The 288,358-nt window shown below is 39.7% G+C and overlaps 1 protein-coding gene and 1 pseudogene across 1 annotated transcript; both read left to right on the top strand.

Moving 5' to 3' along the window:
- The first annotated feature begins 94,159 nt into the window (after positions 1 to 94,159).
- On the top strand, positions 94,160 to 284,683 carry RORB (RAR related orphan receptor B). The gene is made up of 10 exons (XM_046023460.1): positions 94,160 to 94,789; positions 226,714 to 226,799; positions 231,398 to 231,539; positions 239,913 to 240,314; positions 256,309 to 256,430; positions 257,963 to 258,095; positions 261,553 to 261,660; positions 263,167 to 263,277; positions 266,541 to 266,653; positions 277,025 to 284,683. Exons 1-10 carry the CDS (start codon positions 94,783 to 94,785, stop codon positions 277,178 to 277,180), a joined length of 1,380 nt encoding a protein of 459 aa, XP_045879416.1. The 5' UTR covers positions 94,160 to 94,782; the 3' UTR covers positions 277,181 to 284,683.
- Positions 188,283 to 188,477, top strand: LOC123953605 (annotated as a pseudogene).
- Positions 284,684 to 288,358: the final 3,675 nt, after the last annotated feature.

The following is a 288,358-nucleotide window of genomic DNA, read 5'->3' as shown; positions in this document are numbered from 1 at the left end:
ACGTATATATTAAGCTCACTTCACCATTTCTCACATGTAAAAAGGTCGAAATTTTGCCGAAAGGTTAGTGAGTTTTAAAATTCCATAGGACTTTCCTGTTATTTTACTAAACTACATAGAATTCTCATGCTGATTTCTGCCTAACTGAAAGAGAATACATTTTCTAACTGGGAGTCTGAATTGAACATAAATCTTTATTTAAAGGATCTGTGCTAAAGCAAGCATAATGGAGATTTATAGGTAACTGGATAGAGAAAACTTCAAGTGATCAATTAAAATACACTTTGAAGTATGTAACTGTAAGGCAACATCAAGGAAAAATAAATTGAACTTTTTAAAGGGAAAGAAAAACTGATCTTCCTTCTATGCAGCACTACCTGAAGACAAAATAAGATCAATAACTACTACACTAAGTCCCTGCTTATGACTCAAAGGCTACAACAGAGGTTTTCCATCAGCAAATTGCAAGGCATGTTGGATAGAAGTCAGTGTAATGGCCTCTGAGTTACAGTTAGGGTACCAGTATAGCACTTGATAGGTACTGTACAATTCAGTGGATATTGACAGTGACTCAGAAAATTCCAAAAATTAGGAATATTCCTTTACCCTTGGAAATACATCATGCTAGGAAGGAATATTCCTTTGATTACTTGATTGTCTCATCACAGCTATCCATTCTGTGAATCTCAAAGTGAAGCTTGATTTAAAATGAGAAGCATCCCTGATTCAAGGTAATTTTACTATCATATCTACATTTATGATGATTCATTTTCAAAACTTGATTCTGACTGAATTAATACTATATCGAGATATTTTCTAAAAAGCAAACATAACTATTACACAATTAACAGAGTGAAAATGCAACCCACAAAATGGGAGAAAATACTTGCAAATCATGTATCTGGTAAGGCGGTTAATACTCAGAATATATAAAGAACACCTACAAGACAACAATAGTCGTATTTTTAAATTTTTATATTTATGTATAATTATAATTTTTAAATGGGCAAAGATTTGAATAGACATTTCTCCAAAGAACTTTTACTAATGGCCAATAAGCACATTTAAAGATACTCAGTATCAATAATCACTGGGGGAATGCACATCAAAACCACAGTGAGATACTGCCTCATACCCATTAAAATGACTACCCAGAAAAAGGAAAGAAAAGAAAAATTGGGTGTTAAACACAACTGATAAATTATTGAACACTACATCTGAAACTAGTGATGTAATATATGTTAGCTAATTAAATTTAAATAAAAAAAGAAAAAAGTGTTAGTGAAGACATGGAGAAATTGGAAACCTTATGCACTGTTAGTGGAAACGTAAAATGGTGCAGCCACTATGGAAAAAAGTATGTTGGTTCCTCAATAAGTTAAAAATAGAATTACCATATGTTACAGTGATTCCACATCATGGTATGTAACCAAAAGTTTTGAAAGCAAGATCTCAAAGAGATATTTGTAGGCCCATGTATATAACAATGTTATACCCAATAGCCCAAAGATGGAAGCAATTTAAGTGCCCATTAATGAATAAAAAAATAAACAAAGGGTAGTATTTATATATAAATATATAGTCAGCCTTAAAAAGGAAGGAAATTCTGACACATGCTACAACATGGATCAACCTTGAGGACATAATGCTAAGTGAAATAGTCACAAAAATGCAAATACTATATGCTTCCACTTACATGAGGTACCTTGAGTAGTCAAATTCATAGAGACAGAAAATAGAAGGCTAGTTTTTAGGGGATAAAGAGAGGGGAAAATGGGAATTATTTAATGTGTAAAGAGTTTCAGTTTTGCAAGATGAAAAGAGTTCTGGAGATTAATTAGACTATTGAACTTACACTCAAAAATGGTAAATTTTGTACCATGTGTTCTACCATAGTTCTTTAAAGCAACCATTAGTCACACTAAAAGCAAAAAAAAAAAAAAAAATTTATCATTATTGCATGTAATAGGAATAATAGCTAGCATTTACTGAGGTTTTATGTCTCAGGCATTATTACATGCATGCTTTTGTAAAATTACCAAAAAAAAAAAAAAAGGCCAACAACAAAAGGTATCATTACTGTTTTCTTTTTATAGAAGAAACTGAAAATTAGAAATAAATAGTCTAGTCACATCTGACACTCAGAATTATTGTAGAAAAAAGCACCCCATCTGACAAAATCTAACTAGTCATTCTTGACAAAAACCCTTAGTTAACTAGGAATAGAAAGGAATTTTCTCAACTTTATAAAGAGCATCTACAAAAAAATCTATAGCTAACATCATACTTAAACGTGGGAAACAGGGACTTCTGGGTGCTTAGTAGGTTAAGCAGCTGCCTTCAGTTTAGGTCATGATCCCAGGGTTCTGGGATCAAGCCCCACATTGGGCTTCTTGCTCAGCACGGAGCCTGCTTCTCCCTCTCCCTCTGCCTGCTGCTCCCCTTGCCTATGCTCTCTCTCTCTAAGATAAATGAATAAAATCTTGTAAAAAAAGAAAAGTGAGAAAAATAAAGCTTCCTTACTAAGTTCAGGTACAACACAAGGATGTTCCCTCTCACCACTTCTTTTCAATACCCTACAGGAACTCTTTATTAATATAAGAAAAGAAAAGGAAAGGAAAAATACAGATTTAGAAGGAAGTAATAAAATTGTTTTGTTAGCAGATGACATGACCATCTACGTAAAAATCTGAAAGACTCAACCAACCAAACAAAAACTCCTGGAACTAAAAAAGGATTATAGCAAGGTTGCAGGGTACCAAAGTTAATGTAGAAAAGTCGATTGCTTTTCTATATACCATAAATGAACAAGTGGAATTTAATATTAAAAACATAGTACCATTTACATTTGCACCAAAAGCAATAATTACTTAGGTATGAATCTAACAAAATATGTACAAGATCCATTTAAAAAACTATAAAACAAAAACTGTCAGCAAAATCAAAGAAGAACTAAATAAATGGAGAGATATTCCTTGTTCATGAATAGGAAGACGTGGTATAAATATATCAATTTTTCCCAACTGCATCTATAGATTTAATGTAATTGTGATCAAAATCCTAGCAACTTGTTTTATGCATGTCAACATAAACCATGTTTTTTTAAAGTTTTTATTTATTTATTTGAGAGAGAGCACTAGTGGAGGGAGGGGCAGAGGAAAAGGGGGAGGGACACGTGGACTCCCCACTGAGCACAGAGCCCAAGACAGGGATTGATCCCAGACCCCTGAGATCATGACCAGAGCCAAAGTCAAATGCTTAATTGACAGAGTCATCCAGGCACCCCAAAATATTTTAGGTAACAGTCCTTTCTCAGATGTGTTTTTTGCAAATATTCCTTCCCAATCTGTGGCTTATCTTCTCATTCTCCTGACACTGTCTTTACAAAGCAAAAGCTTTTAATTTTAATGAAGTTTAGCTTATCAATTATTACTTTCATGGGTCATGTCTTTGGTGTTGTATCTAAAAAGGACATCATCATACCCATTATTTTCCTGTGTTATGTTCTAGAAGTTTTATAGTTTTGTAACTTTAAATTTAGGTCTGTGATCCATTTTGAGCTAATTTTTGTGAAGAGTATAAGGTCTGTGTCTAGATTCCTTTTTAAAAAAAAATATAGATGTCCAGTTGTTCTAGCACCATTTGTGGGAAAGACTATCTTTACTCCATTCTATTGCCATTGTTCTTTTGCTAAAATTTGGTTGCTTTATTTCTGTGGGTATATTTCTTGGCTCTCTGTTCTGTTCCATTGATTTGTTTGCCTCTTCTTTCACCAATACCACACTGTTTTGATTACTATAGCTTGATAATAGGACTTGAAGATGCATAACATCAGTCCTCCAACTTTGTTCTCCATCAATATTGTGTTGGCTGTCTTGGTTTTTTTGCCTCTCCATATAAACTTTAGAATTAGTTTGTTGATACCCATAAAACAACTTGCTGAGACTTTTTATTCTCATTGGCCAAAAGAGTCACAACCCTACCTAAATTCATGACAGGACCTTAGACCCTATCTCTTGAAGGCAGAAGCGTCAAAGCCTTTATGGTCATGTTTTAAATGTATCACACATTCAAAAGCCCCATTCCAGGTCAATATGTGATATTTATTTCTAGGGACATGTAGATTGTTGTTAATGAGGAAAGCAGGAAAGAATGGGTAATTGATACAGACTTTTACTCTAATACAGCAACCTAAGAAAATGAAAGCATATATAACCCAAAAGGCATTCTCATTTGAAACACAATGTCAATCTAAGAATATTTTTAGAAGAGTCAATTCATATTAAACACAAAATGTTTACACATTTTTATGCTTAATGAGAAATGCACCTAAAATAGAGGAAAAGTCACAGCAAAGACCAATGCTGAGACTGTTGGCATCTGAGTAACAAAAGGACAAAAAGATGATGGATGGCAGTATGTATATTAGCAAGTCCCAAGCACTGTTAATAGCCACTTGCCTGTTTTGAAGGGCAACACTGGATTTACACCAAAGTCTTTGCAAGGAGGAGAGCAAGTGGATGAGCAAGCAGAACCCCTCAGGAGTTTAGACCAGGCTTGGAGGGTTATAAATAGAGATGCCCTAAACCCCTCAAAAAGACAGAAGTAAACCCATCAATAAAACTAACTATAAGGAGAAGAAACAGCCTGAAAACTCCCAGGGAAAAAAAAGAAGCTTAAATGAAAAAACTCTAGGTTATTCTTCCATGTGAAAAAGACTATCTTATCAGTCGTGGAAAAGAGAAATATACAGGGTATTGTTTTCATGGCCCACTGAGGATATTTTCTTTAGTACATTAAAAAATGATTGTGATGCCAAGTAAATAATGCAGTTGAGAGCTGTTGGGTTTTTAACTACACAAGAAATAAAAAAAATACAAGAAATAATAAAACAGAATTTAGAAGCGTTATAAGTAGTAATTGAACCCTCTTAAAAATAATTATAATTTATAAAGCAAGGTTAGTTTTGTCAGTGAGGATGATGAGAAAAATAATCATGGCTTACTAAAGTATTGTTACCTTCCAGTTTATTTTATGATTATTTCCTTATTTTATGGGCTGTAACAACCGTTCTAACATGAACTTGTTCTACAAAGAAACTAATTTGTTTTTAAGATCTACTTTATAATTGAACATAAGCATTTAGGAAAGAGAGAAAGGTAAATAAACACCAAAAAAGTTGCTTTATCCAGATGTTATCAACTAGAAATTTGTACTGAATCACTTCAGTATTCTAATTTTAACAATACAGTATAGTTGTTTATAATAATGACTGAAAAGCTCTAAAAGATACTGAAGTGACATGTGAGTCATCAAAAGGGAAATGAGATATTTTGGCTGGTGAAAGATTATGGAGGACATCAAATACAAGCCTATGACATTTAAGCCTCCATTTGATGGGCAAAAGGGAGACATTGAAAGTATTTAAACAAAACAATGACATTACCAGAACAGCCCTGTAGGAAAATTAATCTGGTGTTCAAAGGCAGTTGGGTTTTAATAAATTAGGACTGGAGACCAGTTAGAAGGCCATTGAAATAATCCAGAGTGAAGGGAATAATTAAGTACCTTACCTAGGTTTTCGGTTCATGAAAGAGAGAGATGAGGGTTACATAAGGTCATGGAGGAATGTAGAGTCACCAACTGTCCCAGTTTGCCTGAGACTGAGGAGTTTGCAGGAATGTGGGAGTTTCAGTGCTTAAATCAGCAAAGTCCTGGGCAAGCCAGGATGGTTTGTCAGTGTAGCTGAATGTCAGATATAAAGGAAGAAGAATCATCTTTTGGTTATAGAGAGACAGACTGGGGGAACCATTTAAGAATTCTCTGATAGTAAGAACCTTAACTTAACCAAAATGCCCTCACTTATAGCCACTCCAAATAATCACAATATACCATAAATGCAGAACAAGGGATATGAACACTTTTGAAGAGAATAGATAACGTTACAGAAAGCTTTGTATATTTCACCTGCAGAGTAGGGTACAGCAAGGTGGAAGCCAAAAACCCGAATGAGATAAGTTACGAAAGAAGAGAAAGCAAATGTTAAACATAGCCTAAAATGTAGTCATTGGGTTAATAAGTGAGGCAATGTTGGCTAAAGGTAAAGGATAGTGAATGTGAAAGCTGAATAGAGTTCAGATGTTGAGTCAAGAAAGAGTAGAGGTGATAAAGGGACAGGACATGAGGTTTAGGAAGAAATCCATGTAGGGGCAGTCAATGTCCAAATCTTCATCAATTTTACTCAAAGTTTTGCCCTCACCCAGTTTCTCGCTCTAACTGCAACCTAGCATCCATTCATTTCCTATGGAAACTACTTAAAAGAATAAATATATTTAAGATATATTTATATATTTATAACTATTATATTCGGTATCTATTTATCTTATAATTTGCTTTTCTACCCTTTATTTGCTTCTTATACCAGCTAGCATCAATAATCTCTCCCCCTCCTATCCCTCCCCCAAAGGCAACTATTACGGCAAAATTATATTTTAAAATATCCCTTATGTTACTTGTTCTAGTTTCTCCTTCCTGTTGGCCATTCCACCTTTTGGTTAGGACAGCATTCTCCATTCATTGCCTCAACAAGGGGTGGCAAAGCAGAATAAAAGAAAAGGGTGGATGAGATGGAATACAACACATCTTTTTTGAGTTTCAAATGTTTAGGTGTCTGGGGAAAAGCAAAGAGGAGAGATTTTGGAGAATATGGTAATGATGATGATGGAGATGGACAGAGAGATCTAGATCTAAAAATCTGTAAGCTTCCCAGATTTGAGGGTGTAACGTTGAGAGCGGGAAGACGGCAGGAACTGAGGAGGGGGAGAGATAAGTGGATGGAGTGACCTGGAGAGATTACAGTGACAAAGGCAGTGTTGCATTTGGACCCTTCCCAGCCTCCATCAAAGGGTCCACTCTTTCAGAGCGTGACTAGCACCACCACCTACCTACCTTCTACCGAGAAATCTGGGAGAAATCCTTGGCTACTCTCCCCTTCTTCACATCTTAGTTCTGTTGATTCTATTTTCTAAATATCTCCTGAATCACCTTCTCACCTTGCCTACTGCCACTGCCCTAGCCCATTCGGTACATGCCAGCCTGGGTGTTACCCATGTTATAGCAACTTCCTAACTGGCTTTTCTGAATCTCATCAGTCTCCAAATCAATGCATTAGTTTTTCTAATAGGCTTTACTGTTGATTGTCATATCAACCTTAGGTAAAAACGGTTTACTTCATGTTTCAATTTAGTTTACTCATCTATAAGTTGGGTTTAATAATAATACCTGATATCAGATCTTTGGAAGAGTCAATGAGTTAATACTTGTTAAGTATACTCACATGTACCTTGTTACCAGTAACACATAGTGACTGTGACATATCATCATTGTTGTAATTGTATAATTAATACAATTATAACACCTAAGTATATTCCTAATACTCACCTGTCAAATGCCAAAGTTTGGAATTGGCTTAGGAAGAGAGTTTGGCTGAATATAATTAAAAGTAAGTATCTTAAACCAAAGAGGACTCTCTAAGAGTTCAAGGCCAAGAGTACCACTAGCCTCACAGGCTTCCAGAATGAGGACCTGGAAAGATTTATGATCCAAAGGAGCTGCTTGCTTTTCTTTTCTTTTCTTTCCAGAGCCCACATCAGCTCTTGTCCATGCTTCTCACTCTATCATTCTCTCTCTTAAGACTTTCTCTGCTGATTTCCCATGCTTATGAAAGTAAATTACTGTCCCAGGATTCTTTGTGTTCATGTGTTCTCAATTCAAGCCCTAACAGAAACAGTTTTCAAAAATTCTGTGAGCCTAGAAATCATTGGTTATCTTGAGGCAACTAAGAGTGTAAGGTCTGTAAGAAGAACAGACTTCCTGACTAATTCGTCTATTAATTCTGATTCCCTACTATATTTCCAACCATGTCGTCTACCACTTCCCTATGAAAGGAATACTACAGCCACATCAGATGACTAATCTAACAACTGCTATCATCTGTCATGGTTTTTTTTTTTTTTCTCTTCTTTTCCTGGAGTGTGGGGGTGGGGGGGTAGAGAGGCAGAGCAGAAGGAAAGAGAGAGAGAGAGAGAGAGAATCTCAAGCAGGCTCCACACTCAGTGCAGAGCCCAACACAGGACTTCATCTCAGGACCCTGAGATCATAATCTGAGCCAAAATCAAGAGCCAGACACTTAACTGACTGAGCTACCCAGGCACCCCTCATCTGTCATATTTCTATACACTGCCACATTCCTCGTTCCTTCTGACTGAATGCCGCTTACCAAACCTCACCTAACCAACTTCTGCTTATCCTTCCAAGTCAACCCAAACACCACCACAGAGATGATTATTTAAGTCCCAGGTACTACAAATGATTTTGTATATTCTGCATATTTTCCAATTACAACTCCTAATATATTATATAAAATTATATATTATATGTTTTCTCCGAACTTCTTCATGGTGGGGATTCTTTTTTTTTTTTTTAAGTTTTTTTATTTATTTATTTGACAGAGATCACAAGTAGGCATAGAGGCAGGCAGAGAGAGAGGAGGAAGCAGGCTCTCCGCAGAGCAGAGAGCCTGATGCGGGGCTCGATCCCAGGAGCTGGGATCATGACCTGAGCCAAAGACAGAGGCTTTAACCCACTGAGCCACCCAGGCGCCCCAGGGATTCTTATTTTTAACTCATCTTTATATCTTCAGCATCTAGACAGTTTGTTGATTGAACACATAAATGAAAATTAATTGTAATCTTTTATTATAAAACTATATTCATTGAGTCTATTCAGGAGAATCAATCTGAGCTCATGAAAAGTCTAAGTAAACACTTTTAAAGTAATGTTTTTAAAAATAAATACTCCAGCATACACAGTAATGAAACTAAAGCTAATAATTTATTAAAGAATGAGTATTTTGATAGATCTGTTTTAATTGTCATTAAATATAAACATATTTCATGTAAATAGACATTGCCAAATGGTTTTAGCATTATGTGGAAACAGTTTATTTCATGTAAAATAATCATTTTCCTGACTTAAATTCACCATATGTTTTATTGCATGAATAATATATCTTTTTCAGAGTTGATGTAGGAGTAACTAGCTTGTGTCTGAATAAGTCTGAATTTTGAATACACATAAGTCCATGTTAATAACTATACTCTGCCTATCTCAATCTGTGTTGAAGTTAAATACACATGCTATTTTTTTAAATTAACTGATGCTTTTAAAATCATTTCTATTGAAAATAAGTCTCTTCTTAATATTATTGCATTTCAGTCTTCAGAACTGCCTGCCCATTTTTCTTTCTTATTTTCCTTCTCTTCCTCATCTTATTCCATGTCCTTTGAACAATAACTATAGTCTAGCAACACCCTCTGTTTGATTCTTCTGTTCTAAAGACCTAAATCATTTTTTATTCTTTCCTTTGCACCTTATACTCTGAAATATGGTGATACTTTCCATGTTCCAAAAATATCTGTTTGCTTCCGACCTATTATGACTGTACTTTCCCACTTTACTAGTTGAGACTTAACCTTGTCACTTGCTTTATAATGAATATTAGCAGATGACCCTGAATGGTTTGTCTGGCTTCTTGTGCCTGGTGATCCAACACAAGAAGAGCTCACCCCAGGTAGATGCTACTCCTTCTAATTGGACCCTAGATGAAAGACACATTGAGCCAACTTGGATTTAATGCACAGCCTGGAGCTGAACTCGACTGACCTTGCCACCTAAATCAGATCTGCACAGATGAACCTATCCAAAATCAGATCTCCCAGTTGACCTGCAGCCCTTAGAGCATGATAATAAATTCCCATTGTCAGTCACTGCATTTTGAGGTGATTTGTTACATAGCATTATTATGGCAAGAGCTGGCTGATATAAAATTATCCCTAACATTAGCATAATATCTGATTCTAAAACATGAGAAAGAAAAATCTAATTTATGGAATTCAAGCATGTCTCACATGACAAGACTTACATATGTAATTCAGAGCAATAAAAGCTAATTGCAGTCATGATTGAGTACCTAATATGTGGTAGACACTATTTATATGCATTATTTCTAATCCATCATTTTATAGGTCAGAAAATTGGATCATAAAATTTAGCTAAAGTTCTCAAGATTGTGATATTATTTAGTAGCAGAACCAAAATTCAAACCTAGGATTGTACCTCTCCTGTCTCATTGCACATTATCATTTATGATATCAGTTAGTGATAATTACCATACTATCACTCCCAGAATTAATGTTATATTCTAGTTGCAGTTTCTGTTTATGATCAATATTTGGTGGGTACTAAAATTGTTTAGACTTCCCTCATATAAGAAAATGAAAATATTTAAAACATTCCAATTCCATACATAGCATAATTTGATATTTTTAACTTAGAATTTCCATTTATTTTGGAAGTTATCAGAGCAGATTTGGGAGATGGTTTTTTATTTGCAGTCTTACAAAGGTACCGAGTGTTTGAAATAAAGTAAACTTATCATTCTGGGCCTTTCTCATAACATGTCTACTGATGGACAATTGTGTTGGTGCACAAAACGACTCAGATTTGAAAAAGACCAAATAACCGTTATTTTACCATTATAAAGAAAAAAATATGTTTGAAAATATGACATAAAATGCTCCGAACAACAACTTAGTGAAATTATAGTTGAAAGATACCAATTTGAAGTAATTTACTCTTTGATTTTTAGTCCTTTTCACCATCCAAACAAAAACTTCTGTTTTGGATGTTCTGTTTTGATTTGTTTTGTTTTGTTCTGTTTTCATTCAGGGATGTTTTATAAATATCCTGGCTTTCCTAATACAGGGACTATCTGGAAAACAAAAGACAGTAACTTTCCTAACTCAAACAACAGGCTGCTAACTGTCCTGATAGACCACAGAGTAGTTATGTACCAAAATATCAAATGTATAATCAGTCCAAGCAACAGTTTGAAGAAAGACTTCACAAGAATAGTGTACACAGTTGTGGTCTTGCTTTATCCTTGGTGTTCCAAAAGGTAGAACATCTTAAAAATGCCAGTAAATCTAATATTCTGCTAGATTTGTTGACACATGGCATGTCAAAACCTTTGGTACTCAAGGTGTCAAAGTTTAGATATTTAAGATGGCAAAAGTTGAAATTTAAAACAAGGGTAAGAATCAAAGTTAGCAATGGAGTCATGAATTGTGCTTGAGTTGAAAGTAATGCAAATTTGCCAAGGCCTAGGCAGATTCCGGGGTATCTGAATGAAAAATGAGTGTTGTAATTCATCTGGTGATTGTTAGCCACTGTAAACAAACTGTAATAACACTGTAATAAACCCCAAATGTTCAATAGCTTAACTCTGTGAGAGTTTATTTCTTCATGACAGTTCCATGAGTGATCCTGGGGGCGACTCAGGCTCTGGCAACTTTTGTCTTGTTTCCACATACCTCAAGGCCTCAGAGTCTGAATCTACAGTCCTCAGAAAGAGAGAGAACAGGGAGCAAACACATACCCTTCTTACCACTTGGACCTAAAGTGACATAATCCATTTCCACTCACCTTCTATTGTGGGAAATAGTCAGATGGCAAAGGAGGGTGGGAAATGCAGTCCACAGCTAAGGAACCATACCCAGGGACAAATTTATAAAAATCAACAAAAATTTGGTGGACTATTTGCTGTATTTCTTCAGTAAATACTTAAAGAATTTCGCTGTGTGTGTTTTTTGCTAGAAAAACCACAGTGGAGATATGAGTATGTTTTTCTTCCTTCAGACAGCTTCCTTCATACCTACAGACTAAGTAGGAAAATAAAATAGGTTAATGGTATATGCTTTGAGTTTTTATAGAACCACTTTCCATTTGCTGAAAGGACTGTTTTGGTTCAGGAATGCTCAAAACTTTGTATTTCTTTTAACCATATTTTTAAAAGCATTTTTTCTGCTTGAAAAGTATACCACTTTTACATGCATGCACACAAACACACACACACAAAAAGTAGTGCAGTCAGAAAAACCCTATGAAATTCAAACCAATCATTTTTGCTACTTGTCCTCTGTCCTTATAAAACACTTGGTTGGAAAAAACAAAGTGGGGGTTTGTTGAAGAATTTCAAAGTCATGTTCATTCTCCCCTTACTGCTACAAATATTTAAGTTTAATATAGTAGTAAGTGACATTTTCACAGGCACAGGAGTGAAGGGAAAACATGTTTGAGATACAGGCTGGAGTTAACACTGATAATACCTATTATCTGTTGAGTATCCATTATAGTGTCCTTGTGCTAACCTGTGTATATCTCTGTATCCTCCTAATACAATTATGAAGTCGATTCTATTATTTGAATTTTGGACAAGCATTAGATTTTAAAAAATAATACAACCGTCTTCATATTTTGACTAAGGATGTAGGTATAATTAATTGGCAGAAAGAATAGCATTTTTTAAATTGCCATTAGGCATTTATATCAAGATTTTTGTTGTTTTCTTGATGTTCTTGATGTTCTTGATTTTCTTGATGTATGTTTGTTTGCTGTTTTATAAATGCTCTCTTAGGTCCTGTTTGGATAGTATAAATATTATAATAATCATGAAAGATTGTATAGTGTAAGATAGAAAATTGTAAAGGATATATATGAAGGAGGAGTGAGCACAAGCTTCTGGAAAGAAATGTCAAATGCTCAAAAATTATTTTACTACTTGATCAACATGACTTGAAATGGAAGATAAGACTTTTTACTCTAGAATTAGAAAAGGCATTTTTAAATGCTCCTATAAAGGTTAATATGCTATCTTAAAAGTATTATATTGTATAATAGCAGACCCTTTCCCGAAAGCAGGTTTTGATAATATGGGAAGGGCCTTGCAGTAGAAAATAGATCTTAGAGTTAGGCTTTGAACACCAGGGAGAGTGCTTAGCCTACTTCATCATTCTTGCCCATGATCAATCATAGCCATAGACATGACAAAATTAAAGTGGCTAGATCATAGATACCACTACCCCAGATAGATAGGGATATATGAACAATGTTTAAAGACAAATACATAATTTAAGTGGGAAGTAAATGGTAGAGATTAACAACTTTAGAAGTTCAATTTGGGTGAGGCCAAAAAAATGCATTGATGTTAACGGGCCAATCCAAGGAAGAGTTTCTGCACTGATTGGGTTTAATGTGTCAGAAAGGATGAAAAGAACTTTCTTTCTACATAGGATTGTCCAAATAAAACTAAAGTTTATTCATCTAACTAGCAAACATTTATCATATGCCTGTCTATCATAGGTACCTACTTAACCACAAAGACAGAGGTAGCACTTACATAGCCTCAAAGTTATCTTTTCCATGCATGACCATAGTAGGCATTGCTAATCTGATGTAAAAATCTTTCCCAGTGATGTCAAACGTAGCCTCAGATTGCCTCTCTAGGCAGTCGCTAGCAATCTATTTGTAGTTGACACAAAAGATGGAACTTATTTGCTACCTCAGGACCAAGAAGACATAATGATGTAGACATGGCATTATCCTTCAAGGAGCACCCATTTTAGTATTAACAGAGAAAAGATGAGAGTCTTGGAGGATAGTTGACTCAATGGCTGTGACTCAAACATGTACAATCAAGTGTACCTAAAGAACAATGAAAAAGGAAACTAAACTATAAGAAGGTTAAGTTTCATAGGAATATTTCCAGCTGTCCACCCATCATTAGGTTATCATCTGCAAGCTAGAGAACCAGATAAACCAATAGTAGAAATCAGTCCAACTCCAGTGGCCTGAGAATCAGGGTGCTGATGGTGTAAATCCTGATCTGAGTCAAAAAGCCCAGGAACCAGGAGCACTAATATCTGAAGATGGAGAAGATGTATGTCTTAGCTCAAGCAGAGAGACTGTTTACCTGCCTCGCCTTTTTTGTTCTGTTCAGAGTGTCAAGGGATTGGATGATGCCCACCAGCCTTGGTGAGGTTGATATTTATTCAGTCTGCTAATTCAAATGCTGATCTCTTCTGGAGATACCCTCACAGATATACCCAAAATAATATTTTACCTGCTATCTGGGCATTTCTCAGCTCAGTAAAGTTGACACTAAAAAATAACCATCACAGCCAATGACTGGAAGACATTTGTTATTGGCACAAATGATAAACATCATAACTTGCTTCTTGAGAGATTAATCTTGTCAGTGGAAAAATTGTACAATTTGATTGCAGCCCAAAGAGGACTGCATAAGCAAACCTAGCCCAGAGCTAAAATCCCAAACTTTGGTATATGTAATTCTAAGTAAGCATAGACAAGGAAGGAGATGATATTTCTTGTCTACTTCCAGTCTGCCCTTCCCCCGTGGAAATTTCAGGACAGTGAGGGAGGGACATAATGCAAACAGGATGTTATGAAAAAAAAAAAAAAAAGTAACTTGATTTACTAGGACTGGCAGGTCCAGATATAAAGAATGAAAACCCAGACCATAAAGTCATGATATTTTGCAATTCACCTTCTCATTCTAATACCAAAAATGTAGGTGAACTTGGAGATTTCAGCTTTTTACCATCAGCTAGTAGCCAGCTGATATTTTCTCTAGTGGCAGACCAGTGAGCCGAATATTTCTTTCAAGTCAGTTTCACTGTGTGCATGGCAATCAATTTTTTTTTAAAGAATTTAAGACAGACTGCACAGTGCAAAGAAGAAAAATTGTCCTTGGGTGAATTTGGCAGGAAATCGCCTACTTGAAAAGTAAAGCAGATGATTTATTTAGTCAGTTATCAACTAACATATATTATGCATTTATACCGTTCTAGATGATAAGAATACTATAGCAAACAAGAATAGTTTCCTTTGATGAAGTTACAATATAGGAGAAGGAAAGAAATAATAAATAAGCTAATAATTAAGCAAGAAAACTAATAATGAGTGCTATGAAGACCATTTCTTTCTTTTTTTTTATTTGTTTATTTTCACCCTAACAGTATTCATTGTTTTTGAACCACACCCAGTGCTCCATGCAATATGTGCCCTCTCTATTACCCACCACCTGCTTCCCCAACTTCCCACGCCCCGCCCCTTCAAAACCCTCAGGTTGTTTTTCAGAGTCCATAGTCTCTCATGGTTCATCTCCCCTTCCAATTTCTCTCAACTCCCTTCTCCTCTCCATCTCCCCATGTCCTCCGTGTTCTTTGTTATGCTCCACAAATAAGTGAAACCATATGATACTTGACTCTCTCTGCTTGACTTATTTCACTCGGCATAATCTCTTCCAGTCCCGTCCATGTTGCTACAAAAGTTGGGTATTCATCCTTTCTGATACAGGCATAATACTCCATCGTGTATACGGACCACATCTTCCTTATCCATTTATCCCTTGAAGGGCATCTTGGTTCTTTCCACAGTTTGGCCACCGTGGCCATTGCTGCTATAAACATTGGGGTACAGATGGCTCTTCTTTTCACTATATCCGTATCTTTGAGGTAAATACCAAGCAGTGCAATTGCAGGGTCATAGGGAAGCTCTATTTTTAATTTCTTGAGGAATCTCCACACTGTTCTCCAAAGTGGCTGCACCAACTTGCATTCTCACCAACAGTGTAAGAGGGTTCCTCTTTCTCCACAACCTCTCCAACACATGTTGTTTCCAGTCTTGCTAATTTGGGCCATTCTAACTGGTGTAAGGTGGTATCTCAATGTGGTTTTAATTTGAATCTTCCTGATGGCTAGTGATGATGAGCTTTTTTTCATGTGTCTGATAGCCATTTGTATGTCTTCATTGGAGAAGGGTCTGTTCATATCTTCTGCTCATTTTTTGATATGATTATCTGTTTTGTGTGTGTTGAGTTTGAGGAGTTCTTTATAAACCCTGGATATCAACCTTTTAAGACCATTTCTTTCTAATGTATGAGAGAGTAGTGACAGAAAAGGAAGACAGTTTGGGAAATGACTCTGAGAGGCTACCTTTGAACTGAGACCTGAAGGATGAAAAGCCACTAGCCAGGCAAAAATCTGGAGAAAGAACATTCCAGGGAGAAAGAACACATGTATCCTAACTGGAAATAAACTCAGTCTGTTTAGAGAACACACGCAGAAATAACAGCAGCTGGAGTACAAAGGTCAACATGGGGAGCTCTGGGACAAGGGCAGTGTGATAGGCAGGAGCCTTCAGGGTCTTTGTGAGAAGTTTATAATCTATTCTAGTACAAATAGAAGCCATTAGATGATTTCTCAAAATAAGATAAAGGGCCTAATCTATACGTTTACAAGATCTCTCCACCATGGAGCTGAACTATAAAGGACTCAGACGGAAACCAAGAAACTCTAAGCATGAGACTGGTCCCCTGCTAACACCTGATCCAAGCTGCCACCCTCTTTCATCAGAATTTCTGGTACAGCCTCTTCAACAGTCTTTCTGGTTCATCCTATAATATATCTTCCACATTTCAGTCAGACTGATCTTATAAAACAAAAGTTAGATCATGTCACCTCTCTCTGCTAAACATTTTCTAAAACTTTGCATAAAATTCTAGCCTTCTTACCCATAACTTACAAGACTCTACATCAGAGAGTCTCTACCTAGGTCCCATTAGAATCATCTAAGGAATTTTTTTTCTTTTTGTTTTCTTTTCATTTAAATATCATGCCTGTTAACCACTCCAGAATCTCTGGAGCTACGACCAGGTATTGGTATTTTGTTGAAGTATTCCAAGTGAATCTAATGTGCCACCAGGGTTGAGAGTCCATTGTCCATCTTTGTAACCTTATCCACTATAATTCACAAAGAATCTTTGGGCTCCATTCAGATTAATCTTTTCCTATTTCTTGAACATACTAACTTTGTTCCATCTAAGGACCTTCATACTTGCTGTTTGTAGTTCTGGAATGTTCTTCCCAAAGATCTTCAAATGGCTGTTCCTTGTTGTCAATTTGCTTCATTTCAAATAGCTATCATGAGGCCTTCAGTAATCACCCATCCTAAACCAGATTCTCCCTCCCATCAACCTAGCCATTCTCTATCTGAAATCACTTTGTTTATTTGTTTCAAATTATTTATCTACCACCACCCACTAGATTATAAGAACCATGAGAACAGGGGCCTTGTCAGTCTTGTTCCCCATTCTGTCAGTCAGTATAGGTTAGGTTTGTCTTCAATAATACACAAGCCCAATATCTCACTGGCTTAAAACAAAGTTTACTTCTCACTCATTCTGTATGCCCATAGTAACTCAACCAAGGGTTCACTCTAGAACTCAGGCTGGTAGAACAGTTGGTATCTGGACCAACAGCAATCTTCATGCAGAGGAAAAAGAGCATTTGAGGATCTCTAACTGCCAGTTGCTAGGGCCCAGAAATGACATATGTCAGTTTCACTGATACCTCTTTAGCTAGAAGTACTCATGTGGCCCTATCCAACTACACATGGACAAGAAGCACAGTGCATCTCAGCACCCATGAGGTCAGAAAGGCAGAAAGATTTGTTTTCTAGCACACATGACCACAGCCACCATATTCTCATTAACTATAATAGCACTTCAATATTGTAGGTACTTAGTAAATATCAAACTAATAAGCTAATATAATCTGATAATGGACAACTCTGCCAGTAATTCAGCTACTACATATTTCTGCCATTCAGAAGTGGATCAAGTTTGCCACAAAGTAGGTGACTTTGACTTGCACAATTTTATAACTGGAACAGACTAAAAGATTTTTATCTAATCCCCTCAGTTTTAGAGACAGTAAGACCCAGGAGGGGTACATGATTTTTCCAAATTTCTCCTGTGAGCTTTTTAACAGTGAAAATCTGACTAAAATATGGAGTGTTCCTATCACATTGATAACCCCAAAACTCACCTTATAATGTTTTTAAATTTTGATAGATCTGTAGAAATTTTTGAAAGTATCACTTTAACCATTTTAGAATCATAAACTTATCATACATACCACTCACTATTAGACAAATTTCTTGCCTGTCAAACTAAACCAAAGCATCATGGAAAACTCTCACATTATTGAAATGGAATGTGATAAGGTCCTTGCCACAGTATAATGTTATAGGGGAAACCAGACTGTTGAGTGTGATCTTAATACACTTCAGTCTGAACTTTTTGTCACAGTGAGTCATATCATACCTAAATACCAATATATTACTAGGTACAATTTACTAAACATCCTTTTTCCAGTCCATTGAAAATTTATCAGATTTTCTTTAGTAAGAGTTAATACTACAGTAGAAAGCCTAAATTTATTATTAGTAAGTTTGTATGATGCTGAGCTTCAGCATAAATATTGGCGTATATATATAATAAGATGTAATGCGAGCTCTTGACTTTTCAGTGTCCTAGAATAAGCTGCAGGTTCCTTCATGACCTGGTCTTTGCTGCTTCTCCCAGCTCGTCTTCCATCTCTGCCATGCCCACTGCTAAAATGTGTTGCAGTGTATCTGCAACACGCTTCTTTTCTTGACATCACATGTTTGCTGATAATGGTTTTCTTTGCATGTACAATGTTTGTCTTGTTTTCTTCAAGTCCTGGTTCACATGTCATTTCTCAGAAAGCATATCCTCATCTCCTCTGTCTACAGAGATTGGGCACCTACTTTTTGAGCCCTTTTGGCATGTCCCTTCAGAATTGTGATAGGCCAGACATATAGTACATTTAGGATAATGCCTGATCCATTAAATGGTTTCTAGAAATAAAAATTCATCAATTGATTTATTAACTAGTTAATGAGTCTCACTTGTCATGTTATACTGAATTAATTGTATGATTTTGTTTTCCTCTCCCATTAGAGAACATGTTCCTTAAAGGCAAGGATCATGTAGTGTACTTATCATTGAATTAGTACCTGTCATGGTAGTCAACACAAAGAAGGTGCTCTGTAAATATCTGCCCAACTGAATCTAAATTGTGCAGATATTCTAAGAAGGAAGGGCTTTGAATTCATGAAATCCTCACAGTAATGTTTAAGAAGGAATAGAGTTGAATCAAGACAAACCTAAAAACCATTTGTGAAGCAAAACAGTTGGTTCACCAAGGGAATTTAGCAGCCCAAATGTGTATTTTGGCTGAAATGTTTACTAACAGGCATTTTTAAAATGTGCTTCTGCTTTTGAGGCTGAAAAATTTTGTTTTAAAGGCATTAGGACATTGAGTGTTAAAAACATATCTAACCCTTAAACTAGAAAAGTGATTGTCAGAATTGTTTGCAGGCAAGATTTCAGCTTCACATGGTTTCAAAATGTTTTCTTGGGTGAAATGTACTTAGACATATTTTAAATGGAAAGAATTCTGTTTGCCAGCTTAGCTACTAACATCATTTTGGTCAAATGGAAGCCAGTGCATTGTTGGAAAGTAAAAACAATATTGATTCCACATAATAAAGGAACAAAAATAAATATCTTAGCATAAATATGAAAATAACAAAGAAGGAAAGAAACACCTTTCTTCATTATTTAAGTTTAATTATCAGTCATAAAGCACTGGAAAAGGCAGTATTAAAATAACATTTTCAAATGCCACTTAATAAAGGGTTTTGCAGGGTGCCTGGGTGGCTCAATGGGTTAAGCCTCTGCCTTCGGCTTAGGTCATGATCTCGGGGTCCTAGGATGGAGTTCCACATCAGGCTCTCTGCTTAGCAGGGAGCCTGCTTCCCCCTCTCTCTCTGCCTGCCTCTCTGCCTACCTGTGATCTCTTTCTATCTCTGTCAAATAAATAAATGGGGGCACGTGGGTGGCTCTGGGTTAAAGCCTCTGCCTTCGGCTCAGGTCCTGATCCCAAGGTCCTGGAATCGAGCCCCGCATCGGGCTTTCCACTCAGCAGGGAACCTGCTTCCTCATTTCTCTCTCTCTGCCTGCCTCTCTGCCTATTTGTGATCTGTCTGTCAAATAAATAAACAAATAAAATCTTAAAAAAAAAAGCATTTTGCAGAAAGATATACAATATGATATAATTTATAGTTTCAACAAATAACAATACACATTATCTATATGAATTAAAGGTCTTCAAAAGTATACAAAAGAATACCCAATACCACATATCAGTATATGAGTCCCTGGTTCCCTCAGAGTGGCAGGAGAGAAACTTCAGTATTATCCATAACATATTTTTTTACACAAAAATACATATTTATATTATTTATACGATTAGAAATTACTGTTTAAAATGTGTTTCAATGGGAGTTAAGATATGAAAGGTGATTACACTAGGTAATTTTTACGTTCATTCCATCCTAAGATTAAATAATTTTATTAAAGTTATATGTAAGTGATGAATCACTAAATTTTACTCCTGAAACCAATACTACACTATATGTTAACTAACTCAAATTTAAATTTAAATTAATAATAATAATAATAATTTTATTAAGTTTATACTCCTGAAGGGAATTTGAAGAGACTTAGGGTGTATCTTTCTGTGTTAAAATGCTTTCTCCAAACAAACAAAAAACAAAGTATAATTCTGACAATGGCATTTTTATTGCAAAATTATTTTATCAAAATCTGATTTCGATTTCTTTATACAGTATAAGAAAGTGACTCCCTTAGTATTTTTTCTTGCATGTGTGTTTTCCCAATTTCTAAATGAATATCTGAAATATCAAAAATAAGATAATAAACCTATAATAACATTTTCAAAACATTCATCAAATTTAAAACTTTTATACTGTCAGAAATATAGTAGCAAATTAATGTCTATTCATAAAGAAATATTTGAATAAATTTGACAGATCCCCACCAGGTAATACTTTGCTGCCATTACAAAGAATTAATCAAACTTACATCAATTAATCTGAACAGATTTCATAGCGTTTGGTTAAATGAGAAAAGTAATGTTTAAAGAAATATGTTAAATAATCTATTTTTAGGGGCACCTGGCTGGCTCAGTCAGTTAAGCATCTGCTTTAGATGAATCATGAGCCGAGAGTCCTAGGATTGAGCCCTGGGTTGGGCTCTCTGCTCAGCAGGGAGTCTGCTTTTCTCTCTCCCTCTGCCCCCCACTTTGTGTGTGCACTCTCTCTCTCTCTCTGAAATAAATAAATAAAATCTTTAAAAATAGGGGCACCTGGGTGGCTCAGTGGGTTAAGCCTCTGCCTTTGGCTCAGGTCATGATTTCAGGGTCCTGGAATCCAGCCCCACATTGGGCTCTCTGCTCAGCGGGGAGCCTGCTTTTCCCCCTCTCTCTCTGCCTGCCTCTCTGCCTAGTTGTGAGCTCAGTCTGTCAAATAAATAAATAAATAAAAATCTTTTTTTAAAAAATCTTTAAAAATAAATAATCCATTCCTACGTAACAAATCACCTCAAAACTTAGTGATTTAAAGCACAACAAGTATTATCTTAGAATTTTCTCTTCACCCAGAGACCCAGGCATGTCTTTCACCAGGCTGTAATCAACGTGTAAGTTAGAGTTGCAGTTATCTATAAGTTCAACCAGGGCAGAATCTGCTTCTAAGCCCACTCAGTAGTTACTGGCAAAATTCAGTTCCTTGCAGGCTATTGGACTGAGAACCTCAATTCCCCCCTGTTACCCAAGTTCACCCTCAATCCCTTGCCACTTGAGCCTCTTCAAAAGGCAGCTTAAAACATGGCACCTGGCTTCTTCTAAATGAGCAAGCGAGGGGAATTCCCATTCCAAGTCAGCCTTCGATGACCTAATCTTGGAATTTATCTGCCATCCCACTTGCTATATTCATGAGAAGCGAAGTGTCTGCTCCAGCCCACATTCAAGGGGAAGAGATTAGCCAAGGGTGTGATTACCAGGAAGAGGGTTCATTATAGCCATTTGTGAAGGCTTCCTACCCCAAATTTAATATGATACCATTTTTTTATTAAGCAAATGAGACCAAAAGTCACTATTTATCATACACAATTTTATATGTATATTATAAGCATGGTGAAAATCAGAGAATATTATGTCACAGGTTAACGTAGGAAATTTAGTCACAACCTATTGGGGAGAGGCAAGAAATAAGGAAAAAAGAGACTTTACTAAAACAATAATAACAAAATTAAGTATGACATCTGTGTATAAAATAGTATACATGCTTGTACGTGTGTGTATTTATATATAGCCGTTATATACTGTTAAATATTAAGTTTTAAAACAAAGACTACCAAAACTTAAAAAAAAAAAAAAAAAAAGAAAGAAAAAAGGCAAACTCACCTGGTTAGTCAATGGAGCACTCCATAGGGAAGTTTTACTGAGTAAAATTTACTGAGTGGTTCTCTGAAAGAGAAAGTCAGGACTTTCTAAGTGTTATAAAGGTGGAGTTAATGTGGTTATACCAATTAGGATTGAAAACTAAACTCTAGATAATATTAAGTGAGTCCCTGGAACCATATTTGCTTAAATACTTCCCATTGTTCCTTGGTCAGAAAGAGTGGTTAGGTCCACAAGATCCTAGTGTCCTGGAATCACTTCAAGTTCATGATTATTCATCAGCTTCAGCTGGTTGGATCCAGTTATGTTGAAATACAGCATTCAGTTTTGTTTTTTTCAATACTCTTTAAAGGGAAATTTATTTCCTTTTTTTTATAATCAGTAAAAAAGGAGCCACTTGCAGAGTAATGTATGCAATTTCAGTAAAAGCAAAAGACAACAATCCTGTATTTGTTACATGTATGCTTACGTATATTGGCATAAGCATAGTGCTGTGGAAAAAGGGGAGGGCAGTCAGGTAAAATTACTCATTTTTCATTTTTGCTGTGTCTCCCTATATGGTGTTTTGTCCTCTGGTAAGATGACAAACTATTCCAGTTTTCCTAATAAGAACAAGAGGTCTCTGGGGACGTAGAATTTTCAGTGCTAAAGCCAGTAAAGTCTCAGGCATTCAATTTCTTGGTAATGACAAGTGCGTACTACTTTTGAACCTTGAAAACATCAAACAAAGATGTAAATACTTTCTTTGACTGGATTTAATGATTTTGGAATGTTCTGAGAATAGAGTTTTAGCTCCTTTGAAAACTATGAACTGGCAGTGATGTCCTGTGGAAGTTCTTTTGTGACTGGAACAAGAAGCAAGGCCATCGACTGAGTGTGATGACAGCGGAAACTGGCAGCTAGTTTGAGACAAGGAAAGAAATGAAGTAGTCATCTAAAAGGGAGGAAGTGAGTTACTGAGGGAAGGACGGTTGGCTTTCTGAGCTATATAAAGCCCATTTGTGGTTTGAAGTCATGAATTTAATGTGAAACTAGTATGCATAAGGTGTGTTGTTTTTCCCAGCTGTGTCCAGCTGCACAGGCAGAGTATCTGGACAATCAGAGTTGGATTTTTTTTTTTAAGATTTTATTTATGTATTTATTTTAGAAACAGAGAGAGAGAGCTCATGTGTGTGAGCAGGGGAAGCACAGAGGGAGAGGGAGAATCTCAAGCAGACTCCGCACCCAGCACGGAGCCCAACTCTGGGCTAGATCTCATGACCCTGAGATCATGACCTGACCTGAAATCAAGAGTCGGAAGCGTAACCTATGAGCCACACAGATGCCCCCAGAGTTGGATGAACCTGTGTTATGTTTTTGCTAAGAAGGTGATGACTGATGAAGAAAGAGAGGGGAAATGTGGTTGAGAATGTGTATATGCAAGGGAAAGAGCATGATGGTCCATGGCGTATCATCTGATGCACAAGGAAAGGGGGGCATGCAAGGGGATGAGACACAGTGAGAAGGTGGTAGAATCAAAGAGGGCGGAGTGGCAGAATTTGGGGTGATGGAAAACTGGGGGAGTGAGCTGGAAAGATAAGAGCATGATGAGAATGAGAGGCAAAATTATGGCGTCTTGAAAGAGAACACTTGGTTGGGCTTCTTTTCCAAAGAATCCAGTTAGGGCTCACTAACGTGTCACTGATGACACGTGCAAATAGTAACCACACACCTGTCCACCTGCCATACTGCCAGCACCAACTGGCTGAGGGTGAGATAATGTAATGATGATGTAGAGATGACGTAGTGATAAGGTTTTGGAGATGGCAAGGACCCAGAGCATGTGGAGGAGAAGAGGTGCAGATGTTGAGAGGCCCATTCCTCATGTCAGTCGAAAAACTATCAAGAGTTATGACAAGTGGCAAGGCAATTAACACAACGAAACAAAAAATCCCTGACGAAACTGTTCAAAAAACACATGTAGTAATGACCACAAATCACAGGAGTGATGTAAAGTGACTGAGTGATTTAGGAATGATACAAGATGACATTTTATTTTTAAAATATTTTATTTTTATTATTTATTTGAGAGACAGAGATCACAAGTAGGCAGAAAGGCAGGTAGAGAGAGAAAGAGAGGGAAGCAGGCTCCCTGCAGAGCAGAGAGCCTAATGCGGGGCTCAATCCCAGGACCCTGGGATCATGACCTGAGCCGAAGGCAGAGGTTTAACCCTCTGAGACACCCAGGGGCCCCAAGATGACATTTTAAACTTTTTTTTTTTTTTTTAAGATTTTATTTATCTGAGAGAGAGAGAGAGAGAGAGAAGGAGAGCAAGCAAGAGTAGAGTGAGAAGCAGACTTCCTGCTGAGCAGGGAGCCTGATGTGGGACTTGATCCCAGGATCCTGGGACCATGACCTGAGCCAAAGGCAGACGCTTACCGACTGAGCCACGCAGGCACCCAAGATGACATTTTAAAAAGACAGTTTCGGGGCGCCTGGGTGGCTCAGCGGGTTAAAGCCTCTGCCTTCAGCTCAGGTCATGATCCCAGGGTCCCGGGATCGAGCCCCGTGTTGGGGCAGCCAGAAGCCTGCTTCCCCCTCTCTCTCTGCCTGCCTTTCTGCCTGCTTGTGATCTCTGTCAAATTTTTTAAAATTTTTGTAGAAAAGACAGTTTCAAATAACCAGAAAAATAAAACAAAATTAAGAGCAATTAGGGTTCACTAAAGATAAAGAGATATTTTAAAGTTTATTTGTGCCCTTAAACTGAATAACTATCAAAACACACACACACACACACACACACACACACACACACACACACACACACACACACACACACACACACACACACACACACACACACACACCAATATGTAGCCAGGACTTATGAAGAAAACGGACTGCCTACAGAGATAGAAGCCAAAAATTGTAGAGAAGTGGCCTGAATACCATTAGGTTCAGCAGGATAAGCAAATGTGTCCTTAGTTGTTAGCTTTTTAACTTTTTAAAATACATGATCTAGTTGCAGAGCAATGAGAAATACACCAGATACTTAACAAATGCTGCTCTGATGATGGCTCAGTGAAGTAGAATTTTGTAGGGAAAACACATTTGGGTTCCTCTTGCTTACTGAAAGAACATACTCCTATTAATCCTTCTCTAAAGAAAACCTACTCGGTAAGTCAAAAAGGGGAATCTTCTAACTGATACTACCCACCCAAAGTGCTGCTTTAAATAAATTAAGCCTCTAGCAGGCCTGTTGTCTATTTTCACTTTTTGTATGTGTGAGAGGTGGCATAGCACAGAACCAATAACCATATTCATTAATTTTTTTTTTTAAATTCTAAAAAGTTATGGCGTCTTGAAACAGAATGTCTGGTTGAGCTTCTTTTCTGGAGAATCCAGTGGAGACTCTAAGTTGTAGCCATTCTGATAATGTTCAAACGATAACAGAGCAGCTTCTTACCCTGTCCAATTACCAGCGCTAATTTTAGAGACCCAGATTTCCTACAGCGAACATTTAAAGACCCCATAACATTTGGAGGCCTTCTGTAACCTCTTATTTTTCTTGAAAGAAAACATACAAAGAGGAAAGATACATTAACCAAAATAATAGCAATAACAATAACAATAATAATAATATGCCCTGAAGAATACAAATTGTTATTTAACCAGAGGGTGTACATCTCCAAGGAAGTTCCTTAAAGAAAATGTTTACATTCATTTTATATATAAAAGACTCATCTAACAATGTATTACAAACAAAACCACAACACTGTTGATGATCTCAGCTGGAGTGAGAGCATAGAATGCAGCTCAATTTATTGCCAACTGGTTAAAAGAAGTTATAGGCCCACATCCAGGGAAAAAGAAAGGAAGAGGCTTAAGGCAGAGAAGGGAGGAAACACGTTGTCTGATCATCAAATCTGAACAAGCCTTGTGCTTGGCCCTTTACAGAAATTTTCTTATTTAATCCTAAAACCAACTTTATGGTAAATAAACCGGATGTGCTGTTAAGGAAAGGAAAGCTCAGTGAATTTAGCAGGTTGTTCAAGGTGACACAGTTCATAAAAGATAGGCCTTCATTTATCTGGTTTCAAAGCCAGTAAAAGACACACAAAGAAATTCACCAGAGTATTTTTACATCTTTATTTCAAAAACCTAAAAGGCACAAGTGGAAGTAATTTTAAAGCTCTCTCCCCTGCCCCTGCATATTTACTTAGATAAGAATTCACCAAGTCTAGATATACCAGCCATGTAATTTAAGTTTGTTAGGCTAGGTAGGCTCCTTCTGACCCTAAACCATATGATGGCGTTCGAACACCCTGAAAAAGTGACACAGGAAGGATTTAATGCCATAATCGGTAAAATTAAAGGATTAACTTCAGTGTTTACCATCGGTAACTGGTGGATCTAATCTGTTTTCTGTGGTCAGAATTGCGTTTGAATTTGACAAGGTATGCAGTCTCTAGTTTGCTACAGGCCTTGCTTTCCTCCTCCTAGTGATCTTAAGCCCGGTCGGATTCAAATATTTATGTTACTTGCCTGACCCTTGGAGGCATTTGAGTTTGTAATCCCCGGACACAATGCTACAGACAGTTTCTTCCAGATCTCATACTCCATGATTATTTGATTTAGAATTACTGAAATATGTACCCAGAGCCATCAAAACATTAAAGAAAAAATTCTAACACTCAATTTGATATGAAGAAAAAGAATTTTTTTAAAGGCAAAGACCTTCTCATCTTCAGAAGACATCAGTATTTGTAGAAAAGGAAATAGGAATATGGCATCTCCTTAGCATTAACTGGAGTAAAATCTTTATATTGTAATCACATGTCAAAGCAGTCAATGAATGTCTGTTAGACATCAGTGATGTGCACGGCACTAGACTAGACACAGAAAAATATAAAGAGGCACTCCACATGCCTGTCATTATCCAAGAGGAAGCATCTCATCTAGTTCATAAAGTAACAATACATCAGCCTCTAAATGTACTGTGTACCTCGATTCCAGAAAAGTGGCAGCAGATTTTAAAATGCTAAATCAAAACTATGTTTCTCTATGAAATAAATAAAATCAAAGAGATTTGGGGAAGTCAGAAATTGCCAGTCATATCCCTTTTGGTCATACTGAATTAAATGAACAGCAACATAAATGAGGAAAGAGATGTTTTTAAGTTTATGAAATAAAGACATTCATTGTGCCCTAGAGGCTTAGGTGGACGAGCATGGAATCGTCAGCTGTCTCACCCTCGTCTTCTCCCCTTCATTGTAAGAATATTTGCCCGGAGAGTCCAATTATCCTTTAGTTTCCAAAGGGTCTACTCTTCTAATTTTGGTGACAATTAGGCAAAATTTACCTATCCTGTCATAGAGGTGAAGTTTGTGACCAACGACTGTAATCTTTTGTTAATGTGCTTGCTGCTATCCAATGAGTTGATATGAGCTGCTAGAACAGTGACCAGCACATAGTAAGTGCTCAATAAACACTAGATGTTTTCAGTTTTTATTATCATTATCGTCTTTATTTTGGTTCTTATTGTAAGAGTCTACTCCTTCAGTGGGAGCTTCCAATGTTGTTCATGACATTTTCTAATAGGATTTCACTTTACAATTAAAGTAAGTACTTGGGAAATCTCCCAAGTTCACAGGGGGAAAAATCTCAGAATACTGAGCAGTTATACATGTCTTGATGAGATGCTGGCCACAAGGATGTTTTGCATTTTTTATGCCTTAGCATTCTACCTGTTCAGCTTATCTGTAGACAGCTGGACTCCACTGCCGCCAGGTATAGCCTTACTTGATCTGGTGCTCGGTGTAAAATCTACCATTGTTAAATTAGCAAATGGCTCACAAAAACATTAGAAAGTGTTCATTTCTTCATATATTCCCTCTAGGTGAATATTGAGATCTTAAATAAATTGTGACCCAGGTATAAAAATAGAAAGTGATTGCAAGTATGGAATGGGGTAGGAGCAGAAGGTTTGAAATGGAACTTTCCTGTGGGCTACGGTTGATGTTTGTTGATGGTTCACATAGCCCCTTGTGCTGCCATATGTTATCACTGCTGTGATTTTTCAGGTTTATCATCTGCCTTCCCCACTGTTCTGTTAACAGCTTGGTGGTAATTTTGCTCACTATTTGGGCCCTAGGCCTTGCCGAGATCCTAGCCCAGATTGGGCTAGTGGTACATCATTGTTGAGTAAATAAGTGAAAAAAATTGCATGTGGTGTACTCACTCTTTAACTGAGAAACTGATGTGTCTTGTGAAAATCTGTTAAGACCAAAATCAAGTTTCATGATCTCAAGCACACATTTCAATAAGAAATCTTTTTTTATTCACATCATCAGTCATGTACTGAGAAATTCTCTATACTCTGAATTTTGGGGAGGACATTTATTTTAAGATTTTTAGCTAAACAAATTAATTTGGATTATCATAGGCAGCAAAACCTATTGTAAATCAGAGTCAGAAGAGAAGGTCTGACACAGGCAAGGCCCTGCACCAGATGCTTCATGTGTTAATCTTCATCCCTACAATAATCCCATAAGGAAAACAGTGTGATCCCATTGTGCAAATGAGTAAACTGAGGCTCAGAATGGGAGGATTGGCTTGAGGTTAAACCACTGGTAGGTGGAATGTGTGGACTTCAAAACAGATCTCTCTAGTTCTAGGTCTTCCCTTTTTTCAGATAACTTGCTAAATAAGCAAATAAAATTCAAGGGAAAATAAATTAGCATAGGTTTATAAATACAAAAAAAAATCTAACAAACATATAATCTAATGATTTAAAAATTAAGACCCAGCCTTGGAGTACAAAATCGACTGGCTTTTATTTGAATTAACACTGCTAAACAACTGAACTGCAGATGCGGAAATATTTTCCACCATCTAAAGAGTCCAATTGTATAGTAGAGATCAGTGTGATATATTGTTTGTCTGTCTCCTGTAAGAACTTGAAAAATATTTTCTTCCCATTTGTATTTTGCAAATAATCTCTTCCTAAGAGATAAGATAGGATATGACTTTGTACTATGTTTTCAGGTGTAGAAAATTAAATACAATATTTACTGTCTGTATTACTTCCAAAATAAGAGAAAAGACTATTTCCTAGGACATGGCTTCCCTAGAGCCATTTCCACTTCCAAATCAGGCAGTAAGAAGTTTTTAAAAGGCTGAGAAGAGGGACTTGAGAAATTACAAGGCATCATTGTAAACCATATACCCAGCACGTGACTGGATAAAGATATTACGTCTGTAGAAAGGTAAGGGTTGCAACTATAATAATTATCAGGAGATGTCTATCATCTTCGACATGCCAGAATTCTCTACTGCAATTTTGTTCAGAGAATCGTCTGTGTACATCCCCCCCACCCCCGGGAATTCGTGCAGCTCTATTTCTACAGAAGGCAATATTGTGCTTACCCATGGAGAAGAGGAAGTTGATCTGAGCTGTTGTCCTGTTCTTTAGAAACACCAGATCACTGACAATATTGATTTTTGGCTCTTTTTAAAACTTGGTAACTCTTCAGAATTTAATATGGAGAAACTAATGTTGAAAAAAAAAAAAAGATCTTTCTTTTTGAACAACCTCAGTGCTCTAAGGGTAAACAAGTATTTTGTAAATTGGTCCACTGAATGACAAGCCAACAGATTTGAAGCCAGCTGTCACCTTTTATTAGTCACACCCATAAATCCAGCCTGGTCCTGGGATCGTTCCCAGTGTCCCTGCATCACAGACACACAGTATTGAAGGGAGCTCATTGAGGAAGGGTACCATGTCCCCCTCTACAGAGCATTTTAATTTGGAAGTCTGAGAGATTGTCAGTGTTCTGTGGATTAACCTCCTCGTAAATTTTCACAATAAATGGATGACATGTATTATTTTTCTTTCGTTCTCTTGAACCGTCTACCTTTCAATCATACATTTAAGCACAAATCCTGACTAACTTACTTCCCATCTAACATTCATCAGTCTCCATCAGGATGATATTCCCGTTTTGTCCCTCCCTCCCAACAAGAAATCTACCTTTGTGTTGATAGATCTCGCAGGCTGGCAACACTCTAAATAAAGTATAATAACCATAGCGGAGCCTTTATGTTTTACCATCAATATGAATTTTAAAAGAGTGTCATCAAGAAAATCATCTTCAGAGTTATTTTCTTGCACGCCTAAGTACTGCTGCTGAGATAAAACTGGAAGGACTGCAGCAGGTCTGCTATCCTGGGCTTTTTGGTGTTCTGATTCTTTCCTCACTAGCAGAGGCAGTGAATTTAACACTCAGATTCGCTCTGACAGGCTGACAACTGATATCACAAGACCACAGCTAAGAGTGGTTTATTACTTTTAGTGGGATTTATTTAATTCAGTCTCACAGCCTGAGGGTGGGGTAAAGATTTAACTTGAAATTAAATTCCAGCAGGAGACCTTTTAATATAAGAAAAATGGGCAGAAGGATAAATGACATGCTCAATTGCAATGATTTAAAAAAAAAAAAAAAGCCTATATTTAACATGGAGAAAAAAATCCCACAAAATCATTTCAGTTGTTTGACAGATACGGAGAGAAAAAGCACAGATGAACCAGTAATGATGATATAACTCAAAAGAGAATAATCTAAAGGAAAGTTTTTGACACACGAGAATTTCTTCAACCTATCAAAAAAAAAAATAAATCCCAGTTTATGAATGCTTTCCGTCAATGTCTGAGTAAGTTGGTGAGAAATCCCAAGAGTTCTTCTATTGTTTAATGTTAAACTGTACAATAATTCTGGGTGAAATAGTAGAGTTTAAGCAAAGCCATGGGTTGAAATTACTCTAGTGTTAACCCTGAACACAGGGACTCCTTACACTCAAAAATTTGGTACATAAAAGTGGTATTCATTTGTATTGTGAGTCTGAGTAAAGTGGAGTTATGTCATAACAGGTAACGCAGAAGGGTTCTTGTGACTTGCGAAGCTTAAGACGCATTGGATAGTTATTGATCATGGTTTTCTGATATCACTTACATGGAAAAAAGGAGATTCCTCGTGATCAATAGATATTAGAATATCACTTATATATTTTCTTTCTGTGGTATTATTTTAGTGCTTTGGACTTTGTCTTATAAAGAAAAATGACTGCCTCATAAAAGTCTATTAAACTTGAATGCCTTCTGTTAAAGCCATATCTAATTTTGAAGAAATCAATGCCAAAGAAAGAGTACGTATAATAAGCAAATGGCCATTTGCTTTACTCTGTTTAAAAACATTCCAGTTTAGTCCAAGCTTTGGAAATGTAGGTCCAGATCACACCAGACCTGAAGTCTACCAGGGTAGTAAGTAGCAGCAAGCCTGGTCTTAGACAAAAATCACAGAGGTCATGACCATTTTGTTCACTAGCTACATTCTACTTTTTTGCTTCTCTCCTCTCTTCTACAACCCAAAGTTTTCATGGCTTTCCAAGTGAGCCTTCTTTGAAACCACATACCCACATGCAAAGGAGCTTTTCTGCTTTCCTCTTTTTCACAAAAACCTGTGCAGTGTTTATTCAATGTAAGTGGTTAAAATATTGTCAAATGATTAATAAGTGATAATAGCTGAATGCAGAGTCCTATATTATCTTGGTTCATGGCATTCTTAATTGTCTCAGTAAGGTTTCACAGCATCCTTAGGCCAAAAGAAATACCCTTCAGTATCATTTATTAAGCATTTAGGTCCAAGCACCTTAACATGCACTCATGTCCTAAAAACTTGGCACCTAGTGAACACTACACAAACTTCTCAGATTGTGGAATCAAATTGGTCTGCACCACTCTCATTGAAAGATAGATAGCAACCAATGTTAAAAATGTTAATTACCTTCAGCTAGTAGTTCACACGATGTCCAACAGATGTTACTGTATTTCTCCTCAATTTTAAAATACCTTACTATGCCTCTTTGAATTTGTAGTGGGGCCCCAGGTGACTTCAGTGCTCAGTTTGAGAACAATGGGCTTCGTGTTTTATCTCTAGTAACGACTCTTTCAACAGAGAGGCATGTTGTTTATGAACTGACTGCTGGTGTCTACGTCACACAATATGGTAGCCTCAGTTAGGAGAGATATTTGGAGATAGCAGTTCTTTTGGTGCTTCTGATCTCACCATTCACCAACATCCTGATCCATGGAATGATGATAAAACCCAAGTCAGAATCTACCACATTATTATTGGCTTATCTAAAAGCCCAAGACCCCAGGAACAATTTTACTCACTCTTTCAAATTACTGACATTTTTTCATAATCCCACTGTAATTTATCAATGATTCTTTTCTTTGGGAAGAATCTAGGCAATGACAGTCAAACCTCTGACCCAGTGTAGGGATGCGCCCTCCCCCCCAAATAGGTAAACCACAAACAACAATCATGGCTATTTGGAAGATAATTAGTCTCTCTCTGGCTCCTAGCAGTACCCTTTCTCCTTTTGTCTACCCATGCAGTCTGGACATACAGGACACAGTGCAATGAGTATCATTTTTTGCTAGGCTCTGTGTTCCTCTGGGACTGTTTGTTCTTCAAATTTGCCCCCAATATGATTCCTCTACCAGTGCCCTTGCCTAGAATCTTACTTATATGAATTTGAATACCTTCAACCCTAAATAATCTGATACAAAATTGTCTTAATCCAGTGGCTCTTAATCCCTCCATGAACTTCTGTCTTGTCTTCCTCCCAGGTGAGCTTCATCCTCACACTGGTATCTGAAATGCTTATCATGGTTCTAGGTCTCATGGCCATGATCAGTAATGCCCATAAGAAGAGAAAGAAAAGGTCGCTTCCAAAAGCCCACCCAGAATGATGTGGGAAACAAAAGCAGAAGAAAAATTATTAAATTTCCTTACTACCTAGAGCCACTGACAAGTCCTTGAAACAGGCAGAGTGACATTCTTCTAGGGATTCAACTGTGTCCACCTTCATACTTTGCTAAGGACAAAAGGCAATCCTAGCCTGACCACCCCACCCCACCCCAACCCCACCACCCCTCAACCTCCCAGAATTCTGTAAGTCTACTTTAACATAAAAAAATTCCTTTGGAAACTTCCTTTATCTCTAAACCCTCCAGGATACATGCTGGCCATCATCCCTAAGCATACAGCCCACCGATATACATCTGAAGGGTCTCATGACTAAGGTTTTCTTAGGCGATAATAAATGACCTTTTCCCCCAAACAGCTAGCTCCTCAAGATCCTGGAAACCTTGCTTCCAAAATTCATTAGAGACTTACACCGTCCCTGACCCCCTCCAAACTTGCAAGTATATAATTGGCCACTCCTCACAATCCCGAGGCAGCAGCTCTTTCTGCCCATGGGTCCTGTCCCCATACTTTAATAAACCACCATTTTGCACTGAAGATGTCTCAAGAATTCTTTCTTGGTCGTGGGCTCTGGACTCCACCCCACTGAACCTCACTTATATTCTAAAACTTCATCAAGAAGAATGAGGAAGAACTTTCTCAAAAGCCCCTAGCAAACTTTTTACATCACACTTTCTTTTTTCTTTCTCTCTCTTTTTTTTAGTACAATGACTTTTCTACCCAAATAAGGCTAACTACATGTATAAGAAATACTATTTCTTATACAGGAGGTGTATAAAACACCGTACACAAGGTGTTTTCTTGTTTGCTAAGTGATTATTTCCTTCTGATAGAAAATTCTTTTTATTCTTCGATGATGTTTTTATTTGTTTTTGTGGTTTGGGATGAAATTCTCCATAAATTTTCTTACTAGAATTAATAGATTTTTTTTTTCATTTAATAGCTTTTTACTTAGTGACAGGTCTTTTCAGAAAAAAAAAGTCATTAAATAAGGGATAGGTGTATACTCAAAGCAATTTACTTCTTAGGTGATTTGATAATTGAGATATCACAATATTTTTTTCCTCTCGTGAAGTTAAATTGAAGGCCCATCTGCTGATGAAAAGCATAACCAGATTTTAGGTTAATTAGCTCCCAGGTGCCCTGTATGTATTTATACCATCAGAAGATCAAAAGGTGCACATTTGAGTATGTCTGGAACCAGAGTTCCCGTCTACTGAAATCAAGTGTATATATTTTCCTGAGCCCCTTCCCTGCCAAGGAGGGTCCATAGTCAAATGGCAAAGGTGTGCTTTTACAAATGCATCTTATGGAAATTTGTGTACTGAAAATAATTGCTAAAGAAGGTACTAAATGTGTTTTCTTATCTTCAGATCTAGATGATCTTCTAGTGATGATAAAAATATTTTTATTTCTTTTTAAAATTATTATATTGAAACACCCTAGAACATAAGCTCCTTGAATGAAGGCAATGCACCTTATATAAGGGAAGCAAATTTTAGGCCAAAGGAGTATAATATGCAATTAAAAAAATTCTTTTTGATTTATAATTCAAGTCAATTTCTATTGTGTTTCAAGGTCCTTTCCAAAAAGCTGGCAGGAAATTCTAATTTCATTCTTGTTTCCGGGCTTGTGTTAGGGTTCCTTCTGGAGGATTTATTCAGTGCCAGGAGATAAGAAGGAAGGGACAGAATGGGTCCCTGAGTCATCGGACCACACATTTTCAGTAACATAATCACCATCCTAGTCCAGGAGCTCTTAACTATGCCACCCTGAGGGGCACAGGAATCTTTCTGCAAGGATGTGACATCTCCAACTCTCCTTGCTACTTCCCCAAAAGATCTCTTCCATCTGCTGCTGACTGATGCTTGAAAATGCCTCTGTGGAAGGTTTATCCACATGGCTTCAAAGAGTGAACTCTGTTATGATGCAAATAGACCTTACAGAGGAAAAGCTGTAAATAGACAACTATTTTCTCCTGGTATGAATTAGTGCCATGGGCTTTTTTTTTTTTTTTTTTTTTTGAGCATGTTCAGAAAGAGGAAAGAATACAATGCCAAGTTCCTAACCAAAAATGGAAGCTGCCTCAAAGTGTTGAGTCCCCCACTTACCATACTTCTCGTCCTCCTGTTTTTTCATGCACAATTTGTGATTTTCCTTTGAAGCCTAGTAAACTGGTGGATAGGGATTATTTCCATTTCCTATTGTCTTTATGAATGTTTTCTAATGGAAAGGTCTTAACTTCGAAGTTCCTAAATTTAATTAATATAGTTAGTTTGATATATCAATCCTTAAGAAAACCCAGGCATTCAAATAATAAATAATGATCTCCATTAGTGCTAATTTCAGTATGTTGTTGTTTCTAGATTTTTCCAATGTTTAGGAAAAAATTTGTTTCCCTTATAAAAGGCCTAATTGTCAACACACACACACACACACACACACACACACACACACATTCTCTCCCTCTTTCTTTCTCTGTTTCTCTCTCTCAAGTGAAAAATTAGGAGACGAAGAAGTAACTATGTGGAGATACATGTGAACATGTTCACTTTTATAAAGGAACTGAAGAAAAGAGATAAATAAGTTATGTATTTCAATTTACTTTTACTAATGGAAGACTTCTGACTAAAAATGGAGAGCAAGGGTCTAGGGTACTAGCTGCAATTGGAATACAGTGGAAATCCATTCTTAATAAGTCATGAGAAAAAAGCAAAACAATGTACAAAAATAATTTATAAGTTTTAATGTAATATTTGCATTTTCTTGCCTCTTACAATTCAGACCAGTTCTACGTAATTTGAATATACCCTGAAGAGACCAACTTGGTCACATGATTCCCTCTGCCATAGGTCAGCCACCCTCAAAGCAGCGCTTGGCAGGAGTACATCAGCCAGAAGGGTGGGCAGTGTCAGAGTGAGCAGCGAGCGAGATCTGTGCTTCCTCCAAAGACTTGAAGTACTGCTTTCAGTTTCCATTTGTTTCCTCTTCTTGCCTCAGTTCTGCAGCCAAAAGACTCTTTATACCTTCTAAGCTGCTTGCCCACGAGCTGTAAATTAAAGTGAGGTCAATAATTATTTATAAATTCCCACTTGAATCTTGTCTCAAATTTCTCTATTTTTCTTAAGATTAAGGGGAAAAAAAGAGAAAAAAAAATGGGTGACAATTATAGAGTTATATAAGAAAGTAACCTTGAAAGTAGCCGCTCTCTAGTTTAGGCTGTATTGTATGGTGTTGGGCAAAGCCAGCTCTTAGTTGACCTAAAACCATAGGCAACACTCCCCAGTTGGGGAGAGGTTGGTTGAGAACCAGGTTCAGGTTCTTCGGGGGGGCGCCCCGAATCGTAGCTTTCCTGTTGGTGTGCTTACTTCATTAGACTAGAGCTATAGCTTGAAAGGGTCATTACCTCACTGGCCAATTAAAATTCAAATATCTTAGGAACATAAAGGTAATAGTAAAGGTCATCATATTTTCAACATGATGTATAGGTCAAAACAGGGCTTTCTCTTCACCACTGTTGATGGAAGGAGGGGGCACGATAGCTTGAGAACCCGTTGAAGAAAGACGTGTTTGGATGGAATGATGGGATGGAGAGCCATGAAATAGCAGTAGGCAGGTACCAGTGTCAGGAATTGGGAGGCAGAGGAGAAAATGTTAGATAATAAGCATGACTGAGGGGACTGTGGTATCACCTATGAAAGTCTGTGTCCATCCCATTTCTTCTTCAGAGCACTCATTCTTTACGAGCATGCCCTGTGCCATTGATAGTCTTCGCTGGGACTTCTCCTGTTAGCTGGATGTTGGATCTAGTGCTAATCCGCCCCACGGCACCATCTAGCCACACCAAACATAGTGAATTAACTCGTCTCCCAGTTTCGTTCCCAGAGTATGACAGCTAAGTACTTGCCACTTCAAACTGAGCATACCCCTGCAGGAAATCAGTCTGTATAAATCCATACTCACACAGAGAAGCAGGATTTGAAGACTGGAGGAGACTTTAGGGAAGATCTTTCCCCTCAATCGAAGTGCTACTCAAAGCTTTGCTAGTAATGACATTCTTCCCGCCACCTAGGAAAGAAGCTTCGTAGTTTTCACTCTTTCTTTCTAGGTCACCTCCACATCACTTGTTAAGTCTCAAGTCTCTTTGAACCTGACTTCCCAATATCTCTCACGTTTGTCGTGGCTGTGCTGTCCCCCCTGAATCTACTGTGGCTTAATTAACTAACTCATTTCTAGATACATGCTGGATGCATGAAAGAGCAAGGTCTTTGGAATTAGGTAACTGGGGTCAAAACCCAACTGTTCCACTTGTTAAGGTGTGTGATGTTGGGAGAGTTTGTTCATCAATCAAAGTTAAATTTCTTCATTCATAAAATGGGAGTAATATTTCCGTATAGTGATAATAAATTAGATGATATAAAGAAACTGTTCCTGAGTTGATCTTAAAATACTGCATTATTTCATTTCTTCCTTGCTTAAATATACACCCTTATCCCCAAATACCTCACAATAGCCTTCAAACTTCCTGCCTCACCATCCTAGGTCCTCCACAGAATGTTCCCCACTTCCCTTTCCAGTTAGGGTAAACTCCCTTCATTGTTCTACACCAGCATTTAGCTAGAGCCAAGGTAGGGTTCTTATTATGTCCTGTGTTCAACAGCTTCAACTGTGAAAGCCCTTTTTTTTATCCCCAGAAAAAAACTTTATTTCCCCTACCACTGCTTCTAGACTAAAACTCCTCCAATCATTTTAGACTGAAGAATAGGCTTTCTTTAGTAATAAATTTTTCATCGTGTCATAATCATATAATGATATTTACTTTACTTATCGATTTGAAAATTTCTCCCCACTTACCTCCAGTTGAAGCCTGACTAAAAATAAAATAAAATATAAAAATTAAACAGCTCAGGGGTGCCTGGGTGGCTCAGTCAGTTAAGCAACTGCCTTTGGCTCAGGTCATGATCCCGTAGTCCTGGGATTGAGTCCCACATTGGACTCCCAACTCCAGGGGAAGTCTGCTTCTCCCTCTGACCTTCTCTCCTCTCATGCTCTCTGTCTCTCTCTCTCTCTCTCTCTCTCTCTCTCAAATAAATAAATAAAATCTTTAAAAATAAATTAAACGGCACAGAAAGGGGAAGCCCAGTCACTCTGAACTTTAAGAAGGACTGAGCGGCTAATCCCCATTCACTCTTCAGCATCAGGGAGCACTAGTGCATTCAAGTGTAGTTCTAGAAAAAGATGTAAGATATACTTCATATACTGTCACATATGATACAGTTGTACTAGTTCCAGGAGAGAAGACACACACCGAAACCTAATGGAGCCCTTCAAGGATTTCTAGTTCAAGGGGGTGCCTACTACTTCCCAGAGGATGCAGCCCTTGTTCTCCACTGAAAGTCGAGTGTGAGATCTCCAGGTCTCTTAAATGATGTACAGATGTGGCCTGAGCCCTCACAGTACTCCCAACAGCCCAAGTAAGAATTAAAGGACATGTAGACTCATAAATTAGAAAGTGGAAGATACTTTGGGGCACCTGGATGGCTCAGCAGGGGCACCTGAAGGCTCAGTCTGCCTTCCAGCCCCACTTTAGGCTCCCTGCTCAGCAGAAAGTCTGCTTTTCCCTCTCCCTCTGCTTTTCCCCCAACTCATGCATGCACTCTCTCGCTCTCTCTCAGATAAATAAATAAATAAATAATCAAACAAATAAATAACATCTTTAAAAAAAGATGGAAAACACCTCATGGATCATAGTTTAAAATTCTAGGTCACTCAACTATAGAAGCAGCAACTCAACCAACTCCACGTTTAATTTGTAACATGTCTAATTTTCAACAACACTAGTCTAGAGTTCTTGTCTAAATAATAATGATAGCTCTACATTCACAAACACTAAATGTCTTCCCTAAAGGAGATCTATGACTTTCTACTTTAAGAGACCTTTAAGGGAAAAATAAAAAGCAATCTTGTGAAAGGCCTAAGCAGCACCCCAGACATTGCCCCCAAATACTATTCCTCAAATGCTGTTCCCTCAAATAAATAATATTTATTTATTATAATATTTATTTACAAATATTTATAAAATTTTTTTAATTTTTAATTTATAAATTAATAAATATTTTTAAAATTTTATTTTAAAATTTTATAAATAAATAATATTTATTTATTTATACCATTCCCTCAAATAAATAATAAAATCTTAAAAAATATATATATACCATTCCCCTACCTAGAGCTCCCGTGATACCAACCACTGAGTGATAAAAAATGATTTGCCTGGTTCCCAGCAGCTGGGTCAATTCTAGATAATCAACTACTACATTTCATGCCTTGTGTCCTTGTGTTATACAGCTAGTCTCTAATATCCCTCAGAGAATCTCTGAGGGATAAAAAAAAAAAAAGGGCAATTATTTTTTGCTCCATTCACTGACATAAACCATCTAAATCAAAAGGAGAAACTATCATATAGCATATCATATTCTCATTTATTTCTCTCTCACAAAGGATGCATCAGCTTAGACTTCATTTCTTTCAAGGAGTAAACACTCAGGCTTCTATGTTTAGTTTATTGTCTCTGATTTAGAAAACAAAACTTTGGATTATAAATATCTGTTTATTCATCCGAATCTCTGAGACTTTCTATCTTTACTCACTCCCACCCTAAACTGTAATGTTGGGGGACTATTCCAGTTATCTATTTTTATATCATAAACCACTCTAAAATTTAGCAACTTGAAATAACAACTATGTTATTTTCTCAAATGTCATATGTCAAGAATTTGAACAGGGCTCATCTGGACAGTTTTCTTGCTCTATGTGCCATCAGCTGAAGTCTTGCTGGTATCAGCTGGTGGATAAGCTAGTCTGGGTAATTCAAACTGGCCTCTGATTTGTCTGGTGTCTTAAAGGAGAGAGCTTGAAGCCTTAGCTTAGCTGATACCATCCTCTGAATGCCTACAAATGGCCTCTCTGCATGGTGGTCTCAGAGTAGCAGGAATTCTTCGAGGGTATCTCAAGGCTCCCAAAGTAACTGTTCATATAGGCAAAAGGAAAAATTGTATGACTTCTTGTGACCTGGCCTCAGAAGTCCCAGAGCACAAGTGCCGTCTCCTGTATGTTCAAACAAGTCGCTATCGGTGGCCCAGGTTCAAGGGGAAGGAAATCAGACTCCATCTCTCAAAGGGTAGAAAAGCAAAGAGTTTATGGTCATTTTTAATCTACTTTAGGCACTTTTATTAATCGAACTCCCCTATGTTTATTTTTGCACACATATTTATCGAACCCCCCTAAATGTGTTCCAGACACTGCCAAGCAATAGGGATAGAGCAGTGAACAACTAAAAAGAAAAGACCTGCTCTCCTGTTAGTCCTATTTATATACTTTCTACTCCAGCACCAAGCACGGTACATGGAATGTTAATGGAAACCCAGTATATTTTGAAGGAGCTTAATTAGGTGAGTTTGGAGAGTTTGGAGGGATGGACAGCTCTTCCCTTCAGAAGTGTTGGTTGGGAGTGAGGTGACTGAGAGGAAAGAAGGAGCACTACTTCACCATTTTGACCCTTTCCAGGTAGCTGGCGTAACTTCTAGTATCTTTAATGAGCATGCCTGTCATTGCCAACTCGACCAGGTCCAAGCTGAGAGTTTGCCAGTCCCAGTCTATCATCCATTTTGGTATAATGTATACCCTAGAAAACACCTTTATGCTTTAGATTGGAGCAACAATATTTAGCTTCCAATTCTACTTTCTTATTTGTCCAAGACTTCAGTGCCTTTGTTTCATTGATTAAATCTGGAATGTTTATGGAACTTCCTTTCTTCAGTACAAAAACTCACCAGGGTATTAAATCACAGTGATAGCGTTGTGGTATACCTCTGAGAATAAATTGTGCTCATATAGCCTGTTTTGAGTATTCTTGGTCTTTTATTTGTTTTGTTTCTGTGAGGCTTGTCTTCGAATGACTTGGGGAAATTACTACATTATGGGGAATGACCTATCATTTTAGGTTCCTTCCATATTTTCTGATGGCATTATATATTTCAGTGTTGATGCATTCCCCAAAAGATAATCAGTTACTGTGACAACATCAACTCAAGACACATTTCCCAAAACATGATGAATGTTTACTAAGGATAGTAAATTTAAGAAGTTTTTTCATAGAAGTCACATGATCTTTATAAAAAATTATTTTAAGCAAAACTCTTTCAAAGGAATTTACAAAAAATAATCTTATTATTACTGGTACAGTAGGGTTTCTTCATATAGGCATTTTTTGGTATACAGTGAGCTATCACCACAAAAGGGAGTACTCAGTGTTGGGGGAATCCAGCTCTCCCATCTATATAATTTAAGATAACCTTACAAACAAGAGTGCATGTTGGCAAGGTCCAATGTATATACTATTTATTCTTAAGTTACTAATAAGTATTGTCTGGGATGACAGACATTAATGTGTCTTTTTTATTTTGTTTTTCTTCACAAAACATGGGAATCCAACAAAATGAATCCTTCTAAGGACAAATTTTGGATATTTAAATAATATGCCAGGTAGTGATGTACCTTTCCAAGAGGAAATAATATTTCATTTTCTAAAAATTCTTGGAGAATACAAAGAGAAAAATTGGTGCTGAAAGCAAGCTCTGCAAAAATGCATGTTCAAAGAGTTTTGATTTATAAAAGTGTAAGAACAAGATTACTTCAGAGCCATTCATACTTGTAGTAAATGAAACTGCATATACATATAATATTTAACAATTGTGTTTCACTTCTTTTTATCATCTTTATGGAAATATTTTTACAGACATTTAATAGAGAACTTGAAGGAAGAAAAAGTGATCATTTTCAGAACTAAGTGTATTGAAGCAAAATAATATTAATATTATCATTTATAACCTCTATTTCTTTGTGGCTAAAATAAAATGGAAGTAATATGAAGTTTTGTTCACTTCATATCCATTTTGTTTTATAAGTTTGCCCACCTAGAAGCCTCATGTAAATATTATAAAAGTTATTAGGTTAATTTTCCCTAGACATTTGGCATGAATATCATAGACTAATAGATAAAGTAGACAAATAGATAAAGTAGATAAAATAGATAAAGTGGAAATGAATTTGGACATTTGTTTATGAAGAATTAAAATAAATGTTCATCTTTACATAGATAAAAAGATTAAGATCTTGTCATCCATAGACACTTTTTGAAAGAATGTTCATCAGCAGAATGAAAAATGAACACAAGGGAGTTAAATAAAACACAAGTGTATAACCACAGAACCTATAAAAAATGTGCTAGTAAATTTAATCAAACATTTGCTGTGAGTAACAAATATGCTTATACCTAAAATATTTTATTAAGAACGATATGGAAAAAGGTCTAAAGAATAAGAAGTTCAGTGGTAGTTGAAACATGAAATATTTCTTATAATAGAAGGATACAGGTGAATAATTTTGGATCTTGTTAGAAAATTTAAAAGCTAATTGTGTAAGTTAAAAAATTAGAGTAAACATTAAAAATCTTAATTAGATATCTTATTTCCAAAGCAGGAGAAGAATTAAAAGAAAAAACTATCAAGCTAATTTAACTGTGATAAAAGAATTATTATAAACATAATATGTATGAGTATATGTTATTTTATTATAATAGTAATATTTCATTCATTATTGTTTTAATTAATATACTTTAAAATAACATTATTATAAAAATTAATTAAATGCTTGAACTCCTACAAATAAGCAAGAGAAAATCAAATAATTCAATGAAAAAGTGGGCATATCAAAAAACCATTTATAGGAAAGGAACTTGAATTCTCAGTAACCATAAAAATCTGTGTTCAGTCTCACTAATAATTAAGAATATGCAAGATAACACCTTATCAGATAGGAAAAAAACTAGTAAAAATTTTCAAATAACATGTCTTGTCTGGTTTCAAATCCTAACTCTACCACTTATTGGTTGTCTGACTATAGCAAATCATTTAACCTCTCTATGTTAATTTTCTCATCAGTAAAATGGAAATATTACTTGTGTCAGAGAATTGTCATAATTTCTTTTAAGTTTTTTTTTTTAATTTTTAAGTAACTTTAAGTACCCAATGTGAGGCTTGAACCATGAGATCAAGAACCACATGCTCCACTGACCAAGTCAGCCAGGAGCCCTGAGAACTGTTATGATAAATGAGTTAATATTCTCAAGAATCACCTATTTAACCCATACCCCCCATAACCTTCAGATTGTTCTCTATAATTGAGTCTATTTCTTGCTTTCTCTCACTCTTATTTTTTCCCCTTGGCTTATTCGTTTTGTCTCTTAAATTCCACGTAAGAGTGAAATCATATGGCATTTGTGTTTCTCTGACTGATTTATTTCACTTAACGTGGTACTCTGTGGCTCCATCTATGTCATGGCCAATAGCAAGATTTCATTCTTTTTTATGGCTAAATAGTATTCCTGTGTGTGTGTGTGTGTGTGTGTGTGTGTGTGTGTGTGTGTGTATTATAGCACATCTTCTTTATCCATTCATCAGTCAGTGGACAAGTTGTGTTGCTTCCATATCTTGGCTATTGTAAATAATGCTGTAGTAAACATTGGAGTGCCTGTATCCCTTTGAATTAGTATTCTTGTATTCTTTATGCAAATACCCAGTAGTGTGATTACTGGATCTTAAGGTTCTCATTTTAACTTTTTTTTTTTAAAGATTTTATTAATTTATTTGAGAGGGGGAAAGAAAGAGACCACTCAAGTGGGGGGAGGGGCAGAGGGAGAGGGAGAACCAGACTCCCTGCTGAGCTGGGAGCCTGAGGCAGCGGTCAGTCCCACCACCTGGAGATCATGACATGGGGCTCCATCCCAGGACCCCGGATCATGATCTGAGCCAAAGTCAGACCCTTAACTAACTGAGCCACCCAGGTGCCCCTCTATTTTTAACTTTTTGAGGAAAGTCCATACTGTGTTCCAAAGTGGCTGCATCAGTTTCATTCCCACCAACAGTACACAAGTGTTCCTTTTTCTCCACATCCTTGCCAACACCTATTGTTTCTTGTGCTGGTGATTTTAGCCATTCTGACAGGGCATTGTATCAGCGATATCTTGCTGTACTTTTGATTTGTGATTCCCTGATGATAAGTGATGATGAGCATTGTCTCATGTGCCTCTTGGCCATCATGATGTTTTCTTTGGAAAAATGTTTATTCATGTCTTCTGCCCATTTTTAACTGATGATTTGTTTTTTGGGTGTTGAGTTATACAAGTTCTTTATGTATTCTGGACACTAGCTCTTTATCAGATATGTCATTTGAAAATATCTTCTCCTATTCTGTAGGTTGCTTTTAGTTTTGTTGATTGGGAAAGCAGGAATTCCTGATTCCTGCAAGCAGAAGTATGGATTGGAACCCCTACATTGGAGAGGAACTTGGCAATGTCGAGTAAAGGTTGAAATGTGTATAATTCGGGCTTTTTTTAAAAAAAGATTTTATTTATTCATTTGACAGAGAGAGACACAGCAAGACAGGGAACACAAGCAAGGGGAGTGGGAGAGGGAGAAGTAGGTTTCCTGCTGAACAGATCCTGATGCAGGGCTTGATCCCAGAACCCCAGGATCACAACCCAAGCCAAAGGCAGTTGTTCAACTACTGAGCAACCCAGGCGCCCCTATAATTCAAACTTGTAGCAAGCAGAATGCAATCATAAAATAACTATGTTTTCTTCTGTGACAAGTTCCATAATTCAGCCACATGTTACTGGAGAATCTGAAGTCCCCTGGTTACTTTAAGACAGTTGCATTTAGGGGCACCTGGGTGGTTCAGTGGGTTAAAGCCTCTGCCTTTAGCTCAGGTCATGATCTCAGGGTCCTGGGATCAAGTCCCTCATCAGGCTCTCTGCTCCGCAGGAAGCCTACTTCCCCCTCTCTCTCTGCCTGCCTCTCTGCCTACTTGTGATCTCTGTCAAATAAATAAATAAAATCTTTTAAAAAAGTGTTTAAAAAAAAAGACAGTTGCATTTAGTATTTAATACTTAAATACCATATACTTTTTACAAAGTTAAAAGTTGTTTCTGTCTGTCCCCCAGCTCCAGCCTGTTGAAGGGGAGGAGCCTGTAATAGGAAAGGAAGAACATGATCCTTAGCTTTTTTTAAATTATTATTATGTTGCTTCTGTGCTTCCTCCCCCCAACATTCAAATGACGGTTTTTTTAATTTCTGAGAAATAGTTTTGTCATGTTGGAGTTAGGAGGAAGAGAGTGTGTCATTTTGGGTCCTAGGGGAAACAGACCCCAAGTGTAAAAGATTTACTGGGGATAACACCTGTGAAAGAGAGTGGAAAAAGGGGTAGGCAGGGAAAGAATTCAGACTTTGATCAGAATTACAAGAAAAGGGCAGAAAAGAAGATTGCGAAGGAAAAGCCTCACACTGTTGTGTAAATCTGAAAACATCTTGGCACGCCCAGTGGAATGTTCTGGCAAAAACACTGGCCATTGATGAGTTCCTCATTGGGCAGAAATGGTCAGGCCAAAGCAACCCTGTGGCTTGGATGCTGTGGGGAAACCCTGACGCTGGAGCAGCTCGAGGCTGTCATCTGACTGCACTTCTCACAACAAATTCTCTCTGGAGAAGAGATGAGCAGAGCTCCACTGACACTTCACAGAAGGGGTCAGGATCAGCCTTAGTTGGCTCGGACTACCGTGGGTTGCCATCAGGGCTGCCTAGTCTGGACAGGCAAGGAAAGTTAATTCTTCCTTTCCTGGGTGCTTTTGTGAGTTCATCAGAGCCTCTCCTGATGGTATCGCTCATCAGCAAATCTGCTGTCTTGGGACTCCAGCCTACACGGAGACAGCAAAAGTTCCATTTTCGCATCGTCCTACATCTGCTTCTTACACCTGGCAATTCAACTTCTGCAGAAAACGTATGCCCAAGAGTGTCCATTCAAGCATTGCTTGTAATATTGGAAAAAAATGGAAATAATCTAAATATCTATGAATATAAGAGTGAATAAATAAATTTATGTGCTAGAACAGTATGTAGCAGTGGTTCTCAAACTTCAACACCGGAGCCGCCTACGGGGCTTATGGGAACACAGATGGCTGGGCGCTGCCCTCTGGAGTTTCCGATTCAGTGAGACTGCAGTGGGACCTGAGAATCTGCATTGCTGACACGTTCCCAATGATGCTGCTGGTTTTGAGCCCACGCTCTGAGAACCACTGCTACATCACAACTGAAATGACAAAACTAGATCTGTCTATAGCATTATGAATAAATGTTAAAACAACTTAGCAAGTTGCAGAATGATGCATATGGTCTAGTACCAATTAGATAAAGTTTCAAAACAAAATAGTACAATACAGTAACATGCAGCAAACTATAAAACATAGTCAAGAAGGACACGTGCTAATTTCATGGTAGTAGTTATCTGAAGGAGAAAGGGCTATTGAATTGGAGACGAGTTGAAAAATCTCTAAAGCTGAAATGGGAAAGGTTAACATTTTGCCAATAGTGGGTAAAAAGGCATTTGTTGTATTCCTTCTCTGTGGTTTTTTCTATATTTGAAATGTATGACTAAAAATAATTAAAAATACATAAGTTACTTTTTGAAAGAAAACAAATTTTATCACAATTTATTATTTACTCATTCATGTTCAAAAGGAATTTAATTTATACATAACAAAAATTTATATTTGATCTATGAACAGCAAAGATTATTGTATTTTGTAAAATAAAAAATTATATAAAAAAAAAAAATTATAGATGATATGGAATCTTGTCCATATTGAAGGTAAGATGAATAAAACAGCCCTGATTGACAGTTTCTTTAATATTGAAATATTTATAACCATATTTAGGTAATTGAAAGTAATGATGATATGACCATTATCATTAATATTAATAATTATGACTAGTTATTCTTTTGAAGCAGTTCCACAGAGATAGTGGAAGAAGATAGCAAGTGCCTAATTTCAAATTACATTATTGATGTAGAGATAACCTTAAAGAGTCTTAAAATATGGGATTGTTTGTGATGCCTTAAATTATTCATCTTAATGGCCAAATGACTGACAGAAAATTCTGACAGCAAATAAGTCAAACTTGAAGTCATGTTTTGCTCAGTGGTTAGAGGAAGACCTTAATGCTGTACATACCAGGTGTGCAGATAACAAATAGGATTTCTTTTTTTTTAACTTTGTTAGAGGAACGCCTGGGTGGCTCAGTCAGTTAAGCATCTGCCTTCAGCTCAGGTCATGATCCCAGGGGCTCTCTGCTCAGTGGGGAGCCTGCTGTCTCCCTCTCCCTCTGCTGCTGCCCCTGCTGTGCTCTCTCCCTCTCTCTCTCCCTCTCCATCAAATAAATAAATAAAATCTTTAAAATAAGTAAGTAAATAAATTAAACTTTGTTAGATTCTTAACTTAGTGTTGGGGATGGTGAGAGGGAAGGAAATCAAACCTCAGAAGAGATGGATAAATTTGCTGCTTTTACTAATGATACTGAAGATTTTAACATTTCTTTAAAAGAAATTAGACACGCAGACTCTTTCTGACCATGTAGGCTGTTTCTTAGGAAACTAATCTAGATCAATACAATAATGGCTGACACTCACTGTAAAACTAAAAGCATGTTCCATTATTCCTAGTCCTTTTAAAATATGAATAAGATCTTACTAATTTTTTTCAGTTTTAGCTATATATCTGTTGCATTATGCAAATATAGTTTGAGAATACAGTTTAGTGAACTGTTCTAAGCTGGTAGAATCAATGGCTTACCACAATGGGCTTAGTTATTTCCATTAAATAATTTTTGTTTACTGGCATCCTCGAGTCCTGGTCAATTAGAGATTTTTCATGTTAGGGATCTCCTTTTCCTATGGAAAAGGAAAAAAAAATCTCATTACAGACACCATTTTAATTAAAAGCTATTAAGTACCAATTCGTTCTAACTGAAGCAATAATTTTCAGGAAAAAAAATCTTTAATAAGGGATGAGTTCTTATCTTGAAATGGAGCCAAGTTCAGCTACTCATAATAAAAATCACTGTTAACCTCATTAAAGACCATTTACCTCCGTATTATATTCTAAATCAATGCTACAAGTTTATTTTATTTTGTTTTAAACATCTGTCATACTGCTGGCCACATTCAGCAACCAAATTTTTTCAGTGTTTTTCCCTATTAATCATCATCCCCTCTTTTTATTATTATTTTTTCCATCCAGAGACTAGTGGGATTTTTCTGTTGCTTTTCCTGCCATCCCAACATTTTAACTCAACAGAAAGCAAGGCAGGTCCACAATGGAGTATTTAACTCAAACTGGGAATGGAGTGGGGAGGGGAGTTTGGGTTGAAAGTAAAAATGTGACAATTCTTCCTTCAATTGCTTGCATGTTTAACATCTCCACTAATTAAAATCATCCTTTTTCTGTGAATTCATTTCCTCAGTGCAAGTGGCATAGATATTACCAGACAGAGACGGGTGTAAATCCCATGCAAATTATTTTTATTGAACATGTACTGTGCACATTTTCGGGACTGTATTCTACCTAAATAATGCAGGAGCATGTGATGCCTGCCAAATCCCACACAATGTTGAAACCCCAGTTAGTGTTTTATCTTTAAAGAGAGAGTTCTGCGTCCTTTTGGCAGCTGATGAGTTCAGATAGAAAACATGCCAGCAGTGTGGACGGATGCATTATCACACGCACACCCCTGCCTCATCATATGCCATAACATTGGCAGGCAGAGCCCAGAGCTCTTTAAGAAGAAGAAGCTCATAAATAATGGTTGAATCACACAAGGGATAATTAAATGAGACAACTGAATGCCGATAGACTCCCCAGCGGAAAATACTCTTCAGTGAGGATCATTTCTGCCTCTCCTTTTTTTTTTTTCTTTCTTTCTTTTTTTTTTTAATATTTCTCAGGTTTAGTTCTGCTAACAGTTCATTACCGTAGATACTTTTCAAATGGGAGGGTTTTAAAAATTTGTCAAACTCTGCAAAACATTTTGAGACATTTTCATATCTGAGAACATTTCTATAAGGTATATAAACATAGAGACATATTCTCATTTTTAAATATCTTTGCTTTAATCTCACCATTCTAATGACATATACCTGTTTGACAAACCAGCCACAGGTAACACTCCTGAAAAACAAAAGAAGAAACTTTCATAACGTGCAAAATCTCACCAAGTGGCGCATCTCACAAGCGAGTGGAATTCATTCATTCTTTGCGTTTAGGATAAATACACATCAATGTTATAGCTGCCTCCTCATTCTTAAAAAATGAGATTCACAATGAATTTCAATGTTTCTCCACCAACCTCCTCCGAATTCTTTTTCAGAAAAGCTGAATGTTTCTGGCTTGACAGCTTTGTGCTCAAGGTTGACAGGATATTTTTAGTATCCCAAGTATTTTAAAGGCTCAAAATAAAATCTAGCTCTGGTTTGCTTGTTTATGAAATACATTTAGCAGACAATTACAGTTGGTTTAATATGCATTCATGGCTGTCTGAGGGGAAAAAAATGCCTTTAGCTTTTTTGGCAAAACGAAGAGAAATGTGTATTCTTTCACACTAAGGCCACTCAGAATGGGGCATGCTTGCTGATCACCGAGGGTTGTGCATCTTGCAACAAATAAAAGGAAGAAGCTATTGCAGGAGCTAAAACTAGCTTAGATTTACTTCTTGATCCATACAAGGATCCTGGGGTTTCCATCCTGACCCATTTTAATTTAGTAGCAACAAGGCAATCCTGCACGACTGTGCAAAGTTGTACCTCACTTTCAGGCAGGGCTCTGAAAAGTTATGTGAAAATCTACTTTATGACTCCAGTCAATACTTACTTTGTACCTGTAATGTGCCTGTAATAGTTAGTTCTGGAGCTAAAAAAGTAAATAAAATGATGTTGGTCACTGCCCTCTTGGTGATTACTCTCCAGCAAGAGCAGACATAAGGAAAAAATTAAAAGATCAGTGATATCTCTGACATGACACAGTGTCACTCAGGCAGTATTCTAGCCTGAAATAAAGAACATGTAGCTAACAACAATGAAACATCAGACAGAACTGAAGGGACATCAGCTCTGTTTAAAAGAAAATCTAGGACTCTATTCCTAATATATCTATCTATAGACAGATAGATAGATATAGAAAGAGAGAGAGATTTATTGATAGACAAAAGAAAAATTATGGAAGTTTTCGGAATTAAAGATGACTAAAGAGGAAAGTAGATGAGCCCAAACTACATCCTGCCCTAGTGGGTAAATTAATAAAAATGGTATATAGATGTAAGTAGTAAAAGTGATATATCGTTGTTCAGTTTTACTGAGTTTACTGAGGCTCATAACTCTGTGAGGATGAGAGAGAATATCTCCATTCTTAGAAAATATATTCTGGGCGCCTGGGTGGCTCAGTGGATTAAGCCACTGCCTTCTGCTCAGGTCATGATCTCGGGATCCTGGGATCGAGCCCCGCATCGGGCTCTCTGCTTGGCGGGGAGCCTGCTTCCTCCTTTCTCTCTGCCTGCCTTTCTGCCTACTTGTGATCTCTCTCTGTCAAATAAATAAATAAAATCTTAAATATATATATATATATATATATATATATATATTCTGAAGTGTCTAAGGATAAAAAGCTATGACATATGCAGCTTACACTGAAATGGTTCAGAAAAATATTATGTGTGAGTGGGGGGGATGCAAATGATAAAGCTAGTGGACAGTAGGTGAAGTAGGGTAAGGAATGTGCCACTTACTATTCTTCCAACTTCTTTAAGTTTCAAATCATATACGTACACTACAAAAGTTTGTTTTTAAAGATGTCTGCTGCAAAGGAGTTGTATAGGATGCTACAGGACCCGGCAGGGGAATATAGCCTTGCCACTGAGCGGGTTTGCCTCAGAAAGTAGCATTTAAGGTTCCTGAAAAGCACTTAGGATGATTCCTGAGAGAAAAGAAGAGCTCAGAGTGAAACACAGTGTGGGTGTTATGAAATCATTCTAGACACAAATATTTATGAATGCCTTGAGGTAGTTATGTATTTGAAGCCAGCAAAATCCAAGCCAATACAACTAGAGCACAGAGGCGGCAGAGGAGTGGCTGAGAGGAAAACAGAAAGGGTGAAGTTTAAGGGATCTGGTTATATAGGGTTCCATAAACCAAGTCATAATAGCTGCTAAGTTTAGAAATGGCATGGTTAATAGTGTCATGTAATTTTAGGGCTAAAGAGAAAAACAAAACGATTCTTCTGGCGCAGTAAATAAATAGGAAAAGTAGGGATCTTCCAAGGGTAGAGGTTTGTTTTAGTGATCCAGCATGAGAACCCAGATGGTGAGGACCCATGCACACTCCCCTTCTTTCTCGGGATCCAAAGGACTCAACTCTATTCCCACCCCATCTTTCAAGGAAACCCAAATTAAGAGAAGTCTGGTGCCCAGAGATGGTTGGAAGGGTCATGGGAGGAGGGGATGCTAACCCATAGTTGGTTGAAACCAACTGACAAAGCAGAAAGAAAGAGGGGCTGGGAGAAACTATAGGAAGGATGTTCTCAGCAAACCTCCACGGGATGTCCTCAGAGAATAAAGGTTTAAGGTCACAAGCCTGGGCACCTGTCTTAGGGAAAAGTCAGAGAGAATAATGAAGCCATCTCTTAAAGTTCTGTGACTCTATTTAAGTTTGATCGCATCACTTGAAGTTCAGTTGAAGGGCTGGTTGAAACCTCCCCTAGTGTTCCTGTTTGTTTCACCACCAGGCAGTGAGATGCCCTTATATATCACGTTTTTCTTCCTTGAGAGAAGACTACATGTATTTCACAAAAATATCTTGACCATAATGAGGAATATGATGGTAGTGGGGACTAGGGAGATAAAGGGGAAGAATGGAGGACCGCTGAATTAATCCAAATGACAATTATCTGTCAATACCAAAGTTACACCTGTGGAGGTGGTAGTGTTCCACTGTATTTTTGCTAAATCTTACACATTCAAAAACTTTGGAGAAAAATTTGTCTTCACCTTTTGAACTCGCTTAAAATAAGATACGCTTATTGATTAACAATCTAAGCTTTTCTTCTGCACGGCGAAGGAAACAGTCAACAGAACAGAGGCAGCCCACGGAATGGGAGAAGATATTTGCAAATGACAGTACAGACAAAAGGTTGATATCCAGGATCTATAAAGAACTCCTCAAACTCAACACACACAAAACAGATAATCATGTCAAAAAATGGGCAGAAGATATGAACAGACACTTCTCCAATGAAGACATACAAATGGCTATCAGACACATGAAAAAATGTTCATCATCACTAGCCATCAGGGAGATTCAAATTAAAACCACATTGAGATATCACCTTACACCAGTTAGAATGGCCAAAATTAGCAAGACAGGAAACAACGTGTGTTGGAGAGGATGTAGAGAAAAGGGAACCCTCTTACACTGTTGGTGGGAATGCAAGTCGGTGCAGCCACTTTGGAGAACAGTGTGGAGATTCCTCAAGAAATTAAAAATAGAGCTTCCCTATGACCCTGCAATTGCACTGCTGGGCAAATACCCCAAAGATACAGATGTAGTGAAAAGAAGGGCCATCTTTAACCCAATGTTTATAGCAGCCATGGCCACGGTCGCCAAACTGTGGAAAGAACCAAGATGCCCTTCAACAGACGAATGGATAAAGAAGATGTGGTCCATATACACGATGGAATATTATGCCTCCATCAGAAAGGATGAATACCCAACTTTTATAGCAACATGGACGGGACTGGAAGAGATTATGCTGAGTGAAATAAGTCAAGCAGAGAGAGTCAAGTATCATATGGTTTCACTTATTTGTGGAGCATAACAAAGAACATGGAGGACATGGGGAGATGGAGAGGAGAAGGGAGTTGAGGGAAATTGGAAGGGGAGATGAACCATGAGAGACGATGGACTCTGAAAAACAACCTGAGGGTTTTGAAGGGGTGGGGGTGTGAGGTTGGGGGAACAAGGTGGTGGGCACGTACTGCATGGAGCACTGGCTGTGGTGCAAAACAATGAATACTGTTATGCTGAAAAGAAATTTTAAAAAAAAGAAGAAAAGAAAAGAAAGGAGAATATCTTAAAAAAACAAAACAAACAAACAATCTAAGCTTTTGGAATTTATCCTGCTACAAGTTTATCTAGATACAATGTTATGTAGGTAATCTAGATCCCAAGAGCAATCTGCTAACTAGGATTTCACAGGACCCTGAGACCATGACAGAGGCCCGACCCACTGAGCCACTCAGAGCCCCTAGGATTTCACTTTTAACTAAAGCAAAAACGAATAACCTGAACCATCCAAGCAACTCTGCTATCAATCACAGGGCCTCCTAGAACCTATGTAGTACACATGTTACTTTTCCTTAAAAATACAAAAGGGACCTCAAGATGAAGAAGCTGATACAAAACATCTAGGAACTGAGATGACCCTGACATCTTTTATATTTGCTACCTATTCCACCAAGGACTGGCCTTAGGTAAAGCTCATTCAATCAAAACGTGTTATGACTGGGGCGCCTGGGTGGCTCAGTGGCTTGAGGCCTCTGCCTTCAGCTCAGGTCATGGTCCTGAGGTCCTAAGATTGAGTCCCACATCAGGCTCCCTTGGGAGCCTGCTTCCTCCTCTCTGCCTGCCTTTCTGCCTACCTGTGATCTTTCTGTCTGTCAAATAAATAAAATCTTAAAAAAAAAGTTATGATTAACAGTCCTTTGATTTTTAGTAGACTTGATAAGGTGTCATATTTATGTGTTGTCAATAAAAATAAATTCTTTTCAAAATGGTAAATTTTGCTTTATAAAAACCTAAGAAACTGTACCTTTTTTTGAAGTCATATTTATGCTTAAGTCTTAAGTAAATGGAAGTTCTCTATGTTCTTAGAAGTTGAACCTAGGAATTTTATTAGATTTTATATAGTTATTCTCATTGAAAGTATGCAATATTAGCATAATTGGGAGAAAATTAATTTCAGTATGATTCCCTAAGACTCATACATTTATTTATTTTATTTTTTTTACAGATTTTTATTTATTTGAGAGAGAGAGAGTGAGCAAGCATGAGCATGAGCAGGGGAGGGGCAGAGAGAGAATTTTTGAGCAGACTCTCTGCTGAGTGGGTTGCCCGAGGTGGGGCTCTATTCTAGGATCCTGAGACCATGACCTGAGCCAAAACCAGGAGTCCAGTGCCTAACTGACTGAGACACTCAGGCACCCCACATAAATTTATTTTTAATTAGCATGGGAAGATAAAACAGACACAGAAATCATCAGTGAATCTTTACATTATGTTTTAAATTCGTCAAGATACTTTTCTTTTTTTTTAAGATTTTATTTATTTATTTGAAGATTATTTATTTATTTATTTATTTGACAGAGAGAGATCACAAATAGGCAGAGAGGCAGGCAGAGAGGGTGGGAGGGAAACAGGCTCCCCGCTGAGCAGAGAGCCTGACGCGGGGCTCTATTCCAGGACCCTGGAATCATTACCTGAGCCGAAGGCAGAGGCTTTAACCCACTGAGCCCCCCCAGGCGCCCCAAGTTGCTTTTCTTTAGAGTACCACCACAGATGCATTACATAAGGAAAATTCAGGTCAGAACCTGTATATCTAGAGGTCAAGGATTTCTCTCCAAAATAATTGAAATGGGCTACAGATTGTTCACTTCATACTCACACCTTGCCATCGAGATAGAGATAAGTATGATAATGATAATTTCGATTGTAAGGACAGGAGCCACGATGTGATGGAGAAATCGGGAACAGGAGAGCAAAGCCATCACTGAACAAATGGCAAAGCCCAATTCTACATATTTTCTTCAGTTTCTACTCACTGCACTTTGATAACACTCATCACTTCTAAGCTAGAACTTCTCCCCTGTCTCAAGGAAGGCCACACCCATTACAAGAAGGCTCACCAGCTCCCCATAGCCTACCCCCAGTGGTCACCAGATCAGTTCGTCCCTTACCTGGGAAACTCAAGCTCTGAGAGCTTGCCTCCACCTTGGGTGACCTAGATAACCTGAAGGTGGTCAGCAATTCTTGTGCAGGAAGAGGCTAGTCTGCTGGGGTTATACTCCCTGCACCTGTGGCAATCTGCATTTTGAAGAAAAAAAACCACACATTTTAAATTGGTTTGAACAGTTAAGAAAATGTACTGGTTCGCTTAACTCTATTTTTTGCAGGAAGTTTGGCTTCTGTTAATGTTGATTTGAGAGCTGCTTCTCTGTATCTTGCGTGTATCTCTCTGCTCTGCATTCTGTGACTCTGGTTCCACCCTCAGATTCCATAGAATATTTCCATAGCTCAGGAGTCTCACCATCATGTCACGTCAAGATGGCTGTATTAGTCTGTGGGGCTGCCATCGCAAAGCACCACAGACTGGGTGGCTGAAACAGCAGAAATTCATTTCCTCACAGTTCTGGAAGCTGGGAGTCTGAGATCAAAGCGTCCACTGGGGGTTGCTTTGTTCTGAGGGCTTTCTCCTTTGCTTGTGGATGGCCCTCTTTTTCCTTTATCTTCACATGACCTTTTATCTGAATGTCTGTGTCTTAATCTTCTCCTTTTTAAAAAAATTATTTTCATTAAAATAAAACGATTGTTAGCCCCAAGGGTACAGATCTGTGGATCATCAGGCTTACATATTTCACAGCCAGCACTCACCATAGCACATACCCTCCCCAATGTCCTTAACCCAACCACCCTCTCCCTACCCTCAGTTTGTTTTATGAGAATAAGAGTCTCTTATGGATTGTCTCCCTCCTGATAATCTTCTCCTTTTTAAGGATACCAGCCCCATTAGATTAGGACCTACCTGTATGACCTCATTTTACCTTAATCACCTCTTCAAAGGCCCCACCTCCAAATACAGTCACAGTCTGAGTTCCACTACTGGGGTTAATACTTAAGTGTATGAATTGGAGGGGGGAAGGGAGGGACATAATTCAGCCCATAACAACAGTACTTGCTGGGTAGTCAGCTGGGTAACTTATTTAGGCACACAGTATGAAGCTCCTGGGAGAGAGTCGCGGCTACCTCAGAAACTTCCTGCAAAAGAGATGGCTTCGTGTTTGCAGAAGTCTCAGCACAAATGTAGCCACTGACCTTCTTGTGGGATGACAGGCATTCTTGAAGCGGTCATCATGGTCAGAGAGGTGAGACTGATCCAGGCACACCCCCAGAGTTGAGGAAGAGCTCCAGATCTCATGGAGGAGAAGAGGGGAGTGGAAATTTGAATTTTGAATTTGAATTCAAGAAGGGAGACCCAATTGGGAAATGTTTAGGAAGGAGCAAGGATATTAGATAACTCTAAACAAAACAAATGCACCGCATTACCACAGTAGAAAAATGGCAAAATCCCTCAGCAATAGCAACAGAACCACTGTATTGTATCCACCAAGGTAACCATTGACTCAGTCAAGAAAACTAATGGATGGGCACCAGGGTGGCTCAGTCGCTTAGGTATCTGGGTTCCTAGGATCAAGCCCTACATCAGGCTCCCCACTCAGTGAGGAGTCTTCTTCTCCTTCTCTCCCCACTCATGCTCGCTTTCTCTCTCTCTCTCAAATAAATAAATAAAATCTAAAAAGAGAGAGAAGAAAACTAATGGGTGTAGAAATGTTAGGAACAAGCTATACTTCAGGTCAAGCATCTTTGTAAAGTACATATCAATTATAGTGCAAAGTCTGACAGACACCACCGTAACCAAAACAATCAAGTGTAGCAGTCTGAGCCGCAGGAACCACAGAAACCACAGTACCTCATCTACGTAGCTTTTCAGTGAAAAAAGCTTAACTGGGATTTAATCATGAGGAAAGGATCCAAACAAGGGCATTTTTCAACACAAATAGCTGGATGTTTTCAAAGATGGCACTATCATGAAAGACACAAAAAGTCTGGGAAACCGCGCTAGATTAAGGAGACTAAAGAGACATGACAAATGAAATTTTAACACATGATTCTTGGTTGGATCTTGAATCACATAAAACAACAAGAAGTTATAAAAGATACCATTGAGACAATTGGGGAAATTTGCATATGAACTTTGTGGAAAATAACAGAATTGTCAATGCTAAATTTACACAGTGTAATAACTGTATTTTGTTTATAGAGGAGAATGTCCTTGTTCCTAGACAATACATGCTGAAATATATCGGTAAAAATCCTATGTGTCCTCATAGCGACTTACTCCTAGGAAGTGAGATAGATAGATGCTATTCCATCAGAAATAATAAACGCTTTGATGTTTATTTTCTTGAAAGTTTCAGTCTTTTATGATGTCAAATAACTATTGATATTCCTTTGGTTCCTTGAATTTTTCTCCTTCTTTAAAATGAAAACTGTCTAAAGTATGAAAGGTCTGTCACTGTTAAAGTGCACTCCTTTCACACCATAGAGAAAATGAAAATTGGAAGAATCTGTTTGTAGCCTCCTCAACAAAAATCTTATTTCTTTATGCAAAAGGCAATTTTGGCAGTGAAGATACATGGGGCATATCATAAAAATATGTTTTTTAAATGCTGAATACCTAGCTTTTTCCCCTCCCTGTGTATCTCCTTTTTAAATATTTTTATTCTTCCCCTTCCCCCCCAAAATTAAAAATTCTGGTTTTTTTTTAATCACTTGCTTCTTTAAGCAATAATTACTGAGCACCATCCTTGTGATTTGTAAGAAACATTTTCTTTTTCCATGAGAAAATAAACAAGAGAAGAAGGGAAGGACTTAAATAAATGGAAAAGTTTAGACTATGTTTAAAGAACTAGCTGTCAGGATTCACTGCAAAGTTTAAGTCTCTTCTTGAAGATAAATATAATGACCACCTTGTATAGATAGTCTGGGCATGTATTTGTGCAATATGGAGCATAGAATTATAACTAATAGCTTTGTGCTTTGCATTGAAAATCTATAAATATATGACAATAAGTATTAAGATACTGACATGTTTCTTAAAGATATAGAGTTGTTTTGTTTTTGAGAAATTTAATAAAAACAGGAACTCAAAACTAGAGCTGAACTTCAAAAAAAACACAATATCCCCATGCTCATTCTGATTCTATATTATGTGCCAAATATATAGCCTAATTTACTAATAATACTTACCTTCTAATAGGAAATAACAAAGACATTTGTTCAAGTCCATATTTATGTGATGATCCCATATCCAGAAAAGTACATAATTTCATTAAAGGCTCAAAAATTTTCCAAGCATTTCCAGTTCTTCTGCCACAATCCAGCTAATTTTCATCCAGTGTTTCTTTTACTAATCTACGTTTGACTTTTTTCTTCTTCATTTAATGAAGAATTGACAGAAATTTATCCAGATAATCCCCATTGCATCTAATCACTATTAAAAAATTTAAAAAGGGAAGGTCGTGTATTAATTCACTCAATTCTTTTTTTTTTAACAGAAGCATGGTTGACATAAAATGTTACATAGTTGCAGTATACAGTATAGTGATTCAACAAATCTATTATGCTGTGCTTACCATGAGTGTGGCTACAACTGTCTCCATAAAAAACTATTACAATACCATTGACAATATTCCCTGTGCTTTACCTTTCATCCTGTGACTTATTCATTTCATTTGGAAGCTTATACCCCCCGAACCCCTTCAACTTACTTTGCCCATCCTCCCACCCCCTTTTCCTCCAACAGCCGTCAGTTCGTTCTCTGTATTTATGGGTCTGTTTCTACTTTATGTTTGTTTGTTCATTTGTTTTCTTTTTTAGGTTCCACGTATAGGTGAAATCATATGGTATTTGTTTTCCTCTGCCTGACTTATTTCACTTGACTTAATACCTTCCAGGTCCATCCATGTTGTAACAAATGCCAAGATCTTATTATTTTATGGCTGAGTAATACAAACACACACACACACACACACACACACACACCCTCTTCATTCAGTATATATATATATCTACCACATCCTCTTTATTCATTCAACTATCAATGGATGCTTCAGTCGTTCCCATATCTTGGCTATGTAAAAAATGCTGCAGTAAACATAATGGTGCACGTATCTTTTCAATTTAGTGTTTTTGTTTTCTTTGAGTAAATACTCAGTAGTGGAATTACGGGATCAGGTAGTATTTCCATTTTTAATTTTTTGAGGACCCTCCATACTGTTTTCCACAGTAACCATACCTATTTACATTCCCACTAACAGTGCCCAAATTCACTTAATTCTCCTTTTGTTTGTTTTGGGGTTTTCTGTTTGTTTTTTTAAGTTTTTATTTAAATTCCAGTTATCATACAGCGTAACAGGAGCAATGTCAACCTCCTCACTGACCTATGTTACTCTTTAGGACAATAACGTTTAATATTCACACTTTCAAGGTTAGTATTTGGCATCCAGTCCACAGGAAATAATGTCATTTCCTCCTGTTGGTATGACAGGGCTCAGATGACAATCATTCAATCCTTGATGCCAGCTGCTGGTTGATAAACCTTTGTGGCTTAAATCAAAAGCAACCTTTTATTATCTCTCACAGTTCTGCAATGTGAGCTGAGCTAAGTTGGATGGTTCTTCTGTCCTGTGTGGTATCAGCTAGGGATATAGTCATTATGCTTAATTGGGCCATGCTGCAAATGGCCCATACACATGACTCGCAAGAAGTCTGGTGATAGACCGGAAGATCAGATGCAGCTTTTGACTGAAGTGCCCCTGTTCTCTTCCACTTAGCCTCTCCATGCACCTCAGGCTCACAGCAGAAATTAACAAATCTCTTAAATCGAGCCTTGCATGTTACACAACGTCATGATGTTGCATTCTATTAGTCAAAGCAAGTTACAACAATAGCCCAGATTAAAGGGAATTACAGGAACAAAAAGCATAGTATTTACTATATGTATTATAAATATATATAAAATATATGAAGGCTTATACTAAATACTGTGTATTGTACTATATATATATATATGTACAGATGCATACACAAACACAATACACAATAGTAGCATATAAGATAGGAGGGAGATAAATTTAGAGATACAGATATGTAATTGAAAATACTATACTTTTTGTTTCTGTAATTTCTCTATGAATATACATCTATCTCACATATATGAAATATATATATACACAACCATATATATTTATATATAATATAGAACAATGTCATATATAAAATCACGAGGGAGGTAAATGTAATTAAAATCAATGACTTAAGCATCCATCTCAAGAAATTTTTAAAGACTGGTAACTATATCCAAAGTAAATAGAAGGAAAGGAAAAATAAAGAACAGACAGTAAAGAAAAAGAAACAAAACATAAGATAGAGATGATCAACAAGATAAAAGTTGGGTCATTGCAAAGAATATACAATAAATTTCCAAAGAGACATATTGAGAAAAAAAGAGAGGACGCACAAATAACCAAGATATAAAATGAATAAGGTGCAAAGCTACAGCTCTTAAAAGTGATACAGAGATGATAAGATGACTGTAATAGTTCTGTGCCAATATATTTAAAAATTTAAATAAAGTCAGGGGCACCTTGGCGGCTCAGTCAGTTAAGAGTCGGGACTCTTATCCAATGGAATAAAGATAGTCTCTTCAATAAATGGTGCTGGGAAAATTGGACAGCCACATGCAGAAAAATGAAATTCAACCATTCTCTTACACCATATACAAAGGTAAACTCTAAATGGATGAAAGACCTCAATGTGAGACAGGAATCCATCAAAATCCTAGAGGAGAACAAAGGCAGTAACCTTTTTGACATCAGCCACAACAACTTCCTTCAAGACACATCTCCAAAGGCATGGGAAACAAAAGCAAAAATGAACTTCTGGGACTTCATCAAGATAAAAAGCTTCTGCACAGCAAAGGAAACAGTCAACAAAACAGAGACAATCCATGGAATGGGAGAAGATATTTGCAAATGACACTACAGATAAAGGGCTGATGCCTAAGATGTGTAAAGAACTTCTCAAACTCAATACCCAAAAAACAAATAATCAAGTCAAAAAATGGGCAGAAGACATGAACAGACACTTCTCCAAAGAAGACATACAAATGGCTAACAGACACATGAAAAATGTTCATCATCATTAACCATCAGGGAAATTCAAATCAAAACCACATTGAGATGCCACCTTACACTAGTTAGAATGGCCAAAATTGACTAAGCAAGAAACAACAAATATTAGCGAGGTTGTGGAGAAAGGGGAAGAACCCTCTTACACTGTTGGTGGGAATGCAAGTTGGTATAGCCACTTTGGAAAGTAGTGTGGATGTTCCTCAAAAAGTTAAAAATAGAGATATCCTATGACCCAGCAATTGCACTACTGGGTATTTACCCCAAAGATACAGATGTAGTGAAAAGAAGGGCTGTATGCACCCCAATGTTCATAGCAGCAGTGTCCACAATAGCCAGACTGTGGAAGGAGCTGAGATGCCCTTCAACAGACGAATGGGTAAAGAAGATGTGGTCCATATATACACTGGAATATCACTCAGCCTTCAGAAAGGATGAATACCCAGCATTTGCATCAACATGGATGGAACTGGAGGAGATTATGCTAAGTGAAATAAGTCAAACAGGGAAAGACAATTATCATATGGTTTCACTTATTTGTGGAACATAAGGAATAGCATGGAGAACATTAGGAGAAGGAAGGGGAAAATGAAGGGAGGGAAATCAGAGGGGGAGATGAACCATGAGAGGCTATGGACTCCGGGAATCAAACTGAGGGTTTTGGAGGAAGGATGGATGAGCCCAGGGATGGGTACTAAGGAAAGCATGTATTATGTGGAGCCCTGGGTGTTATATGCAAAAAATGAATCATAGAACTAATGATGGTGACTAATGTAACATAATAAAATAAATGAATAAATAGGATATTTAACAACAACAAAAAAATAAACCCAGAGTCAGGGCTCTTGTTTTTGGCTCAGGTCATGATCTCAGGGTTGGGGATTGAGCCCCACTTTGGACTCTGCACTCAATGGGGAGTCTGCTTCCCCTCTTTCCCTCTCTCTTTCGTTCTGCACCCCCAACCCACTTCAAGGCAGGTGCTAGCTCTCTAAGAAAAGAAAATTTAAATAATAAAGTCAAATTTCTAGAAAAACAAAACATACCAAAACCGGTCCCCCCAAAAGAGAAAATCTGAATAGTCCTATGTCTATTAAAGTTCTATTTATTTTATTTAATCCCCATCCCACGTTGATGAAGTGGTTACTATCCTTACCATTTTATAGGTGAAGAAACTGAAGTTTAAAGAGTTTAAGCCAGTTACCAAAGTCACACAGCAAGTTACAAAGCTGGGCCTTGTCCCCAGGCTTCTCTGACTGCAGATCTCCTGTATTCTTACCACATTTCAGTACTGTTCTACTGAAACACATTTCAGTACTGTTCTAGAAAATCAGACATCACAGCATTTTTTTAAAGATTTATTTATTTATTTGACACAGGGAGAGAGATCACAAGTAGGCAGAGAGGCAGGCAGAGAGAGGGAGGGAAGCAGGCTCCCCGCTGAGCAGAGAGCCCTATGCAGGGCTCGATCCCAGGACCCTGGGATCATGACCCAAGCTGAAGGCAGAGGACCAATCCACTGAGCCACCCAGGTGCCCCAGACATCACAGCATTTTGAAGTGTGTTGAACAGGGCATACACTGGTATTGAAACAGGAAACCTGAAGTTAAATAGGTTATCTTCATGGCTTAGAAAATTAGATTGATGATTTGAGTTTTAATTTTCTTATGTACAGAAAGTTCGATGACATATACATTATAAGCCTGTAGGATTAAATGAGAAAATGGATAAATGTCTAGCATATAGCTTTCCATAAAATGTGATTTCTTTTTATAACCTAATTAAAAGAAATACTAACAAAAACATTAGCATACTGAATTAACATCTACATCTCACATGATTCAATGTGTTAATACTAAATATGGTTGAGGAGTTTGTATGTGTGTGCATATATGTCATAATTCAGAGAAAACAAGTATAGTTTATTCCAGGAATGCAAAAATATAAGACTGGTTTAATATTAGAAAACTAATCAATGTACTTCACTACATTAACAGCAAAAAGGGGAAAACATATTTTCACCATATTAACAGAATAAACAGAAAAGTATGCTCAAAGAGTCTATAAATATTAATATCACATCATATTAAAAGGAAAAACCCTTAGAAAACTAGTAAAGGAAGGAGACTTGCTTAATCTGATGGAGTATTTAAAAAAAAGGCACAGCAAACATTTGATGGTGAAATGGTGAAAACTTCCTGAGACTAGGCATAACAGAGATTACCCCTATCACCACCACTTCTATTTAACATTGTACTGAAGGTCCTCTCCAGTGAAATAAGGTAAATACATGCATACATATATATATACATACATATATACATACATAAATGATAAAGAGATTGGAAATGAAGGTTTGTGGTATTTGCAAATGGTTTATGGGTTTATATAGAATATTGTAAGGAATCTACAGAAAATATTATTAGAATTACTGCAAGAGGGGTACCTGGGTGGCTCACTCACTTAAGTGTCTGTGTTTGGCTCAGGTCAGGATGCCAGCTTCCTGGGAACAAGCCCCAGTCACGTTGGCCTTCCTGCTCAGCAGGGAGTGCACTACTCCCTTTCTCTGGTCCTCCTCCTGCTCATCGCTCTCTCTCATGTTCGGTCTCTCTCAGATAAACAAAATCCTTAAATTAAAAAAAAAAAAAGAATCACTGCAAAAGTTTTGCAAGCCTCCAGGATGGAAGGCCAATATTAAAAATCAGTTGTATTCCTACATATCAGCCAAAACCATTTGAAAATTACATTTTATGATTATATCATTTACAAAAGGATCAGAAATATTATCTGAGAATAAATCCAACAAACATGTTAATACCTCAACAAAACCATAAAACATTATTTTAAAAGGTTAAAGAAGAACAGAACAAATGGAAAAATATGTCATGTTCGTGGATTGCAAAACAGTGTTGCAAAGATATCAGTTCTCACCAAACTGATTTTTAAGTTCAATTCAGTCACAGTCAAAAATCCCAGCAGGGATTGTGTGCATGTATATGTAGAAATTGAAAAGTGAATCCTAAAATTTGTATGTGAATGCAAAAAGCCAGGAATAGATAAGTCAGATTGAAAAAGAAAAAGGAGGTAAGCATTGCTTCACCAGACATGAAAACTTGTTATTTTAAAGCAACATTAATTAAGACTGTGAGATTTGTGCAAGGATAGCTAAATGAACAACAGAGTAGAAAACAGAATTCAGAAACAGACCCATACCTACAGGGACTTGAGTTATGATAAAGGTGGCGCTCGAGAACAGTAGAGAACAACATTTTCTTTTTTTTCTTCTAAATATTTTTTTTATTTATTTATTTATTTATTTATTTATTTATTGGAGAGAGAGAGACAGAGATAGTGAGAGAGAGAGGGAGCACAAGGAGGAGAAGGAGAAGCAGGCTCCCCACTGAGCAGGGAGCCTGATGTGGGGCTTGATCCCAGAACCCCTGGGACTATGACCCCGGCTTCCTGAGAAGGACAACATTTTCAACAAATGGCCCTGAGTCAATAAGATCTACGTACAGGGGAGGAAAAAAGAAACTTGATCCCTACTTCACACCACACATAAAAATAAATACCAGATAAATTAAAGAATTAAAAGGAAAAAGTAAGCAATAAAATACATAAAATATACTAAAATAGCTTCATGATCTTGGGGTAAACAATGATTCTTCTAAAATGACACAAAAATTACTGTATCTAAAATAATGTTGAAGAACTGGACCTTATTAAGATTATGAACTGCTTACTTACCATAAGTCACAAGATAGTGAATAGACGGGCCACATAGTGGGAGAAGATATTTATAACACATATAATCAAGAAAATTCACAAAACATAAAGAACTACAAATCCTTCAGTGAAAGACAAACAACCAAAAAGAAAAAATAAGCAAAAGACTTGATGAGACACTTCATGGAGGAAGATATAAACATGTCCTATAAACATGTGCAAGAGTGCTAAACTTCTGTTGTTATTACAGAAATACGGATTAAAGTCACAAAAAGTAGATAGTACATACCCACCAGAATAGCTAAAGATAGGAATAATGACAATGCCAAGTGTTGTTGAGAAAGAGAAGCACTGGGAACTATTATAAAAGGCTGGTAGAGGATAAATTCACAAAACCACTTGGAAAATTGTTTGGCATTATATGCTAAAGTTAGATGTAAGCATATCTCATGACCCAGGAATTCCACTCCTAAATATATGCCCATAAAAAATGCATGTATAATCTAGGAACATACATGTACAAGAGTTTCATAGCTGCATAATTTGGAATAGTCCCAAATGGGACACAAGCCTAATGCCCATCAATAAGAAAAATGCCATATAAGTTGCAAAATATTCATTTAATGGAATACTGCACAGCAAAGGAAATGAACAAATAAACACACCAAAACATGGCAATTATTGTGCAAAACAGTTAAATGAAACAGTTAACAAAACCAAAAGACAACTGACAGAATGGGAGAAGATATTTGCAAACGACATATCAGATAAAGGGCTAGTATCCAAAATCTATAAGGAACTTAGCAAACTCAACACCCAAAGAACAAACAATCCAATCAAGAAATGGGCAGAGGACATGAACAGACATTTCTGCAAAGAAGACATCCAGATGGCCAACAGACACATGAAAAAGTGCTCCACGTCACTCGGCATCAGGGAAATACAAATCAAAACCACAATGAGATATCACCTCACACCAGTCAGAATGGCTAAAATTAACAAGTCAGGAAATGACAGATGCTGGCAAGGATGTGGAGAAAGGGGAACCCTCCTCCACTGTTGGTGGGAATGCAAGCTGGTGCAACCACTCTGGAAAACAGCATGGAGGTTCCTCAAAATGTTGAAAATAGAACTACCCTATGACCCAGCAATTGCACTACTGGGTATTTACCCTAAAGATACAAACATAGTGATCCGAAGGGGCACGTGTACCCGAATGTTTATAGCAGCAATGTCTACAATAGCCAGACTATGGAAAGAACCTAGATGTCCATCAACAGATGAATGGATAAAGAAGATGTGGTATATATACACAATGGAATACTATGCAGCCATCAAAAGAAATGAAATCATGCCATTTGCGACGACGTGGATGGAACTAGAGCGTATCATGCTTAGTGAAATAAGTCAATCGGAGAAAGACAACTATCATATGATCTCCCTGATATGAGGACATGGAGAAGCAACATGGGGGGGTAGGGGGATAGGAGAAGAGTAAATGAAACAAGATGGGATTGGGAGGGAGACAAACCATAAATGACTCTTAATCTCACAAAACAAACTGGGGGTTGCTGGGGGGAGGTGGGATTGGGAGAGGGGGAGCGGGCTATGGACATTGGGGAGGGGAGGTGAACCATAAGAGACTATGTACTCTGAAAAACAACCTGAGGGTTTTGAAGGGTCAGGGGTGGGAGGTTGGGGCAACCTGAGGGTTTTGAAGGGTCAGGGGTGGGAGGTTGGGGGAACAGGTGGTGGGTAATGGGGAGGGCACGTTTTGCATGGAGCACTGGGTGTTGTGCAAAAAGAATGAATACTGTTACACTGAAAAAATAAATAAAATAAAAAAAAACAGTTAAATGATGGAGATAGTGTGAAGATTTGATGAGATGATTCTGATTAAGTACCTGTTATTTACACTCAAGTATCTCACCTTTCCACCTGCACTTCACTGTACCGTGTATCCTGGTTACATTTCTTTACATCTTTAGTGAAAGTTCCCTCTCTGATGATGTCTCTTGTTATTACTTTGCATCTATCTGATGCCCCTTCTGATCTTCAGGCCTTAAACAAAGGTGGTCTCAGAAAGGGACAAGGAACCCTGTGAACTCTGACTATGGGACAGCTCTGAAGTAGGATCTGTGATCCAGGATCAATCAAAGGGCAGTTTCTTGGGAAGTACAGACTTATCAGTGAAAGAATGATTCATCTCATTGAGTAGCCAAAAGCTATAGAGTATAGAACAGGGTCACAAGAGAGAAACTTGAGTGTGGCACATGCCATACCCACATGACATGCTTCTTATCCCAGAGTCCTAGAAAAGGAAGCACAGGAAAACGCTTGGAAACATACAAACAGCTGGAAAAGGAGAGACACACACACAAAAGGTTCATATATGAGGTTTCAGCAGCTTGCTTTAAATGCAATTCAGACAGCATACAACAACTCTAAATGTTCTTTAATCCACATCTGGGGAAGTAAGATTTGTGCACAAGTAACTCAAACACTGCTCAGCTTAAAAAAAATTAAATAATAATTGAGAAGTTAGTAGTTAAGGCTAATATGCCTTAGAGTCAGTTGTGTATGTTCCAAACTCAGCATTTTGTTAGTTGAGCATTTTACAAGCTGGTGATGTGGCTAAGTTAACTGATCTTTCTAAGGTCAAGTTTTGTCATCTCTAAAATTAGTATAATACTATCTACTGGACAGGTATCGCAAAAATTAAAGGAGATAATACATTTACATATTACATTGTTTGATAAAAATATAATTACTAAATAATGGCAGTTATTATCCAAAAGATAAGTGTACTCATACACATGTACACACACACTTAGCCCAAAGTCTCAGGAGAGAAGTTAGCACTTGGTCATAAGAGAAATATAAGCAGGGATTTGGATTTATCATCCAACCAGGGCCAGGCTGGCCATCAAAATGAGGTTGTCATATTGAAAAGAATGCATGTCTTAAAAGTGCGTGTTGTCTGATATCACAGTGCTTGCCAGAAGGGTTGTGTCAATCCACAATGCCACCATCAATGCTTATGTGGACAAGTTTCACAAAAACAACACATACATAAGGTACTACCATTTTTTTTTTTTTTTGCCTGGGCTAATTTTTGGTCTTTTAGGAGAGGTTTGATTAATTTTCATGATTTTAAGGAGATGTTTAACAATAAGCATTATAGAGCTGTTTGTCTGAACAAGTCCGTTTCATCACTGGCATAAATTGACGAGACTCATTAAACAGAGGGTGTGAGACAACATAAAAAAGACATTTTTGTTCTCCAAAATTGTATATAGTTAATCTAGAAGCTCATGCCGTTCTGAAGCTCTTTCACAAAGCGCTTGCAATTATCCACAAAATGTGCTTCCCAAGAGATTTTGAAAACTCAAAATTGGGGGTTATTGTCACACTTCCCAGGGTTTTCAGGCTTTCTCTGGTTTTTAAATTAATGGAAAAAGTGTGACAAAACAAACAGAATTCTTCCTTATGAGAACCTGTTTGAAAGCCTATTGTGCTCTTGACGGTAAACACCAAGAGGGAAATTCAAGGGTTTTTTTTGAAGTCAGCATGCACAATTTCTTATTTACTCTTAAGGAGTAATTTGTTAAGAAGTTTCTTTATTTGTAGTAATGAAATATGTCTAATCATCTCAAAAGCAGAATAATCATTGCGGATGACAATTATCTGACAGAAAGTTTTAGGCCTTAAGATTAGGCCTGAGCGTAAACAGCTGGTCATAGACTATTTTGTGAAGTAACAATATATATTGAAATACAAGTGTGTGCATACATGTGCGCATGTGTGAACACACACATGTATGTGTACTATTGCTACTCTCTGCCATCATCGCTAACCATGATACCTGCGATTATGGTTTTGATATCATAGACATGTATAATCATACTGTAATAGTATTGTCATTCCTTCCATTGTGTGGAAGGGGCTATAACAAGGACCCCCTATGTAGCTAATAACTTCCAAGTATCTTTTTTTTTTTTTTTTTAAAGATTTTATTTATTTATTTGACAGATAGAGATCACAAGTAGGGAGAGAGGCAGGCAGAGAGAGAGAGAGAGAGAGAGGAGGAAGCAGGCTCCCCGCCAAGCAGAGAGCCCGACGCGGGACTCGATCCCAGGACCCCGAGATCATGACCTGAGCTGAAGGCAGCAGCTTAAACCACTGAGCCACCCAGGCGCCCCAACTTCCAAGTATCTTAAGAAACCCGTCACAACACTGAATTGTTCTTTTCTTTTCTGTTTGAAACAAGAGGAGAAAGAAGAAAGACTACATGAAGCATATCATCATGCCCGCTACAACTGACTGAAACAGATCAACACGGTTGTCACCTGAATAATGTAGCACCCTGTCTACCACTCTGGAAATAAGTCCGTATTGTGTATGGCTATTTCTATTCTGTGGTAACTTACCTATCATTCTTGAGGAAGTAACACTGAAGAGAAAGTTTGGTTTTTAAGGTAGCTCACATCCCTTGTGCTTTAACTGTGGTGTTGAAGATGCAGTTTACTACATCAAACAGAATCCTCCTGAAGAATTGAGCTTCTTATCAGTAACTTACTTATTTTCATCTCATGAAATTGGTTATACTGTAAATAAGTGATCTTTTTGCCTTGGCTAACCACCAGATGTGTGCTGTACCTCTGACAAACTCAACCACACTTCACAGTGACTGTGAACCAACCTTACATATGATTTCACTTTATTTTTCCTTTATTTCCTTTTTTAAAAAATCATATTAAAAAATGGAAGCTCTCTTAAATCCTTAACAGTGCAGAGTAGGAATAAGTGTAGTAGAACCACTGAAAACCTTATTAATATATTTCATTTGTGCATCCATATTGACTGAACATCTACCGTTCCCAAAGAACTTTAAGAAATGCCAAGATGAATTAAATACAGCTTATGCCACAGTTTTAACAGACAACATTTATAGCAATGTAAAATAAAAATATTAATGTGTAATAAGAATAGAAGGATAGTAATGTTCCAAAATTAAATGAGTTAATGTACTTAGCATAGAATCTGGCATAAATGTTTGGTATGTTTTCGCTAAATTCAGTAGAGATTATATTAAAACTAGAATTTTGTGGATAAGAATAATGTGGATATTTTGACATGGAAAGAAAAAATACCCAGTACTACCAGAAATACAGAAAAAAAAGGAACAAGGGCAGGAAATCATTATAGATGTACAGGGAAGTTATGCGTAGAAGAGTTTGACTAGATCTTTTGGCATCCGAAGAAATTCAATTGGGATAAGTTTGGAATGGTCTGTCTTGATGAAGAGGCTTAAATGACTGATAATATGTTTGGGTTTTATTCAAGAACAGTAGGAAACATTTTGAAGTTTTAAATAAGGACATACATATTGTAATCAAAGTAATTGGAGGACAAATGAACTAAAAAAGAGGGGGGGTTGTAAATAAAAGCAGTAACAAGTGAGATGGCTAGTACTGTGTTCCAGGTAAGATGTAGTGATATATAAACTAGGGCATGGGCGCCTGGGTGGCTCAGTGGCTTAAGCCTCTGCCTTCAACTCAGGTCATGATCTCAGGGTCCTGGAATGGAGTCCCACATCGCATCAGGCTCTCTTCTCAGCAGGGAGCCTGCTTCCCTCTCTCTCTGCCTACTTGTGATCTCTCTCTCTGTCAAATAAATAAATAAAATCTTTTTTAAAAATGTTGCACACCTTAAACATAAAAAAAAGAAAGAAAAAGAAAAAACCTAGGGCAGATGCAGAAGGAGTAGACCGGAAAGAACAGCTGCAAGTAGTGACAGACTCTAGATGTCTCAGAACTTGGCAACCTTTTGGTTGGGGTATACAAAAAAAGGAAGAGGTCAAAGTATGTCAAGGTAGTTTTTGATACCTTTGAAGGTAGTTGATAATCAGCATTCAATGTCATTAAAATATAGCAAGTTGGGGGGCACCTGGATGGCTCAGTGGGTTAAACCTCTGCCTTTGGCTCAGGTCATGATCTCAGGGTCCTGGGATCGAGCCCCACATCGGGCTCTCTGCTCAGTGGGGAGCCTGCTTCCTCCTCTCTCTCTCTGCCTGCCTCTCCACCTACTTGAGATCTCTGTCTGTCAAATAAATAAATAATATCTTTAAGAAAAAAAAATATAGCAAGTTGGGATGCCTGGGTGGGTCAGTCAGTTGAGTGTTGGACTATTGATTTCAGCTCAGATCATAATCTCAGGGTCCATGCTGAGTGTGAAGCCTGCTTGACATTCCTCTCTTCCTCTCCATCTGCCCCTCCCCCTGTGTGCTCCCTCTCACTCTCTCACTCAAAAAAAAAAAAAAAAAGGAGAGAGATTGGAAGTTAAGAAAAAAAGGAAAGAGATGGTGAGTTAATTCAGATTGGATGAATGTTGTGTGAGATACTATAGGATATGAGAACTGAGTTCTCAACATCGGAAATAGAAGCACTCAGAGAAGGAATGGAAGTGGAGGTAGAGACTCAGATTTCACTTCTGTGTGGAATCTGAAAAACAAAACAAATGAACAAACAAAAAAACAGACTATTAAATACAGAGAACAAACTGGTGGTTTCCTAGAGCAAAGGTGGGTGGGAGGAGGAGAGAAACAGATAAAGAGGATTAAGAGATACAGATTTCCAGTTATAAAGTAAGTCATAGAGATGTCAATAATATTATGATAATGTATGGTGACACATGGAACTATAGTTATCATAGTAAACACTGGGTAATGTATAGAATTGTCGAATCGGTATGTTGTATATCTGGAACTAACATAAAAAGGGAGTGGGGCACCTGGGTGGCTCAGTGGGTTAAAGCCTCTGCCTTCGGCTCAGGTCATGATCTCAGGGTTCTGGGATTGAGCCCCACATCGGGCTCTCTGCTCTGCAGGGAGACTGCTTCCTCCTCTCTCTCACCCTGCCTCTCTACCTACTTGTGATCTCTGTCAAATAAATAAATAAAATCTTAAAAAAAAAAAAAAAGGGAGGGTGGGAGGAAGGAAGGAAGGAAAGAAGGAGGGAAAGAAGGAGAGAGGAAAAAAGGAAGGACGGAAGGGAGGGAAAAACTGGGAGTTATATGCATTGTCATGTCATTAGATTAGATGAAATTTATCATGGAGAAAATAATGAGAGAAAAGAGAGGTAAGGATTGACCCTTGAAGAGCATTTATATTTGTGGCTGAAGGACAGTAAAATACCAAAAAGGAGTAGTGAATGAAGTAGAAGGAAAACTAAAAGAACTCAATGCCATCTAAAAGATGAGAGAGCTCCATTCAAATGTTGAGGTTTTCCTTTATCTTTGACTATTTTTTATTTCAATTAGAACTTGTTGTAATTGGGGCAAACTTTTTTGGTGAAATAATGCCTTTGGATTTTTCCTTGAATATATTATAATTATTATGTTCTGAGACAGTTTTGTTTTTTCAGCATAGGAAGTTGAACAGAAAATTTCTGACTCTATAACGTATGTTGAGTTTCAATAGTCATAAAAAGTACTACAGTGATGAATTAAAAATTTTCAAGAGAAATGAAATTAAATCCTAATCTATGTAGTGTAACTATAAAAAAGCACAACACTTCCATATAATACATTACTCTCCCTTACTAATCCATTCTTTATATCATTTATGACAAATAAGTACCTTTTACTTTCTATCTATTTTTACTTCTGTCTGTACATTTTGGCTTCAGACTTTCTTCACTTTTAAAAATCTATTGTTATCAGTTGGCATTAGGGAAATCATTTTTTATTAACATCTTCCTTTTAACAGCTCGTTTTTTTATATATATAACTTCCAGCATGCAGTTAAAAGAAGATTGAAGGGAGCATTGATAGTAAATGATTGATTATTACAGTGAGCTAAAATTTAGCTTTGGAATACACCAGCCAATGGAAAACAATAAATTCATACAAATTTTAAAGCTCTGATTTCACTATCTGTCTACCGCTCCCAACCAAGTCCCCCACAGTTATTTTTGTCACTGTTTGTGGTATGCTTGGCTCACAGAGTTCTCTCAAGTCCCCCTTTCCCACATACTCTCCTCCACCACCTGTAACTCTACTTTAAGACCTTACCTTTCTCTTGCCACTCAGTTGATGCCCTTCATTAAGTCAGAGCCTCCTGGCATATGAACCTCAAGTTGTCAAGACAAGGATATATTCTTCTCAATCATCAATGCACCAGAACAAAATTATGTTCCAGAGAAATGAGGAGAATGCCCGTAGGGCTCATATATGGTCCATGATGCTGGGCTTGAGAAGAGACACCTCTCTCTCTTGAGGTGCTCATTCCAAAATGTCCTCATTAAAAACCTCTCTTCCTTCTAATGCAAATTAACTCATCCAGATATATGTTTGTGATAACACCCAGGTCAGCTATTTATTGGACTTACTAGTCTCTGAATTCTAGTTTCGACTGAGCATGCCTTCCTAATATAGATAGAGATATAAATATATTTAGATATAGATGACACACACATATATTATAAATATAGATAGAGATGATGTAGATACAGATTCAATGAAAATAGATGTAAGTGAAACAAAGTGCCCATAGTTACTTTGAAACCAATTTCCTATATCTTAATAGAGGTCCTATTAGGAGTGAATAGAACGAAATTATCAATTTCACTTCATAATCTTTTCCTGCTTCCAAAACATCCCAGAACATAAGAGCTTAAAACAATCATTTATTTAGCTCACAATTCTGCAAGTTGGCAAGTTGGACTGAGCTTAGCTGGGTGGTTCAGTTAATCTCAGCCAAAATGGCTCATCTCTACTCCAGCAGGCCAGCCAGTCCAGACTGGCTCCCACAGTGATCACAGAGATCTAAGGAAGAAAGCTGAAGCCTGCCAGACCTCAAATGGCCTATGCTCAAAACCGGTACATTGTCACTCTGCCACATGTTTTAGCCAAAGCGAGTGACAAGGCCAGTCCAGATTCAAAGGGTGGGGAAATAGACTCCACATTCTGATGTGAGCAACTGCAAAGTGGAATTAGTGCGGATTCTGGCCATGTGTTCAGTCTACCACAAAGGGTACAAAACATTCTGAAAGTTGACAAATGAAAACTGTATTAAGTCAAGCAACAGAAAAGAAAAGCTCACATGACAGTCCTCTCCCCAGGATGTCTGTGCTACCTAATGAGAGGTGAGGGTTCCTAGAAGACATTTAAGGATTGAATGCAGTGACTGGCAAAAAGAAGGCATTAAAAACTGTTTGTCAAATGAATAAATGATTTGGAAGAATGAACTTTCATTGCACCTAAACAATAGTTAATGACTAGCATATTCTTAAAAAAAAAAAAAATCCTTCAGATCCCTAGCATTAATTTGAACATAGAGAAATTATTCTCTGAGCAAGAGCTCAGGAATATATATGATTTTTTAAAAGGCAAATAATATACTGAAATAGATCATGCATCTTTCATTTGCTAGGGAAGAATGGACTTAGAGGAGCCTCAGATCCTCTTGAGTATATTCCTATCGAAAGAAAAGTGGGAGGTAATTCTCAGAAAATGGTGGTCTGAATGGAATCACTTTGCTTCCTTTCTCAGCAAACTTATAGCTCAAGCAATAATAGGTGTGTAGGGGAGTGGGAAGGAGGTGGGAGAAAGACTCTACAAACTTCTGAGAATACAGTTTCTGTAACACCCAGAAAAGACGTAGAGGAAGGTCTTGTGTTCCACCAGACAGTAAGAACCAGACTGAGAGGAAGTCAGCCTCTCTAGCAAAGCATGGGGCAGATAGCTTCAGTACTGAAAATGAAAGTGATTTTTAAAGGTCACAACAGATTGGTAAGAGGATCCACTCAGTTCATGAAAAAAGCATCCCTGCCATCTTGTTCCTCAGTCCTAGAAAAAGACTAGTGAAAAAAATACCCACCAGCTAACTGGGAAGTGAACGACTTCCTTTGTCTCGGCTTCCTGCCAATATAGCACATCCCAAGATGCTCCCACCCCCCAACTTGCATACGCTGACAATGAAAAACAAAACAAATTATTTAATGAGTCTTGATTATTTCAAGAAGGGAAACCAAGCTAGTGACCAGAACAGAAGCTCCTATTAAGGGAGACTGTGTGGAATTTAAAAAAACTAATTATCTTAATGGAAGGAAAGAAGAAAGGAAGGAAGAAGAGAAGGGTGGAAAGAGGTGCAGAAGGAAGGAGGGGAGGGAGGAAGAGAAGGAAGGAGTGAGCGAAAGGTAGAAAGAAAGAGGAAGGGAGAGGAAAGTCAACAAAACAAACAAAATTTTGGAAATAAAATAAACATGATTTCCATTTTTAAACCCTCTGTAGAGAAATCAAATAATAGAACAAACCACCAATTAAATGACACCAAACACCAGATGAAGGAGCTGTTGTACATGTAAACACACATATGCCCACACACGCATCCCATTATGTATTTGATTATGTATATTTAATTATGTATGTGATTATATATATACAGTGAAAATCATGAATAAAAATAAAAGTTAATGGAAGATAAATCTAGATATAATACACATAATGAAAGTTCCAGAAAGAGAAGGGAGAAAAGCAAGAATCACAGAGCTATTGGAAGAAACTAAGCTAAATACTTAAGACTCATATATCAAAAATCATATTAAACTTAGCCCTCTTGATGAAAGCTTTAACTCCAAGGATAAAAGAAAATATTACATGCTTCTTTTAGAAAGAGAGTTGGTTATTTAGAAAGCAAAGAAAATCAGGCAGGCTTCAAATTTCTCATTTACTACAGAAAAATAAGATAAGACAGTGGAACAACATTTTAAACATTTTATAAATCATATAAGCAAGAAAAAAGAAACAGTTTCAGATACCCAGGAACTCTGAAAGCATACAATCTAGAAGTACCTCCTGAGGAAAATAGTGACAAATCTAGTTTAAAAAAAATGAAATCAGATCAAATATCAATATGCATCCAAACTAGAATAATTGATGTTGCATACATTCTACTCTATTGGATAATTTTCCTGTCACCCAGGCGTTCCCAGTAGGTACACAAACTAAACTTAAGCCAGCTGTATATCACATTTCTTGTTATAGTGATTGGTTCAAAGATGGGAACTTGTCCAAGTCAAAATTATTGAGATATAATGAGGCTCACATTGTCCCTCTGGACTTGACTCTTAACAGTAACAACATCTAGAGTAATGCCTCCAGTTTATAATCAGAAAGGCAAGCTATGAATAAAATGATAACATTTTCCTGAAGCACGGAAAAGAAGACTTAAATTTTTGGAGCAACATACAATGTTCCCGTGTTCACAGGAAAACTCAATATCATGAAGATATCAATTCTCCCTAAAGTAATTTATAAATGTAACACAATCATAAACCAAATTTGTATAGAATTTGAGATTTCTTACTGAACTCAACAATATGCCTCTTATGAAACTTAACAAGATAATTCTAAAACTCATCTGTACAAAAAAATTCCAATTAAAAAAAAAAAAAAACAAGGGGCGCCTGGGTGGCTCAGTGGGTTAAGCCGCTGCCTTCGGCTCAGGTCATGATCTCAGGGTCCTGGGATCGAGTCCCGCATGGGGCTCTCTGCTCGGCAGGGAGCCTGCTTCCCTCTCTCTCTCTCTCTGCCTGCCTCTCTATCTACTTGTGATCTCTGTCAAATAAATAAATAAAAATATAAAAAAAAAAAACAATGAAAAGCTTATGCCCTTCCAAAGAGCAAATATATTTTAAAGTTGTTGTTATTAAAACAGGGAACTGACAGAAAAATTTTCAACGAAACAGACTAGAACCAAAAAAAAGACCCATTTTTGTAGTCTAAATTACAGCAGATACTGTCTATCAATTCATGAGAGAAAGGATTGGATTTGTCTTGTTGATTTTTGTTTCAGGGTTTGGGTTGGGGACGGGAAGGGTTAGTATATATAAAGAAGAGTTTATACTATTCCAGGAACAATTTTAAGTATTTGTCATGTAATAACTCATGTCATCCATCCCACAATCTTATGAAGTAGGTAAAAGTGTTATCCACATTTTGTGAGGCCCAGAGAGTGGAGTAATACAGAACTACAAGCAAATAGCAGAGCTGGAAAATGGACCCAAGCATTCTGACCGCATTATACCGAATAGTTAAAGATAAGTTAGATTCCTACCTACAGCATACCAAAAAAGAGTTCAGATCCTACAATAAACCTAAAGCCAAACTATAAAATATTTAAGTAAAATGGGGAAGAATATTCTTCCTGCAATAAACCTAAAGCCAAACTATAAAATATTTAAGTAAAATGGGGAAGAATATTCTTGCAATCATGGTTGGGGGGGGGGGGTGAGGGAAAACTTCATTAAAAAACACAAAACCTGGGGCGACTGGGTGGCTCAGTGGGTTAAAGCCTCTGCCTTCAGCTCAGGTCATGATCCCAGGGTCCTGGGATCAAGTCCCTCATCGGGCTCTCTGCTCAGCAGGGAGCCTGCTTCCTCCTCTCTCTCTCTCTCTGCCTGCCTCTCTGGTGGTCTCTGTCTGTCAAATAAATAAATAAAATCTTAAAAGAAAAAAAAAAAAAACACAAAAAACCCACAGCGCACCTGGACGGCTTAGTGAGTTAAGCCGAAATCTTGATTTCAGCTCAGGTCATGCTCTTGGGCCCTGAGATCAAGCCCTGCCTGCAGGAATTTGCTTAGGATTCTCTCTCTCCTCTCCCTTTGCCCCTCCCTACTCTCTCTCTCTCTCTCTCAATTTCTCTAAAATAAATAAAATCTTTAAAACAAAACACAAAACCCAGAAGCTGAAAGGAAAATATTTGTTAAGTCATTGCATAAAAATAAAATCTCTTAGAAGAAAAAAGTCACCATAAATAGATTAGGAGATAAGCTGCAGACAGAAATGTTTGCAATGTATATGTTTACAACAAAGCATTAATATCCATACCATATAAAATATTCCCTACAAATCAGCAAGAGAATGATAAAGATAATACATAGAACAACTCCTAAGAACCCATCCACATATGAAAGATCCTCAACATCAGTGGTGGTCAGGGAAATGTAAGTTGAAACAACATTGGATACAAAATGCTAAATGGGAGAATGACTGGGTTGGTGAGAGTAAGAGAAAATGAATGCTTTGTACACCACTGTGACAACTGGAATTGGAAAAAGACATTTTGGGGGTTGGTCATAACCCCCAAAATGTTAAATGTTAAACCTTAGACCCAGCAGTTCTTTTTGCTATGGGGAAAAAGCAATTTGTAGAATTTGTAGAATATTTTATATACACATATGTATATGTGTGTATATATATTTATATATATGTAAAATATTTTAATATATATTTTATATATAATACATATATTATATGTATAATATGTTTATCTTTATATAATATATATATAAGTGTATCTGCCTGTGTATACATACACACAGAGAGACATATTTATACATAAATGCAAAAGGAAAACTAAACTTATGAGTATGAACATAAGTGAAATGTTTTCTAATAAGTGCACTAACATTTTAGCAGTGGTCCTTGCTAGTGAAGAAAGAGGATTGTAGAAGAAGGGAAACAGGGTTGTCATTTTTACACCACACACTGTATTATTTGAATTTTTCATAATGCATATGTGTTTACGTATCACTTGTGTTATTTAATGTTTTAAAGAATAAATCTTGGTTATTTAAGAAAATGTCAAAATGAGGTTCTCCTATTTGCAAATATAACTGTATTTCACAGTTTTGCCATTTGCTCTGTCAGTTTTGGTTTTTTTTTCTGAAATTATTTAAATAAGCCAGACAGAGAGTGAGTTTAACTTTTTGGCCATATTTACAGTGGTCCACTTGGGTAGTACACTGTGGAGTAAGGTCAGATCTAGCCCAAGTTGTGAATAGTCAAAGGTTTTTTCACATCTTTTCTCTTCATGCCTCTCTATAATTCTGGTATTTCTAGTGCTGTCCCTGCGGTTGCCAAGGCCTAGCTGTGGGTGCCAAGCCAGCTCCTAGCAACACCACGGCCCGTGGATAGTTGCAGGCCAATTCCATGCTGCCAAGGGACACTTTTCTCTGTCTCAGCGATGACCATTAAGCTGGCATGCACCTTTTGCTCTCTGTCTTCCCCCTTGTTCTTGACGTAATGCAGGAGGTGGAGAAAATATCTTGAGATCTTCAGGGAAAAGTATGAAGACAAAAGCCATATCCCATAAGTGTCTGAGGAACAGATAGATGCCACCAGGGTCCCTGATATTACTAAAACATCACACCGACCTACTTACCCATAGCTTCTTACAAGGTGAAACAAAAACAGAAACAGAATTCCCTATTTAATCCACCCAGGTTAAACTGGTCTTTCTGTGATTCACAAACTAGATCCTTAGCTATCTAGGGCTCCAAGTGGGAATTCGGGAAAATGTCCTTCACTAAGTGTAAGGGATAAATAAACTGTGGTACATTCAGACAGTGAAATATTATTCACTGTTAGGGAGGGAGGGGAGTGATCAAGCCATGAGAAGATATGAAAGAAACTGAAATCCATATCGCTCAGTGAAAAAAGCCAATCCAAAAAGGCTACATACTGTATGATTTCAACTCTATGACATCCTGGAAAAGACTAAAATCTGGAGATGGTGAAAAGATCACTGGTTGCCAGGGATTTGGGGTGGGGAGAGGTAGGTGACCACAGGGAGTTTTTAGGGCAGTGAGACAATTCTATCAGAACCCACAGAGTGTACACCACAAAAAGTGAACCCTAATGCAAAGGATGGACTTCAGTTAATAATAATGTATTAATATTGGTTCATTGATTGTAAAAACAAACAAACAAACAAACTACTACTCTAATGAAGATGTTATTAAAAGGAGAAGCTGTTCTGGGAGTGGAGTATGGGGGCATATAGGAACTCTTCTTTCTGCTCAATTTTTCTATAAACCTAAAACTGCTATAAAAATTCAAGTATTTAATAATTTAAATGCAGTTTACAAAATCATGAGTAAGTTCTAGTTTTGTTTTTTACTGAGTTTGCTTAACTTCTTGTTATGGAGTATTTCATTTGTAAAATTCTTTTTTTTTAAGATTTTCCTATTTATGTATTTGACAGAAACACAGTGAGAGAGGGAACATAAGCAGGAGAAGTGGGAGAGGGAGAAGCAGGGGGAGTGGGAGAGGGAGAAGCAGGCTTCCCACGGAGCAGGGAGCCCGATGTGGGACTTGATTCCAGGACCCTGGGATGGTGACCTGAGCTGAAGGCAGACACTTAAGAACTGAGCCACCCAGGTGCTCCCATTTATAAAATTCTTACAAATTTTCCACATAAATTTTAAAGCAAAATGTTCAGGCTTATGTGAATATTACTAGTTAAGTAAATATTGGACTTTTAACAACCATTTCTGTTGTCTTTATAATAGAACTTACTCAAGGTTTGATCTCTGTTGAAATATATTGGTGACTGGAATGTCAGATTTTACTTAAATATCTATTCATTGAATTTTTTAAAAAGATTTTATTTATTTATTTGACAGAGAGAGATCACAAGTAGAGAGGCAGGTGGGGTGGGGGAGGTGGGGGTGGGGCGGGAAGCAGGCTCCCCCCTGAGCAGAGAGCCTCATGTGGGGCTCGATCCAACGACCCTGGGATCATGACTTGAGCCAAAGGCAGAGGCTTTAACCCACTGAGCCACCCAGGCGCCCTATTCATTGAATTTTTATGTGAATGAAAAAACTACCTGTAAACATAGTAGTGGCTTCACAATGACTGCCTTTAAAAACTAGTTCTTTTTTTCCTTCCTTGAGTCTCATCTCAGTCATTTTTATCTCTATCATCCACATTTTCCTACTAAGTCCAGTGTGTTTATAGACTCTGCCCACCCATCATAGTCCACAGAATCAAAATCTGCCTGCCTTTTCCTTAGGCTTTCTAACGTCCTGTAGAGCTAATGTAAGGAGCTCTTACAGCCCTGAAGAGGTAGCCTCACAAGGTGAAAAGACTGATGTGTAGCCAAGTTGTTAAAGACCTAATATTTCAATATTTAAAGGGAATAAACATAGAATAAGCCAGAAAACAAACAAAATAATTGACTCTACAGACAGGTAACCTATGAGAACTATAAAACCTACTGTAATGAACTACTCTCGACTGAAGGCAACTCTGAGAAATTAATAGCTTATCGGTATTTTCCTGATAGCTCCTCATTGATAAAGGCTCAACTTTAATTAAAAAATTAAATAACAACTACTAAGGCAGACGAATATGCTTGGTTTTGTATACTTAATTTTGAGCTCAGTGGGTTTGAAGGTAAAATATTGATTTGGCTCCGTAAGCATGGGAGGGTGCTGGCCCCTTTTATTACCATCACTTCTGTGTGGCCAGTCGATTTAAGGTGGTTGTTAAACCCTGCAGGACTCCAGCACTGTGCCCTCTGCTGGACACTAGTCTTCCTTCTCCCAAATCTGTTAGGACAGGAAATGAACGCAATGCACCCCTTGTAGCGGGGCACCCCTTAAATCCCTCCGCTCACCTCTTTCATTTATATTCAGCCAGTATCTCCAGAAGCAAAGATAGCAAATACATGATCTAAGCAAGACTCTACAATTGTTCATTACCTCAACTTGAGTTTAAATACATGACATATACCAGCCTTCTCTGGGGACACATTTGTACATGTATTAAAACATGGCATGACCAAATTATTTTAAAGTCATACTTTTCTGCTTTGATTACATAACTCGAGACCTGTAACCAGCAAAGTTAATTTTTTTAGAAGCATTGTTTGTTCCCATTTCTCCTATACTTTGACTATACCAAACCTATCCAGTCGGGGAAAAATGATCAGCTTGAATGTATTGTACCTCTTGTCCATTCACTGGCATTTGGAAGGAATTTTTTGCTCTCCTTTTTTAAGATAACAGCTGTCTCATAACACTAATTTTATTAAGCTTAAGTAATTTCCAAATGAACAATGTTAACTTTACCAAATTATTTTTTAAAAACTCATAAAACAACTTAGTCCATGGCTATGTGTTTACTTTGCAGTAAAGAAAAACAGAGTCCATTCTGAAACTTCTATCTGGAGACTGTGAATTTTGCCGGTATTATTGGTTACGTATTTGAGTGTTAAAGATAAGCAGAAAAATCTATCCCTTTTTTCCCCCACATAGTTGTAGGGCTTAAAGATATGGACTAATAGCTTAGGGGTACCAGGGTAAGAACAGCCTTGGGACTGAATTAACAAAAATACAAACAAATAAACCAACCCTCGGGCACTACTCAGGAAACCAGTCAACTCTTCGAAGTAATCAACTGTCCTTAGCACAAACCAGTAAATGGATGGAAACACTGCTCTCACCCTCTTCTCTTTTTTTCTTTATTCCTTCTTCCTTTTCTGCTCTGGGTTTTAAGCCCCAGCCCAGCGTTTCCTCATTCACCACAGAATGACTAATCTGAAACACGTCCCACTAATATACAATAAGCGTTAGTTATCACTCTATTAAAGATATCATAGGCCTTTCCCATTCCTCTCAAGGCTTTTGAAATCCCTGAATTCTCATGTTTCTCTCATATGTTAGTCCCACCTTCAAGTTCATGGTCATGTTTTTCTCTCTCCCTCTTCCAAGTCCTGGCTGTTGAGTGGAACAGAATTCACGTTCAAATAAAACATAGAATTCTTTCTCCAGATTTTCATACCAGCTGACTGAGATTTTAAGGGTCCCACCAGAGAGGTCTGATGTACTTGCCTGGAGTTTTCAAAAAGCATGCTGATTTCATCCCTTTCCTCCCAGCGTCCTCCAGAGAGGAGGATGGACTGTGCGAAATTGGTTTGGATTGATAAAGTACTTTGCCCTTATTTAAAGAGCTCATCTTGTATCAACCTCTCTTTTCATTCACTAAACAGATTCCGCAGCCCTCCTCATCTGAGAGAATTGGGCCTCCCTTGTCTGCTTTGATCCAGAAAAATCATGCTTTCATTAACACAAACATCTCCTGATCTCTGCCAATGCATTTTAGATTTTCAAATTATGTATGTGCATCATTTATCAAAATGCCGTCAAGCCCCAGGTCTGCCAAGCATTCAAACTGGGCAGTCCCTCGGCATGTGTGTAAATGCATTCTAAGGGAGGTTGCACGGTGATTATAATCTTGGTCCCTAAAGTAGCTGCACTTGGCTGTATACTCTTTACTTTTAAGGAAAGAAATGCCGTGGTAAGTACCAAGGACGAACTCTCAGAACATCTTAAGCAAAATGCAGATTCCCATCTATTTTCCATTTTCCCAGTAGAAAAGATGAAAACATTCTGTATTGAGAAATGATCTGACTTTGGTGAATGACTTGGGAAGAGAATAGTGTTTTTAGTGATTTGTGAACATGCAGCAATATGCTGGGAACAGTTTTGATATTTGAGAACTAGAAATACACAGGAAGTTCTTTAATCTTAATGGAAAAATCCCTGGGTCATTTGATCCATGTGCACGCCTTTCAACATTTTTTTTTCAAACTCAAATCTTCAAAAATTGTCTTTATCTCTGGTTTTTTTTTTTTTTTTGTCCATTTTAGTCTTCACTGAAACAGAGAAAGAGAAATACAACCATAAAAAGTAGCATTTTGACCACCATTTAGACCACTGGGTTCTATAATGACAGACTGTGCCCAGAATTGCAATAAAAAAATTCTAGGGCGCCTGGGTGGCTCAGTGGTTTAAGCCGCTGCCTTCGGCTCAGGTCATGATCTCAGGGTCCTGGGATCGAGTCCCACGTCGGGCTCTCTGCACTGAAGGGAGCCTGCTTCCCTCTCACTCTCTCTGCCTGCCTCTCTGCCTACTTGTGGTCTCTCTCTGTCAAAATTAATAAATAAAATCTTTAAAAAAAAAAAAAAAAAAAAAAAAAAAAAAAAAAATTCTAGAAAATAAATAAAAACTGTTGCCCATGATATTGAAATTGTCAGCATGGATTTTAAAATAATAATGTATTCATATGTTCAACAAAATAAATGAACAAGGTGAAAGGGATTAAGAGTATACTTAATCACAATGAGCACTGAGTAATGTATAGAACTCCTGAATTGCTACGTCGTACACCTGAAACTAATACAACTCTGTATGCTAACTATATGGAAATGAAAATTTAAAAAAAAATAGATGACAAGACAGAACATTTACCAGATAACAGGAAACTATAAAAGAAGAACCAAACAGAAGTTCTAGGACTGCAAAATACAGTAATTGAAATAAAGAGCAAATAGGTTTAGTAACAAACTGGAAAATACAGCTGAGGAAAGCATTAGGGAGCTGGAAGTTAGGTAAATATAAAATACCCTGATGGAAGCCTGGAGAGCTAAAAGGACAGAAACCACATAGTAAGAGGGACATATGGGGCAAAATGAAAACTTACGTGTACATACAGACATATACACCATGAATAAAACATACCTGTAATGCCATCTCCTTCCAGAAGGAGAAGACAGAGGGAATGGGGCAAGGGCAATATTTAAGGGTAAATGTCAAGAACTTTCCAGCTGATGAGAGATACCAAGCCATAGATTCAAGAGGTGTTTCAAACTGCAGACAGGGCAATTGAAAAGAAAACCACATCTATGCACATCACAGTAAAACGACTGAAGACCAAAGACAAAGAGAAAATCCCAAAAGGACCAAAAAGGAAGATACGTTATTTTCAAAGGAACAGCCACAACATTTGAGAACTGACTCTTGAACAGAAAAGATGTAAGACAGAAGACAATGGAATGACATGAGGAGAGTGTGAAAAAAAGAAAAAAAAATCCGGCAACCAGTAAAAACATCTTTCAGACATGAAGCAACATAGACATTTCTCGATAACCGAAGACTAAGTGTATTCAGCAGCCGCAGCCAACATGAAAGGGAATGCTAAAAGTAGTTCTTCAAGCAGAAGGAAAATGATCCCAAAGAGAAACGCAAAACCCAGGAAAAAGTTATGTGATTAAATTTGGGGCACATCTGAAGGAATGCCAATGAAACAAAATCATATTAACAATATTAGTAATATTTTACAGGGTTTAAAATATAGGTAGAACCTAAATACATGACAGTAATACTATGAGTGGCATTCAGAGGGTTGCGGAAAGTTTACAGAGTTCACTGTTTTAAGGTCTTAGCATTGACTGGAATGTGATAAGAGTACTAATTTGTATTTGTTCTAATAATCCAAGGACACATGTTGAATCCCTAGGAGAATTACCAAAAGACTAATAAAGGATGTGTAACCACCATGCCAATAGAAGAAAAATAAATGGAATAATCCAAAATCTATTAATTCAAAGTAAGAAAGGAGGAAAAAAGCAGAGTCATAGAGCAATTGGGAAAAATCAAATTAAAACAACTAATAATTAGGAGGAATTTAAAATTAGGAGGAAATTAAAAATTAGTTGATATTCTGTGCATTTGTTGATTATATAGAAATAGCTAGGAAGTGTGGTGGGCAGCAACATCTGTTTGCCCTGAATTGAAAAATTTGATGTTGCTAACACATTAAACAGATTTTCCACAAGCAAGTAATAAAATTATAAATAGTTGATGATTCTCACACGATTATGATGTGCTAAGCATTATGTAAGTCTATCTCATTTTATCCTTTTGAGTTCGTTAGTCCTATTTCACATATTTTTAAAGTGCATTTTAAGCAGGTTAACTACCAGTACACATTAGAAATAGCAGATCTGGAACAGAAAACAGTTTTTGTTTGTTTTTTGTTCTTGTTTTGTTTCATTTTACTCCAGAACTGATATACTTAATTATCCCAACATATATATGTCAGTCGTTTTTAAAAGAAAAACTTAATATCCCATGCATTTTTTTTAATGTGCCCATAAGGAGACATGGAGACATCTTAGCAAATGTGTGGATCAAGTTTTGAAAAAGAAAACACAAATTATTACTTACATCGCTTAAATTTTAATAATTAGCCAAATCGTTGATTACTGAACAAACTTTTATTGAGTATGATGTGCTAAGTATCAGGCATCATTCCAGGCCTTACTGATATAATATAAAACAACAGAAATGGGGTCCTTGCCTCATGGGGCAAATAATTTATTAATTATAAATTAGTTTATTTCCTCTATTAGATAAAAACAAGAGAAGACCAAAAAATAAGTAATCATAAATTATGACCTGTACTATAAAGACCACAAAGAGATGCTCTGAAAAATAATTATAAATGAGTACTCTTAGGTGCTATGATGAGGGATGATTTTCTCTGAAAACATAACCTTTAAGCCAGCAGAGCTTTATAATTAGGGCAACTATATAATGTATTGTTCAGACTGGAACACTTTTGCGAATGAAAGGGGGCACTTCTAATAATTATTCTGGGGACCCGTGCAAACCAGAATATGTTTTTGCCCTCCTTCTAAGCCACGGTAAGCAGAATGGCTTATTCCTAAATGTAATGGAAAGACACTAAAATGTTTTAGCAAGGGGTTATTTTTCATATGACTTACATTTTTTAAAGTTCTCTATAGCTGCCAACTAGAAAATATATAGGTTAATGGGCAAAGTAGAGACAGAGAGACAAACTCTGAGAACATGGTACCCATATATGTAGGCGAGGGACCATAACATGAATTAAGAGGCAGGAATATAGAGAAAAGTAGTCAAGTCAAGATAAGTCTTGCAGTGTATCAGGAGCTAAGATGAAGTTATATAAAATCTTCCACTTATATTCTAATTCATATTGTAATAGACACAAGAAATTACCTTAAAGTTTTGTCAGGTGAGCTGGAAAGGGGCTTTTCAGGAGCATTAAGAGATACAAAGGACAAATTGCTCACCTGGAGGAAAAAACCTTAGGGAAAAATAAAAATCTTGGGGCGCCTGGGTGGCTCAGTGGGTTAAAGCCTCTGCCTTCGGTTCAGGTCATGATCCCAGGGTCCTGGGATCAAGTCCTGCATCGGGCTCTCTGCTCAGCAGGGAGCCTGCTTCCTCCTCTCTCTCTGCCTGCCTCTCTGCCTGCTTGTGATCTCTGTCTGTCAAATAAATAAATAAATAAATCTGAAAAAGAAAAAAGAAAAATCTTTAAAAAAAATAAAATAAAAAATAAAAATAAAAATCTTCCCATTAGGCAGTCCTCTTTCTTCTCTACCAACCCATTTTGAGGTTTTTGTCTAATTCTTGCAATTTGTAGGTTTGTATGCATTTTCATAAAGGCTATTAATTTTTTGTGCAGCAATATTTTCTCCAGTCTGTTGTATGCATTTTCACTTTATTTGGGGGCCTTTTGCCATTCAAATATTCATTTTTTAGTTCTTATATAGGAAAATACGTCTACTTCTTTTTTTTATTTATTTTTATTTTTTTTGTTTTTTTTAAGATTTCATATATTTATTTGACAGACAGAGATTACAAGTAGGCAGAGAGGTAGGCAGAGAGAGAGGAGGAAGCAGGCTCTCCACGGAGCAGAGAGCCCGATGCGGGGCTCGATCCCAGGATCCTGGGATCATGACCTGAGCTGAAGACAGAGGCTTTAACCCACTGAGCCACCCGGGCGCCCCACGTCTAACTTCTTTATAGGCTCTGGGTTTACTAATTTGGAAAAGTTTGCCCCTATCCAAAACTATCCAAACCTATCCAAAACTTTACATAAATGTACATAAAAATGTAACTTTATTATTTTAGGTTTTAACATCTATATTTTATTTAAATCCCTAATCCTTCTGAACTGTATTTTTATATGTGATATGAAACAGAAATCTAGCATTACCCATAATATTAAAATGCATCATATTTTCTAATCAGAACTCAAATTCCCTCTTGATTTTTATATAAAGTTCTTTATATAAAGTTCTTATTAAATCAATTTCTGTATGCTCTGATACTTACCTACTTTTATGACAATATATCTTATTTTTATTGAAATGACTTTAGAGTAAGTTTTGGTAAGGGAAGTCCCCTGCACTAATCTCCTTTTTTTCTATTTTGGTCTTCTTGAAAAAGACTTTTTTTTTTTTTCATATACACACATGCACACACAGGAGTAAACATTATAATCCTCATTCTCCCTCTAGTTCCTCCAATTACTCCCTATTAAAATGTTAGTGTATTTTCTAGTTTTCTATACATTTAAATTCATTCTGGACTAATCTTATTTGTAAAAATAATTTCATTAGCTATTCACAGGCATTTCTCCTTCTAAAGAACCCTTAAAATATTTCAGTCTAGTTCCATAAAATACAGTGTAGCTCAATCGCTTAGTATTTAGTGTCTGAAACACACTGGCAGCCCAATACTTAGTTTCTTTTATGTTTTTCAATCAGCCTGTTTTGGTAGAGCTTGTAAGGTTGCAACAAAAGAGATCTACCCAATCTCGCTTGTATAAATGAGGATTTGTTAAATTTTAAGTCTTCAAGGACTGTAATAAAAAAAATTGTGGGGGGGTTACCAAAATATAATAACAAGACAAGCACTAAACTGAGACATATTTCACTAATGATCTAACTCTCAAACTGAACTAAATCATTAAACAAGTAGTTTAGAACACCAGGTACTGGATACCAAACTGAAAATGACAGAGTCACTGTCCTTAAGATGCTCACTGCACTCACGATGAGCACCGGGTGATGTATGGAAGTGCTGAATCATTATATTGTATGCCTGAAACTAATATTACACTGTATGTTAACAACTGGAATTTAAATAACAACTTTTTTAAAAAGATACTCACTGTATAATGGGGAAAATGGGATGCAGAAAAAATGTGACTTGCATGGGTCGCACAGATAAATTAATTGCCAATTGAGACCTAGACCTCAATATTTTCCCTCTCCATGTGCTTTCAAACCCCGATAGCTGGACAAAGTTGCTGTCTTTATCTCTTCTGTTTCTTGATTTTCGTCTCAGAAGAAGAGGTGCCCTTACCAAAGCTTACCCATGACCACTGATCTCATTTCTTCAGACCCTCTTTTTGGATCTATTATTACCCATTTTGTTCAGTCCCAAATTTATATAGAATGAAAGAAATGTGCTGTGTGTGTGTGTGTGTGTGTGTGTGTGTGTGTGTGTGTAGAGAGAGAGAGAGACAGAGAAGGAGAGAGAGGGAGAGCAAAAACTTGATCTACCATCTTTTCAAACTAACGATCCCTCTCCCATCCACAAAACGATTTGAAAGGGTAATCCAAACCCTGCCCTGCTTCCATCCATGTCTTAATAGCTCTTCATTCCTCACTCCTGAAAGTTTCCTGAGAATCACTAATAACTTCCTAATCAATAAATCCGATGGCCCTTGAGTTCTTTGCCTATCTGACATTGTCGATCATTCCTTCTTTCTTGAAACTCTTTCCTACTTTGACTTCTCTGATATCAACGCAGTCCACCATTCCCCATCCATCCTCTTAGTCACTGGCTTATCCCTCCATCCTACCCATTAAAAAGAGACATTTGGTTTCTTCTCATATTATTTTGCTTCTCCTTAATGTTTTTGAGTGTCTTAAGAATCTTTATTTTCACCTCTCAACAATTTCTAAATCTCCAGTTCTACATACCCAGCCATCTGTTGGACTTTGTCACCATACACACCAAAACTGAAAATTAATCTCAGCATGTTCCCCGATTTATTCAAGAACCTACTCTGCCTTCCTTCCTTATTTCTGTTAATGGTATATTCATTCTACCAGCTTCCTACTCATGAAGATCTAGTTTGACTTCTCCCTCACTTTAACCAACACACTACCCACCAGCACCACCCTATAATCGTGAACTAGACTTTGTAGCTTTTAGCTGTCAAAATTTATCCAGCCTTTCTTCTTTGTTTTTTTCATTTCTACTCATGCCATTTTAATTCAGACCCACATTATCCATGACCTGAAATATTTATTACAGAAGTATTTCCTAGACTCCATGATGGACCTGAATCAAGCATTAGATAATTATTAAATAAATTTTCCACAGTATCCTTTTATCTTCAAAGTCAAAATTCACTGTTCTTTGTTTAATGGCACTTAGCAAATAACTGGCTTTAGTCATAGAGTGTGTAGACATGCTATACTGTGCAGTGGACAAGAGTTCAAATATCCATTTATTCACCTGCAAGTATATTTTGAGCATCTACTAGTTGCTAGTATTCTAGATTCTGGGGATTCAGCACTGAAAAAATAAAATCAGGAAAGTTCCCATACTCATGGAACTTACATTTCAGAGGCTATGTCTGGGTTTGAGTCATGGATCCAACATTTTTAGGTTTGTGGTCTTAGGCAAGTTCCTTAACCAACTAAGCCTGTGTTTCTTTATCTTAAAAGAAAAAAAAAAAACCTGGGTGGCTCAGTGGTTTAAGCCGCTGCCTTCGGCTCAGGTCATGATCTCAGGATCCTGGGACCGCGTCCCACATCGGGCTCTCTGCTCAGCAGGGAGCCTGCTTCCCTCTCAGTCTCTCTGCCTGCCTCTCTGCCTACTTGTGATCTCTCTCTGTCAAATAACTAAATAAAATCTTTAAAAAAAAATAAATAAATCCTTCAATTAAAAAAAAAAAAAGGAACATGTTAGGGGGTGAGCTACAATATACACCATGTAGGCTTTTATAGGAAATAGAAATCAGGCTGATAGATCATGTGGTTTATCCAATAAATGTTAGCTCTTCTTTTTTCCTTATCTATTTATTTTGTCATTTTCCGAAAGCTCACCTTACCTCTTACCCCATTGGGGTTCATTTTGTTTTGTCCCACACATACTCTTTCCAATGTATTACATAAAGCACCAACTATTCATTTTTAGTATATTTTCTCTTTTTTCATTCTGAAAAGTTGTTGAAATTGCATCCATACTTAAAAATGAAGTAGAACTTAAAAGTACTAAAAGACTATGAAGATCCACCTGATATTATAACTAAGAATAGTAATAAGTATGAAAAAAACTAGGTTTTGCTTTCTTTTGTGATTATGTAACCAAACCCAAACATCATTTTTTTCTTCCCCAAATTAGGAGAGTTTAAAATGGAAATGAATGAATGAAAGAAAGAAAAAAGAGAAAATCTCTTCTCTCTCCCTCTTTCCTATCCACCTCCCCCATCCTCAACCCCACCTCCCATTCATTAGAAACTAAGAAAGAAGAGATCTTATTCAGGACTTTGCTGTATTTCTGGTTCACACCTAGTGGACGAAAGAGTGGAAAGCATCCATTCAACCAATAATGATCAAGCACGTATAAAGTACCAAGAGCTCTTCCAACTCTAGGGAATACTCTGATGGAGCTTCCATTCTCAAGAAGCCTAGCTCTGTTACAACTGCTGGGGTTGTAGTAATTACCTCCATGAGAATACACTTACACTTAACAGAAGATATTGGAGCTAATCTAGACAATTCTCAGCCTACTAGAGAAATCTGTATAGTAGAGCATCTTTACCAAATCTTTCATTCAGTCTTTCTTGGGTCCCTCTGGCAACAGTAAGCTCAGTACTTCACCATTTCCATTTTTAATAGGTTTAAATATTTAGCATATGGTGAACCACTACTCCCTATTTGGGTTCAAGCATTTTAGGGTTGAAATAATCCTAAACTCTATGTTCACCCTACCTAGTTGGTTCAAAATAAACCCTGCCTCTGTCAAGATACTTCTTCTCATTATTACTCTGTGGCCTTACAGCTAAATCTGAGGGGTGGTGATATGTCCAGAAAGCAGGTTAGCAGGAACATAAGTGAAATTATATCAGTTCTTGAGGTTAACTACAGTGCTGTGACCTACTGATCTTCATTTAAAATCATCAACTTAGAACATTCTTCAGACCCAGGGACAAAAGCAGAGTTTCAAGATTATAGGAAACCAAATTGTTGCATAATCATTCAAGTAAAGTGACCAACCCTGCACTTCATGTGAACAAGGTCATTATATCCATATATTATTATTATGCCAATCAAAATACGGATAGTTGCTGGCAGATAGGTTACAAAAACATCAGATTATACATAAGTATTTTAAGACTTCTGGAAAATGCTGATTTCTTTAACTTAAATCCTGAATATTTATTTTACACAAATGGGTTCCATTCAGTTGACATAATTTGCAACTTATTAGGAAAGCTCAAGAACTCAGTGTTTTCATTTTTAGTAAGATCCAAACTATCCCAGATCACCACAATATATCCAATGATCAACGTTTATTCCACTCTAAAAAAGAAATACTTTTGTACCACTATATATAATTTAATTCAGCTTTTAAAATGATATAATTTAAGTCTTTAGTGCTAATTAATAATTTTCTCAAAAGTTTTCAAAAGGGACAAAGAACTATGTGATACAGTTCTAAGCAGAATTATGCTTTGTTGAATCGACAAAGCAAAGGACATTTAAAAATGTATAGGAGGGGGGAAAGGCACTTATCATATATGTTTTGGCTATCTTTCTTAAGAATTATAGATATTACAGCAGTAAAAGAAATTTAAGAATTCAATAAATGTTCAGAAATTTAAGACTAGAAGAGTTAAAATTCCTGAATTTTGAAATTTCTCTTTAATCAGAAATAGAAACTAAAATAATCACAATAATAATAATTACAGTGTTTACAAAGGCTTTAAAGAACTTTCAGCATTCCTGTGTCTCTGCTTGAAGCACATAAAATTAAAATGATGTAGTCACAATTTGTTTCTTGACTATTTTATATTCAGTAATTTTTAATGAAGCAACTAAATTAGGCATAACTTAGTGTAGCTTTAATGTAGTTATGATGAATATATTTTACTTGATTAAAAATGATAAAACCAGGGAGCCTTAAATATTATCTTAAAAGATTAACTACTGTGTCAATTACAAATCTAGGGGAAAGGTATTTATAAGGGAATAACTATTCTGAACAGTAACTTCCTTTTGTTCATTTCATTTAATTAAAGACTCAATCAACTTTTACTCTTAATACTAAAATTTTCCTAAATTACACATTGGCTTGCAAATGGAAGGGCATATAGCAGGGCTAAGTCAATTTAGCACTAGAGAAGATTCAGCAAGTAATCTAATCCATTTTTTATTTAAACAGGGGGGAACAAACTACTTGGCAGGGTAGGGTGCAGTAATTAACTAAATGATCGCCAATTCTTCATTGCACTTTGTGTTACATGACATAATATGAATAAATTCCAGTAAAAATAAAATTATGTGCACAGGTGAACGATGATGAGGCCTGCTCTACCAACAGGTACACTAATGAGTAGGAGCCTCAATGCCTTAAGACTGAGTAGAAGCAGCAAAATTTCCCCCTATCTTTCAGGGAGCTGATTAACCTACTGTGATGGGGGACCAGAGAGTAGATGTGGTCACTAATATTTACTGTGTCCACTGAGAGGGAGAAACTTGCAAAGGAACAGTTTTGATATATACATTGAATTTTTATCAAAATATAAATAAATGGTCGTAGAAGACAGTTTTTACCTAAGGATTACAAAATACTTACGTTTAATTGCCTGTCTCCAATAAATAGGTAAATGTCTTCTCATAGTAAGTGGGCTTAAAATTTCTCCTTCCTGGGGCACCTGGGTGGCTCAGTGGGTTAAAGCCTCTGCCTTTCACTCAGGTCATGATCCCAGAGTCCTGGGATCGAGCCCCGCATCGGGCTCTCTGCTTGGCGGGGAGCCTGCTTCCTCCTCTCTCTCTCTGCCTGCCTCTCTCGCTACTTGTGATCTCTATCTGTCAAATAAATAAATAAAATCTTTTAAAAAAAAATTTCTCCCTCCTAGAGCCCTGCACCTTTATCAAATAAATAGCACGGGGCACAAGCATATACCTCTGTCCTTGGCCATTTCCCTGGCATCAGTGAGGTAGCCACAGTCAGCTGGGGCTGTTTTCCTTGAATAGGGTAGCCCAATGCCAGGAGATTTCCGAATGCTAACAAAAATTTCTTTGACAAAAAAAGGAAGTAGTAAAAATTTTTAAAATAATGTTTAAAAACTGAAGAAATCTTAGTGTGTCGTGTTTTCTGTTTTTAGGATTCAGGGCGGGAAGCATCTGAAAGATGGTTTAAAAGGAAGCGGACGGCACTTGCATGGGACTGCATTTTGGTTATGCTCAAAGTGATGGAAGTTGCTTTGCATTATTCTGCCACCAAAACTGAAGCGTCCTGTTCATGGAAACCCCCGCCAGAGATCTGGAGTTTACCGAAAGAGGACTCTGCAGAGCGCTGCCAGAAATTCAAAACTATCGGGGCAGGCGGTCGCTGCGAGAGAGGGACAGAACGTGGGACCCGGGGAGCCCCACGTCCCTCGTCTCTAAAAGGACTGGTCAGTGCCTTCTCCCTCCTCCTGGAGTCGCAAGTGAATGTTACCTGCCGATCTGCCCCCCTCTCTGGGTCGCTCCCTCTGCCTTGCCCAGTTCGGACAGGGTCTAGTGACCAGCTTCAGCTCTGGGCCGTCTTCGGGCTGCAGTGTCCCTGACCCCCGCCTCTCTCCGGGAACCGCGGCCCCTCCCCCGTGGTCACGGCCCCTCCGAGCGCTGCCGGGCGCTGATAGGCGGCGACGCTGACAGGAGGCGGGGCCTGGAAGTCCCGGCCAAACCCGCCCTCGCGTATAAGCCCCTTCTCGGCTCTCTCTCTCCATCTCTCTCCTCTCTTTCTCTCTCGCTCCCTTCCTCCCTGTAACTGAACAGTGAAAATTCACTGGATCCGCTAACAGGCACAGATGTCATGTGAAAACGCACATGCTCTGCCATCCACACCGCCTTTCTTCCTTTTCTGTTTCCTTTTTTTTTTTTCCCCTTGCTCCTTCTCCTTCTTCTTTGTAACTAACAAAACCAGCACCAACTCCTCCTCCTACTGCTGCTGCCCTTCCTCCTCCTCCTCAGTCCAAGTGATCACAAAAGAAATCTTCTGAGCCGGAGGCGGTGGCATTTTTAAAAAGCAAGCACATTAGAGAGAAAGGAAAAAAAAAAAGCAAAACAAAACCCAGGCACCAGCCAGACAGCACATTTTTTTTCGCCCTTCCTGAAAACAAACAACCAAACAACCATCAAAACAGTCATCACCACCATCATCAAAACTGTTAACACAGCGGCGGCGGCGGCGGCGGCAAACGTCACCCTCCGGCCAAGGCGTCCGCCGAAAGGGATGGTTTTCTCCGCGGAGCAGCTCTTTGCCGACCACCTTCTTCACTCGTGCTGAGCAGGATTTTTGGCTCTCCGGGGCTCGGGCTGGGAGCAGCTTCATGACTACGCGGAGCGGGAGAGCGGCCACACCATGCGAGGTAAGCGAGCCCGCGGACTCCGAGGCTCCCCGGGTCCGGCCAACTCCAGCCAGATGGGGAGATGGGGGAGGGGAGCGCACCCCGCAGAACGGCAAGAAGGTTCTCGGGGCGCAGGTCTGGAGTTCACGTTCGCAGGTGGGCTACAAATGCCCTGGGCGTAGAAAGTTGTGGGAAGGTGTTGATGCCTCTCGGGAGTTCTGGAGGGACGCAGGAGGGCGCTTTTTGGAGAGAGGAGCGACGCTAGCTGCTTCCTCCCAGTCCATGAGTTGCACTGAACCATTTTGGCTTGTCACTCTCGGGTGCGGAAGCGGACGCCGGATGGAGGGAGAGCCGAAGGGGGCTGCCTCGCGACAGAAGCGGCTGGAAGCACCGGCGCGTCGTGGTGGCCGGCCGGGGTTGGGTGCGCTGGGCGCACCGGCAGGCGGCCGGGCGCGAGCGCGCGGGCACACATACTAGGCCCACCAGCGTACCGGCCGGCTATTATGCCCCTTCGTGGGAGTGGTAGGCAGAGGGGCGGTGTCGCGGGACTGGACGCGGATTCTGGGATCGTCCCCTGCGTGGGTCCCTTGCGCCGGCTCTACGCCCTGGCCAGGTCCGCGTGCTGGAGCCCGCGCGGTCCGGGGACGAGCGCCGCCCCGAAAAAGTTGCGCGGAGAAAGTTCCAGAGGATAAGATAGCCCGCGCTACCCACGGTGGAGAAGGCTCTTTTGTCAAAGCGCCGCTGCGGGAGGCGTGCAGGGTGAGCCCTTGAGCCAAGACACCCAGCGGCGACAGCAGTGGCAAGTCCCTGGGGCAAGCTGGCAGCTGTGGGGCGGCTTACCGGGGACAAGGGAGAGATACCTCCCCTGGGTACCCCATGGGCTGCTCCAGTGGATGGCCTGTCTGACTTTAGGGAGTCACTTTGTCCGTCTCTTCCCCTGCAGTGCTGGGACCTTCAGGTTTCCTGCGCGCTGTGCTCGGACCCGCACTCCCCCACTTTCCGCTTGGCCACAACTTCACTCTTTTCTTGGAGAGCCGGCCGGGCGCCAGCGTGCCATGGGGATATGTGCAAGTCTCAGGGCACCTGCCTCACCCCGTTTTTCTTCCTGGCCACTCTATGGCTCTTTGTGGGGCTTTCCTATACCCTTCGCACGCCCTTCTGGTCCTGGCAACAGAAAGTTGAAGACGGCTAACCCCGGGCCTCCCTACATCCGTGACCCGGCGACAGGTGGGCTAGACAGGTAGAACTTGGGAAGGTGGGGCTGCAAATATTCATCGCCTTCCACCGGGCAGTGTACACCTCCCACTCACTCCCCCAACACTTACCTCTCTAGAAGGGCCCCGAGGGGGTGGCGGGCATGCTCTCCCTGCTCCGTATACAGTGAACCCTGGAGCCTGGACGCTAGTGCAAGGATTGGGTTAGCTGGGGCTCTGGGACGTGGCAGAAAGGGAAGGAGGAGGAGGAACAGAGAGGTTGTTCAGGGAAGTGGATGGGAGGGAGATGGCGGAAGATCAGGGACAGGGGCGTCCTAATGGGATGATTGACCCGTGCCCTGGGAGTGGGAGCTCCCGTTTGTGCGCACTGGTTCCAGTTGAATATACCGGTTGAGGCTTTGGTCACATGCTCCACTGTCCAAATACTCTCAAAACTGTACTTGGGCAATTGACAAGTACAGAACCTTTAAGTGAAAGATGCCCCCGTCTTTGTTTTTCTTTTTCTGCCCCATCTCACCATCATCCGCTCTCCTTTCAGTTTCTTCTGCTCTGATCTGGGGCTACCAGTTCGCCCTTCCCTTACTTCTCCCCTTCCAACATTCCTCCGTTGGCTGGCTGGTGTTCTGAAGGTCCGAAAGCACGCGTCACCTTCGCTCCGAACCGGCACTAGGACCTGCGGGGTAAAAGCCGCTCACTCTCCCCTTAAACTGAAGAAAACGGAGCAGTGTGGGGCAGGAGTGGGCTGTAGCTTGATCGCGCTGCTCCTGAAGGAGCAGTATGCAAAGGCAGTCCGGGTTCGCCACAGTGCTCGCTTCGGGGACTCTGGCAGCCTGAAGGGTTGAAAGCCAGGCGCTCGCTAGTGCTCACCATTAGAAATCGGTCGAAAACCCGCTTTCCAGAAGGCATCACCCTAGCCAGGCTTCCCAGCGGAGTTTACAGGTCTTAACTTAAGGCGCCTCTCCGGTGGCCCCAGGGGGCTCCCACTGGAGAAAAAGCAAGCTTACAAAGTGGCAGAGCCCCTTTCTCTTCCTCCCAGGCTCTCCCTTCCTGATCCCTTACTGTTTCTCCTCTGCCTCCGTCCCTAGGCATTTCCTACAGGCTATGTCCACCCTCAACATGAGGGGTTGTTCTTAAGGACAGGTTGAGAAAGGGTCCGGGCTACTCAGACCTCTTGTGGGAGTCAGGGTTTGAACTTGAGTGTGAACTTGAGAAATGAGAGCGGAAACAAATCAGCTTTCTCTTGTGCCTGGGCTACTAATCAGCCTACATCAGGGGGAGGGGATGGTTTTTGAACTCAGCTTTACAGTGTATCCACTTCATTTCTCCAATACACCCCCCCAACACACACACACACACACACACACACACACACACACACCATCCCCAGGTGGTCCCTGTCAGTGCCTTGGCCTCGGCTTCACGGTTTGCAGTTGGCAACTATCCTGAACCAGGACGCTTTGTGCGACATAAACTTGGTCCCGGTTAAGTGGTCGCCCTCAGGACCAACCCAGATGACCTACCCTCCGCGTCCGCCAGCGCAACCTCCCTCTCCCCCCCGCCCCCCACCCCGCCGCCCCGGGCGGGTCTACAATAGTTAAGAGATTTTTATCCTCAGGGAAGCTCTGGGGTAAGAAAGGGGTTAAGAGGCTCTGATTTTTGAGGTCATTGTGTGCCCAGTGCTGAAGTGATTCGTCCGGAGCTAGAGCTTCGCGGCTTACTCTGGGCTGGCCTGGGGCGAAGGAGGTTGTCTTTGGTGGCGCACAAAGCATTTCACCCTTTGTCTGCTAGAGGGTACCACATGAGTTCTAGTGATGCTACTTCACAGATTGCGTTTTTGAAAAGAATAACTTCTGAAGACGGAAGGGAGGACTTCTAATTGGGTCCATCCATAGGTGAGAAATGAGTGAGCCCAGGTGCAGGTTTCAAGACTCCTTCCTGAGAGGCCTGTCAGCTGTTTATTGCACAAGCGCAGGGAAATGGTAGGATTTTTCAGCCCTGCCTCCACAGAAAACCCTGCTTCCCAAAACAGGGGCACAGATGTCGTCTCAATCAATAGGTGATTGTGGCTCCTAGGGATTAGAAATCTGGTTTTTATGCTTGCTGTAAACAAGGATGGGGCTTGGCTTTTCTAAAGCCCAGTTTTCATCTCTTATTTTCAGGTAGTTAATTTTTATTAACTGCTAACTTTAGAAAAGCAGCAGCTTGCTCTCAGGGGTATGGTGGCCCTTTGGAAGTCTGGAGCTCTCAACGTCTTCCTGGCCAGGACTTTAGGTTTCCTAAACGGATTCTCTATCTTAATTTCCCCCACGAATCCCAATTAAATATTTCTAAACAGAATTCCCATTTTAATTTCTTCTACAAATCCCAGTTAAATATTTCTAACCAAGATTCCACCTTCCACAATTTAAAAAAACATTGCTGGAAGGACATCTCTGTCAATAGTCTATTAATAATTGTTCATTAAGTAATCCAGTAAGCTGTCTTACTGGATTCCGAGAAAAGTGAAGGTTTAAACATTTGAAAGAAAAATTCTAAAGCTCTGTTTCAAGTATTGTTGGAAAAAAAAAATAGTAGTCCAGAAAAATAAAATATTTTCTTAGGTGGTTACAACCTGGGTCTCTTTTCTCCCCCCATCCCCATCATCTTGAGTGAATCTACAACAAGTATTATAACACAGGAGTGTTTGACATCCTCAGCTTTTGGGATTAGTGGCACCAAGGCTTTTTACTTTTCTAGATGTTCAGATAATCAGGAGGTGGGAAACCAGGATGGAAATATAAAGGGAGAAATACTAAACAGCAGGCCTCATAAACATGAGGGATACAAGATTAAAACTCCTTTGTTAGGATTCATGTAAAACTTAGAAGTCCTGGATTTTGCTTTAGCTATACTGCTTAGAAAACTCTTGAAAGATCTTTTCTGGCATCATTATTAAAGTGGCTTATGTGAGGCTTTGCTTTAATGTAAATAACATGTTTATTTTATACTCTTCATCAAATATGAATGCTAACGTTTACTCATTTTGGTAACTATTTGTTAAATACTAAACTATTAGCAGCCTTAAAAGTGATTATTCTGGTGTCTATGTAATGCAAATACACTGTATTTCAAATTTAAATGTTACAGAATCATGAAACCTAGTTTTACCACAACTGGGACTTTACAGCACCAAGAAAATATTAAGTTTTAGGGTTGGTCATCATGAAAATGACATTGGAATTGTGTCATAATACCTACTTTTCAAAAAAAAAAAAAAAAAAGAAAACCTAATTTTCCCCTAAAAGTAGCATATATAGAGTTGACACCAGGATTTTAATGTGATTCGGGTTTTTCTAGGTAAAAAGACAAGTAAAACTTTCTTTTCAGCTATTATATCACATTTTACAAACTTGTGTCCACCTTTTAGAAATGTCATGTGGCCATTGTAGGTTTTATACTTTTTACTACAATAGTCTGAAAAAATAGAACTGTGAATCACAACACATTAACTAGATTTTTTCACAGCAATGAATAATATACCTCTAATTTGAAGGAAACATTAGAGCATTCAATTAATACAGAGTTTGAAATTATTCTAATAAAATATTAAGTTAAAAAAATTCAACATATGTAGGTGTGCTGGTGTTCTGCAAATTTGTAAATAAAGTAAGGTTCTAAATTGTGAAGAATAACATCATTGTTGTACTTTGGTGAAATCTAAGCCTGACAGATAATTATATGAGGAAATAGGAGAATTAATTCCCAACTTAAAACTATCAGATTTTGGCCAGATAGTTAACACAGCAAAGATGATGGGCATGTATGTTATTAATGCAAAAGTTATTAGTGATTGAGGTGACTTAGTAATACATATTTTTTTCCTGTCATTCTATTTTTGAGAAAAGAATTTCTTAAGACTTAATCATTTTTGTATTTATTCTACAAAGGCATCGAAAGTTTTAAGTCAGATCGCTATTAATTTAATGTAACTGACATTAATGAAACGTTTTATTGTGATGTTAAATATACAGAAAAGTAAATGTAGGGAGTGAACACTGTGCTTAATAATGAATATTTATTCTCAATGTAGTTTTACTATTCCATCCATTCTTATCTAGGGGATAGAAATTAGGTAGACAAATGAAATAAGTCTTTTGTAATGTAATGAATAATGACCTTTGATAAAATGAGCGCTCTACACATAAAGTATTATTCCTGTAATTTTGTAATCATCTTTCAATTACAGCTTCTTGCAAATATTTATCTTACTTTGAATAGAATCTCTGACTTAACAGAATCCCTAGCAGATAATAGCAGACTTTGGAGGCGTCTGTTGATACACACTGATACACAATATGTATATGTATGTGCCTATAACCACCCACTCAGACAAGAAGAATGAATATTTGAGAGAGAAAATCATTCTTATCTTTGCTTTCACAATCCAGACTTCCAAATTCAAACATATTTAGAGAAACAGACGCAACTTTCCAGAGCATTCAAAAGGAAGAAATGAATACATGTGGTACTTGAGTTGCATAAAAAGAAACTGTTAATAGCATCTATTTATAAATAATCTACACAAAACTCCATTATACTACCTAATGATAATTGGAGAGAAAAGGAATCAAAGAATTCAGGACTGCCAAATAAATAAAATATTCCCTCTCAAATTAAGCTACAGATTCATAGCTAACAAGGCTTATGCCATGAATTGAAGGATGCCTCTTTTGTAGCACAAGACAAAGGGAGCATAGAGGAATAAATATTGATTGAACTAATCATCTGATGAATAGAAATGAGATTTCCCAGTGCACCAATATAATAGGCTGTGTTAACTCGTTCTTTCTTAGCGCATATGCTGCCCTTTCAACCCCTGACCCCATCCATTCATTTCTTAATGAGGGAAACCACAGGTGTTATAACGGCATTTATAGTGAATCAAGCTAAATATAATAACCATGTGGTTAACTAATGGCATTGAGGGGGTGGATTCTTATGAAAAGAAATATTGTGATCATAGTGTCCCAAAATTATTATGCATTGCAAGCCACATAGATCTTTTGGCTTGCTCTGGTCACCTTTAAAATATATTTCTGTGCCCATCAATATTTCAAGTCCTAGATTTATTTTCCCCTTAACAAGTGCAGTTTTAGTCATGCTTATCTGAGGAGTCAAAAACGGTATTCAGTATATATATATTACCTACACTGCTTAATACTTTGCAGAGTAAGCATTGAAAGCATTTAAAAATAACACTTGGAAGGTATACTGTTTTATACTTAATATAACATGCATTTTTCTTGATTAATGCTTATTTCTTAAATATTGGAAACAAACTCTAACTTTATAATAATTATTATAATTATATGATAAGTTTTGTTTTAAAATTAAATTGAGATGTTCTTGGCTTAGGCAGGCTCTTACAAAGGCCAAAACGAACATGTCACCTTTCTTCAAAGCATGAGGCTAAAAACTTGTTCAGAAACATACCCTTATAAAAGAGCAAAGATAATTTGTTTCGACTTAAGCATGTTCACCTCTACATCATGAATATCTTATTAACTGGCTGGGTATGCTTTGTAAATTACTTTGCTAAAAAGAGTATTTGTTGATGTCATTTTTTGTGTGATTAGTTATATCATGTGGTCCTGGGTTATATTTCTCTAATTCAGAGGAATTACAGACATCAGCAAAGAAAGGGAAAATTAATCTGATTGTTTACTGAATTGTGTTTTTTGTTACTAGTTATCACTTTGTGCTCACGTGAGCCTGATATCCTGGTACCGTAGGGTATCTGAAAGATTTGGGTTGCTTATAAAGAAAACCGCTACATAGAATTTATCTCATAGTAAAGCTTTTTTCCAATGACTATTACAAGTCAATTTAAATTCTATTTTTAACAATTTTCTTATGACTATTCAGTAAAGCACCCTTCATTAAAGACTGTTACATTCATTACCTGAATTTCATTAGAATTATGTTGGGATCATGTGACAACAGCAGATATACAATATTTAATATTTAATCATAAATACGATAGGTATTCTCTGAATATGGACACAAAATCATCCTTAAAAAGGAAACAGCAAAGGCTTTTTTTAAAGGTCTTGGCATTTATAGTCCTTACTTGGCATGGAGTAAATAAGTATTACTGGCCACAAAACAAAACAAAATAACAAAAAAAACCTGATAAAATATTTTATTTTAATCTTCTATTTTTTAAATACCACTTTCAAGTACAAATGTCTTTCTTATTTGGAACAGACTAAGTTTGATTCTCCCCTATTCTAAAAACTGTCAAATTCATGGATCAACTCATTTCTTGGAGTGCAAAGTAAGAAATACTCTCAAGTATGAGAATAAGATATTCAGTTTCAGTTTTCATTTTTAATTATAAAAAGGATAGGCTCTAAGATTTCATCTTTTACAGACATATATATACACGAATAGAATTGTATGTGATTGACATTTACTTATTCAGGATTTATTGAGGATCTACTCAAAGGAGTGCATAGAATTGAGCCTTAAGAATGCCCAAGTTGAAAAAAAAAAGAATGCCCAAGTTGGAAAACAAGCGATGAGTCAAAGCTATGGTCAAAGCAAGAGCAGAACAGAATGCAGTGGAGACATATTCAGAACAGCTCTCCCGGGGGAAGAGATATTTGTGTAAGATAAGCAGAAGTCCAAATTTGGTTAATTTGTTCATCATAAGTGAAGTTTATTGAATCATTGTTTGTTGCATTCCCCAGTGTCTTAAGTTGGTACTCTGTGAAGTTTAGTTGATCAAAGTAGAATTCCTGAAAAGAACATATCCTGATGTAGAACAAGTAGTAGTATTGTTTTCATATAAAACTTTACCAGTAAAATGATTTTCAAGTGACAATTTGAAAAAAACCTCTAAGGTAATTCTAAATTACAGAAAGAAAATTTTAAGTTACAAAAAGAAACCTCTAGGGGCACCTGGGTGGCTCAGTTGGTTAAGCATTTGCCTTTGGCTCAGGTCCTGAAATTGGGTTCAGGGATCTAGCCCTGCATTGAGCTCCTGCTCAGCGGGGAGTCTGCTTCTCCTTCTCCCTCTGCCCCTGCCCCCCACCCCTGCTTGTGCTCTCTGCCCACTCTCGTACTGTCTTTCAAATAAAAAAATGAAATCTTTAAAAAAGAAAGGAAGGAAGGAAGGAAAGGAGGGAGGTAGGTTGGTCTAAGGTAATTTTAAATTACAAAAAGAGTCTCCTTACACTAAAGGAGACAAATATTTTTGTAAGAATATAGCTTGTTAAAACACCAAGAACAACAGAGCACCAGGGAAAGGAAAAGAAAAAAAAAAAGGAAAACACCTTACAGTGTCCTGATACATTTGTTTTTATAAGAGAAATTCTTATTTTTGTCAAATAAGAAAATGGCTGATACAAACTGTCATTTTTTTTTTTTTAACATTTAAGGTTATTCCGAAAAGTAGTGATATCTGCTTTAGAAAGTACCTTAGATTACTGGATATTGGAGAGAATAAAATCTACTGAACTAATAGGGTATGTCAGCAGTACCCAAGGGCCATAGTGATATTCCTCAAATTCTTCCATTCCAAGAACTTGGATATAAGATTGAACTCTGAAAATTAAACAATAAAATCAACACATAATGGTCTTGCTGACTTTTGAGCTTTTCTTTCTCCTAAGCATATTTAAAGAGGGAAAATTCCTAGCCTCCTAGGTAGTAAGAAAAATGTGTGTGTGAATCAACGATTGGCCGTGCCCTGCCCAGCACTATCTGCCCAGGTAAATCACTGATCATTTTGAAGTGACATTTTGGCATTCTGTTCTTATACATTAGCTCTAGTGGGCTTACTTCACTTGAATTCTCATACAAAGATCTAATCCACTCTGAAACTCTGGTTAGATCAAGTTTCTGAGCCTACAAAGTTGAAAACTAGACCCTGGGTTGGGGGGAATTCACAAAGTGAATTTTACCATTTGAGACTTCCACGCAGCCAAATTGCCACTCTTGGTCCTAACCCTCCACATTAGCATAAGTTTTCAGTCTTGAGTAATAGATGTATTTCTTAAAATGCTGATTATTAACTGGAATTTATTAGACAGAGACTAGTGCTCTTCCAATGATAATATAATGGCTATGGTACTTGATCTGTGTATTTCTTGGGCCTCGAAGAATTCAAGAAGGGGCTTAATGACCCCATTTTTGGGAGCTTTTCTAAAAAGGTGAGAGGTTGGAAGAGAGGGCACACAAAGACCCCTCTAAGTTTAGAAGCTTTGATTGAAGAGGTATTTAATAAGGCACCTGTTTTTCTGGACACCCCCTCCCTCACCTCTCTACTGCACTGTAGGTGCTGCTATGTGGTAGGACAATGGACACGTAGGTCCACTTCGTGATATGCGAGGGCCAGTGTGCTTTTCTGGGTGGTGAATGTAGACTGAATCTTTGTGGGGTGCAGTGGTTTTACTTGAAGTGACATATGTAATATGAGTCTAGATTTTCAATCTGGCTGTTACGGAAATATGCCTAGTACTTAGTAAACATTAAACCACTCTTTTGATCTTTCCATTAAAAAGACTATTTAAAGACCGTCTTGTTAAATAGGATCAGAATGTGTTGTTGCCTGTAATTAATTCTGAGACTAGGAAATTCAGACAGTAGTACTATTTTTATTTGCCTAAACAGTGTAATGAAAATAATTGTAACTAGTTATTTATTGAGCTGCATTTGAAACACGTTTAATTTCAGCTGCCCAAGGCATGGATCATAAAAGTACTTCATATACATTTCAGAATACTGCATTAGCAATGAATTAGACCCCTATTCTAAATTTCCCAAGTAAAAATTTCAGTGTATCGCTTGAGCTACAATGAACATGCAAGTCATATGTTACCATCCAGTAGCTGCAGGCTTCCAGATCCCAGAATCAAACAATAACACACAACTTGAAACAACTTAGACATGTTGAGTTGCTAATGAATAACTGGCTATCATTTTTATTGTCAGGTCAAATAATAAAATTATTACACTGAGTATTTCCTTTTAAGTTGTACATAAGTTGTGCCTGGCACATAGCGAAGGAATTAAACACTTTCTTTAAAAAAAAAAAAAAAAGAAGAAGAAGAAGAAACCTTGTTCCAAATTTCTGCAGTTATTGAATATGAGCAAATGCCACACAGTCTGCTTAAATAGAGGAACATTTGTTCAGGAAAAACACATCGTATCATTAAGGTGCAGCGCTTCTTGGCAGTAATCTGTTTTCTTACAGAATAGTTTAGATAAATTCATTTTGAAATTTTTAGGATCCTAACCTATTTGTCAGTTTGCTCTAAAATGAAGTTTAGAACAGTCTAGTATTCCTTTTCTTTTTCTCTTTTAACTGCTGACTACCTTTCAAAAGGGTTAATTCTAAGCTAAGTACTTCCACCCTTGCACATATAATTTCATTCTTGAGATTGGAGGGGGCGGGGAGCTGAGTACCAAAGGAACAAAGGAAAGGCGTCTTTCCAAAGACAGCTCAAAAATAAGCATGCTAATAAGGTAGCATTAACACCTTTCCAGTTGTGCTTTTGTTTTATTTTGTTTTGTTTACTAATATTACTGAGGGTCTGCTCTGGCTGCCACCCATGTCAGAGTTAGTTAGAATCTATTTTATTTGTTGTAGAAAGTGTTCTTTTGTAATGAAATAAATTGATTCTGAATTCCTTTCAACTGCAATTTCATTAATGACTTTCGAAAGGTTATCTAATATGGTTTTCATGAGTGTTGTTTCAGGTCAAACAAAGATTTTCTTTTATCATAGTACAATGACCAAAAAAAAGTAAAAGAAAACACATGACAAAGTCGTAGCTGACCCCTAACAGTGGATTGTTGCTTAAATGTGATTCAACAAATCTTGATTACTGAGTACTTCCAATATATAATAGGCGATGTCCTCTAAGATGACAGTCACAAGAGGAGTGGTCTTTCCAATAAAATTCCTTAAGAGTTCCCTAGATAATTTTTGTTTCATTTGAATTTCCCAGATCTCCAGTGTTGATTACATCCTTTTTTCCTAAATGAGAAAAATAGATGACCTGGCCATAATTATTTGTTAAAGAGTTTGAGACAAGAACTTGACTTCAACTGAGGGCTTCTGACTTTGAGTCCAGTTCTATTTTTATTACTCTGTGTTTTCTTTCTTAGGCTTTACTTTTTTTTTTTTTCTTCTTTTTGCCACGGCTGCACCCATTGCAGACATAGTTACACAGCAGACTAATCAATTACCGAATTATACTCACTAGGTGCAAATACACCCCCACTACCATTTGACCAGCATTGGCCCTCAAGATAAAACTTTTTACAAAAGCTCTCATGAGTGTTTTGGCCATATAAATAATAGCTAAGAGTAAAGCAAAATTGTTTTTCACTCAATCCAAAGATCCCCTTGGGCAAACAATGCTTCTCCACTGTTTTTACTTGGAAAATAATGATAATGACATTTACCGATTCTCAGGAAAAATTAATATAAGTATTATGGACATATCTACAGTTTCTGAACAGACACTATCCAGTAAAAAATCATAACAAATACAAAATATATAGAGTAAAATTTTCTCAAAGTTTCTAAAATTTAATTTCATAAACCCAAATACCTTATTTTATGAAGATTTCAAATTTTGAGTAAAATTGTATATTTACAGCCTTTCCCCCACTAAAATCCTAACCTTATCTGCATCTTCTTCGCAGGAGGAAACAATTTTACCAGAAGTAGTGATAAAAACTACTAGACCAAAAATGATCCTGGAAAATATCCCAAACGCAGACCATGAGGTGAATAGAATTTTAAAGTTTGCCAAACCCAACTTTGTGGTCATGAAGTTATTGGCAGGAGGACACAAAAAGGAATCTAAGTTTCCTCCTGAATTTGATTTCTCTGCTCACAAATACTTTGCTGTTGTCAAAACTGTTTGAGAGACACTGAAAGGGAGACATCAAGGGGCAGAGTCTACTTTCCGATTCGTAGGGGATCCATCTGTCAGTCTCAGCACATAATGTGAAGTGAAATGGATTTCTTGGATAACAGCCTATTATAAGAAATACTTTTAATTTGACAGCCTTATACGAAGTGAATGAAAACTGCTGTTTTAAAGTGGTTTATTATGTTCCATGGATGAAACTGGACTTCCTGAATGCAATGATGAACGTTCTATGGTTTTATTACAGATTTAATCATAAATCACTTTTTTATGAATGAGTGAAAATAGTATTTGTAAAGGTTAATACATTTCTTGACAAAACAATTAAATATTAAATCCCTCTTCATTCGGTAACCAACACGCACTTATGTTGCGGTTTATAACGTTAAGCTACCCATTTGTCCCCCGGCTTGTCGATTTTCTCTTACGATGTTATGTTTGTCAAGAGGAGAGTTATCTATATTCGACCATGAGCATTTCAAGCAAAGGAATGGGTTGAATAGCCAAACGTACCACCAGGGGCGCCTGGGTGGCTCAGCGGGTTAAAGCCTCTGCCTTAGGCTCAGGTCATGATCCCAGGGTCTGGGGATCGAGCCCCGCATCGGGCTCTCTGCTTGGCTGGGAGCCTGCTTCCTCCTCTCTCTCTCTCTGCCTGCCTCTCTGCCTACTTGTAATCTCTATCTGTCAAATAAATAAATCTTTAAAAAAAAAAAAAAAAGTACCACCACCATTTACCCTCCTGAGTTTAATTAATTTTGTGATTGACCTGGATTGAAAGTCTACTAGGCACATTATTTGTATCAAAGGCCTATTATCATCCTGTCCAATAATATGTCTTGTACAAGCATAACATATCTTCTTAAGGAAAGAAACTTGACAACCTAAGAAGGAGTCTGTTTAATTGTGCCCAGACATATAAAGAAAAAAAAATAATGTTAGGCATTAATTCTAAATAATTATAGAGTTCTGCTCTGTCTTAACAATACTGCAACATAATGTGTTTTGCATTTTGGCTGAAACATAATATTCCTTACATCAAGCTACCATTTATATGGTTAATTTTTATGCTTTCAAGTGAAGTCCGTTTTTATTTCTTTAAAAACACAATTATTAGTTCACCACCATTGATTTTTCAGTCCTCGAAACACTGTCCTATCCTGTTGTTTATTCTCCAGGACGCGAATTGATCTTATTATATAATGGTCCTGACTCCCACTCTAGACTAAATCTGACTGCAGATACTATTAGCAGGAAAATGGACTGCACCACAATTCTCATTGCGCTGTCTTGATCTTATATTTTGTACCTAATGTGCTTAATAATATATTGGGAAAAAGTGTAGGCTTATCTCAGGTGATTCTCCGTTTTACCGCATGTAGAATACCTGCTTTGCTTACTCTGTCTTTTAGAAATAGGGACCCATTTCATCATGCTCATTAATTCTGTCAGTCTTTGTATGGTAGCTGCTCGTAAGGAAAATTCTGAAAACATTACAAAAAAGAACTAGGTAAACCTGAGAGGAGCTGACAGATGCAGGGTCATCTCTTTACACATGTAATAGCAGGTAAAATGTATAATAATTTCCAGCCCGGGTTGAGCGCTCTGTAGTTCTCAGTCATCCACCCAGCATTCGCACGAGACATGCAGGACAAGTGGGAACATGTCTTGGAGAGCTGGCCCAGAGGAAACCCCCAAACATCAACAGAGCCCTTCTTAACACTTTAAGAACAGGATTTCAATGCTTTCAAAGGTTGTCCCCAGTCAAAAACATAAACTGTCTCCCATAACAGAGGAAATGGGCATGCCTAATAAACATTTGGTGAGAAGGAGCGCAGCCCTCCCTCGTTAAAGAATTGCAACAACATGGGGGTGCCTGGGTGGCTCAGTGGGTTAAGCCAACTCTTGATTTTGGCTCAGGTCATGATCCTAAGGTTGTGAGATTAAGCCCCACGTTGGGCTCCATACTGGAGTGTGGAACATACTTAAGATTCTCTCTCTCTCTCTCTCTCTCTCTCTCCCTCTCCCCGGCCCCTCTCCCCGCTCCTTCCCTCTAAAGAGTGAGTGAATATTGCCTTTTTTGTCTCTGAAGACTCATATTAATTTTAGACATACATTATTTCAAATTTTATAGGAAAGATTAGGATGCTCATATAGAAACATTAATCGACTTGCCTTCATTTTTACCTCCACTAAATTAGTCCATATGTATTTCCTGATAATAATGTGTGGTTTTACAATTCCTGCAGATGTTAAAAAAGAACACTAACACAGACATACTCAAGTCTCAGAATATAAGCAGCTAGAGGATTAATTGATTTCTCTTGGTGAGGTTGTAGGAAATTTGTAAATATTCATATGCTCTGAGGTAGATAAGGAGTCCCGATTTGCCCTTGAACCTATTGGAGACTCATTGGTACCCAGTAGGACGGGATTCCAATATGATGTTCACTGCCGAGGTAGTCTTTGTTCATGGGTACTTAAACTTCTGGGGCTGTGGTTCGAAACAGACGGTGGTTTCGCCTCCCAGGAGATATGTCTGGAGATTGCCACAACTGGGGACATGCTGCTGGCATCCAGTCAATAGAGGTCAGGAATGTCAATAAACATTCTACAATGTACAAGATAGCTCCCCAAACAAAGAATTATTCTATCACAAATGTCCATAATGCTGAGATCGAGAAACCCTGACCTAGGAGTACATGAAGGCTCTCTAAAAAGCCTGACTTTCCATGTCCTCAGTTTTCATATGCATTCTCTGAGAAAGCTGGCTCCTCTCTCCCACTTCCCCTTACACAATAACCCCACTTCCACTCCACAAGAGACCAGACTCTCATTCATTTCAGATCATGTTGTGTGTGATCTGTGGTTCCCAAGATGGAAAAATTGCCATTGCCCTAAAACAAAGAGAGAATTTGAAGTGTTGATGTGGATGCTGAGAAAGTGAAATGATTCTAATGAAGGGGCAAAACATCCTTTTACAAGTCAGGTAGTTTCTGTTTCTTTACTTTCAACAAAATTGGAGGAAGATCTAACTAAATTATCAGTTATTTTAAATCATTAAAAATAGTTTTTGATGATAGAACGCTGTGTGATTTAAGGTACATGTTTCAGAAGGAGTTTAAAGAAGTGAGCTAAATTGCTACGGCAAAATTAGTTTCACTTCTATCTACATATTTATGTGGATACATTTTTCAACACTTACCACATTTCTAAAAACTAAAATGGGAAGAGAAGTGACGCGAAGCCCTATTATATCCTAGTAGTAAGTAATAGACAACCATAGATACCAGAATTAAGTGGAAGGGAATAGTAGAAGGGAAAGCCTATCTGGCTTATTAAGAGATGAATTTCCTTTAAATACTTATTTTTATGTTTAATAATTATAAAATTTACTATATCTTTGTGTAATGTGTATCCGTTGTGTCATAGTGATAACAGTAGCAATAAATCAATCCAGAGGAGATGTTACCACTCAGAACCCATGTCCAAGACAGGGGCATTTTGTTGGGGGAGGGAAGTTAAATTTAAGTTTATAAACATATTTTTCTTTCTGGGAAGTATAACCCAGTGATTTAAAAAGCCTTTCAAACATGAAAATGTCGGCATTAGAATAAAATTCTGGAAGGGGGAGGTGAAATGGAAGTACAAATTTAAGGAGGAAAATAAACGTTATAAAATTCCTGTTAGAGAAGTGTTATTTACCCATTTTCTTTTCTAATGTATGATATGGATACCAAAACATTTTGAGATTACAATGTCATTAGTATATTTAAGGAGAAATTCATAATTTTTACTTAAATATGCCTCAGAAACTACATCCTTTGCAGTTGTGTAGTGTGAACTGTACAGTGTGTTTTTACAAAAGTTCTAGTGAAGGGAATGCACCAGGACCCATGATGATCCACCATGTTTTTTCAGGCCCGTGTTAACCTGATACCCTAATTGCTTAGGAACTACATTAGATTGAGTACCTAGGCAATAACTGTCTCAAACTTGAAGATGAACCAAGAATGAAACACTGGTCTCTATTAACTTTTCATAGATAACGGGACACAGTCATTTCTGAGAGGTTTTGGACAATAACCAACTGTTCATTTCACTTAGGTTTTTAAAGTACCAGTTCTGTGTAGAAGTTCTAGATGACCTGGACACCTGGGTGGCTCAGACGGTTAAACGTCTGCCTCCTTGCTCAGTGAGGAGCCTGCTTCTCCCTCTGTCCGCCTCTCCCACTGCTTGTGTGCGCTGTCTCTCTCTCTCTCTCTCTCTCTCTTTCTCTCTCGTTCTCTCTGACGAAGGAAGGAGAGGAGGGAGGAAGGGAGGAGTTCTAGATGACCACCAACCTCAGAATCAGCAACCCCGAGACAGAAACAATATATCCTTCTCAAAATAAGGCACTTCAGTACATTCCACCAGACCAGGAGCTACTAAACTTTTTCTAAAAAACCCCCACTACTTAATATTTCAGATTTTATGGCCCATGTGTTCTCTGCTGCAACTGCTCAACTCTGACATTGTAACATGAAAGGAGCCAGAGTCCATATGTAAATGGATGATAATGGTATGTTCCAATAAAACTTTATTTACAAAAATAGGTGTCAGGCTAGATTTGGGTGGGCAATAGCTTGCTAACCTCAACTTGTACTGTCAAGTCCCTGAGGAAAGGGATCACGTTTTCTTGAACTGTGTATTCCCATCACCCAGCACAAATCCTGACATCCAATAAATGTTGAATAAATGAAAGTATTCAAGCATTGGGAGACTCATACTATATTAAAAATATGCTGAAATACAATGCACTATAGAAGAGAATAAGAAAGGGTGCCTGGGTGGCTCGGTCAGTTAAGTGTGTGCCTTCAGCTCAGGTCATGATCCCAGGGTCCTGATTTTGAGCCCCACATCAGCTTCCTGCTCACTGGGTACCTGCTTCACCCTCTCCTGCTCCCCCTGCTTATGCTTTCTCTTTCTGTCAAATAAATAAATAAATATATATATATTTTTTTTTTGAAGAGGAGGATAAGAAAAGAATTGTAAACCTCCTAGTGTTTAAATATTAGCCAAGGAGACCTATTTCTAAGAAGTGCGAGGCAGCTTGGCTACCATTAATAGAAAGAGTCTGCAGTATATTATTTATACACATTCCCATATTGAGTGACTAATTAATATTCAAGTATAACTTCTTACATGTTTATCCTCTCTATATTTTGAGCCACTTGAGGTCACAAAACTTGGAATATCCAACTCCAAATACTTTCCCTTCTTCATGCATAATAGGTAACTGAAAGTTCAAATTAATTATTGATAAGCAAAGGTAACTCAAATATTGACCAGTTAGCTAACCAATAAACAAATATTTGACATATCTAGTAGGTTCTAAACGTTATGTAGTTGTTGGAAAATATCCTATGAATAAAATTTTTTATAAAAAAATAAGTATTTTACAGCACTTACGATATATCGTGTTTAGTTCTAATTCCTAGCAAATTTAACTCAGTGAATCCTCACAACAAAATGATAAAATAGTGTCTGTTATTAGGTCCGTTTGATAGATAAAAGAACAGAGATATAGAAAGGTAGAGTAGCTTATCTGAAGTCACACATCTAGAAAAGGGGAGTCCTGGGATTCAGGCCCAGGCAGGCTACTGCCTGAGTCTGTGCTCTTAATCAATGCAAAATGCTGTCGCCTTTCATGAGAAGTGAACCCCTGGGGTCCCAAAAGGACAGATGTGAGTTGTAACTAGGAGCACAACACATTGCCAAAGGGTTCTTTAACAGGTGAGGCTAGATGAGTTCAAATGAGTTCAGGGAGAGGCTAGATGAGTTCCTTAGCAGGTAAAGGCTACTGAGAACGTCCATGTTACAGTGATTAGGATCAATTTTATAGGTAGTCACTTGAACTAAACCTTCAGATTATGTAGAATTATATTAGCAAGGAATCACAGAGGAACTTCTCCGGCGGAAGGACAGAATAGACAAAAGTTTGGGGGCAGAATTATAAGGCAGAAATTGTATCACATGAATCAAAGTGTAAGAGAAGAAACGAACATTTCCTCGATCCTGACTATGTGTCAGCTACTACAGTAGGTCCTTGACCCCTTAGGGGTCTAGTTACAATTTCAGGCATTACAGTGAGACAGTCAGGGTCCAGTTCAGCCTCTGTATGTACTGTGTGGCCTTGGGCAAATTACTTAACTTTTCTGGTCCACAGTTTCTTTTGTAAAATGAAGATAAGCAACAGTTGCATGGCGGGGTAAATTACATGAGATAATGCTATGAAGTGCTCAGCATAGCGCCTTCCTGGTCAGTCCCCATAAATTTTCATCACTAAAAGATGTAAAGTACTGTTATGTCCATACTGCAGAAGAGAAAGCTGAGGCTCGGAGAGACGCAGACCCACATCTATAATAGATGCATCATTTTCCCAGGGAGTTCTCACTGGGAAGTAGAAATTTGGTCAGACCGAGGTGAGAACTGAGAGGCAATGGAGTTCCAAACTAAGACGTTTGTTGTCCCAAGATGAACTGAGGTTGGGGGCCTAGCGTTTGAACTTTTAAAAAACTGAATTATATGACTGCTGACTGCTTTGGCATTTAAAATTTGCCTCTTGACAATTTAGGGGTCACGAGATAAAAGAGGAGAGGTCTGGAGGCGTGGTGTGGCTTATGCCCGTGTCACCAGGTTTAACTGACATGTCAGTTGCTCCCCTTAAAATTTCTCCTAGTAAGTGTCCTCACTCTCACCTAACGGGTCCTAATGTACCTTGTGAACTTGATGTCAAACCATTGAGCATAACACTGTGTCCAATTACAGAGAAGAAATTTAAGATTGTTCTGATGGTCTGGTGCTTTTTTCCCCTAATACTTATGTACATTTGTTTAGCACAATCAGTTGAAAAATCTTATAGACATTTATCAGATACAAATTGCAATGTTTCCCATACACCATCTCACTAAATTTTATATCCATCATGGTTTGTTTTTTTTTCCCCGATAGCGAAGAAGGGTTGATCCGTTCTTTTGGAGGGCTGAAGGAACTTGCCACTTTCAAAGCAGGAGCTACTCAGTATTTTATTTTATCACAACCTATAAAGATCCCACACGGAATCTAAAATAGTTTAATTTTTCCTCTTTTTCCACTAAAAATTAGGCTTTCCATTAGGAAAAACTCCTCAAAAATTTCATGTGAATCTACTTTTAAATAAACACCTACAAAATGCATGTGAAATTTTTAAAAAAAAATCAAATTCTCCATCATTTCATCTTAAACAAATGCTTGTGTTCATCATTTCATTTTTAAGATTCTCCATCAGGAGGGTGATAATTTCAGTGGTGTTTTCTGCCATAACGGAAGGTACTGTCATCGGGAGATCTAAATTGTGAGACTTATGTAACTTGCACTATACTCAGCCCAGCATCTTATGGTCTAATTAAATACAAACCGAGTCAGTTGGCAGAAAAGTACAGTGCTGTGGTGCAGATATTAGCACCTTGTTAGCAGTCCAAAACCTGCTTTCTCAGGCAGAACCTATTTCTGAATGCAAAGTTTTATTTAGATAAAAGCCGTAATGTTTGAAAGGCATTTGATGAACATTTTTGAATCCAGAAAAAAAAAAAAAAAAAAAAAAAATATATATATATATATATATATATATATATATATATATATATTTTCTTACTGGACATTTCTAACCAAAAAAAAAAAAAAAAAGCTAACCCAGTATTCTTAAAAAGAGTGGACATTTTAAAAAACCATCATTTTACTACTTAGGGTTCAATTCCCCCCAAAAAAGTAAAGAAATTTATTTTTTAAATGCCACTACATTTTACTACTGATCGTGCGAAATAATGTTACATAAATAAAAATGTAGTATAAGGTTCAAGTTCCCCTGTCATGAGTCTGTATTTCTTCATCATCACAGTTAATTCTTATTGATCACTTATGATGTTCTTGACATTTTTGTGGGCCTTTTATATTAATTACTTCAGTTAATCATCAGAATAGATCCTTGAAATTAGTAATTTTGTTTTGTTTTTTTTAATCCTAGTTATAAAGTTGAGATAAATGCAGCACAGAGAAGTTAAGTAACTTGTCCCCGGTTGCCCAGATGGCACCTGGAGGAGCTGGGATTCCAATCTAGGGTTCTAACAGCTGTGCTCTCCCCTCTCCCATCACTCACTTACCCAGAGGATGCTGCAAGCTGATATCCTACTGTTAGTCTGTCTTGTCTGTCTCAGAGGCACTTGCCAGTGTGCTTGACCTTCAGATGCCTACCTGACACTAGCCAGACCAGAGCTAGGTGTGCGGTCTGGGGAAAAGCTCTCTGGTTCGTCTTTCTCTTTGTGTCACAACCAGTGTTAAAATGCCCTTTCTCATCACCACTAGTTGAACAACTGGGATGAGAAGATGATCATTCGAAGTCACTTGAAAGCATATCTTTCCATGATAGATTTTCATTTAAAAAAATCGCCACCAATGACTGTACACCGCGCTTGGCTCTGAGGCAACTTGTCTTGATTAGAAAATGTGTGGCTCATACCCAAGAGCAAGCAGTATCCAACCCAAGGATAATTTTCTGTCTTACCAAGGATAATTCTGAGGACCTCATGGAAGGAGTTCTCGAATTTAAATCGAGAGGCATTTTGCTACCCTTAATTGGCTCTGTATACTAGGAAAGTCACTCCTTCAGCTGAGCTCCTCATCTCTAAATAAGATTGTCTCCAGGGTACCTCCAACTTTCAAGCCAATGGATTCATGCCTTTAAAGCTTATGCTTTATTACCAGTATTGCTTTTCTTGTTTTGGTTATAGAGGGATCAGAAGTTTTTGTAGATTAGGTAACCTGCCCAAAACCAAACAGGTGTAAGGTACACACATTGGGATTCTACCTCAGGACCATGTGATTCCAGAATCCTGCCCTGGAATGTCCTTGGTGATTCTAAAATTGAATAGATCTGTCCCTGACATTGTGCCTGGTCTCCAACTTTATTAGAATTATAGTGTATTTCTACACAGTCCCATGTCTTAACAACAAACACACCAGTAACATTATATTCATTAGAACTATATAGTGAGGGTCACAGATACCACAAGAAGGGTCTGATTGCTCCTGAATTCTATTATAAGGTATATCCCACTGAGAAATTCAGCCTCCATATCACTTACACCCTGGTAAATGAGTTTACCAAATCCTCTCCCATTAATGCGTTTTCATAGGGTTTACAAAGAGACCTCGAGGGCCTGCCTGTAAACTTGAAAGCTCCTTCCATCCTCTCCAGACAGCATTGAGATGGGGCAAGCACAGAAAGGTTGTGTTGATTTAAGATAAATATCCTACCTATTGCACAATTTTGCTGAGGGCTAGTTGGAGAGCGTGTGCGCCTGCGCACTCGAGACGAGTATTTAGAGAAGTCAGGGTGGGTAGCTTGTGTGGGAGATAAGGGAATTCAATGAAGGGAGATACTTTAGCCTTTCCTTCAAGTACATCTCGCTCCCGAGTACATTTACTTCCATCACAATGGACTAGAAGAGATCCTTGCTTAGTGGTGCAGAACCCTTGAGACCTAATTTAGCTTTTATAGGAAATTCAAAAAGAGAGAGACGGCGCAAGAGCAAGAGAACAGAACAAAGATATGAGTTTGTACAGGGAATATTGATACTTCTGGACTGCCTCCGTAACTCTTTTAAAAGAAATTTTCTAAGTAAATGCTGACTTAGAATTTTTTGTTAGTGGAAGGCCTGGGCTCCTCCCGCCGGAACAATGCACTGCCCGAGTCATCTTTACAATTCCCGACAGTCTGTCGTCTCGGAAGTTCGGGTTCATTGGTTTTTGTGCTGTGAGGTCAGCAAACATTTTGGAAAAATAAATTTCCCCTTTTAATTTCTTAAACGTGTCCTCACGCGGATGCCCAGAAATAGGAAAGTTACATAAATGCAAATTAAAAACATGCCTGACAAGCTGTGCCTGTTGGTCCCGTTGATCATTTTTTATTCACATTTCACAGCAATTTCCAGGAACATCACCACATTCTTTGTTAACTACATATCAATTAAAATACCTCTGAGAGGCAGGTACAATAGCGGACTATTTATTATCCTTCTTCAACAGTGAAAGGCCCGCTTTTACTCACTGCCACAGGTAGGTAACACATAAAGACTTAGAAAGAGAGAGGAAAAAAAATAGCCATCCCTTAAGGATTTCACAGAAGATGAAGAAAGACATTTTTTCCAATGCTGTAGGAAAAAAAAAAAAAAAAAGACAGCGGCTTCACCAGGCAATCAGTGAGAGGATAAGACCAGAACCCACGCATTCTCATTCCTTCTCATCTATAGCAGCACGGAGTCTAATAAATTGTCACTCACAAGCAATTTTGCCACACAAATATAAAGTTGTTAGTGCAAAGCGCCCAAATTACTTTTGTGGATGGCTGTAGGTGTGTAGTATTGGAAAGCAGACTGATTTAGAAAAGGGGGAAAAAAAAAACCCTACACACAAAAATGTTGAGCTTTGAAATAAAGAGGCATTCTGCCCTGCTTCCTGTCTGAGCCCTATCCCCTGTTTCTTCACCTAATAGGAGACCGAGACCTACTTCACTGGAGAGGTCCAAGAATTAAATGAGGCAGTAAATATCAAACGTAGTGGGAACTTAACTAGCAATATTATTATTATTTATAAATATCAAATGTAGCGGGAACTTAACAGGCAATAATATTATTATCTGATAGAAAGCAATCAAATATAATGTCTGCACTTTAAAACATTGGCCTTAGGTAGCTGCGTTGCACTGAATATGCAGGTCATATTTATAGAGCTGCCTTTCTTTTCTGCTTACTGGTAACTTGCCTGTGGTTATGTTGATCTTGCGTCTTGTCTAGGAACAGCTATCGCATTAGCTCTAACTAAACTTGGAGTCTTTCACATCCTTCTGTTTATTTACTACCTACAGCTCCACACCATTTAGGCCCGATGGGTATGAATACAAAATAAATGGTCAAATTCTGTGATTTAGCAGATTAATTAATCAGGTCAAGATGTACTGGGGCAACGATCTTCATGTGACTGGCTTATATTCACTTTATTGGTTAGCTGATGCTAACTGGCATTCTCTACCAGCTAGAAAAATACATCAGCATAACAACTGCCCAGCTTCTAAATCCTGCCGTTAACTAAAACTTGATTGTACCACTGTATTAATCACCGAGCTCGAGCCGAAACTCTTGTTTTTCTTCTGGGAAGATGATTTATTCAAAATAATGTTTCACTTAGGGGTCTAATCATAAGCCCAAGATGATTCAGATGGTGGAGTCCAGCTGTAACAGCAACAGTACCATCCAGAAAAATAACCACATGTATATTGAATCCCTTGAAAGTTTTCCATAACAGATCGAGGGATGATAAATCATGCAAACTCATTCTATAATTAACTAAAGTGTTCCTTTTCTTTCACCATAATCCTCAAGGATTAGCCCATGGTCTTTCATTGGATAAATCAGGGGGCCATAATTTACTCTGCTGTGCAAAATTAAATTCAGATTTCAAAATCTGATCAAGCTAAATTCCAAACACATGCAAAAGTGAGCCTTTTCAGAAACTTTAAAAGGGATCTTCACAGCAAATAAAAGTTTCAACAATGGATGATGTCTCTGTGCTAAATAGCGCAGCGCGCAGTAATCTGTCTTAGAACTTTTCCATAGGAATCTCCTGAATCTTCATGATGATCTCATCCGGTTACTGAGATAGTAACATGGGTAAGCCAAAAGAACCAGGTTTCTACGGTTTATCCCTAATCTTGGATTGTCACAAGACTGATTTTTCACCCTGTTGTCCCTTTTGAAAAATACAGTAGCTAAGACAGATGTTGAATGAATGCACCCAGGAAATAGAAGCACACCTCATTTTCTATCTGTAATTGTATGAGAGTCCAGGGACCCACCTTAAATGGTTTACTATGATATTACAAGGACTGGTAAAGCAACATTGCTGTAATATTCCAATCTTTCCTAAATATGCTGTTGTCTGTTACCTCCTCTGTCTCCTGCTACAGCTGCCAACAGGCCTTAGTTCTGTTCCTGTCTGGCTTTTGTTTTCTGTTGTCACACTACTGATAAATTCATAAAAATTCATTGAGCAATCACTTAAGACCTTTTTTGCAACCAATTAGAGATGGATAGATGGATGGATGGGTGGATGGTTGGACAGACAGACAAATAGCTTTCTTTTCAAAGCCCATGTATAGTTGCTGGATTTTAGCAGCACACCTACGATTTCAATTTTATATTTCCAGCTCTCTGATAAATTGATCATCTTTGGAGAATTGCACTGTGCTGAACTTATTGATTTCCACAGAGCATGTTGAAAATGGCCATTATTTGATATATCATTAATATAATAATTGAGATGAAACATTTTTAGATCCAGAGTATCTGACATCAAAATTTCACAAGCATTAAAAAAATAGATGATAGAGATTTCCTTCTGTCCAGGAAATACTGACCAAAATTATTCTGTATGGTGTTTTCTTTTGCATTATTTTCTATGTTATCTGTATGTAGGTCAAATAAAGGCCAAGAAATTGAGTTCACATTATTAACCAAAGTACCGATCACAAATTAGTAATACAGCAGTGAATGTTGTTTACCTCAATAAGGAGAAAGCCTAATTCTTTGATTTTGCTGAGATAAATCATTTAATGCAGTGCATTGTCTGTGACTTGTCTCCCCAGAGGATGGTGGTGGTATTCAGCTCTTTAAACTGGTTACCAAAAGGAGAAACAGCATAAATCAGAATCTGTGTAGGTTATTCTTCACAAGGAACAACATATGAGCTGAAGTCATTGTTTGGCTTTCTACTGTACCCAGATAATAAACTAAAGAATGGAAGGAAATGTTTTGATGAATAGAGGCGTCACTGCGAATCACTATTAACCTAAAAAAAAAAAAAAAAAAAAAAAAGGAAGGGAAATGTAAAATGCATGTGAGTACCTTTTCCTGGCTTCCAGCTCTGTCTCTAATCCTTATTAACCTAGCAGAGCACACTGATTTACAGGATAGGGATAGTGCCATTGGAGTTTAGGTACTTAACAAGCAGTAAGCATTTGGTAGATATTTCTTGATGTTTGATTTAGGTTGTTTGCTTTGATTTTCTCAAAATTTCTTCTCTGTAATAGGCTTAATTTATACATATAGTGCATAAAGTCTATGTAAGCTATGGTCTTATGTTTTCAACTTATATTCTCTTCCATGAAGGATATATCCTTTTTTCCCCTGTCATTTCTGGTTTTTGTTTTTTTGTTTTTGTTTTTGAATCATGTCTCCCCCTTGGATTTGGTTCCATTTCCCACTTCTTTTGTTATAGTTCTTTCCATCTTTTCTTCTTTTTTGTTTTCCATTTGCCTTATCTTTGTTCTTTTAATCCCCCCCCCCATTTCTTGGGAAAGAGTTTGACCCAGATTCTGCCCCCTTCCATTGCCTTAATTTGCCCATTTTCATTCTTTTTTTTTTTTTTTTAAATACTTTATTTATTTGACAGAGAGAAATCACAACTAGGCAGAGAGGCAGGCAGAGAGAGAGGAGGAAGCAGGCTCCCCGCGGAGCAGAGAGCCCGATGTGGGGCTCGATCCCAGGACCCTGAGATCATGACCTGAGCCGAAGGCAGAGGCTTTAACCCACTGAGCCACCCAGGCGCCCCTGCCCATTTTCATTCTTTCTTTTAAACACCTCTACCTTTGGTGGGTGGGGGATAGGCTAGATGGATGTTGGGTATTAAGGAGGGCACCTGTTATGATGGGAACTGGGTGTTGTATGTAGGTGATGAATCCCTGAATTCTACTCCAGAAACCAATATTGCACTGTATGTTGACTAACAAAATTTAAATCAATAAAAAAAAATAACAAATGAACATTTCTGCCTTTGACAAAAGTTTATTAGAAGTGCCATGGAGGGGTGCCTGGGTGGTTCATTCAGTTAAGCGGCTGCCTTCGGCTCAGGTCATGATCCCAGGGTCCTAGGGTCAAGCCCCCCATCAGAATCCCTGCTCAGCAGAGAGTCTGCTTCTCCCTATTCCTCTGTCTGCTGCTCTGCTTACTTGTGCTCTCTATCTCTCTAATAAATAAATAAAATCTTAAAAAAAAAAAAAAAAGTGCCAGGGGACTAAAGAAGAAAAGATTTCCAGATCTCCGTCTTGTACCTTTGAAAACTGGGTTAGATGCAAAGCACAAATCCATATTTACAGGTCATGGATCTGATTTAAAAGTGTGTTTATACCGCATCTGTGTTGTTTTACATATATGAACATTTCACAAGTCAAAAACTCTAGCCCGCACTTCCAAAGTAAAACCTTTGACCTTATTGTTAGTGCCCCATAATCAAGTGTTAAAAGAAAAAAAAATCAAAAAACTCACTTGTTATGTTTATGAGCTTTCCAGCTGGACTCTCTTTCTAGGGGACTATTAAATCAAACACTTCTTAAATTTAATTCTTTTAATAACAATAAACAATCTTTTGTTTCCTGTGGAAACCTTTTTCTCCAATTAGTAATAAGTGTGGCCAGACAATGTTGATGAATTGATTATGCAGCTGAAACCTTTCAGGTTTATACTTAGTCTTTAATTCCCAAACTATGAAAAACTCTTGAGAAGAACTCGATGGCACTACACAGCAGAGTTTTAAATATGCAGTGAGGAAATTTTTGCTGTGGCTCCATTCACTGAGTTAACCACAAAATTTATTCCACCAAATATCATGTACTAAGGCCTGTGCTAGATTCTGAGGGAGGAAAGAGGAGTGAAGTAAAGGTCATATCATAGAGAGAGAGCCAGAGATGTGACCTACAGTAATTACAGGGCAGTGTGATTTGCCAGGGTGGGGTTCTACCCAAGGGGCTATAAAGTAATAGGAGAAGGGACTTAATTTGCTTTGGATCTGGAAAAACCTGAAGAAAGATGGGATTCCTTCAAAGAAAGGAACAATTAAGATCAACCCAAACAAGAGGAATGTCCAGAAAGGGATTCCATTTTACTAGATGTAATAGATAATGAAATTGGGGGGAAACTTGCTCTAAATAATTGATACCACAACTATATCATTATCATCTCTTAGACACTAAGTCTTAAGAGATCTTGAAAGAAATCCAAAGGTCTTGACTTCTGCTGAGAAGCTAATTAACTTTATTTTCTGCTGACCTTTTCATTTCCTTCCCATAAGATGAGCTGGTGATTTAAATACATGCATGAAAAGGTTTAACTAATTTATAGAAGATGATGTTTAAATATTTATTCTATTGTTCACTCAAACCACTCCTATGGTCTCTTCTCTATTTGCATAATGTAAATACTTTTTTTTTTTAAAACCACTATTGATTCTTCCCTTGTCTGGTAATCAAAACTTAGATCAACCATCATAGCTCAAATATGAAAAGCCAAATTCAAAAAATTATGTAATTTGTCTTCATTTTATATTCAAACAATTAAAAGGGAAAAAATAATACTATATACCTGCAAAGATAACATCTGGAAACCTACTGATTTATTTTTACTTTTATTTTTTGGAAGATATGTCTTAGATTCTAATTAAACATAATAAGGAAGACTTTAAGAAAGGGAAATTACTACTTTTCACCTTGGATTGGCTTTAGCACAAAGCTCAGGGCATACACAGTATTCAAAAATTCCTCGCTAAGTTAGATTTAATTTTACTTAATGCTGCGTCCACTCAGTGATCTACATCCCTAATGCTGGTAAATAAACATGAAAGATTAACCCAAACTATATCATCTTGAGATAAAGGATGATGAGTTAAAGTCCGATTTTCAGAAAACATGCAATATCTCATTTTGTCAACTGAATGATGAAAGAAGAGAGTACCTAGGTGCCATAATTCCTACTGTGACTGATTAAATCCTTTGTAAGTAAAATGTAGAAGTTATAAAGAGTTGGAGGTTATATTGATTTTTCATTACTGGCTAAAGGCTGGCATGCCATGTAAAATGGATTTTTGACATCAAGGCAGGGAGAAGTCGTTTTTGAGATCCTTTTTTAGAAATCAGCAGGAAACCAAACCATTGTATAGACTAGTTAATAAAGTCAGGCAGTAGTGTGATGGAACTTTGTTTTTATTCTTTCTTAGAGAAAGCTAGAGGTTTATCTTCATAATTGGTCAAATAATCTTTAGTTTCCCATCTTGCATTTCACATGTTATTAAACCAGCTGGGAGTTTATTCCTGGGTCCCTCTTAAAAAGAGAAGAAGATCACAGCACACATTAGAATTTTCACAAGATCTCATATTAGAGTCATCAACACAGCAAGGGAGCAGGTATGTGGGAAACCTGCTTTTAGTTCAGACGTTCTTGCTGGAAGATGAGTGAATTAAAGAATACCGGTGTTCAATTTTTGTAATAAATACAGAATTCTACTGTTTTCGCTTTCCGTCCCCATCCTAGCAGCACCCTGATGAATGTTTACCTTCGCTTACTGAAATCTGCAATTAAATTGGAATCTCTTTCAAGAAGTATCTCAGGTGATTCCAACACAGAGCCAAGACTGAGAGACTTGGAGGCGACAAATGCAAACATACTGTAGCTGACCACGCAATTTGCAAAAGGAAAGGAAAACAAAATTGTGAAAGGACGGGTTAGAAAATTACAAGATGTGATACCGTAACTTTAAGAAAAAGTAGTTTGCTTCTATCTATTTACATGTACATGTTTTTACATGTACTGATTTTCACAGTAAGAAAATCGAAATGGACTAACAGACTCTCCTAATTTGGAACCACTCAAGATGTGGTCAGCTCCTGGCTTGCATCAGATCTATCAGGGAATTTATTTAAAAGGCACATTACTGGATCAGAATCTCTAACAGAGGGACCCAGTAGTTTAACAAACATCCACTTCAGCAAAGACGCCCAAATGATTCTCCTGGCAGCTTGAGATTCATTACTCTAGTTTACAAACACAGTTTTCAGTGAGAAAGGGCCTAAAGATTTACTGAGATTCAGCAAGATAATCACTCACGGTGATCCAGGTTCTTCTGTTTAATGCTTCCTTGTCCTTTTTTACTTTTGCAGACCAAGGCTGTCACAGTCCTGTGGGTCTGTTTTCTCCAAACACTTGTTTCTCGAAATTTCTCATGACCTTTTCATACGACTGGGGATGATGCAAGACATCCAATATAAGCTTTCTGTCAGCTACCAAAAATTAAAGTTTATGCCAGAAACTTGGGAAAGGTATATTTTCTTAGATGTGCAAGTCAGGGTCAGCCATGACTTGTGATCTTGCTGCTATGATTTCTGTTTTTTTCAAATTATGTAATTATAGTCAATTTCAAAATATACATCTGTTGGGCTTCTGGGTGGCTCAGTTGGTTGAATGTCTGACTCTTGGTTTCAGCTCAGGTCATGATCTCAGGCATTGAGCCCTGAGTTGAGGTCCCCGCTCAGCGGGGAGTCTGCTTGCAATTCTCTCTCCCCCTGCTCCTTCCCCTACTCATGCTCTCTCTCTCTCAAGTAAATAAATAAATCCTTAAAAATATATACATCTGTAACCATATAAAAGAGATATCTAAGGCAGAGATGGGAAGCTCATGACTGATTAGAAGAAAAAGCAGGTGATTATACTTTTCAGAAATATATGCTTTAAAACCCTATAAACAAACAAGACAATAAACAGTAACAGCAAATATCAACTAACCCCTGTCCCCAAATTAAAAAAACAAAAAGAGTGAAGATGTAATGTGAGAGAGAGAGACATTCTTTGACACTGGTAGAACCAGGCCTCCTGAGTTGAAATGACTAGAAAGCAAATATCCATTCATAAAAAAGAATAATTGTTTAAGAGAGCTGTCTGCGTTGGGTTCAATCAGTGTCTTGCTGAAACAGAGCTTGGGATGATTGACTTTTAGGGCTCTTTACAACATAAACCTCACTGAGTGGAAGACTGGGTTTAAAGATCTAAATTCTTTTCCAATGCTAATACTCTATATTGATATATTTACAGCTATTGACAAAAAACAGTTTGGGAAAAGACATCCTAATTAATTACAGCCAGCCAGAAAATCCAGGAGAATTTGGACCCAAAAACCATTAGCCTGAGCAGTTGACCATTATCTGTTATTAGTAATACATCTTTCAGGGTGAAAGGACTTTGATTATTATTCTAATTCTAAATTAGAAATTTATTCTCAAGCATTTTTAGATAGGATGCAAGGAGAAGCTTTAATTACAGTACTCTACAACAGAAAACAGGAAGAGAAATTATGAACAGTTACAAGACTCATGCATTCTAGAAGTATTTCCTAAGCACCTATTATGTGCCAGTCACTGTTTCAGGCTCAGGGAAGAATACTGCGGTAAAAAGACCCAAAATCCCTGCGCTAGCAAAACCTACATTCCGGAGGGAGAGACAGACAACAACAACAATAATAATATTGGTAAAGTAAAATCTATAGTGTTGGGATGGTAACAAGAGCCACAAAGAAAAATCAAGTGAGGGAGAGGGACAGAGGTGATAGCATGATGAAGAGTTTCGTGGAACTGTTGGCTTTTTCTGTCTGTAGTATAAAAGGATATCCATGCTTATAACTGCAGAGAATGATTTTAGAATTTGGTGTCATTTAGTTCAACCCCTGGTTTTAGAGAAGAGAGAGCAGAGCCCGCAGCAGTTCACGTTTTGTCTGAAATTCCCCAGGCCTGAGTTCAAGCTCTCCTATTGCTCTCCATATGCAGTTCTTGGGAGTTTAGAAATTTTCCTTCAAATCCATTTTGTCACTGCAAATGAGGCCAGACTTTGACTAAGAATATTTTCATTCTTCCAAAATATTTCTGTGTGTGTACATCTCTCCAGCAGCATGTTGATAGGTTAGCCCGGCGACTTCACGTACTTGAAGATAGATGGCTGTTAACACCATGTTGTGAGTGATGACGTAATTGCACATGATTTCCAAATGGAGTTTCAAAGCAACTCTTCCAAGACTGAGATCTATGTAGACTATCAACAGATGACCATAAATGTAGTTTGCCATCATTTATTTTTAAACGATCTGCTTTTAAAAGACACTCCAAATCTGTCACTTCCTTTTCCCTAAAACTTAAGTGACACAACACGAGAGATCATTTCTCTTGTGGGGCAAGGACCAGGGAGACCTTAAAGGGAAAGGTGGGCAGGAAATGACCCTACTCCGGTTAAACTGTAATCTACATAAAGGGAGTGGGGGAGTCTTCTAGTCCAAGTGTTGAAAACACGTTTAAAGTGCAGTTATTACTAGAAGTAACTGTGAAAATACTATTCTAGTACAGCTGCTCCCTTCGTATTTGCTCTACTGAAAAAAGAAAGCTGTTTATTATGGTTAGTAATGCAAGCCTCAGGCATCAATGTCTCAAGTGTCTCCTAATCTCTGCTCGTACAGACGTGTGTGTGTCTGGCGGTGGGAAAGGCAACAGCCCTAGATGTTTCAATCCAGGATTTAGTGTGCTGGGCCAATGTCTGCTTACCCTTTCCACCTGAAAAGTACAAACAAATGAGAGAAAAATAGAGACAGACTATGGATACACCTAAAGCAGCCTTTATGCTCTGTGAGTATAGTTGGATTTTCAATAGCTTTTGGGGCCAAACTGAAAATTATTCCTTCTGAATGCAGTGTATCACTGGAAGTATCTTCCTCCTTGTCGGCAACGTTACACTAGCATTTCTTGAAGAAGTAGTAGGTGTAGTTCTATGTGCTTAGTTTTAGGTTTTCTTGCACTGGTAAGAGAAAGAATTAACTTTTCTTGTGTGCCTACGGTGTGCCAGGAACTACGCTACAAGGTTTCCATTCATGACTTCATTCCATCTTCACAACAAACCCGTGAAGGGGATACTGTTATTACCGTCATGTTTTAGATGAGGATATGAAATGAAGAGAGATTAAATAACATCCTCAGAGTTACCTACTTAGTGAGTGTTGGAGTTAGGACTGCAGACCAGAAGGATTCAAACTCATGAAGCTTCTTCCACCAAAATGTTGACTGGATTCTCTTTATCTGACCCTTTTTTTCAAAGAGGGGTTCCATATTTTCTCTCCATGAAGATGGTTAAGGAATAAAGAAAGTATTTTTGCAAGTATCACATGTTTCATAATTTTAAAAATAATTCTCATGCTGTCAGAGAATTTGGAAGCCCAGACTTTTAGACAAGAATATTTATTTTCTTCATAAATGAAAGGGATATCGAAACCCAAGAACTTCTGAATGACGGTTGACTTGTCATTGGAAAAAGGAGGAAGAAAGGAAAGAAAGGTAGTTTGTAGTGGCAAGAAGATTGAAAAGGAGAACAAAGAGGATAAAAAAGGATCCAATAAGTTGTGACTACTAGGAAAAATACAACACTAAGATCAGATTTACTGATTTAGTTATTAACCATAAAATAAAACCTCTCTATGGGCTCTGCTCCTTGTAGAAACACCGCATATTTCTTCGAAATTTAGGTCTTTGAAAGTTGAGGCTGTCTTCAAAATGGGCATAGTAATAGTACCTGGCTGAATGCCCTATTGTGAGAATTAAAAGAGTAAGGGCATCAAAAAGGTCTAATAGAAAATATTTTTTAGAAGTGTTTTTCAACAGAGCCTAATTATCACTAAACAATAAATGTTGGGGACTGCAAGGTTCATTATTATACATCTATATGTAAAAGAGCATGATATCTAGGGGAACAAAAATTGTTGTCTGTCCTAAATATGAGGATTTGTCATTAAACAGGTATATTAACCTGTATAGGTATAATAAGCAACTCTCCAGAGCAGTATCACATGGAAGTGTATCAGACCCATGTCATGCCTAGGCAGACGCAGAGTAAATACTCTGTCGCTCACTCCAAACACTGATCTTCCCTTTCTGTTTCTACAGATCTCTGAGATAAATCCAAAGTCCATCCCAAGTATGATGAAAGATCATATGCATAACCAAAACATGTTCCAAAGAGATACTCGCTATTAGATTTCAGTGGTTACGGAAGGAAACATAGTTCTTTACTCTCCTTTTGAGAGTTGGCTGTAAACTGTCTTTTCCTCAGGCTTAGCAAAATCAAAACTATCATACTTCTGATATACCCTGAACTTGAAACCAAACGAAGTCCCAGCAATTAAAGTGAAGCCCATGTCTTTAAAGATGACACCAACCAAGTTGTGGATGCTGCTGTGAAATCTTTGCAAAGCTTTCTGCAAGTGAAGTTGGTCATATGGCCATCTGAAGAGGAAATTTGGTCTTACTCATCAGGTATATCTATGGACACTGGACGAAGCAGGGGAGAAATGATCAGACCTTGCCGTTTGTGCTGGTAATCCGAAGGCATTTGTCCACCATTAGACTGAAAAACTGGTGACGTTTGGCCTGAAATTACTCATTTTCCTTTATTCCATTATTTCCTGTAGGTGCAAATTAAAGACAGCAGCTCTTCTACCCTGGCCTAAAGGTGATCTCATCTCTAATGTGGGCAAATTGTTATTTCCCGATGAGTACTTGGGACTTTCTTTTTTTTAATGACGTCTTCCTTCTTATCATTCTCATTTATTAAATGTAAATTTTCATTTATTAAATTTTCATCCCAGAAATCAATTTATTTATAACCCTTCCTCTTTCTTTGTTGTTTCATGAGGCACTAGACTATTACACCCTTAAACTCAACATTTCTTCTGCAACATAAGGATAATGCTCCCCCAAAGACACTATCTCATGAAGTTGCTCTGGGTATATGGGAACCCTTTGCTGGGGAGGCAGTTTATTGTGAAACAGAGTTGTCAGTCAGCATGAATAGGCTCATACCCGGTGGAAGATGTAAACTGACAACCCAAACACTGGGATTTCACTGATTGTTGTATCAAAGTGACAATGACTGATCAAGGTAAAATCCTAGTCTCAAGCTTTCTGATCTTTAAGATGCAGCCATAACTTCAAAGCCATCCAGTTCCAGTGGTGTAGGACTCTGCCAAATCCAGGGTCTCTAAAGCTCCCCGTTGTCTACATATGATGCCCAAGCATAGGGTGAAGATCTGGAACTACTGAGGAAGCTGAATTTCCCTCCCTGAGTGGATGACATTTCCATTTCATAAATATCAAGCCCGTGGTTTTATGCCATTTTATCCCCCTATAAAATGCAATTCTATTATGAGGGCAGTTTATAATGTTCAGAGATATTAGGTTCAGACATCTGAGCTTCAGATATGTATAGCCACTGTGTAATTGCCTTCTTTAAATAGGATGACAATAGAATTTTATTATTATTTGGCTTCTTTAATATACAAATAAAAAAATAAACTCCACATTTTTATGATGCCTTCTTTTGAAAGAAAAATAATTATAAGTCAATTCGGAATAGCTTTTCTCTCTCCATCCTTCCCCAGTAAAATTTGAGTTTGAACATGCTAAATCTTGGATGATAATCCTTTATAAAGACTGCTAAGTCGTCTTGCAGATCGTGCACCATTTATAAGGAGGGGGTGATGAAATCCTAGTCTTGAAATTCAGTGTCAAAATTATTGCCATTTAATGTCATGTCTTGAAATTTTTTCATCAGAATTAATGCTATGTGATGTTTGAAGCCCATGAAAAACCTTCAGTGTTTCTTTTCATCTAAGCTGACACACTGTCACTGTGAATAAAAATAAAAGAACATATAATGCTGTGGAATTGTTTGCGATCAGAAATTTTCTTTCAAGCTTACCTATCCTTGATCAGCTATCCATAACCTCTGCAGTGAATATGAGTTTCTAAGATTCAAAACCTGGGTATTACCATAATTCTTTCCTGAGCTATTCTACACATCATGGAAATGACCAAGTGTAAATGCAATCCTGTTTCAACAACAGCCACATTGCCTAGATGTCTGTGAATGTCTGTGAAGATGTCTGTATGTCTGTGAAGACCAGTCAGAATTTAACAGATCCTCTGTCCTTCCAATTTCTTCTCAGTGACCAGGTCTGATATTTACCCCAAAGTATCCGTCCAAGATTAGTTTTTATTTTCTCTCTCCAGGTTCATTCACTCCCTCTGGCCTTTACTCCTCAAAAAATCTGATCTATTCACATTATTACTAATTAGAAGGAAGAGTGCCATGTTATATCGTCCTTTTGAGGTACTTTTGGAGAGTTGCTTTCTTCTTGTGGTTCGGTTCTCCACATATACCTCATACTCTTTGAGATTAAATACCTTGTCTTCAACACATACATCTCTTTCAGAGCATCAGTAATGAACTTCATATTCAGGAGACTCTCAACAAATATGCATAATGTGATAACATGCTCTGTGGATTGCAAATGGCAGCTGGTGTGATGAATCCCGATAGCATTTTTTTTTTTTTTTTGTCTGTTTGTTTTTTGGTTGGTTAGTTTATGGTTTGGGCTCCTTTTGAATAAGTTGCCCTTATTTTATTTATTTTTTAAAGATTTATTTATTTATTTGACAGAGATCACAAGTAGGCAGAGAGGCAAGCAGAGAGAGAGGAAGGGAAGCAGGCTTACCGCTGAGCAGAGAGCCCAATGCGGGGCTCCATCCCACGACCCTGGGATCATGACCTGAGCTGAAGGCAGAGGCTTTAACCCACTGAGCCATCCAGGCACCCCTGCCCTTATTTTAAAAGCAAGGAACTTCATAGAAATCCTGTTTCCAGTTTCCCTTTGAAAAGAGTCAGGAGCGTGGGCCTGGGTGGCTCAGTGGGTTAAAGCCTCTGCCTTCGGCTCAGGTCATGATCTCAGGGTCCTGGGATGGAGCCCTGCATTGGGCTCTCTGTTCAGTGGGGAGTCTGCTTCCTCCTCTCTCTCTGCCTACCTCTCTGCCTACTTGTGATCTCTCTCTGTCAAATAAATAAATAAAATCTTTAAATTAAAAAAAAAAAGTCAGGAGCTTTGGGCCTCCATTCTTACAGAGCAACACCTGTAACCAAGAAGTGGTATCCCTCTTTTGCTGGGCATGCGCTCTCTGGTCCCTGTGGCCCACTGGGCTAGTTTCACTCATGACACTACCTGCCTAGCCCTTCGAGTTTGCTACCGCTGCTCTGCACAAACCTTGTCTAAAGGCTTTCTAATCCATTTTACGGGATTATCTCACAAATGCAATATCTCCTTGAAGGAAAATGATAAATAGATGCTTTCCTCTGATAGGATCCAGTCAGTGTCAAAATGTTGTTCCTGTGGCTTTCCTCATATTTATGCAAAAGCAGGACTTTTCTTTATAGTTCTACAGGAGTCCTCATTTGGCCGCTCCCACCCTGGGAATATGATGAGCTCTGCATTTCTGAAACGTCCTGTAAAATGTCCTGAAACATTACTAGCAGCGGTAGTGACAGCAAGATTCTCACCTAGAGGAATGCTAGTGGCATCAGCCAGAAGCAGAGTGTCTGCTACAACTTTGTTTTAATCACAGAGCAGTTCTCTAAGGGTTAACAACCTCTGATGCTTATTATTTTGTTGTTGTTTTGTTTTTTTCCAACCTACCCCCTAACTTTTAGAAAAATTCATTTAATGTTGATGGGCCCGTCAAGCTTATTTAAATTGATTGCAGGACTGAATGTCAGTCCGACGAGATAATGGCACCACTTCTTCCAAGCTGGGCTTTGTTATTATATCCATGAGCTACAGGAGTTATGATTCCTTAATTAGAAGGAACCTAGAGAAATGTTTGTAAGTCTCTTCTAATATATGCATTGCTGCTGGAATTTCGGACATTTAAGAGTATTGATTTTGTTCTCTTACTGAAAAATTATAAGTTGGTGACATTCTTGAAAAAAAAAAAAAACAACTTGCAGAATGGATTTGTTAGAGGGCCCTTTAAAGGTGGACATTTTGCCATTGATTCATTATTTTTGTCCTGTAGTGATGGGGAAAATATTCCATCCGAATAGTGGATGGCCACTGTGGCATCTGGGTAACTGATCTGTTGACAAAAGTATTCATTTCTCCACTGAGTATTCGCCAACACACTGAGTCCAAATGTGACTTCTCCTAATGACGTCCTAATGACGTTCCTCCCGCTAGTTCCTAAGTATCTCTTCCCTGTGTTCCCTGTTCCTTGCTATTATTAAAATGGCCAGGTTCATTAGGAATAAAGAATAAACAAAATGCCTTTTCGCACCCCCCTTTGGGAGCAAAGAGCATTGTGAGAAAGAAGTTCCTGTCAGATATGGAATGCTGAATGGAGGTTGATTGTCAAAGGGCACCAGTTAAATATGATTGATAATGGCTTGATATTATTTCTTTGATCTTAGTTCTTTTTCCCCCACTTTAATCCGCATGAATAGTAATGAACACAGCTGAGTGAGTGAACACAAAAGCAGATAAGCTACTGTGCACATTTTATACCCTCCAATCTAATGAGCACATTGTTTTTAGCGTCATTAATGAGTTTTGCAAAATCTGTAATATTTTCGTAGAACACTATCGCAGCTTGTCTGAGGGTCATTTGACCCTCTTTTGCCCCTGGCACCAGAGCGATGGCTTCATTTTTAATTATAAATGTTGATTCTAATTAGCAGGTCTGGAAAAGTCAGACTGAGTTCTGTTTGACCCTGTCCACCCTCTTACACCCCAGATGCTAACTAGAACCCCAAAGCCAAATCTACGAACTCTTTCTGCTGTGCCTGAAACAAGATGCTGAATGAAACAGCTGCTGCACCCCGTATGGCAGATACGGAGTCGGGGAATATTTTGATGTAATTATGACAATAATATTTTTGCTCTGCAGCTACTGTACCCCAAAGTGGGTATGTCAGGACATCATTTCTTTTTTTCCTGTTTTCTCAACCACAAAACCAGACTCACAATTGGATTTGGCAGCTGCTGAGCTACCCTAATATAGCAGCAGACGAATCCAGGCAAAGAACAGATCTATCACTGAATCTGACTGATCTTTCTGCTTATGCACAGTGACAAATTCTCACCTCTCCATATAGATCAGCGGGCACTGTAACCAGTCAGTCACGCAGAAGTTGTGACAGCGCATCACAAGATTGACATTTCGGAACCCTGGAGAACAAGGTGAAACGTGCAGTTCTTTTACGTGAAAACTGCAGTCTTTTCCAAAGCAACACAGCTCTGTGTGTGTGTGTGTGTGTGTGTGTGTGTGTGTGTGTACCTTTCACAAAAAGAGACATACTGTTCTGTTCACTTTAGTAAAGTACATAGAGGAGATAAAAAAAAAAATGGTTGTGTCGCAGGAGAGGGATTTACATTGTTCATTGGATACAGACTACCCTGTTTTCTTTTCCCCACTGCTTCTGAGTTACTCAGAGTGCATCAGTCAAGAGAGCCTCTGCCTAATGAGAATATGCGTCCATGGTTCTGGGATTCCAGTGCTATGCTTAGGATGACAGATGAAAAAAATCTTGGGATAAATTTTCCAGTGTTTCTCCTCCCATTTCCATTGATATACACCCGCAGGAGACTCCTCCTTACCCTCATGAAATCAGAACCTCCCACTTCTACCTCTTGATTTAAGAATAGTGAGAAATGGTTTTGATATTTGCACGGATTTTAGAGAAACTTCTTTTGTCATTCCATAGTAAGCGTATTCACACACACACACACAGCCTGACTGCTTCAGAAGTGTTTCAAGGGGGCACCTGGGTGGCTCAGTGGGTTAAACCTCTGCCTTTGGCTGAGGTCATGATCTCAGGGTCCTGGGATCGAGACCCGCATCAGGCTCTCTGCTCAGCAGGGAGCCTGCTTCCTCCTCTCTCTCTGCCTGTCTCTCTGCCTACTTGTGATCTCTCTCTCTCTCTGTCAAATAAATAAATAAAATATTTTTTTTAAAAAGTGTTTCAAGGTGTAAGGTGAAAATCATTCCCTAGGGCTATCCAAATTTGGAAGAAGGCAGTAACTTGCTAATAAAAGAAACCTATTAATAACGTGTTTTGTAATTTATAGATTAGAGGTGTACAAATGAAATCGATTTAGTATTTTTCGTGTGTAAGGAACTAAATCCAAAAACCAATGACTCAATAGTAAATTAATGTGGAGTTTTAGGATTGTTGTTGATTATCTGTAATGTACAGATACAAAGAATAATGAATCATGGTCTTAGGACAATCTCAGGTCAGTGACTCAACAGATAACCCCAAATGGAAGCAACGCAATCATATATAAAAAATAAAGCCTCATCACATATAACAAATTGCTGTGTTTACATAAGGTATTAAATTGCTCCATTAAATCTACTTCCAACTAAGAAAAGACAAGACCTTGTTTAGTCTATGGTTTAGATAGTTAAACAGTTAAACCCAGTTTTAGTTACTTAAAATCCAGGTTTAAATAGTTAAAATAGCATCTATTTTTAGGTTTTAAAAAAAGGGAGGAATCAGCTGTTACACTTGCTGTGCTTAAAAGGAACTAAGGCACTGTGTTAAAATTGAGTAGGAATTCAATATTTGATGAGAATGATGATATCGAGGAGGAGTAGAGAGGTAAGAGGATGTAAAAAAGGAAGAGGAGATTAGGGAAATTATATTAACTCTGACCTAATCTTGTAGGATGGTAGAGAGAGAACACTGTGTCAATCAACTAGTTTTTTGAGTTCATATAAGTCCTTGGAAATATACATTTGCTAAAATTCCTCACCGCTTTTGGGATCATTAAAGCACCATTAATTAATTAAAAATTAATAATGAATCAAAACCTCCTTTTCTCTCACTTTTTGGAGCAAACTGAATGGCTACATTATTTTAAGACCAGTTGCTGCTCTGAGTGTCTTGCAGTAAGAAGACCAAGTAGGTAATTTCAAGGTTCCAAAAATGGATTGTGTAGCTGAAGTCATTTATTAAATTGTTCCCATTGTATGAAAAAAGGTGGGGAGGGACCTGAAAACCTGAAGATGTAAAAACTGCAAAGAGGAAGTATCAGCTGACTCGTCCAAGGTGACCTGGTGAGACAGGGATAAAGACAATTTAATAACTGCCATTCAAAAAGCTTTAAACTTGCATAAGGAAGAATTTTTTTTTAAGATTTTGTGTATTTATTTGACAGAGAAAGATCACAAATAGGCAGAGAGGTAGGCAGAGAGAGAGGGGGAAGCAGGCTCCCCACTGAGCAGAGAGCCCAGTGCAGGGCTCAATCCCGGGACCCTGAGATCATGACCTGAGCCGAAGGCAGAGGCCTTAACCCACTGAGCCACCCAGGCATCCCAGAAAAGAAAGGAGTTTTAAGCTCTCCTCCATGTATGAACATGCTCATGACCCACATAAGGAAGAATCCTCCCTTGTATTGATATGGAACTTTGAATCTTTGCACGTGCTTGCAGTTCACTATATTTGAATTGATTTTCCCAGTATTTGGTAATATATATATATATATTAGGCAGATGTAAAGCCCATTTTACAAATAAGGAAACTGAGCTCCAAGAGCTTAAATACTTCACTTCAGGTTATAGAACCAGTTAGGAACAGAGCTGAGAGGAGAATGGAAACCTTTATTCTCCTAATCTAATAGTTTTTAGGGCATCACAGAGCTTCCTTCATTATTTCCTCTTCCACATGCTTCCTGGTGCAAAAATCTGTTTTTGCTTGGGGGATTTGAAGAATAAAGACTGTACATTCCCTTACTTCTGTAGTAAACGGAGGTGAGTGAGACATTAGTATTTTAAGCATCTGAAAGCAAAGACATTTTTCTGCACATGGCTTTCTAGTTCTTAAGAGGTTTATTTTTTTATTTTTTCTCTTACTTTAGTCTACTCAAAAGAAAGTCCCCATAGTCCCTCCTGAAACTTGTTTCCACCACATGAAAACCTCAACTCTGGTTAAATATAAGAAATCTTCAAGCAGGTGTTTGTTTTCTTAAAAACAAGAATGACATTTTAACTTTATTCATTCTGCTTCAAAAGTAAGCATTCTATTCATTAGTTTAAAATGAAACATTTTCAAAGAGCTTCATTGCTGACTAGTTTCATGCCATTTGAAGTTTTAAATGTCATTTGATGACTTTTAGTGGTACAGACATAAAAATAATAAAAAAGATTTTTGTTAAATGATAAAACATAATATTCTTGTTCTCAAGAGCATTTGGGTAATTTTAAAGTCGTGAAAAGAAATGTTATCACTGGAAAAATGTATCTGCATTTGCCCACTAGTCACCCCCTCAATCAAAACAAAAACAAAAACAAAAAACCTGAAGATGAGTAAAGGAAAACAAAACTTTAAAAAACAGAAAAACATTTCTAAGAGGCCATCTGTTTAGCATATTTTACTGTAAAAGAACTTTTTCTGTTAGTGTTTTGCTTCAGCAATAGCAATATAAATATTATGTACCTCAATTATTCATGTGTTAGTAATTACTAATTTCACTTAGTGTACAAATAAAATCAGAACTTTGAGAGGCATTTGTATACATATTTTTTAATTTATTTATTATTCATGATCTACTTCATAAAATAATTTTAAGTAGCTTACAGTAAAATACAAAGATGCAAATAATAAATAGATGAGCAGGGTTAAGAGGAAGAGCTAAATGGTAAAAAGGAAGTAGTCCATTTATGATTAAGGGCACAGACTTTGGAGTCAGATAAAACTGGATTTGAATCCAAGCTGGGCTGATAAGTAGCTGTGTGACCTTGGATATTTTACCCAACCTCTCAGATCCCCAGCTCCTTAATCTACGAAACAGAGATAATAATGGCCCCCTCAATGAAAAACACGGTGGCTGTTTTTGTTTTTATTCCTGAAATGTCTTTACCAATGGACTCTTGCAATTAAATACAAGAAGAAAATTCTGAGTGACATCCTTTGCCCCTACTCATGATGATTATAGAAATATAAAAACAAATGTTGAAAAGTTCATTTTTCTATGAGGTTAGAAAGATCAAGTTAAATTATAAAACAAATTCTGTAGAAAGGAGCTCATGAATATGTTTCATATGTTGATCAATACCTGTGAAAATAAGCAATCAATTAAGAACCACAACAGAAAATTTGAAGCAAATCAGAGAAACCCACATACCTTTATTCTTAAAGTTCTAGGTATGTTTTGTGTTAGATTTCATTGAGAAGTTGCTGGTTTCTCTTTGTAACACCCCTTGACATGCAGTGTCTTTAAAGAAACCAATTTCATAAGACCATGAAAATGAGTGCACAGCATTCCAAGATTGGTTGCTGTTTGGATGAGAAGAAATAAAAGAAGCAGAAATTTATGTAAAAAAAAAAAAAAAAAACCCTGTTCATTTTGAATGTATATGTTTATATAGAGAGATTAAGCTGGGATTTCCTATTGTAATGTTAGTAAGAAATTTTGAAGTTGTTCTGGGCTACAACATCAATAAGCCAGACAAGTTTCTTGCCCTCATAAAGCATTTTATTCATTATTTTAGTAAAAGAGACAAATCATGAACAAATAAACATGGCAATGAAAATAATACACCTGGTATTTATTGGTAAATACCATCAACTAAAATGAAGCAGGTAATAAAGAGTGGTAGGAAACTGGAGGCAGTGAGATGAGGCCACTTATTACTATGATTTTCAAGTGCGAATAAAAATAAAACATAATCGGGGGTGCCTGGGTGGCTCAGTGGTTAAAGCCTCTGCCTTCGGCTCAGGTCATGATCCCAGGGTCCTGGGATCGAGCCCCACATCGGGCTCTCTGCTCCGCAGGGAGCCTGCTTCCTCTTCTCTCTCTGCCTGCCTTTCTGCCTACCTGTGATTTCTCTCTGTCAAATAAATAAAATAAAATAAATAAATAAATAAATAAAAAACATAATCTTTAAGCACAGTTCCAGTAAAACCTTAAGTTTTATCATTAAATTACCAGATAACCTACCCACCCAACCCCTCAAAAGAAAGTTTCTAGAGAAAAAGTAACTTCACTTCTTCCTTCAGTCCTTAAATCATCTCCTAGACACAAAAGCAATCAGCATTTTCTAATTGAAAATGATAAAAGAGTATTTTACTTAAATGAAAAGATGTTTCTCATCAGTGCAACAGAAAAAGAGGGCTAGGATAAACAGGGTTAACAGACCACCCTTTGCAACCTCCTCTTCTGGCAATATGGCGAAGTAAATAACTTGCCCCAAAACAGCTAAAAATGCTGGATTTTATATATCTAGATAGGTAGGTAGGTAGGTAGATAGACAGATAGATAAAAAGTATACATGGAGATCTCTTGTTCCTGCCCCTGCCTGCCTGTCTCCTGCACTGTACTCTAACCTTCTTCCTTTTGTGTATCATTTTTATTAGTTTCTTGTGTATCCTTCTACTTCTAGTTGTCTGACCTTGAACATGTTACTTAACCTGTGTTTCAGTTTCTTCATCTGCAAAAATGAGGACAATACTATCTACCTAAAGTACCTTAAATAGGATGAATTGGGTTGATGGTCATTAAAAAATACATAGAAGAGCTCCTGACAAAAGGAAGGTGTTAGGCACCTACTCATTAAAAATATGCATTGCCTTCAGTAAACTCATAAACTTACCTAATCCAGAACAGGAGAGAGGAGGGAAGCATTAAACTGTCTTTCATCCAAGGCTTCCTCCAGCCCCACGAGTTTCCATTCTGGTGACCATGCAGGTGGAGGAGGGAGTTGAAGAGACAGAATAATGATCTTAGAACCTTCCCCAAATGGGGATTCTAATGAGAGACCACCACATAAAACTGGGAAAGACCATGAATCCCTTGACATTAGAGGAAAAAAAGCATCTCTCTTGGAATTAATAACCATAAACTAGTTCTTTGTGGATTTGCAACCCACATTTATACTACCTGTGTGTGTGTGTGTGTGTGTGTGTTGGAGGGGGGAAGCCTAATCCAATTCAAAAATGTATTTTAAATAACTACTGGTACCCTCTAATACCTCACAGAAGCAAATACAATCCTCTTGGAAAAATGAAACTTCAATCCAGAGCTCAAAGAATTCACAAAAAGTTGTGAGGAACATAAGTTAACCATCAAAAATGATCAAAATGCCCAAGGAGCAAGGCATTCTGACAGAAACACTAGACAGAAAAACTAGATTCACAATGACTTCAGATATTGGGGTTATAAAATTCAAAACCTGGATAGATTAACTATGTTTTAGAAAATAAAAAATGAGATATAATATGTGAGTAGTAAATAAGGAGATAATAAGACTGAGTATATCAGAAAAAAGAAGCGAAACACTTACAGAAAGAGAAACATTTTAATTCAGAAGTCCAGGCAACCTGGAATGGAACAGAAAAACCTTGGCTTGGGGCGCCTGGGTGGCTTAGTTGGTTGAGCGACTGCCTTCGGCTCAGGTCATGATCCTGGAGTCCTGGGATCGAGTTCCGCATCAGGTTCCCTGCTCGGTGGGGAGTCTTCTTCTCCCTCTGACCCTTCCCCTTCTCATGCTCTCTCTCTGTCTCTCATTCTCTCTCTCTCTCTCAAATAAATAAATAAAATCTTAAAAAAAAAAAGAAAGAAAGAGAGAAAAACCTTGGCTTGGTAGAAGAGGAAGCAAGAGAGTTTGAACTGTCGAAATGGTGCAGATATGTTCAAATACAACTAAATCCAGTCAGTAAATAATACCTCCCTAATCGCATATCCAAAGCTAAGATAATCCTTTATCAATGATCTTTAAGAGAGAGCTGGGAGAGGTTTTCCTTTGTAGTAATGCAAAGGAAATTAATATCACGTCATCAGAGCGACGGAGAAACACAGTCTCAGCTAAATGCACGTAATACGCCACTGGGTTTGGTCTCTGTACGCCAGGGTGGGATGCGGGCTTGCAATTAAGTAAAACACTTTGAACCTAGACTCAGACTGCAGGAGGATTTTGTTTCCAATCCCTTGACCTAGGGCTTAAATTGGATGGAATCTTTCCGAATCTTGTGCAGGGACTCTCTTTGGTGGAGAAGAGCCCGTGAAATGTACTGTCAGCCGACACAATACCTTTTCACTTGCTTATTTTGTCTTCATTACTGGCCCTCCGCCCCCGCCTCCTCCAAACACTCTGAGGCTTGCCGTTTGCCTTGGTGCCCCTGTTTGCTCCATTCTCTGTCATTATCCTTCTGATTTGAGGACAGAGCTATTGATGTTGATTGCTATCTGGTCACGTGAGGGAGCTGAAAAGGCCCACACCGGTACAGTCAGCCCTCTTTTCTTCCACTCGCACACATGTAAAGACTGTTCTTTCGTTTCCAGCAACCACAGGATGTCTGTGCACAGTTGCACAGTTCTGTCCTGGAAATTGTTAAAACCGAAGACGGGGGGAAGCAGTGTGCCCCACTGATCGCTTTATGCTTTTCTAATTTGCACACAGTGGGTCGAAGTAAAGAAATACACACAGACACAAAGGGATAGGCTCCTGACATAGAGGGTGAGTTCTGTGTGATGATTCACCTTCAGAGCCCAAATTTCTTCTCCCTCCTCCTTCCATGTGGACTTTGCCCCCCTCCCACCCCTGTCTCACCTGGCTGCCATGCAGTCCCCATGCTCATGGGGAACCTCAGTTCTGGGGCCCCATCACCACCAGCTGTCCTCTGGGTTGCTTTTTGTTTGTTTGTTTGTTTGTTTGTCTTTTTACCATGAGTATCCTGGCAGAAATGGCACAGACAGTCCTCTCTCTTCAGGGTGTGCAGGGGTCCTGAGGGAGGAAGGCTTCCCCCGTCTAGCCAGCTCAACGGGCTGAATTAAGCCCAGGCTGCAGAAGGATGACAAAAGTCACAGCCAGATCCCCGTCATCTAGAGGAATCAACAGAAACTTTGGAAGCAGATCTTTAGAATTTGCATTCTACGTGGCTGCTAACTAATTGTGTACAATGGGGAAGATGGGACCGTTAGCCCCTCAGAAGTTTGTTTACTTCTTCCTTAAACTGGGATATTGTGGCACTTAAATGTAGAAATGTATCAAAAGTTCTCTAGAAATTCTAATGTCCTGACTACAGAAATGTGAATTCTTCTCTTTACTTCCATTGCCACAAGAATTTCTTGCCGCACTCATTTTGGGGGTCCAACCCTTTTGCTTTTTCAAAGCAGTAACTAGCTAGTGTTAGGTTGGGTGGAGCTCATGGTTTAATTTGCTTAAAGCTAAGCCTTATTCATGTTGTGCTTCAAAGGGGGCCTTTGGGATGCCCTGTTACAACCCAAAAAGTTTGTTCAAATCATGGGAACTTCTGGGAACTTTTCTGTTCCAGGAGGTGGATGAATCCAATTCTCCAATTTAAGTGATTAGGAGAAGTTGTGTGAAATAGGGAATGTCTGAGAACCGCCTTTGAAAATCACAGAAAGTGGTGAACTTCCCTCAAGAAGAGGAACAGGCGGGGTGCCTGGGTGGCTCAGTGGGTTAAGCCACTGCCTTCGGCTCAGGGCTTGATCTCAGGGTCCTGGGATCGAGTCCCGCCCGAGTCCCGCATCGGGCTCTCTGCTCAGCGGAGAGCCTGCTTCCCTTCCTCTCTCTCTGCCTGCCTCTCTTGTGATTTCTCTCTGTCAAATAAATAAAATCTTAAAAAAAGAAGAAGAAGAAGAAGAGGAACAGGCCAAGATAAAGGCAGAGAGCTGAGGAGGTTGGAGGGAAGTTGGAGAAAAGTAGTGTGGGGAGCTGGGACAGTTCCTGTGAAGGGAAAAAAATCCAGGGTCAATTAGGGTTGCCAACAGCTCATACATCCTTCCTGTAGATTTAAAATGAGAATGATAACCTGTAATATGGAAATGAGTTTAGTGACACTTATTTTACCTGAAAATCATTTTTTTTCCCAGAGGACACGTTATTATCATCAGCATGAACCAATGACAAATAGATCACTGGAGGAGCTTTTAAATCAGGGAGGTGTCAAAGTCAACATTTTGTTTCAGGTGTATTCATCTAAAGAAATGCAAATATATAAAAACAAAAAGAGGAGAACTATCCATAAAAAAGATATTTAAATGTTGTTGGGGGTAGTAGTGAGAGTTTTCCTTGTTACGTGAAAAAAGGACAGACATAGACATGGCAGAAGTGGAAAATGGGGGCTTTGGCTTCTGTGTGATTATCAGGGATGATCTAGATAAAATAATTTAAGAGGACTTGGAGGTTTCAAACTGGGGTTACCAGGAATGATAATGGGTTTGATTTTAGTGATGCGGTAGATTTGAGGTTATGGTGGGAAAACGGGGGAAATTTGGGTCTACACCGAGAAAACAGAGATATGCCAGAATTTGAGGCATCATCTTCAGAAAGGTCACGTTGAAATTGCTAAAGCCACTGCTCGGTGGTTCTCAGCCCAGCCATGCGTTTGAATCACCCGTGGCTTCGGCCCGGGTGTGCTCTTTTTGCATCAGGCACGTAATCAGAACCCACACCTGGAGCTTCAGACTCAGTTTGCCTTAAATCACTTGTGAATGAATTAGCGGTGATAAAAATAGAAGAAAGAGCTATGTCCTGAGAATTTTGATGATGAGAATGAGGAGCGGAGAGTGTCAGGATCAAATCCATTGGGTTCTATTTGGTTCATTTTGCTCTAAGAGGAGAGATCCGGGTGTGTGTGTAGGTTGGTAGAATGGAAACCAGAAGAAAAATGTAGGGGGGGAATCCCTGATGAAGCAGACCCAGAGGAGGGGAGGAAGGAATGGGATCTGAGCGTGAGCACAGGGCATGGCTTTAAATAAGTTTTGATCTTCTTTGGAGGGAAGGAGGCTACAGGGAGGAAAGGTAGATGAGGCATGTTAGGTTTCAGAGGTAGTGAGGTGGGAGGCTCTGGGAAGGCAGCTGTAATGATGATAAATGTTGAAATAGATTTCTAGGCCCAAGATGGAGCCAGTTCTGTCTGGTGGTCTGGGTACCGCACCAGCAGACTGAAACTTGGGTAAGTTTCTGTCCCTATAAATGCTCCCTTTGACCAGAAACACGGATTGTATTCAGTCTGCTGGTCTGCAAATACCAAGCCAAGTCTGGTCTCTATACTTACATCCTTATTCCTCCTCACCCTAAACTAGGTTAACTCTGTGGCACCAGTTGGTTATATATTTTTTTAATTTTATTTTCCTTGTTCTTTATTTTCTATTCTTTATCTCATAAAAGCATCCTGCCTTCTTCCCCATTTTACAGTTCTCCAAAAGGAGACTGTCTGCTTCTTAAAGTGTTAAATGAAGTTTGTTTTTATCGCCTAAATTGTTTTCTTTAATCACTTTTTTAAAGATTTTATTTTTTTATTTGAAAGACAGAGATCACAAGTAGGCAAAGAGGCAGGCAGAGGGGGTGGGGGAGGTGGTGGGGAGCAGGTTCCCAGCTGAGCAGAGAGCCCGATGCTGGGATCATGACCTGAGCCGAAGGCAGAGGCTTTAACCCACTAAGCCACCCAGGTGCCCCCTCATTTTTTTTTTTTTTAAACCACAAACCTCTGTTAACAAAAGACAAAAGGTCAGTTGAGAATGTAAGGGACTGCATGAAGATAAGGGAATCAAAATTGGGGAAGGTTTGTTATAGCTGATCTGGGAAATTCTAATAGTAGGCACAAGGGGCATGATTCTAAATAGGATGGTCAGGGACACTTCACTGAAACAGTGACATCTGTGCCTAGATCTCAAGTTGGTGAGGGAGTAAAGGATGTGGGTATCTGCTGAGGAGCAGCATCCCAAGCAGAGAGAACAGCAAGTGCAAAGGACCTGAGGTAGGAGAGCACCTGATGTGTTAAATGAATAGTGGCATGCAAGGAGATAAGGTCAGAGAACTAAAAGGGGAAGGAATGGTAGTGATTACCATGATTGTATACAAGGTCCTATACAATCATGGTAATCACTACCACTCCTTCCCCTCCGAATGGATTTAGTTTTATCTTGTGTAAAATGGGAATCCACTCAAAGGTTGGAGCAGAGGTGACATGGTCTAATTTACATTCTAAAGAGATCCCTTTGGTTGCTGAGAATAGTCTGAAAGGACTAAAGAATGGAATCAGAGGGCTCTCCTGGCAGGCTACTGCAATAATCCAGGCTACAAAGTAGAGTGACTTGGACCAAAAAACGTGGCTCTAAATTTTTTTTTTATATTAAGTTTTCAATATACTTTGTAAAGAAAGACCCAAGAGAATTGCTGATGGTTTGAACATAGGGAATGAGAGATTCAGACGTGGATGAGTCCCTATTTTTTAGCATGAGCACCGAGGGCAGTAACATTACCAATAATGTGCTGACCGTGGCGGACAAGGAGGGAGAAGGGGGCAGATTAGCTAATGTGCGTGGGTTAGCCATTGTTATTGTGCCTTTGCTTATTCTTTACTCATAGACATTACATTTTGCATTGAAACAATATTACCTTTGTTGAGATAACAGGTTCATTTTGTTTTGTTTTGTTTTGTTTTTAGAACATATTTTCACAATTTCAGCCTCTCTGAAACAGCTATGGGCTGAGAAGCACACAAAATATATAATTCCAAGATAGCACAGGGACAAACCATTTAGTAGAAAGGAACTTTGCGGTTAGAAAAGATTTCCTTTATCCTATGGAAACACAGGGACAAACCATATACTGGAAATGAGCTTTCTGGTTAAAAAAGATGTTCATTATCCCATGGAATTCAGGGTTTTTTGGTCCAGATTAACTCTTTATAGTGCTTCTTATTTTGCAATTTATTTTTTTTTAGAATAAGGAGATTCATGACATAATCTCAGCTGCTGCCCACAGCTACACAAACAGTGACAACTTCAAGAACCACCATTGACGTGGTGGCCTCTTGCTCCCTGCACAGGGCCGCTACCTGTGAAAGCAGTACCAGTTTCAAAAGTAGTAACTAGTCATTGCAGAGAATGTGGACGAGGCAGAAACATATAAAGAAAATGTAACAAAAGTCGTTGGCACTTTGAAACATATTGGTAAATTTTTCTCCCCGCCCTCTTTTCTAGGCATATGTACAAATGTATACTTTTTGCGTTTCAAATTTAAGGTTATGCTCTAAACATTTAGTTTAGATTAGATTTAGTATCCTACTTACTATCCAACTTTTCCATTTAAAATATTCTAAGAATTTTTCCATGTCCCTATTTTTCATTTTTCATACCCATGATATGGATAATGAAAACATCATTTGTTTAATAATTGTACCATTATTGGTATTTATGATATTTCAAATATAACCTATCACAAATAATGTTATTCCCATCCTTCATTTAAATTTCAAATCCTTTGAGTCTTTGACCACATCAAAATGGGAATATTGGGGGCACCTGGGTGGCTCAGTGGATTAAGCCGCTGCCTTCGGCTCAGGTCATGATCTCAGGGTCCTGGGATCGAGCCCCGCATCGGGCTCTTTGCTCCGCGGGGAGCCTGCTTCCTCCTCTCTCTCTGCCTGCCTCTCTGCCTACTTGTGATCTCTCTCTCCGTCAAATAAATAAATAAAAAAAATCTTTAAAAAAAAATGGGAATATTGGGCCAAAGGATATCAGTATTTAGCAACTTTTAATCCACTGTTATTTTCTGTGAAAGTTGTGCATGTTCACATTCTCATTCATGACATTCTCTGTGACAGCTTGTCTCCCTGGGTAGCGTGCTATTTCTAATTCCCTTTCCTCTAGCGGCGCTAAGTAATTTCATCAACTCATTATATAAATACTGATTCAAAAAATATACTTATCGATATTTTTTCATATATTTTGAAATGTTTTATATCTTTCCACTGTTCATTCATTTGATGTTTTAAAAATGGAATTTGTTTTAATCTCAGGTACTTTTCCCATTAAGGTAGAAAAGAACCAGTCTATGCTTTTCAAATATGATGAAAATACAAGTCACTTCCAAATGCCATCTAGATGACAGTAATGAACAGAACTCCCTCTTTTGAGAAATATATCCTTTCCAGCCCTAACTGACCTAAGAACCACTGATTAACTGAACCACTGATAAGTGGTTCCTCTTTTTTTTTTTTTTTTTTTTCCACTGAGAAGTGGTTCTTAACTTTGACCCTGGATTAGACCTGAACTCCATCTCCAGAAATTTTCATTGAGCAGAGCAAGGGTGGGGCTTGGGGAACTCTAAGTTTTGAAAGCTCCACAAGTGGTCTTTTAGCCTACCTGGGTTGAGAACTACTTTTCTATTAGTTTCCAGTGAAAGAAAAGTAGCTTTTATTTCTGACTCTTCACAACTTCGTCTTCACTGGGCAGTGCCGACTGTGGTCCCTTCCACCTTTCAATTAACAACTTGACAGTCCATTTGGCAGGGAAGGATGTCACTTCGAACAGTTTCCTCTGTCCTTTTTATACAACTACTTTGGAAGAAAGCGATTGTTGGATCAGTCCTAAATGCTGGTAATAAACACAAAATCTAAAGGGCAGTCCAGAGGACAAATATGTGGTCATTTAGAGCTACATTTTTCTCGATGGTAGCCACTAGCCACATGTGTCTGTTGAGCACTGAAATGTGGCTAGTTGAAACTGACAAGTTCGACAGCATAAAATGCTTTTTATATTTATTTTTTGGTCTTTGAAGACTACCAAAAAAAAAAAAAGTAAAATATCCCATTGTTGACTTTCATATTGCTTCCATGTGAAAATGGTGAGATTTTGGATATACTGGGTTAACTAAAAAGTATTCTTAAAACTTGACCTGTTTCTTTTTACTTTTTTTTTAAATGTGTCCTCTAGAAATTTTTAAATTACACATGAGACTTGCACTATACTCTGTTGGACAGCACTGATCTAGAGATAAAGCATGCCCACCGAAGCAAATTAAATTTATTCTCAAATTATTGGATATTTAGGCTTCTAAAATTATACAGTATAATTACAGACTTAAAAAATAGGTGATTTAGTTTTGTTTAATCTTAGGCATCTTCATAATATATAAAACAATTCCTCGGGGTAATTGCAACTCAAGAAGTCGGTCCTTGCAAAATGATAGATGTTATCATTCTTTGATTTTCAAAACTTAATGGTGGAGTGCTTTTCACAACATGACTATTTTTAATTGATTTGATAGAACTGCTGAAAAATAGCAATTATTCAAATACATTTAAATACATCTAAAATAAGACTTTATCTCTCTCTCTCTCTCTTTTTTTTTTTTTTTTTTTTTTTTTTTTTTTTGTTACCCAGAGTAGGCCAAGGGCTGGCCCAGGTGTAGCCCAGGAGGATAGAATACTGTTAAGGGCATAATGAAGTACTCTTTACAAAATGAAATTTCTGGGAATCCAGAACAAGCCAATCAGCCAGCCTGGATGTGGCAAACTGAGCAGGGCTGCTAACAAAACAAACTCGGGACAAAGCAGGACAGTCAGGGTTAACGGCAGATTCTCCAGACAACGTCAGCATGGCAATGTGGGCAGGCCGTCAGCTGGACGCTGCAGGGCACAGGACGGTTCAGCAATCACGGGTGGAGGGATGTCTCTAGACTCCGATTACTGTCTCAAGCCACAGGATAATCCATGGTGCAACTCTGGAAGGAAGCAATTGTCTCTTTGAGGTATAAACCTCACCACCAATTTCAGGGCTGTGCTGTTGATTTTATTCACAGGTATCTTTGTCCAATATAAACAATGCCTTTCCAATACAAGAACATTAACTCTTCAGTATCTTCTAATATTAGACGACAGAATTACACAATACAGAACATTAGAACTGGAAGGGGCTTTACTGAGATCGTCCAGGGATGTTGATTAATGTTATGAAAGAAAAGTCTTGGGGGAAAAGGGGGGTTTAAATATTGAAAGGAATTCTGTTCTGAGTCTTCTTTTTTTTTTTTTTCCTTTTTTAAAAATTTATTTGACAGAGAGAGAGACATCACAAGTAGGCAGAGAGGCAGGGGGAGGCAGGCTACCCGCTGAGCAGAGAGCCCGATGCGGGGCTCGATCCCAGGACCCTGAGATCATGACCTGAGCTGAAGGCAGAGGCTTAATCCACTGAGCCACCCAGGTGCCCTGTTCTGAGTCTTCTTAAAGGCTATTGATACATATCATGAATCTTCAAGTTGGTGATATGGCATATGGCATTTTCCAAACCTTTATTGTCCACCCAGGGAATCTACTGCTCTGAGCATCACAATTTGGAAAACGTGAGTTAGTTCCTCCCACTTACTTTCCAAATGAAGGCCTAGGGATGAAAAACAATTTGTCCATAATAACAAAGTGAGTGAACGGATGAGTCTAGAGCTCATTTTCTCAACTCCTCCGGAAGAAAGGAAAATGTGTGTCAGAACTATATATTGGTACATAATGTTGCTATACATCTAGAGCAGGTTTTTTAAACTTTTTGACTAGGACCCGCTGTTGAAAAATATTTCTCGTGACCCAGTGCGCTTACACACGTGCACACACACACACATGAGCACACACTGTGCTCATGAATTTAAGTAAAGTATCATTAAATCATTCCTACCCTTACTATGTGTGCTGTACTCTATTTTATTTTCAGTTTTTAAATGTTGGTTGTACAATTTATTTGTAAGAACATGAGAAATTTGAATAACTGAATATATAATGACATTAAGGAATTCATTTTTGGATGTGATAATTTGGTAGATCAAAATAAAAATTGATTATATTTAGATGAAATTATATGATGCATAGAATTCGTTTCACAATAATTCAGGAGGAGAGAGAGTAGATGAGGTATTAGTTGAGACAAGATTGACTATAAGATGATAATTGTTGAAGTTGGGTCACATACACCTGTTGTCTCATTATGTCATTTTGTCCACTTTTCTACATGCTTGACATTCTTCACAATATTTTTTTTCTTTGCTTTAAGGAGAAGAAACATGTGATCTACTAAAAAGATTTTACAAGCCACTGATAGACAGTGGCCCACAGTTTGAGGAAACACTATTTTATAGGTGCTATTTTTCAACTGACTGACTTGTTTGAGCTATTAATTTTATTTAAAAACTAAAGTGTAATTTTAACACAAAGCTATGCAATTAAAGAGAAGAGACTTTTGTTGCACTGCCAAATATAAATTGCAAGTGAATTAAAATTTTCAAACAAAAGTTAGAATCACTAGGTGCTTAGGCAATCAGTGAAGCCATTATTTTTTCCTGTTAATACCCATTTACAAATTCTATTAATAATATTCATTAACAGGGCGCCTGGTTGGCTCAGTCATTAAGCGTCTGCCTTCAGCTCAGGTCATGATCCCAGGGTCCTGGGATCGAGCCCCACATCGGGCTCCCTACTCGGTGGAAAACCTGCTTTCCCTTCTCCCGCTCCCCCTGCTTGTGTTCCCTCTCTCACTGTGTCTCTCTCTGTCAAATAAATAAATAAAATCTTCAAAAAAATAATATTCATTAACAGGATTGTATCATCAGTAATGATAGAGAAAATTTGTCCATTCTTTTGTGTTGATCAGACCGTAAGAGAAATAATGTGTTCAATGCTGGGACAAAATTCTTAGAGGACATAAACTAAAAGAGCAACCAGTATGGTAAGAGATCTAAAGTATTACTAAGCAAGAGACCATCAAAAGGATAAGGGATGTTCAGATTGGAGAAGAGAAGCTTTGGGTAGGCAAGACTAAGTTGCTTCTAAAGTTTGAAGAGTCTGCATGTAGAAGAGAAATGAAATTTGTTCTGTCTTTCGGACTCAAGGAGTAGAAGTAGGGCAATGGGGTAGAGGAAGCTTTGGGGTCACAGTATAAGGGAGAACTTCTTATCTGAACATTGTATATGTAATTGGCTGAGTCTGAAGTGGTGAGGATCTCATCAGTAGAACTGATTCAGCATAAATGGGGTCTTTTGGTATGGATTTTTTTTTCTTTTTTTTGAAGGGGTTACTTACCGTAAGAACCTCATAGCTCTTAACTCTTAGCATTCATCACATAATGGTTAGGAACACATATTCCAAAACAGACAACCTGGGTTTGAATCTTGGCCATGTACTTACAAGCTTTCTGACTTTAGTGAGTCCCTTAACTTCTTTGGTCTTCAATTTCCTCATTTGTAAAATGTGACACATGATGATGGTATTACATCTTAAGTTTGATACACAAAGAAAATGTTAATATACTAATAAATAAAGCACTTGGAAAAGTACCCAGCATACAATGTACAATATAAGTGTTTAGCTAGCTTAATGTGGGCTCATGTTTCTATACAGAACATAAGGATTTCTCCCATATCATGTTATAGTATCATTCATTCATTTGCTCATTAATTCAACAAACGATGTATTGACTATATAAATGCACTGTCTGCTCTGTTAGGCTCTAAGGACAGGGTGACCAATATAGAGAGGATTCCTGCCACCACAGAACTTACATTCTCAACAAGAAATGCGTGCAGACACAGATGATGAAGATACAATTATCCAACAAGGAAAACAGCCAGTAACAAGTGTATGCAGCCTGACATAGGATTAAGTGACAGAAAGTGATTGGACAGTCATAGAAGAGCTCTTTGAAGATCGGAGCCAAAGGAAAGACTCAGTCCAGAGAGTGTTTCAGACACAAGGTGGTATTGGTGCAAAGGCCCTGAGAAGAAAACCAACTGGCCTGTTCAAGGATCAGAAAGAAGGTCTGTAGGATTTAGGAAGCTATGAGAAGATGATCTAGAGCAGTTGGGTTGGGAAAGGGTAAGAACCTTAGTACAGAATTTGGATTTTATTCTGAGAACCATGAGAAGCTATTGGAGGATTTTACACAAGAGGGCAGGGAGCGGAAGTGGAAGCAAGAAGACCAGTTTTGGATAGTCCTGGTAAGAGAAAATTGTTTAAACCATGCTCTAACCCTGAATCTAGAGCTACCAGATGGGACTTGCAGAGACTGTCTCTTTATATATATATGTGTTTTGATCTAAAACAGATCTACACTTCATGTACTCACATTTTGGAAATCCAGAACCATAAACAAATATTGTTAATTCAAGGTAAAAATGCTCTCATTTTACAGATAACGTGTTTGAGAGACCCAGAGTGGTGAAATGACTTCTCAATGATCACGTTTTTTTTAACAACAGAACTAGAATCCGAATTACGGTCCCATGATTCACCAGCGACTGCACAGACCAAGAACCAGAGTCACATCCAACAATCAGGTGTATTTATCTAACAAAAATGATTTTATTTTCTTATTATTTTTATTTTTTAAAACTTTTCCAGCGTTATTGAGATATAATTGGACATAGAACAGTGTGCAGGTTTAAGGAGTACAGTGTGTTGATTTGATACACTTACTATGGCAAAATTAGCTAACACCTGCATGAATCACCTAATCACTACGTCTTTTTTTATAGTGAGAACATTTAAGACCTACTCTTTTAGTGACTTTCAAGTATATAATACAGTATTATTAACTATAATCAGTATGCTGAAATGTATGTAATAAACATGATTTTAAATGCAAGAAATAAAGATACAAAGAGAGCACAGTCGATTAACATGAATTTGTCAACAAACGAATTTCCAACTATATCTCTGCAGGTCAATTTTTATAGAAATTGATAGATTGCCAGTTTAAAAGAACTCGCCTTGCACTTTCAACTAGACACTGGTCTTCACTTTCTGTTTTAATTATCAAGTGAGTGACTTGGAAGAAAACAGGAATCCTGTGATTTTCTACTCAGACCACAGGAGGCTGAATTATAGCCACTCCTTAGTTCTCCTGACCCAGGCATAAACACCATACAAAAGTCTAGTTCACATGAAATGACATGCAGCACTTCAGAACTCATAGATCCTTTGGAAGTCATCTAATTCAGTAGTTCCCAGGGAAAGGTTCCCTGACCCACCTCCATCAGCATCACCTGGGAAATTGTTAGAAATGCAGATTCCAGGGCCCCACCCCAGAACTGCTGAATCAAAAACCTTAGCACTGAGGCCTGGCAATTTGTGCTTCAACAAGATCTGTAGGTGTTTGATCTTGACCTCTGCTGAAGCTGGAGAACTGCTGATTCAGATCAAACTTTATTACGCAAGGGAGACAACAGAACCCGAAGAATCAAGGGATTGGCTGGAGATGACCCTGGCTGGCATCACAGCCAGGCCTAGAATGTGGGCCTCCTGACGCCTGGTGTGGTGTGTTTGCATCTTGAGCTGGACTTCCTTCCTTTCTCTGCAATTGCCACCTGAGAAGACCCGGTTGGGCCCAATCGTCATTGCTTTTTGTCTGCGCGCTCCTATCCTACATCAGGGAAAGGTATGCTTCACCCAAGCGCTGGGCTCTTTCATTTCTTTTTGGACGGTTGCAGGAGTTTGTTGTTTGGAAGCTGCATAAATAATGAGCAGGCCCAGCCAGCCCTGTTTAGCTCCAGCTAAACCTTAGAAGGGAGTGTAGAACTACCCCAAGTCCAGCCTCTTCCAGATGCAATTTGAATAACTTAAAAAAAAAAAAAAAAGAATAGAGGTCCACTATCTATTTTCACAAGGATTTATCTGATCATAGCTTCAATACAAGCTTTCTGTTTGTTTGTTTGTTGAGGAATGAATTAATACAAAGGTCCCAGTAGAAGTGGAAAGATAGTTGAAATACTAGCCTGAAAATTCAGATGACCACGACTATTTGGTTAGCACCAGGCCATAGCAGTGTACCCCCTCCTTTCTTTGCCGGTAAGATGCTATTACGAATTCAGTCCCCGCTAAAAAGAGATCTTGTCATCCTAGAACTTCACCTGGCATCTCGTTTCTATAGCTGTCGGTATAGCCAAATACGATACAGTTACCCAGTGGTTGGGTGTTGTTTCTGGCAGGGGTGATTGCAAGTGTGTCTGTGTGCCCAAGAGGTGAGCAAAGCAGGAGTTAAGGGGGAAAAAATGAGCAAAGAAGCAAATCAACATGGAGAACCAGCGATCTGAGGAAATCGGTCACTAAAACGAGGCACATGCTAATTGCACAGCCGGGCCCCCACTCATCTTCCCTCTTGCCTCCTTCCCTCTCTAGTTGGTTCTCCCCAGCCCTGATCCTGCAAGCCCACTGGCTGTTATGTAAGACTGAAATCAGGTCTGGCGTGTGGTTTGTTTTAGCCGGTCACAGACGCAGGGCACTGTGTTGGCCTGACAAGGCTGTTGAGCATAGCATATGACTGTAAATCTTCTTTTTCATGCACCACACTGGGGACCTTTGTCCTAGCAGTGATTTAGCAGCTTTCATTAGCCTGAGAAGCAGCCAGTAATCAGGAGACATTTAAAGCGGGAGCTTGCTCATTGCGATGGAGAAGAATCTAGAAACCAACAGCCTTATTAAAAATTACTTTTAATCAAAGAAAAAGAGAACCTCCGTAAATATAAGTTCATGGCATGTTTTCAGTTTAAATCCATTATTGTTTAAAAGGACCCCCACATAGCAAAGATTTGAACTCACAACTGTTAAAGTATCTTTTAAACTCTGCATCTGTCAAGTCACGAGGCATGCGGGTTTATTTAATTTTGAGCTTTCAGAAGTGTGCATTTTGAAAGAGCGTAGGTCTTGGATGGCAGTGTCATGTATATTATTCAGATCTTGGAGTGTCCATTGCTTTTAAATTCACGGTAATTCCAATTAGAGCTTGGGCTCGGGGATTGGCAGCAGCTGCAAATACGAACTAATAATGTTCCATTCCACTACTTATGTATTCTGCAAATGCGTTCTTGACATGGTAGTTTGCATATGATGTCAGCATGGGAAAATCAGAAGGTATTAGCATCTGTAAGCCCAGCAGAAATTTCTCAGAGAAGTCACCTCTCGAGCTCAAACAGTTGATTCCACAATTTAGGCAGTGTGTGCATTTTAAAAAATGTATTTGGTGATTTCTTTTTATTCCTAGAGTCATAAAATATCAATGGCTCTTTATTTGCATGTATTTGCAAGTTTTAAATTCACGTCCATTGAGATCAAGTTGTCCATTACACATTGGTGGCCTTATTATCTGCTTTCTAATTTTTATACAGATAAAAATAATTATTTTCAGAAATTTCACCATATATTTAAAGCCATCAGTGTGAAGGCTTTTGTTGAAATGATTTCTGTAAGTTCCCGAAACTATTTATGGGAAGACAGAAGCTTTCTATGAATTCAATTCGTTTGTATCTTATACTTATTATTGATAGACGCTATTGTAGAAACACAAGCGCCTCTGCTGTAGGTCTTAGGACCCTCTGGGATAGTGAGCGTTATATGATACTAAAAGAGGAAAATGAGCTTTTCAAAAGGAGCCCTTGCTTTTAAAATGTGGCATAAATGATCTTATCTCTACAGCAAGGAGTTTGATCCTGATTCACAAAGAGCGGGAGTTATGCCGCTAAAGAAAAGTAAAGGCCTGTCCATTTATCTGAGGATTTGGGGACCGTCCACAGTGACGAGGCAGGCTGTTCGGGAAACAAAGCCCACCGTTCCCTGCATTATCTGACGGCATAGATGGTCTTATATTTCCCAGATAATTGCACCACACACTGTTTTGCTTTGCTGGGTCATAGCAACTGGCTGATCAGCCATGAGATAAATGGGGGGAAAAAAGCAAGCAAGAAAAAAAGAAAGAAAAAGGAAGAAAAAGAAATTCACCAGGAAAGTCATTCCTTTAAAAGTATTTACCTATATGCAGTAGTGGGTGCTTTGTGTTCTGGGGAGCAGACAGCCAGGGTGGGGGCGGGGGGAGGGAGAAACAACCTGATACTGGAGCTGAATGGGGCCATAGAATTATTTTTGCACTAGCTTGCTATTGTTGCAATAGCTGAAACCCAGCAGTTTTGTGACTTTCCTCACAGTCAAATGATTTGTTAATGCCAAGCCCCGGAATAGATTCTGGGTGTCCTGATTCATATCTTGATGATTTTTTTCCCCACTATAACTATGCTACCATGTAGTAGATACTATTCCTTATCTACTCAGTATTTATTGACCTCTTTTCTTCTATTTACTAAAACCCCAGGCCACCCGATTCCCTGCCCTTTTTATGTAACTCCAGGGACAAACTCTTTTCCCAGGGGGTGCATAAGACTCAGGCTCTGTGGATCCTCTTCCTATCTATAGTCTAAGTCGATCAAGATGACAACCCTCCCTTGCCTGGGATTGGTCCTGAAAAAGAAGCTTAAGGCAGTCATCACAGGGCATCCTCTAACGTCATTATTAGTCCAAATAAACTGATAGAAAAGACTTTCATCCCATACTTGGGGTGGGGGAGGAGGTTCTGTTGCCCTTCCAGAGACATAAGTAAGGAAGCTGGTGGCCGAAGCTGCGGCTGGCAGCCATCTTGAAACCTTGGGAAAAGCCAGCTTGAACAAGCCTTGAAGAGGGCAGGGCCAGAATGCTAATGGAACTGGGCTTTGAACTTGTCCTGCCTCTGGATCCTTTAAGAGACTTACTAAATTTCTGAATCATTTTAGCCAATTTAAGTCACAGTTTCTGTGACTTAGAGTTGAAAACATCCCATCCAACACATAGTAATGTACTCAGATGTGAATATGCCGAAATACGTGATCTGGACTCAGGGGAAGAATTGTGCTTTGACAGACAATCCCACTATCATTGTTGAGACCGCCTTCCAGAACTTGGTCTTTAACTATAGTAATGGCAAAGAACTCTTTGTGACATCCCTCACAACTCAACTGACCTCGTATGCAAATTCCAACAATCAGAAGCGTAAAGGTGAGAATTCCGTCTTGTCCCTTTATTTTAGTTTTGGTTTTAATTCTTTAACAAGGAGAAAACACCGTGTTTGATTTCCTTCCCATTGCTCATAATAGAAACATTTGTTGGTTCATGTTGTATTTTCCTATTAACTTTAAGTTTCTAGAACTTAAGATGTGATAACCAATTACGTAAAATTTTTAAAATATTGGGGGCGCCTGGGTGGCTCGGTGGGTTAGAGCCTCTTCCTTCCGCTCAGGTCATGATCCCAGAGTCCTGGGATCGAACCCTTCATCAGGCTTTCTGCTTGGCGGGGAGCCTTCTTCCCCCCGCTCTCTCTGCCTGCCTCTCTGCCTACTTGTGGTCTCTGTCTATCAAATAAATAAATAAATACATAAATACATAAATAAAATTTTAAATGCTGAAACAAGAAGAAATGGGAATGACCTCTTCTAGTCCTGTCCTCTATAGCAACTCATTGCCAGCAGATGATCACATATGGTTTTACTCTCTTATCAAGGAGTATGTATTTTCCTTAATATTTATACAAATTCTATTTTTTTATGTATTTCCTTTTTCATACGATTTGGACATTCTGCTCATTCTATTCCATTTGAATTATAACACCCCACAAAGCTCCCTTTCTTTTGTGACTGCTCCTCAGGTAGCTGTGTCTGTGGGTTGAAAGGCTGTTCCGTGGAGCCGAAGCAGGAGGGGGCGGCTGTCAGAGCTGTGGCGCACGCCAAGGCAGCCCCGAAAATCTACTGTCCTGCAACTGGCACCTCTTGGAGATAGGCCCGTCACCTCTGTCAGTTTTCCCTCTTTCTCTACCTTCTTATCTTGGCTCTCATTCCCCTTTAAGATTATATTTAAACAGATCCATATGTTGATGTTAGAACCCTAATGAACGGAAGATTTGCTTTTTCTGATAAACTGGATTCATTCACTCAGTCACTCAGCACACCCTAGAATGGAGCAAATGGATCGGAGGACCCCGACCTCCGGGGTTCCTACTCGTCTGAGGGAGACAGACTGTAAAAATATCCTGGCAGCGCAGCGTGAGAACAGCGGAGCATGGCCCTGGGAAGAAATAGAAGGGAAAACAACTAGAATCTGCAAGCCCCACTTCTCTTCAGGAGCTGTTCAAATCTGTGTCATAACGTAGTTTTATGGAAGCTTTAAAACTGGTGAGTTACCGGTTATCCTGGGACTTCAGCTCTAGAAAGGATCTGAGTGCTCGTCTGCTAAAAGTCCTCCTTGGAGAGGGTTTATTACAAAGCAGACACATGTAAGTGGTCATTGTTAGCGACAATTATGAAAAGAAAATTCTAGGGAGAGTGTGACTGACCCATTTAATGAAGACTTCAGTCTCTTGAATGGAAGCGTGGTTATCAATTTTAAAATGCTGTATTTGGTGCCCGTATTTTCCAAACTGAGGGTACAGGATTTCAAAACCATGATGGGCTAGTAGGGTAGAATATATGGAATTTACTATTAGGTTGAAAAATCCAAGGCATAGGATCTCTCTAAACCATATTTCCTTGCATATTTGCATCTTTTGAACAGGTTATTTTATTTACCTTCTTTACCAGAGTGCCAAGTGGCTAAAACCCTGAAAGAGATCCAGTGAGTCTTCAAACATTGCCTCCCTAGATCCAAGGTGCATTAATTAATGGGAGGCAGACATTTCAGAACTGCTTCTGCCAGAATGTGAAAATGAGGCTGTTACCGTGTGGAGTTCCTGGGGACCATCCCCCTGTCTATGGCCCCGAAACCCATTTCCCAGTATCCTCGGCTACCATCTTTCCTTGACTGTTTTTCTCTCTGTGAGATATGTTTTTTCTTTTTAATATAGCCAGAGTTTCACCTTTGACTTTGCACATTATTGATAGAGCTAGAAAGTTGATGAAATTTAAAAACAAATTTAGATCTTTCAGACTGGAGTTTTATACACAAAGACAGGACCTTTGGGCTTTAATGTTCATTTGAGCTAGATATGATAATAATAGTAATATTCTGGTTTTCTGTGACATCTTCCCAGCAAGGAGATGAATATACCTTGATAGCAATATTGAAATATTTATCACATTTCCATAAAGTAGATGTAATACTGTTATCCTTCCCTGTTTATAAGGAAAACAAGGCCTGCTTCTTTTAAAGACATTGTTCAAGGTCATACAGAAAGTGGTTGAGTTGGTACTCTCAAGGTCTTTAGAGCAGGGACACTAGGGAAAAATTTAAGGATTCCATGTAAATATCATATAGCCACACTGCAAACCATTTATAAAATCTTATTTGAATGTATTAATATTGAATAATCATATGGAGTGAATTATGCTTGAAATTCACATATCTCAAAAAACTATAATAATGGTGTTCAGAAATTCTTTTTTTTTTTTAAAGATTTTATTTATTTATTTGACAGAGAGAGATCACAAGCAGGCAGAGAGGCAGGCAGAGAGAGAGGAAGGGAAGCAGGCTCCCTGTCGAGCAGAGAGCCCGACGCGGGGCTCGATCCCAGGACCCTGGGATCATGACCCGAGCCGAAGGCAGAGGTTTTAACCCACTGAGCCACCCAGGTGCCGCGTCTTCAGAAATTCTTAAGAAAATTGGAACATTTGTTTCCTCTGTGGTTCACCCATTTCCATTCACTCTTCTCCAGTGACATGTAAAAACCTTGTTATCATACAACGTGTCATTTAAGGGTAAGAATCTATCTCTGCAAGCATCCTTTGGCTATTTCCCTCACAGGCTAGTCTACAAAGTTCAGATTGCAGGTCACAACTTCAAGTGCAAGATATCTATTGTATGCTTGTGAGTGTGGTGTAATGAAAGCACTCAGAATCCAAGGTAGGGCGCGAGGCACATTGTAGCACGATCTCTTAAATTCTCCAGCAACACAAGAATGTTATCTTACACAGAGCGAGTCAAAGAGCACTGTGTCTTCATGTATTAACGATTCCTGTGCTCTGATTACCTCAAACTCTAAAGCAGCTTATTGAATTGAAAATATCAGGGGGAAAAGTATGATTAGGGTTGGTTATTCATAGATTTAAGAAAATACATAATCTTGCCATTTGCAACAACACGGATGGACCTAGGGGGTATTATGCTAAGTGAAATAAGTCAGAGAGACAAATACCAAACAAATGAATTAAACAAAACAGAAATAGACTTGCAGATACAGATTGGTTACCAGAAGGGGGCAGAGTTGAGGGGCAGGCCAAATAGGTAGGGTTACTTATTATACTTCTACCTAACAGAAGGGGATTGATTAAGAGGTACAAACTAACATTCAGAAGACAAATAAGTCAGGGGGTGTAATGTACATCAGAGGGAATATACCCAATACTGTTGTAATAACTTCGTATGGGGACAGATGGTAACTAGACTAACCATGGGGATCATTTTGTAATGTATAGAAATTTCGAATCACTATGATCTACACTTGAAACTAACAGAATATTGTACGTTAATTATACTTTAATCCAGAAATATGTATATTCTCCTAAGCTTTTAGTTTTGGTAAAAACATTTGAGATTTTACCAAAAAGAGACGGAAGGTTGTAGGTAAGCCTTGAAGCAGATTCAAAAGGCCGTGATCATACTTTTGAAATCTAATAAAATGTGCATTTAACTTAAACATCTGTGATTACCAGCTATGTATAATTTCAAAATCAATTGCCCCACTAAAAATAAAAAGTAAGGCAAATAAATAGTTCTTAATGACATCCAGGAGAGCTTAAGTTTCTCTTGCATGATCCCCTAAGAACTACTGAAATGCGTGCCATTTGCCACCATGCTATCTGAAAGTACATCTGTCATGAAGATGCCTGAATCTAGCATAAGACCGTGGTCTTGGCTTTCAGTCTGTGGAGTAGATATGAAGCTGTTACCCCTCCCTGCCCTTGAATCAAATTAAAGATCATGTTGCCTCCAGTAGATGCAACTTCTCTTTTATTTTTGTGTAAGAGAATAACCCTACTTTTCCACATAATCCCAATGGATGGAACCAAAATAAGAAATATTAGCACCAAATTGCAGCAGTGGAAATCTCCTTCTCCCTGGGATGCCTTGTTGAGTCTTTTCCAGAGATCTGAGAAATTTGAACTGATCAAATAATCCCTCCCAGCATTGTATACAAAATTACATATGGGGTGCCTGGGTGGCTCAGTGGGTTAAAGCCTCTGCCTTCGGCTCAGGTCATGATCCCAGGGTCATGGGATCGAGCCCCGCATCTGGCTCTCTGCTCAGCAGGGAGCCTGCTTCCCTTCCTCTCTCTCTCTGCCTGCCTCTTTGGCTACTTGTGATCTTTGTCTGTCAAATAAATAAATAAAATATTTTTAAAAATTACATATTTGTATATGTAATTTCTCTAGTTCTTGTCCTAAGTGTAAATCAAAAACAGAATTGAATGTCAGGAGAAGTAGTGAATAAAGTACAACATTCTCTTGAAAGATACTCAAAGTAAATAATTTTTTTAAAGATTTTATTTATTTATTTGACAGAGAGAGAGATCACAAGTAGGCAGAGAGGCAGGCAGAGAGAGAGAGAGAGGAGGAAGCAGGCTCCCTGCCGAGCAAAGAGCCCGATGCGGAACTCGATCCCAGGACTCTGAGATCATGACCTGAGCTGAAGGCAGAGGCTTAACCCACTGAGCTACCCAGGTGCCATAAATTTTTGCATAAATACTCTGAGCATATAGAATCATGCTTTGACATCTCCCTGTAAGTACCAACGAAATAAGAGTTTAAAATTTTGAACCTTTTATGTCTCATATAAAATAATATTTGGGACTTAATGTGCCATGTTTATGCACAAAACAGAAAACATTCAAGATAGAATTGTAATAGTTTTATTAAGAAGAATGAATCCCTGTCAACATTTTATTTTCTATTTTGAAATAAATTTAGAGGCCTGCAGAAAGGTGCAAAAAAGTCCAGAGAGTTTACATATGCCCAGTAGTCAGCTTCCCCTAATGTTAGCAGTTTCTCCAGTTTTTCCTTTAGTGTTCTTCTCTTTGAGGCTCCCATCCAGAATTCTACATTTTGTTTAATTGATGTGCCTCTCTAACCTGTGTGACTGGCTTAAGTCTTTTTTATTTTTTTTGTGGCCTTAACATTTTTTTTTAAAATATTTTGTTTATTTATTTGACAGAGAGAGAGATCACACGTAGAGCAGCAGACAGAGAGAGAGGGGGAAGCAGGCTCCCTGTGGAGCAGAGAGCCCGATGCGGGACTCGATCCCAGGACCCTGAGACCATGACCCGAGCTGAAGGCAGCGGCTTAACCCACTGAGCCACCCAGGCGCCCGGCCTTAACATTTTTGATGACCACTCGGTCAGATATGATGTAGAATCTCACTCAGCTCAGTTTGGACTTATCTGATGTTTTCTCGTGCGTAGACTGAATATCCTTTTTTGGCTAAAATATCATAGAAGTGATGTTATGTCCACTCCAGTCCATTATGTCAAGGGCTGGCGCATGATGCCACCATGTTATATTGTTGATGGTGTTTACCTGGAGCATTTGGCTAAGAGGGTATCTTCCAAATCGCTAGTAATCTTGACTCGACTACCCTTGAGCCAATGAATCTTCCGCACCCAAATGTGCTGCGTATTTCAATCTGGTATCCTACTAACCCAGTTTTATGTTAGGTGTGACTCCATATCTTTCCTCTAAGGGTATGCTAAAATATTACTCTTGGTAACCCAGAGTTAGTTTAGATCCAAAGAAACAAGAATTCAAGTGGAAGACTTTATCATGTTCTTTGACCTCTGCAGTCTTCAGTGTGTGTGTGTGAGTGTCTGTGTCTGTGTATGCGTGTGTGATGTGAATAAATGTTTGTATATGTAATACACGACATTAAGTGATACATTTTATGTCAAGACTATCACGAAATTTATAAAATACACTTTTATTTGTGATTCCTAAATGAGATTAAAGCTAGGGCCCTGAATGCTTTGGGAGGGACCTTAATTAGTCTCCTGCTAGTTTACCCCTGCTTAGACCTGATGAGGTAGGTGGCCATCCTTTATTCTCCCTAGGCCTTCACCATGGTGGCTCCTGGTGAGCTCATGGTTTGTTGTGAAGCAAAGAAAGTGTTGAATGGTGGGAATATCATTTTTTAGTAGACAGCAGTTAACAATGGAGATTAGAATCCTTATCGGTGAGGGTCCTGGTAAGAGGCAGCGCACTCAGCTAGAATTCTTAAGAACCCTTTTTTAAAATTTTTAAAATATTTTATTTTGAGAAATTTCTGATTTACAGGAAAATTAAAATAGTACAAAATACTCCTATGTACATATCACCCAGATTTTCAGATTGTTAATACTTGGTCAACATTGCTTTCTCGTTCTCTCTTCCTCTCTCCCTCTTTCTCTTTATTATTTATATATATTTTATTACATGTCATATCATTTTTATATATGATATAGAAAGAGACATATATGGAGAGAAGGACTATATAGAGAGAATATATATCTCTCCATATATATTATATATATAAGCATTATTATTTTTTTCTATTCCATTTGAAAGTGACGTAGAGACATGATGTTTCTTTACTTCCTAAAGTATTTTAATGTGCATTTATTAAAAATAAGGACAGTATCTCATATAACCACACTACAATCATCAAAATCAAAAGAAATTAACAATGATACATTGCCATTACTTAATGCACAGACTTTATTTACATTTCACCTGTTTTCCCAATAATCTTTATAGCAAACATTTTAAATCTTATCTGGAGTCCAATCCAGGATCACACATTGCATTTAGGTGTTAGTGTTCTTTAATCTGTTCTATGTTTTGTGTCCTTTTCTTTTTCATGGAAATGACATTTAGAAGTGTAAAGACCAGTTATTCCCTAAACGGTCCCTCAATTGGGTTTTGTCTGATGTTTCCTCATGATTAGATTGAAGTTGTGCGTTTTTGACAGTGGTGTGTCTTGAAGACACTCATAACAGAGGGACAATGTTCACAGGTATGGGCAGGATTAAGGAAAGCAGCAAGGGATGCAGAGGCACTTAAAACTAGCAAAAGAGGAGGGGGGCCTGGGTGGCTCAGTGGGTTAAAGCCTCAGCTCAGGTCATGATCTCGGGGTCCTGGGATCGAGCCCCGCATCAGGCTCTCTGCTCCGCAGGGAGCCTGCTTCCTCCTATCTCTCTGCCTGCCTCTCTGCCTACTTGTGATCTCTCTCTCTGTGTCGAATAAATAAATTTTAAAAATCTTAAAAAAAAAAAAAAAAAACCTAGCAAAAGAGAAAGTCATGCCCCTGGGGTAGTCTGCTCTGAGCTAGAGCTAAAAGCTTGTGGGGATGAGGGAGGTTATCACTGCCAGAGTTGTGCCAAAGCAAGTGGGAGTAAGAGTGGGTGCTTCCCAATGGCGGAATACAATGAGAATCAAAAAGGCAAAGAAGACCAGTGTTGTCATTCATGAATGTCAGCCTCCTGTGGCCCAAAGCAAAACAAAAGAACAGAAAATGGACTCAGTAGGAAAAAGAGAATAACTACTGCAGAATTTAAGATTCCCACTTCACATTACCCCTCTTTTTTTTTTTTTTTTAAGATTTTATTTATCTGACAGGGACACAGCCAGAGAGGGAACACAAGCAGGGGGAGTGGGAGAGGGAGAAGCAGGTGTGGGGCTCAATCCTAGGACCCCAGGATAATGACCTGAGCCAAAGGCAGACACTTAATGACTGAGCCACCTGGGAAGCCCAACATTCCCCCTCTTCTAAACAACACTTACCATCAAGCTCCAATATGTAATTTTCTATACCATAAAATATCAAGGATCCTAAACCATGCATCAGAAAACCAAGGCTCAGTTGATGGCCTCACCTCCTTCTGGTCATGTCACCTTGGGCCAAATGTTAAGGCTTCTGGGACTCTGTAAAGTCAGTGTCCTAATGTCTGTCCTTCTCCTTCATGGCGCAGTTACAGAGATTATTATTGTGCTATATAATAGGTATAGGACTATGAATTTAGCCACAATTCATTAACTTAGAGCAAGAATAAATGGAGCATAATAATTTTTGCTTATGCCTCACGTTCAAGGTGAGGACAACTATGCCTCCTGATTAGAGTTGTTTTCCGAAAAAATTATTTTCTCATGTAGTGTGCCTTTCTTGCATCTACTATGTTACTACTTCCCTGTGAATCGAATAAATCATAAACAGCTCTAACTTGAAAACCCACCGTTTTCTTCCATTTGGGGATATCACTGAAAAGAGCTGAGCTTATTTTGACTGCTCTATGTCTTGTTTTCTCTGTTTTTCTTGCCCTTTGGAATTTCTATAGTCGTTACTTTGTCTAGGTGACCACGATTCTTCCAATAGTCAGTAATATCTAGTTGGTGTAAGGTAAATAGAATGACTGCAAACATGGTTTTTATGTATTATTTTTTTAAAAAAATAGTATCCACCGGGATTCAGAAGGACTGAGAAATGAAAAGAAGATTCAAAAAAAAATAGGATGGGACAAAGTACTGACAGGTGGAGACTTAAAGTTCCTGAATCTCAGTTCTAGGGCCTTTTTTTTTTTTTTTTTTAAGGATGTAAAGATGCTAGGAGCTTAGGCTTAGATTGGTGACATAGAGAAACTGTGGCTTTTTGATTGGCAGCAAACATCCGAACATCTTTCTACTTACATCTTCTCAGCGTGGGTTGAGTAAATATTGATTCACTGGCATCTTCAAGCATTGGTGACTCTTACAGAGAATATATTTTTAATGCCATGGGCACTTGTCAGATACATGAAAAGAAAATAAGGCATCTCTTTAAAATTTCCTATTTTATTTTTAAATCTCTTTCAGTGATGGTTCCAATTTGTGTTACTTGAATCTGGTATTCAGTACCTAATGACATAAATACTAGATACCAGGATAATTCTTAGCACTCACCCTTTGCAAACACACACCACAATGTATGCACTCCGAAGAGAACTTCCCCAGCAAAATCCATTTATTCACACATTTGCACAAATAAATTTACTGTTTAAGAATTGCTAGAGAGAACCTTTGGATTACTCTTAACAATTCCTTCTTTGGCTTAACACTTAGCGACCTTGGGTAGAAGAGTGAATTGTTGAGACGTATCCACATCAAAATCAGAATGTTGATTAAAATCACAGAAATGATGAATTTGGTTACTGTTTATTGCCCAGGTGTTGCTTTAGCTGGCTAATACCAGTGTCAGACTTTATCATAAGAACTCTGTATCTTACCGATCAATGTGATTTTGTTTATTTTTAGAGACACTCCACTCTGTGGGAACACACATGACTTTTAAACAGTTTAATTTAGAGACTGTGAAGTCAAGATAAAGATTATTTATCTTTATATTTCCTCAAAAAATTACAATATAAAAACGTGTCTTAATATCTTAAAATACTCCCTTCTTTAAAAAGCATCTTCTTTTTCATACATTTTTTGTTGAAGCTTTTCTGTTTGTGTGTTGACCAACTAGGTCTCTTCCGGGTTATATGTGGTTGACCCATGGCTACCCTGTCAGTGAGATCTCCTAGTTTTATTCTTTATACTTAGGCATAAGTCATATCCCCTCAGGACATTCTCTTATGTGCCTATGAGAATTGTGTAATTCAAATGAAACGGCCCTGATTAGTGGCAAGATCATCTGATGATCTCCAATCCTAAAACTCCCTATTAAAAAGGTTCTGTAGAAATACTTCCTGCATCATAATCTTGCTTTAAAGCACTGAGAAAGTCTTACTGAAAAAGACCATAATCATCATGTATTTGTTGCCTCTTGAGGGTGGAGATATGGGTCAGGGGTCAGTCTGATGCTTTTTTCTTCTGTCCTTTACCAACACCCATCAGCTCAAATGTTGAAAGGAAGAGTGAAGAATGATAAAAAATTCACGACCAGAAATGCATAAGCCAAAATACTCTCTCCATTAATGCCTTCACACCTCTCCAACTTTTCCCAGCTTTATGAAATCCAAACTTTTTAACTTAGAATCTCAAAAATAAAGCCCACTCTATACAACCATTGGAAAGTCATGATATACTGCCTATGCATTTCTTGTCATCTTTTAAGAACATGTTATTTCTGTTGTTTTCCACTATTTTATTAGTGGTGTTCATTTTGTTATCTTTGCCAATGCTATTAACAACAGTTTTATATTTCTACAGCCGTTCCTTATACTCCCTAAATCTTCATCTTTTATAAATCACTAAGGCTTCTGATGACCCCTTCCTAAGTTAGCTTGGGAAGTGGGGTAAGATGTAAGGCTAATAGCCCCGAAGAAATCAGAGAAATCATTAGTATTTCAGCAATGGAACCATATTCCTTGTCACTTGATGTGAATTATCTGCCTATGCAGGAACCTAAAATAACTTAGAAATTTCTGCTAAAAAGGAGTTTGATCTGTGGATTTTGGTTTTCCAAAAGAGCTATTGCTTACCTGCCTCATTTGGGGCAGGAATGCCCTCTATTTGACAGGACCTTCTAGTCTTAGGAAAACTGGGTGCATTCCAAAGGAGATGAAGGAAGATTTGTGTGAGACACATTGAATTGGACATTTATGTATTCTTTTGGTAATCAAGCTCACATAACCAAAATAGGAAAAAGGGGAGGAAGAAGAGGCAATGGCAAGGAAAAGTAGACTTACCCAGTGCAGTGGCTCTCAGGAACAGGAACATGATAACCGTGGTGGGAAATGACAATCAGGATCTACACAGAAACCATAGTTTTGATGGGTACCATCTTTTCCAAAGCAGTGACTCATATCAAATTTAATTCAACACCATAACCTCCCCTCTTTCTGAAACTTCCCTGCCAATCTTAAGGAAAACGATCGCTCTCATGAATATAAAGACTCAGAGTCTTATTTTCAATACTCTGAAACAGCCTATCTCTTTCCTTGAGTGAGCCAGTGCTTTTATTCAAATATACTGCAAATATCTGTGCTTCCTTTGCAATGGAGTGCCATGAAAGAAAACACATTTTTACCAATTACAGAGCAAACATCAAGAACTGTCAGATGACTCGTCACAGAGCTTTTAAGCCTAGTGTCATTTTATTTTTATAATCCAGGGTTTTAACAACTCAGAGGCTTTCGATATGTTCACTAATCATAAATCTGTAATTTAAACCCACTCATTTTCCTGTTTAATAATCGAACATATCATTTCCATTCATATTTTCCATTTCTTCCTGCTCTAAATACACCAACTAGATCCAAATATTTCAAACTTTTGTGACATCTTTCACATGTTAAAAGTGCAGTTTTGCTGAACAAAACAAAAATAAATAAAGTTCAGCACTGGACAGCACTCCCCAAAGCTGCTTGGTTGAGGTGAAAAGTATTCTGTTTCCATATTGGCCTGCGGCAAATATTTATGTAAATTTTCTGAAACTAGAAATCCAGCAAAATTATTGTTTTTTTAGGTCATTACATTGGGAATAAAGAAAGATCATCTAATAATAATTAAAATTAACAAAAAAAATTACTATGAGAGTAGTATTCATTTCTTCCCCCATCCCCCCAAATCTAGATATTTGTCTTAAAAATGTTAGATTGATATGAATAAGCACTTTCATCTAGATTAGATAAACAGTTAAAATCTAAATCTAAGATTATATTCTAAATATAAATATATATTAAAACATTTATAGTTTCTGTAGGATATTTACAGTTCACAATTTTGCAGTTATGAAAATCCCTCATCATAATTTTATCAAATATTGAAAATCATAAATGTCAAAAAATTTCCATTACAAAAAATACTCTCCTAAGAACATGTAAAAGATATCCCCCTGCAATTACAGTGAATGTACCAGTAGTAATTGAAGAGTTTGTTCCTAGAATGAGTGTAAACTATTGAGATGTTATCTTGTCAGTCTACTTCAATCACAACATACAAGTGGGAAAAAATTTTAATGGACACAATGAAAGGAAATTATCATTAATGAATATAATGACCTATTTGCCATTACTTCAAGCTTTAGCTTATGAAGTTCATATTTATTTTTCTTAGTTTTTATAACTATGTAAGATTCATCTTTTTTCTTTTGTCACTGAAAGGACGGTATTCACAGGAATTAGGAATGTACACAGATACCTACAGAAATATATAATATTAAATGTATACATACTAAAACAAATTATATCGTATGGCCATAGTCAAGGTTTATTAGAAATGTCAGTGCTGGAGTTGCTTGGTGGCTCAGTGGTTAAGCATCTAACTTTTGATCTCAGCTCAGGTCTTGATTCCAAGATTGTGAGTTCAAGCCCCATGTTGGACTCCAAGCTGGGTATAGAGCTTACATAAATATATATCATAATGAACTTCAGCAAAAAATAACATTGAGATAGATATATAGATATTTAGATATATACATATATCTGTATATGTATGACAATTTATGATGATAATTTAAAAAGTGAGGCCAATTCGAGAGTGTTTGTTATATACCAAAAAAAGGTAATAACCATTTACATTGTACTTTATGATGTCTCTGAAGGTAAAATTATTTCATAAATTTGATGTATTGCATTGAAATATCCCATAAAGACCAGTCACAGATACCTTGCCTCAAAGGTAAAATGTGTTCTGATTTTGAGGCCCAATTCATTCTTGAAACAACCTGGAGATCTCTGAAATGATCTACAAAATTTTAAAATTTTGACATTTTTGTTTATTAAGTAAGTTAAAAATACCTCAGGGAACTTACAGAGAAAACTATGTACTACATTCTTCACAAATATGACTTTCTGACAACTATAATACAAATGCAAATTTCTTTCTTTGGCTCTATATAAATAAAGCCAAACATCCGACACAGTCAATAAAAAATTCAGTTATACGTTTTGTCTGCCAAATATTTGGAAACATTTTAAATTTTTATTCCATCTTTTCAGATCTTATAGAACTTTTTGATTAGGTCATCTTTTTTATTCCCCCTCCCTCTCCTGTGTACCTTAAAAAGGAACAGTATATGCATTCCAATAATTGAAAACTTCAGTTGATATTTTTTAGGGCTAATGAAACTATATCAATCTTATAACACTAAAGTTCTTTCTTCCTCTGAAATCTTTTTGGGAATGACATAGAGAGTAATTAACAACAACAAAAAATACGATTCCCTAGAACTTAAAATTATTTTTAGTAAAAGAGATTTCTACTAAGTTTGTAAAATAGCTTTGTTCCACACTTCCTTACTTTTTAATACGTGCCCTTATTTGTTAAATTAATAGAAACGTGCATACAGGCGTCTATGTGCTGAATGTGTAAATGAATATGTATTTGTCATCTTTAATGTATTTGAATTTGGCTGATGTACCCATAAAAAAAATCCTCCAGCATATTTGCATAATTAAGCATAATATTATGATAAACCATTTCAAAGAAAAAAAGGAGGTTTTACCATCACAATATGTTTACTTCTTTTAACCTTGTATATTCAGAATCCGTCTCTGAAAACAATTGGAGGTAGAAAAGATTGGCTTTGCTTCATGAAGAGAAGTAAAATATTATTTTAATTACTCTTGTGTTATGCCAAAAAACACAATTATGTAATAAATATTAGATATGTTTGGTACAATTTTAAGGGGTAAGATTATCCTATCCTTTCCAACTTTCACATAAAAATAGAATTCCAGAAGGCAGTATTGATTGAGATTACAGTATAATACAGCCGTGTGTGTGTGTGTGTGTGTGTGTGTGTGTGTGTGTGATAAATGTGTCTATTTCTGAGTCACCAAAGGGCCTGATAGTCAGTGTTCAGTATGTACTCATTGATCAATTCTTACTCATCCCTGAATTATATCATCATAACATATGTGAGGTTAATAAGAAAATAGATCTTTTGAAAAGAAATTTTTAAAATCTCATTATTAATATTTTAAAAATAAATTTAGAAATGTATAAATTCTGAGAACTACACTGTAGTTGTAATTAATAATAATAAGATAGTTAATAGATGGATATTGAGTGTTTGTAGTTTGATGAAGAGAAAGAAAATTCATGAACAAAATAGAAAATAATTTAACCTATGAGGAAATGCATGCATTAAAGTTCTTCCCCAGAGCTCTAAGTTGGTACTGTAGTTATTGGTGACATCGTGTGGTTGATGTTGGTATCTACAGCAGTCAGAGAGTTTCCTAACAACAGGTAAATTACTCTTATTAGCAAATTTTGAACTCTACAACAGAGTGTTACCAACTGTAGTCACCATGTTATACGGCAAATAAGCAGATCTTATTTATCTGATAAGTGAAGATTTGTACCTTTTTACCAGCTTCTCCATATTTTCCCCACCCGTCAGCCCCTGGCAACCACTCTTCTACTCTGTTTCTGTGATTTAACTTAAATGTGCTCAACACACACACACACACACACACACCACAAAAGGTAAATATGTGAGGCGACGAATGTGTTAATTAACTCAGTGAGTGGGATCCCTTCACAATGTATATGTCTATCAAATCCTCACCTTGGACACGGTAAATATCTTATAATTTTATTCATCATATATACCTAAGTAAAGCTGGACAGAATTGCTCCTGAGGAAAAAAAAAAGTTTAAATATATAGTATTCAAATTACATTGGAAACAAAGTACTTCACCTATACCATGACTAATAATTTGTCCTTCAAATGATACACTTCTTTTGGAGTAATGCAGTATGCAGCCACTTCAGAGAACTGATGAATTATATTATGACATACAGGGTACATAAGGGCAGTATTTTGTACTATAACGTTTGCTCCTGTCCATTTAAAAGAGTTAACATTTTTAATTACTAGAGTTGGACAGTAGTTGTTTTTCTCAAAAGAAGGTAGAATTCTCTATTCACTATCTCACCTCTTTATTTGAAAAATGTTGCCAGTATTAAAAACACTTTATACAATAAATTTTATCCTGTTTTTTTCACTTAAAAAATCTACAATGTTTTCATCAAACATTACCATTTTGGGGGAACACCTAATATCCCCAAATTTTAGATGTGTTTTTGTCATAATTCCCTTTTCAGTTCATAATAGAAAGAAAAGTGATTTTCTTGTTAACTTTGAACCTAAAAGGTCCTTAAATTAGAATGCTGACATCTAATAAAACTTTTGTCTCTGCTGTGCCCAGTTTAATGAAACAGGAGGTCGCAGATGTTACTGCAGCCCTCTGTTGCCTTGGAGTACAGGTGAGGTTGAAGTACAGGGGGACCAGCACAGGGGCAGCACGTAAATGTCACTTGCTGTCTTCCCCTAGCAGAGCGAAGGGGGGCCCATTCCTTCAGTCAGCATTCCAGCTTGTCCCCTCCCTGCACCCCTCCCTCCCACCTGCGGTTCTTGCCTCTTCGCACCTTACATTGTGTTGCCCGATACAAAGCCCTCTGGGAACCTTCTGTCCCTACCCAGTGAAGGACTTCTAAATTCTATCGTATCTCCCCCTGAGCTATCAATTTGCGACTTTTGCCAGGGTTTAGTGAAAGCAGGTTCCCCAGAGGAACTCTTATGGTGCCATGTGATACGAAACGAAAACCTCCCTTTTGCTCTCTCTCTTTTAAAATTCAAGCCACAAAACTGCACAGGGAGGGGGAGCACAGATAACATTTATTCGTATAGGCGATTGTCACTGGTTTTAAAGAAGGATGGGAGTCGTGGGTACAGGCGTTAGAGAAAATGTTATTGTCAGTTATGTCTCAAGGCCAAAGTCACAGGAAACACAGTCTTTAGTTGACTACGAAAGCGTCTCAAAGACATTGCAGGGATGAGCCGTCTCTCTCCCGAGCTTGGACGACTGAGAAATCTGGGATGCGCCTGGCATGGCGGTGCGGGCTATTTTTGGAGAAAGCCAAGACCTGTAGTTGCTTCTCATCAAGAGAGATGTCCCACAGTGATATCCGGTTATTGAACTGGTGGCATTGGCAATTGATGAGGCGATGGTATCGTCTGTTAAGTGCAGGTCACAGGAGGAAAACAGGGTGATCTTGAGGGCAACGAGATACAAACCCAGCAGAACCACACTGCCATTGCCTGGAGCTAAATTAACACCGGTAAGGAAAAACCCCTTGGAATATTTTTCCTTCTTCGCTTGGGGCCAGTCTTGGGACTAATTAGATAAAATCAGCTGAAATCTCCTTTTCCCTCGACAGAATTCACTTCATTACCTCATATGTTCCCTCATCCGGGTATAACGGGACAGGGTTAGGTTCAAACAGGTCCTGGTCCCACTTCCTAAGATACAGTCCCAATTTTCTTCTCCTGTATGTGGCACAAAGGACGAGAATTTCTAGAATGTGAGGAAATAGCTTATCAAATGATTGTCTAAAGATCAGCAAATTATAGCTGAAGTTCAGTGGGTAATTTTCACCCTTCAGAATCTTTTGACTGTAGGTAACTAACATCTCACCTTTTTTTGTATTAAATTATTTTGGTAATTCATCAGGAAGCCCACCTTCCCACCCCATAAGACATATAACTTGAGGTAAAAGTAACAAAGGCTTCACTTGTATTTCAATTACTGAAAAGGCTGGCAAGTTTTCAAATGTGCCTTTTCCACATCTTAACTCTATCAGTCTTGCTTTTTGAACAGAGTACGGGTGCCATTTTGGACATTTAATTAACTGGTACATCTTATAAAAAATTCAAGTGCGATCTGTAACTGTTTTGAAGGGGCTCCCCACCAGATACTGACGAGGGGCCCATCAGCCACTTGTGTCATTTGTACAAGTGGATTTTCCCATTCAATTTTGGTTCCACTCTAAGTGATGACTTCAGCGCTTGAATTTATTCCGGGGAAGGCCAGGAAAGCGCTGTGTTCTCCAAGCCCGATGGGACAACCTTCCACCAAAGGCTGAACTTTTGTTGTCAGAAAAACTGGGCCTAATGATTGCTGCAAACAGGGCTGGGATTTTATTGGTGTCCTCTCTGTGACTGTGACAGTGTTGACATTAAATCAAATTCAATTAGCATGGGCTTGCTAATGACTTACCCTGCTTCAGAAAGTGGCGAGGACAAAGCAACTTGGCAAAAATTCTCCCGGTTACAGTGTGGTTTCCAACTCCTTTTGGTCGCTTTTCAGCGCGATAGCGAACTGCCAGCTTGTCGCCACAGATGAATGTTAAAGACCTTCACTAATGAAACTCTTGACAGTATCTGTGTGCCCTGAGAGGGAAGGGGGAGGGAGGGCAGGGGCACCTCTGTCCTCAGGTGCTCCTGAAGCAATGTGGAGGACCAGCGGAGCGCATGGAGAGAAACAGCTACTGTATCCCTCGAGGGTAGCTTGGCTGGACTGGGTATCAAAGCTGCGAGGGGAAATGAGGTCTGGGGTGGGGATTGGGTTTCCGTAAAGCTAGAGGCACCCTCTCCGAATGCGTGGGAGGCCGGCCCATTATCTGAGCAGCATTTTAAAGGAACAGAGGAGCCGTTCTGATCCCCGCACCACCCCAGCAAGACGAAGACGATGTCCATTTCAGATAGCTGCAGCTTTGATCGACTGCCTCCCCATTGAGGCTTCCCCCATTGGCCAGGCACTGTCCTTATCACACCCGCGCCCCCCCCCCCCCCCAGAAGGGGGCAAGGACAGCTTGCATCCATCCACATTCAAGCCTCCCACTATGCTGTCAGCAAACAGCCCCAGCGCTGAGTCACTCTCAGGAGTCCTCCGCAAACACAGTGTTGAGTAAATAAAGTACGATCTTAATTTAGAGAGTTTATGAGAGAAAAAGCCAATATCCTGCCATGTTGTTATGTCATTTTAATATTTCAAGCTGGCTTCCTTGAATGTTTATCTTCAAATTATCTTCTCCTTTCGCCTCATAGACATTTTCCCTTCGTAGCTTTTTCTCTGTTCATTTAAATGGACTCTTCATGGCAACTGCACGAAGCAGGAGCATTCCAGGGCTCTGAAACACAGCCTGTGTCCGGTGAGCGCACGCAGATTTGTTTAGTCTTCAGGTGGAGAACGTCACCGCCCCCCTTGGAGCACAACCTGATGATTGTAAAGGAACAACGTCGGAACCGCGAAAACTTCAGCCTTCCTGGATCTGCTGTAACTGACAGATAAATTTATCATGTAAAACTGCAGCTTGGAAAGACCACGAGAAAGCCCCAAACTAGCGATACCCTTGAGAATCCATGGCTACCGTGAGGGAGAAATCTCTTCATTCTCGTGACTTCTAAGATCGTAAACGAGGAGAAGACGACGGAGCGCTGCGCTCCAGAAAGGAGCATTCTGTTAGGGAGAGCCCGTGCCAGCAGCTGCCTGCTCCTAAGCTTGTCTGGGACGGAAGCCTGGCACTGGTCGGGGGCAAAGGAGTATTTGTTCAGGAAGAATATAGAAGTAAAGAATTATAAGACATTCAGACTACTCTAATTACGTCCCGATTCCTTTAAAAGTTGACTGAGCTATGTGTATAAGAGTCTGGACACCTAATATCCAGAACGGTACAGCAAGTGTGGAAAGTACCCCTCGCTGTTTAATAGCAGCAAGTGCAGAATGTCCTTTTTACGCCTCTGTTCTAAAAGAATCACCTTGTCTACTCTATACTTACCCTGGAAAAAATAGACATTCTTCCTTTTACTTTACGAACAAGGAAACTGAGGCTCAGCCTCAGGGCAGCTCTAGAATTTCTCAATGACAATGTCCACTTACGGGAGGCAGTTCACAGAGAAAGGGAGGGGTTTCATTTGCTTGTCTGTCACTCTCTTCTCACTTAAGATGGTTGTTCATGCTCCTCGCTTAGCATTTGTCCTCTCTTAACCAGAAAAGGTGAGAAACTTCTTCAAGGTCTACCCGATAGTGGCAGAGCCAGGGTGATTGTAGTAGACCGCTTGCAAAATGTTCCATCAATGGTAACTTTCTTGACTATTACAGGCTTCCACAATCGTGGTGCATGCCTGGACATTCACCCAGGAATAGGCTAACTTTCCCAAAAGGTCTGATTTTTAAAGGTCTGACTGGGACCAGAAAATGTCTCCCACTCTCCTGTCCACAAGTGAGGGGTTTGCCTCCCACGAACGCATTAACCCAGTCTCCTGACTGAGTGATCCAGGGAATATTACATTCCACAGAGCAGGAAGGACAAATTGGACACAGAATTTTGTGAAGATCAAATGAGATAAGGCACGCGGAAGGACTTTGCAAATGAAAAGTCACCGGGAAATGTAAGCTGGTGTTATTAATGATATTATCACACAGGATTTCTCTGCCTCCATTCTTAATGGAATAATGGTCTTCTTCGAGGTCTCTAGAAGACCAAAGGAGTGTGTTTCCAGAGAAACAAAACGTAGAGGTAATTGTGGATGTTCAATAAATATTAAACAGCCTTGCTATTTGTGGGAAGCTTCAAGTACATGATTAAGTTGCAGGTGATGGTAAAGGAAACCAGCATGATCTTTAATTATAAAATACTTGTTAGGTTTGATTCCAGCAAAATGCAATTACCCTTGAGACTTCCGGTTATATCTCACAAGAGGTTATGCTGTCGAGATGAAAGCTTTTGTGGGCGAATGTTAGACTCCATTGTTTGGGACCATCTACCCCGATCCTGGCTCCTGTCTGTAGCAGCTAATCACCGTTCACTTGGCGAGCCTTGCAGGAATTCCCAGTTGTATGCCAGCCATTCTGTGGCCCGCCTTGAAGTGTGGAAACATCACAGAAGTGAGGATAAGGGCAACAGTGGCATTAGCTAGGCTCAGGGAGAAAGGAACTTAAAGGGAATTCAAGATTTCATAGTGGACAAAGAAGGCTCAGTAGGAGGGAGAAAATGGAATTGTGCTTGTACATGGCACCATGATTATAATGCAAACAAATATCTTTTTTTTTTTTTTTTTTTTTTTTTTCAAAGACTAGCAGGGAAACCTCTGGATTTCATTTTGGAAAACTATCCCATCAGTCTGTAATACCTTCTGTTAAACTGAACATTTTAATTAGTGTCTGCAGTTGATAGACTAAGAAAATGCTATTTTGAAAACCCTTTTTAAGTTTCATACCAGTAGGGTTCCAAAAGCCTTTTTATTAAGAACACTGTATATAATAATAATAGCTAGCATTTAACTAGTGCTTGCAACACGCCATGTCCCAGCAAGTGCTTTATATATTGTTAACTCAGTACTCATAATGAACCCACGGGGAAACTGAGGCACACGAATTGAACTCCTCTCCAGGTGCAGAGCCTAAAATGGGACGAGTCTGTTCCTGTGTCCAAGAGGACTGGATGCAGCATCTGTGCTATCATTCACCAAACCACACTGCCTCCAGGCTAGTGCCACGGGGCTTCCAGGCAGACACAGGTTATGGGAAAGGCCGTGTGTGTGTGTGTGTGTGTGTGCGCGCGCGCGCGCACGCGCTCATGCACGTGTGTGTGTGTCTACATGATCTTTGTGTCTTATGCATGGAGGCGATTGAATTTTGCTGTTTTCCTTCTCTTTATATTCCTCAGTTTCTTTCTGAAATTGATTCTGTCAGTTGAGTTTCATTTCTTCACTAGGTCAAAATGGTTCTGTAGAAGAGTCCCATCTACCTTTTGAGAGTGGACTTGGAGTTTTTCCCTTTGCTTTGAGTCATCTCTGCCCTAAATTAGAGTCAGGAGCTTTAATGCAGGGTGGCCATAGTTCTACTTTTAGGAATCTACCTGGTTTCATTTGCCTCATCCTGCATCTGCTCTAGAGAGCAATCACAGGCGTCACTGGCCATGAATCTTCACGTGGGACACGCTAGTTCATGGGCAAAGTAGTTAGTATATTTCCGTTTGAGGGAAACTAGGTTCTACAGACTATGAGGTGAGTGGTAGGTCACCTTCAAAATCCAGAGCAAACACTTCCTCAGAGGAAGTTCGAGAGGATGACACCCGTTCTGAGTGCAAAGTGAAATTGAATGGACTCAGAAACAAGACAAACCTGGGTTTAACTGACAGCTTTCTGACTTTACAGGTATTTAGTCCTTCTGATCCTGTTTCCAACCCTGTAAGATGAGGGCAATAATACTGAACTAAAATTACAACTAAACAACTAAACACTACCTTCCTGGGCGTTTTTCATTTCTCTTGCCCTTTTTTTCCCCCCTGTATTGAAAGTCTTAGGCCAGTAGGGATCAGCCAAGAGCAATCCTATTTCTAAATTTTTAGCCTTGTTTCCAATGACCACCAAGATCAGAAGATAAAAATACAGGTTCTAGGAAGGTCAGGGAAAGTATGGGTTATTGTAGGCCTTCGAATGCTCATGTGAGAGCGAACAGTGACAGTTCACAAGGGGTGACTCAGATGCAAGCTGAACACATTCTTTGGCAATGGTTCTTTTACCTTTTATTTGGTTCAGTGGAGTGTGTTCAGGTTCAGGACATGAATGACTCTAAGAAGTCAATTACAACAACCAGGTCATACGGGTGTCTTGCAAAAGGATTCTTAAAACTGTGCCATAAAAATGTAGTGAAAAATATTTTATTTTGAATATTAGAAATGTACTTAAAGATTCTTTTAAAAATACCAAATCAGTGCTGGGTACCAGTGACTTAGCTGAAATGGTACACGCTCTTAGTCTTTTCTGCACTATTTCCAAGTGAAGGTTGTTAGGGTTAAAATCACCACGGGGGCTCCGTCTTTCCTCTGAAAGCCACCTAACTCATTTGCACAAGCTCTAATCGCCAATCAAGCCCTCTTACAATTGATGTGTTTCTGCATGTCCTTATGCCTTTCCTTCTGCCCTGCTTCAGCTCAGTAGTCAGCAATTGTCCGCATGTGAAAAAAAGGACATATATATACATATATATATGTAAATGAGTACATCTTCCTGGCAAGCCAGTTTGTATACTGTATTCATTTTATATATAAATATATGCATGTTACATATAAATGAATATTTTATTTGATCATTAAGTTGTTATCTTTTTGTGATTTTTCTGATGCTTATTCCACTATTTCCTCATCTAAAATAGTAATTCACATTTAGTACATAATATTTCAGTTCTTTAAGACATTTTCAGTTTTGGGGCGCCTGGGTGGCTCAGGGGTTAAAGCCTCTGCCCTCACTTGGGTCATGATCCCAGGGACCTGGGATCCAGCCCCACATGGCTCTCTGCTCAGCAGGAAGCCTGCTTTCCCCTCTTTCTGCCTGCCTCTCTGCCTACTTGTGATCTCTATCTGTCAAATAAATAAATAAAATCTTTAAAAAAAAAAAAGACATTTTCAGTTTTGACCTTCAGCAAGTCCAGTAAATGGACATGGAACTTAAAATTAGTAGATATTAAGTATTGGGTAGTAGCAAAACTACTATTTATTGTTTAAACTTCAACAATAATTTGCATGTTGCAGTTGTGTACTTTCACTTTTTTTCTGTTTAAGTTTCTTTCATTTATTTTTAGTTCTGGCCTCTTTTTTTTTTTTAAGAGAGGGAGAGAGGGTACAAGTGGTGGGGGAGGGGCTGAGGGAAACAGAGAATCTCAAGCGGGCCTCACGTGGAGCCCAACACAGGGCTTGATCTCCTGACCCTGATATCATGACCTAAGCCGAAATCAAGAGCCGGCTTCTTAAGCAACTGAGCCCTGGCAGCATCTTTTAGCATTATTTTTTTTTTAATTTTTTATTTATTTATTTGACAGAGAGAGATAACAAGTAGAGAGGCAGGCAGAGAGAGAGAGAGAGGGAAGCAGGCTCCCTGCTGAGCAGAGAGCCCGATGCGGGACTCGATCCCAGGACCCCGAGATCATGACCTGAGCCGAAGGCAGCGGCTTAACCCACTGAGCCACCCAGGCGCCCCTATCTTTTAGCATTATTAAAGGGCTGAATTCCCAAAGGCTTTCCTCCCTGAGTCATATCAGGGCTAACTGAACTCTGAGGGGTGGGCCATGCTTCTTATTAAAAGCTACAGTATTGTCATGCGCAGAAGCTGGATAGACATACAAGATTAAAGTATTGATGGCCAATAAGGTGGTAAATGAGAGATGGAAAAGAAGTTTCATTTGCTGAAGAATGTAAATTGCAACCCTGAGCTTGAGAACCTCTTTTCTGATTGTTCACGTCACCAGAATGGGTGTATCTTATAAAACATCAACTGTAAGAATTTGAAAATACTAGATTTTGATTTCAGTTTGTGCCAGTCAGCCTTGGCTCTCTTCTGTCAGCGGCCAGTTTGCGTTCCCTTTGGGTAGACATATTTGTCCAGAGAACATTGGAAGGCGTTTCAGAAAAGCTTTAAACAAGGGTTTTGTTTGGGAGGAGGTGGAAAGGACACATGTTTACTAAGCCTCAGTAAGAATGTGACTGGAGGGATGAGGAAGTCATCAGGCAGTTTAACATTAACTTCCCTGTCATACAGTCTCCAAAATATGCATGAAACACACTTGAGTGTTCTGTTCTCTGTTAATTTGCTAAGCCAATGTTATGTCATGCCAAGATTTGCGTGAATGTTCAAAAAGGTGAAATGCTTCTTCTGGTTTTGCCCCCTACCCATCCCCAGTTTTATTGAGATGTGAGTGACATAGCATTGGGCAGGTTTAAGCTGTAAAATGCGATGACTTCATACACATGTACATTGCAAAGTGATTATCACAATAAGGTTAGTTAACTCATCCTTCACCCCAGACAATTACCATTTTGTTGTTTTTGTTATAAAGAGAACAGTTAAGGTCTTTCTTAGCAATGTTCACATATATGATACGGTATTGTTAACTATAGTCATCATGGTGTATGTTAGGTCCCCACAACTTACTCATTTTGTAGCTGTAAGTTTGTATCATTTCACCAAAATTCTCATTTCCCACTCACATCAGCCTCTGGCAACCATCATTCTACTCTGTGCTTCTATGAGTTCAGCTTTTTTAGATTCCACGTATAAGTAAGACCACACAGTATTTATCTTTCTCTGACTTATTTCTCTGATCTTGCCCCTTGATTGGGATCCAGAATTATCTTTCCAAGAATTACTGCCATCAAGACAGTTTAGACACTGAAGCGTTTTTGGTATAATAATTAATGGTAGCTATGGAAAAATTAGAAAATGGCCCTTCTCTTACCTGTTACTGGAGCTCCTCAAAAAGAATTCTGTAATGATTTTTAAGGAATGTACTGTTTTCCCAAGGAAGGAATTAAGGCCACTAAAACTTATGCATAAGGGGTGGTAGATCAAATAACTAGTTGTAGCTCCCTCTGGGGGTCCAAGGAAGCTGCTGTTCCCAAGTAACTCACAGAAACCAGTCCAATTTAGTGGCAAGAACACTCTAGGTACCCATGACTTATAATGGTATCGCCTTACCTTGGGATGGTCACGGAAATAAACCATGCCTCAGGCTCAAGTCCCTGACATTTGTAGCAGAGAACCCAGGAGACCCTACATAACTCCTTTGGGTTCCAAAGTAGAAGTAAGAGTGTATTTCCTAGTTTCTCTCTTCCGTTATAAAAATTCACCAGCATCTCGAGAACCCCAGCTCATACCTTCTTAAAGATCCAGAGCCCCAGAGAACAGGCATCTCAGGGACCGAAAATGTTACCATTCCTTAGAAAACTGATCATGGTCGAAGGTGGGGCATGAAATTGGATCCAGAAGGTTTCCTTTCTCTTGAGCTATAAACAGACATTTTTCTATGTACTTTCACTCCTACAGTAGTGGATGAATAAAACTCACGCTAGTTTCAGGATAGAGATAAGGATCTCTATTTGTTTGGTGTTTCCCTCTCTTATCCCGGGAACTTAAGAACAAAGGCAGACTTAGCAAGGCAAGATTTGCCAGCAATGAATTGATGGGAAATACCTCCATCTGCTTGACAGGCCAAAGTGTGTAGACCTCAAATCAGAGCGCAAAGGAGCTAGAGGGACTAATGATAAAATGTGAGCCTACATCCCCTTCTTCAAATACCCCACTCTCCCTACAGATGTATCTGTATCAGTCTATTCAGAGGCCCCACTCTCTCTAACCTGCAGTGAAATTCTCTCTTAATGAAGTGATCCTCCCAAGAGCCAACATCGTTTGGTATTGAATTCATGACTACCGGTAGGCATTAGAGCTTGGGACCTTCCTCTGGTGGATTATTTGATAATATATTTTATGCTATTTCTCTAGAGCTTTAGAAACTCAGACACCTGGTACACACTTTATACATGGGTAGGTTGTTATTTTGCATATTTTTAGTTTTTTTAAAGATTTTATTTATTTGACATAGAGAGAGAGAGAGATCACAAGGAGTCAGAGAGGCAAGCAGAGAGAGAGAAGCAGGCAGATAGCCTGGTGTGGGGCTTGATCCCAGGACCCTGAGATTATGACCTGAGCCGAAGGCAGAGGGTTAACCCACTGAGCCACCCAGGTGCCCCATATTTTGCATATTTTTAAAAATAGCATTATTATTTTTGTTCTGAAAGTCCACACTCATGAAGCGAGATAAAGAATTCTCACCCAGGGTGTCTGGGTGGCTCAGTGGGTTAACCCACTGCCTTCGGCTCAGGTCATGATCTCAGGGTCCTGGGATCGAGTCCCGCATCGGGCTCTCTGCTCAGCAGGGAGCCTGCTTCCTCCTCTCTCTCTGCCTGCCTCTCTGCCTACTTGTGATTTCTCTCTGTCAAATAAATAAATAAAATCTTTAAAAAAAAAAAAAAGAATTCTCACCCATATCAATCAGTTCAAAGAAAAATCAGATTCCTTGGATTTATGGTGACAATATAAATATTCTATCATCTATCCAGTGTCTGTGTATATGTCTTCTTGAAATGCCCAGCATGGGTGAGATATTGCACTCTGTCAGAAGAAATAGCACCCCAAAACAGCATTACATTGTATATGAAACGGAAAATTTTTATGACCGGTTTACTTAGTTTATTAGGCCATAACATTAATAAGACCAAGGTTTGGAGTTGAAATTATGAGCTTGTCAGCCATTCTGTGGTAATTTACTCCCTACTTTCTGACATCAGATTCCAGTTGGCTTTTACTACGCGTACAAAAAAGAAATTAGCCAAGAGGTTAAGTGGATCAGTGGAAGTTGTCATCAATATTAGAAAAATGGCTCAGAGCCTACGGCCTGGGAATGGCAGGTGAGGAATGCCGGTGTCACTGAAAAATGTGAGAAAAATGGGGCGCCTGGGGGGCTCAGTCGTTAAGCATCTGCCTTCGACTCAGGCCCTGATCCTAGGGTCCTGGGATCAAGTCCCGCATCAGGCTCCCTGCTCAGCAGGGAGTCTGCTCCCCCCCTCCCACTCCCCCTGCTTGTGTTCCCTCTCTCTCGCTGTGTCTCTCTCTGTCAAATAAATAAAATCTTTTTTTAAAAAGTGAACAAATTATTAAACTGAAAACAACACAACAAAAGTTACAAACTGAAAGCCTGTTTGCAAAATACGTACAATTTTATTTTGTTTGACCCACAACAGTATTTAAAAATACCCAAATCAGTTACTAATGTGAAGCGAACTGGAAGATGTCACACAAAATTTGGGGTGCTCCTTGTATCTAGATTTTTGCTTCACAGCAGTCAGCTAGATGTGAGCAGCAGCTGTTCCTTTGGACAGAATGTGTGCCTAACAGTTCACCACAGTCCCCCCCCCATGCCCTGTTGTCTTGTGCTCCCCTCCCTTCAGCCACATGTGTTACCCCCTAGAGCCCAAAAGAATACTGGAGCTTGCAACCTCCTGACAATCGCATATGCACACGATAGAGTTGTGGGATCGAAATAGTTGATTTTGCGGGGTGGGGGGGAGACCCACTCTTTGGAAGATGTCAAAATTTGCTTCCAACAGATAGTAAAGTGAAAGTTGCTATATCTTCAAGAAAGAATAAAGATCTCACACCACTTGTGCAGATCTCTGCGTGGGATTGTGTGTCCTAATGACTCCATCGACGCGTGAGGCCGTCATGTGGCATGTGGACTGGGCCAGTGTGTAAAAATGGAAAGATAGGGAATGCACACCTAGCTTCCCCTACCCATCCTCCTTCCTCAAAAGTCTGCAAGGCTGGCCACTTCAAGAACTGACACTGACCGAGTTTCCTAATTCTAGGACTCATGTAAATGCTTCTCTTTAGAAATTTACTGTTGCCGGGGCGCCTGGGTGGCTCAGTGGGTTAAAGCCTCTGCCTTCAGGTCATGATCATGACCTCAGCTCAGGTCATGATCTCAGGGTCCTGGGATCAAGCCCCACATCGGGCTCTCTGCTCTCTGCTCAGCGGGGAGTCTGCTCCGCCCCCCCCCCCGCCTCCCTCTCTGCCTATTTGTGATCTCTGTCAAATAAATAAATAAAATGCTTTAAAAATTTAAAAAAAAAAGAAATTTACTGTTGCCTAAATAGATGGTTTATAAAGCAGTTAATGGACTAAAGAAGACCTGGTATAGACACATACAGGCCATTCCCAAAATTTCACCTGCCCCAAGCATCATCTTCCCTGATCATCCAGACAGTCCGCATTGAGCCATTTCCTATACAGGGTCCTGGCAACTCTGCAAAACAAAGGACCCCTTTTCTCCCTCTTCAGGATTGTTTATATTTCCAAATATTTATTATCTGTGTTTTATTTGGTACAGGAAATTATTTGCCAAATCATTGTTTTGTCTAGTCACATAGACTTCCAGAAGTTGTCCCCAGACTGCCGATCTGGCAGTTACAGAGGGCAGACAGTTCAGACTCTACCCCAACTTCCTCCTTCCTAAATGTGAGTGTGTGGGCTCGTGGTTGAGACACAGCTTCTAAGGAGTAAATGCTACTTAGCTCTAACTAGCGCTGAACCCAAAGACGTTCCGTGTGCGTTCTGATGGGCAGTCCAAAGCACACATGTCTCTTCCCTCTACAAGGCAGAATTCAGCATTTGTCCTGCCAGAAAATAAATTCACTAGGAAACAAGCTCTGAATTTTGTTGGCTTTGCTCAAGTTTATGCAAATGTTATCTTTGGGTAGAGCTGGGACAAATTGAACCTTTCCCGTGAGGGCTTCTATGATGGTGCGAAACCATTTCGGAGGATTTAGCCTGTGCCGTCTCTCTGCACACTAGTCTGGATGATGAACATTCTCTCCAATTTTGAGACACTGGCTGGACAGACTGAAAGTTAAAGACGACTGATATCATTAAATGGGCTATTTCTGGTAGGCTCTGTGTCGCAAATCATACAGAATATTATTCCCATCCCTATGCAACCTTATAAATTATATGCGTTTTGTCTTTTGCTTTGGTTATTTTTTTTAATACAACTCTGTCATTTCTGTAGCACTGTAGACAGTTTAATGAAGCAGTGGAGAGGTCCTTTGGAGCCATTCTGTCTGCGTTGTCCTGGCCGCATGACCTTGGGCAAAATATTTATCTTCTCTCTGCCTCAGTTTCCTTGTGCAAAATGAGTATTATGATAATAGAACCATCTGTGGGGTTGTTGTGAGGCTTAAGTGAGATGGTCTAGGAAATAAGACTTACTATAATGACTGGCATGTAACAAACACTTACTTAAATGTTAATTTCTTCTTATTCCTCCGGGCAGTGTAGCATGATGGGCTTTCAGAGTAGTCTGGGACGTTCACAGTGCCAGTCATTGCGTTGGAAAGGTTATTTGTTTATGCAAGAGTCTCCTGTTCTTCACGCCAGCTCTGTATTGCAGAGGACAGAAGCCACGAAGAACACATTTAGCTAGACCTGAGTTTATTCTATTTAAACTCATTGTTCATTGGTAATGGAGACACGTGCTCTGCCAACAGTTGCGATTCTCTCTTCGGTGACTATGTGGCAGACCCTTAGACTAAGGGAGTTGTAAGCAAAAGCGAAGCAGACGTAGAATGAACCTGGAGGCTGCCTTCAAAGTGAGATCACCAGCTAAATGCTCTAAGGCTTCTGGCACTGGGACTGGCTGTCGATGGATGTAAAGTTGTGGTATCACATACAGAACAACTGTCCATAATGTAATGCTAGGGGATGCTATCCCCAGGGCTCTGGTGGACGAGGTCTCCAATCTCCCTTTCAATCTCAGCACCAGGGCAGTGGTCTAACCAGAGACCCTCAGGGTAACGGCAGAGCCATCCAACCTATATGTGCACCAAAGTGTTGCCTGAGGCTAAAAAGTGTTATCTAGTACAGATACCTGTGACCATTTTTCGAAGGTAGACGCTGTACTGAGGGCATCGGTAGCATTTTATAACTGTGACTCTTCCCCATCAACAGACTCTTACCAGTTGGGATGGATCCGAAAATCTTCCCACTGTAAGTAAGCCTTGTTATTCCAAATTGTAGAAGCCACTCCTCCTAGCCTAATTTCAAAAAATATCAAGGACAAAAAGAGTAATGTACGAAAATACAAAAGTTAATGGAGTTTTCCAAGGGTTAAATTACCATATTCTATATGGAGTTTTTGTAAAGACCCTATAAGCAAGGGTCTGCTCTCAGATTTTTCAACAATTTCATAAATTATTCGAGGTTTGTCAAACTAAAGAGCTGTTGCTTTTCAGCAATCTTGCTAAGTCCTCTGTTAGAATTCTGTTAGAATTTTTAATATTAGAATGCAGATGGGTAGACCGTAGTCTACCCTATGTTTGTCCTGACCATCAGGTTATGAAGAAGAGTAACTTCATTGGTACTACAGTAGCCCACCTTCTCCACGGTTTTGATTTCCATAGTTTCCGTTACCTGTGGTCAGCCACCCTCTGGAAGCAGACCATCCTTCTGAAGTATTGTCAGAAGGTCAACATTGGTCTAACGTTACATCACAATACCTGCGTCATTCCCTTCACTCATCATGTAGGCATATTATTATCTCACGTCATCACAAGAAGTGTGAAGAAGGTCCGAGAAGGTATTTTGAGAGAGGCCATATTCACATAACTTTATTACAGCATGTTGTTAAAATTTTACTTTATTATTAGTCATTGTTGTTCATCTCTTCATGCGCCTAATTTATAAACTAAACTTTATTATATTTATGTACTTATATATATAAAAAATAGTATACATAAGGTTTGGACTCTATGCAGTTTCCAGTATCCACTGGGGGTCTCGGAACATGTTCCCCACAGACAAGGGGGGGACTAGTGTGTGCTGCCAATTGGTCCCTTTTCTCTCCCCTATAAAGAGCTATTCAGATGCAGCTTTCAGCTCATACTTTCAGACTTGTGCATCTTATCACTTAGTTCTCACCCACTCTAAGTTTATGAACACTTAGATACACTTTTAAAGATCTACACAGCAGTTCTTTGAGACATTATTTTTAGACTTTATTTAGAGCAGTTTTAAGTTCACAGTGAAACTGAGAGGAACGTACAGAGACTTCCCATGTACTCCCTGCCCCCACACACATAGCCTCCCCCACCATCAGCGTGGCTTACAGGATGCTATATTATTTAACAAGAATGAGCCTACACTGACTCATCACGAGCACCCAAAGTCCACAGTTCACCGTAGGGTTCAGTCCTGGTGCCATACATTCTCTAGGTTTGGATAAATGTATAATGACATGTACCCATTATTATCATAGGATACGAAGCATTTCCCTGCCCTAAAAATCCTCCATGATCTGCCTATTCACCCCACCTTTGCCCAGAGCAAAAAATATCTTTTTCACAGAAGATATTAACACGGAATATGTCCGTAATTTACCAAAGTGCTAATGATCCATAGATGCCAATGGCATATGAAAGTCTAGAGCTGACAGGTAGCTTATATTGTAAAGAAATATATTTCGTTTATTTTTATTTGTATTTATTGATTCAGGAAAAATAAAATTGTGTGTATGAGTGTGTGTATGTGTGTGTGTGTGTGTGTGTGTGTGTTTTCAGAGTATTTTATTTTCGGAATTCTTATTTTTGCTTCTGTTATACGACTCCACATGGACAGAGTTGGATCTTTTCTTGGAGGCTGGCAAATGTTTTTATTTGCGTTTTGCCATGTTCTTGAATTTCGAGTAGAGAAGAGATTGTGGGAGAAGTGCTAGCAATGGGTCCTAGCATCACTCAGGAGATTGGTCAGACTGAACACAATTTTTAACTTTGGTTTAATCGTAAAATTAACAGCATAGCCCTCTCCTACCTATGGCAAACTAAATGCATTTTTCGATTTCAGTATCTAATGCTCCCTATTTAAAAGTCATGTCTGATAGGCTCCTAACCAATGTATGCGTTTTCTTCGTACCAATATTAGCTGGAAATTCCTTGCAGAACAGACAGTTTAACTTTGGCTTCACTTTCTCCATAAATAAAATTAACAACTTCGTCTAAATGGACAGTGCTGTGATAAATTATGGGAATATTTAGGAATTAATAAAGATAAAATAAAGGAGTTCAGTCTACGTTGGCCCACAGTGCTCTGTAGGGATGGTTTGGTGGTTTGGGGATTTGGATTTGAATCCATTAGAGCTTCCTTTCAGTGAGAATCAATCTCTTCACCTAAAAACTGAGGGATTTGGGCTAAGCCTGCTTCTGACTCTGATAGTCTATAACACAGGGTGTCCAGAATATGTATAACCGTATAAAACTTGATTCTGTGCTTCAGTAAACATATGGATATATTGCTCTATGAGGAAAATATTGACCTTGGCAAACTTGAGTCAATAAATTTTGATGTTTGCCTTAAAAAAAAATCAATATCCACTTTTTTATCTCCACATAAAATAGTGCTTTCAAGAACCAAAGCTAGTGATGGTAATGAGTTTACCTCTCATCCTAATAAATGCATTATATATAATGTAATATTATTATAGTTCATCATTTATTATGGCTGGGTATTCTTTGAATTAGAACAAGGATATTATACTCTTAATTCATCATTCAATTAACTTTCCTTCTGAGGGAAAGATAAAAAACATCTCTCCTTCTTTTGGGGCCATTAGTACATGAAATAGTATATTCATTACATAAGAACACTCGGAGCTTTTAGGCTATCAATGGAATCTTGTTTAGTCAGCTAAAGTACATGTATTACCTTGTTGTATGGGTACAGAGCGATTCAAAGCAAGATATCTTTTAATCCTCTGAGGAAAACAGTTGTATATTTCTCTGGCCTGCTTTCCCTGTTAACGTTTCTTATTTCTTCTGATTTTCCTTTGGATTTGGCTCTGACCATTAGATGAGATTTTTTTTTTTTTAAACAAGAAACCCAGAAAAAAAAAAAAAGCGAAGGCTTTACATGCATGCTTGACAAAAAAAAATGGTTGTATCTATCATTTTTTTCTTTAAAATGAAACACTGGGGGCACCTGGGTGGCTCAGTTGGTTAAGGGTCTGCCTTTGCCTCAGGTCATGATCCCAGGGTCCTGGGATCCAGTCCCACAAGGGGCTCCCTGCTCATAAGGGACCCTGCTTCTCCCTCTCCCTCTGCCTGCTACCCCCCAGCCCCACTTGTGATTTCTCTTTCTCTCTCTGTCAAATAAATAAATAAAATCTTTAAAAAAAAAAAGAAACACTGTGTTGACATTTAGAGAGCAGTGTAGGTTGGACATCCCATTATAGAACATTGTAAAAACATCCCTTTTAAAAACGTATCCATCATTTTCCCACAGTTAGATTCATTCTGACAGGTCAGTAATTTTGCAAATAGGATGGGCAGAAAGTGGAAGGAAGGATGGAGAGACTTCAGTGATCAAATGAAAGAAAAGATACCACGGGTCCTCCCCCCCCGGCCCCGACTCCGTGACGTAGAGTTTTCTCTTCCAACAGGGTCTGCATGGTTCAGGGATAAGAGCCAGGACTGGCCTGGATTCAAAACCTGACTTTGTCACCTACATGCTCTCCTATGGGCAAGTTGCTTTGGAAGCCTCCGTTTCCCATTCTTTCAGTGGTTTCGAGACCGGTCTCGCAGGACCCGTCTAAGAATTTAACACCTTTTATTGTATGGGAGGCATCTAGCAACGTACCCTAACTCAATAAATACAGGTTTTCTTTTTCACATCTCTTCTCCACATCTCTGAAACTGAATTTAGAAGGAAAAGGAAAACCATAGGAAGAACGTCACAGAGGTTCTCACATGCCCCCCTGCACAGACCATTCTCTCCTCTTGTCTGCTCTCTCCAGCACTGGGGGAGCCGGCCCTCTCTGCACTCCGCCCCAAACTGCAAGCTTCCGGTCTTCCTCAGAGAAGTATTTTGAAACCCAGAGATAGCTTTGCGCAGTGGCAGTATCGTAGCCAATGAGGTTTATCCGAGGCGCGATTATTGCTAATTGAAACCCAGAGATGAGCTTGGGTGTCCAGTTACACAACCTTATTCTTCTTCGCTGCAATATGCACACTTGCGGTTAATTCCTTATATAGCATTATATGTAAATGCTATTACTAAAGTAAATCATGACCGTGACTGGCTTTCTGTGGTGACTAATGAACATGGACTTTGGGGCCAGGCTGTCCGGATTCTAACTCTGGCTCCTCCACTTGATACTTGTGTGACCTTGGGCACATTACTTAATACTTCTGTGCCTCAGTTTCCTCATCTGTAACGTGAGGATAACACTATCACCCATCTCAAGGAGATAATAGAGAAAGAGCATTTAAGATTATGCCTGACCCAGAGCAAGCTCCGAGTCGCGTTAGCAGCCACAGAAGTAGGAGTAGTAGCACTAGTTACTGATCCTAGCGCGAGCCGTACTCGGAGCACTGGGAGTAGCCGCACTCCCTGCTGGACTGAAAGGCATATGGCTGTGGTTCAGCACTGTCCGCAGGGGCCAAGTTTGGGTCTGGCCCACAGGAGGCACTCAGATATGTTTGTTGACAGACTGATGACTTTTGGAGCAATTATGAGGCCTTCTGAAATATCATATACATTGTTAGTCATATAATAATAGTATTTTCTAATAGTCTGGGTTTTAGTCTAAGAGTTGTAGTGCTTGGGGCGCCTGGGTGACTCAGTGGGTTAAAGCCTCTGCCTTCGGCTCAGGTCATGATCTCTGAGTCCTAGGATTGAGCCCCGCATCGGGTTCTCTGCTCAATGGGGAGCCTGCTTCCCTCTCACTCTCTCTCTCTCTGCCTGCTTGTGATTTCTGTCTGTCAAATAGATAAACAAAATCCTTAAAAAAAAGAGAGAGAGAGAGTTGTAGTGCTGGAGTGTAGTTCTATACTCTGACCTCAAACAGACCTTAGTTCAAGTCCTGATTCTGCATTTGACTTTGGGAAATTTACGTGCCCCTCATCATCTTAGTTTCCTCACCTGTAAATGGGAATTGTCATGAGGATTAAATACGATAATACATATGAAGTGTTATGCATACTGACTTACACACTCCAAGGCTTTTTCCACGATTTGCTGTCATGCCGAGTGAGCTCTCTGACCCATCCAGCTTGTCTCTCACAAGGCACTCAGGGGTACTTTGTGAGTATGTTACTGCTTGTTAGGAGCTATTTGTATTTTCTCTTTGGAAAATTTCCTAATCTGAGCAATTTGGTTAATTTAAAGGAAATTTTCAGAGCCCACTGAATGGCAGGTGGAAAGGGGGAATGATGAAGACATCTTTAACCAAATACTAAAAAGCCTTGAAATTTCTAGCCAAATTGAGTTCTTGTAAAATGGACTTTAATACACACTGAACTTCTATAATTTAACTAACCTTATGTTGCCTTTAAAAAGTGACCCCGATCTTGAATTGAGACCATGATAGTCTGTGCACATGAATGAATGTCTTTCCATGGTGGGAGTCAGTGTCTAGGCAACAGGAAACCCATCGTGGTCTTCTCATTAATTCTCATTGTAAGAAGAAGTCACTTAGCTCTAAAAATGTTTTAGGAGAACACAAAAGTTACACACACTCTAGTTACCAAGAAAAGAAAATTTCAGATTTATAGCAAATAAATGTAGAGAAGACATAGTCATAAACATTCAAATGTAAGGCAGGTAGCTGATACTAAATGGACATAGATCATAAAGTGCTGGTGACTGGTCTGATTATTCCGTTAACTGCTCTGGAGAGACAGGCTTCAGATAAAAAATAGGTGCTTTCATGGAATTTGAAATCGTTTTTCACATAAAGCATGTTTTTCTCAAGGTTGGATTTACCTAAATTCATTGCCAGCTGGAAGCCAAATGTATTCACATTAAACTGTTTACATCACAGGGATTTCCAGTGGATAAACTACACTTCATTTATTAATGTACATCAAATAGAAGAGGCCCTAACTCCTACGTTTAACCAAAGAGGTTTCTCATCATTTCTAAGACCTAGAACGTTACTGAGATATTCTGTGTGTGTGTGTGTGTGTGTGTGTGTGTGTGTGTGTGTGTGTGTGTGTGTGTGTTTGTGATGTGAGATGATGGTCGATTTTTTTGTTTTGACGTACCATTATTTATGTTTGTTTTCTGTTTAGTTTAGCAAAATGGGAAGTGGATGACTATCTAGAGTGGCTCAGACTTTGATAGTTCAGAAACCGACCATATCCACTTTCCCAGGAACCCTCAATCTCCTGCTTCCTCCTGTATTTCCTGGAAAATAAATGGTGGGAATGTAGAACTTCAGGAATGACAAGATGAGAGCTTGCTTTCTTGTTAGAGAAAATATAATTCCCAGAGAAGGATTTATTAGAAAGGCAGACTCTCAAGCCTGTCCCAGACCCCCTGAACCAGGGTCTGCACTCTCAAAATATTTGTATGTACATTAAGGCTTAGGAAGCCCTGCCCTGGGAAGTCCCCCGTACTGCTTGCTACCTCCAACCCCCAGGTTTTTTGGAATATCCTCATGACATCGCTGTACAATTTGTAGAACTGGAGAAAAAGAAACAGCCAAGGGCCTGGAGAAAATGTGATTCTGTCACCACTCACTGCTGGGCCAATTTTCTAGGAATAGGTGATTTAAGGGCTGGTGAACGTGTAGAAAATGAAGGACCTCAAAGAGGAAAGCAGATACTGCCTGTATGTCATATGAGAAGCCAGACCCCAAGCTGCTGGTCATTGTCAATATCATGTCTCCAAACCTGCAGGAGGTACTGTGGGCCTGTCAAGGATGTTCCAAAAGCCACGATTCAGGGGCGAAGGGAGAATAAGGCACTAGGGAACACCAGCAGTGACAGGCCTGTAAAGAGCTTGCTCAACCTTAGGAAGGTCTTCCTTGTGTCTCTAGACTGTTTCTTGAGCTGATGAGGTCACAGCAGTTCGAGGGCCCCGAATCCGCCCAGATTCCTACAGTTGCCCATGTATAGCCCTTCATCCATCTGTAACTCAACTACCTGGCAATGTCATTTCCCCACATGACACATCAGAAATTTAGTTTCGTTCGATTTTACAAATATTGATTGATCGCATGTGTCAGGCACCATACTCACGACTCAATTTTTTTAATTAAAAAAAATTTTTTTTGCAAGTAACGAAAATAGGCAACAAATTCATTGCTTAAGCTCATGTAGCTCGTTCTTCCATGTAGAATCAGGATGGGCCAATTCTGAGTCTATTTTTTTTAACCAATTTAGGCTACTTTACACACAATTCCTGCAAACTCGGTTATCTGGTTTTCAAGTCCTCCATTGAAGGAGTAAATGGTGCAGATGGAGAGGAAGATGCTGTTCCTCCAGGAAAATGCACCAATTCAGCCAGAAGGGCAATAGATTGTCCTTAAATAAAGAGGCAGAGATCTGCAAATAGAAGACCAGAGTTCAGAAGGCATAGCCATCTGAAGCCATCTTTGTGTAGAGACCAACATTTCCACGTACCTCACAAGATCTGGGCCATGGTGTGCTACGTCAGTACACTGGATCCTTAAAAGGGAGCTGAACATTTACCAAAAAAAAATTGAATCATGTTCAGAATACTAGTTTAAAGAAAAATAAAACTTATGTAACATATTTTAGAAGGTTCTTCATGAAAAGAGGCTCCAGTAGAAAAATCATAATGCTTGAAAGAGCAGCTGCTCATTTTAGGGGAATTTGCAAAGGCTCAAGCTAGAAAATTCTGGATATGTGAGGCTTTAGTGTGTTTTTAAAGGGAGAAAACTTACTTGGCATGACATCAACAAATTGAAATTAGGAACAGTCTCTTAGATGGACCCCAATTTATTCTACATGCCTTTTGCATGAATGAAGCTTTTTTTACCAGCTATACATTTGTGAACATGGCATAGCATTTGCCCATGGCACATGTGAGGACTCAGAGCTGTCAGCACAACCCTTCTCATATTTCAAACCCCATTTCCAGGTTCTTGACGATCATTTCAGTTCAACTTCAAACAAAAGAACCACGACTCTTATTTGCCTGCTCCTTAGGAAATATGCAGAAATAGGGATATCTGAGTATCGAGGATCATGGAAATTATATGTACAATTTGTACATAACTTGTTGATATAGTTTATTTGACACAAACATATATTTTATATTATATTATCACACACATACATGAAAGAGAGAGATATGGGAATATGCCAGGAAAAAGTTCATAAAAAATGCACTCAAAACTCTTTAGCAGTGGTTTTTCTCTGGGAAATAAGATTAATTGTGCTTACTTTCTTCTTTATATCTCTGCGGTTTGTAAAGTTTTGTAAGGAACACACACGCACATACACATGCACTCATATATTTCTATATATAAATTACCAGTATTTCCATTTGGAAGGAAAGGGAGAAAGAAAGGGAGGGAAAGAAGAAGAAAGGAAGGAAGGAAAGAAGGGAGGTGGGAAAGAGGACTGGGAGAATGAGCAAGTCAGTTCGTTGATCTCCTGAATGCCACTGAGCCAGCTTCCCTTCATCCTTCTTCATTCTGAGCTATCCTGTCCTTTTTATTGTATGGGGCTTCCCTGTCATGCCACAGATCATTCTGCATCCCAGTCCCCTTTGGGGTGGATGATAAAAACCAGCCTGAAGTCTCAAGGCCAGACGTGGGTACAGCCAAAGACTGGGGACCCTCCCTCAGTTGAGTCTCTCCCAGCCCCACAAGGCTCTCTGTGATGCTCTCTTTCTGTCCCATATGCAGTCTGGTTATCTTCCTCTTCAGAAACACGTCTATGAACCAAATAAACAAAAAAAAACAAAAAAACAATCCTTGGCTCAAAATGACAGTCACCCTGTCATGGTTTGATGAATATTAGGACAAGCTGGAGAAAGAGAAGACTTTGGGTACAGGCAGCCTCTTCTTGGGTAAAGTCATTGCTCAGCCAACTAAGCAGGGCATAACTCATCTAAGGAGGTAGTTTTATTTTTTCTCTCCAGCATGCCCTTTCTTTATATGCTGTTTAAGACTAAACAGTATAAAATGGGATTGACATTATGTAATTACTTGCCTTTTACACCATGCTAACGTATTTGCTTTTCATTCTCAGGTATTTAAGAGATCATTATTTTCCCGTTAGACTTTACTGTTTGCCAATTAAAGTGTTAGATGGATGAGGTAGACCATTGTTCAGGAAGGTTTCAGGTGGACATAGTGAAACAACAACTTTGTATCACTTTCCTTTGGTCAAAGACAGAATTATTTTGCCAGCCTATCAGTTTACGTGATACTCTCTGTGCATTACTTGGTGGTTTTTTGGTTCTACTTACAAATAAAAATGGCATGGCCATCATATGAGTTCTAGCATTTACAACTAGGTACAAATTAAGTCTCCTGTCTCTGGGAAGAATAAGCAGATGGGGATCGGGTTCAGGAGCTGGAGTTGTTCTGAGTTCACCCTGAGTCCCTTGGCTGCACCTGTGTTACAAAGCACATTGTGATGGAAACCAGTGGTGTGGGGAGCTGTGCTGTCCCTCTGTTTTCGCCTGGTCCACTTCATCAGAAACCACATCCTGGTTCCACAGGACCCACTTTAGTCACATGATCAAGCAGGACTCCTGTCCAGGGAATCATGGGATCTAAGTTGGTTTAAGAAAGGTGTGTTGGGGCGCTTGGGTGGCTCAGTGGGTTAAGCCTCTGTCTTCAGCTCAGCTCATGATCTCAGGGTCCTGGGATCGAGCCCCACATCGGGCTCTCTGCTCAGCAGGGAGCTTCTTCCCCCTCTTTCTCTGCCTGCCTCTCTGCCTACTTATAATCTCTCTCTCCCGCTCTCTCTTTCTCTCTCTGTGTCAAATAAATAAGTAAAATCTTTAAAAAAAAAAAAAAGAAAAAAGAAAGGTGTGATGAGGGGCACCTGGGTGGCTCAGTGGGTGAAAGCCTCTGCCTTCAGCTTGGGTCTTGATCCCAGATGGTCTTGATCCCTGATGGGTCAAGCCCCGCATCGGGCTTTCTGCTCAGTGGGGAGCCTGCTTCCCTCTCTCTCTCTGCCTGCTTCCCTGCCTACTTGTAATCTCTGTCTGTCAAATAAATAAATAAACTCTAAAAAAAACCCAAAAACCTTTAAATAAAAAAAAGGTGTGATGATTTGAACAACAACAACAAAAAAAATCCAAGCCACTTTTCTTCTCATCCACTCTCATTTTAGGTAATTAGAGCCATAGCACCAAGGATTTTTCATCTTAGTACCTGAAAACACAGTCATGTTCTTTTTCTCTCTGTCATTATGGAAAACGCTTGTGCTTTGGAAGTGTAAGGAGACCATAGTAATTGCTCAAGAACTGCGCAAGGAGAAAGGGTCCAGAATAAAGGTGGGGACATTTGTCAGCTCCAGAAAGCACTTTTCAGAAAAGAGAAGTAACAAGTAAGAAAGGTCACTGTAAGCACAGCCAGATTGCCTGGACCATTAAAAAATTAATAGACTGTCAGCTATGATAACTCAAGAGCCAAAGGAAGAGAACAGCTTGTGCAGTCATTAATTACAAAATAAGATTATGGTGTCATGGCCTCCTGGTCAGAATCTGTGGTTCTACTTTGGACCTGGAAAAATAAGCCTCTGGGTCTTGATCAAGCAGAGGGCTACAGTTTGTTTTGATTACCATAATCCTGGGTTTAGAGCACACACCGGTTGAGTGAATCCACTTCATCTCTCTTCTAAGAGAGTAGCCCTGGAGAAGGCAGGGCTGTTGCCTATCAGATTCTACCTCCGAGTTAACCCTGAGCTCACTCCAGGTTTGGGTCAGTGATCCTGCACAGTCACTGAACCCCATGCCTGCCTGTAAGAGAGGCTCATTAGATAACCACTAGCCACATGTGGCTAACTAAATTTAAATTCAAGGTAATTAAAATTAAATAGAATTTAAAACCTAATTCCTTATTTGCACTTGCTCTGTCTCAAGTGGTCAATGGCCATGTGGCTGGTGGCTGTCATATTAGACAGTGCAGAAAGTTCTATTGGACAGCATTGTAGATTAGAAGCTCTTGTTGTCTTGGCACGTCCCCTCCCCCCCAACCATGGAAAACCTTTAGACCTATCATGGTAGTTTTGTTTTTTTTTTTTTTTTAAAGATTTCATTCATTCATTTGACAGAGAGAAATCACAAGAGAGGCAGGCAGAGAGAGAGGAAGGGAAGCAGGCTCTCTGCCGAGCAGAGAGCCCGATGTGGGACTCGATCCCAGGACCCTGAGATCATGACCTGAGCTGAAGGCAGCAGCTTAACCCACCGAGCCACCCAGGCGCCCCTATCATGGTAGTTTTCAAGCTTGACCATGAATCTGAATCATCTGGAGGGTGCGCTAAAAACAGATTGCTGGGCCTTACCCCCAGAATTTCTGACCCAGTAGGTCTAGGAGGGGTCCCTCAGGTTTGCATTTTTAACAAGTCCCGGGTGACGCAGATGCTGCCATTCACTGGACCACACTTTGAGAACCATGCTCTCTATGTAGTAGGAGTAATACCAGCTTGAGGACAGGGCTACAAATACCAAGCCTCAATTCTGGAACTGAAAAGGAGTGTTTCTGGAGCTGCAGTGCCCCATACAGCAGCCACTGGCCACATGTGGCTCATGAGCACTGGAAATAAGCACCTAAAAATGAAAATGTTAATGCTATTTAACTTGGATTAATTATAATTTAAATATTAAAACAGTGCAAAATGTTTTTCCATTTATTTTAGCTATCTTGTTTTGGCAGAACTATATTTAACTTAAACCATTGAAAATGTAACATCCAGATTGAGATGTATGTGTAAAGTGCATATCAGATGTTGAAGATTTCATATGGGAAGAGAAGGTAAAATATCCCACTAATAATTTGTATACTGATTACATAAGGAAATGATAATGTTTGGTACCTATTATGTTAAAGAAGACATACTGAAACTAGGTTTACCTATTTCCTGTTACTTTTTAATGTGGCTACTAAAAAAATTAAATTATATATGTGGTTTGCATTATATTTCTGTTGGGCTGTGCTTACCTAGAACTTATTCACTCTCTTGAACTATTAATTGCCTATCAGTTATTTATAGTCGTAGGTTGGAGGGGAGGAGTGGTAGGTTGGTGATCTCCAAAGGCCCTATAATACTCTAAAATTCTGCAGTTCCTACAAGATGAACTGCCAGGAGATAATCTTTCTCCCCTGCAAAACACTGGGATCCCAACTCCAAAAATTCTTTCCATCAGACACAAAAGCCCGTGAATTGAAATGCCAGCTATTATTCAATGTCCTCCAAGGTCAAAAATAGGGAATTTACTTTGTGTTGTAAGTACTATAGCTACATCGAGAATTAAGATTCAATGATATGCCCAGGTCGTAATGGTGGGTTTTGGCAGAGCCAGGATTCTGCACCATCTGGGGTCCTAATAGCTGCCCTGTGATCAGTTCTGAGCCAGACCATGCCAAGCAAACTTCAAACATCCCAGAAACCCAAGCTACTCTAGAAATTACTAGTATGGAACTTCCCCAGACCAATTAAAGACTAGGATCAGCCCTAGACAAATTGTGGAGGGGTTGAATTTTTTTCTTTAACTTCTTATCCTACCATCTGGCTGGTCTCCTGTCATCCCATAAGGTAGCCAACTTTGCCACTGCTTCCTAAGACTACTTTTCAACGATGGTCCTCGGGGAAGCTCTAGACACATCCCTCAGCCCCTCTCCATTAAAACTTACCCATCCTGGGAATCCTTCACTTGGAGCTTTGCTGAGCTCCTGACCGCTAAACCATTAGTTCACATTCAGAATCACAGTGGCCCATAGAGGTGGTTTTATTCTTAAAAGTAATTCTTTAGAGATAGCAGTGTCTTCAACAAAAAAATGAGTGATCAAATGGGAAGTTTCAGACACAAGGGAGACCAGAAATGAAGTATTTTCAGACTTTTGGTGGTGTCCTTAGTCAAATTATGGGAATTGTCTATCTATAGGTGAAGGTTGTATTCAGCATTAATTAAAATAAATCTCCCCGTTCACCACTGAAATGCTTTGCCCATCTACCCTAAAGTTAGTCAGGATACAGAAACCTTCACAAAGGCCCTCCTGAGGATCCTTGGTGCCCCTGAGATCACTAATGGACCATGCAGACTGTCATTCATGGTCATTTCAGATCATCCTCTGAACTACGGATGGTCAAAAACCTGTCATTTGGGGGCGCCTGGGTGGCTCAGTGGGTTAAAGCCTCTGCCTTCGGCTCAGGTCATGATCCCAGGGTCCTGGGATCGAGCCCCACATCGGGCTCTCTGCTCATTGGGGAGCCTGCTTCCCCCCTCTCTCTGCCTGCCTCTCTGCCTACTTGTGATCTCTGTCAAATAAATAAATAAAATCAGAAAAAACAAACAAACAAAAACACCTGTCATTTGGTGCAACATGAACTGAAGCATGAACTGAAGCAGCTCCAAGATCTCCTGTTGGCTCTGGTAGAGTTTTCTCATTGAAATAGACTCAGATGTTAAGATAGTAAAAGATTCCAAAGATGAATTCCAGAGCTAGAAACTTCAATAAATTAAAATCTTCTGTTGAAGTACAATCCTATTGTATAATACAGTATCGTATGCATTGTTTATCCAGTGAAGAACTAAAATAGTGCAGACTTTACCAAAATCATGGGAAACCTAAAGACTATTTCTAGCCAGGCTTAACCAGATTTCCTTTAAAAATTATAATTTTCTTAAAAAATTAAAGTAATAATAAAATTATCATTTTCTTAGGCTAATGTTTTTAGTAATTTGCATTCCTCAGATACAAAACATATAAGAACCAAAATTTCATGTTAAATAGTAGATAGGAGTCATTCTAGGGTAAATATTTACTGTATTATAACCCTGAGATATCGAGAGGCTGTTTTTCACCTATTCCATTAGCAATTACTGTTTTGAAATATTAATAATAGTATCAAAAAGAGTATAAAGAGATAGGCGTGCTCATAACATGCTCACTGTTTCAAAGAATCTTTAAAATCATTATGCCCTTTTTCTTAGCTGGTCCTTTAATGGGAGTCTAAGAGAAGTAAGCAGAAATATGCATTTTATTATAGGGGAAAAATCTTAGAAACAATTTAAAAGTATTTTATTTATTTGACAGAGAGAAATCACAACTAGGCAGAGAGGCAGGCAGAGAGAGAGGAGGAAGCAGGCTCCCTGCGGAGCAGAGAGCCTGATGTGGGGCTCGATCCCAGGACCCTGGGATCACGACCCGAGCCGAAGGCAGAGGCTTTAACCCACTGAGCCACCCAGGTGCCCCTTAGAAACAATTTAAATACCCACTTGTGATAAAAGCGAATGAATTAAGGCAAACTATGTGAGGAAGTACTACATATCTACTAAAATTAATGTTTATGTGAGAATTTTTTAAAAAGATTTTATTTATCTATTTAACAGAGAGAGAGAGATCACAGTAGGCAGAGAGGCAGGCAGAGAGAAAGGGGGAAGCAGGCGCACTGCCGGGCAGAGAGCCTGATGTGGGGCTCGATCCCAGGACCCTGAGATCATGATCTGAGCCAAGGGCAGAGGCTTAACCTACTGAGCCACTCAGGCACCCTATCTGAGAATATCTTAACAACTATTTTGGTTTTATTTTAAATTTTAATTGAATTTAATTTTGCACAGGAATATCTGAGTAATATATACACAATATTTTAATGGTTCCTTTTGAACCATTCCGCTAAATGCCCCTCCACCTCTAACCATCTCCCCAGAAACAAACAGTATTACCAGTTTCTCATTTATCACATCAGATATTTTATGCATATACGAATTCTAACAAGTGTGAATAAAATGTTTATTTTCCCTTGAGGACACTCATATTAAATTTGTAGCTTTAAAAGAGATTACTTCTCAACTCTAAGTATCTCAATTCTTACTATAAAGCTTCCTCTGAGATTTCCAAAAGTTATTGTAGAAGAAGGACAATGTCATGTGACATTGCTAGAAATCCTGTTTACCCGCATCTCTATAGAGACCTGTGATCAAGAGCAAAAACATAAGGAGTTGTATTCCTGCAGGCACTTTCCCTCTGCACTCCCAATAACCTATTATAGTTCGGTGGGAGAATGAGAGTGGATGAGTTTTCTTTCTCTAAGCCCAGGTTATGGCCACCGGAAGACTATACGTTTAGTGTAAATGTGCAATAACCCCCTCCCCCCCAATCTTGGCACAAGCTATAGTGATAAGGAAGAACCACATTGTCCCCTTAGAAGCAAGACTAGACCTTGAACTTGACTTAGCTCGTGGTCAGCAGTATGCTGGCCACCCAGCACTAAGTACTCCTCCTCCACGTCACGCCGACCAGGGTCTAGTTCCGTCATCACAGCACATCTGACTCCCAGCCTGGCCTTCGGTCAGTGCCACTGCCCTCCCTGTGCCTACAGGAAACCCCAAAGCCTAGAGAGCAATCCTCCCCACTGGTTTTCCAGGCAGAATAAAATATCTTCCATCGAGGCTTTGTGCTGAGACGTTGTGCTTTTCCCTCAGATTAAAATCAGAAGATAGAAAATTTGTTCTATAAGCTGTTGGTTGAATTCCTGAGTCCAGCACAAAGGAGCATTCAATAATTTTTCAAAGAGATGCCTAAATGAATGAATCTTGTATTGTTTCAAAGAATACTTTTTTAAGAGGCATGCATGATGCCTTTTGGCACTGTATATTATGTTAAATAAAAACAGTGTGGGGGAAAGTTCTGGTGGCAAGAAAAGAACCTGTTCTGTTATGCTCGAGAAAGATTTGTTGCAGCATTTGGTTCCAAGGCCCTAATGATGACGGGATGCACAACGTGGCAACAAGGGTTGGCCCGCCCTTTGCAGCTGGCCTTATTAACAGGCTGTTGGGGCCCCAAGCTGTTTCATCTGAACCGAGCCAGCCATGCAGAGGGGTAAAAATGGATGATCCCGGAATTACCTAGCACCTTTTTTGTGTGTGTGTCTGAACAACTCCACTGTTGAGGCAATAATTCCTTTCCCCATATCTGGTTATTTAATACCTTTCCTCCTCTTTTGCCAAGAAATTATTCACAATGTAAATTAGTTTCATTTATAAATGGTGAACATTTTCAAATTTTAAAATGCACATAGAAATGTACATAAAAATGTGCGATATAAAGTATTGTTATTTATGGTAACTATTATTGCTGTTATAATTAGTGTAAGAGTGATAGTGTTTATAATGTTCTCCCAAAATAACAGGCAACTTGTTCACTGCATAACTAGAGAGTGTAAATGAGCACTGGCCTAGGCAGTTAGTATGCATTTGGTAGGAATTTATTGCTGAATTAATCAGTAGGTGCAGTTTTTCCTGTCATGGGATTATAGAGCGTAAGAACTAGCTTGGGAGGTGAGGTCCCCCCCTCGGAGGGAGGAATGCATTGGTCTGTGGGAGAGCTCTTCTTGACGTATGATGTGCCAAGTCATAAGAGTTTCTCAAGTATCCAACCCCCAAACCCACGTGTCCCCAGTGGTGGCCTTCCAGGAGGACCCTCCACCTCCAGCGGTAAGGAAGCTGCAGGTACCCAGCATGCCTTGGGTTGGAGCTCAGCTATGGGGTGGGCAGTTTTCATGCTTAGTAAGGACCACCATATGCTGACCACGTTCTGTGTGCCAGGCATGGACCAATGACCTCACCGCAGGATATCATTTTATTCTTTCAGCAACCCTATGAGGTAGGAGTATTCACACCAGTTTGGTAGCGGGAGACCTCGATGCAGAGAGGTCGGTCATCCTGACAAAGTTTACATCTCCTGGGTGGACGAGGACGTGAGTGCAGGTCAGGGCCCATGCTGCCAACCAGTGTTTCTCAGAGTGTGATCCTCGATTCGCTGGGAGGGCCATGAATTCCTCGAGGCCAACCTCTAATTAAATATTACAGGCCTTTCTTACTTTCAGTTCTTGTAATAGGCAAATGACAAGTCCACAGCGCTTCATTTTTACATAAGACTAGTTATTCACTTAGTGGATCACAAGGAGCTGTTAAAATGTTGACACTCAAATTAATTGATTTTAAATTTTAAATAGTTCAATAAAAAAGATTATACTGTATATAATATGTAATAAACATATACAATATAAAAAATAAAAATAGTAAAATGTGGATATTCAGAAACTAAAATTACATGTGATTAAGTACTTAGAGATGGCTCTAATTTATTATTCTGTAAGAAATTTAGACTAACAGATCATGTTGTAAAGTTGCCACTTTACACATGTAACCACAAAGATGATCGGAAATCCACTGGAAAGTGGGAGAGGGTGACATGGCCTAGGAGCTTAATAAGGCTCAGTACCACTGTCCTAACCGGTACACTAACATGTGAAGGGAAAGGGGCATATCAGTGCACGTGGGCTCTATAATGAAGTACCATAGAGTTTGCTGGCCTAGAAACAACAGAAATTTGTTTCTCCAGGTTCTAGAAGCTGCAAGTCTGGGACCAAAGTGCCAGCATGATTGGATTCTGGTGCCGGCCCCTTTCTGGGTTGTAGACTTCTTGAATCCTCACATGGCAGAAAAAGAATGCTAGCTAGCAATGGTGACATGCCCCGTTTTTCACAGTGTGGCACTGTATCTACCATGGCGATCACTAATTTGCCCCCAGCAAGGAGATAATCCCATGTCAATTTGCTCCTTAAAAATAGAGAGGGGAAGGGCGCCTGGGTAGCTCAGTGGGTTAAGCCTCTGCCCTTGGCTCAGGTCATGATCTCAGGGTCCTGGGGTGGAGCCCCGCATTGCATCGGGCTCTCTGCTCAGCAGGGAGCCTGCTTCTTCCTCTTCCCCACCCCCTCTCTGCCTACTTGTGATCTCTGTCAAATAAATAAATAAAATCTTTAAAAAACAAGAAAGAGGGGAGAGCTTGCATAATGTGCAGCTTGTCCTTGTTTGGCGGAATCATCTAGGCCTACTGAAATTGCCAAGGCTGGAAACAGGCCTTCAGGACTTCCTCAAATAGAAGAAAGAAGCAATGCTTAATGCTTAACAGTAAAAAGTGTGTCTCAGCTGTAGTGCTCTTAATATCACTCACCTTTGTGAACAAGTTTATAGCTTATGTATGTGATTGAGAGCATGGGCTTAAATGTCCAACCAGAAATGGATCCACCATTACTAGGCATGTAATATAAGCCACGGTCCTCAGATTTTTAGCAGTCATTAAAATCAGCGGGAGGGCTTCCTAAAACACAGATCGGTATAATGTTCACTTAGGAGATCCGAGGTGTGCCAGAGAATGTGCATTTCTAAATACATGACAGAATAATGTACAAAGGAATGGGAGGTGACACGGAGGCTAGTCGTCTGTAGACCACATTTTGAGACCTGTAAGGTTCTCTTCCCGAGCCCCACTGTGCCTCAGTCTCCTTACCAGCTCCTGGCAGTACTCACACCCACCTCCCAGAGTTGTTGGGATGATAAATAAGATAATGCAGTTAAAGCTCTTTTTTTTTTTTTTAAAGATTGTATTTATTTATTTGACAGACAGAGATCACAAGTAGGCAGAGAGGCAGGCAGAGAAAGAGGCGGGTGGGGGGCGTGGAGAAGCAGGCTCCTTGCTGAGCAGAGAGCCCCATGCAGGGCTTGATGCAGGGCTTGATCCCTGAGATCATGAGATCTGCTGAAGGCAGAGGCTTACCCCACTGAGACACCCAGGCGCCCCACAGTTAAAGCTCTTAACATGTGCCTAACATGAACTAAGGTCTCAGTCTATGCTAGGTGTTACTACATTTTACTTTTGTGGACCCTGGGGAGGGATTCTGCAAATGAAAACAGTGAATGGCTTCATATATTTGCCTTTCAAATAAAGATTTTATTTTTAAGTAATCATTATGCCCGGTGTGGGGCTCGAACTCACAACCCTGAGATCAAGAGTGGCATGCCCTACCAAATGAGACAGCCCAAGCACCTCATTTATTTGCCTTTGATCACTCCTCTGGATTTTCTGCTTTTAACTTTAGATCAGACTAAACTGCTGTTTTCACTTTGAAGTTAGGAAAAATTTTGTTCTTCAAAGATGTTAAATCTACTTTCAGTTTACCAACATGTGATTTGTTTATGTGGTTTCACACTCTCCATTAGTTTCTTACTCTGTTCAGTAAAATATTCATGATCTGGTTGGCTGTAAGAAGTGTAAGGTGTCCCAGGATGAGTGAAGGAGAAGAACCATACACAGTTCTATCTTGTAGGATACTTTAGGGACAGATTTCTTTGTACGAATGCAAACTTGGACTGCACACAGAGATAATGCTAACATTCTTGGACTTTCTACATTTTTAAGTAAATTTGCTGTATCTGGTTGTTAAGCTGTCTCTTGGCGAATATGTTCCTTAGAAGATACGAGATGAGAAACTCAGCTCCTTTGCCGATTTTGGAGCAAAACTGAGTTGTCTTAGCACTTGTGACTGTACCTGAATTCATGTAAATTAAGATATCTTGTTGGTGCCTTTGTCCAGAAAGGGGAAAAAAAAGAATCTAAACAATAGCAATATATGACAGAGCCTGGAGATATAGGGCTAAAGATCACTGATGTTTATAAAAGTATTTTTCTTGATGTCCACAGTGCAAGAAGACCAGGCTCTTAAGAAGTAAGGATGGTTTTGCTAGAAAATTCTGAGCTGCTGTGGACAAAGCCCATGGAGGAGTTCACAGTAATACAGGTCCCAGGTGCAGCAGCTGGTAGCCATGTGTCCTAGATTAAAATAATCAAAGCTCGTCCTCTGAAGTTGCATGTTCAGCAACATGCAGAATTACTGCTGTCTCTCATGGCACCAAGTAACGGTGGTCCCCATCACAGGCAGGCTTCTGAGGGAGCTTATCTGAAGCCGACTTCCAAGTGAAGATACCTGGGCAAACATTCTCATGGTATCAGTCTTTTTGCATATTTTTAAGATTGGTGTCTCTTCTACTCAGGAGAATGACTTTCAGGTTGGAAGGAGGTACAAGAGTCAGGAAGGCAGAGTGGAAGATCTCCAGTGAATAGAAGGTTATGAGTGTGAAGTTTGCCACTTTAAGTAAGGACAAGTCTCCAGATGAATGCTATATTGGAGATTACAGATTGTTTCTTCTTTAGTGGTAATCTTTGAGATTCCTGGCAAACTAAAAAGCTTCCCAAAGATTAGAAATAACTCAAATGCCCCACATTCAGAAAGAGGCAGAGGAAGACGAATTACATATAGGCAAGTATTTATACCATAGAAGTATATGTATATAGATATGGATATGTGTATACGTATATATGCATATATACACATATACACCGAAAACCCTCAGTAGCAAGAACTTAGAGCAAATGACAGAGTAGAGCCATAGAACTTGGGAGATAAATCTGTATCACTGGCGTTCATATTGAGACACCAAAAATTAAGTAATGACGAACTAACTCCAAGCACTTTTTGATAGTGTTTATAACACTGATAAGACCAACAGGACACCAGAGGAACCCTACTTATATTTATGCAAGGCTTGTTGACACCCTACAATATGTGGGCTTTAGGCAATCATGCTTGATTAATCAGCAGGAGAATGCAATAGGGAAAGTGGTCATCTTGCAAAGTGCTGAACCTCCCATCATTGAACACCACCAAACAGATGCCACGTGAGAACCAGGGAAATCTCTTGGCTCTCTTGTACCATAGGCTTACATACCAGGAATTCATACAGGAAGGTATTCATTTCACTCGGTTACCAGAATTTAGGATGCCCTCAACACATGTGTTTGCTGAATGAACAAATGTCAAAATGCAAGAAGTTGGATTTCAGCCGTATCTCATGTTTGAATGCCATCAACTCCTAAGGCTTGGATTTCTATTGAATTAGATAGTTTTGCTTAATATCAAAAACATTAAAAGCAAAACAATGGAAATAATAAAAAGATTGGAGGTTTCTAGAGGAAGGGAGGGGGAAATGAATAGGCAGAGCACAGAGGATTTTTAGGACAGTGAAAATATTCTGTGTGATATTCTAGACACACATCATGATGCATTTCTCCAAAGCTCTAGAATGTACACCACCAGGAGTGAACCCTAATGGAAATTACGGACTTGGGTGATTATGATGTGTCAATGTAGGTTCATCCTTATTTTAAAAAATGTACCATTCTGGCGAGGGATATTGATAATGGGGGAGGTTTCGCATGTGTGCGGGCAGTAGGTATGTTCAAAATCTTTCTTTCAATTTTATCGTAAATCTAAAACGGCTCTAAAAAAACATAGTCTTAAAAAAAATACTCAGCACCTTTTTATGTAAAGAAAAAAACTAGTTGTTCTCCAAAGTCTACCTTATATATTTTATCGATCTAAGAAGTCCTATAATGAAAGGAATCTATTTTCCAGAATACCGGGAAGTTATTCCTGTTCATTTTCTCAAAGTTTAAAACATGATATTTTGGAAGAAGCTTAGGAATATGAGCAACCAAGGCTCAGAATTTCTGCCAGTTTAGTTCTGCGTTCTGGTACCGATGTCATCATCCAGTAAGCATATTGCTAGTCTCTTTGTTGTTGTTGTTGTTGTTTTTAAAGATTTTATTTATTTGACAGACAAAGATCACAAGTAGGCAGAGAGGCAGGCAGAGAGATAGGAGGAAGCAGGCTTCCCGATGAGCAGAGAGCCAGATGTGGGGCTCGATCCCAGGACCTGGAGATCATGACCTGAGCCGAAGGCAGAGGCTTTAACCCACTGAGCCACCCAGGCACCCGAGTCTCTTTGTTTTTGATTCTACTGTCTATATAACTTTCCCTTGAATGGAAAATAAATAAGAGCACTGTAGGGAAAATGCTTGGACATGTAAATGGTTTTTATAATACAGGTTTGAACCAAAGCTAAATATTTACAAGCTCTGTCACCAGAATAATTTAGCTGCTGATTAAAGCACTGATCGCTACTGTACGGTGTCTAAAAAGAAAGTGCTGAACTTTCTTAAAGTTCAACAAAGGTAAGTGTCTCCCAAAGGATATTGGGCAAGATTTGGAAACCCTTTTGACTGTGACAGCTAGAGGGTGATATTGGCATCTAGTGCATAGAGGCCAAGGATGTTTACAAGTAGCGTAAATACTGCATTTACGAAACCTTCAATAGGCTAACCCATTCTTTTCACCTTCTGGAGAATGTATAGTTTTGACTACACTAAAGTGTATATATTTTTAAATGTGTACTTAATTTTACTAAGTACCCTTCAGAAACCTCATTTTGCAAATGCAACTTTGACAGAACAAAATGTTTTCATGACTGGAGAAACACTTTGCACTGCTTCCTTGTCAATTTAGACAAAATGATGCCATTTGAAGTACATGCCCATGAGGACAGAGACGATGCCCACCTTGTTTCCTACTAATGTGATTCCTACTTTACGGAACTAAATGTTTCTTGCATGCCTTCTGTATGCAAGATAGATATTGATGTATATGCTTTCACATTTTGAAACAAATATGTGAAACAGTAATTATTTTCCCCACATTACTAAGGACAAAGCAGTGGTTTGAGAGGCTAAGTCACTTCTTAAAAATGCAGAGCTGCAAGAGGGTGGAACAACCCTGCTCCAGGCCCAACAGGCTTCTGCTCTTCCCTCTGTCTTCTGCACCAGCTGTAGACCTTAACACTATACAAGTATTTAGTCATTCTGGTTCATTACTCAGGGGACAGATTGATGAATGGATATACAGCTTGTATGTAGAGACTTCAGGCAAAGAGTTTTCCCAGGTTTTTTTTTTTGGCATCAAAATAAGACTATTGAGATATCTACATCAGTATAACATAACACATGCACATGCTGTATATATGCGTATATAAGAACATCACACACGCACGCGCATAAATGATAGCTGACATTTACTGAATACGTATTATCTTAGTACGCATTCAGGGTACCTCAGCAAAGTAGCATGGATTGGTGGCTTATAAGCATCAAAGAGCTCCCAGTCCTGGAGGCTGGAAGCCTGAGATCGGGTCCCAGCAAGGTTAGATCCGGTGAGAGCTCTCATCCTGGCTGCAAACTGACTTCTCTTTGTATCCTCACCATATGAAGAGAGAACCAGAGAGCTCTCTGGAGTCCTTTGAGAAGAGCACTAATCCCATTCATGGGGGTCTAACTCATGACCTAATCACTTCCGGAAGGTCCCATCTCTTACTACCATCACACTGGGAGTTAGGATCTCAGCATCTGGATTTGGGAGGACATAAACATTCCGACTGTAACACCTACCACACTCTAGATACTGTTCTCAAGGCTTTAGATGCATTTTTCTCTTCTGTCTTCACACAGGATCACAGAACTCTGTGAGGTGGGTGTTATTATTACCTCCGTTTCATAAGAGTAGAAAATGAGGCACGGAGGGGTTGTAACTTCCTCTGTAGAGGAAGCTAAATAATAAAGCCTGGGTCTGTGTCCAGACACTGAAACTCGAGAACTACAGTTATCAACTGGGTGCTACTTTGTCCCCCCGGGGATATTTGGCAACATTCGGAAACCTTTTTGGTTATCACAGCTGCTGGATGATACTGGCTTCTGGCGGACAGATAGAGGCCAAGAATGTTTACAATTCACAGAAAAGCTCCCCAGAAAAAAAGAATTGTCCAGCCTAAAATGTCAGTAATGGCAAGGTGGACTGCTCTAGAACCTATGTTTAAGCATTTCTCTATACTTTTCTGCCAATGCATTGGGGCAAAATCATGGAAATAATGAATAAGACATCTGACTTCACAGATGATTAATTTTTACCTGCATTTAATCTCACACCTCTTTCTCATGGCAATATTGAGTTTAATATATGACACTGTATTACAGTGTATATTGGAATCATCTGGGACACCTGGGTGGCTCAGTCAGTTAAGTGTCTGCCTTTGGCTCAGGTCATGATCCTGGGGTCCTAGGATCCAGCCCCGCTCCCTGCTCAGCAGGCTCCCTGCTTCTCTCTCTGCCTGCCGCTCCCCCTGCTTGTGCTCTCTCACTCTCTGACAAATAAATAAGTAAAATCTTTAAATAAAACAGAATCATCCGGGTATCTTCTGTGAAATAAAAGTAAAAATGCCTGATCTTACTTCCAAAACTTCTTACTGAATTAGTTTCCAGTGAGTCTCTTGGGAATCAGATATTCTTTAAAAGTTTCCCCCAAGTGATTTTAATGTGCAGCTAGGTTCTGAGACAATTTGTAAAAACAAAGAGTGGCGCTTTTTAAAGTACAAAGCCCTTCCTATTCTCCACTAAAGTAATAACAGAGCAATGGCCCACAGTTACCGAGCGCTTATTTTGTTCTTGGGACCATGCTGAATACTTTACAGGAATCATCTCATTATCTCCCTTTAAATTCGTCCGCACTTCCATTAGGTGGGTGTTCTCACCGACATCTTACAAGTGATGCAGCCGAGGTTTTAGAAGACTTCGTAACAGGTCCAAACCACACAGCCAGTATGGGTCAGTGCAAATGACCTCTCCCTGCTCCTGATTGGAAAAGCCAGGCTGCACAGCCATGGGTCTGAACAGGAGTGTGCCCAGGAGCACCTGGAGGGTTGTGAACACGTGGAATTCTGGACACCCCTCCCCCACACACGCCAGAGATTCCGATAGGGTAGATCTGGGCAAGGCCCAAGAGTTTGCGTTTCTAACAGGTGCTGCCGCTGATGCCGCGGGCCTGGGGAACCACACTTTTGGGAACCACAGAGCTAAAGAGGGACAGTTGCGTAGGTAATCAAGCCATTTCTCTTTTATGACACCTCTTTTGTTGAAGAAGCTTCATCTCTCATCTCCTCCCTGAATTTTGGGAGTTGTTTTGTGTGTGTTTGTTTTGGCGTTTTTTTGGTTGGTTTGTTCTTTAAGATTTTACCTGAGAGCACATGAACGCATGCGCGCATGCGCGGGGCTCATGAGCAGGGGGGAGGGGTAGAGGGAGACGCAGACTTGCCGCAGGGCAGGGAGCTCTATGCCGGTCTGGGTTGCAGGACCCTGGGATCATGACCCAAGCCGAAGGCAGACTCTTCACTGGCTGAGCCACCCAGGTGACCTGTTTTTTTAGAACTTTTTTTGTGCCACTAGCTTAATGTCTTGTGATACCAGGGACAGTCTAAGTACACGTTAGTGTGGCAGGCGTATGTATAACAGCCTCTGCCTATGGGGTGGGGTGGAGGGAGAGCCATCCGGGAGGAGAGGTCAGTTAATGACAGTATTACAACCGGAGAAAAAGAGATCCACCAATGGGACAACGGTCCAAAGAGGCAATTAAATGTCAGACAAAGGGGATGAGGGGGAAGAGTAGTAGATTAAGGGGAAAGAGGAAATCAAGAGAATTTGTTTGTCCCAACCTCCTTGCTCCTATGCTGAGAACCAATTGTGAGTAAATAAAGAACAAAAAGAGGCAAACGCTTTTTCTTCCTAACCTTCTCTCGTTTCCACTGAGGAGCAGCAAGCAAAAAAGCTCACGTGCCCCAAAGATGAGCTAGAACGGTGAAGGAAACGGTGGGAGTAGACAGACTTCTGTATGGTTCCCCTCTCCCCCGACGGCCCGCTCGCTGCACTCACGGATGGGCTCCATACATTTTATTGGCTCTCTATGCTAGACACCTGGAAACGCACAGAGCGCGCTTATCCCTAAGGAGCTTATAGTCAAGGTGAAATGTAAGCACCTAAAAAGGATTAATGAAGAACACCAGTACCCATGAATGGTAGAGAAATAGGATCCCGGGGTGGGATTCATGGTGGATGAAGTGGTTAGTGATCTAGTAGGTACCTGTTGTGATCTTATTTTAGAGATATGCAATCTGAGGCACAAAAAACGTTAAGTACCTTCCCAAGAATTCAAAAGAGATGCTCTAATTCCAAGTCCAGGGTTTTCCCCAAACTAATTGTTGCAAATGCATGAGCACTTATTAACATAGCTTTCCAAGCTCCTCCTCAAAAGATCCTGACTCAGTAATGGCAGGGAGTCAGGAATCTATACATTTAACATGTGTCTCTTGTGATTCTGAGGAATATTCCAGGGGCTTCAGTCCTGGCTGCCCATTAGAATCACTCTGGAAATGTTTAAAAATTCTAGATACCTTCTAGATACTTTGGCCCTACACAAATCAACAGGAGATAAGACAGAAATCCTTGGGCATTGATATTTTTAAGTTCTCCAGATTATTCCAGTGGGCATCCAAAGTTGGAAACCAGTGGGCTCAGCTCCATCACGAGTAACATCGACGGGCTTGGCCACAGCCTCCCCAATCCACCTGACCACTCCTTGCCTTTCTTCCCACTGAAAAGCATTTTCCAGTATAGTGTGGGCCAAGAAAAAACACAGGTGCTCCAGAGAAGAGTGGAAAAGAAGGGAAGGAGATCAAGAAACCATTTGTGACAAGTGATTAGAAAAAAGAAAATGAGCGCTGTCCCAGGTGGTAGGGGGAGGTGACGGTGAAGAATAGCATTGCGATCCATCATTGAATCCATATGGTAAACCTAAGCAAGGGTTAAATAAAGCTGCCCCTCAGGAGAGCGTTTTGCTCATGCATAAAAATAGTGCTCTTCTCTGTAGGAGTTAAAGCAGTTTTTACCTAGCCATGATAGTCATAAAGTCAGAAATTTCTGTCCGTGTGTCTTTGTCATTCTTATTTTACAAGTGGGAGCACTGAGGCATGCGGGGAAAATGAAGTCACTTTAAAGCCCAGGGTTAAGGTCAGGTTAGGGCTAGAACACACTGTTGCCACGGGCACGGTGTAAGGCACGTGTGTTTTCTTCTGTAAAACGCCCGTGGGCTGTATTAAGTACTCCATGGACAGCTAGGGTCCAGCGTTTGGAAGAACAGGTCCATCCTTCATCCCTGGACCTCCAGAGAGGGTCTCAACTCATAGGAGCAAAGTAATTCCGAAGAAAATGTACATTATACTCTTATAATCTCAGAGATGACCCTTGTTACATGCCATGGGCCTCTTGGATCAGCTTCCAAGGGGTTGAGAACGAAGGAGAATTTCAGTGCAGAAATAACAGTTCTGGGGGCTGGATGCAGGGGGTTGCGGGGAAGGATACACAGCTCTTAAACTGCTGATTGTGATTTAGCAAACACTGCCTTACCTCATGACTAAGTAGTATCAGAAGGAAAAGCCAATATTCTCCCTGCTGCCTCCCTTGCCTGGGCAGGCCCTCACCCTTCACTTAATGAAATGGAACAGTTGATACCTTTAACTCCCTCCTTCATGTAATCTCATTAATGCGGTCTGTTGGGATTCTAGTTGTGGAGTAACATCAGGGCGGTCGGCAGACCTCCAGGGAAAAGTGCAATATTTTTCAGTTAGACTTGTAATTGCTACGTCAAAATGTGTGAGAACGAGCCCAAGAATAAAGCTGACGCCACTGGTGAGTTTTGCATTTTCTTCTCTCTTCAGACGCTGAGCTGTACCAACTGTCCTTCAGGCAAACAGGAAGCAGGTAGAAGCTCTTGGCACAATGAATTGATGGCTAGGGGTGGGAACTCTACATATTTTCTGACTTGAGAATGTCTGTAATAAAGTCACTCAGGCTTTATTTTCCCCTGGAGAACATACTTATATGTGAGTGTTACCATATCCTATATTACCAAATGCATAAGTTTCGAGAATGAATTCAGGTAGTCACATGACCCTAGTGTGACGTTAACTCTGGGAACAGCCTTGTCACAGTTTTGTGGCTCTGATTTTAGTCATTGGCATTACCACCGTTAGGACCATTTTACTTTCTCTGGTTTTTAAAAAAATCACGTTATGGTTATATGATGTCAGGCAGTCTCTCATATGCAAGAAACCTAGTTTCCAAAAAAGGAAATCTATTTGGTTGAGTGATTACTAATAATAAGGTGAATCATATTTGAGTTTTTCTCCTAAATTTTTTTTACAAATTAGTACCTCGTTCCCTGAATGCACACTATGTCATCATGTTTTGATATAGGTTTTGAGCATTTGTTTTAAAAACATATCAGGGCAATATGATGGATGATTTGCTGTACTTCTTTCCCTAGGACTAGAGAGCAATGAACAACAGTTGAAAATATGAAAATGTAAATTAACATAATGATTTGTTTTAAATTATACAAATCTTACCACCATGCAAAAAAAGTTACTAATCAAACTAAAAGTCCTTTGGATATTATGTAAACTGAGAATTACATCTTTGCCTGTTTATAGCTTCCTGATGCTTGCAATTTTAGAAAACAATGGATATTGTTTTAAAGCAATTATTCACTGATTTCAAATGTATGTTTTTAAAGACCGTCTTGGTGAAAGAAGCCATTACAAGCAGATTGCAGTTCTGACATCAATGGATTCTTTAAACACTATTTATCCTTACTACTGACAGATCTACTCAGGATATTGTTGCTATTGTTGTTTAGAAATTAATAACACTGGACATATTAACGTCTATGCACTTAATCCTCTTTGCGTCCGAATTAACAATTAGCAGCGGCTGACAGGTGAACAGAAACATTCCTTTCTCTCCTGATTTGGTGGGGGAAAGAACAGGAGTTTTCCCCTCTGTTGCAAAATTACATAAAACACAGTGTTTGATTTGAAGAGCGTACGCGTGTGTTCACACACATTTTTTAAATAAATTATATGAGCAAATGTGTATTTACGTTCTGCAAAGAGAAACAAATATTTTACTTTTCAATTTTAGTGGAATTAAAAGGAATACGCTAAATTAAATCTGCAGCTTCTTTTAAAAGTTACTACTGTAGAATACTTAGTACTGTGCTCAGCAATCTGTAGTTTTCACCAGTCTCTTTCCTCTGGTATTCCCCCCCACCACCACCACCACCAAATAAATATCTTTGCAGCTTCGAAGTAATTCAGACCTCTAAAGAAATGACAGGAAAAAGGAAACTTCCCTTTCTCCTACTGATTCAGTCCACTGATAGCCTCAAAAGGCCTAGGGTATAAATTAGTGTATAAGAAACAAAGCTAACAAACGGGCCGACCGTAAACATCTCCATGTAAACGCTGTCAAAAACTATCAATGATTGTGAATCTTCTGGTTGTAGAAAAAAAAAAAAAGACAACAACAAAGGAAACTTGTAAAAGTGAAATTGGAAAATCACGGTATTTGTTCTTAGTACTTGGTCACCTTTGTTCCTACACCCCTTTTTGCCAGCTTACGTAAACACTGAATAAAGCTGGGACAGATTACATGCAGCATGCTGGATCTGATGAGCTCAAAAATAAGATAGCTTGGGTCCTATAATATTTAGGATTACGCTGGTAATCTCTTTAGGGAAAGTGTGCAGTATCAGCAGAATGGGCATTTGGTCTTCAAGGGAGCTGGGCACTCCTAATTCTCCATTTGCTGGTGGCTAAACCTTTGCCTACATTGACAGAGGGCCTTTGTGATGTTTGGCGTAGGGGGAAGTTATTAGAGCTTCAAAAGTGACATCCTGAATTATCATTTGACCTCTAAAATAATTTCTGGTGTGGCGTGAAGATGCAAACTCCTTCCTTTAAAATCTGCATGTCTCCTTTTTTGGAAAGGCTATTTATGTAAGGATGAAACTGCCCATACCTGCCTTGGCTAGGACATACGTGATATGATGATGTAATTCTCAGCGCAGAAACTTGCAGTACATTTTGCTATGATAGCATTAGCTGTTAAAAACAAAGTCAGTGCTCTTGCAGATAATCCCAAAAATGAGTGCCTAAAATCTGAGTTCTTATAGAATACGCAGTGATGCCATTAAATGTCTGAAGTGTTTTCCCATAAGCTAAAACTCCCTCATGTCATATTGGAGTGTCTCTTCATACAAATTTTTCACCAAATCAATTGTCTGATGGCAAAGCAAGTCTTTGTATTGACAGTTCCTTTTCCATTTCACTGTCTCTCCCTCTCTCTGACACGTAAAACAGATGTAAATATCTCGTGTATGTCCTAAAGTTTGTTTATGTAATAATTTGCTGTATTAATAGCTAGGGGAATATAAAAAAAGTTATGTTTATAAATATGAAAGAGTTCAGTTTTGGGCCATCCAAGCAAATTGTAGGACATTATGAGCCAGTTAAGTAAGATTATGGCACCAGGAAAAAAAAAAAAAAGTTAATATAGTGCTAACATTCTCATCTTATGTGGACATTGTCTTCTTGCAGGACAGTAATCCACCCAAATGCCTTACAAGAGGATGACATGCCATTTTTATTTTGTAAGGTTTCTCTTTTCCAGAGCAAAGGCATTGAAATTGGATTCTGATCACTGCCTTTTAGAATATAACCCAGTTCTTCTCCCTGTGGTCCTGCCTTGTCTCTTTTTAAACATACTTCAAGAGATTTAGCCTTTCTTTGCCACCAAGCAGAGAAAGATGTATTGTTCTTGCTTTTGAACTCACTAAACAAGGTCTGAGAGCTTCCAGAATGGTCTCTCCTGCTTTACCAATGAAGAAAATGAGAAGTAGTATTGTGTGGTTTCCATCCCAAACTTCAGTGACTTGCAGGGGATGTATATGTCTTTCTGTCTGTGTTTAATTAGTGTTCCTGTTTCAACCTTTGAATTTTCTATCTTCAGATACATAATAGGATGTCTTGATTTTCATATTTATCATGTATGTCCTGTTAACTGGTCTTTCCAAGTACTGTTGAAAAGAAAGTAGCGTACAGACCACCTCTTAGAGCACTGAGCCATACTACACGAGCCATATGAAACTGCCAATTCCTGAGTGCTCCCTTGCCCACAAAAAAAGTGGCAATTTCGTGTAGTTCAACCAGATGCATGTGACTACAGATAGAAAGCCTAGCCGTATGATAGTTCTAAAAGCATTCTGTTCTACTGTTCGCTTAACGCCAATAACTAAGCCCCCAAGATAAGTTTAAATAGCTCATCTAGAATTTTACTCTCATAATTGGATTTTCCTCTTTCAATCTTGAGTCACTTATTTTAACTTTGACATTTTCCTACCTATTTACCACTTGAAGATCTGTTCACTGTCTAAACCACCTCAGCCGCCAAACCTTCCCAGCGTCTCCTACTTGAAATCAACATCTTCTACTCCATGTTCTTCTAACCCTCTCTCAGTCTGCCTTGCATTCAAATTATTTAGACCTCTGTGGGGCTGTACAATCACCGGATTCATTCTGAAGACAGAAAGTTGGACTTCCTTGTATTTGTGGCCGAAAACAAACAAATACTTGCAGAATTAATTATTTTTAAAGTATTCCTTGCTTGTCTTTCTTGGGCTGTCTCAGAGGATCCTGACCCCCTCCATCAAAAGAAGTGCTTTTGTGTAATTCAATCATTTTTGATAATTAATAGAATTTTTAGTGCACTTACAGATGGGCAGAGCAGTTGAATAGAGTTGCATAGAGGTGTTCACCCCCACTCATGCAGTTTCCTCTATGATTAATGTCTTGCATGAGTGTGATGTATCTGTTACAAGTGATGAACCAATACTGATCCATTGTTTTTTTTTCTTTTCTTTTCTTTCTTCCCTTTTTTTTTTTTTTTTACTATTTTTAGATTTTTCTATTGTTAGTTTCAGAGGTAGAATGTAGTGATTCATCAGCTGCATGGAACACCAGTGCTCATTACATCAAGTGCCCTCCTTACTGCCCGTCACCCAGTTACCTCATCCCCTCACCCACCTCCCCTCCAGCAGCCCAGAGATTATTCCTTAGAGTTAAGTGTCTCTTTTGGTTTGCCTTCCTCTCTGTTTTTATCTTACTCTATTTTTTCCTTCCTTTACCCTATATACATAAGTTTTGTTTCTTAAGTTCCACATATGAGTGAAATCATATGGTATTTGTCTTTCTCTGACTGACTGACTTTGCTTAGAATAATACACTCTAGTTCCATCCACATCGTTACAAATGGCAAGACTTCATTCTTCTTGATGGCTGGGTTTTATTCCAGTGTGTGTGTGTGTGTGTGTGTGTGTGTAGATATATATATATAGATAGATAGATATGTTTATCTATATAGATATGTTTATCTATCTATCTATATATATACACCTAATCTTCTTTATCCATTCCTCTCACAGTGGACACCTGGGTTCCTTCCATACTTTGGCGGTTGTGGACATTGCTGCTGTAAACACTGGGGTACCGGTGCCCCTTTGAATCGCTATTTTTGCATCTTTAGGATAAATACCTAATAGTGCATATTAGGTATGCACTATTACATAATATTACATAATATTATGTAATAATATTCATATTATGCACTATTACTACATAGGGTAATTACATATTATGCACTATTACTACATAGTAATATTTTTAAATTTCTGAGGAACCTCCGTACAGTTTTCCAGAATGGCTGCACCAGTTTGCATTCCCACCAACAGTGTGAAAGGGCTCCCCTTTCTCTTCATCCTCACCAATATCTGTTGTTTCCTGAGTTGTTAATTTTAGCCATTATGACTGGTGGTCTCTCACTGTGGTTTTGACTGTATTTCCCTGATGATGAGTGATTTTAGCATTTTTTCATGTGTCTACTAGCCATTTGTATGTCTTTTCTTTTTCATTTGTATGTCTTCTTTGAAGAAGTTTCTGTCCGTATATGTTCATATCTTCTTCCCATTTCTTGACTGGATTTTTTTTATTTTTGGAGTGTTGAGTTTGAGATGTTTCCTTATAGATTTTGGATACTAGCCCTTAATCTGATATGTCATTTGCAAATATCTTCTACCATTCTGTAGGTTGCCTTTTAGTTTTGTTGATTGTTTCCTCCACTGTGCAGAAGGTTTTTTATCTTGAAGCCCCAATGGTTCATTTTTGCTTTTGTGTCCCTGTGTCTGGAGGCATGTCTAGTAAGAAGTTGGGGCAGCCCATACTGATACATTATTAAGTACAGTCCATACTTTATATCAGGTTTACTCTTTGTGTTGTATCATTCTATGGGTGTTGACCAATGAATAGATATTTATGCATCATTATACCATGCACAATAATTTCAGTAACCTAACAGTTCTATGTTTCATCTATTTATATTCCCCTCCATCCCCTGAATCTGTGGCAAGCACTGATTTTTTTTTTTACTGTCTCTATTTTGCCTTTTTCAAAATGTAATATGGTTGGAATTACACTGCCTTCTTTCACTTACCTTATGCATATGTGATTCTTTCGTGTCTTTTCATGGCTTCATAGCTCCCTTCTTTTTAATCACTGAATGATAGTCCTTGTCTGGATGCAATGTAGTTGGTTTATCGACTCACCTATTAAAGAGTATCTCATTTGTGGGGCAAGTATGAATAAAGTGGCCATGAACACTAATGCAAAGGTTTTTGTGTGGGTGTAGGTTGCCAATTCAGTTTGCTGGGTCATATGGTCAGACCATGTAGTTTTAATAAGAAACTGCCAAACTGTCTTCCAAAGCTGCTGTCCCATTTCGCATTCCCACCAGCAACAAATAAGCATTCCTTTTGCTCTGCATCCTTGCCAGCATTTGGTATTACCATTTTGTTTTGTTTTGCTTTGTTTTGTTTTTTAGATTTTAGTCATTCTGGTAAGTGTGTAGTGGCATCACATTGTTGTTTTAATTTGTAATTCCCTAATGACATACAACATTGAACATCTCCTCGTATGCTGATTTGCCATCCATACATCATTGCTGTAGTGACTGTTCTGGTCTTTTGCCAATTTTTTTTTTTTTTTTTTTTTTTTTGAATTTTGAAAACACTTCGAATATTTTGGTTAGAGGTCCTCGGTCAGATTCTTGTTTTCTAATATTTTCTTTCTGTCTGTAATTTGTCTGTTCATGCTCTTAATGCAATTTGATATTTAACATAGAAAAGCTGTATTTTTTCATCTCCCAGAAAGAGGGGGTTTTGCTGTTTTTGAATTTTTATCAAGGGAATGAAGTCTGCCTGTTCTCTCTGAGTCATCTGTGTGACTTGGTGTATGGAGTTCTCCATTCCTCTTCTCCTTCAGTGAAGGGGGTGCTGCATAAACATGAGCTTTCTGTTGAAGATTTCAGCTAAATGAAGACTAGAGAAAGAGGCTCAGGAACAAAAGAAGGAAGCGCAGAGAGACTGGTTTTTCACTGAAGCAAAATAATTGCTGTTTTCTTCTTTTTATAACTGAAAAAAATTAGCTCTCAAGAATACACATCTCCTTTTAAGCTTTTAAAATTTATTTATTTCTACACTCCCATGTGGGAATCAGATTCATGACCCTGATATCAGGAGTCACATGCTCTTCCGAATGAGCCAGCCGGGTGCCCCATGTCTTTTTTTTTTGAGATGAAAATCTCCTCACATGGAGTTGTGGTTTAGGAGTAGACACTCTTGAGAGTTAAATTGTAGAATACCTTCTCCTTCTTTCTTCCAGAACTTCTCAAATTTCACTGTGCGTATGAATCATGGAAACATTGTTACAGCAGTTTCTGATTATCTTGGTCCAAGGTAGAAGCTAAGGCCTGAATTTCTAGCGAGCACCCAGGACATACAGTGCTGCTCGTGAGGGACCACACTTTGATGGTAGAGCTCAGGACAGCATGATGATCGATGAGAGGAAGGCAATGAGAAGCCATTATGACTACTGAGCTCTGTGTTAATGAATATGACTCCACCAGATGGGGTAGCTTGCCGACGGTATCCTCTCCAGAATTACCACGGAGAGCTGAAATGAGTTCATCTCTTTGCAAATATTGTTTGACCTCCTTATCTCCACCAAAATGGAGTGAACTTTGTGTGATTAAAAATTTAAAATAGAGGGGCGCCTGGGTGGCTCAGTGGGTTAAGCCGCTGCCTTCGGCTCAGGTCATGATCTCAGGGTCCTGGGATCGAGTCCCGCATCGGTCTCTCTGCTCAGCAGCGAGCCTGCTTCCCCCTCTCTCTCTCTGTTAGCCTCTCTGTCTACTTGTGATCTCTCTCTGTCAAATAAATAAATAAAATCTTAAAAAAAAATTTAAATAGAAAAACTACTTTTAAAAATCTCCTCGAAAGGCCTTTTTTGCAGAGCATCCAGTGAGTGAGCTGGTAGTGGTCAGACCCCAAAAACAGGCCTGCAGAAAGCAGGCAGAGGACATACTACCACACAGGGTTACAGCGTGAAGAGATGTAGACCCAGCTGACAATCGTTGAAATCTGTAAAGGAAACCCGGTACACCGAGTGTTAATTACAGTAATGCAAGATGTTTCTGGTCATACACTGGCTTCTCTTTCTTCTGCCTTGTCAATTAATGACAAGGGTTTTTTGTAACAAACCCTTTGAGTGTCCTTCCTACTGCCTTTTGAACAAAAGAGAAATACCTAACGGACAACAGCAGAAACGGCTTTTCCTGCGTCCTGTAAACTTTTTAATTTCCCTTAATGCCAGAAAAATTAAAAATTCCATTAGTTCTCAGAATAGCTACAACTGTAATTGCCTGGACATCACTGGGCAGTTCTTCTCAAACCTGAATGCTGTCCTAGGCAGCTTGTTAAAAAGCAAATTCTCATTCAGTTGGTCTTGGGAAAGTCTCGATTGGAGGCATTTCTGACATGCCCCCAGGTCATGCCAGTGCCCCTGGTGTGCAGACCACACTGTGGGTGGTCAACAAAGACATGACAGCTTTTATCCTGAATGGTGTCAGGTCCTACACACACATTATCTTCTTGTAATTAAAACTTTGATAGGATAAGGTGTAGTTAATGGGAATCAATTCATAAATAATGAGTTTAAAACCACTACGACTTCCAAGGAGGATATTTAACTTACTCTCAGTAATTGCTATTGATGAGGATACTAATTGCTGCTACTGTCCTTTGTTGGTCTCATTCTTTTTTTTTTTTTTTAAGATTTTATTTATTCATTTGATAGAGAGATCACAAGTAGGCAGAGAGGCAGGCAGAGAGAGAGGAGGAAGCAGGTTCCCTGCTGAGCAGAGAGCCCGATGCGGAACTTGATTCCAGGACCCTGAGATCATGACCTGAACCGAAGGCAGAGGCTTTAACCTACTGAGCCACCCAGGCGCCCCTGTTGGTCTCATTCTTGTTCTCTGTTGTTTCAGTCTTTTGAGGAGTTAGAGTAGGCAAGCAACTCTTTGGGGCTGAATGTTCCTCTGGAAGATAAATCAACCCCCTTCATGAAAATCCTATACATTAGGCCTTTGAAAAAAATCATTTTTTGCCATTCTCATATGATAGTAATTTTTTTCTTACTCTTGCTCCCAATGACATGTGGGATATAATAATATAAAAATAAATGTTACCTGTAGGTCATTCAGAAGCTGTCTGTCTAAACTGAATGGAACCAAAGGCTCACACAGGCTACCACCCAAATATTACAGAGGAGAGTTTAGGAAGAAACGGAGGTCCCAAATGCTGATAGAGGAATTAGAGGAATTCTAGTAGGAATTAGAGTATACTGAATTGCATGCGCTGTATTTGGTATTTAAGCAGGAAGCTGGGATTAAAGATGCTGTGTGCCCTGTTGAGACACACATGAACGCATACCTGATCCAATGTCAGGAATCTTTTTTTTTTTCTTTCTTTTTTTTTTCCATTTTATTTATTTTTTCAGCGTAACAGTATTCATTCTTTTTGCACAACACCCAGTGCTCCATGCAAAACGTGCCCTCCCCATTACCCACCACCTGTTCCCCCAACCTCCCACCCCTGACCCCTCAAAACCCTCAGGTTGTTTTTCAGAGTCCATAGTCTCTTATGGTTTGCCTCCCCTTCCAAATTTTTTTTTTTTTTTAATAAACATGGAGAAGCAACATGGGGGTTTAGGGGGATAGGAGAAGTATAAATGAAACAAGATGGGATTGGGAGGGAGACAAACCATAAATGACTCTTAATCTCACAAAACAAACTGGGGGTTGCTGGGGGGAGGTGGGATTGGGATAGGGGGAGGGGGCTATGGACATTGGGGAGGGTAAGTGCTATCGTGAGTGCTGTGAAGGAATCTTTTAGAGTCACCACTTAGCGTGATATAAAAGCTCAAAGACTTCCGCTTTTTTCCTAAGGGTCTCATTTTTCCGCGCTTCCGCTCTTTTCTGATAAATCAGAGTTGCAGTGAAACCAGATCTTAGAAATACTCGCTTTACCCTGTAGGTTTGCTCTTATGTGACGTCAGAAGATTGTATGCCTAATAGAGCTAGAAACTTACCAGTCTGCCAGGGAGAGAGGAAGAGACTACGAACAGGGATTTTAATTAGGACTTGCCACAAACAATAGGTGAGCTGCAACTTACACAGCTACTGAGACCATGTGCAAAAGGAATTTTAACCAAAATAGTCATCCTTATTGGAAGTTTTGTATGTGCATTTTGCTTCACTCAGACAGTACGAGTTTTTCCTGCCCTGTCCACTTTTAGCACAACTGTAAAATTCTGGGGAACAGAAACTGAGGGGCAAACCCAGTATCCAGGAATGGAAGTTATTGTAGATGGAGCAAATGTTTCTTATTTCCCTTCAGAAAAAGAAAAATGGGGGTGCCTAGGTGGCTCAGTCCACTGGGCATCCAACTCTTAATTTCAGCTCCAGTCATGATCTCAGGGTCCTGGGATCGAGCCCTGACCCTGGCTCCACTCTCAGTGGGTCATCTGCTTGAGATTCTACCTCTCTCTCTGCCCCAGCCCCCCCTCAAATAAATGAATAAATCTTTTTAAAAAGAAAAAGAAAAAAGGCAGAAAACAAAAGATGCTAAAAGTATACCCCAAACGAAAGGTCAGCAAACAAAGAGAAACTTTTTGGTCACTCCTTAGTAATTTCAGATTATAGGCTTGTCCCTGGGCTTTATTTCCCTTGCAGGTGGTCCACCTGCTACAGAGAATTCGTAGTTCACAGCTTGATTCATTTAATCCTCAATGGGAGGGAGCCTTACTGTAGCAGAATCACTTGGGGATCTATTCCAAAATATATATCCACCCCAATCGCAAGATTCTGATTACTTCTCCTCACTCCAAACATGGGAAATCTGTATTGCTTAAAGGCTTTTTTTTTTTTTTTTAAGATTTTATTTATGTGAGAGAGAGAGAGACGGAGAGCAGACTCTCCACTGAGCAGGGAGCTGATGTGGGGTTTGATCCCTGGACCCTGAGATCATGACCCGAACTGAAGGCAAACCAACTGAGCCACCCAGGCACCCCTGCTTAAAGCCTTTTTTATAAAAGGGATTATGTGGAATCTCTTGAGTGTACTGAAAGAAAGAAAATTAGGACTACTGCTTTTAGAAGTTAATCAAATGATCTTTGGTCTCAGTAGAAAATTTTTTTTAAAAAGTCCTGAGGCACCTGGGTGACTCAGTCAGTTAAGCATCTGCCTTTGGCTCAGGTCATGATCCTAGGGTCCTGGGATCAAGCCCCACATCGAGCTCTCTGCTGAGTGGGGACCCTGGTTCTCCCTCTCCCTCTGCCTGTCATTCCCCCTACTTGTGCTGTCTCTCTCTCTCTCTGTCAAATACACACACACACACACATTTTTTTTAACCCAGACACTTTCCTCCACGGACTTAAAATGCCCAGACGATAAAAATGGTCAGGTTGAGTTGTAGGAGTTGGAGTGGGGAATTGAATGCCACAAAAACATATGCAGTTTCCTTCAACCAGACAGTACCCGGACAGTCCACTATTACTACCGTGCCTGGTGGATTCTTTTAAGAATGAAGGTATTTCGATGCATCAAAGTGATGCATTTCCTAGTGCATGCATTCGCCTGGATTAGTTAATCTAACTTCACACCTGCCTTCAGCAGTGGGGGGTTCTGAGGGAGCAGAACAAAAGACATGTACATTTTGGTCATCAGGAAGCACTGAACACACGGTGACTTCGTGTGATGCTGTAGTAAGGGGCTCTAAGCAAGGGAGAGCCTTCAGGAGGTACCGGGGGTGGGGGGGGGGAGATGAGAGAACTGCCGTCTTCAAAGAAGAAACCAACTGTGACTAGTTGATAATTGTTGAATAGGACCTGCCTGCCAGATCAGGGGGTATTAAACTAATTGTCCTTCCTAATGTGATCTTATATAAGATAAAACATCAAATTCTTTCAAATCTTTCATGATATTCTTTGATATTGTACGAATATCATTTCCGAAATACTATGTAGGATTGCTTTTATAAACAAAAAGATCTAGTTGGCAAATAAAATTTTAACTTAAGTCTCCACAGAGGATTGCCAGTAGGAAAATGGAAGTGAGCAGAAGGTACAAGAAATGGGGAAACTGTGAAATGAGCACATCTCAAGCCGTCTCTCAGGGCATCCTGGCTCCTCTGTGTTTGTCTCTCAGAGAACACTATTGTCGAATTAATCCGCGAGTCACACAAAAGCAGGAAGGTTGAACTCCCCCCTCAGTTACCTTAGAGCGCCTTCACTGTCACAGCTGGTGTGGTCCAAGCCACCACATCCTCCCTGGACGTTCAGCTTGGACCCGTGATAACATGTCCACAGATCTGTGTTCACTGCAGGATAACTGCCTACCAGACGGTGGCTGGAGTACTGGCAGGACGTTTAGAAGTATCCATTGGAGCAGTAACGTCCTCGTTGTCCTAATCAGTGTCCGAAATTCTCTGCCTTGAAGACACGCTTTATAAAATACATAGTACGAGTTGTGATGTTGTAGCTCAGAAGCAGTTTATTTTAAATGAAGGCAAATGAATAGGATTGGTTCTTTAAATTACTTAAATTTATCTTTACCTATAATACGCCTCAGATGACCTGTTCTGCCATGATAGGTAAAAACGGTCCTAGGTTTTCCAAACTGATAATCCCTTCCCACATATGGCAACACGCATATACCCTTTTCTTCCTCTTTAAAAATACTGTTAAAATGTTTATGGTTCTTCAGGATTACACGTTGAGCTGGGATAATAAATATGTATAAATATGCAGATGCTCTATCGAATCATTCCTTCTCCCATTTGTATTTTCCAAGTTGTATAAGATAACCTTTGTGGCTTTCAAAAACATCTTCTCACACCCTGGGGGGCAAATTACCTCTATTTTCATTTCCTTTAGAGTTAGATCATTTTATAATTAAGAACTTATTGAAGCAGATTCTCCCCACGTGTAAGTTACTCCCTGGGGAGTAATTTATGCAAAGAGTGCCTCTGACTTAATATCATAGACGCCTAACAACTGTACAGCAGATACCTGTTATTTTTAGTCAGTTTTGTAATCATTATAAAGAATCCCCTGTTTGAAAGGTTATCACAAAAAAAAGTACAAATAATGTATAGTGTCACTCTTTTGAGTTTCTTAAATAAGATATTTTAATAGAGGAATAATAACCTGGTCTGTCATAATTCTTGTCCAATAGCATTAGAAATACCAGCTAACAGTAATTCTGATGCTGATGAAGACTGACATTTTGTAGTTCTTTACTCTTTGCAAGGCACTTCACATAAAATATCTCATTTAATCCTCACCAATCTATGACGTTTGTCAGCTAAACTTGATAAACCAAAGAACAAGAATTTGATCTTGGCCATGGACCCAATTATTAACAGATTAAGGACAGGAAAGAGAAATAGAATTACATCAAATCTCACATTTTCCCCATCACAAAACCTTGAAAACAATTACCAGTTCATCTCATCTGAAAGCTGAAGAAACAGAACTAATATAAATACTTAGGCTAACCACTGTTTTAGTTGACGTTGTCTCATCTCCTGATGTTTTTATCATTATCTCTTTGGCTGGTGCTATTGGACTAATATAGGAATTCAAAATTATATTCATATCCGAACCCTGCGGTAGGCAGGGAAAGGGTTACTGAACAAAGTATTGGGAAAGCTAGCTAATTTCTAGTTGCCATCTCCCAAACCAGCTCGGGGGCATCATTAACCGCTTCGATCCTCAGTTTTCCCATATGAAAAATAGGGCCATAATGCCGAATTTTTGGCTCATAAAGATGACTTGAACTTACCATGAAATACTTGGTTTCAAAAAATTGAATACACTCTCCTAAAGCTAAGTATTCTCTTTTTAAAAAATGCAAAACAATAAGAGAAAGAGAGTTATGTCTTACATTTATCTGTTTTGTATATTCCAGGGTGAGAAACTGTAGAAAAGCATCCAAACGGCAGATTGATGTACAAAGCATTTTGAGGCATATTTTGCATAATTATTTTAAATTGGGAACAGGAATAGCAGCTCTTCCTGGTGTGTACAATTTTAACAGCACTTAGAATACTACCAGAGACATAGGAATTACTATATTCTAAATAAAGTTTATCTCATGGATTTATCCATAACCTCAATGCTGATGACTTAAAATCATCTTTCCAAAAGTTTCTCTCTACAGGTGCCTACCTGTGCACACAGGCGAGTTGGACATCCCATGCCCCATCACATTCCGCAAAGTAGCTGCCTTACCAACAGCCCCATTTGTGTCAAACCTGCTGTTGAACCTGACCCTCAAAGGTGAAGCTGGAAGTCACCTTTGATTCTCCATCAGTCTCCACCTCTGTGTCCTTTCTTTTGTTGATCCCGACTGAACTTCCTATTTGATTCTTCCTCTCTCTTTCTCCTGCCACTGATGTAATCCACGCTTTCATCTCCTGACACCAGCTTTGGAATAGCCTTTGAATTAGTCTTCTGCTTCATTTTGTTCAGCTGGCTGAACCCACCCTTCTAAGGGACCCAAACCACCACTTCCAACATGTCTTCACCCTATTCCCTTCCTTGAATCCTTATGGCCAGTGGCATCAGGTGAAAATTCCTCTACTAACTCCCAGGAGCTCCATAATCTCATATCACTCCCTCTACGCAACCACATGGCCCACATTTCCAGTAGAGCTAAGTTGTCTGACCCAATGATCATGAGCCACTCTCATTCCATACCTCTTCTATTCCATTCTGCTGGCAGAAATGCCCTTTGCCCTTCACATCAGCCTAACTTCATTGTACACAATCTTCAAACTCAGCCCAGATGTCTTCATCCCCATGAAATTATTTTGTTTGTATTAAAGTCATAGTAACCACCTGTTTTTATCATTTTCCCCTGATTTCTCCCTGTATTAATTTTATTGTATTAGTGAAATTATTTGTGTCCTTAATTTATCATATCTTGTGTCGATAACTTTTATTAGTTTCATGGTCATGTGGAGTGTGATCAATAAATATTCTCACCGTTGACATTTTCACCAATAAACATCTAGCCACATCATGTATAAAGCCGCCACCATCCCTTCCAGTTTTGCTTTATTTACTTATTTAAAATGCTGTTGAAGTGAGGCAATGGGATAACTCTCAGTGACCTCGTGTTTGAAGTGCAAAATAAAACCAAAGCCACAGGTTCAAGGGATTTTTGAGTCAACTTAATAACCGGGTCAAGCTTAGAAAAGAGAAAGCAGAGTTTAGAAAACTTCTGATCCCTGGTTCTATTTTTCAGTTTTAGAAAAACAAAGCAAATGGTGGTAGATGGCTGCCCTTTCTCTCCAATAGTGGTGGGCAACGCCACCCCAGCATCCTCAAACCCTAAGGTCATGCTGGGAAGAGGTGGAGAGGGAGACAGGAGAACAAAAGGATGAAACTCAAAATGTCTCTTTTCCCCTTTCAGCACAAATTGAAGTGATACCATGCAAAATTTGTGGCGATAAGTCCTCCGGGATCCACTACGGAGTGATCACGTGTGAAGGCTGCAAGGTAGGGGTCTTTAACACAGCACTGGCCAGGCATCGTGTTTGCCTCAGGCATCCGTGTACCTCCCCATGCACGTGGTGACATCTTTTCAAAGAGGGCTGCAGCATGCTTGTGCCTGCTGGGACACATGGGAGTTTCTGCTTGGTGTGTGGTTGGGTTGGTTTTCTGTTCTTTGGCCTTCCAGCTCTTTCGCTGTTGCCTACCTGGTCAGCAGCTACTTAAAAATGGATTGTTATTTAAAAACTTGACTTAGTCACATTTACAGAGATAGAAATACAGCTTCTTCCTGTTTTAACAGTACCGTCTTCAGTAAACTCAAGGGTGGTGATTTCTAGGTGAAACTACTAAAGGTTAAAGATTGCAAGCCAATGGCCTAGATTTATTGATCTGCTTGTGAAAGAAGTCAAAGGTAACAGTTGCAATATGCACAGGACCATCCTTTATTCTCACATTCCAGAAAAATAAAAGTAGAAGCGTAGAATGTCAGAAGTATACCAGACTCTAAATTAGTTAATAGCTATCTGCCCCAGCCTCCTCATTTTTCAATGAGTGAGGTATAAACAAGATCACGCCATTGGGCCAATGTCACTGATCTATATAGTGACAGCGTATGGCCGAAAACACAGGATTTTTATTCTCAATCCAGTGTTCCGCTCCAAGGAGAGAGATTGAACCAACCCTCCCAAAGACAAACAAATTCCTATGAGCAAGTTGCTCTTAAAATACAAAGTTGAAAATAGCAGTTAACACAGACCTAATCTGAAATAAGAGAAACTTGAAAGTTCACAGTAAGTTTTAAAAATTTTTCCTTAGAAGGGGGGGGGGAGAGTGAGAGGCAAAACACCACAGAGGAAATAAAAAACAATTCCACACCTAATTTCAAAAGGCAAAGTGTCACCAGAACACAGAAAATGTAGCTACACTCTGCAAGTGAAAAGTGATATGTTGGCAAAGTTATTGACAAAAGCAATCATATTTTTGATCAAAGATGGAAGCAGAACAAATCATTAATTAATTGAAGATCGGTAGACGGGGGTATCGGTATCGGTAGACCCTGGCTGGCTCAGTTGGTGGAGTACAGGACTCTTGATCTCAGGGTTTTGAGCTCGAGCCCCATGTTGGGTAGAAAGATTACTTTAAAAATTTAAAAAAAAATTTTTTTTTTAATTCATAGACTGAAGGAGATGTACCACAACCATAGATTCTAAGAACCAGCCTTAATCTTAACAGACTCAAAAACACATGAAATGAGGGTGCCTGGGTGGCTCAGTTGGTTGAGCAACTGCCTTTGGCTCAGGTCATGATCCTGGAGTCCTGGGATTGAATCCCACGTCTGCTTCTCCTACTGACCTCTCTACTCTCATGCTCTCTCTCAAATAAATAAATAAAATCTTAAAAAAAAAAAAAAAACGTGAAATGAAACTCACCGTTAACTGTCAAATAGTAGTGGTATGTGAAAAACTGGCAATGTCTTCATAATAGTCTCAAAAAAGTATGATTCCTGGAACTGAAACTGGGACAAAGAAAAGAAAAAGAAATAAATGAAAATAAAGTGGGAAAAGGATACAGAGAGGGGAGAGTAACATGAATGTAACTAAGCCGTTGATATACTGACCTGCTTTAAAAGTGATTAGTGATAATCCATATTTGAACATCATGAGACCTACGTTTTGTTCTGTTCCTCTGCAGACCTACAGTTGAGAACTGCATGTTACCAACTTAATGCAGTTGTTTCCATTTTGTCAGAAGAAACAATAAAGCAAAATTACAAATCAGCAATTTTTTATTCTCCTTAGACAAATAGTTTTCTTCATAATGTTAATAATTTGAGAATCTGAACCCTCCAGGGAAAGCATTCCCACCACTGTGCTGGTTTTGTTATACAATTTTAAGGCCTCTGGTCTAGTTTACAAAGTATCCACCACATTCATTTTTTTTTTTTTAAGACCAGTGTCAAAGTGTGCATGTTTTGTGTTTCAACATATAAGCTCTATTAGGAAAACACCTGATTTCAAAATATGAGCCTATGTTCATATTAAAAAGTAAAACGTTTTAAGCAGTAATTTCCAGAAGATATGACTGTGAAACAAATATATTCGAACAGGTCAATAGCCAGAAACAAGTGTGTAGGTTCCTATCATCTTTTCTGTTTAAAGGAAGAAGACCCAATACTAGAAACTACATTGCCATTCAGAACCATATTCTAAAGTTGTAGCCAGAATGACATTGTATACAACACTACTTTTTTTTATGTCCTGGAAAACCCACATGTGTCAATCTGCTGCAGCTTTCTCCAAATAGAAAACTCAAGAAACTGCTCAGAATAAGATGTCGGAATCAGTGTGTTCACTATCAACCTCTGAATTTTCATAATACGGTTACGGTTCTTGAGTCAACATAAATAACCCATTTCAAATAACATCAATTCAGCTTGTGCACTTATTCAAATTCCTCCTCATTCAATAAAATTTGAAACAGAATCTCTTTTTTATGCCAAAAACCTCATTTGCAATAATGAGCAACAGATAAGCAAGAAATGCCTCGTAATTAATGTCAAATTGGTCTTAAATTAGGACTATGGCTATGACTTCAAAAGTCTTCTCTGTCAGCTCTTTTGCTAAGTGGCTCTAAAGCATCCAAAGATAAAAACCACCAATTCGTTCTTAAAATATAAATTCAAAGTCCTCTTTTATCAAGACTGATGGGCCAGAGTTATGGCCTCTGACCGCTTTGATGGTATATATCTTCCTTGGCCTGCATAGGTGTTATGTCCCTACGAACTGAGGGTGAGTTGAAAATATCTGAAGTCAAAAATGCATTTAATACACTTAACCTACCAAATATCGAGGCTTAGTGTCACCCACTTTAATTGTGCCCAGAACACTTACATTAGCTTATCATTGGGTAAAGTCATCTAGCACAAAGCCCACTTTTTAATAAAGTGTCAAATATCTTATGTAATTTATTGAATACTGTACTGAAAGTGAAAACCAGAATGGCTGTGAGTATAGTGGATTGTTGACCCTCGTGATTGCCAGGGTGACTGGGAGCTGGGGCCACAGCCCTGCCCAGCATCACAAGAGAGCACCACGCTGCCTCTCACTAGCCTGGGAACAGATCCACATTCGAAGTATGGTTTCTACTGAACACGTACTGTTTTCGCTCCACCTGTGAAGTCAAAAAATCATAAATTGAACCATTGTATGTCAGGAACCATTTGTGTAGGGAGTCCATCATTTCGATCCCTGGGGATTGGATGTGAGCTCCATTTTAAAGGGCTCCACGAATTCATGCAAACTGGACAGTTAGATAGCGTCTTCTCCCACCACCGGTCCATTATGTAAGCAACACACGTGGGCTGTGGGCACCCAACTTGGCCTTGTTTTCAACGACTTGGAGCTTATAACACAAAACTGGTTGGCATTTTTACTCTCTGAAAAGACACGGACCACACATCCATTTCTGAAGTTCTTCCCGAGAGTGACCGAGCTCTCTTCACGTGCCAGGCCATGCCACATGAGAGCCCACGCTAAAAGAAAATCAATAACCTTGATCCTCTTTAAACTTTTTTAGGGTGTTTTGCATTAATGTTGATTCTCAAGATATTGTGTTAAAAAATGACTTATCCTGATTAACAAGTTTTTGGCTCCTCTTAAATTTTGTGGCCAAGATGGGCGCCTCACTAGCCGCGACCCTGGTCCCAACCCCGCTCTATCCTGCTGTTGATAACTGCGGAAACACAGATTTCCCCCTGTAGGGTTTTCTAATTAAGGTAAGTGGTATCCCAAGAATTTTTTAAATGATTAACTCAGCTGTGGATTTATTTAGAAGGGTTATGTATAGTCCCTGGCATTTACGTTTGTACCAGAAAGACCCAGACTGACTTGTATGAAAACCTCCTACATCTCCTGAGCCTGAGGCCAAGCAAAGAGTATGTATTCAGCTTTTATTTATTGCTGATTTTTATTGAACAATGTATATACCGTATTTCCTTTATTTAGAGATGAGGTTAATTATAAGAGACATCACTGGTATATTAAAAAAAAAAAAAAAAAACCTTCCAGATGCATTCTGGCCAAATTTAAAATTTTTCAAATAGGTAAACGTGTATCTTACGAACTATAGGAAGGTGATGGTACACACTGGGCCCATCCTCCTCAGTACAGCTATTACAACCAATAGCCCAAGTTCTTTACCCCGCCCCCCAGCACTTGCCGTAAGGTTGCATTATTGTCCCCATCGTGTTTTGTCACATTCGGCTTGGCAGTGACGCTGTCCTTTGCCACCCTTCCAACACCCTCCTCTTTGAAGGAAGGAGCTCTGTTCTGTTTTTCTTTGCAGAGATCAGTACAGGTCACAGACATCTTCAGTAAACATTGATTAAATGAATGAATGAAAGACACCTTCATCTCTCTGCAGATAGTACACATTCTCCCCAGTGCAAACATCTGTAAGCTTAACTAAGGAGAAGTGTCAAAAAAAATTTTTTTTTCTTAAATTCAGTTCCAGTCACTGTAGAAAATGTAGCAAAGGTATATGTTAATTGTCTCCATTTTCCTTCTTATAGATCCACCTCCCTCCCATTCTCTTTTTGCTTCTAGGGATTCTTTAGGAGGAGCCAACAAAACAATGCCTCTTACTCCTGCCCACGGCAGAGAAACTGTTTAATCGACAGAACCAACAGAAACCGTTGCCAGCACTGCCGACTGCAAAAGTGTCTTGCCCTAGGAATGTCGAGAGATGGTAAGACGCTGCGTTCCTATTTCTTACTTAAAGGCTTTCACATGGGTGCTTTGCTGGAGTCTGTTTAAGCCACCGGAAGGATTCTAGACAAAGGGAATTGGGGATAAAAGAAAAGAAAACCATGTGCTGGTTGTACATAAAGAAGATAAGAAAGTATAAAAATACTGTATTGCCTCTGAAATAGGAAGAAAGGAAAGACTTTCCTGTTGTTCATGGAGCAAACTGTGCTAACAGGGTTTGGTGAAAGCCACATAGGCCTAGGTTGGATCCTATCTAGGTTTGCCTGTGCAGGAACAGTTTCCTAGGATGTGAGATTTTCAGAGCCAAAACCAGGGACAGTTTCAGGCAAACCAGGACCATTAGGTCACGGGGTAAGTCTGGCAGGTGCATAGGTTGCTTGGTATATGGAGATGCTAAGGAACAGCATGCATGTCTGTAGGAAGCACAGAAGTTCTACTGTTGGGCATGGATTTGGGGGAAGCATCATGAAAATTGCAAAGGCTGTGACAGAAGTCCAAGTCTTAAAAAAGGCCATGTGGGTGGTGTCCTTCTCATAATACAGCCCAAATGGGGGAGGTGGGTCCCCAGCTGAGTTCCACAGATTAATGAAACAGGACCAATAAACTCACACAAAGAATTTTATCTAGTATTGCCTTCATTTTTAAGCACTCATCTCAACTAATTATTTCCCCAATGACATTGGCCACAGCACTCCTATATCAGGTTGTGAGCAACCCTGAGTCCTGGGGGCATTTCTGTCTTGTTCTCACTGTATCCTGAGGGTCTGGTTAAAAGCAGGCGCCTAAATGTTTATTGAATGAACCATGGAATTCTCTTTTACCTGGAGCCTGACACACAGGCAGTTCCCCTGGTACTTATTCTCTGTGTGTGAATCACTGTGGATTCTCTGCCTCTGGTCACACCTAATGAAGGTCAAGGTACAATGGAAGGAAGGGAGGGAGGAAGGCTTCCAGATTTTAAAGACATACGGGTAACTGGCATGCACTGTCTGTTGGTATAAAGGGATTTTATGAGTTATTAAGTCACCGTGAGCCTTTTACTCATTTGGATGAAATCAGTTCTCCGTAAGTCTTGATATCTAAACATAAAAACTGCTCAGTTCTTAGCTAGCATTCTCAAAATACTTATAATTTTTTATTTCTCTTTTCCTACTTCCCAGTCCACTTAACTTTGCCTTGCATAAACGTATACCTAGGAGACAAATTTGACCAAAAATAATAGAAAGAGTCTGACTTTGAGCCTTTCAGTTTATAGGTAGCTTCTAAAGTCACAGAGATGTAAGTTTCCAAAACTCTTCTATTAACTGACTTTTTGTTTGTTTTTCTTGCCCTTTTTTTTTTTCTTGCTTTTGTTTGTTTTTCTTGTTTTTGCTTGTCTTACTTGCTAACTGTGTAGCTTACTCCTAGGGTAAATTGATTACACTGTGTACTTCCACATAACTAAAGTGAAGAAGGTAGAGGGTGGGAATTTAGTGGTTTTAAGGATTTATTTAGTGAAATTGTACAGGAACTTGAGTTGATGATTTTATACTTTATTTTCACCATAGTGAAGCAACATATTAAGTGATAGTGTATGAAGGACAGTATATATTAATAATTGTGCAAAAAAATAAGTCATTAGTTATTTGTCTTTGTTACTTCTTCCTACAATAAAAGAAAGAGCCTCTTTTGGAAGGGCAGGTCTTAGGAGTTCATGCTGGTGAACAGAATTATGGGCAAGAGAAAGGCATATGGTCCAAAGTTCTCAAAATCTAGGATATTGTCTGAATCCCATGACATAAAAGAAATGTGTTGGGGGGAAGGGTTATTTAATGGATAAAGCCACAATCTACTCTCAAGGGGGAAGAAATTCACCACAGCACAAAAACTTGCAAGTAAAAGCAATACAATGAAAATGTCTTAAAGATACAGGGAATTCAGAATAATGATCCACCTTAATTTTAGGTCCAGAGACAATCCTGAGGCAGCCAGAGATGTCTTTGAAAAGATGTCCTAAACATGTTTTATGTCAAAATAATGATGAGGAGAAGTGCTTGGGAATGGGTATAGTGCTTGGGAATGAGGATAAGAGGCTCCAGCAGAAGCAAAAGATGATTCTTTCTAAGGGAAAACAATTCTCTTGACTATGTTATATAGAGGAAGTTTCATCTGAACCTTGATTATAAAGGGTACTTTGTAGCAAATAAATTATATTAATACCAAGGTAGCTGACTAGGTTTAATCTCCTGTTGATATGTAATGCCTTGTTTCTGGATTTCAAAAGCCCCAAAGTTATCGTTGATTCCCTATGTCTAGTAAGGACTCAAGATGAGAAATGGTACTTCCTTTGCCACTAATTTATTATACTTACCTTCTACTGATTAGGCAAGTACTTTCAAGGTCCTTTAGTGGTAGGACCAGTATCCAAGGTAAGATGCCCTCACACCTAACTTCTTTCTGCATACACCTTGCCCATTTTCCTTCAGTCAGAAAGTGCCATCTTCATTTTGATACTTGCATTTGCTTTCTATCAGTTATACATGGCACCAAGAATGTTTATTTCACCATACCTGGTCAGCAAAGCAACGTGGCTACTTATGGATAGTTTGATATAACTGTTAAAATCACTGAACTTTCATTAATTCCTGAATTTCCACTTCTATAATGGTTTATCAGCCATGGCACATATATGAGTAGACAGAAAACTCAGCAGTAACAAATTTGTTCAAATTTATTTGGGGCAAAGACTCGAAAATCAAATCCACTTGGCATGCACACACGTGTGTTTCTGTGTCCAAAAAGGCAAGGGCACACATGTTTATGTGTGTGAGAGTTGATAGCATGTATACGCCCACCAAGTCTTCTCCACCTTCTTATTTATTTTTCTTTTTAATGGGCCCTTCACAAACGTTAGTTTCAGGAGTCTTCGGGATAAACTGTTTCCCACTAAGTATACTACTACAAACAAACAAACAAAACCCAGAAAAAAAATGCTTGGTGTCAGCAGGAAGATGTGGGGCCCCAAAGAAAAAGCATGATACTCACCTTGCAATAATTTGGGTGTGTGACCTCCTAAACGACATCCATCAGTGAAAAAGCAGCAGCTGCCCTGCAAAAACAGGCATCACAGATTAGGCTTCTACTTCATCAGACTGGCATTGTCCAATATCTAGAATGGTATCCACATGTCACTATTTAAGTTTAAATTTAAATCTGTTAAAATTAATTTTTAACTTATTTTAAAATCACTTCTTCACTCACACGAGCTATATTTCAAGTGCTCAGTAGCCACATGTGGCTTGTGGCTACCATCTTGGAAAGCATATAGAACATTCAGTCATCACAGGAAGTTCTTCTGGGAAAGGAGAGGGAGGAGAGAGAATATTTTTAAATTATGAATAGGGTTGGGTAGGTTGAATCTGATCTTTTCTACAAAGCTTAGAGCACTATAAAAAAGGCATATCCTTGAAATTAAAAAGAGTTAAATTAAGACCGGTTTCCTTGGTAAGCAGCAAGATGTAGGCATAGAGAACTTTACAACCAAAAGATTGTAAGATAAAATAATTTCCAAAATGACTATGGTAGTTCTACGATTGGGTTCTCTTTTTTTTTTTTTTTTTAAGATTTTATTTATTTATTTGACAGAGTGAGATCACAAATAGAGAGGCAGGCAGAGAGAGAGAGAAGGAAGCAGGCTCCCGCTGAGCAAAGAGCCCGACGTGGGACTCGATCTCAGGACCCTGAGATCATGACCTGAGCCGAAGGCAGCGGCTTAACCCACTGAGCCACCCAGGCGCCCGATTGGGTTCTCTTGAAGCCAAAAACACATCTCTAGATGTCATGTGTTAGTAAATACAAATCTTCAAAGAATCGATGACTTTGTTTTATAATTATTCCAAAAACTTCTGTTCCATTTAGAATCCCACAGTCTGGGGTGCCTAGGTGGCTCACTCATTCAGCATCTGCCTTCAGCTCAGGTTGTGATCCCAGGGTCCTAGGATTGAGCCCCACATCAGGCTCCTGCTTGGTGGGAAGCCTGCTTCTCCCTCTGTCACTCTTTTTGCTTGAGTTCCCTCTCTCACTGTGTCTCTATCAAATAAGTAAATAAAATCTTAAAAAAAAAAAAAAAGAATCCCACAATTGAAATAAATATGAAAAGATTCCCAATATTTTGCATAAAATTGTTCTTTGCTACTATGGGATCAAAATGAGTGATAAGAGCATATCATAAGCAAATATCATCATCACTGAATATTTATAAAGCACTCTGATGTATACAGAATCGTGCGCGTTTGAGAGCTAGCAGTTTAACAAGTGGCTGCCTCTGTACTCAAGTGAAAATCATTAACAGAATAATTCAAGTTTGAGAGGGGCAAATGCTTAAAATATGTGCCATTCTGATTAATGAGTAGTGGTAAGAAAAATGCTAATACTTGAAAATATAATAGTAATGCAGGCTTTGTTAGAAATAGGCCTATGAATATAACAAACGTTTTTACAAATGGTGACAAGGAATTTTTTAAATGTATAATATATATCTGTCTGTCAGGAAAGTTTTCAGTAGATTTACTTGTTCCATGTACTAGAATCATTTTCCCCCAAATATATCACAACTTTTGTTACAGGAAGGGGCACAAAACTGAAATACTGGCTCATCGGTGTTTCTGAAATAAATGGAAAATTTATTCTAGAATAGTATTATAGTAATTGTCAGCAAAGTTCTTGATTTAGGATGAAGCCAGATAATTCCAAAATGTAAGAGAGCTTTAAATTGTCTCTGAAAAAATTTCGGTTTGTTTGGTGACCTGGAAAGGGCATAACTATTCACCATTGGGTTTTCAGGTGTTAACCAGGGCAGAGGTCTGGACAACATACTTACTTGACCTCGTTTGCTTTGATTATGAGATCTGTGGTTAACAGCACATTTCTGAACCTAAAATTATTTAATGTAGGGTCTTAACTGGGTTTACTCATTCATCTGCCTCCAGCTATAGGTCAGACTGTGCCTCTGCGGAAGGCAAATAGCCTTGTTTGGAAAGATCCAGAGGACTCGGGCGGGGCTTCGCAAACCTTATCCTCTAGCAAGCTAGTTTAGGTGCGTCCTTTTCCTGGTGAGATAATTCAGTCACACAAGTACTTCTGAAGCCTCTGTTTGTCACATGTCAATCTCCCATTGGCCCAAAGCAGGTCACATGACCTGTGGCAAGGGGTGGGGCAGGGGGAGGCCCTGCCCACAATGATAGGTGGTGTGCATATACCCCGGGAATAGGTATGAAGAATCAGGGTCATTAAAGCAATCAGTCCACCCCAGTGTATATTTCACCTAAACGTAGAGTATATGGAAATCTGAAGCAATGTTTAAACAGAAAGGGTTTTAAAAAGAGACATTGCATTTATGTCTCCACAACGGAGGTGTTTCTCCCCAGTTTTTTTTTTTTTTTTCTTCTATAGATCTTAAACACAAAAGTATTCTACTAAAGTAACTCGGAAAGTAGATCTACTCCATGGGGCACCTGGATGACTCAGTCGGTTAAGCAGCTATATTCAGCTCAGGTTATGATCCCAGGGGTCCTGGGATCCAGCCCCACATGGGATTCCCTGCCCAGGGGAAAGCCTGCTTCTCCCTCTCCCTCTGCCCCCTGCCCTGCTCATGCTCTCTCCTGCTCTTCCTCTCTCAAGTTTAAAAAAAAAAAAAAAAAAAAAAAGGTAGATCTACTCCAGTCAAAATAAAATTTTAATCTACAACAATAAATAGAAATTTTGTATCCATCTGCATAGCTCTGTAATAAATGCTGTGCTGAACCTACATGAATGCAAAGGACAGGTTAGCAAATAAAGAAGGGTGTCAGTTAATTTCTTGGGAGAAAAAGTTCTTCTTCCTGAATCCAGGAAGTTTATTTTTTCTTAAAAAAGTTTTTCCCAAAGGAATTTATATATTATATAAAATATATGAATTTATTAATAACTATTTATGAAATTATAGTTAAATTTTTATATATATTGTTTGTAAAGATACAGTATAAAGGTACACAGGATGCTTCCCTAAAATTTTCTTTAGAATTTGGTCCATGGACAAACTGGAAATATAGCACATAAATGTGTGTCTGAGATACAGAATCTAAAAAAGAGTGTGTCTCTACCAACAAAATTACATGCAGTGATCTAAATGATTCTAGACTCTATAAAAATGAGAGTTGAGGTGGAAAGGGGAATTTGGTGTGAATTAAACATGCGAATTGTCTTCGGTCAGAAAACTTACTGGGTAATTACCCCTTTGTTTTTCTGTTTAGGCAGCACCACAACTTAGTCTTTTAAGGAGGACTAAGGAGAAACAGGAAATTTGAGCTGCTCTAAATCCAGCCTTCATAGCCACAACCTTCCAGCAGGCAGGAAGGAGGAAAACAGCATGTCCCCACTCTCAGAAGTATATGTAGCCTTTCCATTTACTTCCTGCCACCCAGAACTTAGTCACAGCGGCACCTGCCAGTGAGGGGGGCTGGGAAACATGGTCTCCATTCTGAAGAGCCAACGCTTAGATAGAATTTGGTAGCTCTGTAACCAACAGAAGGAGAAAATGAACATTGGTGGAACATGGCAGGGGACGGGGGCGTTGTGAAATGGCAGCTCTTTCACAGTAGGTATCTCTCTGGGCACTCTCTGTTCTGGAGAGTTCTTAAGCACTTCCTCATTTAGTTTTTCTCAGAGATTATGTTCACCAACACTAGTGACTGAATCCAGGAATTGGACCTGCTTCTACCCTCCACTTTCTTCTTTCTACATTCCCTGGGCTTCCAGTACCAAAAGGTGATTGGGGGAGCGGGGTCTTGATGTCTCGGTCCATTAAGCATTTAACTCTTGGTTTCTGCTCAGGTCGTGATCTCAGGGTGGTGAGATCAAGCCCCAAGTCAGTCCCACGCTCAGCAGGGAGTCTGCTTGTTCCTCTCCCTCTGCTGCTCTGCCTGCTCACTTGGGTTCTCTCTCTCTTTCTAAAATAAATTAATAAAAACTCTTTTCTTTAAAAAAAGGTGATGGGAACATTGTTGGGAAAGAAAAGAAAATGGAAACTCAGAGAAGAACCTCCTCGTTTGTCGTAGTCCCAACCATTAGCGTGAACTGAATGACACAGTGTTTGATGATTCAGACAAGGTGGCCCCTTGGCTTCAAATACTCACTTGAGAGGAAAAATGTCAATATCCATAGCAGTTCAGGAGGTTAGGCTCTTCTAGTTAAGAAACAGTGAATTCAGATCAAAACGCCCTCAGATCATTCTGTGACCACTTACAGTGCCTCTTCCTCCCTTTTCCTTACAGTGGCTAAGGATTTTTCCAGAAGAGATAGGCAATATAAAGCTCGGGGATGGTAGAACAAGAAAGGAAGGATAACGGTGGGCTTACTTGCCAAGCCCTGGATATATAAAACTTCTATTTTCCAAAGACTGAATTTGGTCCCAAAAGCCAACTGAAGACAAATGCTTACTTCAAGGGGGTGTTTATCATCCTTGGCCTCACCCACTGTGCTGTTTAGAAAATGTGAAATATGGGATGCCTGAGTGGCTCAATCAGTTAAGCATCTGCTTCCAGCTCAGGTCATGATCCCAGAGTCTGGGATCGAGTACCTCATCGGGCTCCCTCTTCAGTGGGGAACCTGCTTCTCCCTCTGCCACTCCCCTGCTTATGCTCTTTCTCTCTCTCTCTGACAAATAAATAAAATATTTTTTAAAAAATATGAAATAATAGGGTCCTCTCCAACAATCTAGTAACCCTAGTGCTTATTAGCCCAGGAAGCTAAGAAAGAATATTGGTTGACATTTTTTTTAATTTTATAAATTTTTTTAATTTTATTTATTAATTTGACAGACATTACAAGTAGGCAAGAGAGGCAGGCAGGGAGAGAGAGGAGGAAGCAGGCTCTCCGCGGAACAGAGGGCCCGATGTGGGGCTCGATTCCAGGACCCTGGGATCGTGACCCGAGCCAAAAGCAGAGGCTTTAACCCACTGAGCCACCCAGGCGCCCCTTGGTTGACATTTTAAAAGCAGGCGCTGTTTGGTAGTTTTTGGTTTGTGGATTTTCCCCTGCACAGAAGAAAGAACCAGGAAGTATTCCTTCTAACTTCATGGCAATAAGAGATACATACGTAAGTTCAGACATTTCTTCGAAGCTTAGATTTATTTCTCACTAAGCACATAAACCAGGACGGACCCTCCCGAGTCTGACCTTTCCCCAGATGCGGGGGACAGGTGAAGGCACTCTTGGGCGTCCGGGTGCTGGGATTCTGCACATCGATGTTGAAGGGACAAGGACGCAGGACCCCTTGGACTTGCCAAAATGATAACCCCAAGCTTCTCTCCTGCCTTTCTCTCACCCTCTCCCGCAGCTGTGAAGTTCGGCAGGATGTCCAAGAAGCAGCGGGACAGCCTGTACGCGGAGGTGCAGAAGCACCAGCAGCGGCTGCAGGAGCAGCGGCAGCAGCAGAGCGGGGAGGCCGAGGCGCTGGCCAGGGTGTACGGCGGCGGGCTCAGCAACGGCCTCGGCAGCCTGAGCGGCGAGGCGGGGGGCGCGTATGCCAACGGACACGTCATCGACCTGCCCAAGTCCGAGGGTTACTACAGCGTGGATTCCGGCCAGCCGTCCCCGGATCAATCTGGACTTGACATGACTGGAATCAAACAGATAAAGCAAGAACCCATCTATGACCTCACGTCCGTACCCAACTTGTTTACCTATAGCTCTTTCAACAATGGGCAGCTAGCGCCAGGGATCACGATGACTGAAATCGGTAAGTGGGAGTCGCCTCCCAGTTCCTTTTTGGCAATTCTGCTCTGAAGTCAGTCGCCGTAATCCTGCATAGTGTGGTCGTTGTCGCAGGTCGAGGTTCGATGACTTGCGTGCATGGCTTCTAGTGAAAAACGCTATTTGAATTAAAAATCTTTTTTGTGATAAATGTCATTGGTCTCCCGGCCCACAAAATTTGATGCTGGGCAAAGGAAGAAAGGACATGACCAGTGGGAAGGTGCTGTGTGTGTAAAGGTGCTCTCTGTTGAATTGGGTTCATCACTGAAGGAAAATGTTATTGGCATAAACGAGAGAATTTCAGCAAGTATTCAGAGTGATGCTATTTAAAATAGAGTAGTTAAGGGATGTAGAAGCAGTTTGTAAACCTGAATGAACAGGGCTCCAGCTCTAACTCTAAGATAACTTGGGACAAGCCAGAAGCAAACAGTACCTCCATTTCTGTCTTTTTAAAGGCAGGGGAGTAGACCAGAGACCTGTGTAAAGACCTGTGTCTCTTGTAAGTCTGAATTCAAGAATTCTACATGGGAAGAGAGTCTAAATTCCAGGCGTGGAAAGAGGGGAGTCTGGAATGTTACAGAACGTATGAGCAGCCAGTAAGTTACCGTGAATAGGGTGAGTCACAGGCACAAACGCAACAGCAACGATCCTCCTTTCGCTGCAATGATCTTTGATCACTTAGGGAGTGGTTCTCAAGAGTGCGCTCTCCTAGCCATGCTCTCTTCTGACCTGTTACAACTTTGTTTTACCCTGGTAAGCTCAGGAGTCTATTAACCAGTGGATCTCGTTAACTAACTGCCATAAAAATATTGATGTAGGTCTCACATGAGCCTCCTGGGTCACGAAGTTGCCTATTAACAGTAGCCTAGAAGAGCTACCCAGACAGTGATTCTATCTGGCTTCATTGTAGTCTTAGGTATGGGGGCCGGCAGTGGGGAGGGAAGCCAGCTGGGCCTCTGGAACTTTGGAGGAAATGCCTGCTCACGTCCTGCCCTGAGAGGGTCACTAAGCCCCAGGCCACCTGAGTTCCAGTGCTGACTCTGGCTTATTATTTAAGCTGGAGCAAGTTTCTGGATCCCAGTTTGCTCATCTTTATAAAGGGAAAAGTATTAGTTCCTAGATCACACGGTTGTAGTAAGAATTAAATGAGTTCATACTTGCAAAACAGACCAATGTTTGACACTCAGCAAGTGTTCAATGGTTATTATTTGCATGCCAGTCACCTTCTCTGTCTAAACTATGAGTAGGAGCCCAAAGCCTACGAGCGTTTTAAATAAAGCTGATGTGAACACATAATGAAGTCCATGCCATATGCATCTTGGCTACTTCCACCATCTGGTTGAGGAAGGAGTGATGTTACACAGTTATAAAACCTGAAACCTTATCTCTCTTTTTTAGCAATTTAGCATGTGACAGTGAGTAAGGAAGTTGTTGACACAGCGTCGGCAATGACATTCATAGCCGAGAGACGCGAAGACTAAGCCTCAGCCACCGTGACAGAAACCTTCACTGTCATCGCCACTTGGCTTTTTAATTGTGTCATAGGCACGTTACATGCCTTTAATTTCCACGAACATCTCATAAGTAAAAATACGGTTCCCATTTTACAGATGTGCAAACAGAGGCTTAGGGGTGTCTCATGGCTTTTCCCAGGTTTTTCAGTTCCATCCAGGCAGTCTGATTCCAGTCCTTTTGCTTCTCCATTACTCTGCTATCTGCTTGGGTTAATACCCACAAACTGCACTGTCAGCCAGTAAGGTCAGTCGTTCAAAGTGGAGTCACTCCAGGTGCTTGGGAGGCTCAGTCAGTTAAGCTTCGAACTCTGGATTTTGGCTCAAGTCATGATCTCAGGGTTGGGAGATTTAGCGCCACATCGGGCTCCACGCCGGGCATGGAGTCTGCTTAAGATTCTCTCTCTCCCTCTGCCCCTCTCCCTTTTCTCTCTCTCTAAAAAACTTTTTTAAAATAAAGTACAGTCACTCAGTCTTTCCAAGTCGACATATTAAAAAGAAAAAGAAATGGGCACCATTTTTTGCTTTTATCCTCCTTCATATCTAAGTATCTGAGCCTGGTCTTGATTTTGAACATACATATAAAACGTAGGCAAAAACCCTTCATCTTTGGGCAGTCCTCTGTCCCATACCCCAAAGGAAAGGCTTCTAAGAATTCAGAAACCACAGTTCCTTTGTGGTCTAGAATAGGTCGGAAGTATTAGGGAAAGAGAACTACAGCCAGAGCCATCAAGTCTGGACCTCCGTCTCCCAGTAACTTTTCCTCTCTGGCCCTCTGTCTATTTATTTGTGAACTGATGCGTTTGGACTAGATGATTGCAAAACTCATCCGGATTTTCTGTAGACATCAACACCCAGATAAAAACTAGCATGTATTTTTTCTGATTATTTTTTGGTACCATTAGTCTTTAGAGATCTCTAGCTGAGCTGTAAAGTTGGGGGGGTTCTTCCATCAGACTTTCAGGGATCCAGCTGGCTTGTCCTGCGCTGTTCACAAATTTAGCAGGCCCCTAAACCGAAGTAGCGACTTGGTTCACATTTCATTAAAACAACAATGCCATCTAGTGGACGTAAACTCCCGCTATGTGTGTCAAATGCATATAACCTATGACAAGCCACAGTAAGGCGATACACTTTCTTTCTTGCACCATCCAAAAAAATTGTCCCTCATTTCACTAAAACACTGTGTCCATAGCATTATCGTTGAGCAGAAAAGCATCCATGGTTTGGGATGGTGGTGAAGAATTCTTTCCAAAGCTGAATAGCCCAAGTTCAAATCCTAGTGTGCCCTTTCCCGGACGCAATCTACCTGATCTCTTTGGGTCTCAGTTGTAAACCTGGAACAGCAGTAGTCCCACCAGAGGGTGTTGATAACATAAATTATACTCATAAGCTCTTAGATCGGCACCTATCAAGCGTAAGCTTTATTATTATTATTATTAATGTAATTGATATTGCAATGTGATTCGTATCATTATAATTAATAACATTAGTGGTTATTACAAGTAATGTAAGTACCTTTTATTAAGCGCCTACATTGTGCTGAGCAATGTCCTCCATTTATTCTTATAACAATTGTATTATGCCTATTACAGAGATAGGCATGTGTCCATTTTACAGATGAAAAAAAGGCTCAGAAGTTACAGAACTTATAAAAAAGCAAAATAAGCATGTGAGCTCAGGTCTGAGTAACATCAGAAGCCATTCTTTGAACCATTATACTGTATGTCCTCCCACCAAAGGGAGCCCCTCACAAGGTAATTGGCATTTGCACAGCAAAACATGCCTAGTGTTTGCTGCCTGCCTGCCGTCCTTCTAGGTGCTACAAAGGAGCACTCAGAGTGAGAAAGCTGACATTTTGACCTGCCTTGATTAATGAGCATCTATTCTAATGTGGCTGGTAGCAAGTTGTCACAGAGAGCACTCTGTGTAGACAAAATAGAAAGTCTGATTTTAGACACATTCTCACTAGGTGAATTGAAAGTGATATGACACTAAAGAATTTTTGAGCATCACTCTTGGCTATTGGAAGCCCTGATTTACTTCCCCTGGTTTCTGAAGGAATAATGAACTGCGTACAAGCATGACATTATTCTGGTATTGAATTTATCATAAAAGCAGCTTTTTTTTTTTTTTTAAACCAGTTTGGGGAATAGTTCGTGTAGAATATGGTCTTACAGTTTGGAATTAATTTTTAAAAACCACATGTTTAAGAACCATGAAACACCTGTGTAAACAATAGCAGGGTCATCCCAAAAAGTGAGTTAAAGGAATGTCATGAGAGTCAGGAATATTCCCCAGAAAATCCAAGCTTGTCTTTCCAAAAATGTACCAAAGAAGCTACAAACTTCTTAGGTTAAGGACCTAATAATGATAACTTACTTCATGGAGAGAAGTGTAGAAAATGCATGCTAGCCATTTTGAGCCTCAGACCAATGCCTTCAGCTGGATAGTGAAGAAATCCCATTTTGCAGATAAAGAAATTAAGGGATTTTCCTAGAGTAGAGAGTTAGGTGACAAAGTTTAAGTTCTGACGTAGGTCCTCAACGGCCCTAGACTACCAGGCATTCTTCGGGGAGGTGGGGGCGGGTATTGCTTACTCTAAGCCATAGCTCTTGATAGGAATGGTTTATTCTCGTGGTCTTGGAAATAGAAAACAGAATGTGGGTAAACAAACAGAAAAATATGAACCATTTCCAGAATTATATCCTTGGGTTTCTCAAAATCCCATGAAATAAGACAAGGACGAAAGTAAGCAGCAAATTAATATTTAGGCAGGAGTATTAACTTGGTTTAGTTGGAACTTTACTTCAGGCTGGCATAAGGATGTGTTATATCTTTGGAGATAAAATTTTGCAGTGCTTGGTGGCAGGGAGAGGATGCTGGCTAACAGGTACCCAGTGCGCGAGCAAAGAAAGGAAGGGAGGCTTCTGTGTGTGCTCCCCACAGCAGCTCTCAGACGGGTTGGGGGACCCAATAGGGCCAGTACTCTTAAGGAAAGCTCATTTAAGCTCAAAGATGATTGACAACATATCTCAAGGCACTAGACAACAAGACAGTTCAAATAGCCAAACAATATGCTTTTAAAATCGGGGGTGGGGGGGGATCCATCAAATTCGCTATGAGGCTAAGGGGACAAATTACCTTTTACACACACTGCCTCAATTTGCTGTTGCTTTTAGTAATTTTCTCTCTAGATAAAGAACCGTGAATTTCTTGGTCTCCCTATATAATCTTAAATATAGATTTAGTTTCCTGTTTCTTGTGTGTTCCATTTATGGAGTTTGGAAATTTAAGCCTAAAAACTAGACATAAGCCTTTTTCTTTTTTAAAGTTACCTATTCCAGAAGTTGAATAGTAATAGGGGAGATTGCAAAGACATTGGTATGAAAGTGATCTAGTCCCCTCCACTACTACTGAATTCTGTCCACTCCACGTAGAAACACAGAAGATCTCACTAGCCTGCTTTCTTTGGGGGAAGTCTATCAATATTGGTGTTGCAGTTTTTACTGATTTAGAACCCAAAGCAGGTGCTGTGGTCTTAAGGTGGCACGTTTAATGACATACGCTTCTGCAGGTAAATCTTTTATAACTGCTTTAATCTGTCTATGCATATTCATATGTATATTTAATATACATCGGTGTGTAATTAATGACTTTTCGGAGATGGCACGGAGAACAGAATTTGGTTCCAGCTGCATATCTCCTTTGTCCCCGATGGCACCGGTGGCAAACACAGGCAGGCATGTGATTCGAGAGCAACTGTCTAGTAAGTCACTGAAATAAATACAAGTAGACCAGATTAGTGAGAAAAATCATTCAAGCAGCACGGGGAAAGGAAAGTCAGTGTCTTCTGTCCTCCCTTTCTTGCTTTGAGGGAAGACATCTTGGGAACTTCCACTGTCCTCCAGTACCTCTTGTTCCCTCCCCCCAACCACAGGCCCTTTGCAGGCAGTTTAGGGACCAGACGTTGAGGTTGAGAATCCTTACTCCACATACTGGTCGTGTGAACTGAGGTTCAATCTCTTTGTTCAGAAAAACAAGGTGGGTTGGATTAAATGACTTTGAAGGATTATGGTTCTCCCGCCTCCTGTGGGAGGTTCAGCCCTCTGTACAAATATTCCCTCTGTTATAGCCACTGCCCAAAGAGAAGGGCAGGGTGGTAGACAGGAGGGACTTGCAGGCAGCTAGGCTGTTCTACAGGGTGTTCAAGCTCTTGCCTCGGGCTGTAGCCAACTACACCTCCCTCATGAGGAGGACCCATGTGCTGGGTTGACCTCATGGTGATAAAGTTAACAGCCACAATTAGACCAGAACTAGGCACCAGCCTTTTCTCTCCCATCCACACTCCTGAAACAAAACAAAATAAAACACAAGAAACCAGGTTAAAATGAGCATCAAGGATAACCAGAGACTCAAGAAGAGGATGGCAAGCAATCTCCAAATACCGGAGTTCATGTTCATTCAGTACAAAGGATGAGATGCTGTGCAGATATAAGTTCAGGGTAAATCCACCCACCTTCACTGGCCCACTCCAACCTGACTACCTCCCCGAGCCTCTCTTGTGGGAAGAGAGGAGACTATAAAATGAAGATGCATTATTGACTGCTAAGGGGCCTTAGCCCTAGCCCCAGGCCTACCCAGTTACCTCGAGCACTGGAGAGAGTCTTACTTGACTCCTCTGAAATTTTCACACCCCCCTTGTTTGTTGCCACCTACAGAATTGGCTGCCATTTCTAGAATCCTGCTTTCTATCCCAAGAGAAATTTCCCAGATATGGGGACTGGTCTAACCAACTCCATTTGTCACATTTCTGGGATCTCTACCATGGCCACACTCTTGTGTTAACCAGTCCATGGCTGTGCATTCTTCTCGAGTGTCCTGGGACAAAGAACTACAGTTCTTTGCTAGGGTCATTCAAATCCATATCCTCCTAGATATCCTTTAGTAACCTCACAAAGATGTTCCGAAATCACCTAGGGATATGTTGTAGCCACTCTAGTATCAAGCTCTGTGCCTTTAGTGGAGTCAAAGGCATAATATATACAGAAGCACTCTGTGACCAGCAAGGCTCCAAACAAATATAAAGATGGCTTACATTATAAGCAATACAAAGGTATATGCTCAGTCCAGGTTCGTGTACATGTTTGCATATTTGTCACGACATGCTTTACCTCTCTATTAATGCAGCTTTCCTAATGTGCTAGCATTCACTCCATTAGGTAAATATCTTAACTCACCTTTTCTGTTTTGACTTGAAATTGCACAAAGCTGATCTTCCTCACTGGACTTTTCCTAGCAATACTAGTTCAGGATTAATTTTTGACTCAAGAACTCAGAACTTCATAAGAAAACCCTAAAATCCACCAACCAAAAAAGCGAGAGAGAGAGAAATGCTATTGAGAAGCTGTCAATTTCACTCAATTTCAAAAGCCGTAGTAGATATGAAATATTCTGCAGTAAGGAAGAGGAAAGGAGATTTCAAGAGGTTCTGCCTACGACTTGCCAAGGAGGGGACATGTTCATGCTTATGAGATAACCTCTGAAACAGCCCCCACGGTCGAACAGCATTTTGAGTCATTGCAAGCTTTGACGCTGGCTCTTGGCAAGAGCCCAGAATTGCTTTTCCATGCACCCATCTTGGGATGAGCAGGTTAGGGTTCAAGTACCACATGGGTCGTCGTGGAACACAGAAATGTCATTTGATGGCCAAGTCACTGGAGGTTAATGCACTTCAGTGTTACTGGTGTAGGATACAACCAGCTTGAGAGGCTGTCCCTGTCAGTGGGCTCAGGATTGACTTCCATGATGTTTATGAGTGTGGGGAGACCTGTGGGAAAAGTTCCTAGCTGGAAAGATTTTTTTCTTTGTTTTATTTTTTTTTCTTATTGTTTTGATTTTATTTTTAGGATCAAAACTTTCCTGAGGCAAAATACGTTCTACCCTAAGGAGAAAAAATGTGCTATTTAAATTTGAGCCATGTTTCTAAGGCCTATTGTGGAACTGCTTTCTTGTTCTCAGACAGGTTTGTTGTAGGATGACTTACAGCGAGACTGTATAGAAAACACTTATTTTATTTTTTATTTATTTTTTTAGAAAACACTTGTTTTAAAACATTAGTCCACTAAAGGTATTATTTAAGGAATCAAGTTACTTTCAAAAATTTGGATTTAATGTTTGGAAATGTTAAAAGTTTACCTCCTGAGATTTCCTCTGAAATAGTTCCTCCGTAAGGTCAGAAGTACATTGACTAAATTTCAGAAGGGGGGAGGGGGATTGCTTCAGTTTAAATTCACAGTCAATCCATAGGTCAACAAAATCCAAATAGTAAAAGTCAATGCTGATGATGGCCCTGAGCAATTTTCATAATTAGGTTTTCCTCATTTGTGACCCGCTGATTGTCCTTCGGGTGGCGCGCGGAGGTGCGGTCTTTTAAAGAGTGTAGGGAGAGATCTTAATGGGCTCTGGGTTGCGTTGCTCTCGTCTGTTCCATCTGAGAACACCCTCTGTAACTCTTCGAGACTTCTCCCTCATGAGTCGAAACAAGGAGAAATTCCCATGTAGCCCCTCAGACTCAAGTCGTCATGCTTCACGCAGTCCTTAGAATATGTCTCTCCTGCCAAATCTTTCTGTAGAAAGAAAATCAAACCCAAAGACACTAGGACTTTAGGATGTTAAGTGACTTCCCAAAGGCCACAGAGTAAAAATCCAAAGGGGTCCATATTGGCTTCCTCTGTCTTAGAAAATAGCTCCATTAGAACTCATCAATTCTAGGACATTGAAGTAAGTTGATGTTTCCTGACTGTTCTCTGAACAGTGAAAGAGGTCTTTCACTATGAAAGTTAATGTTCAAATGTTTTTCATAAAAGACTCTTTCTCGATTGTATTAACTAGTTTGAAGAAAGGGAACTGTAATTTCCCAAAAGTTAGACTTATACAGTATCACAAGGAAACAAAACACCTGTGAGCCCAAATGGCTTTCCATTATTAAAGTATTAAGAAAGCACTGTCTTATATAGTTCATCTGTTTTGCTGCTTTGTGACACTTTGTGGTTTGGCTTATACTCTGCTTAGACATAAATGCTATATAGTTTCTTCCAGTTTTTCCTCTTTACATTCTGCTTTCTTACCTTCTATTTAAAGTGCTCTTGGGGCACCTGGGGGGCTCAGTTCATTAAGCATCTGCCTTTGGCTCAGTTCGTGATCCCAGGGTCCTGGGATGAAGCCCCACATTGAGCTCCTTGCCCAGCACGGAGTCTCTTTCTCCCACTCGCTTTCTCTCTGTGATCTCTCTCACTCTCTAATCTCTCTCTCTCTCTCAAATAAAGTCTTTTAAAAAATTTAAAAAAAAATAAAGTGCTCTTACCTGAGCTTCCTAAAATTTGAAGAAATAGTAACCATTTTTATTAACCATCCATTCATTCAGTCTTTGCTCAGATAATATTATTACTGGTAGTAATAGTAATCTAATTTTTTCATTGTTTTACTCTGTTCATATTTCATCGAACTGTGTTGATCACATTTTCATCATTTTTTAATAGTTAATTACATAGTCTCATATTTTGTTAATATAATTTTTCTGAAGAATTCTAAGAACACTTTGGTTCAGGTCTACATGAAGTAAAAATCTGTTATACCACTTTTTGATATACTCATCCGCAGTAGAATTTTTATGAAAAGGAGACCAGAAGCTATGTTATTTCACTGGTGAGGGAGTAGTGAGTGGTTAGACCAGGAAACTGAGCCAGCAAAGGAGTTATAGGTTACTTATGCCCCGAACTCCTTCTTAAAAGAATTTAAGAAACTTTAAAAATATGCGACTTTCCTATTGCGGTTATGCATCACTAAGAGATGGCTGTTTTAAGCTTAAATGGTATTGATGTTTTTATGCTGACAGCACAGTTCTATTTATGCTTAAAAAATAAGAAGCTCTAAATAGAGATTGGAAAAATCAGAAAGGTCTTGAAATTGATAGTCACCTATTAAACCCCAACCAGTGTATTTGTTCTATTCAGTGACAGGAAACTTACAAAACTAGTAGGCTGCGGTCAAAAAGACAAAATGCACACTTGGTTAAATGCTTCACCTTTCACGCGGTTGTTCTACTATATTATAGTTACTGCCTCAGAGCATGGATTCTGAGGAATCCTGATATTCTGAAAACCTAATGCAGGCACTTAAAACTTGCCTTGAGCAAGTCCGTGGAGATATCCTGGCATTAATTCAAAGTGAATCCCCTAAGAATTCCACTTTCACACCAGTAATACAAACGAAACAGAGACTTGAGTGGTTCTCTAGATCCTTAAGGCAAGCGATAAATTAAAAATTCATTAATCATTTTGATTGAGGCGGAGATACAGTATTTTAGGGAGAATACTTCCAAGTTTAAAAGAAATCCCTTGTGGAGGAAAATGAATAGAGGGTATAGTTCATCAGGAAGAAACCATCCTTTCTTACGGAGCAAAAAAAAGGGGGGGGTGGAGGACAAAGAATTAGGAAGTTCAGATGCACTATATATAGCGTGGAGTCTCAACTCTCTCTCCTTGGTACAGTTGGGCCACGGGTGCTCTCGGTAATAGCACTGAAAGCAGCAGTTTTTAAAGATATACTCAACTTTCCCCGCTCCCAGGATGTGGGATTCTAATGAAACCACCTGTGTAATCCGTGTCAGAGATGCTGCAGCCTTTGGAGAGCACCACTTGCTGAAATGTCTAGTGAGAGCTAAAATAAGCCCCTTTGGTGGAAAAAACCCGCTGAGTGGTTGAAATCAGAGCTGCAGAAGGTCACTGGCTATTTTAGCAGCTGCAAGCTGGTCCTCGGTTTATAGCATTACAGTTAGAAACAAGGAACTGTCACCGTACTTGTCAGTTTACTTGTTCCTCGCCAAAATATACACACGTAACCTTTTTTTCCCACATAGGATTAGGTAATTCGAATGACTCGTTTCCCAACCTCACTTTACTCGTGGATCAGTACATATGCAAAATTATTTTTCATGTATTTCTTTAAGTGATACTTCAAAATACTATTTTTACATTGGGCGACAGGACTGATCTTTAAAACTCCACTTACCTTTGTGAACTTTATCACACACATCTCAACCATTTCTAAATGCCTTAAGGAAGGAGTCCCTGCCTACTTCTTAGATTTATTCAGCAGATCACAGTGAAGATTGATGAGGATGGGGGAGGGGTGTGGAAGTCCTGTAAGTCTCGGAGAATAGAGACCCAGTTCACTTCTGAAATTATTTAGATACAGTCCATTTGGAAATGGAAGAAGGAGGTTAGTTCCAGCCCCGGGGTTCTATAACTTTTGCACACACTGTTGACAATTGCCATCAATTTTATTCTAGAGTTCCCTTCGAAAATTTAATTTTTCTCTTCTTAATGCCCACTTCGTAAATGGATTTAAGATTACCTCAAAGAGTTCCAGGGAAGTGTGACAATTTTCACAATATTGTTTGTTTGTTTTCATCAAAAATGGTTAAGTGTATTTGCTTTATATCACTTATTTTCTAAGCCTCTTTCTTGGGGTACGATTGACGTACAAAAAGCTATGCATACCATTAAATATACAACTGAGTGAGTTTGGAGATAAGTGCAGTCTATTAGCCACAATCTGTGCCATAAACGTACCCCTGTATCAATTATTTAAAAATTTTCTGGGATTGTGCTTTCACTTGAATTGGATGTTGTGTCTCATAAGGTTACTTGATAAGTGGAGTTACAAATCTTGTCAGTCAGTTATAAGTCTTGTGTTCCAACAAGCCTTCCTTCAGGGTCAAAGTCCAAAAACAAAACATCCGTTTTATTGGGGGAAAGGGGGCGTGGAGAGAAAGCAAGAACAAGAGGTTGCTCGTGAAATTAACAAACGAAACAAGGCTCCTGGACTTGACATTAACCTGTAATTACACACCCAATTTTTCCTTGTATCAGTGTTTGTGTTTTGCCTCATCGTGATTGAAAAGAAATGACTAGACGGAGCATGTAAGATTGTTTTTCTCATTCCTTGACATCATTTTATTAGCTATCAAAGCCGGTCGCGTGCTCAGAGAACTGGACAAACCTGTGTCTCACTGAACATGTACTGAGCCTTAACTCCTGAGAAAATGTAGCTCCGTCTTTATACCCACTTAAGAAACTTCCAGCCTCATCCCTGATCTCAGGAAGAACAAGGTAGAGTTCATGGACAATGCCCCTGAAGGCGGGAGACCTTCCCCTCTGTCAGCCATCCGGGCCATATCCCCGTCCAAGCCCTTATCCCAGCTCGGTGCGGTGGGCTCCCGCTTGGGCCTGTGCCACCCGCCGCCCGGCCTGGTTAAAGAATCCGACAGAAAGTAGGCTCCGACCAGCAAGTGCAGTCCCAGCCCGGGAAGCGGATGAAGGGTGTGCGATTGCCCGGAGAGATTCCGTGTGCTCTGCTCCTTTACCTCGGTCCCTTTGTCTGGACTTCTCATGTGGTCCGTCCCTGGAGAGGACTGCGTTTACTCTCACCCTTTCTCTTCTTCCAGGCAAGGACTCTTGAAAGTTCCTTTGGCTCCTAGCGGGAATGTTGCCTCCTGTATTCTTTGTCGCTCCCTTTGTCCCTTCTTCTGAAATCTTCTCCCCTTTTCAGAACCGCAGACTCTCGGTCCGGGCGGAGCATCTCGTCTGATGGCCGCGTGTCTTTCTGATGGACAGCACGGGCCCTCGGGCCTGCTCCCTGGGGCAGAGTCTAGTTCCCCCTGCGGTGTGGTGACCCGCGTCTCGAGGGGCCCACGGCGGGTCCTGCGCGCGGCTCACCTTTGCAGGGCGCGCCCGCGGGAGCGCGCGGAGCGGGGCCGCTCTGTGCCTTCGCCCCGCGGATATTCCTGACTCTTCTGTCAGATTTACCTTTGATTTCTCACCAAAAGGGTGTGAGAGTAATGGTGCGTGTTCCATGTTTGACCTCAAACCGCTGGGAGTGCTTAGGCTTTGAGATCATCTGGCGCGGGGCGGTGTACGCTTTCTAGTATCCTTTGTGAAATAACGCAGAAAATGGAAGACTAGTGAGCGGAGGGGTGGAGGGATGGACGCTTTCAGCATTCCCGTTACTAACTCAGCACTGGTTGAGCACCTTCCACACCGAATGCGCTCTGTCCCCCGTCCCTCTCTCTCGCTGCCACACCCGCGGGTCCCGTGCACCCCGCTTCGGAACTGTCCTGGAGCCAGAGCCGCCGCCTCTCTTGCTTGACTTCTCACCACAGCCTGATCAACCTTGGGTACCCCCTCATGCCCCTGCCTCTTCCTTGCCATGGCCAAGGTCACCTTCATAAAAGAAAAACCCCACCGGGTCACTCTCCTGCTCCACAGCTTCCACTGGCTCCCAGTTGCCTAAAGATAAAAAACCCATATTCTTAGGTCCCCGGTGCCGGTTTCCATCCCCGGCCTCCTGTCTCCCATCTCTCCAGGGCTCCCCGCTGCACGCGCTGTAGAGCTCCTGCCAGGAGAGACAGACCTGATTTCAAATCACCATTTGCGGGCTCTACAGAAATGGCTCTAGAGGCACTCAGTCTTTCTCTCCGTAAAAGGGAAATTGGTTGTAAAGGATAAGGCTTATAAGGAGCAGAAATTATCTAGCTCCTAATAGCTTTCTATCCGTGCCTTTGGAAGGGCAGCCCCTCTCCCTGAGGTGTGTGCCTTTCTCTCCTCCCCGTGACAAACCCCTGCTCAGACGCAGACCAACCGCCATCTTCTCTATGGCTGTGTTTCTGCCTCCCCCAGGCTGAGTCGGAGACGTTCTCCTTCGGGCTCCCGGAGCAAGTCAAGGGCATTTATTACATTATGATATGATATGTTATGATGTAAGATACTGTAGGACCCCTTAAAAAAGACAATGTCCTATTTTAAAAGATCTGTACCTTAACCTGGTATAAAATAGCTTTTCCAAAAAGCTATTGTTGAACAAGCGTGTGGAGGCACTCTGCGAGGCTCCGCAGCCCAGTTCTTGAAAAGCACACACGCACAACCTCAAAACGTCTGGAACAGACCGATCCGCACACATAACCACAATCCAAGTTTGAGTGGAACAGGGCTCGTTTGGACGTGGAATCACGTGTAACAGCAGCGACCCCCCCCCCCCCCCCCGCCCCGCCTGAGGACGCAGGGAAGCAGGGAAACCTTTGCGGGGAGCGGACGTCTGAGCATGCGTGTGGATTTTACTTCCGGTTTTGTTTAACCCGTCCTTGTGTTTATCATGCCCACCTCTCCTTACTCCCCACAGCACCCCGAGCTTTGGTGGCAGAAGGCTAGAGAGTTGTTAAACCTTGGCCAGTAGTTCCCAGGAGATGGCATAAAGGGACAGATAAAAAGAGTTTTCCATAATGCAGTTTTGAGTGGCAGTTGCAGTTCTGCTTATAAACCCTGAAGCCTGTAAATTCCTGACAAATCAGCATATCTTTGAAGATGAAGACAGACTACAGCAGGAAGATAAAGGTTTGAAAACTAGAAAGCCATAGAAACCTTATGTTTTCATTATACACTTAGGAATAGATTTTTTTTTTTTTTTAGATTCTAAGTAATTAGACTGCCCAAGTGAAATTGAAAAATGATGAACCATGACATACCAATCTATTTTAATATGATGTATAAAGTAATTCCTGCCCTTTTTTTATAACATCGGAGGATATTCAATAAAATTTTGAATATAGGATTTTTTTAAAGAAAGGATTTTAGAATATGATAAGCAATGGGAGTCTAGAAATTCATTCAGTTCAACTGTAGAGAATAACTATAATCATAACAGCATTTTGTAGCATCTTCTACATCTGGCACTTAATGGTTCTAATTGGAAAACTCTAAGAAATATTGAAATAACTTCCTCCAGTGGCACTGATTGCGAAATTAAATCTCCCTGTTTTGTGTCCATTGGCGTCCTCACATTGCTTCCCTGATGACAAATTCTATAGAGTGTCCTAACAGTGTGGCTAACATTTACTCAGGGTTTATAGTATACCAGGCAACGGGCCGTACAAGGTTTTCTACTTGGAGAGATCACTGTAGGCACAAGCGTACATGTCTTTATTCTCTTCATCACCAAAACTCAATATATTTCACGCCACGTGTCCCAGAAGCTTAGCAAGATAAAAAGAAGGTGCCTCAGCACCACTCTGGGAGTTATCCTGGAGGAATGAAATACGGCCATTTAGAAAGAACAGAAATTGCATCTGAAATTGCGTAAACTGAAACACTAGAAAAATTCTATTCCTGTATGAGCCAAGAACAGTTATTAGGCAGAAAAAAGATTTGGTCATCTTCATTCTACTCATCCCGCTCATATAGAATCCCTGGGTACTTGGGTTCCTGAGGTCTCACGCTATTTGTATGTTCAAATAGCTGAGGGGATTTTGAGGGAACCTCCTACCAGCTCTGTCCAGCTCTAGGAGACTTGTTGCAGGTTTTTAAGGAGATCTGTTATGTCTGGTTCTGTTGTTCAACTGCCATACCTCCAAACCCAGAATGTTCGGTATTTAAGATATAATACCAGATACAGCTCATTTGAGATGAATGGCCCCAAAAGACTGCTTTTGTTTGTTCCTACTTTTTTATGAATGTAAGCATCTTCTCATTTTTCAAAGAAAAATTTCCTCTTATGAAAAATTAGAAAGGAGAATATAATCATCACCATGGCCCAACTTCAATAATTATCACCTCATGAGTCAATACTGTTTCATTTATATTCCCTCTGCCATTATTTATCATGTAAGATATTTATATGGTACCAAAGTCCAATCTACAAAAATAATATCAGAGCATCTAGCCTCTACCCTGTCCTTATACTCTCTTTTCTTTCCTCTATAGAGAACTTATCTTTTTAGATTATTGTTTTATCTTCTCTTTAAAAATACAAGCCAATAAAGTTATATTTAAATTCCCCCTTTCTGAGATAAACAATGGGAGTCTGGTGATTTTCAAAATATTCTTAAAGTCTTTGGAGTGAAATGTCAAGTGTATTACTGGTCTTCTAGGCCAAAAAGCAGGAAACATGGTCATTTGTATTTATTTTAAAAATAATTATTTGAACACTTTACAACTTGTAAAGCCCTGAGTTTGTGACCCAAAAAGGGGGAGGGAGTAAAAGGCGGTAAATTTTGATTAAAAGACTAGAAATTGAGGGACGCCTGGGTGGCTCAGTCAGTTAAGTATCTGCTTTTGGCTCAGGTCATGATCTGAGGGCCCTGGGATCAAGCCCCGCATTGGGCTTCCTTGCTTCTCCCTCTCCCTCTGCCTGCCGCTCCCCCTGCTTGTGCTTTCTCACTGTGTTCTCTCTCTCAATAAATAAAATCTTAAAAAAAAAAAAAGACAATAGGAGATACATAGATAGATAGTAGGGTTAAAGACACTAATACAATTGGAGTGTCTGCAAAGGGATTCCTAGTAAACAGTAACAGCTAGTTTCTTTGCAGAGCGGGAACTTACTCACAGACCCTCTAACTGATCTTCCTTCTCCCAGATCGAATCGCACAGAACATCATCAAGTCCCACCTGGAGACGTGTCAGTACACCATGGAGGAGCTACACCAGCTGGCGTGGCAGACCCACACCTACGAGGAGATTAAAGCCTATCAGAGCAAGGTACTCTGGGAAACCATGAGACCGTTTTTCTTGTTGGGATTTCTCTTTTTCTGGCTTTCTCGAACCTCAGCATTACTGACCGTTAGGGCCGGATAATTCTTCGTGTAGGGACTGTCCCGCACGCTGGTGGATGCTTAGCGTCATCCCTGGTATCTACCCTCCAGATGCCAGTAGCCGTCCCCTCACACAGGCGTGGCAATCAGCTGCCTCCAGACATCGCCAGATGTTCCCTGGGAGCCCAAACCACCCCAGTTAAAAAACACTGCCCTATTCGAGGGACCAGGGAGACTGTGCCCACATCAGATGACTTTAAGACCTCTCATGGGGCCAGGCAAGGAAGAGAAACAATTGAGAAATTGTAGCAGTAATAATAGTTGGAAATTTACAAAGATGTGCCATAAAGCATCCTAAATGTTTTTTCTTCCCTACATGTTAAAAAGGACCAAAGAAGAAAAGGACAACCCACCTCATGTTATAATTATTTATTATTATTATTATTATCATTATTATTTTGTATCCACTAGAGAAGTTTTTAAGAGAAGGAATTTGCTATTGTTATATAGTCACATTACTTTTCTTTGGGATGGAGATCCACAATTACAAGATCTACCAGTAAATGAAATTTTAAATAAAATACATAAATGGGTCTATATCTAAACACACAAGGGTTGCCTGGCTTGGTCAGTCAGTAGAGCATGCTTGATCTCAGGATCAGGATCTTGATCTCAGGATTGGGATCTGATCTCAGGATTGTGAGTTCGAGTCCCACATCAGGTGCAGAGATTACTTAAAATCTAAAAAATACATACATAAGTGAATAAATATATGATTATACATTGATTTTTCTCTACTGGCACAATTAAATCTTACCCCTTTTATATAAATAAGACAAAATCATAGGTATTGTTATGATCAATAAAAAGCAGAATTCACACGCTTGGATTTATGTCTCCTGTTCCAAGGAAGATAATGCAAGGGTCAAAATACATTTCGGAGATTCTAAATTACTTCAGAGAGTGATTTGATGGTTTGAGGTCTTTCCCCGTGAAATTCTTTTATAGCAAACAGCACTCTCCGTAAGTTCTGGAAAAAGAACACAATGTAAAAATCTTACAAGTTCAATGTTCCTTAGGTGCCCACGAACATGACCAGATAGAAACCTCAGAACGAAGTCACTGCAAGAGTTTTTTGGTTTGTTTGTTTTTTTTCCCAAAACAGACTAAGAGCCCGAGTTTGTTTAGGGGAAGAGGAGGGAAAAAGAGCAAAGAAACTAAACATCTGTCTTTACAGACATCATAGTGCAGTGCTTCCACTATTTTCGTCTCAGTACATTAAACGTGTATCAAGGTTCGAACAGGTCAGAACACTATGTCAGAAAATATTGTCATTGTCTACCTCTTTCAAAGGAATTGGGTACATTCTGGCCTCGGGCCCCACGTGACCGGTGAGCGCTGGGAGGGAAACCCTGACTATGGCACTGACTCTCCACGTTGCTCTTGGCCCCACGTTCATTCCGTGTCTCTCTCTTGAAGTCCAGGGAAGCGCTGTGGCAGCAGTGCGCCATCCAGATCACCCACGCCATCCAGTACGTGGTGGAGTTCGCGAAGCGCATCACGGGCTTCATGGAGCTCTGTCAGAACGATCAGATTCTACTTCTGAAGTCAGGTAAGCCAGGAGGAGATTCATGGGGGGCCTGTTGGCGACCAGGACGCGGTCAGCCGCCGGCTCAGTGTTGGTTCTGGAAAACCTTCCTTCCAGGGTGTAGTTCATATTTCCCACCCACACGGTCGGCCAACTCCCAGAGAAGACTCCCGGTAATAAAAGTGCCCTGATACTCGTTCAGTTCCCCTTTGAAGTCAAATACAATTTTGCTTATTGAAAGTGGAGCTATTAATTGCAGAGGTTGAGATCGCCAGCCTCACAGGCCGAGCGAGTCATGAGCGTGTCAAGGCGGCTGAACTGCTGAGCTGGCTCTCAGACGCGCCACTTGCCTTTTGTCGGGGGGAGACATCCAGGCTAGCAGCGCGTTGCCTCTGTGGTCACTCCCCGTCATTTTAATGAGGACAGCCTGCAGCCAGGCTACACCCGGAGAAACCCCCTGAGCTCTAATCTCCCGTCCCCTTCTCTCATACCTGCTCTCTGACTCGCGCAGTCACCTAGGAGTGTCTGCATGTGACGGACTTCCCAGAGGCTGTTACCCAAACAGGAAACGAATTTTTCTTCTTGACCCCCACCCCCCTTTGAAAATAGAAAATAGGAACCATCATGGTGTTTGTTAACCTTCCTGGACCTGGGCCGTAGTAATGATTATACATACGTGTGTGTCATAACACACTCTACATATGTTCACGTTTACTCACGACATCTCATTTAGTCTGGGGACATTGGTATTATTTCCCTCTCAGAGGAGGAGGGGAAGATTCAGAGAAATGAAGGGCTGCGTTCAGTGTCACAAAGCCAGTGTGTGGCCGAGCTGGCCAGACAGAATAGTTATAAGTTGCTGCTGCTGCTTTACCACATGATTGAAGATGGTACAAACCTTGTCTCAAACATGAGCTTGATCGATCAGTTATCTATTGCTGGGTACAAATAACCCTGAAACCTATAGGTCAGATGACCGTCATCATTGATTTTGCTCCCAAAGTTACCATGTGAGCGGGTCTCAGCTAGGGATGGCTTGTCTCTTGCTCCATGTGGGGCTCACTGAGGCAAGCGACGAGACTGAGGACAGGAGGATCCCCTCACTTGGCTGCCAGGGTGGGCTGGTTGAGTCCAGAGTTCAGCCAAGGCTCTGGACTGCAGGCCCCAGTCCCTATGCATGCACGTCAGCCTCTCCGCAGAGCGCTTGGACTTTCTCACAGCATGCTCGCTAGTTTCAGAAGCTAGCACTCCAAACGCCCAAGGCCAAAGTGCATAACATTTTTCTGGCTTAGCTATGTTATTTCCACCTCACCCTGTTAGTCAGGGCAGCCATGACCACGCACCTGGACTCAAGGGTAGGAGACATGAATCCTTCTTCTTGATAGGGGAGTGGTAAGGCCCTTGAAAAGCACGTGGAATGGAAGATATTTTTGTGACTCTCTTTGAAAAAAAAAAAATCTGCCACATCTGATATGTGACCCTGAGCTACCCTCTCGAGATGGCAGTTTCCTCATTTGCAAAATAAAGAGATGGAGTAGGAATAATGAATTCCAAACTTCCAGTTGCTTTGGCAGCATTGGAGGCGCTCACGGACTGTTCTGAGTCGTGGGCATCATCCGAGGCCCACGGATCTGAGTCTTTGAGAAGGGAACCCAGCTCACTGCATTTCTAAGTCTCAGGTATAACGAGCCCATAGACTGATACTGGAGAACCACTCCACCATATGACCTTCTAACATCTCTGCCTGCTGTAAAAACGTTGACTCTGGTATAAAGGGCGGACAGAGTACTGAACCTCCTTAAGCCTCCCGTAACTCACCCCTAAAAAAAGGGGGGGGCGTAATAAAACTCACCTGAAAGGGTATTATAAGGAACAAATAACAAACGTAAGGTGCCAAGGAATGTGCCTTTCCCCTTATACTCAATAAATGGTACCTATTACTGTTTTTGTCAGAAAGACCACTGTTTTGGAGGGGTTCTGTTTTGTTTTTAAAGTTGTTATTTATTTGACAGCAGAGAGAGGGAACACAAGCAAGGGGAGTGGCAGGCAGAGGCAGAGGGAGAAGCAGACCCCTGCTGAGCAGGGAGCTGGATGCGGGCCTCGATCCTGGGCCCCTGGGACCATGACCTGCCCCAAAGGCTGCCACTTAATGACTGGTACCCCAGGCACCCCAGGAAAACCACTGTTTTAATTAAGATTTACAAATCCCCTTCTATGTGTAAGCCCCTATGCTGGGTGACAGATAGGGGAAAGCAGAGAGAAATTAACAGACCAAAGAAAGTAAGACACAGACATAAATATTCACTGGCAAGTAAGAAGGGCACCACAGATACCCTGGGAAAACCAGGGGCTTAGCCGATTCCCCTGTGCGGTGGTTCCTCAGAATGTCCATAAATGTTCAGAGGGCAAAACAAAGGCAGCAAACTAGTTCATTCAACAAACATTTAGAGGTGCCTGGGGGGCTCAGTCAGTTAAGTGTCTGACTCTTGGTTTCAGCTCAGGTCCCCATCTCATGGGTCATGGGAGGGAGCAATACACAGGGCTCCACATTGAACAGGGAGTCTGCCTGAAGTTTCTCTCCCTCTGCCCCTCCCCCCACCCGCATACTCTCTTCCTCTCTCAAATAAATAAAGAAAACTTTACAAAAATAATAAAAATAAGTAGTAAGCCCCTACTAGGTACCAGGAACTTTTTTAGGTCCTGGAGATATAATAGTGAATAAATTAACCACAACTCCGTAATGTCTACGGACACAGGTCCTGCCCTCCCTGGGCCAACAGTGAAGTCAGAGAAACACTAGTATCAAGGCTGAACGAGTTCCTTCATGTTGAGGCTTCCCCAGGCCTTTGACCTGTGAATGCTGATTGTACCTCTGAAGGAGATCATATTCAGCATTTTGCCAAAACTCATTGGACCAAGAAAACCTCATTTCAAAGACATCGGACGTCACTGGTGCCCTCCAGAAACACCCTGAAGGGGTCCCTATGTAAAGTCATCCTGTGCTGAAACCTAACACGGACTATGGTAGAAATCGAGGCAGGAAGCACGTGTAGCCCCTGCAGAATTTCTGCAAAAGGGAACGGGCTGGACTTGCCTGATGCAGAGCTCCTTGTGGATTCGGGAGTTGGAACCACCTGTAATATTAGTCAAAAAAAAAAAAAACAAAAAACGAGAGAGAAGGAAGGAAGGAGAAAGAAGAAAGAAAAGAAAAATTATGTATGCTTCCCAAAAACCATATTGTTGCTGCCCTCCATCTTAACCTCCTTTAAGGTCTGTTTTATCTTTAATTCCTCACACAAGCACGAAGAGAGCTTGTTTTTTTTTACTCGGGAAGGGATCCTGAGGTATTTCTGAATGGGTGCAGCTATGTGTCTGCGCATATGTGTGTGTGTTTTCAAGGTTTTTTTGGAAGTCTCGTGGCCTTTATAATAACTTTATTATTGCACGTATACACATATTTCCTTTATTTTTTTATTCATAGGTTGCTTGGAAGTGGTTTTAGTAAGAATGTGCCGTGCCTTCAACCCATTAAACAACACTGTTCTGTTTGAAGGAAAATATGGAGGAATGCAGATGTTCAAGGCCTTAGGTGAGTTTACCTTTGATGGTGACACAGTTTTCTTAGCTGCTGCCAGTTTCTCCACTGAGAAGCTGGTAAGTGAAATGCCTTGATTCTTGAATTTGAACTAGCATCTCACTTGACAGGGGCTGGACCAGTGTTATCTAAGATCTTAGAGTTGCGCATCCTAATATGAAAGGTGGGAGAGAACCACAGACCCCTTTGAGATCAACCACACCTCATTCACAAATCAATGGACACCGTTTCTGAAAGAACTGAGAGGCATTCTAGATTATTCTTTGTAAGATCAACTTTTATTTTCCCTTCTAGCTTACTGCCTCACAAAGTACACTAGGTGGACCACTGCTGGTCCGTGGGTGAGTGATCTCTTAGTGTCTTCTGTAAATGCATAGTCGTTAGTTAAGATATTCAATGAAAAGAAGAGCTCCTTCACTTGCTTCTCTCCCATAGCACTCACTTTCTCCCTGTTAGTTCATGAAGTTCTGGTGGGAGACCAGGAAGAGTGGGTGCCAACCTGCCTTCCCATGATCCCCAGACCTTTCCCGTGGGGGGGCACACACAGAGGCAGTCTTTGAAAGCGCTGGGTATCATTCACATCCAGGCATCGGTCGCAGAGCAGATAAGAATGTTAGCGAAGATGGGCCGATGCCAGGAAAGGTTTTCACGATTGGCAGTGCCATTTGTTCCATACGTGGCCCCTGGACATCGCAGAGGCCAGTGCCCTTTCACCTTCTGTGCTGTCAGCTGATAGGGCGGCCAACGGCAAGTCCGTCTGGCTGGCATTGTTTGCCTTCTGCCGCTGATACACATCCATGTCCTCTACACGGCTAGATTTTCAAGAAAGGAGGAAAAGCCTTGGCAGGCAACTTGGGTATATTTCCAGCCTCATAAAATAAACATTTACCAAGGATCAGTGTAGGGACGAAGCATTCTTTTGCCAAAATTCACCATTGCTAAGCAACTGACCTACAAGGGATCCGTGAGAAGGTAAAAATAAATGAATGCCTGCCCCTCAGTAAGATTTTCAGGGAAGTTACCCACTTGAAAGCTACCTCCTCTTCGTTCTATATAAGAAGTTTGGAACATCTCAGTTTGAGGTCTCTGGGCATTCTATGCTGCCAGGTTCTGGGGCCACTAAGACCGATAGCCCTTATGCCTGATGTTTTCGGTTTTCTGTGTATGTTCTCTCTCTACTGAAGGAACCCCAAAATCACTTCTTTAAATATTTTTAGATGGAACTAATTTCAGACTTCCAAGATTATTTTTAGTTTCTACAGTCCCAGTTGAATATTACAGTGGGCACACACCGTCCCCATTGGCCCCTCATTGATGTAACGTTAATTTTCAGTGCTTGATTGAGATGTTGCCCAATTTCCTCATTCTGTAATTACTAGGAACTTGGAAAACTTTTTGACTGGTGTGCAAATCCCTGAATACCATCTGGATTATGGGGCTTTCCTTACTATTGCCCCCATTCCATTCAATTATTCTCATCTAATTGGCCTTCTTTTATAGGTTCCGATGACCTAGTGAATGAAGCATTTGACTTTGCAAAGAATTTGTGTTCCTTGCAGCTGACTGAGGAGGAGATTGCTTTGTTCTCATCTGCTGTTCTGATATCTCCAGGTAAGGAGGTCTGAGGTCCTGTCTTTAAAAACGAAACAAAAAAAAATTGTCTTTAACATGAATTACATCTACTCAAGCCTATGTACTCGAGAAATTTAGATTTCCTTAAGCAAGTTTGTGATATTTTTGGACAATTCAAAAGAAAGTAGCCTTAAATTAATTAAAATGAGCCATTTTGCCCCACAAGCAAGAGAAGGGTGTGTGGTAGGGCTCACTCCAGATTTAGATAAGCGAAAGTATTCCTTAACAGATTAATGAGGGCGGATGGTGGCCTGAGTTACAGCTAAGTTCTATTTCGATTGTAAGAATAAAGGAGGTTGAAAACAAATGTCCATCAAGGTGAGACTTAGTAGAAATATGTTTAAATGAAAGATCCAGCATGAGGACAAAAGGAAATAAAATGTACCACCTTCTCTTTAAACACCTCTTTTGTTGACTCTTCCACCAAGATTAGCAATATGAGGGGCTTTGAAAAGCCCCAGTATGAGGACAGCAGAGGGAAAAATGATTCCCCCTAAAGACTGGGAAAGGGAGAATCTCCGATGTGGACACAGGGATGAGAATGCTGACATTCCCGTGGGGGGACCTGTCATCACTTCTCTCTATGACCTTAAACACTTGACCTCCCCCCCCCCGCCCCACCCAGAGCTTTAGTCTCTTCATCTATAAAGTAGTAAGTGTGGACTTCATTATACTAAAGATCGTGGGGCGCCTGGGTCATTCAGTCGGTTAAGTGTTCGACTCTTGATTTCAGTTCAGGTCATGATGTCAGGGTCATGAGATCGAGCCCCGTGTCAGACTCACACTCAGCTTGCTCGGAGTCTGCTTACGATTCTCTCCCTCTCCCTCTGCCCCTTACTACCCAGCGCGCTCTGTCTCTGTCTCAAATAAATAAATAAATAAATCTTAGAAAAAAATGAAGATCATGTCTAGCTCTAAAATGCAATAACATACCAAAATTTTCAAAGAAGATAAGGTGTAATGTTCATAGATCCAATAGAACTCTAGCAACTGAAATGCTGTTTAAAATATATGGCAGCTTGAGAATGTCAGGAATCCTAATAAGCACATGGCCCCTTCTTCAACCAGAATGAACTCCGAGTCACTCAGCTGTCTGCTCGGTTGGATTTTGGGTGAAAGGATACCAATGTCATTTATAGTTCTCTGCTAATAATTTTCATGGCCACGAGACTCATTCTTTCTATAAAATTCATCCTAGGGACTAGAGCCCTTCTTACTCCCTAACATCATTTTCAGTGGGACTGGAAGAAATTAATCTCACCTGTGATTGCACACACTGACATGTCATTCCAGATGTGTCTACCAATAACACCAGTCTCTACACTTTTGATTTGATCTTAGGGAGAGAGAGTGAGCAGAGGGAGAGAGAGAATCTTAAGCAGGCTCCATTCTGGGCACTGAGCCTGGAGGGGGACTTGATCTCAAGACTCTGAGATCATGACCTGAGCTGAAATCAAGAGTCCGACACTTAACCAACAGAGCCATCCAGGTGCCCCTCAGCCTCTACGTTTTTTATCAGTGAGGCTTTATCTATTTATCATTAAATTTTATGAAGACTTTTAAATTTGCTTCTATTTTTTATTTAACCATGTTATCAAAAATAGAAATTATCACTTGGCATGTTATTACTAACAGTTTCTTCTGTGGCTCTGTCTACAATCAAGTTTTTCCTCTAGGCCTTTTGTTTTGTTTTAAACCCTCCAAAGTTTCCCAGGCCTGGAAGCACAAAGATAAATGGGAGAAGTGACAAGAAATAGTTATTTCTGATAGCAACCACATGCCAGATAATTTTCCTCCTACCATTTTCTCATCGCATTTGATAGTTTTCTTGGAATATAGTTAAATAGAAGACTCGTTCTAAGCCTGTGGGTCTAGGATGAGGGAGGAGATTTCACTCTTGCTTCCTGCTTGCTCAAAGGAAGTTTTGCAAAATACACTGTGCTTATTAGGGATGTCAGTGGTAAGTGAGTAAATTCCTAACAGCAAATAGATAAGATGTGGCATAACTCATCTAAACAATCTATGAAGATAACTGCCCAGACTTAAGGTAAGCCTGTTGTTTATGGATCAGAAATCACCTGAACTATGAGCCTGTAGCCGTCAAATTCTGCAGAGTTTGGAAGCATGACGTTTGGCTTTGTCTACCTACCAGAGAATCTTCCAGCCCTGGTAGCTGACCCACACTTAGGGGCTTCTGTAGCTCCAGATACCTTGTTTGCCACCTGGGCCTAGTGCCATATTCAGAAAAGAGAGGAAAGACAGATGTCCAGCTTCTGCAGGCTCTGTTCATGCCAGACCCCACCCTTGAACCCCCAGATCTTGTCATAAAAGCCACTGTCTGTTCATCTCCGGATGGTTTAGAGAAGGGAGAGGGAGAGAAACCTAATTTATTCGGATTGACAATTGTCACTGAAGGCTTTTGTGCTCACTTACGTAAGGGTTTTGCTTAACCGGTGGCTAGACTTGTCCTTACCCTGTCTAGGATTACAGAATTGAGTTTCTCACCTGACCTGAACCGTGTTCAGATGGACCATTTCCAAGTTCTTTTCCATTAGTATTTGTTCAGCATTTGGAGACTCTAGATGTCTCTTCATGGAAGCTCCCACCTGAGGCATTGATGCTGGGCTGCATTTTTGTCACCAGACATAAAGCTTCACGGAAGGAAGGAAGGAAGGAAGGGGGTGGTGAAGAGAGAGATACAGGAAGGAAAAAAAGAAAATGTAGGATAGGAGAAAGGAAAGGAGGGATTGTGCTACCCACCACTTAAAAATTCCACATCGAGAAAGGGCACAGGATTAAATTTTTGGAACTGATTCATGTTTATGGTTTGCATTATAACTTAGCTTATAAAAGGGAAGGGGGGATCCTGAATACCAAAAATATTCCTGTGCAATAGATTTTCTTCTAGAATCATTTTCTTCACAAGTCATAAACTTAGATTCTTTCAAAGTAGAAGTTAATGTCCAAAAAATAAAGAAGAGAGAGATGTAAGTTGTCACAGATAATATGAAACATGCTGGTGTTTACTAGAACCACTGGGTTCTTCCCTCCATCCTCCTTTCCTGCGTCAGTGTATCTGGTATTACTGTCATCGGGGTATTTCTTTTAAAATATTTGTGTTTTATATAAATAACTATATGTCTTCAGAAGCGATGAAATGGGTCTGAAACTCAGCACCTATAAATGCGGTGAAAGCTTACATTCCCCCCACCCACCCTTACCTAATTCTTTTCCTTTGTCAGACCGAGCCTGGCTGATAGAACCCAGGAAGGTCCAGAAGCTTCAGGAAAAAATTTATTTTGCACTTCAACACGTGATTCAGAAGAATCACCTGGATGATGAGACTTTGGCAAAGGTATGTCCTGGGAGAACAGACCTAATGTCCACTGGAAAAACACAGTGACTAGTTAGAAAGCAAGGGCATATTTCTCAGCAGTATCAGTTTTTGGAATTTACCAAAGATGCATGAAAGTTGAGGTGCTGCTTTAAAAAGGAGATCAGTAAATTATAATAGATTGAGAGGAGAATGACTTTCTGCGGGACGATATTGATGGATCTCAACCTCAGGCACAAAAAGACGAGGGAAAGAAACTATGAAGAACAAAAGCTTAAAGCAAGGAATCAAGTCTTCAGAATTGACAGGTGATGAATGAAGAGATTTGTGGCACTTCAGAAGTCAGATGTGGGCCAACCTTAAGAGTAGGGAGATTTTTATTTAAAATCAGAAAGATCCGTAAAATAAGAATTGCTGAACAAAGGCATAAACCATTGTGAGGTAGTGAGCTCCCCGGCATTGGTCATATTCTAGTAGATCCTGCTTGGTTTTTTGTCAGATGTGTTGTAAATCAGAGTCCTTCCCAGAGTAGAATATTAGACTGATTACTTGTAAATTTTCCTTCAATTCTAATCTTTTCACACACGATACATCCAGGGGTCCTTCAAAATAGTGAAGCATCCCTAGGCCAAAATGTGTGCAACCTGCCATCCATGTCTTTGTTCAGCTTACTTAAGAATAGTGATCTTTAAGAAGAGTTCTGAGAAGAGATGTTTACCAGAGTAAAATTCTCATAGGGGGAAGAAGTAATTTCCTAATAATTGAAACTAAGCATTGTTTTAGATCTTAAACTATCTTGGATTTCTTAAGAACTGGAATTTTTTAGAGGACAAGCAACTGGCAAATGAAGCATATTCTCAGTTGAAGACAATAGGAATCCTAGTCTATGTCTGTAATCATTAAAACCTTCCCACTGCTTTTAAAGTTCCTTATTTTTTTTGAAGGGGAAAATTCTATTGGAGGTATTACCACGTATAACTTTGCAAATACAGAAACTCCTATTTAAAAAAAAATCTATGAATTACATATGCTGTTTCATGATGGTAACATTTTGCTAGGATGAAGGCCTCACTAGGAGGGACATTTTTATACGATAGAGGGATAGTTCTCTGGTAGAAATAGGTACTTTTTATATGACCCAGGACAAACCACTTGCTCTCCGTACCTCGGTTTTCTCCCAGGCAAGAGCAAAACTTCTGCATGCTCTCAGATATACTGGGCAGAAGAGATGGTTATGGAAACATACACCTGTCTCTATAATTGCTCTGCAGAATATACGATAAATACATCTGGTCAGTTAATGGAGGGGGGATGTTTCCTGCATTTTGGATCTTCCAAAGACCTTGTCTCCGTATCTGCCATCCTAAAACTGAGGTCCTGATATGAGGACTATGTTTTTTTTTTTTTTTTTTTTGCATCTGTATGGTTGTTTTGAGGTTCAAATGAGATCCACAGTACATAAATTCTCCTGCTTACACCATTTTCTACCTCCTGGTGTCCTGGGGGTGGCCATCAGAAGTATTTGGGGTAGAAGGGAAACAAGAGAAAGTGTTAGAAAAGGATTGTTTCTTGTATAGAACTCATTGGAGCCAGATGACGAGCATTGCTACCATGGGTCGCGGGGGCAGGGGGGTGTAGGTTTCTTGTGTGGACCCTTGCTTGCAAGCCAGCATTTCCTAGGATGCTCTGTGAAGTAAGGGAGAGGGACCATGAAAGAGAATGAGCTCTGGACTCTATAGTCAATCCCAGCCCTGAACTGAGTGGCTTTGGATGAGTCACTCTATTTATCTTAGTCTTAGATTCCTAAACTGTCAAGTCCTGGAGATGGGGGGGTGGGAATGGGCAAGTATCTGGAGTTCCCAACCACTTTAACACTCGAAGGACAATGGTGCCATCGACATACAGGCACTCTCTCTCACGAAGCCCTTACCCTCTGAAAGGAATCATTTCATTTGTATCCAGCAAACACTCTTCTATCCCACCACAGACTCTCATCTTTTCAGAAATGCTCCTTCTGCCCCCATAGTCACGGAGCTCGTCTGCCTCTACGATGCCTCTCAAACAGTGGCAGCCATTCTTAATACTTGTGATTTATAGACCCCTCGGGGAATCTGGCAGACATCCTGAAACCTACCTCTAGAAGAATGGGCACACACCTGACTGTGGTATTCAAGTCCAGGGGCTTGGGAAAGTCCACAGTCAGTGGGGTGGATCTGCCTTCTGGGTAACGTGCAAAGACTATTCATAGTGCGACCAGTTTGACCCTGAACGAGTGGAACGGACATCAGGTGAGAGGGGTGGGGCTCAGACACAGTCACTGGACTTGATCCCGAAAGAACAGGCTCCAACACACTTCCGTGATGCCCACTTCCTGAAATTGAAGTCCAAGCCTTGTACTTTTGACCAAATTTGGATGTGCAGAAGGTGTGAAAATTAGGAATTCTGTACCCATTAACTAGAAGATTTCAAACCCAATATATGAACCCGTTTATTTTTTAAAGCCTTATTAAAGATTCTGGTTTCCTTTCCTCATAGCATCGTGATAATATGTAGCATATTTATAATAATCATCAGAACCACTTTTTAGCTGAGTGAAGAGCATGGAAAAGTGACTTATGCTCTCTGTGCTTAGGTTTCCTCATTTGTAACGTGTGATTGAAGACAGTGTCGAGGTTCTGTGGTTATTTTGAGGACGAAATGGTATTTGGTATCAGCAAGCAGCACGCTCCGTAAGAGGTCTAGTATGTGAGTGCTGCTGTTGTGTACAGAAGTGCATTTCTGCAGGGAAATTTTGATCCAAAAGGTGGTATATTTGAGTTAATCACTAATGGATGAGAACTATTTCAAAAAAAGGCAGTTGGAGGGCTGAGGAGATGTAGTGTGGCCTTCCAAGTGATGGAGGAAACGGTAAGAGGTAAGGAAGTATAAGGTAGATTTGAGCTACAAATAACACAGTGGGTGTATATTTCAACTGCTGTCTGGTTCTCTGGTGTATGGACTTCCTTTATCACCAGTCACAAGAATCTGTCCTTCTGGCCAGAAGGACAGAGGGCAAAGGAGAAAAAGGAGTCAATCTAGCTCGGGCTGGGGAAGGGCAGCGTACTCACGATTGAGGGCAAACCTTGGATCTGGACGTCTTGCTCATGTCCCAGGCCTGCCTTCAGTGCGAGCTCTGGGCCAGGGCCACAGATGGAGTCCTGTCTGATAAAGTCTTCTCCAGCCCATCCCCTCCTGTCGCAGCTCCTGGGTAATCAGAGTCGTGAGATCTTGGTAGGTAGTCTATTCATTTGTTCCTAGAACCTCCTGCAAATACATGCGACCCTCCTGAGTTCTTGCCCAAAGCTTTACTGAGAAGTTTAAAAGTAGCAAACTCTATACTGATACCTACCCGACAGGAAGGCCCGGAGGACTCGTGGTGGGAGTCGGACCACCAGCTGCTCGCTCCGCCATATGCAGAGACCAGAGCGAGTGCTGGTACTTATTTTATTACAACCAGCACACTTCAGGGAGTACGGTGCCTTTAATCCGTTTCTCCAAACTGTTCAGTTGCTTGTTCCTGGCCGTGCACTACAGATGGGCCACACCACCCTTCCGGGTGTTTGTGAACACACAGTTCTGTGCTAGTGGAAATTCGAATTCTTCTAGATATGGAGGAGTCTAGTGATTCTGCCAAAGCTCAGAATCTCTCTCACGTTTCCCTGTCCTCCTATTCCTGGATGGCCAGAGGGTTATTACTTGTCCCCTGTGGCGCTCTCTCTTCAGGTCTTTTTTTTTTTTAATTTTCTATTTAAATTTAATTAACATATACTGTATTATTCGTTCCAGAGGTAGAGTTTAGTGATTCATCAGTTGTATAGAACACTTGGTGCTCATTACTTCAAGTGCCCTCCCTACTGCCCATCCCCCAGCTGCACTGTTCCCGCAGCCACCTCCCCTTCAGCAACCCTGTTTGTTCGCTAGAGCTGAGTTTCTTATTTGTCTCCCTATTTTCAGCTTATTTTACTTTTCCTTCCCTTCCCCTATGATCCTGTTTTGTTTCTTAAATTCCACATGTGAGTGAAATCACATGGTATATGTCTTTCTCTGACTAACTTATTTCGCTTAACATGATACCCCCTAGCTCCCTCCACATCATTCTAAATGGCAAGATTTCATTCTTTTTGATGGCTGAGTAATATTCCTGTGTGTGAGTGTGTGTGTGTGTGTTTGCACACACCCCCCCCCCCATCTTCATCCATTCATCTGTCGATGGATGTATGGGCTCTTTCCATATTTTGGCTATTGTGGACATTGCTGCTATAAACATTGGGGTATATGTGCCCCTTTGGTAAATACCTAAATAGTGCAGCTGCTGGGGCATAGGGTAGTTCTATCTTTAACTTTTTTTTTTTTAAAGATTTTTTATTTATTTATTTGACAGAGATCACAAGTAGATAGGCAGGCAGAGAGAGAGAGGGAAGCAGGCTCCCTGCTGAGCAGAGAGCCCGATGTGGGACTCGATCCCAGGACCCCGAGATCATGACCTGAGCCAAAGGCAGCGGCCTAACCCACTGAGCCACCCAGGCGCCCCTATCTTTAACTTTTTGAGGCACCTCCCTACTCGTCTCCAGAGGGGCTGCACCAACTTGCATTCCCACCAACAGTGCAGGAGGGTTCCCCTTCCTCCACATCCTCGCCAACACCTGCTGTTTCCTGACTTGTTAATTTTAGCCTGGCTGCCAGTCACTCTTTCTAAGCCTTTGCTGCCTGTGAAGATGTCCCACCGCATCCCTTCATCCATAAGTATTAGTCTACAGTTGTACCATGTTAATGAAAACACGGTGGAGAACTCAAGTCAGCTGTGGAAAGAGACTGTCCTGGACAAGAAGAATGGCTGCACCGTGTGGTGACAAATCTGTTTCTTTGAGGTTCATCTCCTCCTTAGTTCTGGAAGGTTCCAGCCTTCCCTGGGGACACTATGATGGGTTGAGCTGGGAGAAGTACAAGCCAACTGATACACTATTCTTTATCCCTAAGTCTGTTTCTAGCCTAACAATAGCAAAACTGTCTCATCAACATAGGGAAATTTCTTCTGTTATTAACAGAACCAAGTTACTAAATGGAGGCTTATCAGGTGGAAGGCTTAGACAGCCCTATTTCACATGCTAATAAATCGAAATTTTACTGGAAAGAAACCAGCCCTGGTCACTGCGACATTAATAGTGCTCTTTTGATACAGATTTAGAAGAAAAGAAAAGAAAAAAAAGACTCACCATGTTGGTTTTCTGATGGAGCCTGGAGAGCAGATACTGACCAAGGGACCCGTGGAAAGGCACAGGGTCATCTCCATTGATCTTCATTGCTTTCTCAATGAGGTCAAAATAGGCTATGTCCTGATTAGCAATGGAATGTTTAGTCTAAAGCCTGCTTTCTTCTTGCAAGACACTGGGTGTTATAATAGAATTCTCAGTAGGTGGCCCGTGGGGCTGTGGAGTCCATTTAATCTTGAAGAGCAGCTGTCCCCTGAGCGCTCGAGGAGCCCCTGCCCAGCTTCCAGCCCCGGCTGAATCCATGTGCACTCCCCTTGTACCCAGTGGTTCAGCATGGATGCCAAGGATGGGGTCAGGGGTGGGGGGCTCACAACCAGACAGATGTCTCAAGTTCAGTATTACAATTCTAACCCAAGTGTCCGAGTTTAGCCAGACAAACCCCCGAAAAAGAAAAGCGAGTAGGCAGGCAAACTAGGTGTATTTGGCCTCACTTGATGTGCCCGGTTTTTATCAGTGCTTCTGAAGTTTCCTCCACTTCGGCCAAACTGTTGCTGGCTTCCCGCTTCAGGCTAGAGGGCATCTGGATGGCCTGGAAGCCTCTGTGAACGAGATCACTCGTCTTACCCTCTGCGTGTTCCATTTTTCCACATCAAACGTACTCGTTACAAAATTGTGGATTTTCTCATAAAACCACCTTCTGGAAAGAAGCATTGGGTTCTTAGCTCTTCTCCAACAGCTGCTTTTTCTTCTCATAGACCCTGTAGGTATAAGCCAAAGCTTCCTTCTTATAAGAAATGCTTGTCATAAGAGAGAGATGAATGCGAAAATGCCTTTTCCTGGACCCTCTGTCTACTGCTAGGGGGATTATTTAAACATGAAGAAATGTCATGATGGTTTGAAATCGACAACCCCCTCCATCTCCAAGTGCTTCTGGATTACTTCCCCAGCTGTTTAAAAAGTTATTGAGCCATTAACTGCCGCTGAGGCTGCTCTGAGCTCCCTTTGAAATGGGGGTCCCCCCGCTGCAGTACATAATATTAATGAGCAGTTAGTGACTGCCTGCCGCTTCCTCCACCAGGCCCTTCTGGGTTCTGACTGGCGCTGCCGCTGCCTCCGCGTGCCCTCCTGGCCCTCCGTGCCTCCCGACTGATGGATGCCCCTGTCAGCATTTCTGTTTCCACTGACTGGTTGGCTTTAGATCAGCCCCCTCCAAGAGCACACGGGTTAGGGAAGCTCTTTGCCTTCCTTGGTGCCCTTTGCTCATGCGGCCCCAGTGTTGTTCACAAAAAGCAGTTCTCATCATCTGACCCATTGTACAGATGAGCAGCAGGGACAGGATCCAAATCCCATAAAAGAGGGAAGAAGTAGGTCCTGAATCAGACGTTCCTTAGACCCCAGTTTGGGGCGGGAAAGAAGCAAGGGTCCATATTCACTTTCTCTAAACCAAACACATAATTAAGTATTCCCAAGGCAAATAAGCAACTACAGAAGGGTTGTCCTCTTATGCGTTTAATGACAAATAAATGCATGAGAGGACATTTCCTCCCCTTCCCAAAAGGAGCAAAAAATAAAATTTAAAAAGCTTTAAGAATTGTAGTGTATAGGATTCTACTTTATAAATCACAGTTTCCTAAATGAGCAGGTTACTTTAATTGCTATAAGAAAATGAAAATAAGATTTTGCCTTTTCATTTCAACAAAAGGAAGTGGCTGATTTCCACAGCATTAACACATGACCCAATTTCCAGTGCTCGGTTAAGGGTTAAGTTGGGATCTTGCCCCTTGGGTCGTTGGGTTGAACAAGCATGGCCTTGACTCTTCCTCTCCTTGAAGGAAGCATTAGATGGGCACGGAAGCATAACACCTAACACCCATATCGCCACCAGCGCCACCTGTATTGCCGGTCACTGCTCTCGACAGCTTGTGTTGACGCAGTTAACCCTCACACAACACTCCGAGGGAGGGACCATCTGACAAATAACGAAGCTGAGAAGTTAAGTGACTTGTCCAAGATCACACAGCTGTAAATAGCAGGTGCAGAATTCAGACCCAGGCAGAAGGGATTTAAAACCCATAGGTTTAGTTTTGTTCTTTTGTTTTTTTAAATCACTAGGTGGATCCTCTCTATGGTGCATTTGTGTCCCACAGGGAACTAGGTATTCTATTTCTTGTCCCCCACTACACTAACAGAGCTAAGCAGATGGAACGTCTCCTCCCTGAGGATGATCAGTTCTGTCCCTGTCTCCTGAAAAGGAGCTAACCTTCCACCCAGCAACCAGGGCTGTTTCAGAGAAGGAACCAAATTTACTTTGCAACTTGTAAATACAAAAAAATTGAACCTCCATGGCCGCAGTCCATCAGTCTCCCGAAGGATGTTGTCTCCAACATCCTTCTTTGGGCCACCTAGACTTACAGACACAGACTCCTTAAGGGTAGATCCCAGGAATCTGCATTTCTAGGAAGCGCCCTGGTGATTGTTACCAGAGGAGAGGTTGACAGGATTACGGATCGCAGCTGGAAGTTTTCGGAGCTCTGCGTAGCATCCGCTCAGCTGCAGGCAATCACAGAAAGCCTTCAGAGCCTCTCCGCCCTCAGTCGCTCTTTCAGGGAGGCTGTAATATGTAAGAAGTGCTCCAACTTGGCTGTAGCCTCCATCTTTGTGAACCAGCTGGTTGAGAGAGTTTGGATGATTTCCCAAGGGACTTTAGGGAAGTGGACCCTGGTATACCCTTTACCTATGAAAATATAGAAGAGACATTGTTTTCCACCCTGGACCCCAAGTGACTCTTTCAGAATGTGACTCTGAGCATCTCTTTTGCTGAAAACCCTTCCAAAGAGCCTTAACATCCCCTTGTATCTACTGGCCACGCCCATCCCTCCCACGTTTCCGTTAGACATGCTCGCTCACCGCTCTGTTCTTCCTATGCACCAAGTACCGCAGCATCATTCCACGTGGCTCCGGGGCAAATTCTGTACCCCAGTATTTCATCAGCTCCCACTCTCCCTTCAGAACTCAGTTTAAGTGGCGCTTTCTCAAGGAAGCCTTGAGAAGAGAACCTTCTGTTCTCTAGCACTTCTAGCCCATTTCTGCAGGGCACCCACCACAGTTTTCCAGTCTGCTTTTGACGGCGTGATGCCTTATTCACATCCGTCTTCGCAAGCAGGTGATAAGCAAGAACCATACTGTCTTGTGCACCTTGGGGTCTAGGAGAGTGCCTGGTGCAAGTTCAAGTAACATCCTGTAGGAAAAAAGGTCTTGATTCTCAGTCTAGAATTTAACATGCATTCTGTAAACAAAGATGTCACATTTTTCATTTCTACCCCTGTCATTAAACATCCATGGGAATGGAATGTCTGAACCCCAGCCTTCTTTGTATGTTCTAGATCCCTTTAATGAATGTGTCAACAGCTCTCATCCTGATGCTATTTTTGAATTGCTCATAGCATGGTTATACAGTCATTAGTTGTTAAAGGGAAACTTAATGAAAGTGGAAATTTCTGATTTTGAAGAGCCACAAAGTTACTAATTATCTATTTTCTCTTTTACTTCAAAGGCTGAGATGGTTTCTTACTATTGAGTAGGGTAGGGAGCACATGAACCGAACTGGTGATTCGATGGGTTTTATTTAATTTTATTTGATCATCACTTTCAAGTGTACCTTTGGTCAGCTCTATGAACTATTGGGCTTATCTTTTCTGAAAAACATCTTATTCCAACAGTGATTTGATCATGATGACATTTGGTTTTAAGCTAATTTTGACATGAGATGATGAATTCTAGGTGTCCCCACATTACAAATCTGTTAAAAGCTAGAACTGTTGGGGCACCTGGGTGGCTCAGTGGTTTAAGCCGCTGCCTTCGGCTCAGGTCATGATCTCAGGGTCCTGGGATCGAATCCCGCATCGGGCTCTCTGCTTGGCAGGGAGGCCTGCTTCCCTCTCACTCTCTCTGCCTACTTGTGATCTTTCTCTGTCCAATAAATAAATAAAATCTTAAAAAAAAAAAGCTAGAACTGTTCATCTCCTAAGACCTTTGTAGCATTTCACAAACTGTGGACATTTTAAATTATTATAAAACCCTGTTTTCTGGGTATCTGAACTAAAAAAAAAAAAATCACATCCCACATGATACATATATATCATAATCTAGCAATTATAAGTGGCTGTTTCCCCACGAGTTTTTTTAAATGCCTCCCTGAGGAAGCTAGTGCCAGGGACCTCCCAGGTTCTCTCCTGATTAAACAGAGGTCTCGTTTCATGCATTAGAGAAGAAAAGAACGAGAAAGATTCAGGCAGGCTAGTGAGCAAGCAGCCCTGAGGATTATGGATCGCGCCTCGTACAGTTTAGATCACACCTTCCTCGCATGGTCGCCTTCCAAAAACCGAAAATCTCACATTCGTATCAGAAAAATCTGTGGGAAACGATAGATAATATTAGATAACAATGGCGTTTCATGCCTACACTATTCTTAACACTTTTATATGAATTACCTCTGTCCACACAACAAGGCAAGGAACTAGGAACTGTGAGTAAGCCCACTTTACACACGAGAAAACCAAGACAGAGTGTATCCTAGCCACACGGCCATTTAGCTATTTTGGGACCAGGATTCTGACTCAGTCGGCCTGGCGCAAAGCACCCACTCCTACCGATCAAAGTCGACTACCTCCCAAACAGTTTTATTTAAAAGCAGTGAAATCAGGAAGCTTGGCCCTGCTTGCATGCTTTCTCTTTCCCCTTTTGAGGATGAGGGTGGGAGGCAGGTTTTGTTTTGTTTTGTCAGAAAGGAGAAGCTGAAAGTGAGCCTGCTCTCTTCCCGAACGTCTTTTCCCAAAGCCACTGCCTTCATCGGAGGCCAGGAAGGACACTGATTCAGAAGACAGGGCACTGGGGCACCTGGGTGGCTCAGTGGGTTAAGCCTCTGCCTTCGGCTCGGGTCATGATCTCGGGGTCCTGGGATCGAGCCCCACATCGGGTTCTCCGCTCAGTGGGGAGCCTGCTTCCCTGCCTCTCTCTCTGCTTGCCTCTCTGCCTGCTTGTGATTTCTGTCAAATAAATAAAATCTTTAAAAAAAAAAAAAAGACAGGGCACTAATGAGCTTCCTTCCCCCTTTGTCCCCTCCCCCGTCTCCCCCACTCTGCAGTTAATAGCCAAGATCCCCACCATCACGGCGGTCTGCAACTTGCACGGGGAGAAGCTGCAGGTATTCAAACAATCACATCCAGACATAGTGAACACCCTCTTTCCTCCACTATACAAGGAGCTCTTTAATCCTGACTGTGCCACCGTCTGCAAATGAAGGCGACCAGAGGACTGTCTCCTCGTCATGGAATGCATCACCATTAAGACAAAAGCAATGTGTTCATGAAGACTTAAGAAAAATGTCTACTGCAACATTAGGAATGTCCTGCACTTAATAGAATTATTTTTCACCGCTACAGTTTGACGAATGTAAATATGCACCTGAGTGGGGCTCTTTTATTTGTTTGTTTGTTTTTGAAATGACCATAAACATACAACTAGAGGACACTGGGTGTTATCTTTTTTTTTTTTTTAATTTTATTTTATTCGGGTATGTTTTGGGAGACAACTGTTTATAGAATTTTATTGTAGATATATATGAGAACAGAGCGGTACTTTACATGATTACTTTTCCTGTTAATTGTTCAAATATAATTTAAGAAAACTCCACTGAATAGGCTTACCTATTTCTATGTTTTTAGATAGTTGATGCATGTGAAAATTTGTAGCTGTCTTGGAAAGCACTGGGCAGGTAGGTAATCAGTATATAATATCTGAGAATATTATATATGATTATTACTTAACACCTGCACGTGCACTGTGGCTTAAAACACCATCCCCACCAGTGAAGGAGGTTCAGTCAGGCTCTCTCTTATTATCTCCCTTCTGTGTATTCTTTATGTTAGACAATCAGGACTTTGTTTTCCCAGCCAGACTTTTCAGCTATCGTCTATAGCAGGATGGTACCGATTCAGAGATAAGTCTGTGAAGGAACAAACGTAATGCCCAGCCTCTGAGTAAGAACTCTAGCTCTCTCAGTGACGTCAAAGCCTTGTCAGGATGGTAAATATTGGGGGGGAAAAAGTATTTGGAGCCATTTTCCTGTTTTAAGAATTAGGCCACAGATAATATTGTGGAGTCCAGAATATTTTTTAACCAATCAATCACTGTTTCCTATTTTTCACCAGGACACGCAAAACACTTTTGTTTTTTCTTTGGATTTTAGGCTGGGAAAGAAACTGATTTTGGTGCTCATTGTATCTTCAACAGAGAAACGCAGTCTGTAGGTTTGATCACCAGCAATTTTTTCTAATAAAATTAGAGTCACAGCAGAAATCAGAAGCCAGGGTCCAGATGCCATTTCATGTCAACATGTCCTCTCTAACCTGTTTTGTTTTGGTTTGGGTTTTGGGGGGTGGTTTGGGAGGTTTTTTTGGTGTGTTGTTTTTTTGGTTTTGGCAAAGAAGCGGTAGAAAGAGCACCTACAAAGTAAAGAAGTAGTTCTTTATATGCATTCCCTTTGCTAAGTTTGTTAGAAAAAGCAGCAATAAAGGGGGAGGCAGGATTTTATATGTCCTTCTAGTGTGGGGCCTCTAATTTCTCTCAACTCCAGAATGCCAACACTGTAAGCACAGAGCAAGAACTCAACAGATAAGGAAAACACATCTGAGTTATTCTGTATCACTAATACACCCCAAAGCCTAAACTATTTCCAATGTGGTTGGAAAGCGCATCATCCATCTAGCCTGGGCTTACTTTTTTTTTTTTTTTTTTAAGCAACTTGTGCAAAGCACAGAGTGCGAGAGGCAAGACGAAGCTTAGTGAATTCAGACTTCCTAGGACAAGCCTCCCCTCTCCACCTGCTCTCCAGCCGAGTACCAGGAAAGCATAAACCCCAAGCAGCTTGTTCGGCTTGGGCTCTGGAGGCCTGATGTCTTGGGTCTTAGTGGATCCAAAACAAGAGTTCTTAAAAAGGAAGCTAGAACGGAGCTTTGTGTAAAAGACAATGACATGCACCATCTCCCGGAAGCATAGCCCAGCTGCCAGCTCACGAGGCCCCGCCCTCCCCTCCTTGGCAAACGCACCCGCACGCATGCGTGCACACCTGCTTTGAAAAGTTTCCATCAGTGGAAACTTTGATTTCCTTTTCATCTCCGACGCTCTCCTAAAGTTACACGGTCTTGAGAGCCATCTCCGCGATGCCACCGAACCCCTCCTTGATGATCAGACAGTAGCGCTAGTCTTTTCTTCTAGAAAACAGCCTTTTCCCACCTCATGATTGATGAATTCCAAACCAATGGGGAAAAACAAAAAGGCTTTAAAATAATGACTCTCTTTCTCAACTACTGTTATATTCAATTAATTTAACTACATTGAACCAAATTACCTTCGGTGTCTAAGAAGACAGCTGCACACTGCGTGTTATGCTGCTGCGGGGACTTGGTTGTTTCTGGTGTAAATGTCACTCCTGCTAGCTCTTTGTATAAAGAATTAATTCCAAGAGTCATATTTCCTTCTAATGGAAAGATTACTTTACTGATTGCTAGGAAAACAGGGTAATGGAAGGCGCTCAATTAAACCAAGCCGTTTCCAAATGCAATGTATGTTTTATGATTGGCTTGTGATAGGCAACGCTTAATGTGTCTACTTGGTGTTTCCCTTTGAGCTTTGAACTCGTGTCAAACTTTGCTTTCATCATTCTGTCGGCCTCGTGTTTTCCGTTGTTGGCCTCTAATTCCTGCTCCGTTGCGAAGGGAATCATTTGTTTCCTCCGGTCTACCTTCGAGAATTTAAATTGGCTCAATTGATGAAGTGGCTGAGAATTTTTTCCTCCCTCGTCCCATGGGCGATGTAGGAAAAGGATTATTTCCCACATGTGCCTCAGGAGGTACCAGATTTGAATTTGTTTGTCATTTCTACCAGCGCGAGCATTTCGCTGGGACGGCAGGAACCTTTTGAAGTGAGGGCACAGGAAACAGCTAGCGACTGAACGAGAACAAAACAGTAGCAACCAGTACACACTCAGGCCACTTCAGCTGAGAAGAGAGATTTCCATTTTGCGCCCCTGCTGCCAAATCTGTCCCTGAAAAGAGAACCAGGTCGTATCTTCGGTGGCAACATGCGCCTTTCAAAGCTGCCTTTTGAACATCTCCTATGACCACATCTCAAGGTATTTTGAAATTTGGTAGAGAACAACTTTGTGTACCACAGGCGATCTTTGTCCCTTCCCTGCAAAGACACACAGGGTTCCCACCACCTTCATGATCCAATGCACACTGGACCAGAGAACCCACGATCTGTACTCTTCGCTTCATGCTTCGTAAATGACAATCACTGCTTGATGCAGATATTGCACTGTACCCACTCAGGGATGTTTCATTCAAAAAAAAAAACACATCAAGGGGGGGAATAAAACAGGAAAATGACAACAAAATGTAAACGGCATAAATTCAATATGCCAATAAGAGAACCTCTCTGACAAGGCTTTCAGAACAATAAGCAGTAACTTCGTGTCGTTAACTGTGCGGACTTGCTGGAAAGTTGCACACAAATAAGGACAACTTGGTCTCATTTTCTAAAATCTGCTAAGAGCCAAATAATCGAGCTGCCCTCTTAATAGGAATATGTGTCTCCCGAGCAAACCCAAGCTTCCTACACAGGTCCTGAGCGGGGAGAATACAGAAATCTAAGTGGCGTTAGCTGACTCCACCAGGGGAGGTAAAGCTGTGTGAATTCAAATTCTGGCGTATCTGTGATCTGGAAGAGTAAAGGCAAATTTTGGAGGGAATATAGGAGAAGAAAGAATTCCAGATCTGGCTTAGTCCACCACACATACTCCTACTGTCCACAACTTGGGTCATCTTAGTATCCCTTATTCTGTGGCTCCCCCCTCCCCTGCCCCAAAAAAAGAAAGCAGAGGGTAGAGATATACTATGTACTCTACAAACATACCCCTTCTGGATTTCCCTCATTTGAAAACTGTCTTCAGAGCTCTGGAATAAAGGACCACTGTGTAGGTATAAACAGAATATAGTGGGCTCTAGAGTAACGCGACTTCTTGGGCAGAATCTGTGACCCCTTAAATCACAGGGAACTCTGGACGTTAGTAGCAAGAGGTGCCAGGGACAAACCGGTACATTTCCTATTGCAGCTGCCTTGTTCAACACCTAACTTCACAGCAGTCAAGCTAAACTGTTCATAGAAAACCCACACACATGGCTAGTCAACTCACGCTCCCTGTCCACAATCCCATGTGTACCAGGCTTGAATGCAAAAGTGATTCTTTCGTCCCAAGGACAATCTAAAACATAACCAGCTTTTTTCAAAAACATCAGTCCGATGCAAATGATGTCGGTTTTGTTGCATTTGCTTTGTTTCTGTGTATTACGGAAGGAAAAAATCCCACCGCTATTAGAAATTAGAAGAAATAACTTTTTCCTCTCTTCTCTGTAAACATTTGCTTCCAATGAAGTTGCCACAGTTGGCAGCAAATTCAGGCAAGGATGCCTGTGCCTGACAGAGCCGCCATTCAACAGAACAGCACGAGCTGGAAAGTCTGCTTCTGTAGTGAGCCTTTGCACAGAGTCCCCTGTACCGGGAAGCCAGAAGCACACCATCTGCTTTAGCTGAAGGGGTGTTTGATTTTGTTGTTTCTGCCTGCCGGTAAAAGCCACAGCCTGGTATGGGAAACCACGCGGGTCATTAGACGGGAGCTGACGACCTATTTTTTGGAGGGGCACGGGGACAGGTCTCAGGACCCAGAGTTACATGTTCATTGGAAGCAAGGGTTAAAAATTCAAAAGCCTAAAAGGGCCAGGGAGTTGATGCAAATGAGCAAAAAGCAGTCCAGCCGCCAGCTGGCAAGGAAGCGCCCCATCTGAAAGGGGACATCCGATGGCCAGCTAAAGCCCAAATGTGGCTAACGCTTCTGAATCTTACAATACCTCTCGGGTTGGAAGGGATGTCAGTTGACTCAGAGCTGAGGACAGACCAATCAAATACACCTCCGAGCAGAAGAGGGTCCACTTTGTAACCTCTGGTTTAAAGCAAAATTGAATCTCGGGGCCTGTTTCCTGGAGTAAGTCTGGCCAGACAGGACTCCGCGTGAGAGGGACAGGGGTGTGCAGCTCAGTGGGGTTTCCACATCTGACTGTCACTCCCAGAGGACGCAGCAAGAGTTCAGCTGGAAAAACAAAAGTAGTCTAAAAATGCAAGCGATCCTATTTAACGATGGCTCATAAGAGACATCTCTCTTTGTCTCGCCCAAACTCCTAGCTTCCTAGAGCCAGGTGGCTCGATCTCTCACCACTTTTTTTCTGAACATCAAACGCATGATTTTTTCTGCTTTTCAGTCTTGATGTGTCTCTTCTGATATGTGGCTTCGGTATCTGTGGCACGTTTTGACTTTCCCTTAGTTGTGTCTGCAGAATGTATTCGTGGTCATGATCACGCAGTCCCCCGTGTTCTGAAGTGCGGGACCTGGGATTCCTATGCAGCAGGTGGAGGTCGTCTGTTTGTGCACTTTTTGCCTAAGCTGCTGAAAATCCTCCGAAGCGAATTGCCCATAGTAATCTTTGCCTCCTGCATGACTGTAAGCCCGACCTCCAGTGGATCAGAAAAAGCAGCTCAGTGATTGTTCTCATGGCCAAAACTAAAGCACAAGGTGACCGGCATTGAATAGACCCAGTTGAGGGAGACGCAGGGTGTCCACACCCCAGCTGGGCAGCATGATCCTTCTCTTGAACCCTACTCTTGTGGCGGTGGCCGGTGGAGGGCATCTGCATGCCTCTGTCGCAACCACACGCAGACACACATTAGGTATGTCTGAAAAGCTACAGATCGCACATCCAAGCACAGTACCGTCTGCTTCATCTGAGGAAACACACACACACACACACACACACACGAGTGCAAACCACACCCACAGAAAACTGAGTACGTATTGTAGAAATGTAGAGGAAAAATAAAAATATTTTTTCAAATGTAATTACTTTTAATATATGCTTGTGGAAGGTCTAATACAATGTATGCTGTCTCTGTAATTTTTGCTGTAAATAACTAGAGACAGTGAATACACTGATTTTTCTATGTCTCTGTTTAAGCTTAAGACTTTGTAACAATTTTTTTAGAGGGGGAAAACCAACAAAGAGCAAATATGTACTTGCTTCCTTTCTGCGTGTTATGCGTGTTATGTACTTCTCAGAAACAGGTTGTTAACAGTTTAAGCATCTTAACGGGTCATTGGTGTTAAGTGTATGCTTCTTTTTGTAATACAGCTGAGAAGGGGACAGGGCTGTCCATTAAATCTGCTCCAAAGAATTTGTATTGAAGATTGGCCCAAGACCTGCAAACGCTATCTGAACTAGACAATGTGAGGAAAGAAAGTTTAAAAAAAAAAAAAAAGAAAGAAAAGAAAAAAGAAACAAACAAACAAAAAAAAGAAGTTGCCTGAGTAAGTCATCTTTCCTTGTAGCAAGTGGCTTTGTCCAAATCCTTTCTGCATGGACTAGCTTAAGGAACACAAACTCTGCTTTCTGATGAACAAAATATTTTTGTACACGTTGATTTCTTATGAATAACCTGAGGTCAGATCACTCATTCGCTGAAGCCATAACTGACCTTCACCAAATAAATGTTGCAAAGAACCTGGGGGAGGGTTGGGGAGACACCGAGAGGGAGGAAGATCGAAGGTGTCCTGAGCTGTTGAACCACACAGGCAGGAGCAAGTCCGATGAACCTGATGCTTTTCCTGCATCCCAAATATGACTTTAAAAGGCTAGTATTTTATGATGATCGATTTATAATAAAAAAAGATATTTAGATTTAAATGAGACTTTCCAATATTTTTTAAGTCCCTGACAATGCTTCCCTGCTTTTAGGATTGAGAGAAATGATTTTCATCTACTTCCAACATTCAGAGATTTGATTTTTATGTTAGCTCCAGCCTACAAGCGTAAAGTGAAGAACGACTCCAGGTCCTTCAGTGGTTGGAACCATGGGCTGCCAGGGGGCGCGGGGGGGGGGGGGGGGGCGGGGGGAGGGGTGGTGCTCAGCTGCGCCTACCAACCAGGGTTGCACCTGGAGGGGCAGCCGTGAAGTGCAGTTGATACGTCTTATTAGCACGCACACCACTGTCGGCGACGCACAAAGGCTGCATTGCCAGACACATGTAAAATAAAAGCATTCACTCTAAGATGCATAATAATGATACTTTTTTAAAAGAATAATGCCTCCTATAGTCACCATTGATTTTTCTGGAGCTTTATCACATTATTACCATGTATTATTATTGGCCTATAGAGGCAAAAAGCAAACTACAAATAAACCCCATGACATCTAGTTTTAAAATCTATGATTTTTCTGATCTCTCTCTCTCCTTGTTTAATATATAAGCCCTAATTTCTGTGTACGTGAGTAAAACTGCAGCCTGAGTCATTTAGGAAGTAAGCATTGAGTTGTTTTTTATTATTATTATTATTATTATAAATATACTAGAATAAAACAGCACTCCCTAACAACTAAAAAAAAGAGTTTTATATTACTTTAGAATGTAATAAGTTTTTGTCCTTATTTTATGTCCTGTAAATTATTAGTTGAATACTGTTAGCATTCCCAGATAATGCACACATGATTTCTGAATGTTTTCTGTAAATGACAATCAATGTTTATGAAGTTCCCTCCTTTAATGCTGAACAAAATTAAAAGAAAAAGAAAAAAGTCTTGCCTCATCGTTTTCTTTCCCTGGACAGGGAACAAGGAAGGGATGAAGGAGATAGCCAGATTTGCCTTTGTAAACATTTTCCCGGGGGCTCTTACCTAGAGAATTGCCCATTTCCAGGATCTAATGGATAACTCTTTTCTAGAAATCCCTGTGTCCTCATGGACCTGGCCTGGGTTAGAAGTGCTCATAGAGAGGGGCACCTGGGTGGCTCAGTGGGTTAAAGCCTCTGCCTTCAGCTCAGGTCATGATCCCGGGGTCCTGGGATCGAGCCCTGCATCGGGCTCTCTGCTCAGCAGGGAGCCTGCTTCCTCCTCTCTCTCTCTGCCTGCCTCTCTGCCTCCTTGTAATCTCTATCGGTCAAATAAATAAGATCTTTAAAAAAAAAAAAGAAGTGCTCATGGAGAAAAGACGCACCTTCACTGTAGCCCAACAGCTCACTGAGTTGCAATTAAACTAGGAGCAGATGCTCTCAAAGATGGTGGCTCTCCTTTTCTAGAATTTTCATAAAAGGAGACTTCAGCCAGCAGAGCCATAAGCAACGCCTCTGCAAACACATTGTTGGGATAAGTTGTGGCAGGTCTGCAGAGAAATGTGACAATCCCTACATCTCGTGAAAGCTTTCAGACAATGAATAATTGATGATTAAGTCTCTAGGTCTGATTGGTTTTTCTTTAACCAAGCAGCACCAAGCTGCTCCACCCCCAAATCAATGCCCACCAACATAGGCATACTCTTGAGTTTTATGTGAAGATGTAGTAGAAAGTCACTGAGGATCATCACAGACTCACAGAGATGCTGGAAAAGGGCAATTCTGAGAGAGGCTGGTGATTTTCTGCATGCGGGGAGGTCCTTGCAGGTCCCTAGAGCTAAAATGCTCCACTAGGAGTTCAGAGCAATATTTAACAGGTTTGAAAACTAAAAGCACTGGTCCACACAACAAGACGAGCCTTACAAAGCCTTATGTAAAGTTCCTCCCAACTTCAGTCTTTGGCGCCAGTAGTGACCCCTGCGGCGTGTTCCAGACATCCAGATCACAGAAACAGAGAACTGCCACCATCTTTCTGTCAGAGCACCATTTGCATCCCATGCTTTCTAATCAGGTCCTCAAATGACTGGTCAGAGACAGCAAATCTATGATCTCAACTTATCCTGGGCTCATGCCAGTTGCCACCAACAACTGATCACAAAACCCTTGACTGTAAAATTATCTAATTTTTTTTTCCCCCAGAAACCTAGATCTAGGCAACACTGAAACACAGAACGAAACCACTTTTAAACTCTGGTTGGACCACAGAAGATGACAGTTATTAACCTTTGATAGCATTATCAAAAATCATGAACGAAGTCACTTTTATGCCCAAAACATTGTTCCATTCCTAGATCCTCTTCCCTAAGAGTAAGAACTGGCAGCATGTTCCCATAATCACACCAAGCTAATGTGCATGAGACATTCCAGATATCGAAGGAGTACCCATTGTTTGGCCCCACACTCCATGTGGCAAACAGCTCCCTGAGCCAATTAGAGAGGCGCGAGAAGGGAAGCACACCCCCTAATGCTCTCTTGGTGGGGGAAGGGAGTATCTCATAGGATCAAGCCTCTGTGCTATACAAGTTTTCTCTCACTGTTCCCTGAACTTGAACTTGTGAAGTTCAACTGGTTGAATAAATATTACTATAAAATAAGACACTATAAAATTCTTTATAGCTGTGTCTCACAGATCTTTAAACCTCCCAAGTCCATGAGGCAGGGCATGGCGTTGTGTAAGTACTCAGTAAATGTGTCAGCTACATGCACTGAGATCCAGTCTCCTTTTGTAATTTTAGCTTCCCAACTAGTTGCTGTCATTTCACTGGTTTTATCCTGGAGCCAATGACCCTCAGCAAAGAGGCACCAGATCTAGACATGCCTTTTTACCATAGCAGTGAGAGGGGAAATGGATACCCCCTGGCAAAAGGCGCGGGAAGAACACCCTTTCCCTTCTCTTCTCCAAAGATTTAACCAAAAGCAATGAGAGAAGGAGCCCGAGTGGCTGTTAGTGGTTAAACATCACTTCCTAGATGTTCACAGAAGACTCAGCCAGGCAGGAAACTAAAAAATAGAGAAATCAGGGAGCTCAATTTGTAAAACAAATTGGACATAAAAGTCTGGTCTTGACATATCCCTCTCAAATTCCCCCAGTCTGGTCTGATCAAGTCCCAACGTCTCAGTCAAAAGAAAGAGAATCCGGAGAACTGATCACTCCTGGTGCTATCTCACTGCTCAAGTAAGAATTTTAGAGATGTTACTGCTTTTTAAGAGATGGAAGTTACTATAGTTGTACTCATGCACTCCTGATGCAACAGTCAAAGCGGGTAGCCCAATGTCATCATACATGTCCCTTCATCGCTGGATGCTTTGCATGTGGCCAGAGGATGAGGCAAGCAAGAAAGAACATGCAAGATTCAAGTCGGTTTGGACGGGGTAGGCTTATCCACCTTCTACCAATCAGAAGTAACCCCATGATGCCACATAACAGCAAAGGTTACGGGAATTGTATACTCCACTTGTGTGCCCACAGAGAAAAGACACCAGGTTTTGGAAACACTTAGCAGTCCTGACACAAATGTGGAAGCTCCAAGAAAGTCTGTAATTTCCTATCAGGTACGGTAACAAGCATTTATCCAACGAATGATTACTTCCGCTACATGCCAGGCACTGTTCATGGAAATCGAAATTATGAAATATGACAGCTATAGACTCTGCTCTTATGGTCCAAGAAAGGTGGATATACAAGAGGTTAAAGGCAAAGATAAGTTTTATTACAACCACTAACTACAAAAAATATTAGATGTTCCTACACGTGATCATTTAACTCTACTCTTCGAACTCGTTATCACTCATCATTCACCCATCATTGCTTATTTTGCTTTAAAATTCTTTTTTAATTTTTTAAAAAATTAAAAAAAAATTTTTAATATTAATTAATTTCTTAATAGTGAGACAAAATCTTCCTCCACCCATCTTTTATGCCAGTTCTAGCTGGTTCGGCTGGCTCATTGAGACTAAGCAGAGCAAGTGCATGGTCAAACCTCTTTGTCCTGTCAACGATGTAATCAAAATCCATTTTGCACTCCTGATTCCCAGCCTTCCTTTTCACAAACTGAAAATTCTCCGTGATCCCAAACATCTCTGACCACGTAATCTGCTCACAGAGACCAGTATTGTTCATTTGAAGAACCTCTTCAGAACAACCAGCAACAGAGATGGGTGACATGAGGGGCGATTAGGGATCCTGTCTCTATCACCTGTATCGGTCACGTGCATTTAGAACATGGCTTTTACAGACACTTGTGTTTTAAAAATGTAGGTTTTGTTACTCTGCTAGTACAACGAGGCCGACAGACAGATCAGGAAGTGATTCCCACTGAAAGGAGTTTGCTGTGAACAGTTTCCAAGAGAATGGGGGCGCTCATGCCCTGCCACGCCATGCAAGGCCATGGTGGGGGAAGCACCAGGTTGGTCAGGAGGCAGAAGGAGTGAGGGAGAAACCCAGGAAAGAACCTTTCTTGTGGTTTCCATGGTAAGGAAGGAACTGATGAGGCAAGGTAAGCAGGTTTAGGGTTGGCTAATTTGGGTAATTGGATTTGGATAATTTTAGTGGGCTCTGGGATTTAGGAAGGTCCTTCTGCATACCTGGCCCTGGAGTGCCTGGGTGGGAGGATAGTGAGCAGAGTGTGAGAGCTCAGTCAAGAACA

Source organism: Meles meles, chromosome 11, assembly GCF_922984935.1.
Source record: "Meles meles chromosome 11, mMelMel3.1 paternal haplotype, whole genome shotgun sequence".
In the NCBI taxonomy this organism is placed as follows: Eukaryota; Metazoa; Chordata; class Mammalia; order Carnivora; family Mustelidae; genus Meles; species Meles meles.
The sequence above is the reverse complement of the archived record's forward strand: the minus strand, read 5'-3'. Positions and strand labels throughout refer to the sequence as shown.

Coding starts and splice junctions, on each gene's coding strand:
- RORB (XM_046023460.1), top strand. Junction 256,431..257,962: donor TTAAAGCCTATCAGAGCAAG/GTACTCTGGGAA, acceptor TCTCTCTTGAAG/TCCAGGGAAGCGCTGTGGCA. Junction 263,278..266,540: donor TGCTGTTCTGATATCTCCAG/GTAAGGAGGTCT, acceptor TTCCTTTGTCAG/ACCGAGCCTGGCTGATAGAA.